The sequence below is a fragment of the Arvicanthis niloticus genome, chromosome 3 (genome assembly GCF_011762505.2).
Source record: "Arvicanthis niloticus isolate mArvNil1 chromosome 3, mArvNil1.pat.X, whole genome shotgun sequence".
NCBI lineage: Eukaryota > Metazoa > Chordata > Mammalia > Rodentia > Muridae > Arvicanthis > Arvicanthis niloticus.
The window spans coordinates 124,562,965-124,811,286 of record NC_047660.1 but is presented as its reverse complement, the minus strand read 5'-3'; the positions used below and the strand labels follow the sequence as shown (position 1 = coordinate 124,811,286).

At 42.6% G+C, this 248,322-nt stretch overlaps 2 protein-coding genes and 1 long non-coding RNA gene across 14 annotated transcripts; 1 reads left to right on the top strand and 2 right to left on the bottom strand.

Moving 5' to 3' along the window:
• Positions 1–41,078: 41,078 nt before the first annotated feature.
• LOC143441826 (uncharacterized) lies at positions 41,079–43,875 on the bottom strand. The gene is made up of 3 exons (XR_013109528.1): positions 43,691–43,875; positions 42,968–43,029; positions 41,079–41,203 (listed from the first exon to the last, which is right to left on the bottom strand). It is a non-coding gene; the product is annotated as an uncharacterized LOC143441826 (long non-coding RNA).
• Positions 41,125–212,879, top strand: Spats2l (spermatogenesis associated serine rich 2 like). Of its 10 annotated transcripts, none has more exons than XM_076931890.1 (14): positions 41,125–41,261; positions 68,756–68,806; positions 100,789–100,873; positions 122,582–122,642; positions 145,733–145,841; positions 149,022–149,071; positions 152,219–152,465; positions 167,358–167,564; positions 168,801–168,936; positions 189,162–189,220; positions 204,014–204,123; positions 206,510–206,612; positions 209,146–209,366; positions 211,974–212,879. In XM_076931890.1, exons 3-14 carry the CDS (start codon positions 100,836–100,838, stop codon positions 212,367–212,369), a joined length of 1,737 nt encoding a protein of 578 aa, XP_076788005.1. In that variant the 5' UTR covers positions 41,125–41,261; positions 68,756–68,806; positions 100,789–100,835; the 3' UTR covers positions 212,370–212,879. The 10 variants fall into 10 exon arrangements, with proteins under 10 accessions (XP_076788005.1, XP_034354993.1, XP_076788004.1 ...); XM_034499102.2 differs by lacking the exon at positions 41,125–41,261 and adding an exon at positions 43,421–43,491; XM_076931889.1 differs by lacking the exon at positions 41,125–41,261 and adding an exon at positions 43,597–43,755.
• An 8,599-nt stretch (positions 212,880–221,478) lies between these two features.
• Kctd18 (potassium channel tetramerization domain containing 18) lies at positions 221,479–236,973 on the bottom strand. Of its 3 annotated transcripts, XM_034498997.3 has the most exons (8): positions 236,849–236,973; positions 236,192–236,594; positions 234,233–234,460; positions 232,149–232,360; positions 229,796–229,989; positions 228,581–228,675; positions 225,415–225,517; positions 221,479–223,201 (listed from the first exon to the last, which is right to left on the bottom strand). In XM_034498997.3, the coding sequence occupies exons 3-8, from the start codon at positions 234,387–234,389 to the stop codon at positions 222,709–222,711; spliced, it is 1,254 nt and encodes a 417-aa protein (XP_034354888.1). In that variant the 5' UTR covers positions 234,390–234,460; positions 236,192–236,594; positions 236,849–236,973; the 3' UTR covers positions 221,479–222,708. The 3 variants fall into 3 exon arrangements, with proteins under 3 accessions (XP_034354888.1, XP_076788002.1, XP_034354889.1); XM_076931887.1 differs by lacking the exon at positions 236,192–236,594 and having other exon boundaries at positions 236,849–236,971; XM_034498998.2 differs by lacking the exon at positions 236,849–236,973 and having other exon boundaries at positions 236,403–236,842.
• Between the last annotated feature and the right edge of the window lie 11,349 nt (positions 236,974–248,322).

The following is a 248,322-nucleotide window of genomic DNA, read 5'->3' as shown; positions in this document are numbered from 1 at the left end:
CCAAGCCACTCCTCTGATGGGATGGACAAGGTTGCCACAAGGGAGAAACTGGTAACCAAGAAAGTCTCATGTTGAATTACAGATTTATTGGTCCTCCACTAAAGTTCACAATACTCAGGCTTTTGTGGATACTGGAGTTGAGAGTACCCTTAATAATGGCAACCCCTCAAAAGTATCAGGGGCAGTAGGCAACAGTAGATAGGATATCACTATGAGTCGATGTAGGTAAGAAGGCATTTGGGGGCTCTTGCGATATTGGCAGTTGTACATGCTCCATCTTGCCCAAGCTATCATCCTCTGTGTAACTTGATAAAGGAAGCTATTGTATGGGATTGGGACAAGATGGCTCTGGTTCTTGGGGTGGGTAGTTATTCCCCTGACCCCAAGAGTATATGGTGTGCACTTCTCCACTGAACAAAACATTCTGGGGGGGTGGATATATTGCTGGGCCATACCCTGTATACAACTGTTGGGGATTTTCACCTAAGAGTGTGTGCAGTGAAGCCAGTCATGCATGATGAGGCAAAATGGGAACCTTCCCACTCTAATCAGGGTGGTGCAAGTCAAAAACTATAGACAGTACTGGGGGCATGAAAATAGGAAGGGTAGAGGTGATTTGTCCAGAGCCCTTTCAACAACACAATATGTCCTTCAAAAAAGCCAAATGGCTCCAGAGAGTGACTGTGGATTATGGAGACCTAAATAAGGCAGTTTCTCCATCCACACTTCTGAAACAAGTATTCCCATTTTAACTGAACAATTGATATTAGCAATAGGGTCTTTCATGCTTTATTAGACCCTGCTGTTAAAATATCCTTTAACTTCTGGGTCCCAAGACCAATTTGTATTCATATGGAATAGTCAACAGTGGACATTCAGAATACTTCTACAAGGTTACAGTCACAATCCTACTATTTGTCATGGGATGGTGACTTTGTTATCCTGTCCACCCTCTGTAAAAAGGTTTTATTGCATGGATGCCATATTGCTCTGAATATATGGGTGCCATAATGCTGTGAGTGTTTTCCAGATCTAGACACGCCTCGAGCAGGTTCTACTAAAGAAACAAGGACAGGAGCTCAATCCACAGAAGACACAAGGACCAGGCAAAGCTGCAAAATTCTTGGGGGTATTAAGGTCTGGTAAGATGCATGTGATGCCTGACAATGTTATGGATACAATCCTACAACAGACAATGCCATCAATGTAAAGGAGTGACAGGCATTTTGGGGGCTCTTGGGATACTGGCAGACATACATGCTCCATCTTGCCCAAGCTACCATCTTCCAAGTAACCTGATAAAGGAAGGTGTTGTATGGGATTGAGACATGAAAGCTTAAGAGGCTTTAACTGGGCTACCATCACTGTAAGTCAAGCTAAACAGCATTGTGTCCCTCCATCTCAGTGTCCCTTCCTATTAGACTTCACCAGGATTTCAGAAGGTTGTAGGTAAGGGCAATGGAAAAAGCAACCTGAGCAAACAGTCACAATGGGGTTTTGGTCTCAGTCATGGAAAGGAGCAAAAGATCATTGCACATCACTAGAACAACACATGGTAGCAGTATATAAAGCTTTGCGACAGGCAGAACCTATAACTGGGTCTACCCCAGTAACTATAAAAACAGCTTACCCAATAAGGGGCTGGACTGACAGCTTCTGGCTAAACCCCTTTCTGGTGTTTGAAAGAATCAAACTCTTAAAAAGTGGCATACTTACAACAATAAGGCTTGGTGTCTACAAGTGCCATCACCATCGCCATGTAGGCTGTCCTAGGACCAACACTCTTTAAAGCCAGTGAAATTCCTTAGTAATTAAGTCAACAGCTAAGCCAGATAAAGTACTGGATGAGCTACCCTTTCAGTATCATGGAATGCAGGAGAGAACCCTAGGAAGCAGGATGGTTCTAGTAGAGACACCAAACAAGAATGGGTAGCTGTGGTAATACAGATGAACACAGATACCCGGTGGCTGGAATAGAGAATAAGGGTGGAGCTAAGGCAGTAAGGATATAGTGACTCATGGGACGTGGCTTTTGACAGCCTATTCCAACATTGGGCTGTATATCGAAGCCTTCCTTTATGGATGGCCCAGTGGGAAAAGGAAGACTGGCTGATGCTGGGCCACTATGGGGGCAATAAATATAGAAAGAAAGAAATAACAGAGATCAATGGGAATCAGAATCCCTGGCAGTTTTCCGTGTGGTAGCCCACACCTCATTAAGTCCCACTGGAAATCAGGAAGCAGATAACATTACCAAGGTACAGGCCATTTCCTCTCAGATACCCTTGGAAGCTGCCCACTGGGTCCAAATAAAATCTGGTTACAGAAAATCCAACATAGGTTGAAAAGTAGCTAAGGCTGCTGCCATTCCTGTGAAATATTCTGAAAATTTGCATGCTGTCTGTGGTGTTTTGAATATGATTGACCCATAGGTAGTGGCACTAATAGGAGGTGTGGCCTTGTTGGAGGAAGCATGTCACTATGTAGGCTGGCTTTGAGAGCTCCTATGTTCAAACTCTGCCCAGTTCAGAAGACAGTCTCCTCCTGGATACCTTCAGATCAGGATGTAGAACTCTCAACTCTTCCAGTACCAAGTCTGCCTGGGCACAGCCATGCTTCCCACCATGATGATAATGGACTGAACCTCTGAAACCATAAGCCAGCCCCAATTAAATGTTTTTTCATTTTAAGACTTACCTTGGTCATGGTATCTCTTCACAGCAATATCTAACTTAGCAGTGTCTAACTAAGTAAGACACTATCTAAACATGTAAGGCTTAGTCCCAGCCTTGACAGATGAAGACTGTGATAGGACAGGTGCATAAATCAACTTGTCCCATGAGACATTGATAGGTAGACTTTACAGGGTCTATCCCTGACAGTGAGGCATGCGTATATGCTCTCACCCATATGGACATAGCCACAGATGTCTTACAAGCATTTCCACATGAGCAAGCAAGAGTGGAAGTAACTATTTAGGGTCTCACCCAACTAAATATGATGAATAGTTATCCACAAAGAGTCAATAGTGGCATTTCACAAATTTTGATATACAGATCTGGGCTGAAGACAAATGGGTGCAAGGGTACTTTCTCCTACTTCACAAGCAACTAGGGCTGAATTCATTGAAAGGAAAAATGTGTTATTAAAACAGCAGCTTAAAAATTTAAATCTATCTGGGCAGTGGCAGTGCACACCTTTGATTCCAGTACTCAGGAGGCAGGAGTAGTTAGATCTATGAGTTTGAGGCCAGCCTAGTCTACAGAGTAAGTTTCAGGACAGCCAGGGCTACACAGATAAACCCTGTCTTGAAAAGCAAAACAAACAAAAACAACAACAACATAATTTAAATCCAAATCATATTCTACATTGGTGGAAAAAGACACTCCCAGAATCCATAAGTTGGATGAAAATTTCAGTGCCGGGGTGGGCTACCACCCTATGAGTTGTTGGCCAGGAAAGCCCCCAAGGCCACACAAACCATATTGCTAAGGCTAGTGCTGTTGGTTGTATGTTGGAACAAGGCCCCGTTGCTGAAGACACCATATGCTTTGACTGCAGGGCATGGAGAAGTGAAGCTGGGACTGAGCTGAAAACTTCCATCCTGCTGGCTGGCTTTAACAGTGTCAGAAGGGGTAAGACAAGCTGCTGGTGGAGAACTTTCACCAACATTCCTGCTTGGCAATGGACCCTACAGGCCTGTTTATGCAATAGTGTCTCCTCTATTATGAGGACCAATAGTCTTTGAATTGAACTTAAGGCCCACTCCACAAGAGGGTGTTCATGTCTGGTACTACAAGCTAGAACTACAACCTGTGGCTGGCAGGTCATAGGTCCCAAAGAGCAAGCAACTTCTTTTGTTTTACTAGATGGGTGTGATGTACTTGTGGAACTGCTCTCTAAACATCTGTGTTTCCAAATGTTAACCCTTGATCTTAGATCATCCTTCTTGTTGGCCTCCACTCATAACCACTGGATAGGCTCCTGAACAAGTGACTGTTACCATGACGTGGTATCTTCTTTCTTTCTTAGCCATAAGCAGACATCTGTAGTCACCCTTCCAAGGCTCTGGGATGTTTGGGAAGATGTGAGGGAAGGGTTTGAAAAGAGTGAAACAGCTCGAGGAAGGAGTGGAGTGTTGTGTAACAGTTTTCTTCAAGATGAAAACATTATATCATTCAAAGAAGCCCCTTAAGCAGGAAGGTAAGATGCTCTAAGTAGTTTCAGGAAATCCCTAAAATTGACTAAATTCACTAAGTCCCTCCTTGATGGTGTCAACAATAAATCCTGAGTCCCTCTCAGAAGAGCAGAGCCAAGCTTCAAAGAAGAGTTAGAAACCAGACCAGCTGCCTGGAAGAAGCAGAAACCAGGTGAGATACCTGCAGTCAGTGCAGTGTGCTCTAGGTTCCCAGTGTTCTAAGCTGTCACCCATACTGAGAGGGGCTTTGGTGACCCAGCTGTCTTTGACTTATTTCTGCTCCTGTATATTATATTTCACTGTTGGGTTACATTGTGTGTTGTTTGCTATGTTCTGTGTTGTTATCCTGTGTTTTGTTGTGCTTTGTATTGTATGTTGTATTGGTATGTTATATATTATAGGGTTGTATTGTGTATGGTTCTGTTGTATTTTATTGTTATGTTGTGTGGTATTGTTATTTTGTATGGTGTTGGGTTGTATGCTGTTTGTTGTTGTGTTGTGATGTGATATGTTTTCTTTTGTTGTGTTGTGTGTTGTTGTGTTGTGTCGTCATGTGTTGTGTTGTGTGGTATTTTGTAATATTGTGAGGTACTATGTGTTGGTATGGTATATTATGTCATGTTCTCTGTTGTATTGTGTCGTGTTGTGTTGTTTTTATGTTGTGTGTTGTGGTGTGTATTATGCTATGTTGTGTTGTCTACTGTGCTGTGTTTTGCTGTGTTGTATTGTGTTGTGGGCTGTTGTGTTTTTATTGTGTTGTTATTGTGTTGAGTTGTGATCTTGTGTTGTGATGGTATGCTGTGTTATGGAGTTATGTTCTGTTGCTACAGTTAAGAGTAGTTTTAGCAGGGACCCCAAAGTACACAAAGCCTCAACTGTTTGCCCCCTGGTGTCAGGAGTACATTTACCTTAGCTCATAGCTACAATGTGCCCAGCCACTGAGACACCAGACATCCCCTGAGATGAGTATTGTTTACACCTGTTCTCAACAACTGGAGCCACCTCCATTGACCTTATCCGTCAGCCAAAGACTCCACAGTGATCAGATCCTCGTTGCTGTGGGGTTTTTAAGTGTGCTTTCTGAAACCAAGGAAATGACCACAGACATCCAATGAATCCATGTGCCAGGAGCATAAATATAAATTGACTTCAGGGTTTTGTTCTCTTGTGTTTTCTAGCGTTGGGGACTTAAGCTACAGCTTCACACCTACTAGGCAAGTACTACACCACTGAACTGTGGCCCTTTGAGTTTATTTGGTCATGACTTCACTTGTCACCAGGCCCAAGCTGTTCTATCTCACTGGCCACAATGACCACTGTTCAGGAGCCATCAGAACATTTGAGTATTACCCTTCCCCTACATGTAATAGTCTTCATTGTCAGTTTGACCGAATCACTTAGGAGATGGTGGGGCACTTCCAGTTGTGTCTTTCAGAGAATTGGCATTTGGGACAATTTCTCTGTGGGAGAAAGACCCATTGTTAGTGATGGCATCCACACCCAGTAGGCTGAGTGCCCAGAAAGATACCCCAAAAGAACAGGAAGCCAGCACAGGCTGTGCACACCCCACTCCATCTTCACTGGCCTTTCATTGCAGACTCACCACCAGTGGCTTTCTAGGGAACCTGTCCAGTCTTCATCAAAGGACAGAATGAGTAGGTTCTCTGCCTCTCCAGCATGAAAACAGCCATTGTTGGACTAACTAAGCCTCCTGTCCTGTAACCCAGCCCAAGAGACATCTGTGTGGGGTGCATGTGTGTTCTTCCTTCCGGAAACTTAGCCTGTTCTTCAGTTCTGGGTTACAGATTTGAACATTGACACAAAAAGGAAAAAGACAAAGTTTTAAGGGAACTACTCCTAGTCCCCTGGCCATTATTTCTGATTATTTCTGTCAGTGCATGCCGACAGGTAACCCTTGACAGCTACTCATCCGTTTCACATCTAGGAATGCCATATTCTATTAACTGTCTCTGTAAGTGTCTCTAAGGCAGGCCGTCTTAGCTGGAACTCCTTACAATAATCATGTCCTCCTGGCCTCTGTTGTAGCAGGCCCTCTCATTCCTGTTGTTGTCAGCATCTTGGGTCTGCATTAGTGTCTCTTACTCCAGCTTTGGACAATGGAGTAGACTCCAGTGACAGGTTAGGGTGATGTGGTCCTCTCACTGCCAATTACTCTGGCCTTGCTAGTAGCAGACCCTCTGGCATTGCCATGGACAGGAGTCCTCCAGTGGGCCTTCGAGTCTGCTTAACTAAATCTTTGAATTGCTTCCTTTATGTCTGTCATGGTAATTGGGGCACTTCTTTTCCTGGGAACAATAATGTTTCCCCCCTAGAAACCCTCATTTCTAGGTTCTATTCTAATGGCAAGTTCACGCTTTCTTTCAAAACTTCTACCATGGTGTTAAATCCTGCCTCAAGTTATCTAAAATCTGTAAATTCTTCCCTACTTAATTATATTCCTGTTGCTGGGATCAAGCTCCCTCAGAACTTCATCCTATGTAAACAAATTTCATGCTCATACCAGTACCTGCTGGCTGGGCCTGGCAGCTCCTTTAACTCCCACAGCTCTATGACCCCTGAGAGTTCCCTAAGGATCCCAGCTGCTTAATGCTGTAACTTCACCCTGAATATAGGCCAAGTGGTCAGGAGGGAAGCAGGCTGGTTCTTGAGGAAGCACATCTTCACAAGTGGGGGGAGGGGGCAGAACTCTAAATGTTCTTAGTAAGAAGAACGTCCTAATTCATAATAGGAGATTATATAATACTTGTACAAAAAACGCAGACAGTTCAAGAAAGTTCTGGACATTTGGAAGTTCAGGAGTGATCCAGCTAGATGTCTGCATTTCAAAATCAAGGCCCTATTTTTTTCATCAAATAGAACATCTGACCTTAGCATAACAGACAAATCTTGGTTGGCTGTTTAACATTCTCCTGTGTTTGATCACATGATTAAGTCCTGGCTCTGGCCAGGTCTTCTGCTCTCGGAGCTCCTTCCAAGGGAACTGTCTGCTTTTTCATACATGGCTTTTCAAATGCTTAGAAATCCCTTCCAGCTTTTTATCACGTTCTAGAACATCAGCACTCCATAGAACAGCTATGCTATCCGTGGGCCACAGAGCTCCCACGCACTCCTCAACTGCCTGTGGTGTCCACCAGCTACATTACTACACTCATTCAGTTCACTGTTGGAATTTCCCCGTGGTGAGGATTAGCCACCGAAATCCACCAGGTACTTTATAGTCTCCCCTTTAGATGGTGATGGAGACTTCATTACTTACAGGGAAGTGTGTTTCAGCCCCCAAAACTTCATAGCATCCTCCTTCGTTAAGCACACTCTCAGTACGAGGTAGAGTGTAGACAAGCCTATATGCGAGAGCAACAGTTAGGCTTATGGAAATTGTAGATAATTAATTTCCCAACTCTTGGATTGGGTAGCAAATTCACTGTTGTTTATTATATTACCTGGTAATTTACATACATCTGTATAATCTTTTGAGGCATAGTTAATTATTTTTTACAGATTAAGAAGGCAAAATTTCATTTACGAATTCTTTATATTGCATAACATCTCATGCTATCATAATTTTAAAAAATCAGAGAGAGAGAGAGAGAGAGAGAAAGCATTACTACAGTTAAAATTTTCTTAGGCTTCCCAATGCTGTCAAGCAGGTTATTGCTGAGAATATCAATGGCTGTGGAAGTTCTCTGAGATGCATGGTAGTGGGTCTTCTTGTCACTTTCTATTGTAGTCTTACATCTTAGTGCTTCATTCTGAGTGAAAATGCTTGAGTGATCTTTTAGTAACTGTAAGGAGGTTTAGTTTTTAACCAATTAGCATCTTTGAGTTTCACTTCCGAGGTACAGATAGGCACGGTTATATCTCTAGAAGCCCTGATCACACAGGGTCCTGAGATACCTTTCTCAGTGGATTAAAGGAGCACTTCCTCCGTCCAGCTCTGATAAACCTCTAGGACCTGGCTTCATTAAGTTTCATCTTTCCATAAACTTTGATGCAATATTAATGCAATGATTCTTCATTTTTTGCATGGTAGACTCCTTAAATATTGATAAGAGTTTTCATGAACCATGGATATTAAATAAGATCTTAGATGTTTGGAAGGTTGTTTTGTTTTTTAAGCAAGAGAAAAAATGATTCCATCCATGCCTTGCCAGTATACATTTAGCAGGTAAAGAATGGGAAAGAAGAATGAAGGAAGACAGAGAAGTCCCTGGCACACTTGCCAAAGCCCAGATGAGAAGTAGATGAGACCACAGCTGACCCTGGAGACAAGAAACTGAACTAAGGAGCTTTAAAGATATGCCAGGAGAATCAGTGATGTCCACCACTGAAAGACAAAAGTTAAATGTACCTCTAGTTCCTAATCGGGTAGAAGTGATGCCACCAGAATAGGGCCATAGTCAATGATAATTTAATAGGTTTGGCAGAGAAATGGTTAATTCTTGTTTCATGCACCTTAGCCATGAAATACCCATAGAAATAGCAGGAGGGGCAATTACCAAAGGGATATGTCTTAATATTCTTAAGCAGTCTTTAAGACTTTTCATCTGCCATTGTCTCCGCTGTGCCGTTCCTGTTCCTCCAGATCTGTGAGAAGGAAGAAAAGAGAAAGCCTGGGCTAGAAGCAGCCATGGTCCATTCCTAGAGCCACAGGTAAATCCACGGAGGCCCAACATGGAATTTTTCTTCCTATTATTCTACATTCAAGTCTCTATAAAGTCTTAGTAGAGAGCCATAGGGATGACTCGGAATGTAAAGCACTCACTGCCTAAGCATGTAGACTGCAGTTCAGTCCCCAGAACACATGTCAACAGAAACCATGGAAAAGCTGAATAGGTGTAGTGGTCACTTGTACCCCTAGCACAGGTGGAAAGGCAGGGAAGCTGCCCAGCCAGACTCACCAACATGCTGAGTTCTTGGTTCACCTAGAGACCCAGCCTCAATATCTAACATGGAGAACCACTGCGGAAGACAATGTCAGCCTTGGGTCTGACATGCAGCAGCTACACATACACATGTGACCACATGCATGTGAACACATGGTACACATACACAAGAGTAGACATATACAGAAGAAAATTACCATGCAAATAGCTTTAAACTCTAACAAGTCTAGTTTTTTTTTTAATAAGTTTGTGATATGGTATACCTCATGGTATAAACAAAGGATTATACACTGACAGCTACAGTCCATAATTCCCACTTGGCCCACACAGAAATAATCAATGTGTGACAGCAGGCCTACTGATATCAATATACAGCAATAAGCCAACTGATTCTTTTATAAAAGAGATATATAAAGCATTAACAGCAGGCCTGCCTTGGGCTTTTATTTTTAGTTGAGTTTAGCTGACCTTAAAATAGATTTGCATTGGGGGAAATGTAAAACTTCCTCAAATCGAGTAGGACTTAATTCAGCATAAACTGTGGGGAGCAGGGGAACAGTTGTCTCTGGAGAGACTTCCTACACACTAGTATATGTGAAAGCAAGGTCAAGTATTATTACCGTTCCGAAATTTTCACTTTCAAGTGAGGTTTAAGAATGAGTTGAAGCTGGACAAAGATGACATTCAATGGCACGGCTCCTCAGAGCTGTTCTCGTGGCTGCGACTTTTCTTTTCATCTATTTTAGATGAGTGGATTTCATTTTGGTGGCCTTCCCTGCAGCTATGTCATGAAGCCACTATATGGTGATAAAAATGTGGAGGGGCTGCATATTTGGAAGACACTATATTTGGTGACCGGCCATAACTTGCTCAGCAGTGTTTTTCATTTTCATTTTTTTTTTTTTTTTGGAGTCACGTCAGTATAAATGTAGTGTGTGGACATATCTGTGGTGAATTTTGTCATTTTGTCCCTAACCTTTCTCACTCTATCCCTTGGGTGCTTCACCACCTTCAACACCACTCGCAGTGGCTTCTGAAGCAGTTTGTAAGGCCAGCATTCGTGCAAACTATCACAAAGGCTAATACAACTCGGAAGAACTGGGGCCTGGAGTAAAAATATTTTACCAGATTATGTTAGTCAGGAAACTCTAGAGAAGCAAGACCAATACTGTACATATTTGTGTGTGTGTGTTGTGTGTGTGTGTGTGTGTTGTGTGTGTGTGTGTGTTGTGTATGAAGTACCAGGAACAAATTACATATCATAGCATGCCCTTGAACTTCTGATCCTCTTTCATGCCATTCTGAGTGCTGGATTTACAGACACACAACACCATGCCTGATTTATGTAGTGCTGGAGAACAAACCCAGGGCTTTTGGTCAATGATCAGTAAACACTCTGCTAACTGAGACACATCCCCAGCACCACAACCTCAGGTTTATCACATGTGAGGACATCCCAAGCCCTTATCCTCCCCAGATCATCAAGGATGTCTTGTGATAGAATTAAGTGGGCGTGGATAGAAGAAGCAGTTGATAATTGCTTACATCAGAACCATCAGAGCTGTGAGTCATTAATGTTACAGTGGGTATCCTTATTGTCACCATAATTCTTTCTTGGGGATCCAATCTGTCTACAAACAGTAAGATATTGGTAGATCTGTGAAATCACACAGCCTTGCTTCTTTGGTGATAGGAGAAACAGAAGTCAGGTTATCCAATCATGTCCCCTAAAGCCAGAGTGATTGGTCCAGCCAGAGGTGTAGAAGCTCCCCAAGTAGAGAAATAAGTGCTAATTTCTGGCACTGACATATGGGAATCGATGGAAAACAATCTTTGTGTGTATCCAGTACTTAGTGAAGCTTACCCGCCATGCAAAACGTGAATACAGTGGAATGCAGAAAAGGAGTACAAAGAACGTCACTGAACATTTGGATTCTTGGAAATATTTCTGAGACTTTCAGTTACATGAGATAAACACACGAAAGCCTGGTTTGCTTGTTTGGCGAAACTGAAACTTTGAGAAGCAACATAAGAAGTTTGGTTGAGAGTACAAGTTAGGTTGAGATTTTGTTACTTGGAATCCCCAGTCTTGACTTGAAAACAGAAAAGGGGGGGAAAAAAATCTTAGCTTTAAATCTTGCTCAGTCTCTGTTTGTGAAACTGCATTGTTAAATCTCTGAGGGCAACGGAGGCGAGCAGAGGGCCTGGCGCAGACTCCCTGCTCTTCATTTGCAGTGTCCTATAAAACCAACACTCTTGGCTTTCAGTTCCTTGTGCTCTCAGGTCTCTTCCGGGAGGATTTGGAGCCATCTCCACCACTCCCGCTAGGAATGCAGCTCTTTACTCAGAGCAGCATCTCTGGAATCCTAAGTACTCTAAGCTAGCCTCACCTCCCCATTAGCAATTTAAGCAGTCTGCCCATCACATCTGGGGACCTGACCCTTTTTTTCTCTCTGACTCTGCAGATGCTGAACCATGAATTGCGATCACTGATCAAAAGTTTTCTCCCCTTAATACTTGAAGCAGTATTTTAGTTCGTTCTCTTTGGAGCTAACAGACTTTCCAACTATGAATAATCCGGAAAACAAGCATTTTCCTCCCAATACAACCACGGTTAGACAAGTAACTCATTAATCAATTTCAATTACCTGGCACCATTTGAATGAGAAGTCTGGAAACCATCATCATGGCTGTTATGGTTCCTGGCTTGGAAAGTTGGCTACTGAAAACATATGCAAAAAGTAGGTGAGGTTTCAGCTTCACACGCTCTGATAATTTACCACTAAAAATAAACACGTACTCAAGAGACAAGTACTATGTAAACACATTTAGAAAGACTTCTCAGCATCTGCATACAGAAGCTGCTATCCTCACCCAGGGAAGCTGAGGGCACAGCACACAAAGAAAGCTTTATCTTTGGGAGAGCCAGCATCTGCCTGAACATGAACGAAAGGCAGGACAAAGAGGCACTTCTCTGGTCAGGCCGAGAAATGAAACATGATTCATTGTTCTGTCTTAAGTATTTCACGTTTGCTGTTCTTTAAGTATCTCAGTAGTGGAGCCTGGCTTTCATTAGAAACTCAAAAACCCATCCTTAGCATCAATATTGGGTCTGCAAAATACTAACTGAGAAACTTAATGTTAAATGTGCCAGAGTGCTCAACCTTATAACTAGGAGACCCCAGTAGGCGCCTAATAATAGCACTTACCATGCATCTTTCCACCCATTCTGTTTTACTCCACATTCATCAATCGATTGTGGAAATAGAATAACCTTACAGATGCCTTAGAACACGAGCCTGTACAATCAGTACAACTGGATCTTCCCTTGACATGGCGTTAAATTAGGATACGCTTAAAGATGTAACAGCCTGCATGCAAGTTCTCCTTGAGACTTTCATATGTAGAAAACAGGGCTCATGTTTACACAGGCATTTTGCTCCCAACAGCAATGTGCAAAGCAAGGGCTAAAAAAAAAAATTGCTGTTTAGTGAAGCAGGCAGTTGAAACTATTTAACTTAAAAATTAGGTTTGGGGATTATCTGAGGTCCTCGACTATTCATACAAATTGTGTTCTTCATTATCATGGGTAAATAGGAGAGGCTGGGCAGAGTGTGTAATTTACTGCCAATCGTTACAGCAGGAAGCCTCCAGAATCATCCATTCCTAGATTTATGGGTTTTGAATGTGAAATGTCTGCCATGGATCACACACTCATCATGATGGTGAGCTGCTTTGGCGAGCGATGTGAGATGCAAGCCTCTGCCAAGATTTGGAGGGAAGGGGGGAGGGACGGGAAAGCAAGGAACGCATGCTACTTGATCACTTCTGACTTCTGGAAGGCAGAAAGTCCAAAGCTGTGCTCCAGCATAGATCAGCCTGTTGGAGTGGACAGTCTCCTGAGTGAGCCTAAACTCACCATCCCCCAAAACCCCTACACTGCCTGCCTATTCCACATCTCTATTAGATGTAGTAAAATAACTCTCCAGCCTGAAACTCAAGTGTCTCCACAGGCATCGTTTTACATTTAGGCAGATGGTTTAGTTTCTTTCCTCTTGTTTTGGGTTTGTTTACGGTTTTGTGATTTTATATAATTATACATAACATTATTGGAGGAGTAGTGAGGTTTTTCATGGCTCCTAATTATCTGGGGTCTGATTCTTGCTTTCAGGATTTACTGAGTTGAGAGCTAGCATTTCTGGTTGCTGGCTAATAATCCTTTTCCATTCTTCCTTCCCAAATAAGACATTGTGAAGACCATCATTCTGGTGCCTCAGCAGGCCCCTCTGGGGCCTAAATGTTAGAGGCCTGGAATGTTAAGACCACTTCTGTGAATGATTAACTTCATAAGCTTGAGTAAGTTCAGGGCTCCTGGATTCCCGGACAGCTATATTTGTGTGTTTACTCCACTGGCTCCTGGTGTCCAGATATGTGGCCAAACATTAACTCAAGATGACTCTAAGGACAACTTTACATCAGTAGGGTTTAAGTAAAGCAGATTTCTCCCCATAGTGAAGATAGGTCTCACTCAATCAGGTGAAGTCTTGAAACATATCAAGAAAGACCAAGACCTACTGACTCCTGTAAAGAGTATACAAGCTGAGTGTGGTGGCCATGTCTGTGATCCTGGAATTTGAAGGTGAGGCAGAGGATCAAAAATTCAAGATCATTCTTGGATGTATAGCATAGGGAGTTTAAAGCTAACCTAGGCTACATGAAACTGTCTTCAAACAAAGCAAAACAGTAACAACCAAGTGTATTCAACATCAGACAGCAGTGCATTATAATAACACACATTAGCTCATCCCTCTCTGTCCATCCTGTTGGTCCAACTCAGATTCATATTCTCTGTTAGTCTCTCTCTCTCTCTCTCTCTCTCTCTCTCTCTCTCTCTCTCTCTCTCTCTCTTTCTCTCCCCTTCCTTCCCCCTCTGCCTCTCCCTCTCTCCTGACTCCCAGTGTCTCCCAGTCTTCCCCCTTCCCTCTACCCCCACATTTCTCTATGTGGAGTTCCCCTGTTTCTTACCCATATTTCTGAGGGAGGAGAGCTCTAGTCTCTAGTCTCCCACACATCTCTCTTCCCTTCACCAAGGTGCTCAGGTTGTCTCCAGATGAGCACTGATGCTCTTGAACATTCTGCCCACCAAGACCAGACTGACAACACAGGAACTTTCTCATACATTCTATTTCTTATAATTTACCGATTCTCCCACTGAAGCTTTGTAGAAAATTTATTATGTGCCAGACACCAAGGGTCCAAAGATGAAGAAGGCACTGCACCTATATCTAAAAATATACACCGGGACTCAAGCCTTCTAAGGAAGATGACATGAGATATTCTCAAACCCCTAACGTAAAGAACACAAAATTATTTTTCAGTCTCCTGACTTTTCTCCAGAACCGTATTTTTTGCTCAGTCATATATAACCTATGAATATTTTCACACCACTTTAGCTTTGCTTAAGCACAATTCCTTACACACAGAAGTCATTTTTCCTGGTCCATATAAACAATGGCTACCTCTGTTCTTTTAGCCAGGGATACAGCATTATCAGTGGTGAGCAGAAGCCCAGTAGAACCAACGGGTCAGTGGGTTTGTCCAATTCACCTCGGACCAAGCCTTGGACCAAAGCCACACTGGACCTAAAAATTTAACCCTACTGTCTGAATAACCCTGCTGGTCCTCCTAGTCTATAGGCTGGGTTTGTTCTCTCTCCAATATTTGTGCTAGATGCTTGAATGCTGGGAGCTGAGTGCAGAATGCTCCTTCTCTCTCCTGCCCCAACCTGCCTCTCTGCTTGCTGCTGCAGTTCTGTTCTACAGGATGTCATATCTCACCTCTGGTCCTTGTCCTCATTCCACTCCATTACAGGCTGCCTCTAAGAATAGTCAGAGGTCTGTCATGCTGGTCTAATTTCAAGCCCTGACAAGAAGCCTAAAGCTAACTTTCTATAGGACAAAGTCACATCATATTGTCCAAGTGAAGGGTCACATTGTTATACTGCCCAATGAAGGGCCCCCCAATAAACAATCTTTGCCTGTGAGCGCAGGACAAGATTTTGGAGAGATTCTTCTCACTCAGTCCTTCTTCCTTCCTCTGTTTCTTCGCACAGGCATAAGCCCGTATTGTCACATGATCACCTTCCCATGGATATCAATCCAGCACCTTACTTTTCTCTACTTATTTTTCAAAATCTCTGGACTTCACTTTGGTTGTGGTGCCTGCTTAGAGAGGCTTTTTTGCTTCAAATTTGTGTGTGTGTGTGTGTGTGTGTGTGTGTGATGCATACATATGGCTCTCTTCACTTAACTTTATATATGTGAGATTCACTCATGAGTAATCCTCCCCCCCCCCATTAAAAAGCTAATTATGTCATCAATAGGGTGAATGGATAAAGAATCTAGTTCATATACAAATGGAATATTGTTCAGTTATAAAGGAGACGTGAAATATGTCCCTTTTCAGGCTCTGCGCATGGCCTCGGAGCTCTTGCCTAGTATGCATGAGTTAAATTCTACACCCAGTAGCACACATGCATATATGCACACACGTACATGAATGACTTTAGCTACGATGATGTCCCACACCTGTAATCCCAACACATGAGAGGTGCAGCCACGTAGATCAGGACTTCAAGGTCTTTGTCAGCTACATAGTTAGTATGAAGCTACTGTGAGCTACAAGAGACTCTGTGAAACAACTACAAAATGAAAAAAAAAGAAGGGAAATCCTGCTTTTTTTTTTTTCAGGAAAATGGTTATTATGTGAAGTAAGTCATACTCAGAAAAATATCACATTTACTTTCATTTGCGTATCCTGTTTTATATAGATACATAAAATCATATATGTACACATATATGAAAGATGTATAAACACACATATATAACATGAAAATAGAAACAAAACTGTTGGAGGGAAGAAGAGGCGTATCAAGAGGAGGGTGTGAGAAGGAGATATAGTCAGAGTGCTTGGCATTTGTTATGAAAATGTCCTCCCAAAGCCCATTGCTGTGTATAATGAACGTGCACCAATAAAAAAAGATGAGTGGGGGGTGGGGGGAAGCACAGTTCTCAAGTCCTCTTTTCAACAGTAGTATACTGTTGGACGACATGCTGGGAGCTTCCATTTATAAACAAAAAGCCACATCTATGTGACAAAAATAGAAATAAAAGGCCTAATTATACACTAATAAGGCTATTTAAAGTCTCTTGGTATGCGTGTTAAAGTGTTCTAACCCGCTACAGTCTCTTTTTCATCTTTGTGATTAATTCTACTTTCTCAACTGCCAATCAACTTCCACCTTAGGTCAAGGCATCACTAAAGCTCTATCACAGACTGAAGTGTGCGTCTGATAAGAATGTGGCCCACAGCCAGCCCCGAAATGAAATCACTCACTAGAACATGCAAAAAATATGGTATCTTAATATCTGCATTATGTCAGGTACTGAGGGCAAGCCTAGAATAGCAATGAATTCCATTCAGTAGCCTAGCATTAGAGGATTCGATGATGCGGTTCCACTTTTTTAAGGAATTTCCTCCAGTGCCCCATGTTCACCTTAGGAGATAAATATTTCTCCATTCTAATGACTCCTTCGGCTTTCTCGTGTGTCCTGAGTCACTCCAAATCTCAAGGATAGTTTAGACAGGGCTGCACGCTTTCAAAGTCACAGTGAAAACTTGACCCCAGCCCTAACACAGCTTTTGTGATACAGGGCTTCTAGGAGAAGGTCTCAAGACAGTCTGGAAAAGCAAAGGGGTTGGGGGGAGACTTCCAGAACACAGTTGTTCCAGAGAGGATACCTTGTTCATTCACTCCCTCTGTGATTTGAGCAAGTCACTTAGTCTCTCAGAGCCTCATTAGTACAATAAAGAGCTCAACCTGGTCTGATCTGAAGTCTTGCATGGTCTTGAAGAGAGGGCTGGACAATACTGACTTTTGACTACACAGCAACCTACATGTTCTTAATGGTTCAGTGATTTTCATTTTGTACTTTACAAGGATATAATCTTCTGGGTTGCCTTGCCTCAAATACTGGGTAACCCTGATTCCCATCTGGTACCCATTCTGTGGGTATGCCAGGGGATTTCATTTCCTGTTGAGTCTGAAATTTTTGAGACCCCTAATTTCAAGTTAAAAGGAGATAAAAATTGGCCCTGCATTTCTGACCTTAGAAAAGATGAACATTCTATAATCTCTTTGTGTTAGGAACATGTCCATAACGCACAGAATCCAATGGCATTAACACGTAACAGCTGCTGTGCATACGGACAATTTCCAGATTTAACTTTTAAGTACACACAATAGAATCGTTACATCATTTCTACTTGGATCTATAATTTTAATTGTAAGAAGAAACATTCAGAACTCTTAGGACTGTGGAATTAGTCACTTTGAAGTGCACTTTGGGTTTTGAATTTCTGTCAATGACCTAAAAAAATAGTTAAAGAAGTGTGTTTGCTTTCATTTTAAATACAAATTCCATTTGACTTGATCATCTGTCATATGAAGCTTCTAGCTTCCCTCTGCCTGAATTTGTAACGCCTGAAAATAGCAGCCTAATGTGTAAGCATAGACAACGGGCACAGTACTACACTCATTTAGCATTCTTGCTATTATCATGTATGACTATTTAATATTTTAAGAACGTAACGGCACATAAAAGATTTTTATCTCTGAAGTTTTCTTTTCATTTTCCAAGAATATTTACATTTTTTTTTAAAAAAAAAAACAGTCATAGAAAGCTCAGAAAAATATGACTGGAAATTTAATAAGTCCCCTTGAGTTTACTACCAGGACAAAGAAAGAATTAGCACAAGTTATATGTATATATGCTAACTCCTGTGTTGCATGCTTTCACACACTCTCACTTCATTATAAACGGAACCTAATTATAAAACAAAGGTGAGTGGTAAGGGAATTGGGGACTTATTGGAAGTGTGGTGACGGTGACTGGATCCATGGTAAGCTCTACCTATGCTTACTTTAAGTTCAGGTTGATAATTAGTGTTTATTGGAAGGCCCTGAAGACACCAACTCTACTGTGTAATTAAGATGAAACCTACAGAGCTCATCTTAAGAGCTAAAAAGGCTTTCAGTATCTTAACCTTTCCATTGCCTCTATCCAGTCATGCTAGTATAATACAAAAATCACATTTTACTTAGTTTTCCTTTGTTCAGCTGATTTTCTAGGAAATCTAAGAGATTTGCATGAGGCGTGATGTGTTTTTCACTGACTGTTGTAAAAATGGATTGCATTTGGATTTAATAGACTTCGCTGGTATAAAGTGAGACATTTTTAGGTTACTTCTAATTTAAGTTTTGAATTGTTAATGAATCTGTAGGAAAAATAGCAATTTAAAAAAAATAATAGCACTTTTTAAAGACCCATTTATTCCTCTAAAATGTACTGAAATTGTCCAGCCATTTTAAAATAGGAATCACTGGAGAGGCAAAAGATCTTTTATCCTTCGTGACAATGAGTTGTCACTAAGATAAAAGATATTTTCTCAATCTATGCAAAAAGAAGGGGAAAAGGATAGAAAGAAGGAAGAAAGAAATAAAAAAAGAGAGGTTCGCCCATCCCAGAGTAGTGTAGAAGTTGCAGAATAAAAGACAGTTTTCAGTCAAGCATAAATTAAAAAAAAAAAGTATGGATAAAAGCGTTTTGAGAAGTTGTACATGTTGTTTTAGTTTGACAAAGTAAAATATTAATGAATGGGACTCTAGCACTTTAAAAAGCCACTGTAATAATTGTAGCAGCAAATAGTTAACCCATTTTGCTGCACTCTCCAAGAGCTCTAGATTCATGAATGAAAGACATACACATACTAGCAAAGTTTGGTATGCCTCGACTAGCTCAATGGCTGGACACTTCTAAACATCCCTGTGGCTAGCACACACAGCCCACCAGTATTCCTGAGTTAACATACTTTTAAAAAAAATCTCCGTTTCATCTCTGCTACCCCAGACCCAATCTGGAGAATGGCCCCTGGAGCCACTTTCCTGGAATCTTACATGTTGGAGGCTCTTTAAGTCTGTTCCTCTTTCTCCCTTGTTATGGCAATTCTTTCTGTTCTTCTCCCCCTCAGTCCCCTTGCCCAGGCAATCTAAAAGTCCCTCTTCCATCTCCCTGCCCAGCCATTTGCTTGCTGTATGGCAATTCTTTTACCAATCAAAGCCAGGTGGGGTCAGGGACCCTCAGAGTCTGGAAGTGCATCTTTTGGGAGCCAAGTTAAGAGAAAACATTAGAACTAATCCCCAACAAATAATTATTATTAACATTTGATTGCAAAGAAGCATCACATCAGATTCCCATCTGGTCTCCACAATAGCCCAGTGAGTTCTCTATTTATACTGACCCATCTTACAGATGGTACTGCTGCTGGAGGTTGACCAAGCTTAGAGTGTCCCTTACGGAATGGTTCTGACCCCTGTTTGATGCAGATGTCCACAATGCTTTGCTTTTAATACAGCTTACTTACATTTAGCTCCTGGTGGTCTAACCAAATTGAAGAGGTTGTGAAGATTACAGGCTTAGGTTTCTAAAACTTGAACCTGTATAAAGGATCGCACACAGAATTTATTAAGCTGCAGATCCTCAAACAGAAATCCAAAGAGCCTGATTCTAGGTCTCCGGGCACCCTAGAATTCACATTTTACCAACATTTCAGGAAATATTTCTGCCACAAATTTCTACAATATTCTTTGAGTAATAGCTGTGGGTTTCTGGTTTTATTTAATATGTTAGCTGGTAAAAGCTTAGACTGCTAGGACCATAGGGAAAGGCCAGCAAACCAGCAGTCACGACCTTAATGCTCACAAGACCACCTGGTGTAGTTATAAGCTACACTGCTTATATGGACTTCTACAACCGAAGTTGTAACCTGGGAAGCTTTCAACTTTCCCAGATCCTGGAATATTGTCCTAGCTTGCCTAGAAACGCAGATGTGGGGTCAGAGAATGAATTTAAAGAAAAAAAAAAATCAGAAACCGCCTTTGGAAGGCAGAGATTTGGGAGAGTTGATATTCAGTTACTCACGCCTGTCTATTTAGGATTGGGTTCCAGGGAACAAAGGACATCCTAAAGTTGGGGAGATGAACCAACTTTCCTATGTACGAACCTCTCATTGACTTGGGTGGCAGAGCCCTCTGGCAGCATCAGATAACATAGGGTGCAGAGAGGCTGAAAGAAAGCACACCCTCGGCAGCTGGACAGTAGCCTCCCTCACAGAAGCAAGGTCAGGTCTCAGCCCCGGTGAGATACAACCTGCCGACCCCCAGTCCCAGAGACTCCAGTACAGTCTGTGAGCAATGCAGGTAAAGAACAGAAATCCTGCTAAACATCAACAGTGTAGCCTTTCTTGAGTTTGCAGGCTAATGAAGGAAAGAAATAAAAGATGCCAGCCAAGGTAAGAATACAGATACCAAGTATTCCTCTGGGTGGTGGGAATAACTTTATCATTTTACTTTGAGCCACACACTATGAGACACAGTTTCTTGATTGATTTCTGCTGCTCACACAGACTGCCACTTACGGTCTCACTTCAGCCTGTCCTCAGGCCGTGACATCTGACACAACCCAGAGCTCCGCGTGTACAACTGCATCAAATGAGAAGTTTTACTAAGCTCAGACCCATGGAGTAATGGAGACCATTCCCTCCCTCTCCTGCCACAGCCTACAAAGCAGGAAAAACAACCTCGATTGAAAGCGATAGGAGAAGGATATTCATGCACACTGTAGTTCTTCTAAGAAAGAGTGGAATATCCAGCTGCTTTATTCAGGAAAGGGAGCTGAATTGCTTTCCACTTGGCTCTTCTTTGTTTTCTGATGTAGTCTTAGGATGGAAAGCATTCTTCTTCTTTGCCTTGTAGGGCTCTGTCTCCCACAGAAGAGAATCTTGTCCTTGTATAATGATAGCTACCAATTTACCTCCGAACCACTTGGCTGCTATTTCAAGCCATGTTCTCCCTTCAGGTTCCAATAAGAAACAGACAGCATTAAATCAGGACACCTTAAAGAAGTTATATTTTCAAGGGTGCCGTTTACAAAGATGGGATCACAGTACAGCAAACCCTGAAGGGCAGAACTGAGCTGATGATATGGGGGGGGGGGGGGGGGGGGGGGGGGAGGAGGCAGGCAGTAAGAGAGTATCAGAAACCACAAGAGAGGATCATGGGTAAGGTCTTCATGGGAGGAGCTGAGTCATAAGCTTCAGAAGGCGGAGTCAAAGGATGCAGCCAGCTTGAGATAACCCCATAGGAAGAACTCTAAGAAGGTAAGGATCCCTCCCAACTCTGAACCATTGTTCTCTGCTGCTCCCCTCTCCCGCCATGTCTCCCTATCAGCTGAATGCAATTAGGAGCACAGAATACCGTGAGGGTCACACAAGACCACCACCTCGGCACATGCTTACTCAGTGATCTCTAGGTGAAAGCATCAGAAACTGTTTAACAGGTTATTCAAGCCGGTAGACCCTATACAGCTCACACACAAGCAGCTGTAGGGTAAGTCCCAGCGGTCCACCATGGCAATGCCTGAAACCACATCCTTTGTTAGGTGCTCTTCCTCTCCTGTTGTATGTCCCCATTGCCCTGCCTGTACAGCTAAGGATCACCTCCTAAATAAACGATTTCACTGATTTCCTTGACTCAAGCTCTGCTCTGAGAGGGTACCCGATTTGTGCCACTAGAACATATAGAGTATAATAATCAACAGAAAATACTCCATAGTTGTTTTTGTCTTTCATTTAGCAATATGGAACACGATGCCAAAAGAAATAATTCAAACAAAGGTATTCTGTCCAAGGAAGGGATTTGGAATCAAGCTAGAAAAACAGGTGGGCAGGGAACAATGGCTATTATTACAACTTTGTAAAACTGTTTGATTATTTTATACACATATTTCTTTTATGAAAATAAAAGGTGATATTAAAATATGTTTTGATTTGCAAAACTGGAGCAGCAAGGAAGCTAGAGGAAGATGAAATACAGGATGATTAAGCTGGAGGAAGACATCTTGTTGGAAGAAATGTATTCTTTAAGGTCAAGCTAGAACAATTCGAAGATATTGGAAATTGCAATCTATTCAATATGAAAAGAGGCACTAAGTCTAACTGATTATAAATATGAGAATATAATACAGAAAGACAGACCAAAAGATGTGAAGGAGATTTAAGATCTCGGGAAACAAATTGAAGTGACATTCCTCAAGATAATTCAAAAATAAAAGGTACTGAATAATTTATCTTAAAGCCAAATAAAATGTCCATAAAGCCATGACCCGAGACATAAACCTTGGGCAACAAAATGGCCAGACTAAATAATGGCAGGAAATTTAGGCAGGCTGAGAGAAAAAATTTCAAATGATAGACACAGAAAATGCAAACATTTTTAGGTAGGTGAATTTTGTGGTGCTGTAGCAGGTCCTACAAAAGAATACACTCTAAAAACTTGTAGCTATATCAGCTCTGCTCCTAGGAGTGAATGAATAAGCTCCTGACAGACCACAGATAAGAACTATGAACTCTAGGAGAAGTATAATAACTCAACAACAGGAAGGAAGGCATATACAGAGAAGAAAAGAAAGCAGATCTGAGAAGACAAGATGGCATAGAATGAGCTTCTCACCTTTCAATGGTGTTAGCCTGTGGCTGAAGTTGGCACCGTGCCCAGCAGCTGCTGCACCAACAATAGAAAACCCAGTTACTCTTCCCCCCAAAGAACTAGAAGACACACCATGGGAAGTCCAAATCAGCACAAAAGAATACAGGAGCGAGATCTCAGAAAGCACAGTGGAGAATGAAACCTCCAACATCTGTAAGTGTCTGCATGAGTCCTGAACTGCAAGTAAAGCTGGAGAACTGAACTAAAATCTGGATTTGAATTAAAACGGTTTAAAGCTTGAGTCTACGAAAGTTAATTGACTGGCCAAAGCAAAAGAGTTTGGGGTGGGTAAGAACAAGTCAACACTCTGCAGGGAAAATTACATTCAGTCTTGACAATGTAATAAACTTGGATCTGTGATATAACTCAAATGTACCCAACACATAAAAGCCAGAGCATAGTTGCCTGTTACGAAAAGAACAGCAATTAATATAGACCAATCTGAAAAAAAACTCTGATTTCAGAATTAACAAGCCTGAATTTAAAGCAGCTATTAAACTCTGGTCAGTGGGGTGTAGGAAAATATGCTCAAAATGAAAGAAAAGATAAGCAATTGATATAGGGGGAGTTTGAAAGAATCTAACAGAGTTTCTAGAAGTGAAAAGACAGTGCTTAAATTTAAAAAAAAATCACTGGATAGATCATAATGAAAATGACAACCAGGTGGTGGTGGTGGTGGTGGCGCACGCCTTTAATCCCAGCACTTGGGAGGCATTGACAGGCTGATTTCTGAGTTCAAGGCCAGCCTGGTCTACAGAGTGAGTCTAGGACAGGACAGCCAGGGCTACACAGAGAAACCCTGTCTCAAAAAACCGAAAAGAAAAAAAAAAGAAAGAAAAAGAAAATAACAGAGAAAAAAGAATGTGAAGACAGACCAGTAGAAATTATCCAATCTAAAAAACAGGCTTGAGAGAGGTAAAGGGAGAGGGAGAGGGGTTGGGAGACGGAGAGGGGTTGGAAGAGGGAAGGAGGGAGGGAGGGAGGGAGGGAGGGAGAGGGAGGGCGAGCGAGCGCAAAATAGCAAAATAGCAAAATATCTGGCATTTATACTTGCAGTTGCAGAAAAGTATGAGAGAGAATGGGAAGGCGTGAGGATGTAGCTCACTGTGTAAGGTACATGAAGTTCTGGCTTCCATCCCAAGCATCAAATAAACCCAGCACGGTGGCACATACTTGACATCCTAGCACTTGGGAGGAGGCAGGAGTATTAGGAGTTCAAGGTTGTCTTCTTCTACATGGCAAGTTTGAGAGTAGAGTCTGAGTTACACGAGACTGTGTCAAGAAGGGGGCCATGAGAGAAATAAAAGAATGTTTTTATTTCAATTTCTTTTAAAAAAATATGGTAAAAGCCACAAGTTTATGGATTGAAGCTCATCAAAGCCTGAGCAGAACTGGGAAGAAGGAAAGTGGGCTGAAGCCATGATACTCAGACTGAAGAAAAAAAGCTCCCCCCACCCCCAAAAAAGTCTTAAAAGGATCTAGAAGAAAACACATCTCCTCTGGTTCATTGTTAACTTCTCATCTGAAACATTAGAAGCCAGAAGACAATAGAAAGACATATTTATTTAAGATGAAAAAGAAACGCATCTGTATATCCAGACAAAATATCCTTCAAGTTTGAAGAAAAAATAAAGGTGTGTTCAGATTGGAAGTAAACAAACCTAGCAAAAGGGATTCTTTATCAGAAGCCTTACACTGCAAAAAATACAAAGAATACTCTTCAAGCTGGAGAGGAATGTAAACTAGATAGAAATTGTGATCCTGGAAAAAGAATAAAAACCCTGGAAAATGTAATGAGAGAGTAACTTTTAGCTCATGTTTTCTTTAGCTTTTAAAAATACAGGTTAGACTTCAGCATGGAGTCAGTGAGTAGGGCAAGCTCGGTACAAAGGAAAGTGGGTAAATAAAATATGATCTCAACATTTCTGCACATAGAACTGGTCAATAATAACCCCGGAGGGCCGTAAGAAAGATAAAGGATAAGTAATCTGCTTCTTAGAGCAATTAGGAAAAAAGTGTATGCAAAAGATAGACTGAATAGAATTTTAAAATATGTTTTTGATCTAAAAGAAAACATAAAGGAGCAAAGCAACATTGAAACACCATGTCTACATCTAACTACCTCAATAAAGAGGCGGAGAATACGGGACAGTCAAGGGTCCATCCCTAAATAAGGCATCATAGTGCTTCCTCTAAGGTTCAGGGAACATAGAGCAGAAGCAAAGGCAGGAAGAGATGAGAACTAGAATATACAGGGAGAAAGGCTGCAAAACGCCATCCTCTGGGCATGGCATAACCATTGTAACCATGAACTCATAGTAACCATGATTTGCACTCTTGGCCTACATGAGACTGACCATGTCAACTGCCAGTTATGGATCCAGGAGGAGCTCCTGGGACCTTAGCTCTCACTCCTGAACTGTTGGCTATTGATGGATTATTGTGTAGGAGAAATGTTGTTGTCTTCAGTTACACAGCCATGGCTGAGCCCAGGGCTCTAGTGGACAGCTCCAATACACATAGACAGCCCTAGTTAACACCTAAAACAAAACAGACCACAATGTGAGAAAGAGTTCTGAATGGAAGAGAGCAGGTAGACAGGAAGGGAGCAGAATGGGAGGAAGTTAAAGGAGGTTGGGTGATGGCAGTAATCAATATGTGGTATCTACACGTATCAAAATATCAAAGAACAAATTCAATCATTAAAAATAAAAGCAATTCAGTTGTGAAAAGAATCTTTTGAAAAAAAAGGACATCTGAACAACACATAGCTGTCCAAATCAAGGGGACCTTTTTACCTCTTGCTCATGCAGTACACGCCAATTAATTTGCCAAAGGCAGACTTAAGTATATGGACTGAAATCGTGTTTTTAAAATGGGAACCTAGAAAAATAGCTTCATGACTATGGGTGAACAGCATTTTTGTTTTTGATCAGACATCATAAGAAGCAATACTTGATTTGGAGGAGGTAATGAATAAGGCTCCACCTGAAAGTCTGTTTATAAAGGTATGATAAGCAGAGGGCAGCCAAAACAGATTCAGACAAGAGCTGCTAACCTGGAAGGTAAGGAGAGGCTATCAGAACCCAGAAGGAGAAACATCAAGAGGTGCTGTGGTCAACAGATGCAAAGAAATGACCTTAGGTGGGAGACACAGCCATCCTGAAGCCATCCTGTAGGAAAGATGCCAGGACAGCTAACAGACTAACATTATTCTCCTCATTTCTCACTAGGGACCCTTCTTCCCTTAATCTAACATAAAGCCAAAGGCAAGACTCAGTTGATATAGCTGTAAGAGCCACTGTGTGGACCCTGTATACATCGCTCGGCATGTGTTTGTCAAACATGATGTGTTTGTCAAAAAAAATAACTTTTATTATTTTTACCATGTGCTTGCATCCTAGAGGGCCATTCCACCCTGTAGACGCATGCTCAAATCTCTGTCAGTGCTGAGGCTCGTGGCTTCTTCTCCCTCATTCTGCCCATTATAAGCCTAAGGATTCCAGAAATCACCCCATCTCAGCACACATCCCACTATGCATGATTAACCTAGCCAGCCTAGGTTCCCGGGAAGATGCTGAGTGGCTAATGGCCAGCTGCTGACACCACAGCGCTTTTCAACAACTCTTCTTCTCATGCAGTGGGGGAGGAGTGGACCAGGCAGGGGGTTACGTATTGTTAATACTTGAGATGGACCATGAGGCACATTTATTTATCTTGGAATTAAAACTGAACCAAACTTTGAATGTGTGTGTGTGTGTGTGTGTGTGTGTGTGTGTGTGTGTGTGTGTGTGTGTGTGTGTGTGACAGAGAGAGAGAGAGAGAGAGAGAGAGAGAGAGACAGACAGACAGACAGACAGACAGACAGACAGACAGACAGTTGGGTAATAGGAAAGAGCTAAATCACTGCTATGGGGCTAGATATCAACTTCAGAAAATTAGCTTTATCAAACATCAGCTGTTTAGCATTCTCTCTTTCGTTTCTCTCATTCTTTCCTTCCTTTTCCTTCCTTTGAATGTTACTGAGGTTCCCAATAAAGCCTGAGCCTGGAGCAGCAGAGCTTACCCTTTGCAACCTTGAATTGCCTCATCATATCTTTCAGTTAAGTAAGAAAGATGAAGGAAGAGTCAAGCTATTGCCTCGCACATGGGGATGGTCCTGTGCTAACCTAAAATTTGGCCTTAGCGTGTTAAAGATGCAACCAAGGACTTGCTCGTTGTCCACTGCTTGAAACCTCAGGGGCCAGAAACATTGAGTGAGCAAATGTACTAGTGCCCTATATCTGAAGGTAAATGTTAGGTGATCTCTTATTAAACTAAATAAGTTTGCAAAGATGCTGAAGACCATGGGGAATTGCACAGCAGTGAGTGGATACTTGGAAGTGTGCAGATGTCCTCTTTGCAGCTAGAGGGTTATTGAAGGACACACCTCTCCAAGCACTGGTTTATCCACTTCTGACACTCAGTTCCAGAGAGTTCTTTGGTTAAACTTTGATCTTCCACTGTTAACCCTGCTTAGAAAATACAGACGGTGATAATCACCATCCATAGAGAAACTGAGATTTAAGGACGAGAGGGGACAATTGAAAGCAGAAGTCTGCTGGGTGGTACAGTAGGTAGCACACACCTATAGTTCCAGTGCCAGGAGGTCAAGGTGGGAGGATTGCTTAGGAGTTTGAGACCAGCCCAGACAACATAGTGAGACTCTGTCATGAAACAAATAAGTAAACATGAAGACGGTGATAAGATGTCTCTGCACTGGTCCATTTGCCATCTCTGGCCTCACAATGGCTTGATAACTTTATGAACCATCCCAAGAGATTTGAGGCATTTTCTATTAAATTGTGATGAGCCCTTCAAAAGAAGCAAGATGGGTTTCCTCTAGCAATACTGTCTCTAAATTGAAACAATCTCTGCAGCCCGTCATTCTCTTTCTAGTAAGCACACAGACATGCACTGATAAAGGTATTCTGAACTACATGGAGTGAAAAATCCATACAGGAAAGATGCTGCACATGATGCCTCTGGAGTTTCTTTAGTATACCAACACAGAGACGTAGCTCAATAAGGTATCTAAGCACATTTACCCCTCAGTCACCCCGACCCTGCTTCTTGTTAAAGAAGGCGCTCCGTTCCCACCTGCTAAGACCAAAGAGGTATGTAGATCCAAGCAAGCTGAGAGAATTGAAACTTGATAAGCCAATAACCCAATGGCTCAGAAAACAAAACAATGTTCATTTATCCCCTACTATAAAAACATGAAAGCCAATGAGAAACTTGAAAATACAATAATAAAGGTTATATTCTTTAAAATAGGCAAGCAATTAGATAGCATCATTGCCATATTAATCCTGAATACAAAATTCTAAAGACCTCTGCTGATTCATAGAAGCAGCTTTTCTTATGATTGGTACAAAGTGGCATGTTTCAGCAAATTAAGCACCCATATGTAGAACAATAAACTTCAACTCAGACCTCACACATGAACTAAGCACAAACAAACTAAAAATGGCTCATACACAGAATGTAAATTCCAAAATTGTCAGCTCTCTGGAAGAGAGCATGGTAGGAAGAGCCATGACCCGCTGCTGGGCAGAACTCTTGCATATGACCCCTTGAGCACAATTCTACAGAACAATAAATGGGACGTCATCAAAACGAACAACTTCCACTTGTCAAGAGACACAGACAATGGGGTGAGCAGACAAGCCACAGACTGGGCAAAACATTTCCAAATCATGCATATGATAAAGGAAAATTAGATTTTTATGTATCCAATGTGTGTAAAGAGCTGTCAACATTCAAAACTAGAAAACAAACACACTTTCAAATAGGCAGAAGAAGACTGTATGTGGCAGCTGAGTGCGGGAAAACAGTGTTCGGCATCAGTCATCGAAAAATGAAATTAAAACCTCAACAAGCGGTTGGAGAGATGGCTCAACAGGTAAGAGTGCTTGCAGCATAATCATGAAGACCAAAGTTCAGATCCCAGCACCTACATTGTGAACTGGGTGTTCACAAACACCTGTAACTGCAGCTCTGAGGGACTGAACATCCTCTTCTGGCCTTCATGTGCACACAGGCATGTGTACCTATACACACATGCACACATATGTGCATATACACACATGTGAGCATATACTCTCTCTCTTTCCCCCTCTCTCTCTTACCCCCACAACCCCACAGCAAAAGGAAAGAAAGAAATCTTTAAAAGAGCCAAAACCCTCAATAGATTTGACAGTGTATCTACCATAGAGGTTAAAATTTAACCCTACATCAAGTGTTGGTGAAGGGGTGGACAATAGAAAGCTCATAACCATAAATAGCATAAACATTGAAGGAAACTTGGTCATTTCCCATGAAGGCAAACACACAATGACCATTAATTCCATCATTATTTATTTACCCAACAGGGCATTACGTCTACATAAAGACCATCTGCACATGTTTGCAGCAGCTCAATTCATAATAAACAGAAAGCAAAGACAACACAGGTCTCCCAGAGAAGTCGAATGAAGCAGCAGCACACCAGTACCATAGGACACCACTCAGCACTGAGAAGGAACGGACTAGCCACGTACAAAGCGGTGCAGGGAGACCTCAGGTAACTACAAAAAGTAGAAGAAGCCAAGTCCTTACAAATTAGAAGGCCTTTCAGATAAAATCATGTAAACGGAAACTACGCTCTGAGGCTTCATTGCCAATTCTGTAGAGTTTAGCTCCCACGGTTCTGTTTGCTCAACAACTCCTTTTCTGTTCCCCTCTTCTTTCTCCTCTGCCCCTGTTCTCTCTTCTCCTCTGCTCTCTTCATATTTTCCCTCTTTTTGAGACACGGTCTTTCTATGTAGTCCAGACTAGCTTTGCATGTGCAATCCTCCTGACTGAGCTGGGATTGCAGACATGTACCCCCCAATGGTGCTTCTACCCCTCGCTTCTGTAGCTCCTGGAGTCTCTGAATCATCCTTCCCTGCTGTGACTGAGTTCTAATTCGGGCTCTCAATCTTTCTCCAGCCTCACCCTGAATCAACTTCTGTTTCCCACTTTAAATATTGTGCTTCTAGTGACCTTTCCTGCTCCACACACTCTGGTCACAACCTACTTCTGAGCCACCTTTCCATGAGCGTTATGTCATTAACTCTTTATATCCTTCTAACTCTGGTATCTCGAGCTGCAGTCGCTAACTTTAGATTTCTGTATCCTCTCTCCATCCTTATGTCCTCTTCACACACCTCCAAACCCACCTACCCCAAATGCTCCAGCAACTCTCAAAGCCTAGAGTGTGTTGGAGTACCTTGTCAGTCCTTAAAAAATACCCCCCCCCCCCGCAGTTCTTGAGAGCATGCAGCAAATATTATCAAGGACCAAAATGGTTATTTTAAAAATATGAGTAAGTTTCATTCATTTAGTATTTTGCTGCGCTGTAACTGGCACATAACATGCAGCAGACATTTGAAGATGCACAGCTTGTTACGTTGTGGTATCTTGTGTGTATCTGTCCAGCTTTCACTGTGTCAGGATGGAGAACAATTGCCATACACTGTTTCTTCAGGTTCCTTCAGTGTGACTCTCTTTCTCCTCACACCACTGCTAGTCACAGAGCTAATTTCCCTCACAGCATAGCTTCCGTTTACATGACTTTATCTAAATGGGCTCCTATTTTGTTTCGGGCTTGGCCTCTCAGATCTCCCTGCACTGCTTTGCCCGTGGCTAGTCCCTTCCTTTTCATTGCTGAGTGGTGTCCTATGGTACTGGTGTGCTCCTGCTGCTGCTTCATTTATCTGCTGTGGGAGATTTGTGCTGTCTTCCCTTTCTGCTTATTACAAAACAAGCTTCTAGAAACATTTGCTGTATCCTTGGGTAGAGCCCTCTGATGGTTTGTATATGCCTGGCCCAGACAGTGGCACTATTAGGAGATGTGGCCTTGTTGGAGTAGGTGTGGCCTTGTTGGAGCAAGTGTGTCATTGTGGGTGTGGGCTTAAAACCCTCATCTTAGCTCCCTGGAAGCCAGTCTTCTCCTTTCAGAACAAGATGTAGGACTCTCAGCTCTTCCTACACCATGCTTGCCTGCATGTTGCCATGTCCCCGCCTTGATGATAATGCAGAACCTTTGAACTTGTAAGCCAGCCCCAATTCAATGTTGTCCTTATAAGAGTTGCCTTGGTCATGGTGTCTGTTCACAGCAGTAAAACCTTAACTAAAACCAGCACTTTGTACATCATGGGAGAGACATCAGTGCTATTCTTGCCCTGCCTGTTGGTTGTTGGAAAGGAAGCAAGCAGGATGCCACAGCACACATGAGCACTGAGGTAATGTCTGTGTCTAGGCTTTGTCTCTCATGCCTCCTTTTCCTTTTTTCCAGTTGCACACAGTGTTCACATTTTGACCAGAATTCATGGCTGTTACCTTTTTATTCTTTGTCACCTTCACTTATGTCCCCTAGGCTTTCGCTCCATCCCAGCTCCATCTTGTCCCCTGCACACCACAGTAAAGTATGATCTGCATCTGCCATCTCCACTTCTATCTCTCTCTTCTTATGTCTGAGGCATCCTGCAAGCCTAAGTTATGATAGGATAGGAGGGTTTATCCCTGTATGTCAGTGGTAGCCTAGGGGATGCTCACCAGGCTGGCAACCATGAATTGGTTTCCCAGATGGGAAGTGTAATGAGCTGTTTTCACTCTTAACTTCTTCATGTCTACTGCTGCTGCAGTTCATTTCAGCACAGTGACCTTCCTGGCCCCTTTGCTGATCGGTCCTTTTCTATTCAGACCTGAAGGCACTGGCTGACTATCTGCAAGTCATCGGCCACCCTGCCTGGGGCTCACTGGCAAAGGAGAATCCTTAATGGAGAGACCTGGGGTTGGATTTGAGCAGTTCTCTTTTCTAGAGAACTTGGCTTCAAGCAAGATTGTGAGTGTGAGCTTCATCTTATGTTCTAGCCCATGTAACTATACTGTGTCCTTCTTTCCTATCTTGTCCTAGAATTCTTGAAACAATCACCGATCTCTGCTTTCTAGTTTCAGTGCCTGACTTGTCTAGCTGATTATGCTACACAGGTAGCAATTTCAACTAGGAGACAGTAACCAAATTAGAAAATATCAGTAACTTAAACAAAAAGTTTCCTCTTATGTAAGTGTGTGTGTGTGTGTGTGTGTGTGTGTGTGTGTGTGTGTGTGTGTGTACAGTGTAGAAATGCTGTGACAGATCCTCAGTGGCCAGGGACTATGATGGTTTAGATGAAGTGGTCCCTATCAACTCATAGGTTTGAATGCTTGTTTCTCAGGGAGTGGCACTGTGTGGAAAGACTAGGAGGTATGGCTTTGTTGGAGGAAGTGTGTCATTCTTGGTGTCTAAAGCCCAAGCCAGTCCCAGTGTCTCTCTTCCTGCTGTCGGTGGATGTAGACCTCTCAGCTACTTCTCCAGCATCATGTCTGCCTGTGTACCACCAGTGAGCTAACCCCCCAGACTGTAAACAAGTCTCAATTAAATGCTTTCCTTTATAAGAGTTGCCTTGGTCATGGTGTCTTCTCACAGCAACAGAACCCTAACTAAGGCAGGGAACCATGTGTTTCTGTTTTCTAGAACAGCATCCCTAACGATCTTCTCTCTTCACCTTTGCCTCATGGTCCAAACTGTGTTCAAGCCCCAGCCATCAACGTTGTCTTCCAAGGAAAAGGCTGGAGAGGGCAGACACAGAGGAACAAATATGGAAAGCACCTTTCTGTCCTCTTCTCAATAGAACTTTCTAGACAGCTTTCCCTGTAAGTTCTTCTGTTATTTCATTGGTTATAAATTTGCCAAATGACAAACCTTGCTATATTGGCAAAATGAAAGCAGGGCTTTCAGCAAGAGGGAAGGAGTAGATTGAGGGTGGGCAGTGAGGACCTCTGACATCATTGCTCAGTTTAGAAACACATGATTCTTGTCCTGACTGCTCTCCTTCCAGTCCCCCCTTACCTCCCTGCCATTATGTCTGCTCATGGGTGTCTAGTCATCTGTCTTTCTGCTGACTACCCATCTGAGTCTCCCCAAACTGTCTCCTTCTACAATCTGCAGCTACACTTTCCCTATATGTTTAAATTGCCTGATTACTCCTTATTGGCCTCCCGATCCATTGGCACCAGGCTAGAACTACTTGCCTATGACATCCTGGTAAGGAGGACCTTCCAGCATTGCTAAAGATGAGTGCGATTTTCTTGGGGGCACATGTAGGAGAAGCGAGCGATAAGAGAAAGGCAGTGACAGGCATCATGGCAGAAGAACAACTGCTCTGCAGCAGGCTGGACTTTAACCTGCTTCCCTGGCATGGCTGCCACAGCCCCTTCCCTTCCCATCCTCTCTCCAATCAATCAGCAGCTGCAGGATCCATCTCCGTGTCCAAGACTTCCATCCCTGTCTGGCAGTGGCAGTGCCGCCTTCTGAAACATCTCATCTTCATGGCCTCCTTGGAGCCATGTCATTTCCAGCCACGAGTCTTCTGTTTCAATTTCATCCTGGAAATGATATTTTTTTTTTACTTTCTCCCTCACCTGGCCTGTCAGACACCCATTCTCTGTAAGAGCGCCTCCTGAGCGTATCCTGAGACTATCGATAAGCTAGTTTGTCTCCAGGGGTGGTGCTGGAGCAGGCAGATGTTGGCTTGAGAGAGAAAATGACTGGAAATAAAAATAAAAAAAATGCAAGAATATAATTTGTCAAGCTGTTGGTAGTTTAAAATTGGCTACAGGAGGATTATTGACAACGTGGAAATTGGCAAGCATTGCTAATCAGGGCTTTCTGATTCCCTGAACGGTGGCTCACGGGCACACCGTTTTCTGCCCTTCTTTCTAATTACCCATCTGAAGGCTCACACACAGGGGCCATTTCTTACCCCGGAGTTCAGTTTTTCAGTTCATTTTGCCTCAATAACCCATCCATACCAGCTCTCTCCAGTGACTTAGCATTTTGGCTTCTATACTCAAGCATCCACTTGTAACATTTGACAATGGAATATGTATTTTAAAGATGCATTCTGGTTCCTAAAAAGCCCCTTTTCCAAAACTGCTGACAATACTGTTTAGAACTGTTAATGCAGGTCCATCTGTCTGTCTTTAGAACACATAAAAATCAGAGAGAGAGAGAGGTCTCTTTTGTAAGGGGGCAAAATCTGCCTACGTAAAATGATGCTGCAGTCTGGTGAAGTCATCAATCAGCACGAGAAATGACTCATTGCAGAGTATTAACTTCTGAAATGTCACTAGCAGGAGGGAAAGAGCCAATTAATTACTATAGGTATTTCAAAAAGACTAGTGCAAACTGTTCAGTGATAAAACTGCACAAGCCGACCACAAGGCAGGGTTGCTTTGCCCCCAGCAGGAGTTACAGCAACTCAGATCATGCTGCTACCTCGTTGATTTAGAGCTGGGTGACCTATGTCTCTGATTAATAAAAATAAAAAATAAATTAATTAATTCCTCATCACTGAGTCATTTCAGTACATAAAATTGTTCGAACGTGGAAGAAATCACAGTTTAAAAAAGGATGAAGGATGGAAGTGTAGGAACAATAGACTTATTAAAGGCAGTGCCAGATTTTTTGAAGTCAGTCCAGCTCTGAGCAGACGAACATGGCGGTTGTGTGTCTGTGGCGTCTGTGTGTCATTTGCTGTGGAGATTCTTGGTTCACATTAGAGCTTTGCCACTGTTACTCTGGAGCAAGTTGTTTAATCTCTCTGATATTTATTTATTTATTTATTTATTTATTTATTTATTTATTTATTCATCTGTAGAATGGGAATGAAAGCACATACTTTATATGAAGACTGAGAGACTAAATGAGATGATACACCGTTTAGCTTTAGAATGGCGGCTTATGTGTAGTCTTCAGCCTGGCAAGCATCCATCCATGTTCATTTTTGTGTATATGTGTGCAGGTTCATGCACAGAGGGCAACCTTAAGTGTCTTTCCTCAGGGCTATCCACCTTGGATTGTTTTGTTTTGTTTTGCTTTGTTTTGTTTTGTTTTGTTTTTGTTTTGTTTGAGACATGGTCTCTCCCTGAACCTGGAGTTCATCAGCTGGCTAGACTGGCTGGCCCATGAGCTGCTGGACCCTCTTGTCTCTGCCCTCCATCCTCTAGTGCTGGGTTTATGGATGCATACCACCATGCCCAGTTTTTATGTGAGTGCCAGAGATCTGAACTCAGGTCCTCATGCTTGTACAAGTACGTCATCTACTGAGCCAGCTCTGCAGCCTATCCCTCATGACATTCGTTCATTCATTCATTTTACATCCTGACTGCAGCTTTCCCTCACTCCTCTCCTCCCAACCCCTCACTATCCCCTCCTTCTCCTCACCCCCATCCACTTCTCTGTTTCTCTTCAGAAGAGGGCAGGCCTCCCTGGATATCAACCACTCATGATGTATCAAGCTGCAGTTAGACTAGGCACCTCCTCTCCTATTTAGGCTAACTGAAGCAACCTAGTAGGAAGAGAGGATCCCAAAGGCAGGCCACAGAGTCAGAGACAACCCCTGCTCCCACTGTTAGGAGTGCCATATGAAAACTGTGCTACACAACCATAATGTGACCACATTCAATTTTGATGGTATTTCTCTAGCCTTTACACTATGCCGGAAATTGTACCACATGCCTTACATCCAATCTCCCTCAAGAATCTCAGGTAGGCAGTGACATTAAGCTATTTTATCAGTAAGAACACTAATATTCAGCAAATCACAGAATTCTTCCAAGTTCTTGTGAGTATGAGAAAAAGCTTGGTTCACTATATTTTAGGAGATTTCATTTAAATGACAGAAAGATGTAAACCCATGGCTGGTATTAAAATCCAAGCCGTCCCAATATTTAGTATTCTGCTGGGAAATCTTCCTTCATGGTCAACTGAGCCCTCGCATGCCGGAGCATAAACTATTCTTGTTCTGTCTCCAGCAGAGACCGCAAAGCTCATCAGGGCCTGTGTGTTTTCACTTGAAGACTCTGAGAAGTTGCCCTTCTGACTTATCTTCCCTAGGTTTTAAAAACACAGTAAGCTTTACCCAGGAATCCTATTTATTAACCAAAGAATAATCTCAACAGAAGCACTTGCACTTTCCCTCCCAGTAACTTTTCAATTAGACTTTACATCTGAAGCTCCTTATTAGGGAAGTAGGGCACAGCATCCTTTGGCTGAACTTGCTTCGTCTGTGGAAGAAATGAATACAGGATCCTTCCCCTTGTGTTGGACCTCTTCATCCCTCCAGCTTCCTATCTAAAAACTATGATTACATCATACCACTACATATTTTCAAAAAAGGTCTTTAAATTTTTAGGTTTGTGTGACATTTTATTTTATAAGTCGAAGCCTAGATTGAGTTGTATAATCAGGAAGACAAATGACAGTGTAGATTGATAGATGACCATGTGGCAATGTTAATCATTCATTCATCTGGTCTGGGTTGGGCATGGCGCTAGGCTCCAAGAACAAATGCCTAAAGAAGGTATGGAGCTATGCGAACCATTACTTAAAACAGCAAGGTACAGGAATCAACAGGACTATGAAGGCTGGATGGTAGAGATACACAGGTAGAAAGATCTGATAAAGACCCCTAGGTAACCCTGTTGTGGCCTTAATATTATTTCAACTACTCATTGGAGTGCTATCTGTTGTGGGTTGTACTGATTCTCCCAATGAAAGTTCTACTGCAGTCCCAACCCTGAGCATTTTAGAATATGACCCTATTTGGAGATGAAGTCTTCAAAAGGAAGTCACCAGAATAGTCTCTAGTCCAATATGCCTAACACCCTATACAAAGAGAAATATGAACACAGATACAAATAGAAAGAGTGGGAAGACAATGAGAACAGAGAGAAGCAGAAGTTGGCCATCTCCAACCAAGGAGAAAGACCTAGAACAGAGCCTTCCTTCCCAGCCCTTGACAGGAACCAACTGTTGGTCCCTGGGTCTGGGACACACAGCCTCCAGCACAAAGAGATAGCACATGTGTATTGTTTAGCCTTCCTACACATGGTCCTAAGTCCACAGGAGGCGAATGCACTATAAACACATTATACACACGATGTTACAAACACATTTTACATTCCAGAATCTACTCTAGTAAAAGCAAGTACCATAATAGAGAAAATTTAGATACAAGCACGCAGGAAACATGATACATGTGCACAACTGTCTCTGACTCATTTTTGTATGGAGATGGTGAAGAATCAGAAGAGTTCTCCTCTTTAAATATAGACTCTGAGTCTACAAGGGCACTTGAACCTGCAAGGCCATCTGCACTTCCTGGCATCCAAGAGCAACATTAAGCAGGACCATTTATAAGATAAATACTATACAATAATGAGACGAATTTCAGAGTACAGCTGACTTAAATAGATAATACTTGTGTTGAGTGAAAGCCAAGATACCATTGCTTAAGTGGGAAGCAGACATAGATGCTCTTTCTATCTCCCTGTTCCTAAGGTTTGTGACAGAGCTGCTCTTGGTGGATGGAAGCTAACCACTCATCAGAGAATGAATGTGTCTGTCTTGCGTGGATGGCAGCCCATTCATGTGTAACTTGTACAGCTCTTGCCATCTGTCTTCCTACTAACACAACAAAGGTAGATTAAGCCTAGAATTGCCTTCTTAGAATGCATACTGTTGTGTCTTTTAAAATCAAGCCCAACCTTATAATAGGTGCATGTTCCTTTAGGAGCAGCTTCTGAGAAGGGGGGCTTAGCCTAAGAAAATGAGAAACAGTGAAGACAGTTTGACAGGCTTAGCCAAGTCACACTGCTGTTCCCTCTTGTTTTTGTCATTATTTGCATCCAGGCTCACAAGCTCAAGCCTTTTCTTTCCACCTAAGTCTCCTTCTCTTCTGGAACAACTCCAAGCAGAGCCCTGGTTACCAGTGACAACCCGACCAGCTATAACTGAATGTCAAGAGCATGACTCAGAGCTCCAGAGCCACCCGAGTAAGAATTGAAGCCACCTAAGTGAGACTTCATCAGTGCCTGTTTCTCCCTCAACCCCCACTTGGACAATGTCCACAATGGGTTCCTCTCTCCGTGTTGCTTGGTCCTGTCCTTCCACATCTAAAATAGTATGATGGTGTATAAGGGGGAAAACCAGGAGTGCACAAAGATTAGAGTGGAAGTCTCCTGCATTTTAGCCTCCCTCTGGGAGTGTCACAGTGGAGATGCCCTTCAATTTCTATTTTCTTTCTTCCTAGAAAAACCACATTCTTCCTTGTCAACATGGACATCTCTCCTTTTGATAAATAGATTTTTACTTACAAATGTGTCTATCTATATATCTATGTATGTATGCACGCATGCTTATGAGTGCTCACGCAGACCAAAGCTGTCAGATCCCCTAGAACTGGAGTTATAGGCAGGTATGAGCTGAAGGCTTCTCTTCTGCAAGCAGCAAGCACTCTTAACCACTTAGCCATCTCGGTGGCCTCTCTCCCTTATTTTAAAGTGCTTAGTATTCCACACTGTAGACGCACCCAACTTACTTACCCATTCTTCTGTACGCAGATGCTGAGGTGTGCTCCACATTTTCTGTCTTACAATAACACTACAATGGACAGCTGTGTAAATGTGTTTCTGTACACAGTATTTCCATAGGATAGATGGCTTGTATTGGCAAAGGGCAGGCAGAGGCTGTGTGCAGCTTTAGTGTTTGTGGGAACTGCAAATTGCTTTCTGAGCATGTCCATCAGGTCATATTCCAGCCAGCTAGATACACAAGAGTTCTTACTTTTTATATACACTTAGACTTAGAGAAAGACATATTTTTGCCATAGGAAGTAAAGCCCATGTTGTTGTGTGCTGATTTACACTCTGACCATTGGTGAGTTTGAATATGTTTGCATTAGCATCAGAACATATTCTTCTTTTTGAGGGATGCCTCGGCACCTCTGTCCACTTGAGATATTTCACGGCTTCTCCTTTCCATGTAAGTTTCTACAATCTGTATTAGCCCTTTACTGCTATGCACAAAATAATCATTTTTATCATGTTTTTTTTCTGTTACAGCTTCTTAATTTTAAATCATATTTCTAACTGATACTGTAATGATCACTAACAATGTGAGGTAGTCTTTTACTATTTTTAGGACTAGAACTTTTACAGCTTTCAAATGCTTCCATGATTAATCTCTCTGGAATTTCCTCTGCAATATGGAGTAAGGTGCTCATGTGTAGCTCACGAAGAGGACTTTCTATTCACGTATCCATTTACTATGGGTATATAGCACGCAGACATCTTAGCATCACTAGGAGACCAGTCCTTCCAGTCTGCAGACATCAGTCAGCAGACATCAGTCAGCAGACATCACTAACCGGGCACACCCACCCTTTGTTTGTTTGTTTGCTTGCTTGCTTTTCTTGAAATATGTGTTTCTAGAATACAACCAGATCCATTTATTTACACTGTCCATAGCTGTGTTTATAGTGCACCAAGCAGAAGAGTTGGGTACTTATGATACTGACCGTGGGAAGAACAATGTTTGCTATCGACCTTTTCACAGAGAAGTTTCAAGGAACCTTCATGTATGTAGTCTCGGGGTCCTTAGTTTCCATATAGGGGAGAAAAAAAACACACAGGGTAGAGGTTCTCAACCTGTGGGTCACAACCCCTTTAGGAATTGTCTAGGAGTTGCTTCATACCATTGGAAAACTCAGATAATTTACATTATAATTCATAACAGTAGCAAAATTATGGTTATGAAATAATGGATACGTTTATGGTTGGGGGGTCACAACTTGAGGTCCTGTATGAAAAAAATCGCAGAATTGGGATAGTTGAGCTCTGATGTGAGAGCCTGAGGTATAGTGAGGTATCCTGAGTGCAAACTGGCGGTATAGTGAGGCATTTCAACATTCCCGCTAATGATTAGCACAGCCCATGGCCTCACCCCAGAACCTGGAAAGCCGAGAACTATAAGCTAGTGTGTGCCCAGAAGGAGAGGAGTGACTGGCCACTTGGCCACAGTACTGTCTATAACTATGAACTTATTTTTACTGTTCCCGGAGTTGCCACGGTCTGTGCTGGATAGTTTTATGTTACCTTGATGAAAACTAAAATCATCTGAGATGAAGGAACCTCAATTGAGAAAATGCCTACATAAGCTAGGCAAGCCTGTAGGGCATTTTCTTAATTAGTGATTGATGAGGGAGGACCCAGACCCTTGTGAGTGGTGCCCTCCCTGGGCTGGTGGTCCTGAGTTCTATAAGAAATCAGGATGAGCAAGCCACGAGGGGCAAGCCAGTAAGCAGCACTCCTCCATGGCCTCTGCATCGGCTCCTGCCTCCAGGTTCCTGACCTGCTTGAGTTCCTGTTCTGACTGTTCTTCAATGATGAACAATGATGTGGATGTCTAAACTGAATAAATGCTTTCCTTCCCAACTTGTTTTGATGTTTCATCATAGAAACAGAAACCCTATCTAAGACAGGGCCAGAACATGGGTCTGGCAGCCCTAACGAGAGGCAGGCTCAGCAGTCCATCCTCAATATGCCAATAAAGAGACAAATAAGAGTGGCCTGACTGGTGGTAGAAGCCTGTAATGCCAGCACTTAGGAAGTAGAGGCAGGATCATGAATTCAAAGTCATTCTTGAAAACATAGAAGCTCTAGGCCACTCCAGGCTATGAAGTGATGGGGAGAGAGGAAGGGAAAAAGGATGAGGGCAGAGAGAGAGAGAGAGAGAGAGAGAGAGAGAGAGAGAGAGAGAGAGAGAGAGAGAATGAATATGAATTAATCAGAGGAAGGATTTAATGTGCCACATTAGGAAGGGAATCCAATGAAGTCCAGTGTTACCCTCCCCAAATCCCAGCATGGGACTGAAGTCTCAGTTGAGAGTAAGGGGGTTGGAGGTACTCATAACTAAGTAGTCCTGGTCAGGTGTGGCTCTGCCCATCACTGACCCATCCTTGTCTCCATTCCATTGTCTCCAGCAAAGTGGATGGATGTGCTGTCAGAATTTAGTGCAGTCTTTTCCTGTGAGACAAGTACCCCCTCTGTTTAGCACTTTCCCTTCCTCAGCATGAGACTCCAAGGGAAATACTGATTCCTTGGGGATGATTGTTTCCATAGTCTGATCCCTGGTGGGAAGAACATTGCGCTTCCCTTTAGAATATCTTCACTATTGCCAGGATGGTTACCCTACCTCCCTATTTGTAACCAAAGAGACCCAGATTGTAATGAAGAAACAAACGGCCCAGACGCACTGATTTAGAACACGTTCTACTCCTTACTTGTACTGTGTGTCCACTAGAGACCACAGACCTGGTCCTGCTCAGTATCATCTCTGGCTCCTGTCTGATGGAGGTGCTACCTCTATGCACCTCACTGTTTGCAGTACTGGAAGGAGGTAACATGGAGATCTGTACGCTCGCTCCAGAGTTCTGCCTCCAATCTCTCTCATCCACACCATTGCCTGGAGCAAGTTGCAGGGCCATGAACCTGTCAAACAAAAGGGGTGAAATCCCATCAACTGAAGAGCTGGAATATCTGCAAACAGGTACGGTTTGTCTGTCACCACCCTGAGGGAGATTACCTGCATCCTACCCAGCCACTGTACCAAGTCAAAGTCCGGCATCTCTCCGTGGTAGCAGACCTATCTGGCCAAATGCTGCCTGGTGCCCTGGAGCCTAGCAACTACTTCACTTCCTGTCTGTGCCACTCACTCAGATATTGACATTCAAAGGGTCACTGTGCAATTGATGAAAACCTTAAGCAGGTTTTCTTAAACCTGTTCCTTGCTCTGAATGACCCAAACCTAGAGATTCGGGTATCCAGCACAATGGGGATTGAAAAGCTGGGAATGAGACATTTTATGGAAATCAATACTGTTCAGTCAGCTTTACTGACCCCCATGCTTACAGGGAAGTACACTGGGTAGACCGTGAAGGAGACAACACGGAAGGAAGCAGTGGCTACAGATTTAAAACACCATTTTAAAAACTGAAACATTAGGAAATATAAACCTACATACTTTGCCCTTATATATTTAGACATTTGCTGCTGTGCTGTTTGTTTGCTTCAGAAGGGACCTCTAGCTTTTAGATTTAGTTAATAAAACAGTAAAATGAGACTCATGGATTATAATCTTACAAAATAATTCTGAAGCATCATATTGGCATAACCTCCTGGTTATCATTTCAAACAATGTACTTTTTTTTCAAACAATTCTCCAACATCTACTTAAAAACACAAATCTGTCTTTTTTTTCTCACACTCTATTTCTTTGGGTTTTTACCTCTCCAGGTAATATTAGTAAGGATCTATTTTATATGATTTAAAAAAATTATTTATGCTTGACTCATCAAAACACTGTCTTGTTAGTTATTTAGTGTGCAAGAAGCCTTAACTGACATTTCAGTAAGCACTTTAAACCTTAACGTTTTACTTTTTTTTTCCAGACCAAATTAGTTTGAGCAACCAAAGGTCTAAGTTTGGTTTGAAACTATCCATAAAATGTTCAGCAGTCGGATTTCTTTTGCTGGGCCAGTCTAACTCCTGAAAGATACTATTGTTTCCTTTGGGTTATCACGCCCTTGCCCTTTCCTGGGCTGGGCCTCCACCCCCCAACCCCCCTGAGATGAGCTGGAGTCGTCCTTCTGTAACTGCTGCTCTGTTTTTACATCAGTCCTGCGTTTTGATTTCTCTGCTCTTGGCCCACAGAGCAGTTATTATTATAGGGATGACTTACTGGAAAGCCACACTCAAATATGAAAAGGCCAGGTCTGGCTTCTGAAAACCCTTTCATCCCTCTGGTCTTGAAAGCATGTTTCTGTCAGACTTCAGTAAGCAAGTTGGATTTGGAGTCCCAGGAAGGTTATGAAGTGGTAGAAGAAAGGAATGAAGGCCGAGTTCAGTGTTATTTCCCAAGCCCATCCTGAGGGAATCGATAATTTATTACTTGTTTTCCAATTCTAGTCATGGGGGAACCTTTGCTCAAAACTTAAACGACTTACTTTGCAAGAAGCCCTGAAATGTGCACCGCACTCCAAGTTGGATCATTCCAAGTTACTAATTAATTCTTCTAAATTCAATAAGCAATAGGGTGGCATTTGCCCTTGACTTGTACAGAAGCTGGCTTTTCTGTCTGCAGCAAAGGTGGGGCCAGACTGGGTTCAAATTCTTCCTCTAGTTACTAGTTGAAAACTTAGGCAAGCTATTTAACCGTTCTTTACTTGCAAATAGGCAGACAAAACCCATACCTACCTGCTGAGATTATCTGAAGGGTTGGATCAGATGCTAAAGTACAGTTCATTCACCAATCCAGCCTATGGGGTAGGAGAAAAATTCCCAGTCAGGTAACACAAAGAGTTATTTCCTTTCAGCTCTTCTTTTAACCAGAGTGACCTTTGTCAACTGGGCTATGATGTATTGTAGATCTGAATGTTACCTGAAAGTGTAATTCTTTTCAAATAACGACTCCCTTAAATGGAATACAATTCTGCTGTTTTGAGCTTGAGAGGCGAAACCGACTGGTTTGATATTTGCAGAGGGCTCTGAAAGCCACGAAGCCCCTGAGGAACAGTTACTGCCCAGAGAAAAGGCGGCTAGGAAGTTACCCTTCAAAAATAAACCTGAGAGCAGCCTGCATTTCCCTCTGCTGCCTCTGGAAGAGGTGTGTGATCTAAAGTGCGTCCATCATGAATAATGCTTGCCTTTCCTCTCCCGACTACTGCACTCCCAAGCAGAAACGTCGCCGGCCGATGCCACGGGTGGCTCGGGGCAGCTCGGTGGGTGATCACGCACGGTTAGAACCCCGCGTGAGACCCGGAGCGAGGGCGAGGGGCTGGAACACTTCAGCTCAGTCTGATTTCAAAGGTCGGGCTGAGCCCCCAGCGCTCTTCCCGGGGCCTGATTTTCCGCGGCATTTCCGAATAAGCTATCTTTGTTTACATTGGAGCTTGGCTCTCTCCCAGAAAGCATTACTACCTTCTGTCGGGAGAAGCATCTCGCCTTTGCAGACGGTGCTGGGGCAGTAAAGTTCGTTTTCCTGGGTAGGGAAGAAGGATTCTCTTGCTCCTCGCGCGGGTAGTGCCCTGTGTTTGGATGGTAGTGGGCAGTTTAGGGTGGGTGGAGGTTTGAAGGGGAAGGGGAGAAGGTTGGTGCAGGGCAAGCCAGCGAAGTGCGGAAGCTGTATGGGGGATTCTTCTAGAAAGTAGGGTGGGAAAGGAGCTAGGAAGGGCGTGTGGAGGGACGGGATCCGTGTCAGAACGTGCGTGTGAGCGGATACAAAACCCAGGGAGGCGTGATCAGCGGCGTGTGTGCAAGCCCGAGCGAGGGGCGCCGGCGGGGTGTGTGCTCCTGGTGAGTGACACCGAGGGGCGGGCGGCCGCCGGGCGGGGGCGGCTGCGCGGGCGGGAGTGTCCCTGCGTGGGGCTGGCGGTGCGGAGTTGAGGCAGTGAAGGAATCCAGCCTGCCAGCCGGCCCAGCGGCCCAGCCGCTGCTCTCCCTCCGCTCACCCTCCGCGCCGCAGGGGCCGCCAGCGCCGCGCCCCGGCCCGGGACAGAGCAGCCGCGCTCGCACCGAGGTAAGCCGGGCTCCCCGGGACTGGCGGCTCCCCGGGGCCTACGTGGCCAGGGTAGGGGCGATCGACCCTCCGAGCGCCCGGAGGCCGCCTCCCGGGGCGCTGGGTGTGGCCCGCGCTCGGCCGATCGGACGCGGAGGTCGCCGTCCTTGCCTTCCCCCGGCGGGTGGTGGGGACAGCGGCGGAGCAGAACGCGGACCCGGCCCGCCCTGCTCCGTGCGGGCGCCCCCCTGCGCTCAGCCTCGCGCCGCGGAGCTGCCTGGCCGGAGCGGGGCCGCAGGTCCCGAGCACCCCGCACCCCTCGGCGCCCGCGGGATCGGGTCCCAGCGTTCGTGTGCGCGCGGCGAGGGCGCGCAGGGCAGGCGGGAGCGTGTGCCCGGGCCGCGGGACCGAGCGGTGTCATCGCAGGGGTCTGGGAGGAAAAGCCCCCCGAGCCCGCGGGCGCCACTGACTGCAGCCCAGAGCGAGGGTCGTTTCCGAGGCGCGGAGACAACTTGAGTTTTGCGAGTCTGGGGAGATCGCAGAGCTTCTGGCGGGCGCTCTGCTGGGAGTTCCGCGTTTACTGCGGACACCCGGGTGAAGGATCCAGCCTTCACCTGGACCGGGATGCGACGGAAACCTCCCATCGCTTCCTTCCCCTCTTTGCGAGTGGAGCCTTCCAGTGCGCAGTGGGGTTGGCGTTTGTGAACTTGATGAGATTTCGGCTCTCAGCAGTCCTGGTTTTAAGCAGGTGCCAAGGTTGGGGAGAGCTCTTCATTAAAGATTCTTTCTGGACAGCATTTTGCTTTGAGTGCAGTACAATCTCTATAGTGCTAGTGCGAGACTAACGAAAACCCTTGAACTTCAACCACAACGCCGTCCTTTCCTTTCATAAAACATATGTAATATTTCACTTGCTTATTTAGAATACTAAAGTATCTGTTCCCTTTGCAGCCCCGAAGATTTTAAAGGGCGTGGGAGGGAGACACGGAAATTTTAGAATCTGTGCAGAGAAAGAGTCAGGTCGTGTGGTCTTTATACCGTCATTCAATTTTGTTTTAGAGGAGCATTCATCGCTACTCAGACTGTTTTCCAGAGAGTAAGCAGATGTGCAATATGGCAGAGAAAAGAAAGGACAGGAAGTCAGAAATAGAAAAAGACTATTCAAGTAGTAAAACCAATTATTTTGAAAGAACTCTTTTAAAAGTTGCCTTCTGGATAAAATATTTTATGAGCTTTATGAAATTGTGTTACTTAACCAGAAAGCAGTGTTCTGCGAAAATGAGAGGCAGTCTTATCAAGGAACTGTAATGCTTTAAAAAAAAAAAATCTGTATCTGGTGTTTGTTGGTTTTTTAACCAGGGGAAAAAAATCAACTTTGGGAATGATTTTCTATTTGGACAAGGCAAATACTACTTTAGTCTCTAATTAGAGTTTTGAAATAAACTCAAGCTGGGTTAAAAACCTTTTTCTGTGGAACAACAGAATAGAAAACATGTCAGATTCCGTATGGCTTTACACACACACACACACACACACACACACAGTCAACTAGCTCCAAAAGAGAATTTGCATAAAAATACGATTAACTTGATTGCAGAGACAATAAGAGATGAGGGGGGAAACACTGAACATCTGGGAAAGAGGTGTATTAATTGTCAATTTTTGTTCTTTAATTTCTGAGATATTAAATGATTGCCTTAGAATCATTTTAGGTAATGTGCTAGTTTAGTCAGGCAACACATCCAGGACTTCTTTTGTGTCTGTTTTGTTGTGGGGAGCCCCCCACTGAAGTCTCCAACTGCTAGTTTCTCTGCTCACACTAATTTCAAGTGGTCATTGTGGAAAGAGGTGATCAAAGGAACAAATACTTACGGCACAGCATGGCAGCTGGTGAAGCTCTTGCCAGGTAGGTCACCTCTACATGGAAATGGCAGTTAAGCCTTAGACGTGTCTCATTTTTAGTCCTTTAAAAAAAAGTCAGTTTCTTAGTGTACAGTCCAAGGCAAGCAACATTGTTAACAGTGGGTGTTCATTGATGCCTGGGTTCTTTTGGAAGGGGAAAGGTGGTCTTCCCTAAGGACCTTTACAGAACTACAGTCCACATCTTAGGAGATAAGTCAGGATACGAAGTGTCTGTTCCGATTTTGATACAATGGAAAAAGTAGAAGTTCCTTATGGTAAATTTTAGGCTGCTGCCATCGCTGTCACCATATGACAAGAGAGCACATCTTGTATGTTTCTGATAGGTACTGCTTAGTCACTGTTCTGTTGTCTTGCTTCCCTGGGGACCATCTCTGGTATGTTCACTGTTACTTAACTATGATAATCTAATCTGTGTGTATACAAGGAACAGTAGCTTCTATAAGCAAGACAAGGGATGTAAGGGCATATACCATGTGGACAGACTTATAGATGGTTGTGTTCATCGATCTCTGAATGGTTGAACGTAATTCACCCGATCAGTTACTTCTCCTACTACTCCACCATTAAGTGGAATTGCACAATTAAAATGGAATTTGCATTATACAAACAGTTAAAGGAAACAGTAAACATTATAGGAGAAAAACAAACCTTTTATTCCCTTTCCTCATTTGAAGACAACTCTCATGAAGGTGTTATTTCCTTAACACATCAAAATGGCTAATTTAGAGTAGTGAAGCTTGTTATATAAATAGGGCACATGTTGAATTACTACCAAGATTTATCCATTCAGTGTATTATAATGGTTAGGACCCCCTAAGTACCCTAGAAGAGAAAAATGATATGTGAAGGTGTGCATTCACAGTATGTAGCACTTTTATTATGCCTATTTGATAGCTGCTACTCTTATTTTCTTATAAAAATTTCTTAAACATTATCTGCCCTTTGATCATAACAGATCTTTAGTTATAGTTCTGATAACTCCCCATTCTTGTTTATCTGCTTGCATAACAGACTTTTCATGGTGGTTGTCTACTCTCGGGCCAAAGGCTATAGGTAAGATGACATTTCTTCACAGCTTCTACTAAACTTGTGCCTTTGATGATGAAAAGTCCTTCTGTTTCTTAATACTTTACGGTTTCTCTGGATCACCTGATCCAGGAATCCCTTCTGTTTTTCCAACAGGAAACTGTATAAGACCTTGTTAACCTTTTCCTGTGACAATTTCTCCCAAAAGATAGCCCTACATTTCCGTCTTGTCCCTCATTCCTCCTCAGAGCTTATGCCCTCAGCCTTTGCAATCTGCTGGGGATTTTTACAGCCCCCTGCATCTTCCTCTTTTTGCCACTGAGTTCCGCAACCCATGCTTTCCCACCACACTGACCTCCTACAAACATGCATCACTTAAGAATGCTTCTCCAAGATAGCCTACAGGAAATCTGTCTACGGTAAGCTTTGGGCTTAATTGAATCAAAGTCACTGCGATTCTCGATACAAGGCGTTCCCCAAATGAAGATGATCTGTCTTAAGATTTTTCAGCTTTATGTGGTGAAAATGTGATGTGTGTTCAGCAGAAACCATACTCTGAGTTTCCGTTCTCTCCTCAGGGTAATGACAAGCAATGCAAAACTCTCTTGGGATGCTGAATGGTAGCCTGGGCTACAGCTTCTAGTGAGCCCTGACGTCAGGAGTGGAAACAATGGTCTAACCTGTAGCCAGTAGGCCCCATGTGGTACAGGATAGCTTTGAATGGGGGCCAACACAAAATTGTAACTAACTTGAAATATTTCTTTGTTAGCATTGTTGCACAGTTCTCTAGGGCGAACACTGTAGGTGACAAGATTCGCTTGCAGTGTTGAAAGTCCAGGCACTCAAGTCCCCAGAGAATGAGGGTCATTGACACTCGGGACAACATTAGCATCATTCCATCTATATGGTTCACCTCCTTGGTTTTCTAGTTTGTCCTTGTGGGGAAGGTGGTGGTGAAGATTATACATTCCTATCCTAGGTATTGGGCTAAAAGGTTGAAATAACATTTTTAAGAAGTACAGAATACAGAGCTGGAGAGATGGCTCAGCAGTTAAGAGCACTGACTGCTTTTCCAGAGGTCCCGAGTTCAATTTCCAGCAACCACATCTTGGTCATCTGTAATAGGATCTGATGACTCTTCTGGTGTGTCTGAAGACAGCTACAGTGTACACATATAAATAAATAAATTTTTCCAAAAAAAAAAAAAAAGAAAGAAAGTCCAGGCACCTCGTCTATGTGGCCAGTGCCCTTAGATGTAAGTACACAATACATTGTGTAAATTGAACACTTGTTTATAAACTAGTCCCTGTGTCAGATGGTTTTCTCCACCAATAAGCTAATATAAGTGTCCTGAGTATGTTTAAAGTAAGCTAGACTGAGCACTGATGTCTCAGGTTAGGGGATATTTTTCTAATGCACTCTGAGTTGACAGGGACACCTACAGTTCAAATACTTTGTCTTCCTGCCCTTGGTTGGCATGAGGCCCCACCTCCCAGTCTGTTTTTCGTGTATTTTATACTCTTGCCCCAATTATTTTATTTCCTACTTCTTTCAAACATGAGCCTCTGTTCCTTTGCTTGTCTCCTTCTTCCTTCTGCCTCTGCCCTATACCTGCCCTTATGCCCTCTGTTCTCTGCCCTCTGCCCTTTTGCCCCTCTGCCCTCTGCCCTGCTCATTTTCCTTTCTTCCCCCTTGTTCCTGCCTGTTTCCCTCTGACTCAACCAGTCTTCAAAGTCAAATCCTGGTCATGTTACCTTCATTGGTTTCTTCTTCTGCCCTTCTGTCTGCATCCTTCCTACGTTTAAGGCCTTGCTTAGATTTCTCCTACACTGCTGCGCTTCTTGCTTTCACAGATAGACTGCCAGCTTCTTGAGGACACCAATATACCACGTACCTGAAACAGCTATAAGCCATTGGTGTTTACCAAATGCACCTGTAGATGTAATAAGCTAGAAGGGGTTTGTCCTTAAATCTCAGGTTTTAATACCATCTCTGCCTTGTACACGGGTACATGTCAAGGGCCTCACGACAGCCTGACTTTTAGTCATGACCTCAATGAATGCTCATTAACATAGAACTTAATGTCAACATTAGATGAAAGGGACAGGCATTTGAAGGTGGCATCTGCTAAGGAGTTTTCCTCAGCCTTCTTGGGTGGTTCTAATGAGTCCCTCCATTCATCAGCTGTGAGGTTCTGACTTGGCATTTCCAGAGTTGAGAGGATGATGGAGTCTGGCAGTTGTGACTTGGAATTGAGGAGGCTGCAGTTATTTTAAGGTGGGATGATGGGTCCCAGGAGTGAGCAAAAATGAAAAGCATCAGGCTTAATGCCAGTGTTTTATATGTAAAATAATCAGGCTAAAGCCATCAGTTACATAAAGATCCTGTTAATTGACCTTAAAACTCCAGACTATATAAGGCATGGCTGCCCAGTCTTTTCATTTAAAAGCATCCCTTTAAACTGGAGGAAAATCAGCTGGAATCCATCTGAGAGTGAAAGGTGAGGCGAAGAAGAGCTTGCCACCGCCATTAGAGCAATGGTTCTCAATCTTCCTAAAGCTGTGACCCTTTAATACAGTTCTCTACATGTTGTGATTCCCACAACCATAAAATTATTTTGTTGCTACTTCGTAACTGCAGTTTTGCTACTGTTAGGAATCATAATGTAATTATTTGTGTTTTCCAATGGTCCTAGGCAACCCACCCTCGTGAATGGGTCATTTGACGCTCAGTGAAGGGGGTCTGGACCCACAGATTGAGAACCAACTTACTATGTCTATGGTATCCTTTCTATTAAGGGTTTGCTCTAGCAGGTCACATACCATGCATAACAGAGATGGAAGCCTAAGGGAGTTCAGAGGGAAGATTGTGGCCCGATGTTTGTTTGGGCTGATTTTTAAAGGAATTGAACATGATTACAGTGTCTATTATTGGGAATATAATGGGGAGGGAAAGTGTCTGCGTGGAATGGAAACTTGATTTCCTGTATTTTAAATAATGTCTTCTGATACCAGCCCTCTGTTTCATTACTGTTGATCCTATGATGAAACCCACCTAGAGTGCTGAGTATTGGTGGTGTGAGGTGCTTGATAACAGAAGCTAAAGTGTATAGAGATGCCTCCTGTAATCCTGTGTGACGCCAAGTTCTGAACTGACCACCAAATAAAGCGCAGAATAAATCGTGTACACTGCAGAACCTAGTATGCCTCTGGTTTGTGCCCGGCCCACTCAGAATGCTCAGAAGAGCCTCCTGCAGGATGAATGTCACAGAAGCTGACACTTGCCCAGTCATGAGTGAGTAATGAGGCTGCTCAGACAGTGGTCCCAGGCCAAGGCGGGACACTCCCCAGAGCCCCTCTCTCCTGGAGCGCTGGGGATGCATAAGCACACTGTTAATACAGGGCTCTGGGTTGGTTCTGTACACTGCCCCCATGCACTCTAAAACGAGGAGCAGTGGGTACCAACCCCTGACTTGAGGTTTCAAGGAAAGTTGTACATTACAGATTTTATGAGGTGAGAAACACCTGTCATTCAACATGTGTCTAACTTAGTTACACATATTATGTCCCTTTGTCTTCAAACAGTGCTAGGAGTTCATGTGAGCCCCATTTTACCAAAAAAGCAAAACAGAAGTCTAGAAAAGTTGACAGTAATTTATAAAAGATGCATTAAACCCGGGCAGTTTGAGTACAGGAGCCAAACACATTCTGTGCTGAAGAGAGGATACAAAAATATACATCGCCATTTACAAGGTGCATTGTTTAATTCTCTGTAATGAACAAGGTACTATCTATGGCAAAGTGGCAAAGTACTAACTCATTGTTAGTGGCGCCTAGTTCCCAGAGATCCAGAACCAACTGAATATAGTTCCCACAGTTTTATCACTTACAAATCCACTCATTTCAACTTGACAATGAACTTTCAAGCTGGAGTTTATATGCCCTTTTGAAACTGAAAAGTTGCTAAGTGTTAGATACTCTGCTTGGTGTCTGACCCCAGGGCTCCTGTTTTTCCGCACAGCACCCTGGGAGTGGTGCACAATGGCACTGAAAACATCTATCTGTTTTACAGGCACTGAAAGATGGCTAGTTACCATGAACTCCCTGTGACAATGGTTCTGCAGATGAGTGACAGGTTCTCGATGGTCAGGTGAATGCCACAGGTGTGTGAAAGACCTGCAGTATATTAAACCCACAGCCTCAGTGTTCCAGAAACACCAACAGCAACAGCAGCAACAACAGACTAGTGAATGCTTTCTGTCTTCAATCTGATTTATGAATGATATGCAGAAAAAGGAAGAAGAAAACTGCCTTCATGTGTAATTATGCCAGGTCCCCTCCCCTCTTCTCCAGCCTCAGCATCCTTTGGGGTTCTGCCTCTGCTTACTCTTTGCATTTATCCTGCAGCAGCTCATGTGTTTTCTTCTGCCTGCCACCTGTGTACCAGTGATTCTTAAATCTGTATGTCCAGCCCAGAGCCTTTTCTAGTACTGTCTCAGGTACTATCGACTATCCACAATTAGATCTGACTGCAAGCCAGCATCAGCCTTTGTGTTCTGCCTTGCTTAGAGAAGCCATTTCAGCAAGTAGGAATCACCCTAGAAGCCTTTCTACCTCATCTGCTTTTTCTTGACCACTGAGCCCTGATATAAACTAGGTGACCATCTTTTCAAACTCCTCAGAGTCTGCCCTCTCCTTTCTCCACAGTGACTCCCATTGCTGCGTTGGGTCAGGTTGTCAGTCTTTCTCTTAAGGTTTACTCTAGTCTCTCTGCCTTCTGTCTGGCGTAATTCCAATCTGTTCCTCACAGTACTGCTTTTCTAAAAGGCCAATCTAATCATGACTCTTCACTTAAAACCCTTCAGCATGGTGACTATAGCAGAGGAGAAAGTGTAAGCTCCCTAGCAGGGCACAAAAGCTCCTTTATGATTCAGGCCCTTCCCTTCAAGTGTGTATCCATCACTTCTAATGATCCTGGGCCTTTCTGCCTGCTTCCATCCACAGCATCCTTACTGAAGGAAATGCATTATTATAAGAAAGAAAAGGTGGAAGGGATGGGGACAGAGGAGAGAATACAGAACTGTGGGATTGGTACCATAATACCACTACTGCCTGTACCTAGTGAGCACTTGAAACACGGTTGATTCAAAGTCTGATGTGCTAGGAATGTAAAAGAAGACCTTACAGGACAAAGTGGTGGCTTTAAAATATCTCATTATTATAAGCTTGTGTGCATGCATTTGTACCAGTGTAAATGTGGAGTCTAGAAGTTGACCTTGGATGTCTTCCTCAATTATACTCCACCTTATTTTTTGAGACAGGATCTCTCACTAAACGCACAGCTTGCTGACTGAGCTGTGTCCGGTGGCTGATCCTTCTGTCTCTGCTTCCCTGGCTCTGGGATTGAATTTCTATGTACATTTCTGTGCCTGGCTTTTTCACGTGAGTACTGGAGATTGATTTCGGTCTCTCAGGCTTCTTCAGCAAGCACTTTAGTGAATAAGACCCTCGTTAGTATAATTTTGATTAGATATTGAGATAAAATATTTTTGCATATAATCAGTTAAATAAAAGATTATTTAAACTAACTTCTCATTGTTTTAGCCTAGCTACTAGAAAATTTGAGATTGCCTGTGTGGGTTGCATTGTGATTTTATTAGACAGCATCACTACAGAGTATCTCTGCCTTCCCAGGAAATGTGACTGGCATAGGCTCAACCCATGAGCCTTTGGGATGATTAAGTCAGATCCATAGTACAGGGAAGCATCGGTTGTTCAGGTTCCTAAATCCGGAGGTATAAAGTGCTTTAGATGAGATTCAGAATCAGAGAGACAGATTTTGAGCACCTTAGCCCAGAGTCTCACATCCAGCATTCACAGCATGGGAGAACAAATGCATCTCTCTCCTAGGTCTCCCCAATTACTTTGGGAGAGGAGCAGGAGTCCTGTGGTGTGAGAAAGTGGGGCTTGAGGTTGACAAGAAGAGAAAGCAAATGCACTCTCCTGGAAGCCCCCTACTTGGGAGGAGCCAGGAGAAATGTTGAGAGCCAGGTCTGTGAGATCTCGGTCCTCCCTGATGGGTTAAGACTTAGTCTTCCAACTCTTTAGCTCTTGAGATCCTGAGCCAGTTCATGAATCAAGGGGTTTAGAGTCAATAATGTACCTCTCATGCTGTCACTGTGCACCAAACAAAACTGCCAAAAGCTGGTAAGTGCTCTACAGAACCTGTGCCAGATGCTGAAGGAAACCTTCTGTGCATCAGTTAACCCCAAAGGCTTTGGGAGAAGGGTTTGTGGGCTATCAGGAAGACCCAGCAGACAGTATGCTGTGTCTTAAGAGCTGTACAGAGCTTCGTGCATTCACGGTGGGAAATGATAGCACTCTTTGTCAGGTTGAAGCAAGAGGAAAGAACTCTCCAGGAGAACATGGTGGAAGAAACCAAACTTTCGAGAGAAATTTTTCAGAGGGCCAGATTCCTGGGGAAGTCATGGATAGGCAGTGAGAGAGATTTGCATGCTGGTCTATGGAGCCCTGCAGATCTGAAAAGAACTTCCTGTCCTGGATTTCTCTGTGAACAGCTGTTTTGATTTGCTTTACCCGGTGAGCATTTGTATAAGGTGTTGTCAAGAAGAAATGTTCCTACGCTAAAAATAAAACCCTAAAAGTCACATATCTACTTCCATGGGCCGAGTAGAGTAATGAGCATGCCGGCATGGCTGTTTGTTCCATGCTTGCAGCCTCTGGGACTTTTGCAGAGGGAACGCCACTCCCTAGCATCTGTACCTTGGTGACTCACCATCCAGTGGATGGTACATTTTGCTCAGGAAATAATAACTCAGCCTTGTTCTTGAACGGTCAAGTTTTCCATCTGTGTGCCAAGCCCCACCTCCTCTCACCCATGCAGCCATCCTGACTGAAGGTCCTGATGTAGTTCTTTATACCTTGAGACAGCAGCACTGTCTGTGAGCTGCAGACTCTAGAGCAGAGTCTGTTACTTTCCGGTTGATCATTTTGATATTGCCATCCACCAGCAATGGTCAAACGTTTAGTAGATTATTTGTGGAACGGAATCTCTTCCTTGCATGCTGGATGCCTTAGTTCATTTTTCCTGGTTGTGGTTATAACAAAAATACCTAAGGAGGCACCCTGAAATTTATTCAACTCACAGCTCAAGAGGTTGAAAGTTCAAACAACACAGCTCTGGCTTTGGCAGGGGTCCAAGAAAAGATGGCTGACGTGCATGTGGGTCTGAGGAAGGGAATATTTCTTAAAACAGGAAGCCAGGAGACAAAAAGTTCTATAGCAGCTTCCAAGGCTACATTCCCAGTGACCTAAGGACCCCATGAGGCTTCACTTCTCAACATGGCCATACTCTGGACCAGGTTCCCAACACATGAACCTTTGAGAGATAAAGCTATCTTGACAATATGTACTATTAACTCTTCCCTAGTTCCAGATGCCTGACAAGAGATGACTTTGTAGATGACCCCTCTGCTGGTTCTACGTCCCACTTGTACTGTATGTGCAACTGGAAGGCAACTATAGAGTGCATTTTCACAGATGATATATCTCTGTGTGTGCCTCCAGGTAGAAGGTAGGGTGGAGAAGAAAAGTGACTGCCTTCATTGTGTGGTTTCAGAATCCATAATCCTAAAAGGGCACCTCAGATATCAACAGTCCCCTTTTGTTATGGAAAGTCTATGTTATAAAACTATCCTTTTTCCTAAACCTAATGCATTTTAAAGGCAAGGCAAAAGAAGCCCCAGTTGGGTGTTTGGAAGTCTTGGTTTGATGCCTGGCTCTATAAGCTGGATCAAGGCACTTAGCCTTCCTGAACTTTGATTCCATCATGTATGAAGAAAAATAAGCAATATCCACCATTATGTCATGATTTCACTATGACTAAATAAGACAATATAAAGTTCCAGGGCCTCAAACCCGAGTGCCGTGGAAGTGGTGACTTAAGCTTGTTAGACACGTGGTGGTTCTTGACTTGAACAGTTTCACAGCCCTTCCCCAAGGCTGATAAAAGAGAATCGAAATCCAGACCAAGGAGCCAAAATTCTGCCCATTCAGTGGTGAAGAAAGGATCAGAAGAAAGCTGCCATCACATCTTAGTTAAGTCCAATCCTGGATAATAGTTTGCATTTGTGAAAATTCTCATCTGGAATTGTGGGTGCGGCATGAAGCCATGGGGAGGGGAGGCCTGTTTACATCCTCTGCCAGGATATCCTGACAGTAGGCAAAGCAGGCTTTTGAATCCTGTGATAGTCAGGTGTACTGCCATCAAAATAAACTGGAGGTTTTTCTTTGCTGATAAATTACAAACAAAAGAAGTCACTAAAATACCCTGAAAAGGTAGCTTCATGAAAAATTAGAGACCAGGGAGAGTTCTTTATACTCATTTGGTTGGAACCATTCTTTGCTTAACTGTGGGTGTTGGGAAGTTCTTTTGTTGGGAGCTTTGTTGCTTACAGGGAGAGAAAAGCTTTTGAACATCAAAGAAGACTGATTCTGATTAGAGGCAGTGCTGCTGCTCCATGCAGGCTGACTTTTGCACAGTGCACTGATTGCTAGTATCTGACCAAGGGACCCTTCTGGCTGACATTCTGGACACAAGATGAGGGTCCTGATGTGATGCCGCTTGTGAAAGACAGCTAGGCGTATGGGCAGCTCTGTATTCATTATAGGGAAAATGGGAGGTGTTAAGTGGACCACTGCCTTGCTCCAGGTCTTTGTCCTTCTCTGTCTTCAATGAGATTTGAGTGGTGGACTGGAATCAGAGTATGGGTCTGGTCTTCACACTCCTGATGTATTTGACTGCCTCATTGTAACACCAGGACCTTGTACAGATAGGGCCTCACTGTGTATGTATGGCAGGCTTGAAACTTGTTACATAGGCCCAGGTGGTCTTGAACTCATAGAGCCTGCCTCTACCTCCCTGATGAGATTAAAGCCATGCATCATCATGCCTGGGTAGGGTCTTTTTAAAAAGATATTATTTAATGTTGGCCTGCGGCATTGAATAAATCAACTCATTTATCGTTCTACGGTCCATGAGCAAGAACTGGTGGGCGATACCAGCTCAGTTTTCCGCAGCTCTACTAATTCATAATTTCCAAACTTTTGATAGAGTTACACATTCTGGGTTGCATTTCAAGCAGCCCCCTCCCCTGTTGATTAAGGTAGGGCATATTGTAGCATCTACACGAAAGTTTCTAAGAAGAAATTAGAAAGAGATTGTCAATACCGTGGTCCAGTGTCCCATCAAATGCAGGAATTTCTACAGTAGCCCATTTGAACCCATCTGGGAATGAGGATTTCACACACTAATGATGCCAGGTAACACTAATGACTGCAGCTGGCAGTGCTCCTGGGTCTGAAGCCTGTTTAATGTTCGGCCTTGTATTACTGTGAGCACACTGCTATTCACTGTAAGTATAAGTGGACAAAACCATCTCTTAAGAGATTTTCTTCACAGTGTATTGAAATCTTCCTCCTGCAGTCGGCCTTCCAAAGGCCCTTTGCCATGCCATGGGAGAGGCTAGTGTCTTCTGAGAGCTCTTGTATTTGATACGATACTCAAACTCTTTTCTTTTCAGGGTGACACGGTCCAGTTGTCAACCAAGGCTTTTCATCCTGCAAGCCCTCTTCTACCTTGCTGTCCACTTCTCTAGATGTGGGCTTTCCACTTCAGCATCCTAAGCCTTCTTAGGATTCTGAGGGGCACAGAACATAGAACTCCTTAGCTGCCTTGACTGTGGGTGCTCTTCATTAGCCAGATTCTGTGATAGCCTTCTTTGTAAGCCAACGCCAGCACATCTCTAGTTCATATATGAAGGCAAATCAACATTCCAGGTCTTTCTCTTAAGACACGCTACAGTGCTGGGACCCTTCCCCACCCAAGAAATCAATTCTGAATGAGAGGATTCATCCAGAGGGTTCCACATCTGTCCTTAGGGTCGTTGCGGTCAAGTTGTTTGTTTGTCCTCATTATCAAGGCAATTTTGATACCTAGTTTTTAATTGTTTGTTACCGATACTTCTATTAACTTGTCAAGTGGGTGTTTGAGTTTGTGGTTTGGTTGCGCAATGGAACCAGGGTTTTACATACACTAGCCAAGGACTCTGTCACTGAGTCAGCCCCGCCCCCTTCCCTATGCCAGCTCTAAACACCTGGAGTCTGTCTCTTTCTCCAAGAGATTCAGCATGAGAATTTTGTTAGTTTTTAAAAAATAAAATATCTAGCGTGACGACCTCACGTTTACTTTGTTGTCAAAGAGGGTATGGCAAGGGGATGTCTTAGCCCAGCACATCAGTGGCACTCACCGTTAGTTTGTTTATTACACATTACAGAATCCCTTTTTTTTTTTTTTTTTTTTTTTTTTTTTTTTTTTGAGTGAAACAGGACTGATTTAGAAATAGTTTGGGGGTTACATTACTTTTTTCTTTTGAAAAAAAAATGACTGAAAATTGTTTCTTAGCACATTATTCATCTCATTTCTATAGAAACATGTTCTTAAAACAAATCGTTGAAGTGACAGGAAATTACTCCTTACGTGTCTCTCCAGCATGCTGTCAAGTTCACACCTCCTAGGAGAGATAGTACCAGACTGAGACATGTCCAGACAGTAAGCTGGCACCTACCGACATGCTCCATGACAGTATCAGTGGCGTGACTATGACAGAGACTGTGTTGACAGCACAGTGTCAACTACCGATGTGTTTTCTCCAAGCACAGTAGTCTGTTTTATTTGCAAAGTCTTTGTTTGTTTGTTTGTGTCTTCCTTTTGAAAAAAAATACTTGGGCTTTTTAGATTAATGTCAAATACCTCTCCAATAACACACGGTGGTTTTATTACTGCTTTGTAGCGTTTATGCACAAAATGCTTTTTATGGATTTTCCCCTTTGCCTTGAACTAGATGTAGGAAAGAGTACAAGGTTAGTCGTCATAAGAAACTCAAATCCATGTGGTCAAGGCATGAATCTTGCCTCGTTAAAAGAGTAGTATTTATGTTAATGTTTTTGAAGCATTCTCACACATTTTCTCATATGAAAGGATGGATACATACATATTTGTTCACTTTAGGAGATAGAGAGATGGACACAAGCAGATTAAAACACAGCTAACCCTTTACCACCTGGACATGGTCACTACTGAAGCTTGGTGTGTTTGCTTTCCTGCTACACATTTTAGGGCAGCTTTAAGAGTACAGTGTGTGTGTGTGTGTGTGTGTGTGTGTGTGTGTGTGTGTGTGTGTGTGTTCTTAACAAGCCTGAAAGGCACAGACATTAGTGCTGAAGAACCAGTGTAGAATAGTAGTTAAAAGTGCCTTGAATTTTAAGGGTGTAATTCAAGGGTTCCTGGCTTGAGTCCCTAGCAATGCCCCCACCCCTGGAGTGTTTCAGCTCTGACACTTTGAGACTCTAGTCCTGCTGGGCAGTGCTGGTGCATGCCTTTAATCCCAGCACTTGGGAGGCAGAGGCAGGCAGATTTCTGAGTTCGAGGCCAGCCCAGTCTACAGAGTGAGTTCCAGGACAGCCAGGGCTACACTGAGAAACTCTGTCTCAAAAAAAAAAAAAAAAACAAAAACAAAAACAAAAACAAACAAACAAAAAAAAAGAGGCACCCCAGTCCTAGCTATACTAATTATTATTATGTAGCAACTACAATTTCAAAACTCTTTAAATCCCCCTTTTCCACTTCTATGTAATGGGCTGGTCATAGTACATATTTGTTATTAGAATTAATGAGAGTGTGGAGTTTGGTCTATACACTGTGCTGCATATGCCTGAGCTATAGTTATTAGATGAGTTCTTTTTTTTTATTTATTCACTTAAATTCTAGGGTCAAAATTTCCTTGTCAGAAAATATTTGAAAACACTTAGAATGGCTGCATAAATTTCAATATATGAATATACTTGAATAGTGTCATTTCCCTATAGTTGGCTCATTTCTAATTCTTTGCCACCCTAAAGAACACCACAGTTATTATCCCATACTTTATTTTTTGTGCATAGACAACAGATTCAAAGATGAATCTACTACTGATGGCATTTTTATGGGAAGAGAAGAGATTTCAGAATTTTTTAATGTTTCCCAACTTGCCAGATTATATGCTGTGTGTTCTTTACAGCAGAGTTCCCCTTTCATCTTTGCACAGCCTCATTGAGGGAGCTCTGTCACCCCTAATTTTCAGAGAAAGAAGGTCTGAGGGCAGACAGGTTGCTTACCCAGGGTCACAAATAAGCAGTGGAGATGGAGATACAGGCAGCTGTCTGGTTTGGAAGTTCAAGCCTTTTCCATTCTGCCATACACTCACGCCTGTCTCTTGGAGGCCAGCAGAATGAATAGTCACTATTGTGCTTTCTACAAAATGCCACTGGGTGCCACGTAAAGGATAGGACACTTGGCTGGAACTCTTGGCTTGCTTAATGCAGTTCCTCTTGTGCTCGGATGTTCTTATATGTCTTGGAATGGAGCCTCATTAAAATAAGGCGTTAAGTCAAGGGAAGGCAGCATTGGTACAGTGACTTGATGAAAGGCGCGCACGTGTAGAAGACATCTATTGAGTCAATACAACAGAAAGCGTCTTTGTTTTAGTTGTACGGACTAGATCAGAATCACTTATCTGCCTGGGAATCAGAGTGCTTCACATAAATCAGCTAAGGAATTAGGCAATAAGAACACTCAAAATAAATTGATTCTGTCAGAAGAAATTGCACATTTCTCTTCTTGCTTGTTTGGTATTGATTAGCCTTAGCCATAAGAGGGTACACCCTGAAGGAGTGTTGATAATACTCCGAGTATCAGTGCAGGTACCGGGGAACATGAAGTATATTAGGGTATAGCCCCGCCAAAGGACTATTTGTGAGCTGCCAAGTTGTCTTTAAAAAGTCAGCTTTGGGAACATTTATCTTGGCAGCTCTCAGATCTGGCTCACAGCATGCAGTGTGGCAGCCAATCTTGTAGGAAAAGCATATAATTAATATGACGAAGAAGGCACGGGTATTGCCAGTCAATACCTTACATCGTTCCCTAACAAAGGAACGATTGAAGCTCCTTTTTTAGTAGGGTGATTGTGGTTTGTCATTCCATAGATTCTGATTCCTAGTAAAACTGATCAAGAAAGAAATTCTGGTTGTAATCTTGCATATATAAGAGACGCTTTGCTGTAGTGTTTACAGCCAGTTACCGTCTAGTCAGGACAGCTAGCTTTGGCTTTTGGATTCTTGAGGTCGTCCATCTCTTGAGCTCACACACGTTCATCTTGTGATAGTTCTGCTTCCTTCAGTCACTCTCATGCTTGAAAAGGAGAAGCATCAGCTTCAGAGTCCCAGTAGGCAGGAAGGCTTCAGGTCCTGATAGAACTTCTTTACCGACTTGGACTGTTTGATAATGTTGTCTCCATCCACATGGAGGTGCTGTAGGTGGAAGCGCCCAACCTGTCAACCTTTAGTTCTTTTCTAAAGATTGGCCCTGTCACTCAGTCTACCAGACAAAGAGCTATCCTCCCATGTACCCCAGGTCCTCGACTCTCCAGTGGGGATAATGGAGATTGCAAAGTCACAGATCATTTGAAGGATCAAATATATTGAAGGAACCATTTGGCTAACTCAGAAGTTCTTTCATGCTTTGTTTTCTCATTTACTAGTTAATGGTCATAGATCATCCTCCTTGAAGAGGAGGAGCCAATTTAAAATATTTTCAGATGAACAGTGGCTATATTCATAAAGCATATGCAACAAGTACCTCCCCTAGGTCTAACCCCACGGGCATTTCTGACTCTTATCAGATAATACTGGCACACACCTTTTCTCTGCTCTGAAAACCCCCAATTGCCTAGCTTAGAATATCTCAAAAGTTGGATGTTCATTCGTGAAGCACAGCCCTCTGATGGATACTTAAGAGCAATCTTTGGAACACATGAAAGTCCTTTGTGAAAGTAGACATTTAAGCTACATCTGTAACCACAGAACTCAGGAGGCAGAGTCAGTAAGATCACTCATGAGTTAAAGGCCCGCCGGGGCTAAACAGGAAGTTCCAGGACAGCCAGGACTACATAGCAAGACTCCCTCTCAAATTTAAAACATAGATATTTGGATTTACTATGCTGTCCTAAAATAGAAGCAAAGCCGACATATTTGATATGCATTTTAGCTTTCAATGTAAAAGCTCAAAGAAAAAGAAAAAAGTGGGAAAATGTTCTGATAAGATGGCATTGTAGAAAATTGCAAGAGACTGTGACTATTCAAATAATTGTGCTGCAGGAGCAGGAAAGAAATGGAGAAATCTCCTCTCTCTCTCTCTCTCTCTCTCTCTCTCTCTCTCTCTCTCTCTCTCTCCCTCCCTCCCTCCCTCCCTCATCCTTCTTATGTCAGGATCAGAAGCCCTACTTCCCTTCTTCCTCTGCCTTTATCTCCATGTATACCAGAAGGGCCAGGATTGGATGTGTTTACTGGACAGTCTTGATTGGGCTATATGGTAGGATGTTTATGAAGAGGTCTACAGATAATTAATGGTTGAAATGTGTCTATAGGGTTCCTCAGGGGTGGGAGTCAAGTACTAGATATTTTAAACAAATCTTTTTGATCCATCTGAGCTGACCCAAGGCCCACAGGGCTCGGGACTTGCTGAATATGCTTGGTGACACCTAAACCTGCTTGCTGTTCTCATTTTGGAACTGTATCTGGATTTTGCTTTTCCTTCCACACAGGAAACTATCATTAAATTCCTTCCTTTGCTTTGGTGCCAAAGCTTCGTCTCCTCCATTTCTCCAGCAGCTATTTCCTGAGTGTCTGCACTGTACTGGGCCTGGTTAAAGGCCAGGGAGAAAGCAGATGTTGGAAAAGAAGCAAGCATACTTCCGTAGAATGTAAGATGTAACTCAGAGTTGAACAAAAAGGGAGAGATGACATTTGTAACTTTTTTCCTTGCTGTACTTTCTATAATAAATTATACTACATAAAATTCTGTAACAGTAGTCATTAATGTAGCTGATCCTCTTAGGATGAAAATCCATTTTGTTGACTATGACTCAGGAAGCATCCACAGTACACAATTCCAGTGTAGCAGAAGACTTTGGGCAGCCCTTGGGAGTGAGCCAAAATGGGATTTGACTTGTGTATCAAGCTCATCATGGTTTTGATATATTTCAGTTCTAGACATCAACAAATATTAATGCTGGATATTAAAGCCAGTTAAATCAATATCTCTTGCTGTAATCAACAGCAGCACACATCCAAAGGCAGCATACTCCAAACACCATATTTTGTTGGATATAAATATACATATTTACGTATGGCATATCATAAGCCTAGCTGACTAACTAACCTGTCTTCTGGTAGATAGGAAGGTAATGTCAACAAATTATTTTAGAAAGAATGCCAGAGAATTATAATGTTGTTTCTGATCTCTCATTTAAGCAATCTCATAACTCATTTTACCCACATTGACTGTAAGAGAATACACAGGGAAGTCTTGGGTTACTATAGCTGTGACTGCTTCCTCTATCCTTTTCCAGCTTCTGTCCCAACCTGAGGACTCCTTCCTTGTGGTTTTAACTTGTAAAACTGAATTCCTTCACAACTCCATGCATGCATATGATGTACTTTGATTATATTCCCCTCACTATTATTTTTCTTCCCCTCCCCTCAAACCACTTCTAGCAGAAAAATCTCTTTCCTACCTTCACTTCTAATTGTGTGTGCCCCACCGAGTTTAATTTAGGGTTGCTTGTGAGTTTCTTCATTGGAGCCAGGGTGGCTTACCAATTGTGGTACAGCCAAGGGATAGGACTGTCACATTTCAGCAGCCATTAACTGCCCAAGTTTCCCTAAGAAAGTGTGGTGCCTCATAAATTCCCTTTATTCCATAATGGATGTTGGTGGGCCAGGCTTTTGAGGCTTTATGCAGGCAGCCACTGCTACCAAGGATTCTTAGGTGTAAGAGCCATGTCATGTCCAGAGATGGGGTTTTACTGTAGTGGGTTGGTCTGGTACTGCTTACATTCAAATGCTAAATTCTGTACCCCAAGATCCGACTGTTCCAGGTCGAGAAGATAGTCACATACACCAGCTTTTGGTGTGTTAAGTTTGTCCCCCAACTCACTCCTGATTGGTTAATAAAGATGCCTACCGCCTGTAGCTGGACAGAAGAGTATGGCACGTGGAGGAGGGGAGAGGCTGGAGGTCCTGGGTTTGGGGGTTCTCAGGAGAGACAATGAGGGATCCTGAGGATAGGAAAAGAAGAAGGAAGGCACCATGGGGTAGGTGGCTCATGAGTGCATGGCCATGAGGGCCAGCCTGTTGGAGTAGGAGCAGCCTAGGAGGAACATGGCAAGTGATATCTCAGGGATCACCACAAGGAAGTAGACAAAATCGCTTAGAGGGTTGATATCTGCCCAGCTCTAGTGCTTTAAGGCTTATTATAAATATAAAGGCTTTGTGTCTTTTATTTGTGGACTAAATGATCTAATGTGGGGTAGAAACCACCAAATAGCATTTACCGCCATATTTCGCAGCAGTCCTTCCTGTCTTCAAGCGTTTAACATCCTTTCGTCTTCTCTTCCACCATGTTCTCTGAGCCTTGGAGGGGACGATGCGGTTGTTGGCTGTTCTCAGTGCTTTCGACCAGTGCTGAGTCTCTGCATTAGCAGAAAACAGAAGCGTCTCCAAAACAGAGGTTTTGTAGCTAAGTCTTGGCCTGTAGGAATCTAGTGGTTGTGATGGAAAGGAACGTGGGGTAGTGAGGATTTGAAACCTTGCTTTCTCTTCTGTATTTTTTAACTGCTGGAGAATGTCTGACTCACAGCCTTTCTATGAACAGTTGGCCCAGGGTATTAGTCTACAGACACTAGCATACTGCTTTATCATTTGTTATCAGGAAAGCCTATCATCCATGTGCCCTGATGGCATGCATATTATTCACATTGTACAGGTGTGTGCGAGATGACCTATTGAGTAACTTTTCAAAGGGCATCAGGGTCAGAATGGGACAAGCTGGGATTTGAACCCCAGTGTGTTTGATTCCAACGCCTTTTCTCCTTTTACTGCATGAGATTGTTAGTAATATATGAGACTGAAAGAAAGTTTTTTTTTTTCAAATCATTAAAATAATACACACTCATTATAGAAAGTTTAGAAAGCAAATTATAGAGAAGAAAACAATGACCTATAATCCTGCACCCTAGGGATATACCGCTACCAAATTTCATCTCCCCCCCCACCCCAGGCTTAAGAAAGCTGTAATTTATATGTCTAAAAGAGTCCTGTAGTGCAACGTTGTCTTTGAGGCTGACACATGAAATCAACCATATTGCTCTTGCGTCAGATAAAGCCCCTTTCAGAGTCTGGTAGGAGTCAAAGCCTCTCTGTGTATGATCCCCAGACATGGGAATAGAAGCTACAAAAGCAGTGTATCCATTCCTCATATCTTAGCAAAATAACACATGACATGTGCGACCGTTTTCTGCCTTCTAAACGTCTGTGCTGTGGTTGTTTACCAGCCCATAAGGAATACCACCTTGTTGTGTCAAAGAACCATAAATATCTTGTGCCAAGTTCAGTTGTAGTACGGGATTGGATTTACCAAAATGCAGCTCTTCATGTCAAATATTGATGGATATTTGAGGGGTATGTTTAAAAGCCTTTATTAAAAATTAAATCTATAAATGTTTAATATCTTATTTGACAACTCATTTATTACATTGTCAACACAACGGTGTTTGCCTTTGGTGGTACATAAAGAAAATCAGAAAATTGCTTTTGTCAAAACTTCGAAAAGCATATTTTGAAATCAATTCCTATTTAATGGAGGTATTACACTCACTGAATTATTCCCCTCCAAGGGGTTCTTGTGAAAGCAAATGGATCTAAGTGTGACGAACTGATCTGTAAATAAAGTCAGTAGCATCTTATGTTGAAGTAAATGTTTCCCACAGATCTCTCTCTCTCTCTCTCTCTCTCTCTCTCTCTCTCTCTCACACACACACACACACACACACACACACACACAGAGCTATCAAAGTGGCCACTGGAATACTTGAAGTCAGGAAGCCCCCAAGAGCTCTATACTGTGGGGTCCTCACCTGACTTATGGTCCAGGCATCTCAGTAAGTGGCTGTTTTCTGCTTTAGTTTTTAACAGGCATTCTAATCCTACCCCACTAGCCTAATCACCTTGTCCACTAACTGCTGGACACCTGGGACTCAGGGTTTCTTCTGATTAGTCTTGATTCTCTGGGGCCACCACCGTGGTTCAGGATAGAGCCAGGTAGACATGCATGCCTGACCTCAGGCTGCATTCTTCCCTTGTCTTCTGGTTGCCAATATTTCCTATGATAAGAATTGATCCTGCTCACAGGGCTGATTATGAAATGTGGCTTGTGTTTTATGTTAATGACCTTGGTACTGTCCTGGCATCGTTCATGCCGCTGAAGCGTTATATTCTCTCTTGGAAGCTGGATTGTTGGGAGAAAAGATTCTAAGAAAGAGTTATAAATTAGGATCTCAGGATGTCCAGGTCAATCTTCTCATGTAAATACAAAACCCAGAGATGTTAGGGGAGGGGAGAAGTACCCAGAGAAGTGGTATCATAGCCAGGCATGCCATATTGTTTCAATTTTAAAATAATCATTAAAAATATTTTCATGCAATTCTAATTATGGTTCACCTTCTCCAACTCTTCCCAGATCTTCCTCACTTCCAACCCATCCAAATCCACAGCCTTTCTTTCTCTTTCTCATTGAAAGGAAGCCAGGCAACTATAACAACAGCAGCAACCACAACAGATTAATAGATAAAATTAGAATGGACAAAACAAGCATATGGGAAAAAAGAGAGCCAAAGAAAAGCACATAAACATATACTAATGCTGAAACACAAATGTACACACACACACACACACACACACACAAAACCTCTTAAAACAAAATTGCAAACCTATAATACATAAGCAAATATATAAGAGAAAAGAGTTGCCCCAGACAGAGAGCACTATGGGACAAAAAGCTTTCAACAAAGATGCCTTTGAGTTTGTTTTGTGTTGGCTTCTGAGCATGGGGCTTCTTGCCCTTACGTATGGTTTGCATACCTACTGAGACTCTGTTGGAGAAAACTAATATTTCCTGTGTGAGTGATTATCAGTTGGAGGTAGCTTCTGGGTAAGGGATGGGGGGGGGGTGTCTACCTCCTCTCAAAGCATTGGGACTGAAGGGCTCTAGCAGTCCCAAGCATGGCAAACATGGTGCCAACAGGTTTTGTCTTTTACCCTTTCCCTGCTTGCTAAAAACCATTAGATTACAGTCCTAAAGTTAGCCACCAAGGTCTATTCCCTTATTTGGCCATGTCCAGGTACCAAAAAATTGAATCCCAGCAATCAAAATCAATCCCTTTTGGCTACCCTAATTAACATGTCCAATTAAAACTGAACACCTCATCCTAACACAAGGTTTCTTCTTGCACCTTTGTAAACTGCCATTTTCCTCTGGGCCACATCTGTCTCCCCTCTACCCACAGGAAGGCCTCTGTCTCACTTCAGGGCAAATACCCCTTCCCTCATTCCCTTCCTCTTCTCCCTCACCCTCTATCTCCTGCCTTTGTCTCTTATTCCCTGCCCTTTGTCCCATTCCCTGCCCTTTGTCCCTCTGGGGCAAATAAATCTTCCTTTGGGCTAAGAACTTGGTCTTGCTGTGTCCTGGGCCAACACTGGTCCTCTCTTGGACTCCCTCTGAGCTGTGCATGGTGCCATAGTCTGTCGAGCCCATCAATCACCTTGTATCTAGAAGGCCTTGCATCCTTGGCATCTTCCATCCCCACTGGCTCTCACAATCTTCCTCTCTCCTCTTTCAGATCCCTGAGATCTGAAAGGAGGGATTTGGTGATGATATCCCATTTAGGACACAGTGTTTCAAGGTCTGTTTTTCTCTGCACATTGTCCAGGTGCGACTCTCTGTATTTGTTCCCATTTATAGCAGGAAGAAGCTTTTCTGATGATGGCTGAGCAGGATACTTACTGATCTATGAGCTCAGCAGAAGATCATTAGGAGTCACTGCTACGTTCCTTGAGCAGAATTTGGTTTTCTCCTAGGTCTATGGCCTATCTAGTGTCAGGTTCTTGAGCACCTGAGCAGTGTCAGGCATGGGTTCCGTCTCATGGACTGGATCTTAAATTCCAATCAGATAGTGGTTGGTTATTCACACGGCTTTTATGTCGGAATTGTACCAGCATATTTTGCAGGCAGGGCATCATTATAGATTGCAGGGATTGTAGCTCAGTTGGTGTTACCTTTCTCCTCTAGAAGAGTTCCTTCCAGTCCCATGGACGTGAGTCAGTGGGGTGGAGGCTCTAGGTAAGCACTGGCTTGTCTTTTCCATGAGTTATGTAGATGTCATCTTCAGCAATACGGCCATACCATCAGCTTGTGGAGAGCAACCAATAGCCTTGGCAATGGCCTGGGTTGTTTGGGGGTCCATGGGGCCTCTGTGGCCACAACTCAACCAGATATAAACCATTCCCAGCATTTGAGGTTTCATTTGGTGGCAAGGGATGTCTAGTTCCAGCTTTGTCTCCAATGTTATTCAGGGATACCGTTTTAGATTTCTTTCACATATGTATACATCTTAAGAATCTCCTAGGGTATTAGGCTTTCAACCAATCCCTCCTTACTCTTAGTTGTCCCTCCCATAGTCTCTCCATCACCCCATCCCAGACCCACCCACATATTATCCTTTCAAGCACCTCCCTCCTTCTTGTTCTCCAGTGGTCTCATGAAAGTTGACCTTATAAAAGTGGGATCTGTGACCTAAGCGTGTGAGCCCCCCACAGGGTGTTCTGAGGATTACTTATGACACTGGGATTACTACTAATGAACACAGAAATAGGGTGGTACGCGAATGAGTGGCTAGTTGACTTATAACCTTGACACCGGCTGAGTGGTTGAATCCTGTCATTATACATTATAGACTAAGTCTGATAGATAATAATACTATACAACAAAAACAATAGCAGACATTTATTTTTAATTAGTTAGGCAGATACTACGTGGCCACATTTTGTCACCGTTAGACTCCTAGCCTACCACATTCTAGTATGGTTTCAGTACTCCAACCATTTGACCCTTGTTTATTGGTCTCTTTCAAATGCCAATGATGCCAGTGCGTCCCTTGGAGTACTAACATGGTTAGTATGTGGGGACAACTCTGGAACAAAGCCAGGCACTTTCTAAATTCATAATGAATGCCAGCTATTGTTGTTAAATATCACCATTACCTGCTAGGTGAGTCGAATGCATTGGACGCTTTGCTCATCATGCAGCGAAACACTTGGTGAGAAAGCTATTATTATCCCCAGTTTACTGCTGAGTAAACAGACTCGAATTACTCTGCCTACCCAAGGTTGAATTAAGTCATGTGTGAGGACCAACTCATTATCTGCCAGACTCAAGATTCTGGGATACGGAGCAAGTGTAATGGGGAATGGGTGAGGATGTTGCCAGTGGAGACCAACCAGTCTGACCTTCCAAATTAATTGTCTTCCTAGGAGACTTCGGAATCCAGGCTGCTTTCAGGAACATCTCTGTGGATTCTCTAGGTAAGTAGAGAGTTTCCTCTTTCTCTATGACTTCTTCCTGTCTTTGTAAATGACTTATCCCTTCACTTACAGCTGACTCCTGGAGAGCTAAGTCACATCTTTGACTTTGACGGGGGAGGGGGGGGGGATGGGGGTGTCTCAGCTGCTTCTTAAAATTTCAGGCTAGAGTTGTCACTAAAGTGTGAGGAACTGAGGCTATCCAGTTGGGGCCATGTGGCCGAGGGATCTGAGCCACTTCTGTTCCACCTACATTCCCTTTCCCATCTATATCACCCTTCCCACCCACATCCCCCTTTCAAACTACATCAGTGTTTCCATGGTTATTGTTAGAATAGCATCATGTAAGATACTTTGGAGTACCACAAAAAGAAAAAGAAACCAAGGTCTATTATAGGCATCCTTGGGAACCAGAAGGAATTGAGAGTTAAGAGCACTGGTCTCTAGAGCCAGACTGCTTTCCACTGTGGCAGTGACAGCCCTTGCCACTGCTGTTGAAAACAACCCCCAATGAGTCTGGAAGTCTGACTCTCAGTTGTAGTTCCCGGTCAGCATGGAACGGGAGCAGAAGACTGAGGCAGCCAGCCTGGCCTTGCCTCCAACCTCCAGCTGCTTAATAGTGGCATGATCTAATTTTCATTCTTCGGAGCCTCGATTTTCTCCCCTCTGGTATATGGCTATAACCACGACACTCTGAATATTCCTGAGCTCATCTGAGATATGATAATCACAGTAATCTTCAGAGGTGTTGGCTAGCTCAAGGTCGTCAATGTAAAGGAAACCCACCTCCGACAGAATGCTGATTGCTGCCAAGTGGTGCAAGTCCTTACTCTCAAGTCCTTCAGAGGAGGCAGAGGCGGGTGGATCTCCTGTGAGTTCAAGACCAGCCAGGGCCACAATGTGAGACTCCTACTTCAAACAAACAAATAAACAAAAACAACAGAAAAGTTAACTGTTTCAGTAGTTACTCTTGTGTGAATGATTATGTCAGAAGTCTCTGTAGACAGATTCCTCAACAGTCTGTACTCAACTTGGGAAGGATTTTGGTCTTGAAAAAAAAAAATAACAAAACAAACAAACAAACAAAAAACCCCACAACTTCCAAATTGACACAGTCCAGTGAAGCAAGCCTAGGTGCCTCCTAGGTTTCCCATTGGTGTTTAAACTTGATTCTTTTTTCATAAACTGGGAACTTCAGGAAGATGGCTGTAACTGAGAAGAGTCATGGACTCTGGGGGGCGGGGGTGGAGATGGTCATAATCCATGCATGGGTTGAGATGTTTGACTTCCTTGTGTTAGCGTCACCATGGAAGTGCTTTATATTTGCTGAAAGAGAATTATTATAATAAAAACGGGATGAACTGTTTCTGTGTCCATAATATGTACATTGTGTGTGAGCAGAAGAACATGAACACAAACTCCCCTTCCCCTTCTCTTTAGTTGTCTTTTGCTTACGAAGCTGAAGGTTATAATGTAAACTCTGGCAGCCTCCTCCTCGCCAGACAAGCAAGGACACAGTCAATTCCTGTTGCCTTGGAACACACACCAGATAATCAGACACTCTGATTATTCCGCTGGCAGGCAACAGTTGATGGAAGGATGTACCAACTGAAAACAATTCTCATCACATTTTTGTCAGGACGATGAGACGCCTCCAGCTGTCTGCCACTGATCATATTAGAAGTGAGAAGCTGGGGTGCTTTGGCCTGAAAAGCTTGCTCTGATAGAGTGTTGGAACACTACTTCTCCTGACTGTTTATCCCAGAATGGTGACATTAGACATCCCTTCTGTAACAGGTCTTGCCAGTTGGTAGTTGTCTAAAACATATGCCACATGAGCACACTTAAGGAATTTTCTAATTACCGCTCAAAAGCTCTGCTTTCTCTCTTTATGCTGGTACACGGCAGGCATGGCTGATTGACGTGATCTCTCCCTTAGCATAATCCCGTTGCCAGAAGTTACAAAAAGACTGCAAAGATGGTAAATGAAACCCACAATAACTGAAGAGATGTCCGAATTCAATTAGGAAGAGGTCTTTCCCATGTGGACACATGAGCCATCTAAATCCATTTTAATTGTGAGCTGGGGTACTTATCTGGTCAGGTTTATTTTGGAGACAAGTGCCAAAGCTGGATTTAGACCAGAGCTCCAGATCTTTGAACCCTAATGACTAATTTGGGTACCCATTGAATCCCTTAATTCATTTCTTAATTAGTTCTCCCAGAATTGGAGGGTTGCTTAGTTACGATCATCGTCACAATTTTCTCATAAATCAGAATAAATGTATGTAGATTTCCCTGCCAAAGTTCACATACTATTCCCTGATCTTGAAGAACTATTGTTATTGAGACAACAATAACAAAGTCAACAGCAATCAAACTAACATTTTGTAAGGAAATAATGCATAGCAAGCAGTCTACAGTTCAGAGACGTATGGCTTTTAATTTTATTTCAGCCTGGCAGTGGTGGCGCACGCCTGTAATCCCAGCATTTGGGAGGCAGAGACAGGCAGATTTCTGAGTTCAAGACCAGTCTGGTCTACAGAGTGAGTTCCAGGACAGCCAGGACTATATAGAGAAACCTTGTCTTGAAAAACAAACAAGCAAAATAAAAAGAGAAAAATGTTTATTTCTATGCCTGTGAACGTTTTGCCTGTATGCATGTGTACCTGAATGTACATTGCCCAGGGAGGCCAAAGGAAGGTGTCAGGTTCCCTGGAGTTACAGACACTTATGAGCTGCCATGTGTGTGGGTACTGGGAACTGAAGCCCGAGACATCTCACCAGCCTGAGGCAGCCTCAAGTCACAGATGTGAGAACTTGCTTTCTCTACTGTGCCTCAGTTTCTGCTTATCTGACGGCAGGATCTACTTCATCAAATTGCTTTGACAGGCTAATGTACGTAAAGTATAGGTATGTGAATAGTGTGCGGAAAGTTGCGAGTACAGGTGCGTGTGAGTTGCTATTTGTCACCAAGGAGGCAGTGATACACCAGTAAGCACATTTTGTCGGTGCTACACCATTGACAGGTAGGTCTCATTTCTGCACTCCTCTACTCCATAATAATGAAAACACTGAAGACTTAGAAGTTGGGCTTAATCCTTTTAAGATTAATCTTTTATTATTTGTGATTACATTCCTTAGTTTGGCTACAGACTTAACAATTTCTTCATTTTACAGCCTCGATTTGTGTTAAGTTGAAATTCTTTTGATGCAGAATTGCTTTAAATTTTGAAAGAACCTTTTCTTCTTTTGGTATGTGCAATATTGGCTCTATCAAAAAGAAAAATGCTCTTATGTAAAAATGGATGAGTGGGGGGAGACTGATTTAGGGAGAAGCAACCTCAATAAATCTATGGAGACTCACCAGACTTAAGAGAATAAGTTAAGATGTAGTTAGTTTCAGAGCTTATATTTGGCCAATGTGTTGGAATTAAAGTCTGCAGAAAGATAAATCTAAAAATTAAATGACCTTTTTTCAAAGCTGCATAAGAACTAGTTAATATTAAAATTGATTGGCAAGAGACACATTGAAATTAATTTCCTTTAGAATTTCACTTAGGATCTTTAAAACTAACTCCCTCTCCACCACCACCACCACCACCTGCCCTTGCTCCTGCCACTGCCCCATCCCTGCTCCCATGCACTCAATATGAGTCTCTGTGTGTGTGTGTGTGTGTGTGTGTGTGTGTGTACTGTGTGTGTATGTCTTTGTATGTGTGTTTGTGTGTCTGTGTGTTCTAGTGAAGTATATTCAAGCGCATGTGTTAACAGTGTGGTCATAGGTTGAAATACTGTATCTAAATGGAAGAACTAACAACAGCTATAAAATGAGCTACCTACATATTAAAAGAATGTTATCACATAGAAATATAACTACATTTATGTGAAGTATAAAAATAGAAAAAAAGAAGTGAGCTGTTACTCAAGTATTCATACATCAGTGCTAAAATTCTAAAGAAAAGCCCAAATAAAACCATGCAGAGGCATGCTACATACTGGTCATCCTAGCAGATCCAGACACACACTGGGGCTCACTGGACATCAGCCTAGTCGATCTGGTGAGCTCCAGGCCAGTTAGAGACCCTGCCTCAGAAACAAAGCAAAAATGGTGGAGGGTGTCTTCTCTAATAAGGCATTGCTGTTGATGTGATTAAGCGGTAATCAGCCTTTCAGATGCTGGGGTGCGGGGTTTCATAGTTTGAAGCTTCATTGGTCTCAGCTAAGGGATCAGCTGAGGGACATTGTCACACAGTGTGAATGCCACACTTGGAGTTCTTACCCGTACATCTTTGCCATCTTACAAAACCTCAGGATGCCCATGATCTTTCTCCTTCAAGTGGTACTGAGCTACATGGTTGCTAAGATGCTACATGGTTGCTAATGGCTCAGCTTTCCTTAGGGAATGTTAGTAATAGATAGTAAAATAGTAAACACGGATACATTGGGAATGTTGCTTTTAAATAAGTTACAGCATCCCATTACTGAGTCTCGGCTTCTCATTCTCTTTCTGATGTGGACACTGGGCTTCAAATCACTCTCACTAGTTTCTAGAATGTTCCTGGGATGAGTTGTGGAGCTTCCTGGATTTGGGTTGCCATCTCTAAAGTTTGCCTTTACTTCCACATTAAAATTCTCATTTACCTCTTGTGAAGAAGGCATTGGCCCAAATTTAACAGTCCCAACGGTGGCGCTTTCCTCACCATCAGCCTGGCTTACCCTAAAACTTTTGCCAAAGGCAAAGAGGCTAAGATAGGGACATACAATCTTTGTATCACAGAGATCATCGCTCCATGACTGTTTTCTCTTGTGAACTATGAATAACTCCTCATCACTCCTAAGCAGAGGTCTGTCGTGTGCAGCCGATCCTCACATCCCCCTGAAGCCAGTACATGGCACCTGTTATGCCAGGGCTCAAGCAATTACTTGTACTATATCAAGAATGGAAGTTCTGAAAATGTGCACATGTCAGGAATATATATATATATATATATATATATATATATTCCAGAACAAGTCAAATGTTTTCCTAAACAGTATCTTAAATTGATTTGGGGTGTGAGCATTCAGTGTAAACATCTAAGAGTACCAAAGCTTGTTGTTCGTCAAGTATGTATCCATATAAAATAGCCAAATTTTATACTGTTCCTCTTCCTCTAAACAGAAATGATTTTTCCTGAGAAATCATACCACCAAAGAAGCAGATGGTGGCAATTATTCCCTCAGTTTCCATTTTTCAGAGGGTGGAGCTAACCTGTCATCCCTAGTCTGTACTTCATAACCAGCTCTCGCCATGCACTATCAACACAAAGCCCCACACTGGTTACAAGAATGGTTTGCTTGGCAGGCTTAGGAACCAGGCCCTGAAAGGCTGAATTCCTATGGAAATCTGGCTGCCCGAGGTTTGCAGGTGTTCTGACTAATGTTTTGAGAGACCAGCACTGGCAAGAACTTGCTATTTTTCAGGTCCGTGATGGAAAGATTCTGCACCCTGGGTCTCTAATCCTTGGTGTTTGGAGGTTACTTATGAGGGAAATGAAAGGGGGTACTAGAGCATTCTCAGAGGTTAACCTTTGGACTCTGGGCTCGGTAGCAAAGGCACCTTGGTGTTTTTGTTCTAACCCTGAGCATTCTTGGCTGCAGAAGCTGACAGAGTGCCAATAAAAGGCCTACTTGCATTTCTTGTTGCTGAGGGGGAAAAAATCTCTAAAGGAATGTTCTTTTTCTTTCAAAGAAGTGTTTGCAAATTAACATTTTAGGGCATAAAAAATAGTTTATAAAGCTTGCAAAATTTTCTGAAAATAAAAACTTGAAGAGCGCTCTGGGCATTTGTGGCTTACTCAGAACAGTCATAAGAGGAGATGTGTAGCTCTGTCCTGTAAGGGCTAGCTCTGATCTACTAGCTGGTAGTCTCCTTCCTTCCTTCCCTGTGCTCTGTTCAAAGATAAAGGGGAATGGTAGGACACCGCAAATCCAGCTAGCCCAAGACAGACTAGCGGCTGCTGTTGTTTCTGTTTTAGCCAGTGTTCTCCCAGCATTGTGCCCACCATCTGGAACACAAGAATACTTCATCACCATGTTCATCAGTGTGAATGAATATATTCAGGTCAGCCCATCTGTGATCTGTGTGTTGGAGATCTGTTTATAGGGAGACATGACTGAACCAGATTAGCCCTGGAATTAGGACACAACTTGGGTAAATTGGGATCAACCAACATGTGGAGCCTGATGATGAAGAAACAAGTAACCGAGGAGGTAACATGGTAGCCATAGCTGGTGGGCTTTAAGAAACCCATAGGTGGTCCACGTAACACGTGGTGTGAAGGCCAAGGAGAACTTCTTCACTTCATTTCTTCTCTCCCAGAGCCAGGCATCTTCAGGACATGCACCACTAGTCACACAAAAGCAGTGAGCAAATGAGGGTAGGTTCACATACATTCATCATCAAAGCCCACAGAAGAATCGAGTCAGGGTGCGGGCCCTGCTGATGGCGTGTCAGAGCATTCTTTCTGTGTCTCAGGGACAGAAGGTTAATAAAGATTCCAGCATGAAGAATACTTCACCCTCCAAGTGTGCCAAACTGTGTCATCCAGAAAACTGTCCCACAGGGTATACGATTTCCTCCTTCTCCTAAATTAAAAAAAAAAAAAAAAATGAACTGTTGACTCTCAATAATGCATGTTATTATCATAGAGAGAGCAAAGAGTAAATAAAGACACTTGCTTAATGAAATAACAGTTCATTTTAACTTAATGGAAGTAATTTTTTTCTATGCTTCGTTATAGAAATAGGCCACCATTGTTTTTTCTGCCATTCTTCATAACCTTGTAGTATGCTTCCTGTTTAGGCTTCTAAGAGCTGTTTTTAAAGAGCCTTAAGGGACAGCCTTTAATACTTTCCCTTTAACATAATTATTCATCTATATCATACCCCCTTAGAATGTTTGAGGATTCGGAGATATAGAAAGTTCTTAATGAGATATGGTTAATGATCTGTGCAAGGTATCACCTGGCTTAGCTAACATAAATTATATTTAATTAGTCATTCTATGGAAGTAGATACCTTAGACTAGATTGAGTACCTAAAACACAGTTTGCATTTTATGTATAGTAGTTATAAATAAGATTCTTTTTAAAATTTTTATTATGTATCTTTATGTGTCTGGGCATTTTGCCTGCATGTGTGTGTGTGCACCACATGTATACAGTGCCCAAATGTGTGTGTGTGCACCACATGTATACACTGCCTGCAGGTGTGTGTATGCACCACATGTACACAGTGCCTGCAGAGGACAAAACAATGTCAGATCCCCTGGGACTGGAGTCACAGTTGGCTTCCAGTGCTCTTAACCACCAAGCCATCTCTCCAGCCCCACAAGTAAGTTTCTAAGAGTAGTATTTAGGGATTTTAAGGGCTTGCTTGGGAGCCAGGGAGCTGGGCGGTAAAGTACTTGCCTTATAATGGTGAAGAGTTGAATTTAGTCCTAAAACCCAAATAAAGCAGCCAGATGTGTGGTACACACTTGTCATCCCTAGCAGACAGGCGAACCCTGGGGCTCACTGGTCAGCCAGCCTAACTTATTTGCTGAGCTCCAGGCTAATTAGAGACCCTGTCTCAAAAAAAAAAAAAAAAAAAAAGGAGGAGGGTGCCTGAGGACTGACAGCCAAAGTTGGCTTATGGCTTATTTCTTCCACACACACAGGCACATGTGCAGCACACATGCCCCTCCCCTTGCACATATGTTCCCTCATACACAGAACTTGTGTGTAGTAACGAAGTCCGTTCTTGAGGACGTAGTAATAGGCTGTGGATGTGGCCCTGGAATGCACAAGGCCCCAGCTCAGTCTCCAGTACCGCCTGCACGTAAGCCAGAACAAAGGGAGAGATAATAACACGAGGAGCTTTGTCCTGTCCAGATGATTCTTGCAAAGTATTCACAAGGAGCAGGAGAATTGTTCTTTCTCATCTGTGGCCTACAAACTGATCAACTAATGACAGTCCGTACATAGCATTCTGTTCTATCCTTGCTTAAAGTAAGATCTTCCTTTTCACATGTAACCCTGTGGCAGAGAGGGCCGAAACACTCCAGCTGGGTTCTTTCATATTTCACTCACCTTTTGAACCTTTCAGATGACACTTGTTCTTTCCCATGATGCTCTAGCAGGAAGTATCTTTTCTCGGAAGGAACCATGAGGATGCATTACCAATTTGCAGATGGCAGCTATGGTTGCCTGATCCATCACCCACTTGATGAAGACATCACAAGGGTGGTTTGTTTTGGTTCTCTCCTGTGGTGCGTTCTCTCTCTCTCTCTCTCTCTCTCTCTCTCTCTCTCTCTCTCTCTCTCTCTTTCTCTCTCATTTCCCCCTTCCCCTCCTCTCCCTTCCCCGACTTCCTCTCCTTTCCTCTTCTCTCCCCTCCCCCTCCCCCTCTCTCCTCCGTTCCTCTCCTCTCCTCCCTCTCCTATCCCCTTCTCTCCCTTCCTCTCCTCTTCACTCCTTCTTCCTCTTCCTCTTCTCCTTCCCCTCCCCCTGTCCCTCCCCTCCTTTTCCCTCCTTTTTCCTCCTTCCTTCCTCCCTTTCTCCCTTCCTCTCTTCCTACCCCCTTCCCTCCCCTCTCCTTTCCTCTCCTCTACCTTACTCCACCCTGGCTTTCCTGTTTGGGTATAATCTTTAGGTTGACTCTCATTTTGTGATTTTCAGTTTTCTGATGTTTTTCTACCCATCCTGTCTTCCTGGGTCTCTTTGTTGATCCCTGTGTGTGACCTGGGTCTCTCTGCTTGTTCCATGTCCCCAGTGTCACCTCCTTTTTACTTTATCTTTTCTATCCCCACTGCTCCAAGACACCAGAAACAAGAAAGCCTGTTTCCTGGGGTGCTGCTGCTTATTCCCCAGCCCACTCCTTGCCTGGCTGAGGCCCTCTTTCCCACAGCACTCAGAGGTGCTGACAGCCACCACAGGATACACACATTTAGTGTGGCCTTTTAGTGTGCCTGAAAATGCCTACAAGTACTTAAATTGCACACAGTATTTTTATGGGAACAAATATAAGTGGGGTTCTCTCAAGAAGCCACACTTGAACTCTTGCCCCGGATCTTCCGCTTGCGTCATTATATCCAACTAGAGTTTCCTTTTATCATGTGTTTTGCTTTTGTGGAAAAAAAAATAGATAATCTGTTCACTGGTAAAATTATGAATCAGAGCAGCATCATTGTTAAAGATGAGAATTCCTCCTCCTATGGCTGTAAGTGATTTAGCTCTGGGTATGAGTCATGAGCTGACATTTCTTGGGTGTCTGCATGTAGGCTTTTGTGTCAGTGGCTGATTTGACACTACTACGGCTGCCTTAATGTATGAACACAGTTGGTGCTCATGAGGCAGCTCTGGGTGGACACTATGAGTATTGTCCCGTTCTACAGATGTTGGTAGGTGCCGAAGCACAAAAGGTTTAAGTGGCTTGTGTAGGATCAGTTACGTGCAGAGCCTCAACTCAAAACCAGACCACAGAGCTTTGCTTCTTTGTTGTTGTGTGTTGTTTTGTTTTGTTTTGCTGAGGTTAACCTTGAACTCCTAATCTCTAGCCTGTGCCTCCTAAGTGCTGAGATTACAAGCATATACCCACGTTCTTAACCACTACACTAAACTTCCTAAGTGATTCTCTGAAGAGAGGACAATAATGCCTACTAAATATGTAAGAATCAAAATGTAATTTCAAATGGCTCAGTAAGTTGTAAAGTATTAAAACATAAAGTTTTTTTTTTCATATAAAACATAAAGTTTAAGTGTAGGCTGGATATCAAGGAGTTGTTTTGTATTAGAGGAGTCTTGTTATTGTATTTGGCCCTTGCTACTTCAATATATTGCTAAGTCAGACAAGATAAAAACAAGGACATATTTACCTTAAGGTTGCCTTGAAGTTGCAAAAGACAATGAGGTTTCATAAGGAGACTGATCCTTTCCCCCCAAAACAATGGCATTTGGAAGCATTTAGCCAGAGCCAAACTAACCATCATAATATTTGTAGCATGACAAACAAGTTCAATGCCATTGCTTTCATTTAATCCTGCCCCCATTAGTGGAGCACTTGACCCTTTTTTCTCATTATTAAATCATGCAAAAGAAAATTTCTTCTTAGTATCCAGTTAGCATATGCCATGAACTTGCCATTAGCTGTTCTTCAGTGTACATACAAGATTTGGGACCATGTCCCTGACTACAGCTATGAAGCACTGAAAGAGAAGAGGTCCTAGACAAGGGTACGGTCAATGGAAAGGACCTGGGTAAGAATTCCAAAGATGGGGATTCACAGAAGCCACAAACCAATCATCACCACCACCATTGTTTCCACCAACACCATCATCATCACCATCACCAGTACCACCACCACCACCACCACCACCCCATCATCACCATCATCATCACCATCATCATCATCATCACCAGCAGCAATATCTCTTAAAATGTGGAACTAGAGACCAGACCCAGCACCACAGAAAAATCTGGCTGGTTTGGAACAGTCAAGAACCTGAGAGGAAAAAGCACTTCAAGGATCAAGCACATCAAAGTCCCACGGGCCACTTCCTTGCCTCGACTTAGAGGAGACCAGGTATCCTTCTGCCTTCCCTGTGGGGGCCCCCTCCCTGCACCCCTACACTTGCCACCCTGTCTTCATAAAGCAGACTGCAGGACACCTGAGCTTTTGCCTTCCCTTTGGAGGGAGTGAATAGCCCAGAGGCCTGACTTTGCACGATTCTTTTGTGCTTTTCTGCATCCCAGGATCCGAGTTCTGCTTTTTGCTTTTTTTTTTTAAATAGAACTGGTATTGCATACCTGAAATCACTGCCTGTTTGGCAGGTTTTCCAAGCAGGGTTTGTGATCCTAATGAGTTATTTTCCTCCCCCTCTTTTCTGGTTAAGAACAATATCCTTGCTAGTCAGTCTCCAAATATAGCAAGCAGTTATGATAGAAGAATGTCCTTCTGTTAGGAAGGAGTTGGCATCCTCAGTGATGCAGAAGTCCAATTTAGAAAACATGCTTAGAAGGGAAGGCTGCTGGGAGCCCGTTTGGGAATTAGGTAGAATCGAAACGCATAAACACAAAATTCAAAGTGAACGTGTGGTTGGATCAGACATCCTCTCTAGTTCTTCTGCAAGTATTTGTTGACTTTTTTGCTCAAATTTCAGATGTCATTTCTATCCCTTCATTAAAACGTCAAGCTGCAAATTCATTCCACCCCTAATTGGGAGCACAGCTTGGATGAAGAGTTTATAGTTGATAATGTGTAATCAGGACCTGTCAGTAGTGGAGCTAGGGACTTCCTGCTTTAAATGTCTTTTCAAAAGGTCCTGGGGAGATGGTGCACCTGGGAAAGTGATTTTACACAAGTGTGATGACCCGAGTTCAATCTCCAGCACATATACAGAAACTGGAATATGGAGGCACATGCTCCTAACCCTCGCTCTGGAGAACCAAAGACAAAAGAATCCCTGGGGCTTGCTAGCCCTGGCTAGATGAATCTGTATCACGTTCAGTGAGATATTTTATCTCAAAAATAAGGCAGAGAAGTGACTGGAGAAAATATCTTACCTCTGTGTATACAAGCACACGTGTATAAGTATACACATGCACATAAACAATACACACACATACACGCACACAGAGGGGGGAGAGGGAGAGAGGAATGAAGGAGAATATGAGTGTGTACTGATTAGTGGACAAGAAAAGCCCTCAGCACAGAGAATGGAAGATGACGTCTCATCCCAAAGCAAGAGTTCAATGGAATGCACTAGAAGTCTCCCTTCATCTATGGAAAATATACTTCCATAGATGCTCCAAACCATGGAATAATGACAAACCAAATGTATATAGTTTCTTCCTGTGTGTTATATACCGTTAATAAAATTTAATTTATAATAAAGGTTATTAGCAACAGCTAATAGTAAAAATAATCTTATTTTTTAAAATGATTTTGTTTTATTATGTATGTATTGGTGTTTTGTCTGTTTGTATGTCTGTACACCACATGCATTCGGTGCATGCAGTGACCCCAGAGACATCAGAACAGGGCATCAGATCCTCTGAGACTAGAGTATAAATGGTTGTGGGCTGTCATGGGGTCAGACCCAGGTCCAATGCTGTTAACCTCAGAACCATCTCTCCAGCCCTGCCTACAAAGCAGCAATTCTAATGATATGCTGTATTAAGTTCTCTCTCAGAACGGCTTCATGTTCTATGCTCACCATTCTCAGGGTGTGAATTGTCTCTGTGCTGAGAGGAGGCAGAAGACAGAGACACTGTGACCTGCAATAGAGTCTTGTGCGAGGGATCCTGGATCACAGAGGCTGATCACGGAGATCCAGGACTAGTGATTAACGGCAAAGCCTCATTGCATTCTCAGCATCAATACCCAGGACAGTTGACATTCTCAGCCACAGGAGCGCAGGGTGGCATGGGATCCAGACTATTATGGGTTGTTAACTGCCGGGATTTTTGCTTTAAAGTTTTTCCAAACATGGCTGGCCATGAGCCGGCCACTAGGACAAGAGTTAGCTGTAGCGTTAGTTGTAGCCAGAGTGTGCATGGAATGTATGTGCTGTGATTCCATCTCACCTATGAAACTGCAGCTAATATTCAATACCACTGTAGAGCTCAGCACGTCTGTGACCTTTGACAAATCTCAGTCGGCCCACATGGCTTTCCATACACTTCACGTAAGTTAAAATGGATGACTTGGTTTCTAAAAGGAAGTTTGGCAGTATGGTTTTTTTGTTGTTGTTTTGGTTTTTTTTTTTTTTTCTTTTTCTTTTTTTTATTCCTTTGAAGTAGATTTATAGTTTTGTCACAAACATTTTATTTCCAAGCATTCAAGCTAAGGAAATAATTAAGGATATATGAAAAGATGTTGGCCACAAAGATTGACTATAGTGCTGTTTATAAAATGCTAAAAAGGAAATTGTTTAAACAATAGTAATAGATTAAATAATTATATATGCATATATCATGTTTCTGTCACTTGTAGAAATTCCATTCAGGCACCATAGACATACAGCAGGTAAATAATGAAATGTTTGTTAGTGTACTGTTGAGAAAAAAATGTTACAAAACAAGAGATGTACAGTGTAAACACATTTTAATATATGAAGGTATTTTTAGGAATAATACAAGCTTTTAAAGTGATTCACTGGGTGGTAAGATTGCTGGAATTTAAAATGTTCTTTTGTCTGTTTCTTGATTTCTTTTTAAAAAATTGGTACCTCTCTCTCTCTCTCTCTCTCTCTCTCTCTCTCTCTCTCTCTCTCTCTCGGTGGGGAGAGAGACAGGTGGGTTCAAGACAGAATGCCGGGATTAAAGGTGTGTGAGACTCTCATCAGGGTTATATTGTTTTCTAACTAAGAAAAAAGTTGTGTTTGACTAAAAAATAAACTACCCAAGCTATGTGAAAGGACCCAGTTCCAGTGCAGCTGAGAACAGTCACAGGATGCTTCTGAGCTGGATTTATTCATAAATTTTATTTGTTCATGATATTGTCTCACTGTGTTACCCTGGCTAACTTGGAACTCACTGGGTAGACCAGGCTGAACCTTAAACTCACAGAACTGCTTGTGTTTGCCTCCAAATATGGAGATTCTGAGGCATGTACCGCCATACCCAGCTTGAAAACATATATTGGCCAACATGTGGACTGTGATTTTAAGGAAAGTCACTTTGACTTAGCAGAGAGTGCAGTTTTCATGCAAATCTTCCCTGAACAAAATGAAGACCTTCAATTTATTAGGGCATTTCTGGGCTTTCTTCCTAGTCCCACCCTGGTCTCATTTCTACCCCCACGAAGCTACAACTCAGGGGAGACAAACTCTCTGAATTCCAGATATTCATAAGCTGCCAAGTGACGAAAGTGCATGTTAATAATAATAAGGACTCATTGTTTGTAGACGCTCAAACTATCCAGCTCTGAAATATTATCCCTAAGCTCCTGCTTTAAAGAGAGACATTCAGAAGATGTAGCTTTCCGTCACCTGTTGCTTACCCTGGCTAGTTCACATTGTTTTCTGAGAACTTCCTGGAAAGGGATGCATAGCTAAGAACTGCTCAGGGTTTCACAGGAATGTTAGCCTTTAGGCAGGAAGCAGTTGAAACAAACCTCAACAAAAATTTTCACTCCCACCAGAAAGGAAAAGTCCCACCAGCTGTTGACCACTGGCAACCTCTTGGACTCTTCCCTTTGTAACAAGAAGGCCTCTGTCCCAACCCCTGGACTGCGGTTAGTCAGTAAGGCAAGGCATTGAAAATATTTTTTTTCTCATGAACCATCTTGTGCCATTTTCATGGTTAGTCAACTCATTTATCTCATGCCTAAAAATACAGCTTCAGAATATGGGCAACGTCCAAAAATACGTATGTATAAAATGTCAAACTAAAACCTATTGTCTTGTGTGCTAGTTTAAGAAGCAGTTTTAAAGTTTAAATATGTAAATTCAGGATGACTTCATGGTGAACGTAGAGGCACGTCATTACAGAACTTGGGCAGACACACTGGCCCATCCTGTCACCCCTGAAAGGACATTGGTAGGAGAGTCTTGACCCACAAATAAACCCCATGCCATGACACACCATGAAGCACAAGAGATGACCCTGCCTTTTCAGGTCCAGGGTTTTGCCTCCATCACCAGGAGGGAGGGAAGAACACTGGCCAGCACTCTGTTTTCTGACTCCTCTTGCCCCAGTAGCCCTGCCGGCCCAACAAATCATTGTTCCTGTGTATATTTTTCCTTTTCTTGTGTCACACTATGCAGTTTCTGAGAAAATATCATTCTGACAATCTCAATACCCTCCAATGTGTGGTGTACCTGGTGTACCTCTGTGACTGCCGAGGAAGAAATCTTAAAGGCAGATATTCCCATTAGTCTCCAATTTGAAAAGCTCTCCCCTGGGCACTAAATGTCAATTCAGAGAATTCTGCATTTGTTATCATGTCTAACCTAGCCAATAGAAATCTAAGCCATAATTTGAAACAGAGTGATTCTTGCCTGGAGACAGTAGGCTCATAAATATATAGTTTGATTTATTCCTATAATTTAAGAAGATATTAGGATTTTTAGCATATTTTGGAACATTTCATTCAGTGTCTAAATTGAATATACAAGGTTGGGCGGATGTATGTGCTTGCAGATCTTGCATTTTTAATCGTAGATAGGATTTTTTAATTGAATAATAATTTTAACTGAAGCTGCTGTGAAATAAGTTAGGTTATTACCTTGTGAAAGGTTTTACAAATCAAATGCGTGTATGTTTAATTTTAATTAGTCTAATTTGTAGACTCGCAACATGTCATGCCTTCTTTGTATATATGAAATATCTTCTTGTAGTAAATATTTAATCTCAATTGGGGTTTTCTGCCCCACTTTGGATCATTCAGGTCCCAGATAAAAGACACACAGCGTTTATATTTATAATAAGCCTTTATAGCACTAGAGCTGGGCAGATATCCACCCTCTACACCATTAGAATTGACTTCCCCATCAGTAACCCTGAGTTACAGTTTGCCACATCCCATCTGGGCAGCTCTTAACTCCAACTGGCCAGCCCTCATGACCATGTTTTCATGATTCCTACCCCATGATGTCTTGTCCTCTCTCCATCTTCCTTCTATCTCCTTCCTCATAGTCTCCTGCCTCCAACCCAAGCCCAGAAACCAAACCCCCTGCCTATCTCTTTTCTACCCAGCTATAGGCTGTGAGCATCTTTAGTCACCAATCAGGGATAACTTGGGAGGCAAGGTTACATAGGGTCACATGAGTCTATTGCAGATTCTCTAGTCCCTGGGAGCAATCAGACCCTGGAGAGTAGTATTTAGCATTACAATCTATAGTAAAAGATCAAACCTCAACAATATCTGCCTGTTCTCCCCAGTAAGAACAGAAAATTCAACCTAGACAAGCACAGAGGAAGCCACTAACTGCCTGCCCATGGCCTGTGCTTTCTGTTTTCCTGTAGAGCAAACTTTAGTCTTTGGGATAAAGGTGTCTAGTGGAAAGCCTGCTTGCTCTCCCCTCCCTGGCAGTCAGCAATGACCAACAAAGAATTCAGGAAACATCTTCAGTGAGAAACGACTGGGCTGTATCCTTCTTGACTTAAGTTCTTTCTTGTCCCTTTTTGAACTCTACATCATTACGAGATGACAGAGATAGTGTAGCCCCTGTTATGTGTTTAATTCAAGAGAAATGTCCAAGAACAGGAAAGCCCACTTACCTCACAAGGTAAACAGAGTCTTACATTTGCTTGTTGTCCTGATGGCCTGCATTCAACCCATAACTGAGACATGTGGAATGAGATGTTGATGGGGTCACTGTGGGCCATGCAACCTACCCCAGGGCCCCGTCTCCCAAACAACACACTTACTTCTATGATGGGTGGAAGTAGGATGGATTGATACTTTCTCAAGTCACAAAAATACCCCCTCACCAAGTCTGCCAGTTTCTTGAATCATTGTAGTCACTAGAAGTATAGTTAAACTAATTGCTTGGTTTGTAAAGCTTCATAAACAATGATCTGGACACCAGATTTGTTTATGGTGAATTAAGTGGAAAGCTGAAAGCGATACCATTAGTCCAAATTAGATATCAAAATATATTTCTTTTAGTTTTCCAAAGCAATGTCTTAACAACATATAGTAAAAATTTCCTTTCTCATTACCTTTCTCCATGTGGCTCTCCAAAAGGATCAAATCAAAAGTTAGCAAACAAACTGCTTCAAACTCACAGCCACTGTATTTTCCAATATAGCCTGCTGATGTAGCAGAGAACGTTGTTTCCGAACATAAAGTTGTATAATACATTAGAGCTAAATGAAATTTAAAACGACGTGTGATAAACCCTGAAAATGTAATGCTTTAAAATAGGAATGTCAGCAGGCTGCCTATTATGTAACATAATACTAGCATTCCCAGTGTAGATGGATGAGTTATAGGAGCAGTGACAAAAATGCTGTTGTCTTCCCTTCCCTACGAGGGAACATGTAAAGGTGATTTTAAAGTGTCTGACTGCAGAGGCATGTTGGGACATGGAGGGATGGCTAGGGTCATAGTCCTGGGAATATTCAGAAGCTTTGGGCAAGGCATCTTTTTGCAGAAACCATTATGGAATTTTCAGAATGCCTCCTAGCCTTTCAGCAGAAAGTCTGATCATGTTGATCCTTTAAACCACAGAGAATATTCTTAGTGAACTGGGAAAGAGCTTCTGCAGTGGCCGGGGCTCATCTAACTGGGCTGGGGACAGCTGAGACTGGGTGGAACATGGTAGTGAAGTAGAAAGGTAGAGTATGAGTCCACCATGCTCAGCTGGACACCGACTTCGTGTGTACCACATCACTGTGTCTCTTGGAGTTGGGCACATGGGAGACTAATGGGAAAAAGTACTTGATGCATCCAGCTGAGTGCTTTAATCTGCCCCAAGTTTTCAATACATGCCCATCAATATTGAGTCAGAGCTAATCCTTAGGAGAAAGGAGGAGAGTGTTGTGTTTTTCATCTTTCCCCTTTGTTCATTTTAGGGAAAGGTTAAAAACACTATGTAGTGCCTTTGAAGAAGTTATGTGTGAAGTCAGCATCAATGCTGAAAATGCTTTTTCTGGGTTAGCATTATAGTAAGAGCTTTTTAGCAATCTCAAGATCTTGTCCTATACTTTGGGTGCAGGCGTATTACTGTATCCCATCCAAAAATATTACCCACTTGCTATTGAAGGACTTCAAGAAATGAGCAAAGCCTCAGGTACTGGGCATCCTGTTGATGACATCTCAGCATCTCACAGTAACAGATCATGATCCTTCCGTTTACAAATGAGGCCTGGCAAGGAAAAGTGACCTAAAGGCCACATCAAGAAGCAGTGACACAGGCTGAGAGTAAAAACAAAGTTCCCTGTGTGCAGGTCATGGAAATGGTGATGCCAGCCACTAAACAGCATTGCATGTTCTAGAAGGCTTCCCTTCTGGTCTCCTAATCAACAGTTTTATCCAGCCATGGAAGGGTAGTTCGTTCTTTTCTGCAAATCCAAATTGTCAGAAGCCACCTATCCCTCCTCAAAATGTCAGTATTTATGAGTTTTCCCACTGTGCTCCCTCGGGGTTTCTCAGGAGTGATGTCTTCATCTCCGGTGTAGGAGGCATCCAACAGTACCTTCCATCTTAGATTGAGAGTAAGAGAAGGGTTGGGGGATAGGAGGGCTCTTTCTTTGTTCATGCCCAGACTTCCCAGCCTTTAACTTAAAGCTCTCCCTCTGCAGAGCCTCCACATGGCTGAGATTCAAGCCTGGTGGGTTCAGTTTTTCTGGAAAATAAATTATTCTTGTCTCCCTAGAGATGGAAAAGAGTGTTTGGCGAGCTGCCCTGGGTAGGGTAGATCTGATACCTTCCTAGGGTTTGGGGCAGGGGGACCACATGCTGCCTTCTTCATATTCTTGATCCTTGTGCCTGTTCCCCAAGAATGTTGGCTCAGGTCTCAGCTAATCTCTCTCTTATCTAGTGGGCTCTGGAAGGAAGCTAGAGCTCCCACACCATCTTTCCACTGCAGGAATAACCTGGGCTGAGCGTGATTCTTTGTTTATTTGTTTGCCTGCTCTTTTATGAGATGCTAAGGATCTTACCCTTTGGCAGTTCAGGGAAGGAAGTCTCAGCTCGTATGTACTCGGAGTTGCCATCCGTGAAGATCACACTGTAAGCTCAGGCACTGCCAAGAGCCTTCAGAAAAGAAAACAATAACACAAAGAATCATCTCAGGTTTTGTGTTATCACCAAAAATTAACCTCACAGCATGGTTCACGATCATATTTACGAACGTGTTTTGAAAATGCAGTCCAAGGGTGAAAATCGGGGTATTTTTCCTTCGGATCCCAGCATTCACAGGTGGGAGCTGCAGGCATCCCTGTGAGTGTTTGTGTTTTCAGATATACTAAGCAGCAAGGGAAAGCTGTCCTCCAAGTGTGTTCACACTGGGAACAAATGTTTGCTGAGATTTAACGTATGGGGGATGTGGCTACAGCCACATGTTTGCAGTAAAAGCATCCAAAGTAAAAAGGAAACTCTTCAAAATTCTAAGAATTAAAATTAAGTGGATTTTCACATTTTATTTTGCCAAGAACTAATTTTTTTCCATGAAAACATAAATACACTAACTTGTCAGTAACTTTTCCCCAACACCTGATATATTTTTGTTACCACTGCATTAGTCCTGGTGTTCTGACTTGTGTGATTGTTACCAAAGGGATTCATCTAATACAGTATTCAGAGTTGACGGTTGATTTACCTAGCTTTAGGCTATGAAGGATGGGGCAGTAAAATTGTTATATTTGCCTCTCCCCCAGTAGTGAGTAGTTATTGATTAAGTCTTTATTTTGAGGCAACCTCAATTCCACCTTGAACTAACATAAGAGTATGGCAGTAACAGGCTTCAGTATAAACTGTTCTGTGTACCTCCTTATTCAGGAGACATGAGATGCTGGCTTTCTTACAGGTTTGATTATAAATGCCCTGCCTCTTGGCATAGCTCTTAAGAGTGCTAGAGCTCCATTTGCCATTTCAACTCCATCATATCAACCTAATCCTATGTTCAGCTGATGGCTGCTTGTTTGCTAATGAATCCTGGCCATGTTGTATATTCTCTACAGTCTTTTTTTTTTTTTAAATTATTTATATTTACTTTATGATTATGAATGTTTTGCCTGTGTGTATAGACATGCATCATATGCGTGCCTGGTGCCCATAGAAGCCAGAAGAGGGTGTCAGATGCTCTGGAACATGGATTACAGACAGTTGAAAGTGCCAGTGTGGGTGCTGGGGACTTATCCTGCCTCCTCTGCAAGAGCAACCATTGCTCCTCCACTGAGTCCTCTCTCCAGCCCCTCTACAGTCAGTTTGATCCCCTTCCTACCCTAAATAGTTTTGCATTTCAATTCAATTCTGTCTGTACCTGTCTGTACGTGCTTGAACAAAAACCAGAGAGAACAAATGGGGTCATGGGCCCCACCTCTTGTACAGATTCCGCTCTGGGACAGTGTCTCCTGGTTTAGAAGCAAGAGAAGCACTTGTTTCATTTGTGTTTTGAGATTGTTTTCTTGTCTGGACAAACTGATGATTTAAGGACTATAGAAAAGCCTAAAATGAGTTTTGCCAGTTCTCTATAAAATAAAACATAAAGCATTTGGGTATACCCAGCAAAGGCTAAGAGATAAAGAGGGGCAGAACTAAGCAGTATTTTTCTCTCTGTTCTAGTCATTATCTAAGATGCCTGGCTTAACTAGTCACCCACACACGCTCTATTGATTCATCTCGGGCTTGTGCACAGGCATCGCATGATCTTCTTGTGGATCACCTGCTTTTTAAAGAGCCTTTGGCTTTAAATAGTTGGACTTAATGGGAGAGACCCTCGGCGTCTTTTTCCCAAGGCTTTCCCATCATGCAGTTGGAAAGGAAAGCATTCTTAATTTCTCCATTTGTGTTGATGATAGGAACATCCAGCTGCAGGGTAACTCGGTGCTGGCACACCTGAATTCAGAGCTTGACTCCCCAGACAGTCCAGCTCCTGTTCTGCAGTCTGGTGGGGAAGGGCAGGTGGGGGAGGGGGCAGACATACATATACACAAACACAGCCATCTAAAAAGCTTTCCTGGGTGTTCTCAAAGCCGTATCTAATTGCAGCTGCTAGCAAGAGGACCTCTGTCCTGTGTACGGTTCTTTAGAGCTTAGAGCATTCTTGTTCCAAGGATGCCCTTCCCACCGTGCTCAGCACTACTGTACAATTACAGCTGGTCCGTGTCAGCTCCCTTCCTGATCAAAGTACAGATGATGTTTTCCAAATATCTCAATTCCAGACTTTTCAACCTAGGGGAGCAAAGGAATGAGGATGGAAAAGTCTAGTCTGGAAACCACATCAGAGGACGGTTGTGGAAAAGGAAACTTGGCCCTGTTTAAACCTTGCTTAAAGCAGCAAAATCACTTCATTGAAATGTGGGGTCTTGATTGCACAGCTCAGGAGGAGGCCCCACGTCTATGCGCCAATAGATTGATAATTTTGTTGAATCTTAAAGGCAATGTCTGCTAATCAGGGGCCAGAACCAGCCCCCAGCCCACCTCTCTCTCTCTCTCTCTCTCTCTCTCTCTCTCTCTCTCTCTCTCTCTCTCTCTCTCGCTCTCTCTCTCTCTCTCTCTTTCTCTTCCCCCCCCCGTGTTGCTTGTTATGAAAAAGGAAAAAAAACCCTCAGCTTTTTTTAAAAAGAAGTCACTACCACTACTGCAGAAAGCAAGAACAAATGGAGGTGGGCCCCAGATTGTTTCATTCCTTGTAAACCCTTTTCTATCTTCCACCCACAGTAGATGTCATGATGACCCCCCTTAATTTTTAGACTTTAAAATATAACCTTGTTTGTCTTGCCATATCACCTCTTAAAGAAAGAAATCTGTGTCCGTTTAGCTTATTCCCGGAAGTAAAAGGGGGGGGGAGTGGGGCTACAGGTGTCCGCCATTCAGTCCGGCTCCCGTTGTCCTTGAGAACTAGATACACAATCAACTGTATTGAACAACGACTAGTGCACATACTGAATAATAGATCTAAAATAGAAATAGTCATGATTATTGAGGGGAACTTGCTTTGTAAGGGGCACATTTCACAAGGCCCGTGGAAAAGATACTCAGCCCATATTCTCATATCATGTCCATGGTAAAAAACACTTTCTTGATGTCAGTAGAGACTTAAGTGAAATTCAACAGTTACCTAGGGAGTTTGTTTTGAAAGCAGTTGCTTCAAAACGGCATTTTAGAGCTGACCTAAGCTTAACTAATCATGTGCAATTATTCGCCTATGTCCATAATTTTGACAGTGTGACTCATTAGCTCAGACCTTGCTTTCCATCCTGAGAAGGAACAGATGCAGTGGCTAAAGCCAAGAGTCTCTGTGCAAGCTCTGTTCTCAGTGGGGAGGTATGCTGGGGATGTTTGCAATGATACAATGGGGTGACTTTGACCTTTTCCTGCATTTCTTCATGGATAATTACATGTGTAATTATCACTGGTAAAGAATTCAGAGATGTTTCATCCAACCCCCTTCCCGACTTCACTCTTGGACCTCACAAGTCCCAGAACTGAGACTGATTGCTGCCTAGGGTTCTTTTTACTAGGCCGCCCTCCCATTTGGATGATAGTTTGTAGGAAATACACATGGCTTTTACTTCTGACCGCATTTTAAAGTACTTTCTGGGTATACACAGGAAAATATTTTCAATTCAAGAGAAAACAGCTACGAGTGTGTTCGTTCTTTGCTTGTAACTGAGCAAACCCGCTCCCAGCAACAAAGGCACACCTTTGACGTCTGGCCAGGGTTGTGTTTCGTAGCTAAACATGGCATTTAGGAAATGTCAGCTGTGAATGACTTTTTAAAGAATGGTTGTAAAGTCTGGTTGGATATTCCTACAATCTCAGACTTACAAGAACTTGACAAACAAGTTTCCAGTCGACATAATAAAAGGCTGCCCCTCCTCCCTCTCCATGCTGGTAACCCTTCCATCTTTCCTGTCTCCCTCTCCACTTCTCCCTGTGGCAGCCCTCCATCGCCAGCCCTCGAGCTATGCTGCACTACAGGAGTTTCCCTGTATGGAAAGTCAGCCTTTCTTGGAAAGCCATGGATTCTAAGACTAGGAAATAGCTGTGGAAAGTAGACATAGTTAAGGGGGGACCTCAAGAATAGGTTCTAGGTAAGAGCAAGTATGGACTGCCAGGGCCTCTTTCCCTAATCCTTCGTAATTCGTTTGGACTTAAAAATAACTTTCTATAAAAGCCAGGTGTTTGTGAAAGAGAAAAAGAAAAAAAAAATCCCCTTTCATTGAAGTGTTCACATGCATTGTGGTCAGGCATGTGTCTGTGTGCAGATGTGGTCATTATTTATAAAAGATTTCTACATGGGTATTTGGTCTTTGGCATTTCTTTACAAACGATGAAACCAGTGCTCAGAGAACTTGAAATATTCTAGTGGCTACAAGCAAGCCTGGGAGCTCCAGCTTTAAATCCTGAACTGTGTTCTGCTTCCATTCTGCACTGCATTGTGCAGCCGTTGTGCCTCTTTAAACAGAGAAGCAAACACGCTTGCAGATGACTGGCAAATAGAACATAACTCGGGGAATCTCAAGCCGTCTCCAGCTTTAATGTTCCGCTATTTTACAAGATCCTTGTATATGAAAGGTTGAAAACTAGATGAATCTCGGGCATAGTTCTTTATTTCCCGTTCTTTAGACTGAGATTATCGTAGGCACCTACACAACAAACTAAAACTTGTCTATTAAGACTTTTCACCATAGGGCTGCAGAGATGGCTCAGTGGTTAAGAGTGCTGTCTATACAAGCAGAGGAGCTGGAGTTGAGTCCAGGCACCCACTTCAAAGCTGAACAGTTGTTAGTGCCTGTGAGTCCAGCATGGGAGGGTGGTGGTGGGGAAGACTGGCACTAGTGGATGCGGGGAGCTTCCTGGCTAGGTAGCCTCGCCAAACCAGTAAGCCTCCGGGGTTGCGACACTCACTCAGGGATGAGCTGGTAAATGGCAAAAGAGGATACAGTGTCCTTTTCTGGTCTCTGCATGTGTGTGCATGGGAATGCTACCCCCACACATGTGGACACACAGTCACTGCACACACACACACACACACACACACACACACACACACACACACACGTGTCCTATTTTATATTCCTACTTACAGAGTGACTTAAGCCCACACTGACAGCGTATTTATGCCCGTGATTTTGAATGACTCACCCAGTATATTCCTGGTAGGTGAGCATTTTTATCTATAATGTTTTATTGGAATTCCATACCAGAAAGCAAAGCTCATTAAATATCTGCATGTGGTAGCCTTTCTGATGAGAGTCTAGGTAGCATAGTTCGGAAAGTGAGAACACACAGCAAAGCCCGCTGCATGCGCGCATGTCATAGGTCTGTTTAAGGAGTAGTAACGGCAGTGGGCGCATCAGAGCAGATGAACTAGGGCCATACCCTGAGAAAGAAAATCCTCACATTCTCCATAAATCCAGAAGTAAAAATGGTTTCCCAAAAAAGGTGTTAAGAATGACACATTTTTAGCTTAGAGAGAGAGAGAAAGAGAGAGAGAGAGAGAGAGAGAGAGAGAGAGAGAGAGAGAAGTGATCACTAACATTACCTTTTTTTCCCTCCCAAAATATAGAAACAGTTTGCATTCTCTGAGGCTATGATGTCATGCTCTGAATGAGGTAAAGCGGAGAAAATGGAATTATACAAATGAATGATAAACTTGTTACCAACTGACTTAATAGGACATAAAAATCTGAAAACCACTTGATAAAGAACTCTAAAAAGCCTTAATAATTGTGGAATTATCATTGCCTAGGATGTAGAAGAATTTTGTTATGATCAAAACTGTTGCATCATGCCCACCTTCACAGATGAGTTTTGTCTTAACTTTGGGTTGGGCTTTTCTCAAATGTGTACTTACCTGTCTGATCCACCTCTCTGGAGAGACCATTGCAGCCCAAATGGTGCTTCTTAACAGTACCAATAGGACCCAGGTGTGGGTTCTGTCCCATACCTGGCTAGCTAAGAGAACTACTGAGAAGTAAAACCACATCCACCATCATTAAAAGCTGCCCTGCCACTTGAACACTGGCAGGAGTTTGGAGGTTCAGGCCCTCGGCTCCACCTGTCACTGTCTTTGGAGACAAGCAGGAATTACAAAGACCAACGATTTCTGCCTTTGGGGGGGAAAAACATATTGAAAAGAAAGCAGTTATTCACGTCATGTGATTTTTGTGGTTCATGTCAAACACCCATTTTCTTAGTTGAAACAAGATTTAAACAGATAACCCAGGAGCAAATTCCCCTCTCCACGCTTCAGCTCTCCCAGGCTAGGCGTTAAAGCACAGTTACATTTTATGTGGCGAGAATAGAAAAAAAAAAAAAAAAAAAAAAAAAGCTATTCTCATTTCACATCTACTGAATATAGCAACTAGGTTTAGATCCGTTTACATATAAGTAGACCATCTGAGTACTCTCTGTGAAACGGCACTGGGGTTTGAAGTCTCTGCGGTTATTTTAGAGCATGGGTGTATGTCTCCTGGCATATATTGGAGATGTCATCCTGAGAGATGGCAAGGTTAATCCGTTCGTAGCTGAAGACACCCAAACACAGTTGCTTAACCGCTGACATAGAAACAACCCTGCCCTTGTGTGGAGCAGTGTTGCTGTCAGTCCCCAAGCCCTTCTGCAACCCTTGTGTCCTGAGAGCCTCCTGAGCCGACTAAGCGAATGAATGGTGTGGTCTGGATTAAATCATAGCTGCCTCAAAGTGAAGTGGTGGCCATAGCCAGCAGGCCAGACGGCAGGTATTTTCTGCAGAACTCTATTTGGAAAGTAAGCTTTGGTCAGTTGGAGACCATTTGCAGAGTGTTCAAACACTGAAGTGTACAGGCCTGTGCACAGTAACTGTGAACAGTCAGCCTCTTGGTGGAAAGGCCTGGGTTTCTTAGCTGCAGCACTGTTACAACCTAACACTCTCAGTCTAGCTCAACATCACCCATTCAACTAACCCCACAGATAAACCTCAAACCTGGAAGTAATATGAAAGTCACATGCAGGAAAAATCTGACTGAACTGGCTCACAAATGTCTTCCTGGTCTCTATCTGGAAGGTGATTAGAGTATTTGCTTACACTCAGAAACCTAGCACACATTCACAGCACACACCCAAAGGGAACGCCCCCTCCCTTTCAAGGCAGAAAGCATTGAAATTGCTTCTTCCAGCAAACCTTGAAGATGTTCCTCATCTGCTGTATTAGACTTGGTCTTTGGACAGTAGGGCAAACTCCAAGCTTTTAAATAGGGGTAAAGTAACACCAGCTTATACTGAGATTACTTATCATAGAACACCAGGATAGAAACTTCCAGAAATCATTTAGGTTGTGATTTTGGTAAAGGGCAGGATTGTCTGACATCTGAGATAGCCTCCCCCTTCATCCCTGGCCGGCTGGCAAACCCTTTTTGTGTTCCGTTAGTAGATTTCTGTGTCCACACTCTCGTCTTCACTTGCTGCTTTATCTGTTAGACTTTTAAGCCATTGTAATCAAAACCAAACCTTTCTTTCCACAGTGCATATTGATTTCCATCTGATCTTTATAAAATATTGACCTGATTTTGCTTTTAACTGTAAACGTCCAGTGAATCCCTATTGTCCTAGAGCAAAGCCAAATCAAGATTTCTCTGTTCCAGCTTTGTTCTACAGGATGGAACCACCTTCTGCCCTCTCCCAGTCTCTGACTTTGTTGCCCACTGTCCTCTAGCACATTGGTGGCCGTGGCAATGTGATGGAAGCCAGGCTCTATCCCATCTCTGTCCATAAGTCTGCTCTTGAACAAGGTGTTTCAAAGGAGTCTCCACTGGAGCGCCCTCCCTGTTTCCTTCTGTCTCTGTAAGCCCAACCCATTTCGCTGTTACTGACTCTGCTCCCCAGTTCTAGTTCAAACAGCGTGTCTGCCACTGAAGGGGAAGCTGCCTGACAGTGCGCAGGGATGGGCTCAAGGCATGGCATGGACTGATGCCCCTTCAGTGCCTCTCTGGACTACTCAAGTCCTTCAGAAGTTCTCTCTCAGCTTCTGCAGCACATTTAGAGTCTGGAGCAGTGGCCTCCAGGATAGAGTAAGAAAACCGGTGGGCTGCCACAAGAATACACCAGCATGTACACTGACACTGTTTAATTTCTAGTTAAATACTCCTATAAGTATAAGACATGTTCAAACTGAAATATGTATTTGACATTTATAAATAACATGTACATAGTGGGCCCTCCATTCTGTGGGTTTAGCCAACTGTGGGTCAAAAATATCCAGGATAAAAAGCCTGCTGAAGTTGTATACACTTCCCCCCCCCTTTGGTCTTATTCTCTAAATAATACAGTGTAATAATTTTCTACATAGCATTTATGTTTGTATGTAGTATAGCTGATCTAAGTGATTTAATGTATATCAATATCTTATATGCAAATGCTATATCATTTTATATAAGGAACTAAGAATTTATGGATTTTGGTGTCCTGGGATGACTAACTTCACTAATACTAAGTTACTGAAATGTACTGAATGAATCTCTCTGTCTCTCTGTCTCTGTGTGTGTGTGTGTGTGTGTGTGTGTGTGTGTATTCTATGTACAAGCACTATAATTAGTGGAGGGAATGATCAAAAACCATGTAGCCTCAATGTCAAAACAGTTTCATTGGAGTTTCAGGGACTCCCACCCCATCCATTAATCAGAAATTATTTAGTGGTATCCCACAGTGTATATGGAGAAAGCAGGCAAGAGGAGACTGAAGGCCCAGTTTTGTACCTAGCAGATGCTTTAAGTGACTTCAGAGAAGGGTGTTCCTAAAGTTCCTTCCCAGAGGGAGACGTAAGTAACTCTATCCCTCCTTCTAAGTCCCAACAATAAACCGAGGCATGAATCTACCTAAGCTCTTTCAGGGAAATGGATGGGCTTATTGAATGAACTTCCTTACAAAGCATAGGTGAGGGGTTAGTTACAGGAGTGTAGGTGCACCGCCCCTAAAAGGCCACACCTACAACAACCATCTGGGATGAGGGCTTCTCAGTAGAAACATGAATGGAGTCTCCTCCCTAGTCTTTTGCAGCCTACATACTGTAGCCTTTCCCCCCAGGCCCTGTGCTATTAAGGGTTAAGGTCAACCAGATGTGCACAGCTAGCAAGCCCAGGTGAGATATTCTCTTACAAGGTCATTCTGCTTCATCGAAAACTGACTCTCTAAGACAGTGGCAGGAGAAAGGTCAAGCACAACATGAAGCCAGGAAGATGTGCAAAACCTTTACCCTTGCACTGGGCAGATGAGTCATGGACAAGGAGGGCTATCACACCCCCTTTTCTACTTCTTTTGTCCCTAACCAGGTTCAGAGCCTGTACCCCAGACTACTTTAAGGCCAAGAACAAGTGAGACAGGCTCAGGCTTCGCTATCAAAGTAAGAGGAGATTTAGTGGAGCGTGTCTGGTTTATCTTTTCAAACACACCTATGAATTACACAGGAGAAATGGGTAGTGGGAACCCAGCAGTGTCCCAGTGATGTGCTTTCTTTCCTAGTCAGTAATCCTGCACTGCTTAGCTTTTATTGCATTCTAATACTGTTTTCTGGAGCTTCATATATATATATCTGACCCAAACAAATGATATGATTTCTCTTCTCAAAAGAACTAACAAGATGCACAAAACCCAGTGTTAGAACCAACAGACTTGTGTTCAGTGAAGATGTATCCATTCTGAAGCCTAAGATTCTTGCTAATTGATACTTCCCTGACCCCTGTGTGTGAGTGTGTGTGTGTGCATACATGCATATGAGCACATGTATGCATGCCCATGCACACCTCTGCCTATGTGTATATCTGTCTTTAACATGGCATAGCTGTTGATCATTAACTGAACATGCATTCTGAAGCCTCTCTCTAGCTCCATTCTCTACCCCATCCCTACCCATGTATATATATCTAGACACAAATATGTACATACTGTCCCCACCATTACACTCTGCAGACTCTGGCAGTGTAGAATTGACATGGTCACATGAAACAAAATGCAGAGAACAGAAACCTTGTTTCTAGTTACTGGTAATCAAAAGCAGAGGCAGTGGGGTGGGGCGGGGGGACCGAGATAAGAGAAGGAGGGTGATGATGGTGTGGGGATCACATTTTAAAACAAGAAGCCCAGGCCCCTACATGAAAAAGCTTTCCTGAGGTCACCTGCCATCTCAGGGAAGAGCTATACTGTTGTGAAAAATGCAAATCTGTCCAGTTAAAAATATCTACAGAGAAAGACTCGATTGCTGAAGTGATGGAGTAGGGGTTCAGAGAACTCGCATCCAACTTACTCAGTGTTCCACTGTTTCCACTGTAGAAGTTCACCTCTGTGATTTGTCTTTGTCGGGAATAGGAATCTTCACCTTATGACCCAGCAAACCAGCCCTGAGCCATCATGACTGTTTGGAGATATTCATTTCTCTGTATTGTCTCTGATTTTTACACCCTGATTTTGTGATAGAAATTAAATACAGGAATTACTAGATGTTTTCCCTGGGTCTCTGTATAGTTATCCCAAAGATTCAGCTTTTCAAAAGCCTCTAATAGTAATTCAGAAATCAGTTCCTTGCCTCTCCATATAATCTCTTCGGAGTGTCAGGATGTGTATATACAGACATTGAGGGCATCCAGCCCTCATCCAGACTCATGAATGCTGGAAATCCAGGGAAGCTGGTGTGGGAAATTTTGGAGTTAAATATTGCTTGAAATATTGATTTGCTGTGACAGAAGATCAGAGAAACAGAAACCTTTGTCTAAAAACAAGTGAGCCAGTCTCTCTATAGTGGAATAGGCCAGGCACTCCAATGAGGAAAGCCATGTGGAGATAGGGCTCAGAGGACCTAAAGAAAGGACCTAAAGAAAGAGGGATGACCTACAACCCTGCAGATCACTTCTGTTCATATTCCCTTGGCCATTACATGCTGCCTGCCCTGTGGGGTTGCACAGGGACTGGGAACTATGGCTTTGACCTGGGTGATGCCTTCTAGTTGTTGATAAGCTAAAACTAGATTCTAGTCCATGAAGAAAAAGAAAGGGAGCTAGAGAGAGTAGGGTGAGGAGGAAAGAAGACATCGGAAGCCTGGGTCTCTGCATAGAAGGCAAGGATAGGTATGGGGACAACAGGTCGCTCTGCCTCTAGCTTTGCTGGACTGGGCTGTGAAGCATGTTTTGATCCCGAGTTCAGTGAAGGGACTTAAAAACAGAACAGAGAAGGATCTAAAGTAGGAAAAAAATCTTCCTATGAGGTAGGAGCTTGGCATTGTAAGTTTGTGTGTCTCAGTCTCCACACTTGTGACAAGATAAACTCTTTCCCATTAAAAAAAAAAAAAAAAAAACTGGGGAGCTAGGTTAGTCCACCTGCAAAGTATGTGAGTGCAAGAGTGAGGATCCAAGTTCAAGCCCCAGCACCCTGCATGTGAAAACCAGTCAAGGCAGTGTGAATTTATAATCTCCATGAAGAGGAGATGGAGACAGAGATAGGATTCCTGAGGCTTACTGGCCAGCCAGCCTAGCCTAATTAGTGAGCCCCAGGTCCCAGCAAAAGACCCTGTATGGGCCTAAATTTTCAAAATCTACTTTTAATAAAGGTTCTTAAACCTCCATTCTAGCCCACGACCCATCAGAGGTAATGGAAAAGAAAGGTTATTGGGGTATAGGGGAAGTGGACCTGTTTAGAAATAGTTCTTTGGAGCAAATCTAATCTGTGTTGTCAGGATATATACCAGCAGTCCAGTTCAGTAGTATCAGGAAGCAAACATGTCAGCAGCAGTGCCATGACCCAGCAGAAACAGCCAGGCCGCGGCCAAATTGGCACGAGTCAGCAGAAGTGACCAGGGATGCCGGAAGTCCTTGGCTGTGCCTCTCATTAAAGTGAAGATCAACGAAGACGAAGATGCTAGACCAATGAAGTGTTGCAAAGCTAGCCACGCAAGCCTCCATCGCTGCCCATTGAGTCTATTTATACACTCTCCATATATCGCGTGTCCTCCCGAGGGTCTTTCCTCAGCCAAACACAATGTAAGTCTTTCTTAGCAAAACTCCTCGTGAAGCTGTATCAGCTGATATCATTCTTTCAATCTGCCCCAGTCCACAAAAGTGGCAAGAAGCTGCCAGAACACCACCAGAAGTTTTTTGGTGTGTTTCTTTCTATAAAGTCACAACAAATGATGACCATTAAGGAATGGCAAGGTGTACCAATACCATCCAACATCATCCACCGACTGCTGGGTTATATTTGTTTCCTTCTTAATATCATGCATCCTTTCACCTGTGTCTGCTTTGGCAAAACATCTTTTCAACTGTGTCTGCTTCATGAAAACACTCCACATGTCTGCCCCAGCAAAACATTATGTGACACAACTGACTTTCCAAAGAACCATACGTTTCCATTTCAATCCTGTCTTGAAACAAAAAAAAAAAAAAAAAATAAGCAATTTTAAAAAATAAAGTAAAATAAAAAAGGACGGTTCCTGAGAAATGATCTCTGAGGTTGACACCCACATTGGTACATGCGCACACAGGGGTGGGGGGTGGGGCGGAGACATTCCCACAGTTACCTATTGCTACCATAAGGTTGAATAAAAATAGATTTTCCAGGTGACAATTTTTTAGACTCACCAAGTTCCCCTCTTCGTGTGTGATTCCAGGCCACACTGGCCTTGCTGCCCCTTGGCCCATATCCTCCTCCGAGTCTAGGCTCCACCTCCATGAAAGGGACAGTGAAATAGACTTGAGGCCTGTCATGACCACATTTAAGCTTTTCAGTGCTGGTGAATGGAAAACTTGTGGGAAAAAAAAAAAACTGTGCTATTGCTATTCACACCATATTGTAAAATGTGCATCTCTTTAAGGAATGTCTGCTCAGGAAAATAACCATAAAAAGACACTCTGCTTCCTCCAGTGCTGTACAAACCCCATCTGGGACCTGCGTTTGTTTACTGGATTAGCCAAGCGCTTTTCCTTGCTAATGTCCACATTCATCGCCTTCAGTTATTTTTCTGCTTTTCCTCTCACCCAGACAAAACCAACCTGGATTTTGACAGGCTGATTTTTATCTGTTTAAGCTGCTGGAAGCAAAAATCTGATTTTGTCCCTTACTTTCGTTATTAGGAAAAGCAATAAAAGCAGGATGTCATTGGGTCAAGAATATCTATGATTTTAGCTAGGAACAAAACATTAATATATGGCTCCACCTTCATAGGTTAATTTCAGAATCTAAGAGGTATTAAAAGGTACATGTACAAGTGTAATTCTGAGCTGGTCATTTACTAGCTAGCATTTTGAGCACTGTAGAGATAATCTAATAATGGCTGCTCACAGGAGTTGAGTGGTTAATTCAGACCTTTTCTTCCCCAGGTCCTGTGGTCAGAGCTGAAAGCCCTGGTTAGTCCCGCTGCAAGTACATGGCTGGAACACAGGAAACCGGAGCTTCGGCGAGCAAGTAAACAATCTCCACTCACTTTGGTGTACTGTTCCATTCAGATAGATTATGTGTTCTGAAAAGGAGTAATATTTCCCCTAAGGAAATAAAAACTGGTGGGGAGTACAAAAATCAGCCGTTGTGATTAACGTTGGAGAGAGGCGGTCGGAGATGCGAGGTGATAGGTTTGGAAGGGAGAAGAAAGATGGAGGTACAGGCTAAAGGCAGTAGCCAGGGGGGCGTCTTGAATGCAGGAAAAATATGGTTCCTTGGGGAAGGAACCATGTGTTGTTAGGACTGAGGTGTTTTGCACCAAGTTTATACTGATTTGTTACAGCTTCCCTAGAAAATGCACGTACCCAGTTCTCCGTCCTGCTCTGTTCAACCAGATTGATCCATGTCTCCAGTGTGTTGTGGACACTAGGTAGAGTAGCTCACAGAAGTGCTGTGAACTACTGTGAAGAGAGAACAACCTGTCCCTAGGTGCACTGTCTGAACATGCGTGCACTTAGCCCACGCCTGGGTTGCTGGTTGTGTCAATGCTCTAGTTACCTCTGATATTGGCCTTGACATTTCAAAGGGAGGGATGCAGCAGAGGTGTGAAGAATTAGTCTGTAGGAACCCAGGTAAGGGAGCAGAGTTCCCAGGGGAGCTTGCCCTTCCAGAGCATTAGTTACTAAGACAAGTCCTGGCTAGCCCAGAAGAATAAACTTTGTGAATTTTTCTCTTAACTAATGGGAAGTTTTTGTGAGTATATGAAACTCAGAAAGTCTCTGAAAAAGGAAATGTTTCACAGCCGTACATCCTTTGACTTACCTGTGGCCAGTGATGTCTTTGGAGCAGGGCCTGGGGCAAATGAGCTGAAGGCCACAGTACTGTCTCCGCTGAGTCACATTTATATAACTCTGTACCATCAGAAAAAGAAGCCAGCGCTACTGGCTTCCTACTGCCCTAATGCTAATACTGTGTGAGTTTACATGCCATCTTCTAACCTTGGAAGCAACGTGAAACAGCAGGAGATAGGACTTCCCCTATCTGAAGCCAAGAAATAAGGTCTCACAGAAGGTGGTACCACTGCAGGCATGACGGGCAGCAGTCAGTATGACAGTGTGTGGAGTTGCCGCTGGTCACTGGCCTGTGCAAGAGCGTTTAGTTCAAAGGCAACTGTTGAACAGTTCCCCATACACTGGACTCTCTGAGCTCAGACGTGTCTAGACTATACAGTGATAAGGGCTAATAGAGTTTTCATATGGGTGCTAGAACAAACAGAAACCTTATTGGCTAATCTTAGAGAATATGTCCCTTTTCCTTTGTCACCATATCCCACTCACTGGCAAACTCAAGGCCCAGCTTAGAGGTAACAGCCACTTGGAAGCTCTCCTTGGCCTCCTAGGCTCAGCTGTCTCTGCACTTCCATTCATAGTGCTCTAAGAAAGCATTGTGCTTCCTCTGTAGTAGCTTACCACAAGTGGGTTCTGTGCCCTGACTGGTAATCCTCAACCGAATTCCCTAAGGTCTATACCGTGCTCATTTTTCTTCATCTAGTTCTTCTTACAGGCTTGCCTGGGGGAGATGCTTAGTAGAATCTCCCTGAATCAGGAACAAAAGATTCAGACTCAGTTCTTGGCTCTGTGGGTTGCCCACCATCTCATCATGTGATTTTGTTTATAATAGTTTCCTTAACTGAGACACTTGGGGGTCCAAGTTTTCTCATTTGTAAAAAGGAAAGTTTGGGAAGGGCCAAAAATTCTTTTCAGAAAATATTGAAATGCTGCTATTATAAATAAAATTTGAAATGCTAATATTTGGGACAGCTCGTTACCTGTCCCAGACTCAGAAGTCAAAGGTTATCCCCTACAAACTGTAAATTGGGAGCATTGTTTCAGATTTCATTTCTCCAACAGGAATTGATTCATTCACTCCACCTACTGAAAGCCATGGACAGTCAGCAGACTCACACCTATCTACATGTTTATTATTCTGTCCTTGGCCTTCCTTTCCTACACGATACTCTCCACATTTCCACTAACAGGAGGCAGCCGAGCCAAGTAATGCATTCTGCTACATCCACTTTTTGTGTGAATGTTTAACTTTATTATTAATTTTTATCAAAGCGAGCTAATGAGAGTTTTTTCTACACTAAAATTTCTCGGGGGATTATAATTCAGTGAACAGTGATATAAGAAGGGAGTTAAAAAAATCGGCAAATATCGGCTGTTCATGAACCTGCATTGATAATACACATAATTAACTATGTGGAATAGTTGCTATGGAGATAGAAGGAAAGGGGCTTACCATTAGCTTGCCGGTAGTGAACATGTGAGTGTCAGTTGTAAACAGTTACAATGCTCACACACGGTGTCTGCTAACTCCATACCAGAGGAGTCTGCCAGTCTAAAAGACTGGACTTGAGTCTTACATTTTAGAGCTTGTTCTCTCTGGTAGTCCTAAAGATATGACCCTAGGAACCAGAATCTTATAGTGTCTTAGGCACTTATCACTAGTAAATTAAAGACACTTATCTGTTTCATTAATACTTTACATATAATTAATTAAAGAGGTAATTGGCCAAGAATTTTTAAAAGGTGTAATTAATTCATCTTAAAATTTGCGCTGTATTTTGTGTCAGTTGTGACAAGTTAGAGATCCAAAAATAAACTAAAATTATTTTTTAATCTTAGTGCAGTCTTTCATTTTTGAAACATGCTGTCACTCTGATGCGCTGGCTGGCCTTGAACTCCTGGACTCGGGTGTTCCGTTTGCTTCAGCCTCCTGGGTAGCTGGAAATGTACTCTGACAGACGCTGCCACAATAAGCTATCTTCCTGCATTTTTGAAATGATAATATTGGAAGATAAAACAGTAGTGTTCTAAATAAACTCACTACAAATGAAACTCAGTTTATATTTAATTAAATGGTTTTGTTGCCTTGTGCAGAATCTCTCTGGACAAAGCTATTGTGCTAATAAGAAGTGGTTTGGAGGCCCCTCCCTCATTACATCATGATCTGCCGCTTGTTTAGCAGTGGTCACAATGCTGTCTGACCCTGCTGACTCAGCAAAGCACACTTCCGGGTGAGAGACTGTGACCTCGGGCGGACAGAGCACATTCTGTTAACAGCACATCCAAGGAAACAGTAAAGACAAATGGATTTATTGTTTTTCTGCTATCAAATCACAGCCAATAAAAAATGATTTGATGACTCAGGACTTGGTAGGAAAACCTTGATGGAGAGCTATGCCTTCTAAGAAAACAAGAGCTCAGCTTTGTCTTTATCTCGTATTGAAAACAGACTGCAGTGTCTTGTGAAGGAGCTTTTGCATTTGATTATAGGTAAATTAATAAAAGTAGGTTAAGGAAATTAAGAAGTAATGTTTATATTTATGTGTCCTAGTCTCCAAAGGGAATTCCTTTCTCTCCTTTTTTTTTCTTACTTTTATTTTATTTTATTTTATTTTATTTTATTTTATTTTATTTTATTTTGAGACAAGGTCTCCTACAGCTCAGGCTTGCATTGAACCCTATGTAATGGAGGCTGCCTTGAAATCCTGACGGTTGGGAATACGATGCCTGGCTGCTAATTCCTTTTTTTTTTATGCTATCTGTAGAAATGTACAGTTAGAGCTTTAATCCTAAAAGGTAATAATAGCTGCATCAATGATCAACAGAATGATACTGCAAATTTGGCCATATTCTTTCAAAATGTTACTTACTTTAATTATTCAAGTAAAGGATTTTTTAATTCACGGAGGTGATGAGGGTTGTGAGTTAGGAATAATGTGTTCCTTTTTCTATTAGCTCTGAATTTTAAATTTACTATATACTTAGTTTGATATTTGAAATACAGAGCAAAACTATTGCCATCATGAAAACATCGAGAAACCTGGATCTAACTCATCTCCACTGAAAGACAAGGTCAGTTGATGGTAGAGTTTGTAATAGACCAAAGAGAAAGCACTGGACAAGTGCAGAGGGTTGTCCACAGGGAACAGCGAGTCACACCAGCCTCAGAGAGGTGAGGATCCAGAAGAAAAGGGACACAGACTTGTTGAAGTACAAAGGAAGAAGAAATCACCACGCCCAGAACCACCTTTCATGCTTGGTAAACACTTAATAAGGGGTTTTGAGTGAATAAATGAACATTAGACACTTCAGCCCTATCCGGCATTGGAGAATTTACTTTTTGATATAGCATACAAAAATGGCACAGGGGTGATAAGTCAGAGTAATGGAAGACTTAAGCTACTTGGACACCTACTCCACGTCTTATTCGTGTTTAAATGAAAACAGGGTCCCAGATACCAATTTGCTTCTCTGACATTTTCATCTCTAGGAAAGGAAAGGAAATGAAGGGAACTGCTATTTGGATCTAATTTTAGCCAAGAAGAGATTGGCTGGTGGAGGAAGTTTTATCCATTTATTCAATAAATACGTACTGGGTGTCTGGCAGTCAGTTTAGCTTTTAGCTTTTCTGATAACCGTGAGGCAGATGATGGATGCAGCCCAAGTGTTTCAGAGAAGCAGGAGATCGGCTCTTAGAGCTTCCGAGGCTAGAAGAGAAATAGAAACGCAGCCCTAGTATTCAGACCAGACCTTCTGTACTCAGGGACTTCCTCAAAGCGCCCTGCGAATCCAGCATTGTGCGCGCAGTTGCTCTCGCTCTAATCCTTTGCATGTGGAACTTTAAGCTTCAAACGGCAACACTGTATCTATTGCCGGTTTGTTGCAGCCTTGACAAATGAAACAGAAAGTGCAGCAGAAACCCTTAAGTTATATATGTATAATACCAATCAAGAGACAACAATGAGCCTTTGATGCTATAAGCATGTGGTCTGTTCCCAGTCATCCGAGATGACTCATACTCTCTCTCTCACACACACACACACACACACACACACACACACACACCCGCCACCCCGCCAAGTCTATCGTTCTGGGATTCTTTGAATGAGCAGGATTCAAACTGTGATCATTTTAAAAAGGAAGAGAGATGGCAGCAAGTGGAGCAGTCGTATTACCTCACAACCAAAGTGGGCCTTTAAAGAAGTGTGCAAAGAAAGGCAAATATAGATAACACAGAGACAGCAGGTTCCCTCAGCATACCATTAGAAGACCTATGAGATCCGGTGTGCCAAGGCTATGTAAGAAATTCTAAAACAACAGTAGAAATTTAAAAATCTGGCAAGGAACTATCTAGCAAGAAATGAGGTTGACAAAATAAGCCGGATTCAGGAAATGGAATGCACGTGACATTGAGTGTGTTATATATGGTTTTGCTAGTGACAACCTTACTTTTTTGGTTGGAACTGGAATGCTGTTTCTGTTGCATTTTCTTATTATAGAATGTTGTGTTATTGTTGTAGAGAAAATAATCAGAAAGGGACAAAGACAAAAGATGAGAAAGACAAAAGACTGAAGCCACTCTACCCCTTAGGGTTCCTGTCATCCTTGCCTGATAAGGGGCTACTGAGGAGAATAAAGGATGTAAGGGAACAGAGGCCCTTTCAGCAGCTAACATGTGACCCCCATGACCTCTCATCGTGGGCGGGGTCTCCTGTTAAAGTGCAGACGTAGGCCTTGCATGCAGGTGACAGGTCTACCTCAGCCAGTCTTCTGGGAGGATTTCAGAAAGAAATTCAAAGCGTGGAGTGGGTCAAAAAGAGAGAATATAAAATATCATCCAGATGTTAGAAATTACTGTGAAGACAGAGAACACTCAGAAAACAACGTGATGGTCGTTAGACACACAGGGGAAGTTAAAGAGGACTAAGGCATTCTCCTGTTCAGTCAAATAACTGGACTAAAATGAGAAACAAAGAAAACACAGCACAGGATTCAATACTGCCAGTATACGGGATGAACAGCAACAGCAAATCTATTCCCAGGTAGAATCATGTAACCAGGCCAAGAGTCAGCATGGCTGCAGAGGACGCCTGTGTAGATGTGGACTCCTTTTTATCAGTGATGTAAATGGTGAACGTACTAGAAACAATGGCAGAAGCAGACTGTCACTGAACCTGTGTCACTAGCTAGGATCCTGTGAGTCCTCTCCTTTTGTCCTGTGCACTTGATGTTCCTTTATCCTCACATTCTGATGAAGTAAATCCGAACACCTCATGTCCTCAAGGTTAGACAGCTTCTAAGTAGCAAACTTGATTCAAGCCCAGGCTGTCTACTTAATGGTGTAAGTGACTTAAATTATATCCTTCAGCTTCTGAATGACCAGAGTGAAATGGACAGCTAAAGTGGAAAGTTATAGATTTGGTCCCCAAAAGAACCCTAATAGGCTTGAAAAATATGCCAAATGAATTTGGGCCAAATATAAACTCATGTACTTACACTACTAAAAATGTCAACCTCGAAGGGAACGAGTCCGTGATGTGAGTGGGTCTTGGAGATTTAGGCTGTGAGATCATTACGGGAGTAGAGTGATATGATTGCCAACAAAGTCAATCTTAAGCTACACTAAGGATTTTTAAACAATACATTTTAAAACAATACATTTTAATTAATTCTTTAAGAATCTCATACAGCATGTCTTGGTCATATTCTTCCCTACACCCCACCTCCATTTGGAGTCCTCTTTAAAACTTTTCTTAAGAAAACATTGCCTTGCAGCAAACACCCTGGTCCTCTACTTCTGACCGTCCTTCTGCCCAGCCTTCTGCTGTGTTTGTTCCCTGAGCAGTCAGTGTAGGGGATTGCTCTAAATGAATTAATGGTGGCTAGGCACCCTACCGCCAGTTGATCTCTTCATTGTGACTAATTGTGGCTTTCTGTAATGATTTCCATCTGCTACACAAAGAAGCATCTTTGATGAGGGGTGAGAGAAGGCACTTTCCTGTGAGCATCTGAAGTATTTAGATATTAACACTGCAGTAGCAGGTTCTCATCTAGGCTCTATGGCTTCACCAGCCACAGGCAGTTGGCTAAATTTATAGTGTCAAGCATGAATTCCCTCCTATTGCTCAGTCCCTAAATTGGTTACCCCCAGGCTATAAGTACCACTATTGTGCCTTTCAGAGTATTTAAGCAGCATTTTAAAGAGAGTCAAGCCATAGGATGAATGAACAGGAAATAGGTGAACCCTTAAAAAGAAATACCTACAGGTCTGATGAAAAGAAATGTATTATGTTAAAAATAATTTAAGGATTTATATTTTTTTAGTTCCAACATCCTTTATTATGTGGATGATTCTGTACTAAAATATAGGAAGCATACTTAAGATGGATCTGAGTTTGGGAAGAGTGCTGGGACCTTGGGATATCTGAAGGCAGGTCTGTGCCATTGTCTAGGAAGTTGCAAAAAGGTGTTAACTCAGCTGTCACCAAGAGTGCCTTGCCCTGTATGGAAGATGCTTCCTCAGGAGGCCTTGGGGATACACTGTGGTTGTATTTGCTGAGTAAGGCCTCAGTGGCCACTTAATGAGGATCCAAGGAGGGAATTCACTTACAGATCAAGAAGAAAGGGATTGTTTGGTCCTTACTGACTCCAGGATACCCTAAGAGTAAGCAGTAAGGATGAACACTGAGTTAGGATTGAAGCTACACCAACCTGTGGAGAAGTTGAGTTGTAGAGCTTCTAAGAGTTGGGTTGGACCACAAACCAAACCAATGTCTGCAAAAAATGTCTGACAGAAATCTTTGTATCCTTTATATTTGCTTCAGATGGTTGAGTCACAAATTGTTTTCTATGAGGCTATAGTTTTTGCGACATTTTTGGCTCCGCCTGTGGGTGGACTCTTTCCACAGCTGTCTCATATTTCCAGGTGCAAACACCATAAAGGAAGTGATTGATGGCTGGGAGTAGCTTCCTGTGTATCAGCTGGCTGGGACTTGGTTTCAGTTTTTATTTGAACCTCACACAAAGCATAGCAAAGTTGAGGATGAGAGTATTTCAGTGCCTCGTGGGAAGGTAAAGACATTGCAGGTAAAGACTGAGAAGCAGCAGCTTCAGAGGGATTGCTGCTGCCTCTCCTGGGATCCTGGAGTCACCAGACTCTCACGAGTTCCTCATCTTCATGAACTGTAAGTGAGCAAGTCCTTTTCCCATCATACCTGCCTTGAATGGAGCAGCACAGGGCAGCCTTTCTTTCTTTCAAAGATACCAGATAAAACAGGAAGAAAGGGGGAAGAGCACCTGAGGTCAAAGTTCACAGAAAGCCTGAGAGTTTGGAAACATTTTTCTTACCTCTTTGACTTTTGTTTTTTTTTTAACCAGAACTTCCATTTCTGATCATAATGCTTATGAATACTAAGCTATCTTAATTGTAATGAGCCTCCTAGATTAATGTTAGACAGTTACCTCTATGTACCAATGGAATGGTCACCAGCATGGGAATGACTGCCAGGTTTAATGCTAGCTTTGCTGAAGATGGGCTCTGGAACCTGGCTTTCACATGTAAGCCTTAGTTCCCACCGATAACACAGAGTTAATGATATTATCTTGTAGAACACTGTAAGGGTTTGGCCACCCAGTGTGGTGCTGGAGGAGGGGTGGTTTGATTTGTTCATTGTTGTATCTCTAGCACAAAGACTAGTTGAAGGTTAGTGAACGGACAAATGAATGGATGAAGAGATGAAAATGGCCAGTAAGGACCAGTGTTGTGAAGGCATGACAAGCCTGTCAGACACGAGAGGTGTTTGTAGAGCAAATGACTGATTGTCAAGAGGTTTAAAGGGGTCGGTCAGAGACAAATTTATGTTTTTCCATTGTGTAGCAAGGCTTCCGGATCTCCAAATGCCTGGGAGTAGTGAGAGCACTGAATATCTTTATAGTCTTTTCTTGGTCATTACTCTGTTTTTAATGGCAAGTTTAAAATGGCCTCATTCTAACTATGCATGTATCGTTGAAAGCTTGAAATGAAATTGGAACCAAGATTGGCTCATAGTCGTTCACAAATAGATGAAAACCTAGATTAAATTTCAGGCATTTCCCATGTCTAATACTTCTTGTGTTCATGAGAGAAGCATTTAGCAAGACAAGAAGTTCCTTTCCATGTCTAACCTCTTCGTCAAGCCTGAGTGTGGTAAATTACACATTCACTGTAGGGCAGCTCCTAGTCTGTAAGTCCAGGTACAAATAAAACCAAGCAAACTCTTAAATACATCACACGTTGCTTTCTCACATGTGAAACATGACTGTAAAGATGTCATGTCAGAGACCCGAGATATTAGATTAAAGCACACAACATCGGTCAAGTGGGAGTGTAAAAAGTCAGGGGCACTGTATTGAAATCAGTAACCTAAAAAGTCTAACTTTCAATTCAGCATTTCAGGAAATAGAGGCTTCAGAGCTGTGTAACCAAACATGATGAGCAATAAGGGAGAAGCTAGGGGGGGAGAGTGAGAAACATCTCTGTCGGCTACAGGAAAAAACAAAACAAGGGCTTCACTTAGGCACACGTTAAAACCACGCCGCCTAACACCTTCTTGCACCCTGCAGTCTTGTACCGTGTAAGTGCTTGCTGCCTGATAATCTTATCTCCCACCACGAGCCAACCTTAGAGCTGGACCACATTACAATTAAGTAAACTGAATCTGATAGGCACACACAGGAGATCGCCAATAAATATTTATTAGTGGACATCTGGACACTAGCAGGTAAGTTTTCTTTCTGTCTCAACCCATGGCACATTTGTTTCTGCCAGAGAGCTTTCACTTGCATCCTCTTACCCAAAGTGTGGTTTCCATCTTTGTTGGTACTACCTTGAGAAAGTACAAAAGGATGCCTTCTCCCTGAAGCCCTTCTGGCTAGAGCCAGCTAAATTAAAACTGCCTCTCCCCCAACCCTAGAAATCATCTTTTCAGAAAGATTCGTTTAGTGGTTGGTTGGTTATATTCCAGTTTATCAAGGTTGTGACATCTGCACACTGCACAACAGACATCCTTATCTGAAAAGCTATCGCAAATTGCATAGGAGCACACACCCAGCAAACAACAGCAGAGTCAGACTTGCAGGAGTGGTGGACATGTTTCATAACTGTTGATGAAATTCTTAGCATTAATAAAAAAAAAACCTGCATATCTGCCAAGAATGGGTACAAATGGAATGGAGTCTGAAAGATGGATCTATTTCATCAAACAGGTGACCAAAACCTAATACATGTACACCTCAGAATTGCTTTAAGGTAGATTGGGTAACTAACTGAAGTCTTCTGATGGAAAGTAATATATGGTCTATTTAGTTGAGAGACCTGTTCAATATTTGATGTGCTGTACAAAAACCAATTTTGATGCATTCAATCTTTAGAAATATGATTGGGGGAGGGGATTAAGCCACCTATCGCTGAGGCTTACAGCCCATCACAAGCATTCCCGTGTGAACTGAGCCACAGGGGAGGCCCAAGCTCAGAACAAAGAAGAGAACATGACTGTCTGCTTTTAAGCTTTTGTCCTTTAAACAGCAGAAGTAAATAAGACAGGCAGAGAGAAACACTTTCCAAGATCTCAGAATGGTATGGAAGCATCAACAGCAGCAAAGATGCACTCATGCCAATGTCACATGTGCATGAACCGCGATGTTAGTGGTTAAACGTGTTTGCACTGAATGGCTAGAAGTCACTTTTGTCCCCAACATTCCAAAGAATGGATAAATTTTCATCTAAGGCAGCTTCCTGGAGACACAATGGAGTCCAGGAAGGGAGGCATGGGAGGCAGTGCTCCTCCTGCTTAGACCTTGACACTCAGAATGACTAGGATGTGTGTCAGTTTGGTGGTATGGTGGGGATAGAGAAGCCCCTCTGGCGTGGTTAGTAATGCATGTGGCAGTGTTGACTCGTGTCAAGAGAGGGTTTTGGTTTGGATTTGTTTTGTTTTGTTTTGTTTTGTTTTGTTTTGTTGAGACAGGGTTTCTCTGTGTAGCCTTGGCTGTCCTGGGACTCACTTTGTTGACCAGGCTGGCCTTGAACTCATGAATCTGCCCTTGCCTCCTTAGTGCTGAGATTAAAGGCATGGACTACCACCACCCAGTCTGAGAGTAAGAGAGATCCCAGTCTTAAGTGTCAGAAACTGTAAATAGGAAACTGAGTGCTCTTCAGAAAGGAAGAGTGACAGATGGCGATATTTCTTCCTTCCCCACATCTTTCTGTTTACCCAGCTAATGGCAGGCATTATACTCCACTCTCAAGCAAAAGGCAAACGGGATAAGAAGCAGACTTCCTAGGAGGAATTCATTGACCCTACCTCTGTCTTATGTATGTGTATCATTTTGTAAGTATTTACTACTTTTCTCATTATACCATAACTCAGGTGACAGATTTGTTTTTATTAGTTAGAAATTGAAAAGGGTTCTCCTAGGATTTTTAAATACAGCTTCTTGAATGCTGAGCATCTCAAAAGTGGTCAGAATGAGTTTTGTTAGCTGCAGTGATACTCAGACCTCATGCATTCTCCTGTCTACCTTTATACAAGGACTTGAAATCAGTTGGATGATTTAGTGGTTTCCAGATGCTCCCTACTTAGCCCACAGTCTTTACTTAGAGTTTGCTTTTCCTGCATGATATCTGTTTATTGTTCTCTAAAGATAGAGCCGCAGTTAAGAGCTCAGTCACTAAAACAGTGTTGACATCGGTAGCCATGGAACAAGTATGTACAACAGGTGTGGTCTGTGGAAAGAGGGATTGCAATCGGGGACTTGATGGTACTGAAGCTTTTAAAACACTGGGGAGGTTGACATTCATAGCCTATTAGCAATGCTGCAGGAACACCTTACCTTGGACTCTCACATCCTCCTCTCTGGGGCTGCCCTAGTCTGGATCAGGAGGCAGCCTCAGTGGAAGTGGGGAGAGTAGAGCTACACAAGGGAACTATGTGACCAGAAGCTGGGGCGCTGAGGGCCAGTGCCATCGCTGGCTCACTGCAAGACAAAGTCTGGAGCCTCAGGTTCTCGACTGTTAAATGAGGGCCCCAGGAAAGTGAACACACAGACCACAGAATCTAATTATATTCCTTTGTAGTATTTTTATTGAACTTGCTGTGTGCCAGGCATTCTTGCAATCACTTTACAAATATGAATTTACTTCCGTTGCTTTACCTCCCAATGAGCTGTCTGCTATTACAATCATAACCTGCTCACCCCCCAGGTCAGTCAGCGGCAGAGCTGGGATTCAGTCTTGGTGAAGTATTATTACTTGTTTATATGATAAGGCTCTTTATAGCAGAAAAGAGGTGTGGCTTCTCTCTAGGGTGACAGTAGCCCCTCTGGTGGTGGCTCCTCTCCAGGGTGACAGTAGCCCCTCTGGTAGAGTGGCTTTCTGTGCCCACTCATTGTTTGTGCTTAACTTTGTAGGCTGTAATGCTAGGGTCAAGTGAAGCCAGATCAAAAAGACTATAAAGTCCAGTTTAGATCATTTAGAGCATTTTTAGATCATAATTTAGATCATTTTAGTTTTCTAAAGAAACCAAATCAGCAAATCAGGTAACATGAATTGAATGGACCTGACAAGAAGCTTCCAAATGGATACCCCAACCTGTTCTCCTTACACTAGCCTTTCACTGGCAAATACTGGATAGCCTTCCCCTTTTGGTAGGAGTCTGACCCTTTTGCATGTTATCATTGAATGCTTGGTTAGCTAACAGATGTTTCCACTTGAGTCCAGAACCAGACACAGAATTTAGAAATGATTACTTCTGGGTACAATGCCAGAACTGCTGGCTCATTGATTAACAAGCCGTTTCTGGTGTCACAAGAAAGATGAGAAGCCCTTAGCAGACAGTCATACCTAGAACTGACCTTTGGAATGGTGACTGCCGCCCAGCCTGAACTGGCTCCTGGCCTCTGCACAGTCAGTGTAAAGGTTGCAGGTTCAGTTGTATGGATCTGCTTCCCCAGGGTAAGAAGAAGGAAGAGCCGGGCATTTAGTAGCATGGGCACGAAGACAGAGACACTGGACAACTTTACAAAAATAAAGCCTTCAGTAGGGAAGGCCTTCTCAGGCCTGGATGTCTGAGGCCACTAATCCATTGCTGATTATTCAGACACACCCAAGATCCTGCCACTACGCCAGTTCCTGGCTCCACCTCATCACTACTTCAGTGACTTACTGGTCACAGTAAACAAAACTTGATAAAGGTGGCCTGTAGGGGAACAGAATTGGCTGTTTGGCTGCTGAGGAAGCAAGTAGCTGGAGCAATCTATGCATGACAGCCTGAAGCCGAACACCAAGGGACCCTGAGAGTGAGTCAAGGCTGGTTGGTTGGGACAGCTTAGAAAGAGCTGATGGGTGGATGGGTTAAGGGGGACAGGACCAAGAAGGACTGGTTGGTTCTTAGAGGCAAGCTCTGATTCAGCAGCTACCTGAGACATTTCAAGAACGTGAATTTCTCTGCTTCTTTGAGAAGGTTGTTTGATATTTAGTAAGAAAAGTTGTGGAAACATGCTATTGTGCCTTGGTTGGACAAGTAAGTTTGAAACTGAAACATGTTCTGAATAGCCAATGGTTTCTGTCCTGAGAATTTTTTCAGCAACACCTGAGCAAGCCTTCCTGAATAAGCTGTGTACCTGTAGGTTTGTTCACTAAGTTTAGTTAGGGGTCTTCTGTTTCCTTTGGGGATAGTCATGCCATATTCTGGGGTGGATACTAGAAAAAGCTTTTAAAAAGCACCCAGCCCTGCCACCTCCAACAGTAAGCCTGTGACCGACTGGGTGGACCTTACCGTTAGTACAGATGGAATCCACAGTTGTTTCTTACAGACACTTGACTGTGACAGTTTCAACTCCAGTGTCCTCTCCCACTCCCACATCTGGCTCTTTTCTGAGCTTGTGTGATCACAAGTCTTTTTTATCACTGAATCTTCAGCTCTTCAGAGAACAAGAGCTTTGGAACCAGAGCTCCAAGTCCAAACCTTAACTCAGTGGCTTCCATTTGCGCCTTGCCTCTCTGTACTTCCATCTCATTTTAGAGCACAATTTATAGACAAGAACACAACTTCGTCTAGCATAGGGCCTGTTGTGAGAATAAAATGAGTTATTACCTGGAAATGCATAGAAAATCCTCAGGGAAGTGTAAGCATTCACTTGGGATTAGCTTTGACCCTTCCCAGCATCCTCCATGGACCTAGTACACCATTGGTATTAAATGAATGTTCAAAGACTAAGGTAAAACCTTGTCCTCTGAGAGGCCTGCCCCTCTAGGTAGCTAATGATGGAGGGAAGGAAGGCATGCTGGGTTTCGCTTTTTAGCATTTGAGGAGAGATTGTGCTGAGATTGTTGGGCTCTGGAGAGTAAAGAGTTGTGTAAAGCTCTTGTCTTAAGCCCTCTGGGATTTGCTATTTGTCCGTGGGCAGTGGGAAGGAAGGTAAAAAGAGCCTGTGTGGTCTACATGGGCACAGTCCCTGTGGCTTGCTTTGAGATGGAGTGGGGAGGTTCTTCTGAACCCCTTCTCTGCTTCCCACACTGGCCTTTCTAGAGGCATCTTTGAGGACGAGCATATTTTAAAGACAGAGTTTACATCACTACATCTTAAAAGAACCAAGTGTAATTGAAATCCTGAAACAAGTGGCTGCCTGTACAAGGTTCAGGTCACCACATCTCTATGGAAACACGCATTTGTTTTAAAGCCTGGCAGTCGAAAGTGGGTCTTTATAGGAGCCAGTGTCAGGTTGCTTTTGGAGACAGGCATTTATTTATATTCTCCAGCCATCAAAGACCCGTGAAATCAAAATATTTTAAATTAAATAGAAAAACCATGCCACAGATGAATGTTAATAGAACCCACAATGTGTGTGTACACCCCGCCCCAGCTCTGAGCCTGCACCAGTTGAGATCACCCCATTTATTTCCACTGCCTTCTGCTTTGTAGTTCCCACTTGCACTCAGCGGGGTGGGGGGAGATGCTTTGGCATTTTATGCAAAAATGGTCAGTCTTCATTCATAAGCATGTGCAAAAGGGAAAATTCAAAGTGGGCCTGTCATGTAGGGTGCTTTGTACTTTGCCCTGTCATTTCTTGTCTACACCGTGCACACGGGGTGCTCAGAGGCTTCTGTGTGAGCATCTGTCTACACTCTGTACACGGGAGCTCAGAGGCACATGACCTGCTGGCTGCAGAAGCACCTGTCTGCTGGTGAAGATATTCTCCCAGGAAGGTCTGAAATTCACATCAGCACATCCTGCCCTAGATCCACTCAAGTGATATTCTAAGTGATTGGAAGCTTTTATCTGCCTCTGAAAGCAGGCCTTTTCAAATAAGTATTGACTGTTAATGACCTGTTTAAATAAAACATTCAATTTTCTTTCTTCCCCCCACAAAGAATTTAGTAGGCAGAGACATTTCTAAAGGAAAGGCTAACCCTGCTTTTCAAAAGAGGCTGAGCCAAAGCTTTTAAATGTGAACATTTTTTCCTGACATTTGCCCTTAAAATGCTATTCAGTGAAGCTGTGCTAACAGTGGGTTGAGTACATTGAAGTAAGTGTCTTTGAATAAAGAATGCAACCTTGAGGGTTTTTTTCCAAATTAAACAAAAATGTCCAAGTAAGTACTGCCCTACAAAATTCATATTTCTGTCACCATGCTGTCTCATTGTTTGTATATCCTTGTTCTTAACAATTAAAGAGGATTTCCTCTCCTCTAAGGAACAGAGCATATACACAAGATCTTAAAATTAAAATCACGAGAACTACAAAAAAAAAAAAACAGTAAGAGCCCATGGAATGTAAATCTGAGATATCAATAATTAATAAGGGCAGATAGGTGACGAGGGCCCAGAGCACCAGAGGGAAGTCCAGGCAGGAAGGAACCCTTCCTGGTAGTAAACGTAGAGAAACTCTCGATTTTACAAAAGAATAAGTATTTCCCCCTCAGTTGGCATGCAAGCACCCCACTGTGCATAGAAGACTGGACGGGACGGTGAGCCTCTGAACTAGTTAGAAGGTGATCTACACAGAGAAGTAGCCTGCTACATCAAGCCCATGACTTTCTTCAGGTGAGCCGTCAGCCGCCCGCCACTCTGCAAGTCCCCTTCAACTCCACTTGGCTTTTCTGACTTGCAGTGCCCAGGAGCTATAAAGGACCGTAAAGGTCATTGATTACATCCACCTTGTCTCCACACTTGGAGACCTGGGGCTCACATGCCAGGCCTACATGGGGCCCTGTCAGGATGAAAGGCAAGTGCAGCTTGCCTTTACAGACAAGTGCAGCTTCCTCGGCTCCCCTGTCCAAGCCTGTCTTCTTTCCTATCTACTCATACTGCACGTCCCTCCGGGATAATGGATGTCAGGAGGAAGATGAAATAAGTCAGTCTTTCAACACTAATACCGTGCCCTGAACTAAGAAACACTGCAGGTGTCTCTTAAGATGGCCCTATTCCAGGAGACCGGTGGTCATTGTTTTGGCAAAAAGTGGGACCTTCAAGACTGTTGGTACTATAGTTCAGAGTCCCTGAACTCCAGGACAGTTGCTGTGGGCTGAGTTAGCAGGTCTCCATTTGAGTCTCGGTCCTCTGACTTTTTGTAAGCTCTTGACGTATTAGTCTCATTGCTCACAAGTAAAGAATGGAAAGAGTTCTAATTCCTACCTCGCAGTTAAGAGGGATAAATGAAAAAATTTTTTAAAAAAGACTTGTGTCTAGAGATGAGTGCCTGACACATTGCAAGCTCTCTATAAGTGCGCTGATATTAATAACGCTAGCAAAAGCACCACTCTTCAGTTCACAGGAAATAACCACGTTATCTATCCAGACTTCTGTGGGCTGGAGACTCTAGTCTTCGTGGGTGGGCTCTGACCTTGAGCCTGGTTGAAACCCTGATTGCCATGTTCCTTCTCACTCATCCCAGCTCCTGAGTCACCCAGCCTGGCATATGGCAGACTATTTGCATTATCAACAAGTCCCCAGTGGTGAGGATGTTCCTTGGGGAACCATACCCCAAGAAGCACTGCTCTGGTACAGCACTTTGCAGTAGAACATAATGTATGCCCACAAACACTGTTTTGAAATCTGTAGTAGACACGTTAAAGAAAATGTATAAATAAAAGGAACAGATTTTAAAAATCGAGTACTATATTTTACTTAACGCTATCTATTCAATCTTCCAACATACAGGCAATATAAAAATATGAATGAGACAGTTTACATTTTTTTTGTGTGTGAAATCTGTAAATTCCTGGAACTATTTTATATTTCCAGCACATTCCAGACTAGCTGTATGGGACAGCGAGCTGGAGAGCAGTTGTTTTTAAATCACAACATCAGTTCCTCTGGACCACACAAACCTCTCTTCTCCCAACACCTTAGTTGAGGAGTTTCTGGTCATTAGGCAAGAGATCAGAAGGATCCCTGCCCTGTACCATGAAGGATCCCTGCCCTGTACCATCATGAAGTTAGGACACTTACTGTCTACTCCATGCAGCTTGCAATTATAACTTATTACTCTAGTAATAACCCCAGATAAACAGTCTGATTGTTGTTTTTTTACAAATCGTGGGAAGCGGTTCAAAAAATGACTCAATAGAAATCGTTAAGATCATTTTTTTCTTAAGTTTCTCTCCTGGCTTCCTCTGGTTCTCCAGGGCCAGTTCAGACAGTGTGATGTAATGCCTGAGAACAGGAAACTGAAGCTGAGAGCTATCCTGGGTTTCAGAGAAACAAAAGTGAAAGCATGTCACTGCCTCCACAGAAAGCTGGGGCAGTGCTGAGCAGCCAGGCATCTCAGGCCACTCCTGGAAGTTGCCCTGTTTCCATGACTGCAGGAGAAACACAAATATTTGAGCTTGGAGTCTGTAATTGATCACATTGTCATACCCCTGCAACTTTATTGTATTATGCCAATTAGAAATGCCGAGGTAAATATATTTGCCAGAATTCCTACTACTCGGGTTTGTTTCTCATAAAAATGTTTACTTCTGTTTGGAAGCTGGCAGGTTTCTGAACGGCATTAATGCATGCTAAGTAAGGTCATCACTCAGCAGGCACTTCAGTTGGATAGAACTCCATGCCTGAAGTGGTTGATATTAACCATATTTATGTTTTATTAATTTTACTCCGTAAGAGTGTAGAGATGATATATTAAAGAGGTGAATTCTTCCCTTTGTTTGTGATTGATGTCTTTGCCTAATAAGATTTTTACAACTTTCTTGATCTTTATTTTTGCCTAGGGTATATATTAAAACATATGATAAAGCATATCTGAACTGGTATTACTGCTATCAAAGTTATAATTTTAAGAAAAAAATTTTAAAACATTAAGCTTTTGAAATACTATGTGAATAACAGCATTTAGATTTCTGGGCATCTTTGCATGGCCAGGAACATGGTTTCTTAGACTAGAGTACAGTTGTTATATCTCAGAACACCAATGCTGAGGAAGAATCATCAGGCAACTTCATTGTTGTGCAAGCATCATGGGATACATGTACACAAGTCTAGATTGTGCAGCCTCTTCCACACATAAGATGTGTGTCTTGTGCCAACCTGTGTGCAGCTTGTCTTTGACCAGTGCCATAGGTGGTACATGCCTACAGTTAGGCCCCAGTAACTCATCTGATCTAAAAATAGCTTCAAGTACTGATGAGTTAGAAACCAGTTGGGTTTTTTTTTTTTTCCTCGAAAAATTAGAGTTCTCTCTGCCCTGTAAACTTGAAGCTCCTGTGAACAACAAATGTTAAGGAATGAATTCCTCACTGTATTGAGCCGGAACACACTACCAAATGTAATAACCAAGCCTGGATTGGAGGAATTGGGAAGGCCTTTTGTCTCTAAAGACTCACCAAAGGGTCGGAGCAGTGCTGACACTGGAGGCTTCTGTCTGCAGCTTGTGGAGCTGCAGTTTCACGTGGTTGGATCTAGCTTTTGTCATAGTAAAAATGCTAAAATTTCACTGGGCAGTAAAAATGTGTCTCTTAGCGGGCATGTCCCTTTACTATCTAGAGTAAACAGGGCAGACATTAAATGGGACTGACTGGCCAGATGCAGTTCATAGCAGGAAACAGATTCTCCAAAGCTGAGGGCCACAACACAGTTCATCCTCGCAGGGGACAGGAATGCATCTGTTCCCATAGGTGCATGAAGCATTGCAGAGGCAAAGTGTGCTTTTGAACACCCAGGCAGGACCAGCAACAACTGGAAGGTACAAACTCTTGTGAGTGTGAGGCTGCAGTTCTCCCTCACCAGCCTGGTGTGAAAGGACACTACCCAGGAAGAAGAGCCTGTAGGAGAAGCCTCTCCCAAGGGGCAGGGACAGATCAGCTCCTACAATCATTCTTATCTTCACATCTGAGAAACATACATAGCCCCAACCCGCCTTTGTAGCCAGTATTTCCTTTCATAGAAAAACAATACTGTCATTAATCCTAGTGGCACTAGTCCTTAGGAAGAGCCTCTGTTGAATTGTACTATGAGGTCAGTGAGCAGAGAAATTGCCTAGTAGGGTGTCTGTCTATGAGAGTGTGTGTGTGTGTGTGTGTGTGTGTGTGTGTGTGTGTGTGTGTGCACGTGTGAATGTGTGTGTGTTTGTATGTGAATGTGTGTGTAAGAGTGTGTGTGTATGTTTGTATATGTATGTGTGTGAGAGTGTGTGTGTGTGTGTGTGTGTGTGTGTGTGTGTGTGTTGGTGTCATGCGTAAGCTTTATCTTTGGAACGTATCTTACCCTAGTGCTCACTTTCTCAGAACTTAGGAACATCTGTTCACTGGGATCTCTCCCTAATTCCTCTGCAGATTATAACTCTTCAGCTTTAGAAAATGCTACATATCAAATCTAAACTTTACAGCCCAAATGCAAAAACAAAACAAAACCTCTTCCGCCAGGTTTCCCATGTAATAGTAAAATTAATGTGTCCAGAAAATCCAGTAACTCTGGCTCACAGGCTTTTCCTATCAAATGGCATCAAAGCAGGTATCACCATTCTCTTCCTGTGTAGCTCTATCTGTGTATGTCTTAGCAACCCTCCCATACATATACCATCACACATGCAAAAACGCTAGATAATTCGTGATGTCTACGTAAGCCAGAACTTCCATCTGGATAAGACAACCAAACTGGTGTCTGCTAAGTGCCCTCGCCGTAGATGTCTTGCAGGCATAGCATTGATGAAGGTTTTTCTTTCCATTGCTATAACCAGAAAAGCCCTGCACAGCTTCCCTGTTCATTGTTAGAGACAACCAGAGAGTAATTGTTTCCTGGAACCATTCAAGGGCTGGAGTAAACCAGAACAAAGTGAAGGTCTGATTTGCCAACTAGTACATTTGCTGTCTCCCTTATGCCAACTGTGGGGACATAGCATTTGCCAACCAAAAGAGGTGAGAGGTATTTTCAGTGGGGTGGCTGTCTGTGCAGAGCGTGTTGCAGAGAACCGCCTTCCCGGGAGTGAGTGTGCAGGGCCTCTGGCTAGCATGCCCAAATGCACATGTCAGTTGGCAGCTCTCTTTGGAAAGTTCTAAAAATAAAACCTGATTGTTTCCAGAATTTGATAATTGTCTAAACAGATTCCTATTTGGGAATAATTGAAATGATAATAGGGTCTACAATGGATATTGTCAAGCTTTCATCCAAAAACTGGCAAAAGAGATTAAATCAAAATTTATATTTTACTTCTAATCCCTAGGCTTAAAAGAAAGAGGAAGAAATCAAAAACATTTTTGTAGACAGTGTTGTACATGTGTCTTCTCTAGAGGTAGGAATAGTTGATGACAAAAGTCAAAATGAATGGCATGATTCTTGATTGACAAAAAGTGGGTACCATGCAAACAGGCTATATATATTCAGACAATGACTAAATGCTAACTTCTGAACAAATCTGTCATTAAATTTAAGATATTCTATATCTCAGAATGATCAAAACTATTAAAGACTTAAGATACATTTTCAACAATAATGGTCAAAGATTTTGGCCAGATAGGAGAAAACCTATCATGGATTGATGTTGGGGACACAGGCCTCAGAGTGGAGCGACTCCACAGTCAGCAAAGGTGCAGACCTGGCGTTAGGAGTTAGGATGGTGAACAGTGTCCAGGGTCCATTGAGACTGGAGATGGGACACTCACGGTCTTCAGAAGATGTGGTGAGAGCACACATGTGTCCCAGAAGTTGTTAGGAGTGTATTGCAAAGTGTGCCAATGGAGAGCAGACCAGGGAGGTGGCAACTGTAGCTGTCAGGAAAGCTCTTTCTTAGTAAAGGAGAAATGTGAGCTAAGATGAAGTTGACAGAAAAGAAATGGCCACACTAAGGTGAAAACATTCTGGATAAAAGGAAAAGAATACTGTATCTTTATGTGGACTGTTTCAGCCATTTTTTAATGGCTCATTCTCTAGTACTGCCCACCTGTGCTCAAAATCTAACATGTACATGAGATTACCTAAGGGGGCTGATGGTAACCTTGGGACAATGACAGATGCTGTATATATGCATATTTGAAATTGGTACAGTTTTAGTTTTTGACTACTTCCTATTCTTGTATCTGATCACATGCTGGAGGAGACAGGGAGGGAGGGAGGAGGGAGGGAGAGAGAGAGAGAAAAGGAGAAAGAGAGAAAGAATATGAATGAATATGAATGAGAGAGCAAGCTAGTAATGATACGGGTTTTTGAAACCTTAAATTCCACTCCTAGTGATATAAATTCTTCAAGAAGGCCACACCTCCTACTCCTTCCCAAACAATTCCACCAACTGGGGACCAGTCATTCAAATATATGAGCCTGTGGGGACCATTTTAATTCAAACCACAACAGGACATGAAAATGACACATTGGGAAATTATCTTTGAAACATTAACCATTTCTTCCATCCCTTCTTTATAGGGCTTATACCCCTAGAAGGAAGATGGCTGAACTCAACACTCATGTGAATGTCAAAGAGAAGGTAAGGCCTTGCTGTTGTTGATTCTCAGAAACTGCAAACTAGGTAACATAATCCCTTCTGGCAAAAAACTTGATTACAATGGAAGAAGAGAAAAATTGTTTGCAGAGCTACAAAGCAAGTCTGTTGCACTGATACACTATTTATCAGAACATCCATCTGTGGAATGTGTAGATAAGCACAATACATTTATTTTCTCGTTGTTACCATAATTTCCATGATGCAGAGACAGAAACTGAGCAAAAGCATAGGTGAGTCATGTAGCTTAGTTCACATAGCACATAGGCAGCATCTAAGAACTTGAGCATACGGCTGCCTCTCCAACCATCTTGTGGCTCTTTCAGATGGCCTTTTAGGTGTCTTTCAACCTTGAGAGTTCATGACACAGAACTCCCCCTTGCCCTGCCCCCCATTATTCTCATTTGTTATGAACTGACCACCATTCATAGCCCTTATAAGTCCAGAAAGCTTACTTGACTTTCGGTCAATATCATTCTCTTACCATCTCTGTATTAATAAATACATTGTAGTATTGGCTCCTGATGGCCTTGAATCATATCCCATTGAGATAAGTCTACCCAACCTACTACTCTGTAGCAACAGAGACTAAGGGATTCACACATGGTCATGAGAGCCTGGACAGGAACCCCTGTCAGCCCCTGCTCATGTCTCCTTCTCTAGGGGTATCCCAGACTCATTGGACTGCCACATACACACATACTTGAGTGTGGGCATTTGCTCCTCATCTCTTTGTATCCCTGCCATACTAAAAATATAGAACAGATGCTGAGAGAAGTGATACCTGTGAAGTCCTTGTAATTTTCTTCTTTACTGGATGCCAGTGACAATGACATGAACATAGAGATGAAGCAACGGCTCATTTAGGGTGGAGAAGCCAAAGTAAGTACAGTGACATCTAAATGAGTACAGCCATTTCAGACCATGAGAGCAGCTTTGAGGAAGCTCATCAGGTGTGCTTTGGTGGGACAGAGGTAGAGAGGTAACTACTTTACATGAGGGTGTCCCAAGAGCTCTCTTTGAGAGGTCATGTGAGAACTGAAAGTTGATGGGATCGAAACAACCATGTAAAGATTTAAGAGCAGAGAATCCTATATTTAAAAAAAAAAAAAAGCAAAAGTACTTAAAATGCATAGAGTTGGGTGTGTTTGGAGAACAGGTAACCGGTGTGTGCATGAGGGTGTGTACGTGAGGGTGATGAGCAGAGGCAGGGGGAATGGGAACAAATCCCAGAGGTCGCCACTGCACCTCGGCCATGAACCTTCAGGGAAACAGAGGTGGAATCGAGAATTCCATGTACCTGGATGGAAATGTTTTTGTCTTATAATATAAAGGTACATTTTATCATCAGTCACACCGAGGAGAAATTAGCAGTTCCTTCAAGCATGCAGTGTGGAAAAACCCCACAGTAGCAAGAATGTGACTCATGTCACTGAAAGCCATAGGCATTCTCATATCAAATTATCTGTGTTCCAAACATCCTAATGTTTAACTTGTCCATTATCATTTCAAAACAACTGTCACTCTACACCCTGATGCTAGATTGTATTTTCTGAGGTGTTGATAGAGACATTGCATGCATTTGTTTTCTTTTCTTTTCTTTTCTTTTCTTTTTTTTTTTTTTTTTTTTTTTTGGTGTTGTTATTGGTATTGGCCTTTATTTCAATAGGAGCAATTATACATATTTTCTGTCATGAATTTTAGCACATTGTCCTGAGAAGGACCTCAGGCTTCACTAGACTGCTGAAGGTGTTTGCGTGCCAACAGGTTTCAACCATGTTAGAGCTTTGTAGGGCTCTCTTCCACAGACAAAGGGCAGCGGATAGGAAGATGTTAAATGGGAACATGGATCGGTAGGACGTTTTCAGAGCTCGCCTGGCTGCCTTTGACACTGTGATGCATGCTTATATATCTATTCAGTGACATCCTCTTTAATGGGGACACTGAGGCTTGAGGTCACCCTTGACTTGGTCAAAGTCAAACTTGCCATGACTGGTTCTGAAGCCTGCTCCCTTTTCACTGTTTCTCAGGGTTCCCAACAGTGAACAGAAAAGCACAAGTGCTACCAAAGGAGATGGGAAAGAAACTTTCACCAATGTAGAGTTTCTTTGTAGTTTTGTATGGTATCTTAATCGATATAGATTTCTATCCATTGTATTCCATCATGTGTTCCACGTATTATTTTAATATTAAACTATTTTAGCATAGTGATCATTGAATAAACAATAGCAAACAGCAGAATCTCCTTGGTAATGTGCCTTCATTGTCTCCATTTATTTAATTAAGTGAGAATATATGTCCCCCAGTTTGAAAAGCTGGGGTGGACTTCCTAGTGATGGTCACAGATTGTCCCCTTTTCAGCCATCTTCTGTTGGATGGATCCAGCATTCTCCAGTCAAGCTGTAGAATGTAAAGCCCTCTACGGAACCAGATTTATGGCAAATGATTTCTGCAGAGCAAGGGCTGGTGGACAGGTCACCATGGGAGGCTGAGCCTGCAGGATTAGATTGTCTTATGCAGAAGAGAGGAGACAAGTTTCTCTGTGTGAACAGACAGCATGGAGGGGTAGCATGCAGGTGCCATACACTGGCTCAGGCATCAGCACATTGACTGTCCAGGGCCGTCAGGTGTCCACACTAGGAGGGATAGGAACAGTAGGTGTCTTGCTACTCCATTTGAGTAACTCATCAAAATGTTGGCAGCATTTTGGGAAAGGGTACTGTTTGAGTGGTAAATATTGTGAATCTGCATGACAGTGAAAGCAAAACCTGTTAACTCAATTAGTGAATTCCACCCTCCCCTGTCAAGAGTTAATAGACTTCTCAACTCCATCAAATAAGCCATAATAAACACCAGAAATTCTGATCATATATAGTTTCAGTCTGATTTATTTTGGTATACTTATTTCTTTTAGTTATTAGCTTTTGTGGCCTTTTTTTGATTAGTTTGTTTCTCAATCTGTCACACAAAGCAATGACATTTCAGTTTTGAAAATTAAGAATAATAACAACTGTTCAGGCTTAAGTTACAAGCTTTTGTAGATTAGTGAACAGATTTCTCATGGTGTTGATACAATATCTAGTCAACAACTGTGGAAAGTTTAAAAGAATAAGTCTTATGTTAGGAGCAGCTCTGGAGATGGCTCAGCCACTACAGGGCTTACTGGGCAAGCATGAGGATCTGTGGTGGAGCCTAGCACTCATTTAAAAGGCAGGTTTGGTGACCAAGCTTAAAATCACAGCACTGGGAAGGCAGGAAGCAGGAAATCCCTGGAACTTCCTAGTAAGCCTCACAAAATCACTGATCTCCAGGGCCACTGAGAGACATTCCTCAAAAAACAAGATGGAAGGTCTTGAGAAATGACGACATGCAGGGTTGGCCACTGGCCTGTGCACACACATGTACACACACACACACACACATACATATGCACATTCACAAAAGCAAATAAATGAGTAAACAGGGAAATACAGTGTCTTTCCTGTTGTAAAGCAAGGTTTGACAATGAGATGAGTTCTTTGTCTATCTCTAGTGAACCAACAGGGTAGATTGAATAGAAGCTGAGTACTTTGAAGAAATAACGTTTGTCTACTTGAAGTTTTTTTTTTTTTTTTAGTCCAGAAAAGAAACTAGTGTTTAATATTCAGGGCAAATTAAACTTGTAATAGATACTTGTGACATTTTATTTCAAAATAACTTTGTAGTGTTATACACTACAAACGTGTGTGTATATATTATAAACATGGCTCAATTCAGTTTCCTCAGTATGACATAGATCTTCTCAATCAGCCCTCTATCTTCTTTCTTCCTTACTTTCATGTACCCCTATCTCTCCCCCATGTGGAGTCAGGTGCCCTTCAACCCAGCCACTGTGACCCTGAACATCTTTGCCCCCATGCCATTGCAAAGGTAGGATCCTGTATAATACATCTTTCTCCAGGACCTGAGCTTCACTCCACTCCTACTCGGGAACCCTTTCAGACATCTCTTTCTCTCTTCCTGTGCTGCCTGGGTTATGCCCCTCCCCCCGTGCTTCCTCAGTAGGACTCTGATTCTCTCATCACAAAATACTAGCATGTAACAAGGGCCTCAGTTGTCTGTCTCCCTGGGTTAAGACTAGGGAGTGGGTCTTAGGTTCTTGGATTTGACCTATAGTTGGCCCCTGAGTTAGAGGTGGTTAAGTGGATGGTTAACAGATGAATGAACACAAGTAGTTGAATAGCTAAGTTCTTTAGAGACTTATGAAATTCCATTTATGAAATGTTATCAAATCTCCAGGCTTCTTGAAAAATGGTTTGGAGGTTAATGGAAATGTCAGCTCATCTTCTCATACGCATTGCTATTAAAGCATGCTTTAAATTGCTTCTAGAAACAGGAGCGTAGTTGGGTTGCTTGGGTTGACCACATGTGCTTCTGCAGGAAAGAAACATCTTTAGAAGATGGTGAGCAAGCATAGTGGTCCCTGGCAAGTTATGATAACAAATGAGGTTGTTAGGTAACAACTGCTCATGGAATAGATCCTCAAAGCAAACTTGTTTGAAGACGGATAGCAGAAGAAAATATTTGAGCAACCAAAAGTCTTGTGGTTGGAAATAACTCACTGTTCACTGGCATTTTCTCATTTTTTTAATCTTGTTGAAGATTTATTTTTACTATTTTTAATTACATGTAGGTGTGTGTGTGTGTGTGTGTCCACTTGTGGGTGTGTGCATAGGAGTGCATAAATTACTTTTCTTTAAAACAAAGTTCAACACTAGAAACTCCATAGATAAATTAGTGGATAGTGACTATTGAATTATTTCTTACTTAGTAAGCTTAGGCATCAAGTGAAATTGATTTACAGAGTTTTAAAATAATGATAAGTAATATAGAAAAATAGATTTTTTGTCAGTATTTTTTTCATGTATTACAATCAGTCAGATTCAATTTAGTAAGAAAATACATTGATGAAAGGAAAGGGATCCTTGCCTGTAGAGTTAACATGTATTAGTTAGTATATATTAGTTAGTATGTTGTTAGCATGTTCCTAGTGCTCAGGCATGATAGAACAAGTCATTCCAGTGATAGATGATTCCATAGAGGATGCAGTGCCCTTGGGAATGCCCTCTGTAAGGGAGGCTTCAGGAAAACAACGTCTAGAAGGCAAGAACTGTCACCTTCCCAATCACTAGCTGAACAACCTAAAGCAACCCATTTAACTCTTCTGGACTTCAGGTTACCAGTAAATCATCTCACTAAGTTGGCTGGAGGCATGTTGAGGGGTATAGGACTCGCCTGGCAGGTATGAGGTCCCAGGTTCGACCCCCAGTATGAAGTCATCAAATGCAGCAATAAGTGTGGAAGCACCTTGTGAGCTCTTAATACTATAAAGGATTGGGGGTGGGGGGAGATCGTCTGTCTGCTTTACAAATAAAAACGGAAAAACTGCCTCTAACTAACATTTCTCTCAGGGTTTAAAAATGAAACTTCCCATGGACCCAAGAATGGAAGGGGGGGATGAGAAAACACAAAAGTGGACCTGACGTTAGACTTCGATAGCTATTGCTGAGCTGCACAAAATATAATGGAGACAAGACAATTCGATGACATGAAAGTGGGGAACAGCCCAGTCTATAATATTATTGCTGAGAGTCCATTTATTGTGAATAGCTTTTAGGGCTGTTCAAGTTATTGAGGTAAATTGGATTGCAAACAATAACCATACAGAGTCATTAAAATGAAAGGGGAGAAGAGTCCTGTCCACACTGCGTGCAAGGAAGTATCATCACCATTTCTGCAGATCACTGAGATACAAAGTGTTCACACTGGTGTCCAAGTTTCCATCCACAACAGTCAGATAGGTAATTTATTGTCTCATAATAAGCATGCCCCATTTTACTTTTTTTTGTGTGTAACTCTTGGTCTAGTTTTACAAAGTACTAAAAATATAACTAGGGGGGTTTATTTGGAGTAGAGGGTAGCCAGAAAAAAAATGGTTAAAGATATTTTAGCAGATCAGAGAATGACAATATGCACTATGCCTCATCTTTAAAATATTAACCTATTTCACAAATAAAACATGGAAATCATAGAATTGAGGATGAGTTTTAATGACATATACTTGTTAAAATGAACAAGCTTGGAAGCTTCAGGGGGAAACCTTCATTTTATAATTTTTCATGAGAGTTTAGTTTAGTCCAACCCTTGGATTCAGATAGCAAGAACACCAGCTGCACAGCTTTTAGACTTCACTGTGGGACCCGTTCTTGTCATCATTTTCTCATAGGAAAGGGTCATTAAATTTCCCTTTCAAAGAAAGGAGAAACACTGACAATAGTTATTGCCTAATGCTTATGTACAGAACTGCTGTTATTGTTGCTTGGCAACTAGAGGAGATTTGACAAGGAGTCTAAAGGAACTGAGTGAATAAATGGAACTGTCAGCATCAGTTTCAGGGGATAAGAAGAAATTCACTACTGCGGGATCAGCATCACGTTGCTTTGTCCAAGCTACATGCCCAGAATACACAACACTTCTTCTTCTGTTTCTCCCACCCCCACCCTGCCCGTCTTCTAGTCTTTCATTGTAACCCCTTTTGTACTATGGCTGAGGGATGGGTAGGAGACAGATGCTTAATGCTAAAGAGAGTAAGAGCATGTCAAAATGAAGTCATTTGGCAGCTGGGAAAAATACCCCCGTTAGCTGTCCCTTGGAGGTTATAGGGACTTCTCCCATAGTCTAGTTATTTCCTACAATGATCCTTCATATTAAATTATCCAAATTTTTAAGATTTATTTATTTTATGTGTATCTTTGTTTTGTCTGTGTGTATGTCTGCGTGAGGGTGTCAAATATGCTGGAACTTGAGGTACAGACAGCCATGAGCTGCCATGCGGATTCTGGGAATCAAACCCAGGTCCTCTGGAAGAGCAGCCAGTCTTCTCAACAGCTGAGCGATCTCTCTGGCCCCTAAATTATTCAGTTTTATAGATAAAAGACTGGCAAGGCAACATCAGTGACTTCTTCTCTTCTGACCTTGCACACTGAAAATTTGTCGAGATAGATTTGATGGGCAGACGGACTGGTAGATGTAGCACTTAGCATTAAACTCGTGAACACTATTACTAAAGCCACTTTTTCTTAGTAAGCTATTTCTCCACAAGTTGATCACAATCTCCTGATCAACAGTAATATTGACTATTTTTATCTTGCTTGTGTACTTCATACTTTATGTAACAGTAATGCTACAGATTTGAGCCCACTCCTGGTATCAGTTAATCAAAATTTGGTTTAATAATTTAGTCAAGATTCTTTCGTGGTAATTGTATGTAACTATGAGTAAAGACAAGTCCTAGGAAGACAGGAGGATGGCCTCCATGGGCTGGAGGTGGAGGGTAGTGCTTTTAAATGGTAAATGTGGGAATATGCAAATGCCATTAAGCACATGTCATGCTTCAGATGTCATGATATCTTTGAAAGGAGGGAGAAAAAGAAAAAAATCTCCAACTTGTAATGCAATGGTTAAGAAAGTTTCATCAGGCCAGTGGGGGAAGGGGCACATTTCAAAGTTGCCAATTGGAGGATTTTATGTCCCTCACAGTGTAGGTGTCCCCTCAGTATGGACTGACAACATCTGGAGGCGCAATGCATGGGGTCAGCCCAACATGGCTCTGCTGTCAATCAACTCTGCCTCCTACAACAGCACTCAATTACATTTTTAAAAAAACTATAAAAAGAAAATTGAGATACATATTTTGGAATTTTATAATATAATTAAAGCATGAGGTTTTTTCCTGGAACAATGAATAAAAAGTTTGAAAACCACTGTTCTGAAATAATTAGTAAATTAAAATACAGGCTCTAAGCGGCTGGTGAGATAGAGCAGTTGATGCAGAGAAAGGACCTGAATTCAGTCCCCAGAAAGCATTGTAAAAGCCAAGCATGGGGGTGTGTGCTTCTGTCCTGTTTCTGGAGAGGCAAGGGCAGGCAGATCCCTCTGGCTCAGTGACCAGACAGCCCAGCCTGTTTGTCAAACTCCAGGCCAACAAAGTATCCTGTCTCAAAAATGTAGATAACACCTGAGGAACAGTGACTAAGACTGTCCCCTGACCTCCTCACATGTGTCCGCAAATGTAAACATGCATATTGAAGGTCTTCAACTTTGAGAGTAAGCAATCGTTCAGCAATGTTCTCCTCTGACTCTGCTTCTAACCACATTCAAGGTAAAAGGAGATCATTCCTTCCACTGAAAATTCCAGTCCTTTTCCATTATGTCGGCCATGTTGGTTTTCTATCTTCTTTCACCACATGAGGTAATTCACTACCCTTTAAGGGCTACTAGAGCCCTGACTCCAGTAGATAAACCTGGGGTGTCAGGCCTTATAGAAGACAAAGGCAGAGCACCAGAACACAGAGTAAGCACTTGCCTCAGTCTCCAGAATAGCTCCTCTATATAGAACAGAGTGCACAAACTCTCATTTCTTGTAAAATGCGGGGATTTCATAAAACCATCTATCGTTCATTTGTAACCCAGATTTCTCATGCCTCTGTCTTTAGAACTCTTCAGAACTCTGCTTCTCAGTCTTTAAAGATAATTATCAGTAAAAGTCATTGAAATGATGATTGATGATCAATTATATAGCAATAGGTTTTTTAATTGTAAAACACTTAACACACCATTTTCCCTCATGTAATCATAAATGCATACAGTGTCAACCACAGGTCTCTAAGATTTACCTGTCACATATAAATAAATGTTATCTTTGTCACTACCTATTCCCTGCCTTCACAGACCCTGGAAACCACCAGATTATCCTCTACTTTTATGAGTTTGGTTTTGTTACTATTCCATGTAAGTAGAGTGGGCAACATTGGTTCTGTGACCAGCTCATGCTGACCCATGTTGCCATGCTGCTCTCCAGTTCAGCATCTTCTTTCTATTACAACTACATATGTTTCACTGTGAGTAAATCCTCTGTGATTGTACTCCTCGGCCATTAATGGAGACATTTTCTGTTTTCTTTAAATACTTCCGGCTCAAGTTGACCTATTGAAGGAAAAATGTATAAAGTTGTTTTACCTTTCTCTTTACTTTTTCTTTCACTTTTTTTTTCTTTTTTACTTTTTTAAAACATTTTTTACTGGTCTTTAGAGGAAAACCAAACAAACTGAAAATTGTAGGAAAAAATAAAATCTGGTCAGTTAAATAATCACTTTAACTGGTATTTAGAACAGTGTGCCTTTTATAAATTGGTCCACCCTTGTAAATAAAAGAGAAAGTATATTCCTGGTTTCCATGGAGTTTTATGGTCTGTTTCCTCCACACCATGGTGAAGAAATATCCAAAGCTAATATACTTTAGAGATTAAGTTAACATGCTGGTATTGACCAAAGGGCAATTAGCTTTTTTTCCTAGTATTGATTAAAGGGTTCTAAGTGACTTGTACCCTTTTTATAATACTTTTATCTGGGAAGTTCTGTGAATGAGCAAAAAAAAAAAAAAAAAAAGAAAAGAAAAAGAAAAAAAAAGAAAAACTACATTTAGAGTGAATGTAACTAATTACCATTTTCCCCAAGTGGAAACTTTACACTACAAAGAAAATGAGGAAAGAATTCACTGAATGTTCTTTAGAAAGGAGATAAATTAAAAAAATCTTGCTTTTCTGCTGTGATTAAGGTACCCAAACCAAAATAGCCTATGGATATAACATTGCCTTTTTTTCTTCAGTAATAAGTCTAACTATAGAATTCATCAGAGATACTAGCCAGACAGAATATTTACCTAAACCATAATACTGTGTAGGTGTGACCAGCTGGGTGGAAATAACTTCTGGTGGACCAAGGGGCTCACCTACTTTAAAATTATCTGCAAGTCTAACTGGTAATTCTGGGGAAATTAGAGGAAGAATCAAACATAGTGATTAAAAATAAAATAACTCAGGCATACACTGAATATATATGTTTGATTCTTTATTGTGTTATTCAATGTAAATTAGAGGGACTGTTGCCATTAGCAACCATCATATATATGGCCTCTTGCTTTTGTTGTCTATGCCCTTTCAGGCAGATTGTATTCAGAAATGATGACTACAAAAATTATCCCCCATATTAAGAGTTAGAATCTTAAAAGGAAATAGGCTCCTGTGGTAGGCTGACTAGTGTAGTTAAGAAGCAAGTTTCTTCCAAAACGAGGTCATTCTGCCCCTTACTTCACAGTTGGGATATTGCGTGGAGCACTGGGTTGTCCTATAAACAGTCTATCCTAAGGGCACCGTGCTGTGGTGAGGACGAGTGGAGCCCATCGAGACCCCATGGGATGCTCTCCATGTTATATGAAGAGACCACTACCTAGCTCGTGGTCTCTCTGCCACTGTCTTTCAGCAGAGTGACCCACAACACACTCATCCATCAGACTCCTCCCAAACCCGTCTCCACAGAGATAGTGAAAGTTCCAGACAAGTTCTTCTCAGCAGGCACATACCAGTAGGTAACTATAATGCCTTTTTCAAGAGAGGGCTCACCTGAGCTGGACATATAGCTCAGTTAGTAGACAGTGTGTCCAGTCCCCAGAACTACATAATGTAGGCATATGTAACTGTAATCTGAGCCCTTGGGGGCGTGGAGACAGGAGGATCAGAAACTCAAGTCATCCTCCACTACATAGTGAATTTGAGGCCAGGTTTGGCTGTTTGACATTCTTATCAGAGAGGGGGAAAAAGAGATCACATTCCCTCTTGAGCAGTTTTACTTTACAAAAGCCATATTGTTGAAATAATGATCTTGCATAAATAGTGGAGAGGTATGGAAGAATCGTGGTATATTCTAAATGATTTGAGAGGTGACTGGTTGTCATTAAGAACTCTCTCCTGTGCCACTCTGTCCCTTTTTCCTGCTCCCTCTCCCTCACTAAAGAAAATAAAAATGTCTTGTTGTCTGGAAACCAAAGAAACACTGAGGACTGAAATTACTTTAAAAGGAGATGGAAGGGAGGAAATGGAGCGTCCCAGGAGAAACAAGGCAAGACACAAGACGTGTGCTCAAAGGATAGCAGGCCCAGGCTCCTTGGAGCATCAAGTGTTTAAAGGGATGAAATTTCAGAGACAAAGGCATGGGGCCAAACATGATCTGTAACTTCCATTAGACCTCAGATTCATGATTCTCACTTCAGGATACTCATCAGAGCCATGGTGGAAAATTCAGTGCCAAGCCGTTCGTGGTACGATTGTTTCCTCCTTCTCCTTCCTTGTATCTAAAAAGAGACCAGTTGCTTCTTCACAAGTAACCTGTGAGTCATTCTCTACCCTGCTTATATTGGTCTGTTTTCTTGCCCGGGCTACCATATTAGAATCTTAACTGGCATCCATTTGATCTCCTAGAGTTCATACAAAAGATTAAATGGCCTCAAATGAACAAATATCATAGTCCTCCCTAGGCAAATCTTCATTGGCTTTGCCAGAGAATCAAGCTCAGAGTTATCAGACATGGGAACACTTTGACTCCATGCCTCTGTTCTGAAATTCCATGCTTTTTTTTTTTTTTTTTTTTTTAACACCTGATGCTCTAAGGAACCTGGACCATCTTTGAGCACACTCTCTACGTCCTGCCTCATTCCTCCCGGAACTCTGCATCTCTTTCTCTTCATTCTTCCTGTAAACCAATTTCAGTCCTCAGTGTGTCTCTAGTTCTCACACAACAAAATATCTTCACCCCTTTACTAAATCCATCAAACGTCTGTCTTTCTAGACTATAAATTTCCTCAGCAGGTCAGGAAGTGTGCCTTTCCTGCCTATGGTCCAACTTTAGAGTCTGTTCACTGTGACTGAGTTGGAGAATAAATACACAATGGAACATGAATTAAAAGATTACACTCCGCTCCGATGACATTCTCTTTGTGGTAATACCTTGGCTTCGGTATTTGACTCAAGCTCATAAGAATTCAAATCAACAATTTGGCTCCGGCCTACACAAAGTTTAAATCAATAAATCTTCTCTAGCAGAAGGCAGCAACTGGGTTTGGGGGGTTATTTTATTGTTTATGTTTTTAGTTTTTGGTTCGTTTGTTTGTTTAGATACCAAATTGGAAGGAACGGCTAACATGTTCCTTGTTTGTAGTGACAAAAAAAAAAAACCCCGCTAGGTTCCAAAAGTTAACAGCTGGCTGGAGCACTGAGTCAGAACTTACATATTGAAATTTAACCAGGATGGATGTAAAATCCCTGGCCGAGTGTTACCATCTCTTCACAAGCCTGGGGCTGCAGCACTTGTCTTGAGAACAACGTAAGGAGAGCTAATACCAAACAAGCCCCACGGAGACTGGCAATTAGTGTGTCTCCTGAAGCATCGGTGTTGGTTTTGACAACTTGAATGATTAAGTAGGGCCCATCAAGACAGGTGCAGGTGCATGGCTCTCTTCTTTGAGTGCCCTCCCCTACTGGAGCAGAGTGTCTATTTACAAAACACTTTTCCCAAGGAAACACTCAGGAGAGCTTGACCAGATGGCAAGAGCTGGGAGAGCGCAGCTTATGAAAGACTGTAGATCACATTCACTCCATAGCGATAGATTTCTAAGGGGTGCTTCAGTTCTTTGAAATAAGTGCAGGGCTGGCCTGTAGAAAAGAGATTACCTACTCATGTACCAGAAGGCAGCACCAAGTATAAGGGGTGGGAAAGCTTTACCAGCTTCTCTTGTCTTTTTCATTTGTTCTTAATCTCAGCAGGATATGGGGTCCCTTCATTTCTCTCTAGTATCCTAATCCATCTTCTTGGATGCCTTATGAGCCACTTCAGAGATACCCAAAACCCATGTGCCTGAGCCTCAGGACCCCCCCCCCCACACACACACACACACACACTGTAATTTTACAGTTTGTAAACGTGAATCATTCCTCTCCTCTGCCTCTGCTTCTAGCTTGCTAAGGATCTGTGGGAATGGCCATGCCAGCTGGCTCTGTGACAGATCTGTGCTGTTCATCGTTCATGGGCCTTCAGGCCTGGTCAGCATTCTTTATTCATTACGGCCACTTCCTCTTAGGTTCCCATGCAGGCAGCTCTAAACCACTCTCTATTTTTTAAGTGTCGAGGCTCAGATGAATGGTTTCCATAAACGTTCCTCTTCACCCACTCGAATTTTTATCGTATCTCCGTTCTCTGTTTCTCCTCTTCCTTCTCAGAACTCTAAGGAATAGAAAGGGGACTTCCTTTCTTTTCAAAGAATATTTTTCTACCTGGATGTCTATCTCACCCCACCATGGTGTGTGTGTGTGTGTGTGTGTGTGTGTGTGTGTGTGTGTGTACATGTGTATGTATGTGTGTGTGTCTATGTCTGAGTGTATGTGCAGCAAGCATGTGGACATGTGAAGGATCATGCACATATGCACGTGTGCAGGTACAACTTTGGGTGTTGTTCCTCAGAAGATATCCACATTTTGTTTTGAGGCAGGGTCTCTCTCATACACACACTTAGTCCTGAGACTCACTAGTTCAACCGGGTTGGCTTGCTGGCCACTGAGCCTTAGCAGTCCACTTCCCCAGGACTGGGATTTCAAGAATGCACCACCATGCCTGCCTTTTTATGTGTGTGTGCTAGGTATCAAACTTAGGTCTTTATGCTTGCCCAGGAAGTACTTAGACTGAGATGTCTCCAGCCCCTCCACAGCTTCACGCCATTTTCTCATTCCCTCAGGAAATCTTGCATCATAATTTATCTCCTTTCTTTCCTTTCTCTAAATCCCCTCTCACTGCTGGCTCTTTCCTCCATCAGTGACCATGCTCAAGCCCTTTGGGCAATAAATTGTGCACTGATTGTTTTAAGATGGATTGGAGAGAGGGAGAACCAAGCCAAAAATACAATTAGGAGGGTTTTGCAGACTTGGTGAGAAGAAGGAACCAGTCTAGGTTAGTGAGAGAGAGGGGAGCAAACGGATAAGATTGGAGGGTTACTATCAGGACACCCCAAAGTGGCTGTCATTTGTTCCTTTGTGTTGTTTTCGGGGCCTCCTCTACTTTTCCCTGTGAAGTGTAGCTTCAGTTTATGAGTAACTAGGACTCCCCAAGACATGCACTGAGAAAGGTACCCGCTGGAAGATAGCTTGTTGTCATGTTGTAAGAGGCTGGTTGGTGGTATGGGAGAAAGAATGCAGTGGAGGACCTCTTGTTCCTCAAAGAAGGGTCTACTGCACCCCCTTAACTGCAGCTGTCATCATCGTCACCCCCAGCTTCAGAGCTTAAGGCAGTGTGGGTGAACTGTCTTGGAGGTCTGGAGGTCAGAGTGTGATGGGGGCCTCAACCCAAGGTGTTTAAGTACACAGTCACTTTCCTTTCCGGGGCTGGTGGAGAGAATGGCTTTTCTTGCCTTTTCCTCTCTTGTCCTCCCCTCAAGCCCCGCAGTGGCTGGTTGAGTCTCACATTGCATGGCTGTCACTCACCCTCTTTCTCCTCACACATCTACAGATTGTTGTCATTGTGCTGGGCCCCACAGAGATAAGCTAGGATGATCTCAGTCCTTCAGAGTTAGCGAGTTAACAACCTCTACCCCATCTGCAAACTGAGTTCTCCATGACGTTCAGTGTCTTCACAAGTTCTGGGGAAAAGACTATGGGGAAAACCACTCCTGCCTGCCACATCCTATGATCAAGCAGAACCTTAAAAACAGTTAAACCTCCCTTCTCTCAAGTGTCCCAAGCCTCCAGAACTGCATCTTGATTCTGAGCAGATCCCAGATAACTGTGATAAGTTTCAGAAGACATACAGAGTGTGTTGCCAAGGTCCTCACTTCAGGTTTCCTCCGACTCCACCAGCACGGCGTTTTCCCCATCTTCAAAGCTTCATTTTTCTTTCTAATCCTGTTCTGCTTGCCCCAAAAAGTTAATTTTGATTTGTGCCGGTGGTGTTAATTCCCAAAAAGTCAGCCGAGTAGAACATGACAACACTTCATACATATTGTTTTGCTGGCAGGAAGTAGATATTGAAAAAAGCAATTAAATTACGGAATTATCCTGGATGCAAAGGTACCAGCCTGCAAAGAGTATTTCCTTTCCCCCAAGAAGATTCACAGAACTGCCTTCATTAGTGTGTAGATAATACCACTGGTCCAACAAGTGAAGCAATACACACACAGAATACACGGAGGAGATGCTTTTCAGGCATCTCTGAAAGGCTGAGCATTTGAGAAATGTGACCAAAGCTGATTATAAAGCCCTTTTAGCACTGCAGGAATGGCAAACACATAAATAACTGGTTCCTGTTGGTGCAAAGAGGAGGTCACTGGGTGTTGGATTGCTGCCCTTATTGTAGAGGATAGGAGAGTGCTCATCTTTAAGTGTGTAAAGTTCCTCAGGGCTGGAAGCAGCCATCTGCTGTGCCTGGGACCTAGGAGGCACTCCACACATCTGTGGCTTGAATCTGTTAAGCTTTTTCATACTGCAGGGTTCTTTCTGCTGAACTGTAGACATGCACTGAAAGAATGGAGTAAAGACCCAGAATGTCTCAATGACTATGTCACTTGGTTCCCTACTCTGTTCCTGCAGTCACTCACCAGATACTGCCTCCATCTCCCGAGTGCCCCCCAGTGTTTAAGATGCTGTGGATATAAGGTTTGCCCTGAGCAACTCACTCTCCATCAGATACAGTCACGCAAGTAATTGGGGAGCTTGTGTAAGAGCTAGTGACAGTGTGTAGGCAAGACTTGTGGCTTCTCGTCTCCCGGTCTCTCACTTTACATTCTGAGTGCATTTGTCCTTAAAAATCTTCCAGTTTCTTTCCTCCTTTGCCAATTAGATGAGCTATTTGACCGTGTTGTTTTTATTTCCAGCTCCATTTGCTAATACAGCCTTTAGGCACTTGCTACTTGCTCAAGAAAATGAAACCTTCTCAAACTAGTGCAAATAAAAAGAGGTTATTACACAGGTCTGGCAGGGTGTCACGTGACTTGGGAAGTTAAGGAAACAGTAAGGGGGCAGCTTTCTAGGAGGCTGGTCCCATCAATTTCCACTCTTGCCTCTCTCCCATTCGGAATAATCCTTAAGAGTCTGATTGCTGCATTCTGGCCTTTCAAGACGGCAGCTTCCTGACCATCGTGGTTCATTGTGAATACTCTGATTGCTTGCTGAGCAGACTCATTTACCATGAGGTACAATTACAGATGATCAGTCCTGACTCACCGTGGTTCGACTTACAATTTCTACCCTCACGCTGGCGCAAAAGCAACACCCTTCCAACTGTTCTCGTTTGCACTTTCAGCACAGTACTAATAAGTTAAGATACTCAGCACTTTACCTCAGAACATGCATTGGTTGAATGGCAGTGCCCAAATATAGGCTACTGCAAGTGTTCTGATCTCATGCAAAGCAGACCAGCCTAAGCTATAACATTCTATAGGGTAAGTATACCAGATGCATTTATGGTTTATTTTGTGTGTGCTTGAGTTCATGTGTGTGAACATGTGTGTTGCATGTGTATGCACAAGTGTGCAGGTGCCTGTGGAGGTTAGAGGTCAATGTCAGGTATCTTCCTCAATCACTCCTTACCTTATCTTTATCACTCCTTACCTTATCTTTGAGACAGTCTTTGACTGAACTTGGAGCTCACTGATTGGCTATACCACCTGACCAGCAATTTCCAGGGATCTTCCTGTCCTCACTTTCTCATGGCTTTCGAGCAGGTACCACAGCCACTCAACTTTTTTACTTGGAGGAGCTGGTGAGCCAGAATTTGCTCCTCATGCTTGCCCAGCAAGCGCGCACCAGCTACGTCATTCCTGCACTCCAAATGCACTGTTGCCTTACACTGTTCTTAACTTATGATGGACTCATTGGTTCTTTGGCATTGTAGGGAGTCACGGGGCACCTCTGTCTGTCCGTCTCACCTGTCTGTTTGCACATCTCTTCCGCAGCTCTGCCTCTGCCTGCACTGTTCCTGCTCTGTCTGGACACCCAGTTTCTGGACTAGACTTTTAGCAAGTGATTAAATGAAAGTAAGAGGAAAACGCATGTTGGCCACATTAAAAATGGGTGGAATGAAGACAGAACTTAAGGGAAGGTATTAGGTGCCCTGTGCCTGAGTCTGTGAAGGAAGAAAGTTCTCTAAACAGCTAGTTATAGGGCAGTCTTTCCAAAAGAAGCCTTGACCTGCTCGTAAGCTACGTGTTCTTACAGTTTCAAAGCCATACCTTCATGGCCTATTGAGAATACTCACTCTTTTCTGTTTCAGACTTATTGAGCAGCTAATATATGTCAGACTCTCTAGCAGACACTTTACACGCATCAGTTCTTCCCATTTTTACAGGCTCTGGCAGATAATAGCCTCTTTTTATGAACCAAGTTTCAAAGATCTGAGCAGTTGACCAAGGTCACATGCCAGAGCCAAGATTAGAGCATAGCTCTGTTAACTCCAGTGCTCTTTCCATGACAGCTCTCCATCTAGAAAGCACCCTCCTGTCTTTGGGCAGGCACACTTGCTCTTCTGTAGTGCCACCTTACCTTGTTCATACAAAGAACCCAGCACTGACTCTCATTATAGAGTCCCCGGCTCAGCTGCTACACTGCACCTCCTTGGGACAGAACTATAGCTGGCTCTTTCTTGTATCCTCAGTACCTATCACTCAGAGCAGACTCAGCCGATGTCTGTCTTCTAAGCTGACTCTGGAAAGATAGATAGGCATACCGTACACTTGCTGAATTCATAGTCCCCAAACTCCAAAAAAATGCCACTGTTCCTGATTATATAGCTGTAGAATTGTAAGAATTTTAGAACTACACAAGTATTCTTCCAGTCTCTGATGGAATGTAAAGAACATGTGTATGTTCTCTCTGCCTGTATAACACTTGGGGCACAGTCAGTCCGTTGGGACCCACTGCGTTACTGTGGATGGTAGACGCAATAGGAGATGCGAGTGGGTGGGTTGGTACAAGCACGCTGGTGGAGTATTCGTTTGGCTCCAAGCAGAAGCTGGATGTGGCTACAGGATGATTCACTAAATAAGCGGTTAAATACCTACCGCACACACAATGCCAGTCACTCCAGAGTAGCCATGGTAACCATACAGAAATGGCAGAGGAGGATTCCACTCTCAGACTGCTTGCAGTCTAGTCAACACAGTGTGCACACCGATCTGCAGGAACTAAAGGAGGTGCTCCAGTATTTAAAGACACCTATTGAGGAAGGGCTCTGAAGTTGAATCAGGAATGCTTCTGGTGGGAAGGATTAAGAAGGACTTCACACATACTTGGCCTTTCAGCTGGAATCTGAGAGTGGGGAGGAGCCCTGATGAAGGTGCACGGTGAGGAGTCAAAACTAGGTATGAGGCACTTGTCTGTGCTGGGTAGAGAAACAAAGTCACTTAGAAAAGCAGGCCGGTGCCCTGGTGCCCTATGGCCTTGGATACCAGAGTATACAAATTGTACTTCATTGCTAGTTCCTCAATAAGGGAATAAGACAGCCACGATTCTATGGCTATCACCCATCTCCACGTGTTCTGAACCCATGAGTTCAGGTCACCACAGATCAGGAATATTTTGGAACGAAACTGAACATATATAAAATTTTGTCCTGTCATTATTTCCTGAACAATGCAGTATAACTATTTTCATGGTGTTAACATTTGGGGAGTTTTAAAATACATATTTAAAGTACCTAGAGAATTTTCATGGGTTACATGCGTACCCATGTTTTGTTAGGAACTTGGGCTCCTATGGGTTTTGGTATCTTGGGATCCTGGAATGCATCTCCCAGGGGACCAGGGAAGAACTGTATTTTTGGAAAAATGGCAGCATCAGAGTAAATTTCCAAGGGAGAGACTAGAAGTGGTTATTTTGTGTCTGTTGAGAATGCTAGGTCTTGGCTGAACATACAGCAGTGTAAGTAGGTTGAAAAGTCTTCTCTGGATGGCTTTTGAAACTCCAGCATGGTTTAAGGCTCACTGGTAAGCCAAGAAGAAAGCCTAAGGAGCCAATCAGAGGCAGGCTCAATAATGCGACCAGGAAATCTGTTAATAGCCCTTCAACCAGAGACGCCTCAGCTATGAACTGAACTGCATCTCATTACTTGGTTAATAGCCAATAGGGTGGGGCCTGGTGCAGAATATGCCAGAGCCTGCAGGGCCAGATAGGAACGCCCCCGAGAAAAGAGGGAATCCAGATGAAAAATACTCCAAAGGTAACATCACAACAACCCCTTTCTAAATAGCAAATTGAATTTGCCAAACCAGACATAAATTAGTAGACGCAAAACGGATGAGCTTGATATTGGAAGGCTAAAGCAGTTGCTAAATGAAGCGCTAACTGGCCGTCTTGACTGTCACCCAGCAGGCTGAGTGGCTGCCTGGTGGGCACGAATGGACCACTTTGTTAGTTTGGCAGGGGAGCCCCTTAGGATTGCTGTCAAGGGCAGCAGCTTCTAGCTTCGTTCTAAAGCTGCGGAAGGGCCTGGGGCCTTAGCGAGTGGCTGTGTGTGGGAAGCAGCACCAGAAACGGCCTCTACAGCTCAGCCACTGCCTGCGTGAATTTTATGAATTCTCCATATGCAAACTACCATTAGTCATGCATGGATGGAGCCGATCCCAGAGCTCTCAGAAACTGCATTTCCACAGGCAGCGCCAGGCAAGCAACACTGCTTTCCCCATCCATGTCCTGTGTTTGCTGCCACTTGCAAATGAGGTCTTTCTTAGACTTAAGTGCTCAGACCCTTAGAGTCTGTGAATTGTAAATAGCAACTGGCTGGTTCCTGCCTGTCTATTTGTACACAGGCGCCTATGATCTCGCCATCCTCCATGAAATCGTTTCCATACAGAAATGATGCCATGGATTTATGAATTGTGCCACTCTCTTGACGTTGCCAGAGACCAGTGACCAGACCAAATAGAAGTTAGCCCGAAGCTCAGCATTACTGACGAATGGCCATGAACAGATAGGATCCCCCCACCTCATCTGCTCATTTCTGTAAAGCTTGGAATACCTCTTCTAATTAAGGGCCAACCCAACAAGTGGGTACTACTTCTCATAGATTTGATATCGGAACTCAGTATTGATTTTCTAGAAAAACATTCTGAACTAAGATATATAAAATAAGGAAGGTCTGGCGATATAGTTCTGTTGGAAAAATGCTTGCATGAGGACCTCAATTTGATCCCCAACACCCACATTAAGTTAGTCATTGTGATGATGTACATCTGTAATTCCAGGACTGAGGAGGAAAAGACAAGCAGATTCCTGAAGCTCACTAGGTTTTAGCTCCAGATTGTTTTAGAGAGTCGGTCTCAAAATATAAGGTAGAGAGCCCTTGCAGAAGACACCAGATGTTGACCTTTGGCCTTCACATGTATGCATGCACGCTCGCTCACCTGCTTATGGGCATGCACTCACCACACGCACATGCGCACACATACACACTCACCAGTGACAACACAATACTGTCTGTCTGCACATAGCTGGCCATGCTTAGGCGGCCTTTGTTTTTGGTTTTACAAGGATAGGAAGAGTAATGCAGGCATCTGCAGAGAAGGTGTCTATTGAGCAATGGCTGACATTGTTTTTGCCTTAACATAATAAAACATGTTTTGCAGAGGAGAGTCTAGAAGCAAGGGAGCAATTATTTTTATGTTGATTTTATGATTCTGGTCTTTGCTAGTCACACAGCTGTGTGTAGGTGGCTAGAAAACTTTGGTCTAGTGTTACAATAATGTACGTAAAATAATTAATAACTCAGCATTTTATTATTCAGAAAGGCATGCTTGATGAGGTGATGATGGTGGTCATTATTATGAAATTTTACATATGAACAAACTGTAGTAGCTTGAACTGCAAAAACTGTATTTATTTAAAAGGTATTAGGAGTGTAGTATCTGTAACTCCAATGCACTACTAGGTACAAGGCAAACGTTATGTATTATTACTGTTGATGACTTTCCTGGGCTGGCTTATGTTTTTGTTTCTTTGCATTTCTATCATCTAGATATAGCAATTTATACATGCCAGGCAAGTGCTCTACCCACGGAGTGCTATCCTTGACCCCATCTTAGCTTCTTTTAAAAACATTTTAATGTTCAATGAGAAAGAATGCCCATCTTTGAAACACGATAAATAGATAAGAGAAGAGGACTCAACAGACAACCAAGGGATGCTCACAAGACCGACATCATTTACATAGCCGTACAGGCCCTGCCTAGTCTGGTCCTGTTAAGTCTGAACTCTGATGTGCTCCAACAGCCTCATCCTCTACTGTCCTTCATCCTCACTGTGGAGTCCTGCTCTTGCCCAGAATGCTTGCCCTTCCCTCTCCCCTTCCCCTTTCCATCCAAATCTCCTCACTCCCTGTGGTCATTTGAGCATTGTCTACACCCCCTATGACCTTCATGTTTCAGGAACTTTTGGTGCCTTGCCACACAGTAAGTCAATGGTTCTCAACCTTCCTAATGCTGCAACCCTTTAATACAGTTCCCAGTGGTGAGCCCCAACCATAAAATTATCTCCTTGCTGCTTTACAACTGTAATTTTGCTACTGTTATGAATCATAATGTAAATATCTGATATGCAGGATATCTGATATGCAGCCCCAAAGGGGTTGCTCCCCACAGATTGAGGACTCCTGCAATGAGAGTACTTAAAAAGAGTATTTACAATGTCAGTTTAGTAACACATGTCTGCCACTGGGGAGGCAGAGACCGGAGAGTTTGAGGTCATACAATGAGACTCTATCTAAAATAAATAAATAGTTTTCACTGAGCTGGAGTTTTAAAGAGGGGCAGCAAAGCAGTGAAGAACTTAGGTTTGTTTTTTTTTTAAGTCAGTTTTTCTAATGAAGTCTAGAGAAACTAAGAACCATAAAATACGAGAATAGTAAAACACCCAAAGGAGTATTGACTGACATATACAAGCACATATTCTATTAGAATCTCCATAAAGCCCAAATATTTAGCATTTTTAAATGTCAGGATTTGAAACCAATCTCCTGGTCAATAATGTCAACATCTCTACAACTCCTATGCCTACAGCCTATGCAATTTTCTCATTATAACCTAAATACCGCTATATACAGATCTGTGTGGAACAGGCAGCCTATTTTCTTACATCATCAAAAATTAGTCTGTACTGCACAGTTAAATGTCTGGTCAATAGTGTCATTTTACACATACCATGCGTCTATAATCCATACCCCATGAATCCAATTATAACAAATTCCATTTAACTCTAAAACCCACTGGTCCTGACTTAACTCTGAGCGGCTCGTGTATAGATTGTCCTGTTCTCTAATGAGCGCTTCCTACTGTCTCTGCACTGTGCTTGCGTTCCTTAGTACAGAAATCCTTCTCATAAGATAGGAGTAAGATAGGCTATGCTGAAGTGCGTAGAACAGTCTGTAATAATCACAAGTCCTTTGAGATAAAGGTCAATTAATTCTAGCAGGCAACCAAAAAGAATCTATGCTACATTTAATGGGGGAGGTCCTCTACGTCATGGAGACGTGAACACTTGCTTGCAAGCATCAGAATCCTTGGCTGACACATGTGTTTACCTTTCCTCTGTTTAGTGGTTATTTTTCAGAAGGCTGTTTGAGATCATGTTCTGTAATATAGCTGGAATTATCATCTCACAGATGCAGATCGAAGTCTCCTGTCTTTATAAACAGGGATGGAGTTTCACAGTACATGTCTGTGACCCTCATATAACTGCCTCCTCTGTGCCCGGGGAGAGAACTGAGGAATGAAGCTATTTCTGTATGTTTTCTAAAGATACCCCTGAGCGAGTGGAAAGGAAGCCTAAGACAGAAAAAGATTCTGTGTCCTCACAGAGAACACATCTTGTATGTATCTGAGCCTCAAGGAGGGTTGGTTGCCAAATCAGAGCTGGCTTTGCGTAGTTGTTTCTGCAGGCTCACAAGGAGACCTCTGTAGAGGTGTGTACACAAATAAAGTAGGCATCCAGGTGATCACCAGCACAAACGCTCACTTCTCTAAAAGGCCTGGAGTATGTTTGTTGACAAGAAGACAAATGGGTTAGCTTTCCTGGGCCTTTCTACGCTACAATTCTGCTCTATATAGTGGGGGATCTGTAGGGGAACAGTACTCGGGGCGTTTACCGTTCTGTTTTTCTTTTGCTTTTCTTCTAGATCTATGCAGTTAGATCAGTTGTTCCGAACAAAAGCAATAATGAAATTGTCCTGGTGCTCCAACAGTTTGATTTTAATGTGGATAAAGCTGTTCAAGCCTTTGTGGATGGTATGTATACATGCCCGACTGAAACTGAAATGTTGGAACTAATTAAATCCAATAGCCTGTATTGTTTTCCTTAAATAAAATGAACACTAGTTTATAACACTTCCCATAAAAAAAAAAAAAAAAAAAAAAAAAAAAACATAATACATTCAAGGACAGCCTGGTTTATATGATAAGTTCCAGACCAGGTAGGAATACATAGTGAGACCCTGTGTTCTAGGCCAGCTAGGACTACATAGTGAAAAGGTATGTCAAGGAAGAAAACAAATAAAGAAACCAAAAAGCACAACAGACTTCAAAAGAACATGGATGCGTTTTAAGGGCAGAATAAAGAAAAGCTTCTCCACTCGTTTAAAGGAAGAGACTGTGAGGACTTTAGAGAGGACACTAATTATGAAGCTGCCAGATCTGTGCCAATTATCTCAGTTTGTTAAGCATGTCTTTTATTCGATGCTGTCCTTGTGAGTAGAGGACAGTACTCTTCATTGCTGACCTGGAAGACCTCACCATTTCAAGTCAGCCTAGTGTCGTGGCTGTGGTTCTGAAATTCCATGCTTAGACAGTCTAAGTGAACTGAATTCCTGACAGCTATATCACTCAGTTAATCACACAACCAGTTCATCTGCCTCTTAATTGATTTTGGTCTCTTAGGGGGAAAAAAAAATCCGTTTTTTAGGAAGTGCTTGCCAGCGGTAGTATAGAATCTCAGAGCTGAAAAAGTGTGGATCCTGCACTTATTTACAGGTTTGGGTATCTTTTCTGTAAATTGTGGAGGGATTTCCTTAATATTTTGTCTTGAATAAAGATTTTCTTGTCGTGCTTATTAAATGCCCTGTTTCCCAGCATCTTTTTTTCTATTCTGTAAATAATGGACTAGCTAAACACAGCCTGACGAACAGGGTCTGGAGAAGACCTTCAGCAGGTGTCTCAGCTGTACCTTCTTCACACTGTGTCAGGGACAGTGTGGTTTCCTTGATTTGTGAGGAGTGGAATAACCCTCTTTGAGTTTCACAAGTATAATTAAGCAGTTCAGGGCAAGATCCAGAACCCAAGCACTGTGCTCACATTCTGTACCAGCCATCGAAGCTCAGGATCCTAACCAAATGAACAGATGATTCCCATTCATACAGATGTGCAAGCAAATCTCCTATGTGAAACTTTCTCCCTGTTTGCCCTACTTCACCAACTATGTACACTATGAAGCTTATATTGATGTGTAATCTTTAGTCATTAGGACCAAACAGTAGCTGTGATTTTCCCCACACACACCCTTTTTAAATGCTATGAATATGCACATCCTAACTCTGAGACAGAGTCTCCTGTCTGGTTTCCCTTGCCCCATCATTTGCATGAACAGAGATTCAGAGTCAGTTAGAGGCTGCTTTCTCCACCCCTTCCCACCACTACCTCCCATTAGGAAGGATTTCTGTTGTAGTGTGACCCAGACTAAGTGCACAGAGGCAGCAGTGATGGACTGTCATCAAAGCTGTTGGAATCGGAATGGAAGGCCTTGCTCCTGGAGTTCTCATCTTGTCCACAACAGGGTCTCACTAAAGCCCACTGATTGCTTAGGATCCTCATTGGTTGAGTTGCAAACCAATGGGGGAAAGTTGCTTAAAACCCAGTAAGAGTCAAAAAGAGTATTTGTTGGAAGTATTTGGTGGGCCATACTGAAGTCACTAATTCAACTGGCTTACTGAAAACGCCTCCCAGGCCCGTCTGGCACCATTAAAATGTAATAACAGCGCTTTCAGAATCCTTGGTAAATATGAGTATTTCTTCACAATTAGTCTGTGTACGCTCTTGTCCAAATCACAAGTAAAGTTGTCACTGTCAAAACATGAAACTGGGACTAATGGGTGTTGCAGCAACACAGCAGCTTGCCTTGGGATAAAAAGACGACTTTTAACGGTTTTTTGAAGTTTAACTTTATGTAGAAAGTGTCAGCTTAGCTACAGAAGTGACTCTGGTAAGTCATCAAGGAGAAATGACAAACCCCAGGGAACTGTGGACAGACATTAACTCCTGGGGCAAATTAGAGAAATGCTAAACCAGTTACTAAAAAGTATAAATTCTATTTTACTTTCGGACGCAGCCTTGTCATTTTGAGCGCCACTCATTTGAGATGCCACTCAAACAAGACAAGGAGGGCACCGGATTGGAAACTCTGGATAGATAGGAGTGATCGGCTGTTAAACACTGTAGTATCCTGCTGGTCTGTGAGTGACATTAACCACAGGAGCTACTAATTTGAAATTTATCATAGAAAACAGTCTGAGGTTAATCTCTGGTTAGCCAGTACCTTGTAGACAGTTATTGTAATACATACTATATTAATGTAAAGTGATCTATCTGAGGATGCTTAAAATTGTTACACTGTGGAGGACTCTCCCCCTTACTAGGTTCCTGCTTCTATGGATTGGCTGATTCTTCATTGTGAATAACTAGTTGAGATTCCACCCAGAAAATTAATATAAATAGACTTTTGTTAAAGTGCATGGAGACTGAGTGTAGTTGAAAGTGATGAAGCATTTCTTAGCTTCATCAGGTCAAGGTTATGTATGTGACTGGGCCAGGCAGAGCCTGAGACCCAGTCAGTCACTGAATGAACTCTGTTGGTTTGAAATAGAAGCCTTTTAAAGAGCACATCTTTTCCTCTCCATGGTGGGTGGAGAAAACAGATTCTCTCCTCCTCAGCCCCTGCCATTCTTCAACTAGTTAGTAAGAGTCAAAATGGAGCAAGGATGACCACAGAGAAAGCTCTGCCTGTCATGGTTAGTAACACAGAAAAGCCCATGTTAGGTTCAGTAGCTTGTAGTACTTTATTCATATATCAAACAGAACAATTTTAATTCTACCTATGCCAATGAAGCTATCAGAAAATTCTCAAGACATATCTCATATTCCCTAAGACAACAGGATTTTTAAAAAAAAGTATGCTTCACAAAGCAGGGCTTAATATTTTTATAAAACCAAGATTGTGCAGTGAATTAAATGAAAATCTTGGAAATAAGAAACAGAACTGGCATTTTTATTAAAGTAGGCTGTATCAAAATAAATGAAGAAGTCCGCCCTGCCTCCCACCCACACCCCCTCACCCCCCACTTTGTTACCAAGCACGGATGAATTTTCTGCTCGTTTTATTGTGTGGATATTTGTTGAAGATTCTTTCTCTTTATCCAGGCAGTGCTATTCAAGTTCTTAAAGAATGGAACATGACAGGAAAAAAGAAGGTAAGATTAAGGGTGACGGTGAATTAGTAACATCTTCAGTCAAACCTTCAGGGTTGTTATCATTTCAACAAAGCTGCCAATTTTGTGCTTCACTCCAACTTGTTAATATGCACACCCAGAAAGCTTCCGAATCTACGCCTTGCTCCAGTTATCAGCTACTTTCACTCCTAAGGCCCTTGTTTTGAGAGAGAGAGAGAGAGAGAGAGAGAGAGAGAGAGAGAGAGAGAGAGAGAGAGAGAGAGAGAGAATGTGTGTTTATCAACCAGGCGTGCTCAAGGAGCATCAGAGTTGTGCTACTTTGTAAGAGGAGCCCAGTGACCCAATCCAAAGCACTGAAGATGCTAATATGCCCGAAATCCAAACATATCCCATGGCACAAAGGCAGAAATTAAGGAGTGCTTTAAAGATACTTAAAAAGCCCAAAATATATTTTCAGATTTTTTTCTTTCCCTAAATGAATCTATCCAATGCTGCTTTAAGAGACCTTTCTCCCTGAAGTCTGAAATCAGTCTTCAATAAAAGAGACAATGCTGTAAAGCCATGGAGAGCAGGGGTCCTCCAGGAGAGCAGGGGTCCTCCTGGAAAGCGGGGTCCTCCTGGAGAGCAGGGGTCCTCCTGGAGAGCAGGGGTCCTCCTGGAAAGCAGGGGTCCTCCTGGAGAGCAGGGGTCCTCCAGGAGAGTGGGGATCCTCCTGGAGAGCAGGGGTCCTCCTGGAGCGCTCTAGAGCTGCACCTTGAGGGCAATGGAAAGATTCTCCTCTTTCCCATTCACATGACAATACTGCACTGTGTAATCATGGGAGGTGGGGCTCCTGGGCACAGGCATAGTGTGTCTGCAGCCACCAGCATCTGCTTTCCACACTGACACCGCAGGGCCTGCTGGTTTGCTTCTCACGGGATATAAGATGCCAGCCTACCCTGCCCATGAAGGGAAGGTCACAGGCCTATGAAACAGGTTTTGAACCAACACAAAGCAGCAGTGTTGCTTTCATGCAGCCCCAAGGTTGCAGACAGTGCTGGAATCATCCTTTTCCCCTTTGGGTTTCATGGAGAATAGGAGGAATTAGGAGATTCTGCCCTTTTTGTTTGCCGCCATTTTTGACAGTCTCTGCTTTAATCATAGCTTCCCAGGCTTCCCAGTGAGATAAAGATGATTTGCAAGTGATTGAAAGGCGGTATTTATCTTTACATGGAAAAAAATTCAAATGTGTGCTTCGGATTTTAAATTTCTGTGATGGGGGTGGGGAGAGAAGCAGAGACAGCAGCTGCAGACCCAGTTCCTTGGTGGGTTCAGTAGAAAGATGGTCTCTAGACCCAACCCAGTGGACACTGGGCTGGAACTCCAAAAGCCAGCGATGCAGGCTAGTGTATGTTGGTGGGGGTAATGTCCACTGCCCCTTATCACCTGTGCTCAGCAATACAGATCTCTCACCCAGACGAACCTAGGCATAATTGTGATGTTTTGGAAAAGAAAGGAAGTAGGCAGGGCTAAAGAGGGAAAAGCAGTTTCTTTAGGTGTTAATTCATCTCTGAGTGTACTGGAGGACAAAGCCACCCCGGTGCTCTGCAGCAAGCCCAGGTTCCACAGGTGGGACACACTTTCTAATGGGTCAGGTCTCTGTACCACTGATGGTTAAGTGCATTGAATACCAAGTAGATAAAACCAAAGTCAAGGGCTCCCGGGATGACTCAGCAGGTAAAAGCATTTGCTACCAAGCCTAACTACTTGAATTTGTTCCCTGGGATCCACATGGTAGAAGGAGAGAACCCAGCCCTGCAAGTTGTCCTCTGACCTCCACACATGCTTTGTAATATAGTTAATGTTGGAGGGAGGAAGGGAGAGAGGGAGGGAGGGAGAGAGGGAGGGAGGGAGCGGTTAAGGGGGAGAGAGAGAAAGAGAGGATGCACACATTTAAAAAAATGGGTCTATCAAATTAGAAACATGTTGTCCATTTCCTAGTTACTGTTATATACTCAGTGACTAAGCATTTACAGTAAAATTCTGTGACACTCTAAAACACTCTGATATGAATGTAGTTTGGAGCTATTTCAATGTATATGTATGTAATAAACAGCTGAGAGGTCCTGGGTCCAGGTGGTATTACCTTGTAGTAGCTGTTGCCCCAGCTTAAATAACCACAGAATGATTCTGGAGCCTCTGACTGCCTTAAACATGCTGGCCAATGACAACACTTCCTGCAACCTCCTGTTGCAGAGATCCATGTTAGCCCTGCCTTGTGCTTCCTTTTCTTGTGTAAGAAGCTTCTCCTGGGGAGACACAACACACATCTGCTCACCCCAGATAGGGATCCCACAACAGAGCAAAGTACAGATAGCACCACCTTGAGTTTACTTACAGGAATATGGGTGAGAGGTTACTTACAGAAGCAGAAATGGCATAAAGACAGCTGTATCACCAAAGCTCACCCCAGCATGGGTGACAGTTCACAAAGCTGGGAACCTGTAACTCACTGCATAGCCCACAACCAACTCAACAGGCTGGAGAGTGTCCTTTCCAAATACCTCAGTTGGTCTGAGCCTCCGCCAGGTTGCCTGGCTTGTCTCCAAGACTTAGCAGTTTGGCTGATCTGAGAGAGACTCTGAGCAGTATTGTTTACTCTCAGGAGGGGAACCACATAGTGCATCTGGTGAGTTTCAGGGACTTCCTGTTAGTTGTTTACATTCTGTCTTTCCTGAAGGATGCAATATTTTAGGAAACAGTTATGCACCTCTTTTTGCCTGCCTTGTTCCTGTCAGCCTTCCCCCTTGGCTCTCTCCCCAGATAATGGAACCTGAGTGTTCAGCTGGCCTCCAGGTCCTGAACTGCTTCAAGAAGCAAGAGCTGTTTCTTAGTATAACCAGTTCTTTCAGACCTGTTACAGTCTTTCTTAAGTTGCTTAAATTACCTCTCTGCTATTTAAGCTGTTGCTCCTGTAGGTTTTTTTTTTTTTTTTTTTCCTTTCAAATTAAAGAAACTTCGTGTTGACTACAACTGCAAGGTAAAAAGTTTGAACAACTTCCTCTAGAAGCATAATATTTAGATTAATCTGGGATTTAATAAAGATGTGCTTTCGCCCATTCTATTAAAACCCAGGAGTCAGAGTGATTGTCTTATCAGTACCGTTTTCCCATTTGTTTCTCCCTGTAGAATAATAAAAGGAAAAGAAGCAAATCCAAGCAGCATCAAGGCAACAAAGATGCTAAGGACAAGGTGGAGAGGCCAGAGGTGGGGCCCCTGCAGCCCCAGACACCACTGGTACAAAATGGTCACATGAACGGCTGTGAAAAGGACAGCTCATCCCCTGACTCTGCCAGAGAAAAACTGGCCCTCACACCACGTGAGAAAAAGATCTCAATACTGGAGGAACCACCGAGGGCTCAGCGTGGGATCACAGGTCAGTTCTTAAGCATCCCTTGCTTAGGGCGATGGACACAGCAGAGGGAGCTCGTTAAAGCAGTGGCTGTTGCTGCTGCTATACACAGGATGAGAACACCTAAGCAGCCAGTGTGTACATACCACTGAGTCCTGAAGCCGGGAGCTAGTACAGCAAGGGCTCAAGAGAAAAGCTCCCAGTCTGCACCAACTTGGAGCATCCATACCCGCCCCCCCCCCCCCCCCCCCCCCCCCCCGCATCCCCAACAGCCCCATAGTTCTGTTATTGTCAAGGATTCTTGACTGGTTCATTTTCTATGCCAGTTAAAGAATGGAAACGCAGGAAATATCTTGAGCATTAACAGGTGACAACTGGAAACTTCTCAGACACCACAGAACCGGATCAGCCAGAAGCAGCCAAAAAATAAAGGTTTATTTAGGGGTGAGGAAGCACTTACAGGAAGTACACAGTGGAGCAGAGGGGGCTTGGGAAACTGAAGCCCAGCTTCACCTTGATGGCTAGGGACGTTTAAGTTTTTAAAAGGTCTTCCCTCCCTAATCTAGCCTTGGTCAGTTTGAGGAAGGCAGGGTGGCTGATTGGCCTATCACTGTTGTGTAAACATGTCCGAATCCAGCCTTGAACTTGTTGGGTCAGTCCCTCAACAGGGACCCTACTGGCAGGAGAAAAAACTGCAAGACCTTTGTTTTAAGATGCCAGGCATTTGTCTCAGGTTAGGAGGGTGAGGAAGGAGCCAGTCATCTTTGAAGGCACCATCCTTTTACCTAGTTACACTCCTCCCTTATAGCCCCTTCCCCTCTCCTCTGCCTATCAGATATCTGTCCGACTCCTGGTCCCTCAGTTCTAGTGCATATTAGGATCTCAGGTAACAAGGCAATGCTAGTTTAAAGACATGCTTCGCTTAAGAAAAGGGAAAGACAAGTGATGATGAATGCAGAAGTTCTTTCCTGGACTAGATTAATTTATCTCCTTTTGGGTATTGGAATGCTTTGGGGTATTGGTTAATCGTTTATGCTGTAGCTGTAAATTAACTTCAGAAGTCTATTTGTGTGTGTGTGTGTATTATATATACACCTGTGTGTGCAGGTGCGTATGCTAGTATGAAGGCCAGAGAACGTTGTAAGGGGTGTCTCCTACCCTATAACTCTCCACCTAATCCTTTGAGATAGAGCCTGTCACTGTACCTCAAGGTGGGCTGACAGCCAGCAAGCCTCAGCTACACCCTCCTGCCTCTACCCACCATGCACAGAGGTTATATATACACACACACACACACACACACACACGCAGCCATGTTTAGCTTTTCCCATAGGTTCTAGGGATTTAAACTCGGGTCCTGAACAGGAAGCACTCCTACCCGCTGGGCTCTCTCACCAGCCCCAGAAGGCTACTTCTTATTAATGTACCTGTCTGTATCTGGGTATGTTATTTCCTGGCCTGTCTCTCCTTCTGTAATTTTCTGTAAGAAAGAATGCTGTTTTGGTTTGTTTTCTACATACTGTGATACAGAATGCCGCAGACAGGAAATCATAAACAGTAGGAGCTTCTTTAGCTCATGGTTCTAGAGGATTGGAAATCAAGCGCTGGAAAGAAGAGATGAGTGTTGAGAGGGTTAGACTGTTAGTCCACTGCCATAACAGCTGTAATCTGGCCATAAGCATGGCATCCTCATGACCCAGCAACACCATAAAGGCCGACTTCTAAACACTTAGTATTAGCAATTAAGTTTCTAGAACTTTCAGGAGCTCATTAAAACCACCATAGCTCTCAATAATATCATGGTCTACTCCCCCATGGTTATAACAAATCCTAAAGATAAAATGTATATGTGCAGTAACCAGCCTAGAAACAGAATTTCAATAAAAATCTGAGACCTCTTTGACTAGGTGAGCCAGGGGGGCTTATAAAGTGGCCAGATGTTCACACTTAAAATGAGTCAGTTTGTACTTAAGATAGAAAAGACAATATCCCGTTGGATATTGAGGACAGTGTTTCTTTATATTTAATATATGAAGAAAGTATCAGTAAATAAATATATGTATCTGTGGAATCTCTGAGAATAGAACTGCTACAAATGTAGTCTGATGGGGTGCTAGGTACCAGAGCCAACACCAGGAAGGCTGGTACTGGCCTCTCACAGAAGACTTTTAGTGGAGCACCTGATGCCCCGTAGATTCTGAGAAGGATACCTGTGGTCTAGGCTCTGCAGGAATCACTCTGATGTTCTCCTAGCAAAGGCTGGAGAACACTGGTGAATTTCAGATTTGGAGAGCAGAGATGCCACCTTTGTCTGAACAGTTGAGATGCCATACATTGGTGGGTGTGGAGAGATCTAGGGACAGGGTGATGGAGAGGACGGGGAAGGTTGAGAAGTGAGGATGACTTTGCTCAACACCCTCATTCATTGTACCCCTGTTGCTGGTATGGCAATTACCCTGTGACAAGTCAAAGGTGAGTAAGATAGTGTCCCTGCCTAGGATTTGAGTCCAGCAGAAGAGACCGACACACAAACAAAACCTTACTGTGGTTTGTACCACTATGCTGAGCAGACACCAGGGCCCTGACACTCTGTAAGTCTTTAAATTGCTCGTCCAGCCCTAGTTTGCTTCCAGAAACCCATTGCCAAAGAACTCCACTTAAAGTGCTGTAGTCGGATCATCCTTGTTGGCTGGACGACACTTTTTCCAAACCAAACACTGACCGCAATAAAAATAGCCTAGTCGTTTTGCATCCAAACTCCCCAAGAATTTTTAATTCCATTTTTTTTTTTAAAAAATGGTTTTTGATTTATAGTCAGGGCAGGAGAAAGAAATTAAATAATCGAATGGCAGATTCCCAACTTTTCTTGTTATTGCTTTCACACGAATTACTTTCAAAATCTAATTACTCAAGTTGCTGTTTTGATATCAATCATAAACTAAAAGCATAGCACGTATATTTATTCACTTACTCATAATCTTTGCCTCCATCCGAACACGGTTTCAGTAAGTCCGTCAAGTAATTGGAATAAATGAGAGGCAGAGCCCTTCAGCTCACCATGGGTAGCCGAGGATAGCCCCCCTTAACAGTTAAGCACCCATTGAAGCTGTTCTCTGTGCAAGAGGGTTTAGTAAGCCCTAGCATGAGGCTTTCTATGAAGAATTTTTGGCCGAACCAATGTGATTCCCGTACACATTGTTCCTGCCAGTTTAACCTGAAGGTAGTATTTGTTAATGTCATTGGTTCCTTAAAAATCTTTATGTTTTATGTAATCTTTTCAGTGAAGAATGAGTGGTAGAAAGTCATTAGGTGTGTTTGTCAAAGGAGGTGAGCCCCACTGTGTCAATCATTAGCTTCATGAGTGTCCTGTGTATTATTATTATAAATTTTAAAACGTGTTTGTAACTGGTTAGGTTTTTATCTTCCAAAGATGATAAAGGTTGATGCCAAAACTTAAATGACTCTGAAATGCTTGTGCAATCCATCAGAAATGCTAGGCCCATTAATAGATAAATCACAGGTGAGTGTCAGAACTTGTATACTCTGCATCCCACTTTTGAAGAGGAAGGATGAGACAGACCTTTAAACCAAAGACTCCCCGTTTTTTGTGGGGAAACCAAGGCTCTTTGGGTGGAGCTAACTGTCTCTTTACCCTTCTCTAGGTGGCAAAACTTGGGTCCATTTAAATTGCAGTGCAGAATTAATGCTAAAGCCATGAGCTCTCTAATTCCTAAAAATAAATTTTTTAAAAATGCATAATTGAAAAATTAGAAAAAGTAATGGTAGCAAAGCCGTATAATGATATTCTGTGCTTGAGTGGGTTCACAGCGTGAGCCTGAAAGAAATCTCCAGGCTACTCCTGGCAGCACACTTATCAAGCTTTCCAGTAATGAAACCGGCTCCACAAAGCCTACCTTGAATGCCCCGCCGGGCAGGAGGCTCTGGACATGTGCAAGGCATGGTTTATCTTTTTATAACACCTTGACATTCAGGATCTCACTTTTTAAAAAAGTCTTAAACAGAATCATTATGCTGGCACGGGGAAAGTTAGCTTTAAGTTAAGATGTATGCAGGCGTCTGAGGGGTGTTAGTGTGACTTCCTACATGAAAAATCACCACCCAGGGCCCTGTCGTTCCCGGCTGTAAATATAGCGCTGTCAGTTAGGCCAGTGCTGTGTGTCAGAGCGTAGCTTGGAATTCAGAGAGCATGCTTCAAGCCTAAGAGTAGGATTTTTTTTTTTCTTTCTTTATTTTTCCCTTATCTATATTTCAGAACTTTTAATAACAGCTCAGATTAGATCTTTTACAAAATCCAATCAAAACCATCCTGTTTTCAAATGCTAGGTCAGGCAAAGAGTAGACAAAGGTTTATTTTTTTACTAAAAGCAGTGCTAAAAATAGTAATTTTTACCCCCTAAGACCTCCAATCTAAATATCTAAGCACGTTGGAGTCCAGTTTCCCCAAACCTTCCTCCTTCTCTGTTTCGGGAGACTCAGATTTCGAGTCTTATCTCTGTTTGGGTCATAAGAGGAAATCACATTTCTCTCTGTCTTTCTCCACTGGACACATGCCCACAGAGGAGCAGGACAGGACGGTGGCCACCATCAGCTTCCCTTATATTATACTTGTCTCTTATCCTTAAAGCTTTCTTGGTATACACATCTTTTTTTTCTGTTTGTCACAAACAGAGGGCTCCCCGCTGTGCTTGCTGGTCTCCACAACCCAGTCTACAGTCTGTCCCATCCATGTCTCTGCTGTCCTATACAATACAAACTCCACAAGGGGCTCACAGGCACAGGACTGCCTCCTCACTCTCAATGTGGAATAAACCAAACAAGAAAGATGGGTGCTTATTATTTTATAATGTGGCTGTTTGTCCCCCTTTGTGCTTATTGAAACTGCAAACACCCCAGCACTGTTTTGTGTTTCCAAGCAGAATTTTTTTTCATGTTACTATTGGCAGGAGCTCCAACATGATCTCTCCTGTTCCTCTAAGCCCTGAGTTGGGCCAGAGGATTAGAAGAGATCAACAGGAAAGCTGCTAGCCTAGAACTTTCATAATGAAGCTAAGGCCGTGAAGTCAAATGACATAATATCTCATGAGCAAGACCCAGAGTGTCTAGCAGTGAAAATGGTCTGGATTCAAACCTTAGTCTTACTCATTTACTGGATATGTGACCCTGGAAAAGTTAAGCGCTGTACATTTCATCTTATTCCCGTGCACAACAAAATAGTCTTAACTGTCCAAGGACTGGGTGAGCCGTGAATGAGATTGAGTGCTTAGCACAGTGTACCTGACAGAGAGGCAGGCACTGTGTCGCTGCTTTAGTCCGTAAGCACATATGAGCATCTAATGCATGCTGGGTGTTTTTATATGGGAGATGAGCCAGATGACCATGCTTTTGCTCCTCGGGAGTTTAACAGGCTTTGTTGGGTAGAGAAAATTGACCGATAATAAGCCAGCATAAAACTAAAGCACCAGGATAATTAGAGATTCCAAAAAGCCTGAAGGCCACCTACCTGAAGGCATGGTTGCTGTGTGGTGGCTTCATCCGAGGTCCATGCTATAACGTAAGCATCTGAAGAGCAGATTCTGAAGATGAGCTGCAGGTTCTTCAGCATCTCATGCCAGGTTGTGGGGGGTCACAGTAGCCAATTTTCTTTCTAATTTAAACTTAGTACGCAACTTAGAGAAGCCTTCTAATTATAACCATAGGTTTTTGCTGTCTTTAAAAAATTAACAATATAATACTTTATATAGAGCCAAGATTATGTACTCGCATATGAACACAAATTTTGTTGTTACTTTAAGGCACATAATTGCTTTCTGGGTTCCTCTTTAATTATTATTTTATTATGTAACCTCTTGGTTCATTTCCATGTAGGGTATGGGCCACACTATGGCTGAGCTGTGCAGGTAATTTCAGGAGAGGCCTTCAATTATATTCTCATTGACTCAAATCTCTGCTTTCATTCTCGAGGTAATATGGACACAGACAGGCACTTTGATCTCAGGACACAGGACACAGGACACCTAATGCCTTCGGCTGCTTCTCTTTCCTGACACTCAGAGGCATCTCTCCCCTTCCTCACTGACAAAATGTACTGTATTCTGTCCAGCAAAATCACGTTGTATTGCTACTAATCTCTAAACAGCCTGCCTCCAGAACTGCCACTCACACCTTGAAATGGTGACTTTGGTTACAGAATGACTTAAGATAGCATGAACGCAGAGAGAAGAATCAGGGCTCTCAGAAAAAAGTTTTAAGATTTTTTTTTTTAAGCAAAGCTTTAAATTACCATGTTAAATGCAAAGAGAGTTGAACTTGCCTTGCAAGGAACTAAGACAGTAGCATGTGTTTGATTCAATATGTCTGCCTTCCACCTTTGACAGTCGGGTTCATTGTTATCTATTATCTTTTAATACGTGTCTCCAGTCAGAACATCACCTGCTGTAATGGCCTCCAAGACACTCAGGGTTCATGGGAGTTGGGTGGAATAATAATGCCTCTGCACATTTGCTAAGGAAATTTTGAAAGGGCAGAGCTGATATTACATCTGAATAAACTGTGTGTTCTGGTCTCTGCTGCAAAGTTACTCTGTTACTCAACCTGCCCTGCAGATGTGGTGGGGGGTGGGGGAGCTGAAGCTTGCATGACACTGTCCTGTATGTACCACAGGAAGAACTTTCTTGAAGTTTCATCACTAGAATGTTACTCTGTGGTATCCTAAAGAGTACTGTCTCCACTTGGTTAAGTCCACCTCACTCATAAACCTATTTGTGGCAGCCCATCTCACTGAAGACCCTGCCCCCACTGGCTGCAGCGGCCACCCCATTACTGAATCTAGCCAACTTCCATCCTCATTTTACTATTCCTTTCAGCAATGTAACATTGTTTACTTCTCCCTTTATTCACAGTGTCTTTTTCATCCTGGCTTCCATGGCACCACCTTTTTATTTCCCCTGTGTCTGTATTGCTTTGTCTCCATTTCTTTGAGGGTCATTCATTATCTGGTTGTTGGATTGTTAAATCTCATCAAGACTTGGCTGTCCCCAAGTCCTTCGTCATGTAAAGAAATGGTCTGTCCTTAGATCATTTGGACCATGGCCTGGCTTTCACTATGTCACGTGGCTCACTCCAGTCTTGCTAGTCCATCTTCTTCTTTGAACATCAGAAAATTATCCATATTTTCACCTTAACTTTTCAGGACACTTCAATGACATGCTCCCAGCCAACGCTTGATCCCCATTTTAAGCTTGGCTCGCTTTCTTTGAGATCAGAATCTACGCAAACCAGAAGTCCAAAAAACACTCAGGACAGCTCCCTCTCACAAACTCTCCATTATCATCGAGACCTGCTGAGTTTCAACACCGAGTGTTCATAGAATTAATCTCTTTCTCGCAGTCTCTACCTCTCCATTCCCACCCAAACTACCACCCTGCCTGGCCCCACAGCTACAGAATGCACTTGTGAAGCTCTTTCATCTCCGTGTTCTCTCCAGATCCTTCTGCAAACTGTACTCAAAACACAAGTTCCACTTCCTTGAATTCAGGGAGTCTTTCTTGTTCTCAGATCTCAAGATCCACCATATTCTGGACCCTGTTTATTTTAAGTTGTTATCTTTTGATTTTTACAGATTACCATAGAGTTTGTGTTTATGTATTTTAAATTACATTGTCCTAATTGAGGAAATTTGGAAAATTCCATTAAGTAAATCCTATCTCCCCAAAACAACCACAGTTAAATTTCATTTCAAAACTTATTTTAAGGCACAGATAATGAAAATAATTAAGCAGCATGTGAATTTCCGTATTCTGCTTTTACTTAGCATTGAAGTATGAGCATTACGTCATAGCATTAACTATATGTTGTCTATTTTTCCCAGGCTATCTCATCTCTTACTTATACATATAACGGACAGGTCATGCAAAGGGTTCTGTTAGATACAGCCACATTCCAACATTCAACATTCTGCTTCTTACTTATCTATCTTTCTTTAACATTATATTTATTCCTTGGTAATTTCATATATGAGTGCAATATATTTAAGGACTGTTAAAGTAGCTATGTGTATGTATGTGAGTCTGTGTCCAGGTGTATGCACATGAGTGCAGGTGCCCTCAGACCAGCAGAGTGTGTTGGATACCATGAAGCTGGAATTACAGGAGGATGTAAGCCACCCAAATGTGGGTGCTGGGAACTGAACTATGGTCTTCTTTAAGTGCTTGAGGCCTCTCCATCCCCAGAGACAATAAATTCAGAGCATATTCTCTTCCAGACTATGGTCCTTTAATTTCTCCCATAAGACCACCTACATAACACTCCCAACTTTATGTCTTATTTTAACAACCTACTGAGACCAGTTAGTGCTGCCTGCGAATGTAAGATGACCACTGGATCATAGGCAGCTGACTCTGGGCCATACCACCAAAGAGAACTGACTCTCCTCTCCTTAGGGGCTGCCAGTTGCCAAGAGTGCCTCAGCCAGATTAGAGTCTCATCCATAGCTTCTGTGAGCTCATGGGTGTAATGCCCTGTTAAGTCCAGAAGGCATTATCCCTAAGCAGTCATCCCCAGCCTGTGGCTCATGTAGGCTTTCCAGCTCTTCCTCTACAGTGCTCCCGAGCCTTGCAGGCTGTGATGGAACTGGACCAGACAGGAAGTAGCTCTCTCCACAGTCACTTACTCTCTTTCTTTAGCATTGATTAGTCTCACTACAAGAGGAAGCTTCTCTGATTTGGAGGCAGACCATCTTTATTATCATATATTAATTATATAAAGTCATGTTTTTATGGCATTTCAATGGCTGTTTTATTTTTATGAATCTTTTAAGTGTTTCTAAATGGTTCTCCATGTGGATTCTTTCCGTCTGTCTCTGCTTTTAGGATCATCACTAAAGTGCGCAACTTCTATGGGAAACTGTGATTATTTTGAAGGCACTGTAATTATTAGGTTTAGAAAGGATGAGAGAGAGAGAGAGAGAGAGAGAGAGAGAGAGAGAGAGAGAGAGAGAGAGCACGCCTAAGTTCTTAACACATTTCTGTTCAGAAAGTTATGTTAATCTCATTGTCTTTTTAAAAACTGATTATTTCTTAGGGTAATTTGTAATTCACTTATTATAAATATTTAAGAACACTAAGATCAGGTACTATATTTATCTATAGTTCTCAATTATATTACCGGCCATCATATAGTGCAGTTGTATTTAAGTGCTTTTAAGAGAGTGGTAACATGCTTTGAGCGACACAGACATTAAGAACTTTAAATTTAATTTTATGACAACAGTGTTATGCTTTGTTCATCAACTTTTCCAGATAAAACTACTACAACCATTAAGTACGATCAGATAAAGTGCTATATTGGAATATCGTCTTTGGGGTAGATTCTGAAGCCATTGTAATGGGCTAAAATAATTACTTTAGGGCTGTTCTCTTCACTGCATTCCTTGAGGTTAGATTTAAATTGTCTGTCTACTTCCTATAGTCTTCTTATGAAACCATCAAATTTACACACATACACATACAAAAAAAAACCCTAAAAACTAGAGGAGAGAGGGTTTTGGAATTTTTAAATTTGATTGCATACATGGTTGTTCATACATTGTGGAAAATCCTATAATGCAAGCCCATGTGTCTGTACTGACAGCAGTGGTAAGTAAAGCTGCACTCGTGTGCGGGTCGTACTCAGGAAGGAGCACGGTATGCCTTGAAAGGATACCGACAAACTGATACCACAACCTTGTAATCCTTACCACAACCTCTACTTTTTTAAATTTTTATACTTAGATAAACTCGGAGTGGTAGATATGATCTAATACTTACAATTATTACATACAATAATTACATTAAACATGAGTGGACTAAAAATTCGATTAAAATTGGATAGTGATGGAATGAGGGAGAAAACCCAGCTATACATGATTCTTATGAAAGGTAAAGATAGAAGCAGACAAAAGTAGACTGTAGGAAAACCTCACTGGGCAGAGAACTAAGTAGTCGATTGGCATGGCAGCGTTAGCACTGATTGCAATACAAGAAACGCTGACAGAGCCATTTCATAGTAACACATAAATCAGTGTATCAACAAGAGTTCACAATTCTAAACTACAGAGCTTCAAAATCTATGAAGCAGCATTGATAGAATTTTAAAAAGGTACAAATCCATAATAATCGTAGATTTTAACTATTTTCTTACTAATTGATGAGACAAATCGATTAAACATCAGTAAGAATATGTTTACTCAATACTATAGACTAACTTGATTCATAGGACCATATACTCAGCATTTCAAAAACATCTGGCATTTTCAACAAAATAGACTAATTAATAGGCCATAAAATAAGTTTCTAGATATGATTTCAATACAATTATGAAGTATCCACCAGAGAAGACTACTCAGCCACAGGTTCGAGCCAATACAAAGTCTTTATTAACTGGCTGGGTGTTCAGGGCCTAAGTGCAGTCCTGAGCCTTTCTACGGATGGGCATTTTAGCACAAAAACCAAATCTTGGTTTGGCACACCTCAGTTAGCAAGAACAGTTAGCCAGAAGCAGAATTACAGAAGCCAAAAAGCAAGGTTAGTACATTTAGGGAGTTTCTTTGGTCTCATTTTGGCAGGTGCTCCTGCCTATGTATATGCTGGGTTCCAAGGCCTCGCTGGTACTTCCATTATGGCATGAGTTGTGCTAAGATCTGGGGGCCTTATTCTATGTTTTCCTTATTCTATTATGGTAACTAATATTTGGGAATTGAAAAAAATCTAAATTTTACATCCCAAAGCAAAAGAAGTCTAAAATTACCTAGGAATAAATATTCCTAAAATATTGATATGTAAGACCCCCCAAACTAAAAAATATTAAGATAATTTTAGAGGCTCAAATAAATGATGTGATATATCATGTTTAAGATGCCACAAATATGGGCCAAGTCCTCAATGAAGATTAAGGGCACAGAGACTCCTATCAGACTAGGTACCCTAAATTTGGAATGGCCCTAGCAGATTCAACAATGATAATAGGTCAGCTTTTCCTCAGCTTGATTTATAGATTGAGTACAAATTCAACTAAAATTCTGCCAGATTTTTTTAATGAAGTACACAAGCTGATTCTTAGATTTATATTGGAATGCAAAGACCTATGACAGACAAAATCATCTTTAAAATATAATAGAACAAAGCTGGAGGACATACATTACCAAATACTAAGACTTCTTATCTAGATAAAGTAAGCAATGAAAGACAAATACGTCAGTGGCTACAACAGAGCCCAGAAACCAAAACATAAATAATCGGTTGATTTCCAACAGGGATGCTGAGGCAACTTAGGGGGAGTTCTTTTGTTTTTATTTTAACGCTTTCCATTTTAAATATTAGAGTCAAGTACTGAGAGTTGTGACTTACTTGTGTTCTATCTGAAAACCAGAGCTAGCACATCAGGGCTCCATGTGAAATGTCTGTTGGTTATACTTAAATCACACAGCTAAATGATAATCACTAAGTCACGTTCTAGCTGTATTAAGATCTGCTAAGTATTTTCAGTTTTAAAAGGGGTTCTGTTAATTGCTAAATTCAAACCACAGAAGTTTCTGGGGGGCATTGTTAAGGTAAATACCTAAAAAAGAATTAAATAAAAATATGTATAGATTTTACTGAAATCTGAAAGCCAATTCAGGCTCTTGCCAGAGATAACATTTCTTTTCAAGATGTCACAAATATGGGCCAAGTCCTCAATGAATATTAAAGGCACAGAGACTCCTATCAGACTAGGTACCCTAATTTGGAATGGCCCTAGCTCTGCAGAGAACTGGAGTAATGTGGATTCACTGGTATACAGTTCCACTCACTTGTTCAGTGTTTGTCATGTAGAAGTACATGGCAAGCATGTGATGATAGGCAAGACATGTACCACTCTGTTACCTCTTTTACATGTACAAAGTGCAGCTGGCAATAAATACCCTCCCATGTTAGCAGTGACCGAACCCTGGAGACCATCCATCTCATGCTTCTTACAGTTTATGTTAGTGTTAGCCAATAAAAGTACAATGCAAGCACATATGTAATTTTATTCTTTCTGATAGCCATATTAAAAGGTATAAGGCGATTTCAGTTGGGTAATATATCTAAATTGGTGTATATAAAATATGATCATTTCAACATGTAATGAAAATTTATTTACTTTTTGCTATGCTGAAGATCCAAGCTAGGGGCCTTGCTTAGTCCAGGCAAGCACGACACCACTAGGTATAACTTCCCAGTCTCAATATTTAAAGATCTTTAAAAAAAAATATTATGCCAAGCCTACATTCAGTGTATGTTCCATATAGCACTTCTCGTCTCAACATGAATAAGCTACATTTTAGCTAATCAGCAGCCATATGCGGGGAAGGACCATTTTCCTGACAGTGTGCCATGTGTAAAGCAATCCCAGGCAGCTCTAGGCTGTTGATCTTTAAAGCTGAACACCAGAAAGGAAGGGTCATGGTGTGTCTGATGCTGAAGGAGAATCACTGTGTCTGGGAAACATATCCTGATATTGTGTTACTAGAAGTCCAGGACTTGTGGTCAATGTGAACGTCATTCTATTATGGCTGTATAACTCCTGAGAGAATCCCAGAGTTTCATCATATTTAGAGACGAATCTACCTAGCCAGTGTGCAAATATACGCAAGTGGTCTTTGAGAATTGCAAATACTCCCGGTGTTCAATGATTCTTTCAATAATGATTTTTTTTTCAAAAGGCAAAAATATTGCTATTCAAATTTTTCAATAAATGTTTGTGAGATGAGTAGTGGAATGAATCAGTAGCTCACATATTATTCTCTGACACGCAGACAAAATATTTTTAGCTCCCAGGTTAATGAGCTCATGTTTATGTACATGCTTGTCTCCTGTTTAAAATTCATTTGTATCTTAACTGAATAATTTCCTGTTCTTCTACCTAAGGTCATTATTTCTGTTAGGCTTTCTGTTAGGCTATCGGTCCCCATATTCTCAAGGCCGCAACTAATTTCCTATGCCATGCTGAATTTATAGTTCTGAGTTTATAATCGCTCATCAAGACTGAATTTCACCTGTGATTTAGGAAGGGACTGAGTTGGAACCAGTTTGGATTAAGTCATTGTTTCAACACAGGTGTTTATAAATTCATCATCAGATGGGTCTACCCATCTCCACTCCAGCACAACCATCTCAGATACAGAGCACTGGGCCCACTGCTGATTCAGAATCCTGGGAGATGGTCCTTAGGAACTTGGTACCAAAGGAGACTCATTTCACACATAAATTTGGCAACCACAGTCATTCATACAGTAAAGTCCCACATTAGTGTGACTGTGATGATGAAATTATACATTATCATTTCAATCAGTTTCATTACAGGAAGAAATGCTATTTTCAGTGTGTATTTACGTGTTCACTGCCTTTTCTGGACACTTCATTGTATACTGTAATTTCCCTTTCAGTAGAGTTTTTTTTTGCTCAGGAAAGCTCCTTGACATAATAGGTTATGAATGATGGATTCTACTAGAGTCAAATTATATTTATCATAAATGAGCTAACGTCTAAAATCAAATTGTCTAGGACCCAGATTACATTCTCCCACACTTCCCCCTTGGTCTCTGTAATGTTTGTGACAGTGTCGGGAAAGGTGTGCCTTGTTTCTTTCTTTTTCTTTCCTATGAAATCATTTTAAGTGCACTTTAACTCAGTCACAGTTCTGCAGAAAGCTATTGAACCAGACAGGAGCGCTGGAGCTTAGAAAGTGATCGGACTGAGCGTTTGCCCTCTAGGAGGTCACCGCTGCAGCCAGGCAGCAGTGAGAGACAGGCCCAAAAGCCTGTGATAAAAGTAGCCTATGAAGACAACCAGAAGCAGAGAGAAGCAGCGGGCCGGGTGGATAACTGGCTGAGGAGGGAGGGTGAGGCTGGGCTTCATGGAGAAGCTTGCACTCTGTACGCATATGAGCCACAGCCAGGTGGAGAGGTAAGAACATTCCCACAGGGCTACAGGACACAGGAAAGCTCGGAATTTGAGATCTTCTAAACCAATGCATTCTTTCCACTAAACATAGCTCTCCCCATGAACCTGGTCTTCAGAAGCTCACAGGCCACCATTTTTTTTTTTTTTAATACTAGACTTCCCTGTGGTAAAATCTAAAGAGAGGTACATTTCCTTTTCAGGCCCTTAGATGCCATTTAGTTCACACCATCAATAACTACACAGGAACCCACCTTTAAACGATGCCAGAAGCAACGTGCTGCTAATTTATTGCCGCATCTATTAAAGCTCTAGAGAGACTCTAATGCTTGGATTTTAAATATAGTTGAGATATTACCATGATGTTTCCTGATTTAATCCCTCCATAAATTGGATGAAATGATTATAGTACCTGTTGTCACTTCATTCTTGCCCCATCTCCAATCACTCTCTTGCCTTCATTAATTCAGGATGAAATACCACAAAACGTACATGGAGATGGGGGAGGGCTACGTTTTTATGGCTTCAGTGTGAACTCACATTGAAAGATGCCCAAGGTTTTACTGGAATCGGAGGAAAAGAGGAGATGGGGAATCATACTCATCTTTTGCAAGCGTGTTAATAACCTTGCCAGATAGTAACAAGTGAGGAAGTAGGTCTCAGAGATATTAAACAGCTTGTCCATATCTCTCTGCAGGTAGTTGCCAAAGCCCACACACAAACCCAGGTCTTCTGACTCTAAATGCCAGGCCCTTTCTGGTATCACCTCAACTCTTCTGGGAATTCTACTGAAACCGTTCCTTCAGTGTTCTGCGGTGAAAGGCATTATTGCCAGCCTATAAATAAAACCAGAAATAATCCTGCCATTCATTCTCCATCACTCTGCCATCAGTGTTTTGTCCTGATCCCTTCACAGCCGTTATTTGGTGTTCTCTTACAGAAGGCAGCAGACTACTGCAGCAGAAAATGTCCTTAGATGGGAACCCCAAAGCTATTCATGGACCATCAGAGAGGTCAGATGGCCTACAGTGGTCAGCTGGGCAGCCTTGTAACCCAAGCAAGCCTAAGGCAAAAACATCTCCTGTTAAGTCCAATGTCCCCGCAGCTCATCTCGAAATAAAGCCAGATGAGCTGGCAAAGAAAAGAGGTAAAGTGGTTTCTTTTGCACAAATGATTCAACATATTCTGCACACACATAAAAATGCTAGGATGGCAGAACTTTCTAGAAAAAAATACTGCTTAACAAAGAGAATTTCTTCTCTTTTTTTTCCCCCCCTACAATCCACGTAGATGGAAAATGGAAGAGAGATACAATCCTTCCCATGTCAAAGGTCTTGGCGTATCAAAGGTGAAATTACCTCCCCTTCTGTACCCCTCTGTGGAAGGATGAGTGTTTACCTACTTCAGTCACTTACAAAGCCAGTATTAGCACAGGATGGAGTAGTGCCTTTCGGGCATATGCAGTCCAGGCCTGTTCGGGTAAAGATGATTCTGTAGCCTGATAGACCTCCCTTGAGAGATGGTCTTCCCTATGTGAACAAACATCTGTATTAAAACTTTCAGGCAACCTAACACTGAACAGCTTTTCCATTTGACACACTAGATTTTTATTTTTCAAACCTTGGAGTTTTTGAATGGTAACTAGCCTTACAAATGAAAAGGCTAAATCACTTCTTTTCAGATTCCAAGACTAAATAATGCCTTTCTGATTCAGCCTCCGTGGTTATTTGATTTCCTTGGCTTTGGTTTGATACACTCATTCCATTTTCGCAAGGGAGATTCCTTTCTTTTAAGAAACATGTTCTTGTTGAGATAAGGACAGTCTGTCTGCCGTGCAGGCTCTCTGCCTTGGTGAGTGTTACAGGAAACCAGGAGAGATGGCTACCCAAAGAGCTGCTTTATTGCTGGGGCTGTAATTCCAGGCCTGGCTCAGGATGCTGGTGGGGAGCCAGTATACCTGGCACTCACAGCCCTTCCTCTCTAGCCCATTGGTTCCTCTCTATGTCATTTTCCTGCTCCAAAATCTCTGCTGGCTTTGAACCATGTGCAGTGGTGTTAACAGAGGGAGCCAGCAGCACAAATGGCCTTTATATTGGAAGAGACTTCAGTTTATGACAGAACATAATGAGCAGAGGCTCTTTCTGAAGAGCAAAATGACAGGTTTGCCGTATGTGGCACAGCCAGAGTCCCCCACCCCACCCCTGTGATAATGCACCATTCTGGGGGGGGGGGCTAAACGACCCATCCCCTCTTAACAGTATTTCTCCACTAGAAAACAAAAGCCAGGTCTGTTTGGGGTGAGTTGCTTGCTTTGTTTTATTTAGCTCATAAATAAATAAATAGAATGGTCAGGCTAATTTTTTTTTCCTGGCATCAATTTTAGGCCCAAATATTGAGAAGTCGGTGAAGGATCTGCAGCGCTGCACTGTCTCTCTAACGAGATACCGCGTTATGATCAAGGAGGAAGTGGACAGTTCCGTGAAGAAGATCAAAGCAGCCTTTGCTGAGCTACACAACTGGTGAGTGCTTTGATCCACAACCATAAATCCAGCACGTCCGTATAGTCTGTAAGAAAAACATCGGATGGGGAAAGTTGTTTACTTAATACATATTAATACATAAACATCACAAAGCAGCTCTCTCTCTCTCTCTCAATCTCTCTCTCACTTTCTCTTTCTCTTACTCTCTTTCTCACTTTCTCTCTCTCTCTCTCTCTCTCTCTCTCTCTCTCTCTCTCTCTCTCTCTCTGTGTGTGTGTGTGTGTGTGTGTGTGTGTGTGTGTGTGACTTTTGTAAAGTTCTACAGGCAGGAACATATATCTTGGGAGCAAAAAGAAAAAAGTATTTGAATAAGAACTCTGATAGTCCTCATAACTCACTGAAAGTTGAAGTTGGCCTAATAGCACATCAGGAATACAGAATCAAGCCTGAACAAAGGGAGAAAAGAGAAGCCTTAAATGGCACCGGCATCCATGAAACGTAACGTGAGAGCTAGGAACATTACCGTCGTTATCATTAAATTGCCCTAACAAAAAGAGACATCCAGTGACTTTAGTGATAATGCTCTGTTCGTGATGTAAGCGGAGTGGCTATGGTGCTTATGAGCTGTTTTGGCTCACAGAGGGCACAGTCCTCCATAGCAGGGCCTTGGGACTGAAGCAACGGAGCTCGCAAAGCAGCTGGCCACCTTGAGTTTATATTTGGAGAGCAGAGTCGGTGAGGGGATGTCGGCCACTGCCCAGCTTGCCTTCTCCTTTTTATAATTGGGTCCAGGCCCCCAGCCCATAGGACGGTGCTGACCGAGATACAGTGGGCCTTCTCACCTGAGTTTATCCAAGCTACTGACTGGCATGCTGGAAGCTTGTCTCCTCAGCCATTCTAGGCCCCAGCCTGTCAGCTTGACAGTGATTGATGCTTGTGATCACAGAGGTACTCTTCATTACTGCCCAGGTCTCTGCCCCTCACAGTGTACTAAGTACACCTGCTTTCCTTCTTCAAAGAAAAGAAATAGTGCCCTGACCTGGTTTAGGTGTTGCCCTTCCCTCTCTGTTGGTTTTAATGAGAAACATTTCTCTGAGCCCTGGGCATTTTCTTATGTACAGAATTAGGGTGAAATGTTTATTATTATTATTTAGTTATTATGATGGGAAAAAATGTTCTGTATATCACTTAAGACTCTTTTAGTTCCAAATGAGAAAAGCCATACTAAAGATAAACAAGATTTTCATAGCTGAAAGATATAAATATTCCAGAATATTCACTCAGCAAATCTCCCTGTAAGTCAACTTGTATTATCATATTGTCAGGATCCAGTCTCTGTCCTCCCTCCTACTTTCTATCTCCCTCTCTTCCTTTCTCAGTATCTCCTCAGTTTTGGTTATTTTATACTTCATTCTTAAACAGACACTTCTGTGACAGCAGATACCCTTTTCTTGGCTTCTACATAAGTCTTAATCCCCTGAGGGCTAGGCAATAGTTCCAGGGGAAAAAAATGCAAAGGCTAGTTTTCCTTGGCTGGGTCTGGTCACATGTAAGCCTTTGTGATGATTAATTACTATGGCAGGAGAACTGGCCTTCCCACTCTCTGTTCAAAGTCAAATGCTTCCCACAGAGTGGACAGTGGGGTGAGTCCTAACTCAACCCTGTAAGTTGACACTTGACAAGCTAGTTATCCAGGCCAAAATCCAGGTGCTCACACCAAAAGAAATCACCCAACCACAGTACCCAGTGGAAATTGTCTCCATGTCTCCTTGACTTCTCCTGACACTAGAATGTGACCGCATTTTCTGCATATTTTTCCATTCCGAGTCCTTGCTTTGACACCGATGTGCTTTTTAACAGAAACTGTGGAGTTGTAAAAACTAAGGATTAAGCTTCACACTGACTTAATCTAAAATTCATGAATTTTAAGCCATCTGCTACATACAAGATCCCAAGGGTGCAGAAGACACCAGATACTTGACAGGAAACTGTCTCCTTCAGTCACGGCTCAGTCCCTTACAGGTCCTCTCAGATGAGCACATGACCCTTTACCTTCACCCAGCCATGGCGTCCATGGGCCTTTCATCTTGACCAGACTGTAGCTAAATCATTCACAGCAATTCCCAGGACACGTGAAAACTTAAAGAAGGCAAAGATGTTGTACCATTGAAGATGAGAATTTTTAGTAATTTCTAGTTATGACGTTTCTAGTCTCTCATTGAGTCAGTTGTCCTGTTGCTTATAAGTATTCCCAACAGATGTCTAGAGCCAGGGGCAGCAAAGTTTGCCCAGAATGGGCCAGCTATAAATCTGTTAATTATCCTAGGCATACAGTTACTTAGCTCTGCCTGTGTGGCTAAAACCAGCCTCAGACAACGCATAAAGACACCGGGCAACAGTGACTCCTGGTTGTCTGCATTTGCCCGCCCTGCTCTCAGGGGCTGGGCTTTTGATCAGAGAGCTCTGTGCCCCATCCGTCTGGGTGGCTGTGTAGAGTAAGCACTTTCTCTGATGGACGGACGGCCCCTTGTGATATGTTCCATCCAGTGACTCAAGCACTAGCTGACCAAGTGTAGCGGTGGTGACCTTAAACCACCCCTCTTCCAGCTGCTAAACCTGCTTTTTATTTACTTAATTTTGAGGATTAGTAAACAGCACATGGGTCTCAAGGCATCTGGAAATTTACAACAGATTTTTTGAGCTTTTTACTCCGCATCAACGGTGAAAGCGTAGACAAGGAAAGCCAGTGCTCACGGAAGTTGTGCGGGATTTCTCTGCTCCAGCTCCCCCTTGCACTTGAACCTGGTGGAGAAAATGAGTTCTGCATAAGACTTGCCAGGCTCAAAAGTCACCCACAAGACAAAAGAGGGCACTTTCCTTCCAAGCCAAGGAAGAAAGTGTGTGGTTCATCGTTTTGCTGTATGTGGCAGCTACCAAGTAAACTCCAGCACTTCTCTGACCAAACCCTGAATAAGAATGATCCGCGACAATTGTGTGCTGATTTTAAAATAAAACCAAATTACCGTTTTAAACAGAACTGTTTATGAGCATTCCCACCAAGAGGCAAACTTTGCCTCTACTCCAAATAAACCTTTAGCCCAGCCAACACGGTGATGAACTTAAACCAAGCTTTGCTGGGTTCCTAAAGGATGGATCTTAGGAATTGCATTGTTCATGAAAAATATCAGGCTACAGAAGACTTGTTTAAAAGAAGTTTGCCTACTGATGGTGAAATGACATACCATAGGCAATAGAGGGAGTTGTGTGCCTAGCACCACCAACGGGGAAACCTTGGCCTCAACCACAGGGGGTTGTAGGTTTGGAACATGTGGGCCGTGCCCTCTGCTTTTCTGAAAACATTGTTTATTCTAAAGCAGTAAATAACTCATGTGACCCTCAGTGGTGTGAGTCTGTGAGTCCCACTCCTAAGTTCTCTCTCCTGTCCTTACTGTGGATCACCCAGTTCTCCTAGCTCCCAAGTACTCTGGAGGGGGCATTGTGTGTCCTTTAGGAATAAAGAGAACCTCTCATGTAAAACATTAAAAACAACATTCACTTTTCCACTTTCCATCACAGTGCCAACATAAAGACATGAGTTCTGCTTCACTACATTCCACCAAAAATCGTGATGAGGTTCATGGGGAATGTGATTTTTAAGAAGCTAGGAGAAGGTGGTTGTTGTACATCCTCCAGACATACTAAGAACACACCAGGGCCAAATGAGCTGGGTACTTATCCTTCCCAAGTAGACAGTGAAGAACACTTGCTCAATACAGTTACTGAAGAAAACCACTAAACAGCTAAAATATAACACTGGTGTTTCACCAGGATGTGGTCACTCATAGGTAGGGCATTATCACTTCTCAGAAAGAACTAGGGATCTAAGTGAGTGACCAAGATGACACAATCCTCTCCCACTACAGCTGAACGGAAGATAAACTTGGCAACAAGAACATAAAAAGTCACATCAGGAACTAACGTGAAACAGCTGGCTTCTCTTCTGTACACTTGGCCTCCTTCCACAGCTGGAAAATATTCATTCTTTGGGATCAGAGCTGCTGGATTTAATTGCTTTGTGTGCAGACTAGTCTAGCTTCTCGTCAGAAACCCAGTGTATTTGTGTCCAAGTTTATTATGAAGGCTTAAAATGAGCAATAAAACATGAAATTGAAAAAACACTGAGGAAGTATTATAATACTCAATATTTTTGCCATATGCTGGGAGAGAAAGCATCCCAAAATAGAGCTATAAAAATCCTGTTAGATGCTATTGTCAATTTAACATCTAATTAAGAGCACTCTTAAGGAAGATGGAAGCTGGTCGGGAGCCAGCAAAGTAGTGTGTGTACTAGTCAGGGTGGGTGGGGTGCTAAGGAAGTTGTAGAGATTGAGGCATGGAAGGAGCAGTCATTTTGAGCTGTTTCATTCTAACTAAAAAAGGACAGTTGGAGCACATGTTTTGTAGCAAGGGGCTGCACTGGCCCTATGCCTTATCTTTTGATCTGGTTTGGTTTGGTTTTCTGAAGTAGGGCTGTATTCATTACCTTTCTCATTGCTGTGGCCAAGTAGCGCAAGAAGCTCTTTAAGGTTCGCAGTTAAGAAGGGATGCACTCTGTCTTATTGGGAACGGCACAGTGGCAAGACCTCAAAGCAGCTGGTCATGTTACGTGTGCAGTCAGGAAGCAGGGAGCTTACATAAGTAGGTTAGGCTGTAAAGCCTCAAGACCCACCCCTGATGACCTACTTCCTCCCACAAAGCTCCACCTCCAGGAAGTTTCACAACCTCCCAAAATGGTACCACCGTTCAGGGGAGAACCAAGTGTTCAGACCTGTGATCCTGTGAAGACCTTTCATGTTCAAACCACAGCAGGGGCTGGGTCCAGCCCAGGCAAAACCTGGAGGTGAGACCTGAGTCTCAGCTCCTGCATACTTCCCTTTTCTCTGCCACCTTCAGTTCATTTCTTCTCCCTCCATATATTTTCTTTCCTCACAGCTGGGGTCCCTCCTGTGGCTCCCTTCAGGTCAGAGCTCCATCCTCACTACGATATCCCACTTAAGCAGTTACCATGGTGTCTCCAGATCCCTTTTCTTCTTTTTATTCATTGATGCTCCCTGGTCTCTCATGGTTCGTGACCTCATCCTCATTGTGAAGATGTGTTCCACACTCAAAGTGACATACTTGACTATAACAAATGTTCTCTAGAGATTCTGTCCCTTAATCAAAAGATGACTTCAAGCGTGAGAATCCCAAGTTGAAGAACTAGCTATTTTAAGATCCCCTTTACCTGCTGCTGAGGCCTTGCTGGTAGCTAGGAGAAGCCTTTCTTCACACTTTATCACAATGGTCAGCAGGGCAGCCACACATCATCCAGATATCATCTCTTTGACATTTTAAATGCTACGTTCTTCTCTGGGAGGTGAGCTTGAGGAGGCCTCCTAACAGGAAGTAACTGAAAAGGTTTGTGTCTCTGAACCAGCTGGTGACAGTTGATCCTTTATTCCCAGTGTTGATCCTGGATGTCCACATTGTGTAAAATTATCACAATGTACATCCTCTGAGCCACTTGAGGCTGAAGCCAAGTAGAACCATTTTCCTGCTTCAGGAGGTTTACTGTGCAGCACAGTTCTCCTCTTTTGGTTGGTGACCTCCCTGTCACCATGTGCACACACTCATCCTTTCTTGACACCTTTGCACTGTTCTTGTGCAATACCTGGAAGTGCACACAATGCTGAGATTATGGTTTTTCTGTGCTCATTGGGTCTCTCCTTGTTCTCTTTGTAAATAATTTAGTATCTATTGAGAAACAGTATCTATGAATTAATATTTGCTTTTATACCAAACTCTTGTGTATGGAAACTATAGTTTAGGGCTTCTTGGCCATCCCTTACAAAGGCATTACCCCAAACTTACTTCTGTGGTCCCAGAAATCTATTTCATTTGGTTGGTTGGTTGGTTGGTTGGTTGGTTAGCTGGATGGATGGATGGATGGATGGATGGATGGATGGATGGATGGATGGATGGTTGGTTTGAGGTAGTATTTTAATTACAACTTAATTTTAAGGAACTTAAAAGTTATCACACACTGAAATAACCGACCCAAAGTCTGTACATCTCAGACCAAGTTAGAACTAGAAAAATACTCAGCTCTCTATCCTTTTTCATGACTCGGGTATTATCTCTTCACAGTCCCTCCTCTTCATGTAATTTGTACCCTTTAATGTTTCCCTTTCTTCTGTTATACTGAATCTACATGTTATACTGTACCCACATATTATACTGAACCCACATGTTATACTGAATCCACATATTATTCTGAACCCACATGTTATACTGTACTCACATGTTATCTGAATCCACATGTTATACAAATCTTCATGTTATACTGAATCCACGTGTTATGCTGTACCCACATGTTACACACTTGTTTACATATATGCAAATGTATTATAGCTAGTGTCTGCATGTAAGGGGGAACACAGTGTTTTTATTTCTGAGATTCTGCACTCTTGATTAATATTATATATTCTAAATTTAATGCACCCAACATGGCTCCAGGAGTGAAGCTGAGTGGAGCAGCAAGGAAGTGAAGAAAGAGACAGATAAACAGACAGAAAGCTGGGATCAGGCAGACTAGACTTTGATGGAAAACCACATCTGGAAGCTCAGTATATTTATTAGAGAGTCAAACAGGGAGGTAGGGCTGTTTCATACAGATAAACAAAGAGGCAGGGTTTATTGTATACAGATGGATCAAGGAGGCAAGTTTAGGATCTAGGTAGGAGTCTCTCTGTCAGCAGTCTTTGTGCCTTAAACATCCAGGTAGAGAAAGCTATGATGGACAAATTCTGTCTACAATGTCAACATTCACACATGGACCAGAAAGAAAGCCCTTTTCCTGAGCCTTCCTTGCCATTACTCCATAGGTCTTAGCTCTGAGGTGTGTGACATGGCTGGCTAGCTCCTGCCAGCATAAACTGTCGCTCAGGACAACTCTCACTCAGGGTTTTCCTGTCTTCTGTGCAAGTCCACCCATTTTCTTGCAAATTTTGAGATTTTTTTCTCTAGGGATAAATAATATTCATGTATGTGAATTCATATATACATATATATGTATAATATATAAATATATAATATATATCATTTTCACTGTTCTTATTGCACCAAAATTTCCATCTGTATTGCTGCTTTGTTCACTATAGCAAGAAATTGGGGCCAACCTAGTTGCACATCAATAGATGAATGGATACTGAAAACTTGTTTGTTTGGTTCTCTTTTGCATCTTCTAACACCTGAAAACCACAGATTGCGAATCTTATGGAAAGGGCTGTACGTCTAAAGCCAGAGCAGACAGTGTCTCTCAGCTGGTGAATCTCTTCCCTCTAGGAGACAGTCGGTTTAGCAATATTGTTGACTGTCACAGGAGCAGGGAGGGAGTGTTACCAGCTTCTGGCAGCACAAGGTGAGACCAGGGGTGCTGCTAACCAGCCAAGGATGCTCCATACAGCTTCTCTCCGGGTTTTCCTTCCTGTCCATGCTCCTATAACAAAGGCATCTTTGGTCCAAGATGAGGATAATTCAGAGGATTCCCTAGTGGAAGAGAAAGCAGCATGTTCTGCAGTACCATTGAGGGAAAGGCAGACTGTATAATACTGTGAGAATCTAGCTTGTAGCACACCCACCCTCCACAGTGATTCGGACATACAGGAAGGGGGATTTCCCATCACTTCTGTACCACAATGCATTCTCTTTTCAATCAGTGGTGGGAAAGTATTTTTTTTTTCCATACCGCCTGAAACATAACCCTTTCAGCTACACGTTTAAAAGGTCAAATTACATTTTTGCCTCCTTGAGATCTAAAAAACAATTATATTGGAGTGTAGAAAATTGAAGGCTTTGCTTTTTTATTTGTCTGTTTTTCATTATAGAATTCAACTTGGTTCTTAGAAGAAAATGGAAAAAAATTAAGAACTGAAGGTTGTAGCTAATGACAGGCAGTCACTTTCATTAGCCATTCTGTCTCTACCAGAGTCTTTTTCTCATTTCACAATAAAACAAAATATCACAGTGGGGACCAGGATTAGGATGGAGATCTGAGGCGTGTAAAGATAAGGAAAGTGGGGAACTGTTCCATTCAGCGCCTGTTTGGGGATATTCTTTGGCTTCAGCCAGACAGCAGTATTACGTGCTGTTCCCAGGCATATGGGGCATATGTCCAGCCGTTCTAGTGCCAGTGACATACTCAGGTGAGCAAGCCCTTGTTCTGCTTAAACGAGATGGAAGAAGGAAGTCTTTTGCATTGCTTTTGGTCCCGCAGTGGTTGAACAAATAATTGCCTTCTCATAATTAAGACAATCATTAGCATCACGGATTAGCACACTTTGATAGGAGTGACACGTATTTGGTTAAAGGGAAAAAAAGACACTGGAATTAGATCTGTATCACAAGACAGATGGCAACAAGCAGATTTGGCATTTGAGCTCAGTCATATAAGCATAGGCAATGGTTAGGAATCTCACTGTAATGCCAACATGGCAGACATGTGAGCTCTACTAGTGTGCACACTGGATGTTGGCTACTGGCATAGTGTAATTGCACGGTTACGGAAACGATGCTTCTCTACGCCCCATGCCATATGAGGTACTTGTAAGGGGTTCGCTAGTACAAGAATAACCTAAAGAGGCTTCCCCACTGTTTGCCGTTGCTACATAGTGAGTGTATAACACTTTCAATTTCCCATTTAAGTATAAGAAGTGTGTCAAACGATTGCTAGATTCTGCCAGCTTTTAGTCTAAACACATAATGAAGATCAAAATCAAGAGGTCAGGATGCATGGCTTTCATTTCTTCTGTTTTTTTTTTTTTTGTTTTGTTTTGTTTTGTTTTTTAAATAAAATCGTAAGTTTCCATTGGATTTTTATTTTTAAAATGTAATAAGGTTTTTCTGTCTCCTTCTCTCGAAGTGAATATGATCCTCTCTCTGACTGATCAAGACCTGTGCAAACCAGACCTTCTCACAAATCCCTTTCTTTTTCATCAAATGGTTTTTTTTTCTAAGTGCCCACCTGTTTCTGCCTTGTAGAAGACACCGAACAAAGGAAATTAAATAAATTTGTTTCTTCCCACACACAATAGTTCATATTATTTGGAAAACCAAAGGACCACAGTGTGGGGCTGAGCACATACTTGCAAAGGACACATGGAGACAATAATAAAAGCGGCTAATAAATGTATTTATGCCTCGAGAGAGCCATATGGGTGGACTTTGTAGCCATCTAGCTGACAGATTGCCCAAAATGACTCTTTTCCCTCACTCTGCACCAGTGCAACAAACAGAAGTAAGCTCCAGGATCCATTCTGAAGCTGTGAAAAGGGCAAATACCACATAACACAGGAAAACTCAAGGTTCCTGTGACTTTGCCACTATGGTGATCCCTGCGGTCCAGTCCATTTCCAGGTCTTGCCTTATCCGTGGATATATGTCCCTCTAAATAGATGCAGCTTGCTCCCTGGAGGTGAGAGCTGCTCCTCCCCTGTTTTCTCTCCTCCCTAAAGTTTGTCTCCACATTAGATGTTTCCCCAAGGCCTCTACAGGGACTGAATGAGTCAGTTGACATGAAGGAAGAACAAGATGATAAATACAAAAAGTACCAAACTGGCCTTTTCAATTTAGAGAAACCAGCATAAACAGCACCTCACCTTAATGGCCTTCCTGGGCCGCGGGTGCAGATTACCGCCATACATTATGTCAGCCACCCGCTTGGCCCTGATATATGCTGCACTTTAGCTGCAGGCTTCTTTGCAGAGGAACTTCTGATTTTGTTTCAAAATCTGAGAAGATGTCTGAATCTTTTCAGCAAATGAAGGCTGCCAATCAACCAGCTAGTCACATGCTTCTGAACAGAAGTGGTTGCCTTTCCATCTTAGAATGGAAATAGAAGGCAAAATTAAGCAAGTGTTCTGTCTACATATCCCCATAGGGTATGATATCTTTAAGAAGTTATACTGTAGTGCATTTTCACTAAGTGAATTAAGATCAGTTTCTTAGACATCTTCATAGCTAACAAATGCATTAGATTTAAAGAGAGCTAGTCCACGTTACAATTTGAGAATGAGTCTTAGAGGTTTTGGGTTGTTTGTTTGTTTGTTTGTTTGTTTTTAACCTATGAGACTAGTAGGGAGTAGGATTCTGGAGTTATTTTGGACAATTAGTCAGGCACACAACAGCAGATCATACAACAAACTGATGATGAAGTCAGTGAAATAGAATTCCTTACGTATGTGCAGCATTAATGTTTCAGTGGCTGTAAACTCTTGATTCTTACTAGGCCATATTCTAATAAAAGTCACATTTTCCGAGGGTTATTAACCACTTAATTAGGAAGCATGTGGTGTGCAGTTAGACAGAATGGGGTTTGAATTTCATTTTATGTATTCTAGCTCAAATGCAATGGAACAAGACACAGTTACCCCTTTCCATGGGCTGTAGGAATATTCCTATCTAAGTCAGTAAGCTTGTCACATCATTCTAAAAAACTACTAGCGTGCTCCACAGTGGATGCTCACACAAGTTTCTCTCTTTCAAGTATAGCATTTAGGAACATTCTTTTCCTCTACCCTGAGACACTTGGAGGACATTATTCTTGAGCCCTTTCTAATTAAAAAGTTTTTCTCATACAATATATGATAATCACATTCGTTCCCCTCCTCCAACTCTCCAAGACCCTTGCCTCCTCCCTACCCACCTCAGTTCATACGCTGCTTTCCCCCTCTTGCTCTCCCACTCAGTCTTCTTCTCGAAATAAGAAAGAAAATCAAAATAAACAAACAAAAAAAAAAAACCCACTAAGACAAAAAGAAACAAAATAAAAAAAAAACGTGAAGTCAAATCCACTTTGTACTGGCCAGTCCCCCCTGGGCATGGGGCTGCCCCAGAGTGTGGCTGATATGCCCGTTGAAGAGACTGGCTCTCCCTCTCCCAGTGCATACCAGTTGCACATAGCTCCTTGGTTAGGAGCAGGACTCGGTCCACTTCCCCTTCTCAGTGCCAGGATTTTGTCTGGTTTGGTCTTTGTGTGTTGTCACTGTCTCTCTGAGAGAGAGAGAGAGAGAGAGAGAGAGAGAGAGAGAGAGAGAGAGAGAGAGAGAGAGAGAGAGAGAGAAAGTGTGTGTGTGTGTGCGTGTCCTGTTGTATCTGGAAGATGCTGCCCCTTGGTTACAGAGGGCTGGCTCTGTGAGCACTTAGAATGAGCTGGATCTCAGGTCTGAGATGTGTGAGTCTCACCATAGCTTCACCATTCCTTGGGTGAAGACAGACGTGAAGTAAAGGGATCCCAATCAGAATGGCTACAGCAGCCACCAAGACAGGTCACCCCACCTTCCATCTCTCTCTCTCTCTCTCTCTCTCTCTCTCTCTCTCTCTCTCTCTCTCTCCCTTCCCCACCTTCTCTCTCTCTCTCTCTCTCTCTCTCTCTCTCTCTCTCTCTCTCTTCCCTCATCTGTTCATCTCATGGGTAGAAGACTGTGCCCTCAGTGGCACTTTTCAAGTTTGTTTGTGAATAAGGGGCATCCGAACCACTACCCAGAAATTCTGCTCCCATGAGTGTAGAATTGACCCCCATAATCTGCGTTCCATGCATTACGCTGAGAGAGCTAGCCTGAACACCACAGCTGGAGAAGCACTGCTGCAAATACTGAAGGATAAGGGTGCTTTTCTTCCCCAAAAAGCCTTGTCCAGTGGGTGCAAACAGAACCGAGCAACACAACGAAAGCAGTGTGGCAGGTAGTACAGTGGAGCATCCGGTGCAGGGACCAACTGTGAGCAGTGAGCCCTGGATGCAGGGACCGGGTGTGAGCAGTGAGCCCTGGATGCAGGGACCGGGTGTGAGCAGGTGAGCCCTGAATGCAGGGACTGGATGTGAGCAGTGAGCCCTAGGTTCAGGGGCCAGGCGTGAGCTAGGAAAGGGTTCATCAAGGAGGAGACGCTTGAATCTTTAAGGAAGAATAGAAATTTGCCACATAAAGAAGGGAACTGAAGCATGCAAGATAACAATGTCTGAGAGGACAAAATCCCCCCAAACTTGACCCCACCAGTCGATAGAGTGGGACACATACCTCTCAAATCAGAAAATCCACTTATAAACTAGACACAGAAACTACCATTCATCTGTAGTAAAGGCAGCAGGAAAGTCTCCGTTTTAGACTTTAGTGCTTCTGTTAACTGAAATAGTGGTGCTTGCTTGACTAGAAAATCCCAGGATGCATTTTCTCTCCCTTCCCTCTTCACCTGAGAGCAACCAAAATAAAATGGGTCTCAGCCCAAGTGATAGATTGAGTCCAGTCATTATATCTGGGGTATTTGCTTTGCCTTTTAGCTGAGTGCGCTTCCTGCAGGAAGGTCACCTGTCTTACCTCTTTGATGGTTGTGGTTAGTGGGAAACTTTCAAAGGCTCATCCTTCTCCTGAAGACCTGTGGTGTTTTGTGTGTTTAGTGAATGACATTGTCAAGTCTTTAGACGATCCTCTTGTTACCATTGTTGTATTCAAGGGGAAAAAAATCCTGTATTTCCACTTATGAGAAGAAATTAGGTGGTTGTAAAAGGCAAAACTGTACAGAGTGGAGGATGGCAGTCCAGGAATCCCAGCAATGCATCGAAAATATAAATAAATCCAGCCACCTAATCTTAAGTCTGCTACAGTGGAAGTGGGCAGGAGAGGCATTGCTCTACTGGGTAGACTACTGGGGACAGAATGGTGTGGGAAGTGAAGGAAGAGTGATGGTGACACTGTAACCAACACAGGGTACAGGGGAGGGGACCGAATGGAAAGATCCTTAAAGTGAAGAAAGGAACTTGGGGATTGACAGCCTGTGAGATCAGGGTGGGGTGGGGTGTCATTTGCAGCTAGAGCTGCTGACCCTCCTAGCCTAGGAATACAGAACCACACATGTGCTGCAATGCTGTAGGCAATGCTGCTGGAGAAGCAGGGTTCCTCACGCCAGGCTGTGGGTGGTTGGCTGGGAACACTCTGGGTTCCTCCAGGCTCCAGGAAGCTAGGCATGGCTGTGGTGGCTCCACGGTTCCTCATGGCGTGGCCCCAACGACACAAGAAAGTCCATGGGTTTTTACAGGCTTTAATGTCATGGTAGATGGTGGATGGATCTGGATGCACCCCCCCCCAAACACAGGGCAGACCTGAGTTAAATAGGGAGGAAGGGGGGGGCTGGGGAAGAATGCTTAATTGACTCCACCCTCTAGCCTTTAGGTACCTCATTAGTATGTAAATCTCTCTAGGGCCTGAGGCCTGTTCCCTGATGGACATAAACTTCTCTGTGGGAGGGGTTAGAGGGCTGAAGCTAAATGAAAAGAACCAGGGCCTGGGAGCAGAGCTGAACTCCTACTCTTGTTCCAAGCTCTTGCTCAACCAAGCACTCAGCTGCTTCTCACAGTCCACTGCCCCACACACTTGTGGTCATCAAGCCAAGGAAGAGACTCAGCTGACAGCAGCAGTTGTTGAGAAGTAGCTGAGCTAAGCCCTTGACTAGTTATGCCCTGATCTCAAGAAGGGCTGGAATATTTGAGTTGGGTCAGAAATGGGACTCATGGATCATGTTCATGGGCCTCACATATAGGAGGGTCTCCTGCTCTTCCCTATTGAGTACAAACCCCTCATCCAGAGGACAAAGATCTCTAAGCTGTTGGGCAGCACAGACACACACCCCTCCCATCAGCACTTGGGCTTGTGAATAACAGAGAACTCCCCAGCTCCAGGCCCATCAAGGGGCCACAGGGCTCTGCTGGACAAACCAGGGAACCCCACAGCTCTTTGACTCCACAGTAATAAGGAGCAGAGCCCAGAGTAGGGTGGGAGTATTCTTAAATTACTTTTCTTCTTTAATTAAAAAAGATGGGAAGGGAGGAAAGAAAAGTCTTATGCCGGGAAGTTTTGCTTTAGGGCTTATCACTCATTTGCAGCCTGTGGCACAGGCTGGCAGGGTTGCCTAGCCTTTCTTATCATCCTTTCTCCCCAGCACCTCACCTTTCTGCACAAGAGGCCAGGATACAGGTTCCTTATACAGCCTGCGTTCCCTCCCTCCATCTCCTTTGGTGCTCCCAGTTTGTTTGCATGGTGAGCAAGGAGTTATGGGAGCTCCCATTCAAATATACTGACCATAGATGCATCTGAACCACAGTTGTCTGGGATCAGATGGTTCCCAGCAGTTTCTCTCTTTAAAGGCTCCCTGAGGCAAAGTACCAGAGGTGGAACTGGCCTTGGTTTAACTCTTCAACATCCGGTTCTAGCCACTGCCCACACTGGCTGAGGTTCTGTTTCATAATTTGTCTTTCATTCCTCAATGTGCACCAGCAGACTCTCAACGGTGATGGTCCTGTGGGTGCCTGCCTACCATAGCATCTTCACCTTGTAAGTATAGTAGGCCTGCAAGCTCATCTAAGCTTCCAGAAGAAACTGTTTTGGTTACCCCATGCCTTGGTCTCTAGAGTTAAAGACAAGTCTTCCACAGAGCAGAAAATCACAAATATATTCCAACTGGAGAACCCTTCCAATTTCTTTTATCATCATTATTAGTTCCCTATAGAAAGAATCAAGAGAGTGGAAACGTTTTTATGAAATGACACTTTATCTTTGTGATTAACTATATAATAAACTATAAAGATTCCACCATGGTAATCTCCTCCTTACACCTTATTGCTTTGGTAATAAAAGCTTTTTTATGGCCACAGGATAAAATTTTATTAGCCAAGTAGTTTAGATAAAAGGAGAAGATGTGTTTTGGAAGGGTTGAAAGGGTACATCTGAAACATGTGAGTTTAGCATGAGTTTTATATTCAGCTCCGCTGATGGAAAACATGCTGGATGCATCTTAAGTCTAAACCAATTAAACAGTTATGTTTCTGTCAAGTACTGAGGATCAGTACTGGAAAACAGGGCCACTCAGTCCTTAGACTCTTGGATTAATGGGAAAGCACACATTTCAACAGAACACAATCACGAACCTACTCTTTTGATTCAGAGTCAGAAGCCTCAGTGTTTAGTAGATATCATTACAATTTTATTCATCAGCTTATGTCTTAAATGATGAGAGCCAATCCATGTGCAAACATGTATATATTTTCACAAAGACATGATTCATACATGAACACTCCAGTATGCCTGTCATATGCCACAGAAAGATGGGTATCTTATATTCCTTTATAGTTCGGCCACTACTGAACAGCCTGTAACAGAATAAAAACATAAAGGTGAAGTTTTTAATACCTCAATTAGAGGTTTTGGAGACATTAACAGTTAAGCAAAGATTTGAAGAAAGCTTGCTAGATTAAGAGAAGAGTTTGGGGAGGAAGGGGTGACATTTTCTTTGAGCCAAAGGGCATGTACCAAGGCTCTGTGGTGAAGACAAGTAGGCTTTGTGCCCCCTGCGGTATTGGGAAGCTTTAGTGAGATTCCCAGATGGCACTGGCCCATCAGCTGACAGGCCTGGCCCTGTCAATCAACCTTCCGTACTAGTTAAGACTAGATCTCACCTTGAGGCAACAGCAAGCTGATGTCTACCTACAGAGGAGAACCTCAAAGACAGTTGTCACCTCTGCTTCCCCAGTAGGACTCTGGTATGTGCACTGATGCCAACCCACTCAGAGGACCCCACTCACCCCTCTCCATCTCCATACCAGATTTCTTCCAGGATGCCCTGCACCCATGTCCAGCCTGCTGCTGTTTTCATCCAGCATCACTTCTGTGTGTGTCTGTCCTTGTCCTTCTGAGGAGACTGAGTCATACAAATAGCCCTGATCCAATCACTCTCAAAGCTGCCTGGGACACCCCGGCTTTGAGAGCACTTTAAAGGCTTTAGACATAGCCATTCCTTCTTGACCTGCTCTTAGTCTGGGGCTCAGTATGATGTGATGCTGGCTCCTTACTGTCTGACAGCCTACCGAGGGACAGACTGGCCTGCACTAATTTGTCTGCCACATCCATTTCCCTTCCACAAGCCTAATGCCTTGGAATCAAAACCCAGGCACCACAGGTCCACTGTGATAAGATTCTCAGGGGACAATGAAGTGGGCCCTCCTTATACTGAGTCCTGAGTTTTGGTGTATTTCTGTCTATCAGGTCAAAACAAAAACCCTAGGTGTAAGTTTTGAACACAGTTGTACAGCAATGGCTGTGCTAAGTTTCTGAGACACTTGAGGACATTTTCTTGTTAAAATACCCACGGGAACAGAAGTATGGTTTGATGCCAACTTCACAGGCTCTTTCGAGTCCCCAAGTATGTGCATTAAGCAGATTAAGAGTTTATTCTGTAAACCTTCATCCCTCCTGTTGCTAACCAGACGGTCTCAACTGAGTGACTATCAGGCTTTGTTTAATATGTGTTCCACCTGGGTTATGTATTATACCACAGATGGCCATCTTATAAACCCTCTGAGCATGGTATTATGTTAACAAATTCTACCAACAAAAACTTAGCATGACTGTGTAGCTGGTGAAGAACTTAGCAAAGACCTCTTTCTCAGAGTTCTCCCTACCCAATACGTGCAGCCTACAAGCCTCCCAACTTCCAGGATCTGTTCTTTGCGTAAGAACTGGGGCGGTGAGGCTGGCAACTAAGAGAGCCTTCTGGGCTTCCTGTAGTCTGCCCTTTTTTCAATAATTGTCTGAGGCCAGCCGCCTCACATAGATGAATGAATGGGTTTCCCGCATGTGTTCTGTGTATGTCTCTTGAGAAGTCTGCTAGATCTTCGTTCTTCTGATCATCACAATTTTCTTCTCTCTGTCTTACCCTCTTGGCCAGACTTGGAGGACTCTTACATCTCTGCAAAAATAGAACGTAGACTTCATAATGACAGAAGAAATCCCCCCACTTCCTCTCCCCAACTCCTTTCTTTTCTTTATTTCCATAGCTGTTCCAAAACCCTTAACTGCCACATGGCAAGTACTTAGAAAATATTGGCCAGATGAATTAATGTTTGGGGGCCCTTCCCCTCCTCTCTCATATCTTTATATAACATCCCAAGCCCTAGGCAACTCTGTGTCACTCTTTGTGAAGAGCCTTTCCATGTTCTGTGGAAATCTAAAGCCTGTATTAAGATGCATACGTTTTAAGGGTGCAAGTGGATTCTATGTTCTCCCACTTGCTGTTCCTGCAGACTTCTTCTCTACATCTTTTCATCACTACATCAATCAAGAGGTGAAGCCCAGACACTTCTGTCCATGTAGGTGCACCCATCCACACCACACATAGGAAGGTATAGGCATCCCGTTAGCTGTGTGCAAGATCACAGCAACACCTCAAGATGGCACAGGAAATGACCTGGCTCTTGGGAGTTCTTTTCACTATCCCACTCCTGAGGTTGCTCCTGGGTCTCAGCCTTCTTGCTGAATCTTCTCTCTTCTCTCATCCCTTTCTGTAAGGGATAAAGTTTCAAAACATATTCCCAAGCCAGTCGTTTAATTATCTGTAGTTTGAGCTCTTGACTCCAGTTTCGCCTCATCTCTCCAACAGCTTACCCATTAGCCTTTGTCTCCTACACTAACATGGAAGTGCTGCCCTCTTTAAGAAAGTTGTAAAAGTATAAAATAAAAAACAGGCACCACAAACAAAAACCACACTTGTCTCTATCAGGGTGACATCTGTAGTCTTGACAAGAGAAGCTACATCTGCTTAGAATTGGGGTCTGTTGATGCTGCCTGACACCTCATAAGGTTGCACAGTATATGCTGATTTGTACAGAGATGAACCTTAAGAAGAAATATGGGACCTTGCGGTAACAAAGACTTGCAGAGAAAGGAAGAGTCTTCTGGGACGGGGATGGAGTAAAGACTCTTTTTTCACTATTTAACCTTCCAGTGTTCTACACTTTCCATATTTAAGACAGACTGTCATCATGCCTATGTACCATAAATAAAGAACATGCAGACAGCTGGTTCACAAAAGTACTCAAACCCAGTGACCTTTAACCATGTGAGTCATGAGGACTCCTGATGCTGTCTGTAGTGGAGGGATTAGGCTCAGAGCCCAGTCTTGGAAAATGTGCCTGTCACTGAACACAACCCTTTCCACTGGGATTTTCTGGTTACAAAGGGCTGAACTCCACAGCAGACATTCATCACTTGCCAAGTCTTAAGTCGTGCCATCTTGTTCAGAGTCCTAAATGGTTAGAAATACATTCACAAACTACTTCTTACCTTGACCAATTTTGCAGAATAACCAAGAAGGAAATGTTCAACACTGTAAAATTTGAAAGTACAGGTAGTTGGAAATCTAAATCTGCAATATATTGAAATGCATACCACATAAATTCATAATTAAAAGTATATAAACAAGAATAAAAATTCATTGGCACCTTTGTAGGATGCTAAAGACCTAACTGGCTTGAAAACAGACTTAAGAAAATCAAATATTTTATCTACCTTACCTATCCAAACTATACTTAATGATAACCAAACAATTGGTAATCTCAATCTCCCTTTGTCTCTGTGTGTGAGTGTCTCTTTCTCTGTCTCTTTGTCTCTCTCTCTCTCTCTCTCTCTCTCTCTCTGTCTCTCTCACACAGACAGACAGACAGACAGACAGACAGACAGACAGACAGAGGGCAGAGGAGACAGAGACAGACACCATGGGAATTAAACCCAGAGCTGTGATCGTGCTAGCCAAGTGCCCTAACACTAAGCTAAGTCCAAGCCTATGAAGTTTTTCTTTTAATAAAGAGCTCAGCAAATAAATGAGAGACTCGTACAAGTCAAATATTTCCTACAAACGTTGATCTAGAAAATGACATTGATGGTCACTAATAACAAAATGAAGAATGTCTTGTATTCGATATGTCTTTTTTTGGGTGATGAAGCACAGATTTGAGATGTATTCTGGAGGAATATTTTAAGTGCGTCCTGTGTCTGAAAAAGTCAATACTGAATCGTAACAAATTTTCATGCAATAATTTACTAGGAAGGATAAAGAGTAGGTTTAATAAAACCAGAGAGATGTAATTAGTAAAATTCAGGCTTTGAGTAACTCTTGAGGCCAATTTGGTTCCTTCAGATAAATGGCAAAAGAAATGAGAAAGCAGGTAAGAGGGAAATAGTAGATTAAAGACATTTAAGAGACTCATTCAGTTACAGAGAATGTCTGTTTCAGATCTTGGAAAGATTTAACGGTCGGTTGTGGAAACCTGAATATATAGAAACCTGAGTAGATATCTGGAACATTATGAAACTATTAGTAATGTTTTAGGTGATGAAATAATATGGTTAGGATTTTAGAAACTTCAAATGTATATATGTATGTATGCAGATGAATAGGCGATGATAGATGAAAGATAGAAAATAGTAAGATGGATGGATGATAAATTAGACAGACAGACAGATAGATGTTAATGATGACAGATAGTAAGATAAATAAATAATAGTAAGATAGATGATAGATAGATAGATAGATAAGAGATGAAAGATACATAGATACATGGGTGGATGGATAGATGGATGGATGGATGGATGGATAATAGTTTGTTACCAACTGAAAGTTAAAAGTACAGCTCATGTCTGATTTTATAGACACATCTGAAAAAGGGATATAGAAGGTATCTGTGCTACATTGTTACTTTTGGAGAGTAAAACTGGGAGATTGGGGGCTGGAATGAGAGAAATAAACTTGAATAATTGTTTTAATTAATGAACTATATTGGAAGAAGTTCACCATAATCTTGCCGTGCTGAAGGGATGAGAACATACACTTGTATTGCAGAGCTGGCAAGGACAGCACCCTGGAGCAGGCTTGCCCATAGTCCTAGGACCAATTGCATCGGAACTGGGCCCACCTCCCACCCCACAGCTAGAGTCTCAGAAACAAGAACACAGACATTTGGGGACGGTCCATGATGACTTAAGTGCCAGTTTATCAAATGCTTATCATCATTTTAGATGTTTGGAATGTGTAAAGGGAAGAAAAACACTGTGATTTAAATGCAATGCCATACAGTTCATGAAGTCGGAAAGGCCTTTTCCTTTTAGATGTGTTGACAGTGAGTTAATTAGCAGATGTCACCATGTTATCCTTGGGAACATTCCTTTCATGTTGCTTCAGTTTTAGAGAAAGGGTGCTCTCCTGGCATTGTTGCACAAAAATATTTGGGGTTAATGAAAATGTGTGTGTGTGTGTGTGTGTGTGTGTGTGTGTGTGTGTGTGTGTATTTCCATCACTTGTTGAAAGTCTAATTTTAAGTTCTTGCTCGTTTTGTTTCTGTTCTCTCCTAGCATCATTGACAAAGAAGTCTCACTGATGGCAGAGATGGATAAAGTTAAAGAAGAAGCCAGTGAGTAACCATGTGACTGTGTAGCCACGTGACTGTGTGATGACGGGGTCTCCTAACAAACCAAAATCAATCCGAGACTCAGGGTGACAGCAATTTGGGGCAGAACCCTAAAATTCACACTGAAATACTGGCGGGTGGGCTCTGTACCCCATGCAGGTCACTCATCTCTGTGTTTCTGTTACATCATCTGGCCAGTGACAGAGCTACAGCATAGTCCTCACACCAAGAATGCTCACTGAGGAAGAGGGGTCTGCTGAGTTCTTTAAATGCAAAGGACTTCCATGTGCTCACAGAACTTGAACTTAGTTATGTTTAAAAGGACAGTGAGTTTAGAAGTAAAACTATGTATGTGTGTGTAGTGTGTTTTGGGTGGGTGCATGAACTGTTCATGTGGCTTCATGTAGGTGCATGTGCGTCCCTGTGTGCTCATGTGTATAAAGGCCAGATGCCAACCTCAGATGTCTTCTATTGTACTTGATCTTAGTTTTTGAAAAACAGGGCCTCATGACCCTGGAGTTCATCACTTTGGCTAGACAGCCAATAAGCTCCATAGAAATCCACCTGCTTCTGTTCCCCAGTGCTGGGATTACAGGCATGTGTCAGTGTGCCTGCCTTGTTCATGTATGGCTAGAAACTGAGCTTGGTTAGCTGATCTGTTGGTCTTCCCTTGGGACTCTCAGAGTCGGAACCACAAACAAAGAACATACACAGGCTGGACCTAGGCCTCCCCAAACATATGGAGCCGATGTGATGTGCAGCTTGGTCTTCATGTGGGGCCCAAACAACTGGAGCGGAGGCTATCCCAAAAGCTGTTGCCTGTCTGTGGGATATGTTCTTCTAGCTGGGCTGCCTTGTCTGGCCTCAGTGGGAGAGGATGGGCCTAGCCTTACAGAGACTTGAAATACTAGGGGCAGGGGTACCCAAGGGTCCCCACTTGCTCAGAGGAGAAAGGGATGGGAGATAGGGAAATGAATGTGGGATGGGGGTAACCGAGAGGGGACAGTGAGAGGGATGTAAAGTGAATAAGTTTTTAAAAAATTATTAAATTTCAAAAAGGATTGTAAAGTGAGCACTTCACTGACTGAGTCTACTCTTCGGTCCTGGTATTAATTTGAGGGAAGCAGATATTAAATTTAAAGGTAGTCATTTTAAAGACTGTATAATTTACAATTTCACTATGACATTCATAGCTATTTTATTCATTCTCTTCTAAGCTCACATAACTCAGATTTATCGAATTGAATTCACCTTAAATTTCTCCAGTTTGACTTAGGGATGTAGTTCAATTTGAGAGTGCTTGCCTAGCATGCCTGGAGCCCTGGGTTTGAGTCCCAGCATGTCCTAAACCAGACATGGTGATGCACGACTATAATCTCAGCGGTCAGGAGGGGGAAGCAAAAAGATCAGAATAGTACATTTGAAGCCAACCTAGAGTAAATAAGACACTTTCCCAAAATGAAAAGCAAGACAGTAACAACATTTGTGCCACTTAAAAGTCAGTACTTAAAGCTGCCCCAATATTTGGTGTGTGTGTGTGTGTGTGTGTGTGTGTAAGCTGTCTCTTTTCAAGCATTTTAGGAACCTAACAATGCACTAATAAACTTTACAGGCAAAATATATCCCAAGCGTTTAAGCAACTTGTATAGGATTACTAACTTAAATATAGAGGTGTACTAAATGAAGTTTTCTTAAAATACCCCAGTTCTGTTTACAAACTCTGTCAAATATGCCAACACCTGCTAACTTCAGACGGTAAGAGAAAATCAATTTACGTTTTAACTTGGATTTATAGATTGTCTGATAAATCAAGTTCATTATTTGAATGATGAACACAGCTGGGTGTGGCAGCACACACCTTTAATCCCAGCAGTTGGGAGGCAGAGGTTGAGGTGAGTTTGAGAAAGCCAGCCTGGTCTACATAGCAAAAAACCCTGTCTCCATTAAAAGCAAAATTAAATAAATAAATAAATAACACATTCATAGTATCATGATCACTGCAAAGTTTCCTACATTTAACACAAAATGTTAATTTGTTTGTTTATGTTCATGTCGAAATCTCCCCACCGTGATAAGTGACTAAGTAAGCAGAGCAAATGGTAACCTTCATGTGGTGGTGATGCATGCGCGATGCCGTCCGCAGACAATACAGTCCTTTATAATACCACTCGTGTGCGATGCAGTCTGTGCACAATACCACTCATGTACGATGCAGTCCACGTGTGATAACGATGGTGTATGATGCAATCTGTGTATGATACAGTTCATGTACAATGTAGTCTGTGCACGATATAGTCCCTGTATGATGCAGTCCGTGTACAATGCCATCTGTGCACGATGTTGTCTGTGTACCATGGTACTCGGTGTAAGACAAGAATCTGTACAATGTCAGTGTGTGCACAGTGGCACTCTATGCACAGTGGTAATGCATACACATGGTAATCTGTCTGAGATGGCAACCTGCACTGTGGTAGTCTGTATACCATGGCAGTCTGGGTAAGATGGCAGTCTGTGCATGAAGGCAGTCTTCCACAGGATAAGTTTCACTGGAGCTTCCAGCAGAGACAAGAACCCTCAGATGGGACACAGTGCATGGCTGACCCTCTCTTAACTTTTGAATTCAGTCCTGCATATTCTAAGCTCTTGATCCTCACCCAGATTTTATCTTATGAACTAGTTAAATGGTCTGAACCCAACAACCTTTCAACTAAATCCTTTCTCGTGTGACTACCAGTGCATGTATTTGTACAAGAATGAAAGATTAAGCCAAAGTCTTCTTTTTCTCCTGTGTACTTTGGCCATAATTCAATTTTCATTTTCAAAAAAATAGCTATCAACATTTTTAATTAAAAATTTTCAGGTGTGAGGGGAATGGGGGCAAAAGGGAAAGGTACCTGTCACGGTGGCTGTGGACCATAGTTTGATCCCTAAAAACCCCACACAGAAGGAGAAAACCTAGCTCACTGGCCAGCCAGCCCCGCTGAATCCCTGAGCTCCAGGTCCAGTGAGGGACTCTGCCTCAAAAATATAAGGTGGAGAGAAATAGATGAAGACACTGGACACTGGCCTCCATACACAGTCACATACACACACACACACAGGGAAAAGGTTTTTAAATAATTTAAGCAACATTTTGCATCCAAATATAACTAGTTTTGTTAGGTGAAACTAATGTGATTGGGGGTCACATTGGAATCCTTAGGTAGCTCTGACTGAGAAATTAATTTGAAATTAATTTGATCTTATAAGTTCCATGATTTTTGTCAGTAAAAATAAATTATGCACGTACTTAGATTTCTTGTGTCTTAGGTGTAACTTTGTCCATCTTCTAATGGTAAAATTGCCAACAACCAACACTGTAAACGAATTATATATTCTGTATATCCCATATAAAAGACACAAACGCCTGGTAGGTTTTTTTTTTATAAGCTGTAAGCCTAGATTGAGCTATTTTCACCTATATCTTAATTATATGCCTCTTGTTACTGGCTGTGTGAGTCTCTCCTGGGATGTTTTTGCCCCATCAGTATCCTCGGGGTGCACTCCTCTCAGCCACCTGCTCCCAGGCCATCCCATCTAATGGAGACCTCCTGCTCTCCCCATCTTCTTCCTCCTTCTCCCTCCTGGACTCTCCTGAAACTCCTCACTCAATCCTCAAGTCCCGCCTTTCTCTCTGTGCCGCCCAATCACAGGCTCTAGCCTTCTGTTCGCCAATTAACTTTCAATTGAGGAACAAGGTTTACACAACAAAGGCTGGCATGTGTGAGTATTCACTCATCTGGATGGCAACCATATCCTGGGATTGAGAATTTAGCATTTGTATACACATAGCATCAGCCCTACCCTAACACAACACAGATGGTTCCTCAGGCAATAGCTGCACTGGTCACTACCACATCTCTTGAGGTTCACAGAAGACCTCAGGCTTCATGTCCTCCTTTCTTTTTGAGACATTAGTGGTAGGTTCCAACATTCACGGGATCTGGAGCATCTCCAGAGAAGCCTCTTTGTAAATTCCTCCATGAGTAAACATTCATTGAGTTGAGTACTTCCTCCTATGGCTGAAACTGCTAGACTGGCAAGCAGGCTTCATCTAACTTCAGTAACTGATGATGCTGGTCCTGCCTTCTGAATTGTCCATCACATGGGCAGGCCAGGGCCTGCATTGGAGGTGACAGACTCTACCCACTTACTGGTTGTGCAACCTCAAACTGTTGTTAGTTTTGAGTCTTACTGTGTAGCCCTAGCTGACTTGGAACTTGCTACATCAGGTTCCTTATCAGAACAAGAATATTATGGCTCAAATAGTTAAAGACAAAAATGAGAAAATATGAGCCAAGCACTTAGCAACATTATATGTCATCACATATGTGTGCACAAGGAAAAGCTCTTATTAGCAAATAGGTCCCTCAGTCCAGGACCTCATTTAAAAAAGGCAGAAAATGGAGCCATGAGGGTTGTGCTGAGTCTCTCAGCACACATCTTCACACATCTTCACAGACAAAAGGAACTAGCAAACTAAGTCCCAGTCAAGTGGAGAACTGCCTCAAGAATTTTTCACGTTCTGAATTCATTTATATAACATATGGAGTGATTGGTGTCAGTCAGGACCCCAAGACCAACTTCTCAGCACAATGGAGATTTATTTACCTCAGAAGGACAGAGGGCAGGAAATAAGAGACAAAACAGATAGAGAACAAGGGAGAAGTGGGAGGGAAGAGGGGAAGAGGTATTTATCACAAAGGTAGACAAAGGACTTCCTCTGGATAAAGAGACAGAACTGTCCCATAAGTGAATGACAGTTTTTAAAAGTAAAAGGGGAACCTCTGTGTTAGGATGAATTGTTTGATTTTAATTGGGCATGTTAATTAGGTGAGCCATGGGGCCTTTGATTGCTGGACTCCAATACTTTGGTAGCTGGACCTTGGTAGTCAACTTCAGGAGGAGGAAGTAGCCAAATAAGGGAATAGACTTTGGTAGCTGGCTTGAGGAATGTGATCTAATGGTTTTTAGCAAGGCACAGGGGACTGGGGAGAAAGGCAAAACCCACCAGAACCATGTTTGCCATGTTAGGCTGGCTACAGTCCCTTCAACATAAATCATATTTTCTCCATTATTACACAAATTCCTGTATGCTAATGCAAGAGTCAGAAGGCCAGTGTTGCTGAGACATGGGTTTAAGCCAATTGAAAGTCTTCATAAGTTGGCCAGAAACTACCAGTGTAGCACCGAGCATTTCTCAGGATGAGCTTTCAATCACAAAACCCATGATGTTCTCAGGAGGCGTACTTCAGTTAACACGAACAGTTAGCCAGAAGCAGAACTATAGAAGCCATAACATAAGGTTAGTACAGTTAAGAGACTTCCCCATAACTATGGACTTTGGTGGACTAGATCTTTGTCAGTTTGCCAGATGTTATTGTCTACATGCTGAGTTTTATGGCCTGAATGGTAGCTCTTTCACGGGGTCAGTTGTGCCAATGGTGGGGGCCTACTAAGGTCTGGGGCCCTATTCCATTCCCCACCAGCAATGGTCTTAGTTGATGAGTCAAAGAGTGCTCTAAGGATATGTAGTTGGCCCTAAGGACTATTAAATTTACTGAATTGATACGTACTTGGCCATATGGTTTCAAATGTAGGTCTTCTCCATTAATCCTATCAGATGAGAATTAAAGGCCTAGTCAGTACTGATAACAGAGTAGTTAGCCAGGGGACCAAGAGACCAGCAGCTGGCATCAATTATCTGATTTATGTCTTTCTCTTTTTGAGGTTTTCCCCAACCACAGCAAGATTTTTCTCTAATTGCTCCTGATCAGTTAGCATAGGAATAACAGGTTTCTCACAAAGCCATACCTGGTTTCCTTTATCTCATGAGAAGTCAGTCTAAGCATCTCCAGTGTTGTAGGATCATTTCAGTAAGGGATTCTAACTGCTGTATTAATCCAGAAACAGAAACTTTCAATAGCTCTACGTCCTGATAAACCAATCTGCTTAGTTTGGAAAGTGTCAGAAGAGGAACATTTAGTTAAGCCATTAGTACTCGCCCACCAGGTAGTCTCAGGGGCCCAGTAATTTTGCTGTTGTCCAGCTGAGTTAACCCACAAGACAGAGTAGCAGGCATCATAATAAGGGTAATTGCCTAGGTTAAAATTTTGGATATTAGACAAGTTTAGCCTCTTTGAATTCCTCTAACCTTAATTAGGGCTGTTGCCAATCACAGTGAATTTTGTCTGTCAATGGGATGATGGTGGTCTGGTTACTTTCTATCCTTATATAGTACAGCAGCCAGGTGTCTAAGCATCATCATCATCATCATCATCATCATCATCATCCTGGCTGGTTTCTGTCTGGGAATGATTAACTTTATTCCCAGGAGCCCCTCCTGAGTCTGATTTTCCAGGTTTTCCCTGTTTGACAAAGGACAGAATCTTTCTTATAAAATTTTCAGATTCTTTTTTAAATTTTATGGACATTGGATTACATTTTCCTATTGTGCATTTCTTGGGAGAGAACTTTTTTCTAAATATTCATTCATATGTTTTCAGGAAGCCTCTGTTTTACAGTCCCAGTTTTTGCAGTGGAAACTCCCTTGTTCTGACAACTAGGGATCCCAGGTGCAGAGTATACACAGGATTGTAAACTCTGTATTCCTATCTTAAAACATAAACTCCCATGTCTTTCCTTTCTTCAGTACAACCAGACACTTAGAGTGGGCAAAGGTCAAGATGAATATGGGTTGCTGGACTGTAGTAACACTAGCTAATACCTCCCCTGTGTCTGTTGTCTTCAGATCCCAGGTCCAGGCCTGAGGCCTGTGGGGGTTGAATCATGACCCTATATTCATACAAGGCATAAGACTTGGAAGGAGAAAGAGGGGCAAGGAGTAGAAGGGACAAGAGCCCCATGGTACCTTAATTCCAATGGGTCCAAATCCAGGAAACAGTCCATTTGATAGCAGTGTCTGTGGTTTCTTTCTTGACTTGGGTGTGGTGGGTCCATGCTATAATGCCAGCTACCTTCACCACCATATGGAGTAATGACAGTAACCATATAGGGTCTTTTCCAAATTGGTTTCAATCAGCCAGTTTGGCTACCTGCTTGTCCCAGACAACATCATTGGATTTAAGCACATGCAAACTGGTGGTGGACTCAGGTTGACTAGGTCTCTCAGTTTAATGAATAGCCTTTATGGAGGACTGGAGGGCCAGTAGTGACTTGAGAAAGGAGTGGTTAGAGAGTTCTGACAACTGCTGGTCTCCGAGCCAAGGAAGCAGTTGGAGAGGTCTTCCAAACATAATCTCCCTACATGGGTGCAGTGGGCCCAAAGCAAAGCAAAAGAAGGTCCTTCCACCCTTCACTAGACTTTAGAGTTCTGTTAGATTTTTTTTCTAACATACCTAACATCTCCTAGATGCCCAGAACTCTGAGATCTATATGCACAACAAAGTTTTCAATGTCTAAAACTTTAGCTATTAATTGAGAAGTTTAGGCTGTTAAAGCCAGGCAATTATCAGACCCATAGCTAGGGAGAGGGCAAATCAGGGGACCGACTCGTGGAGTAACTTTTTGAGTCACTATTCAAACAGGTTTAGTCCAGGTTGGGGGCACATCTACCCACCTGGAAAAGGTATCTATAACAACTAGCAAGTATTTGTATCCTTCCCTGGAAGGCTGATCTTGGCAAAATAAGTTTTCTCAGAGTTCACCAGGGTGTTGGTCTCTTGTGTGGACCCCTTCCTGGGTTCTATTTTGGATTTGCCTGAACACAAACCTGGTATCAGGCTAAGGCATTCCTCACTAGACTGTCCAGTCTAGGTATAGCATTCCTTGGTCTGAGCAATTCAAAAAGTTTTGTGGACCCAACATGATTAGCTTGGTGAATGTCAGTTACTAGGGTCCTGCTCCCTGTTTCTGGGAGAGGAATCTTTCCCTCTGGTGTCCTCCATCAACCTATGGGTTTGAGCTGCCCGTTTCTCCTTTAATATGGAATCTCGGGCAGCACCAGGTCAGGGCATGTAATCAGAATATCATTAGTGTCCACTGGTCTCAGGGCAGCCAGGTCAGTGGCCCAACAGTGGAGGACAGCAATTTGGAGGGGAAACCAAATAGCCTCTAAGAGGGCCAAAATGATGATGATGTTGTTGTTGTTGTTGTTGTTGCTGTTGTTGTTGTTTTGCTTTTGCTTTTGCTTTTGCTTTTGCTTTTGCTTTTTTGCTTTTGCTTTTTCCCAGCAATGAGAAGCCTTCTTTCTCTATAGATCACACCACTGACATGTGTGGTAGTAAAAGCATGACGACTGTCCACGTATATAGTGGTGGACTTTCCTTTTCCCCATCTAAAAGCCTGGATCAGACGAATCAGTTCTGCTTTCTAGGCTGAGATACCTAGCTTAGGTCTGGATCATTTGGCTAAAATAACTGTTGCAGCTCCCACATACTTGGTTCCATCATTCATCTCCTGACAGTCATGAGTGAGCACCTGTGGGTGGCCATCAGGCAAGAGGGCAGCAGGATGGGTGGTGGTGGGGTTCTCAAACTGTACTTGAGGGTGGTCCAGTAGTAGAGCCTAGTACTGGGTCACACAGACATTATTAGACAGTCAGGATTCTGGTCTTCTTCAGAATAGGGACTCAATGGCATGGGGTGCTGTGAGTGTAAAAGCTAACTTGCTTGCATAATTACCTAGTTAGTTAGTTAGTTAGTTAGTTAGTTAGTTAGCTTGCTTTTATTTTCATTAGCAGATGCCATTCTGTGGCACAGGGTCCAGTCCTTTAAACAGGTACATCACAGGTAGTTCCATAGCCCCAAAGTTTAAATTAAACCCCCTTTGGCTTTGTTTCACGGACAAAGAAATGAAAAGGTTCTGAGACATCTGGAAGTGCTAGGGCTGGAGCCCCAGTCAGAGCTGTTTTTAAAGTCTCGAGTGCCTTTGTTTAGTCTCAGTCCAGATTAGGGGCTCAGTGCCCCACTTTGTGCTGTTATATGGAAGACTTGCTATTTCCGCAAACTTGGGCCAAGAATCCAATAGTTGTTCAACCCCCAAGGTTGAATATCTTAGCTAGCCTTCTGTGGTTTGTATTGGAGTCCTGAAGAAGTAGGTTGTAATACCAGTAAAGGAATGCTTTGGCAGCAAGTTATATGAACTTGCCAATGGAAGTAAAGGCAATCAAGAAAAAAAGCAAAAACTTCCTTTGTTGTTGTTGTTGTTGTTGTTGTTGTTGTTGTCTGCCATCAGAAGTTGTGGCCCAGATTTCAGATGGGTTTTTCTACTTCAAATGATTCAATTAAGACAATTCTTCACAGGTATGCCCAGCAGATTAGGTTTTAGTTGATTCTTTGTATTCAAGTTGACAACCAAGACTAGCCACCACAGTTACAATCAGTGGAGAGTCTATGCACTGCAACATCCAGTAGTAGTAAACACTGATGTAATTATTTTAAAGGTATATTCTGGATGTGTATTTCTCACCTCGTTACTAACACATTAGCTCTGTGTGTATAGTTTGCAAATGTTGCTGTTTAGTTGCTCAGGGACCCTGCAGGAGGTGCAGGATTATTATATTTTAAGAAATAAGAATGTATATCACTAGGCATTCAAACTTTGTCTGTCTCCCCAGAGAACTGAAGGTCACACAGAAATGTTCTTGACAGGTTTACTAGAGATGTGGGAAGAAAATATGACTTTGTATTAACGCAAACATATTATGAAGTAAAATAGCAAATTCCAAAGAACTGTTACAGAATAAGGATTTCAGAGAGTCTCTGTGCTTAAAGAACACTTGCACTCCAACACCTGGCCCCGAGATTCTGAACGCACTTTCTGCTGATGGACATTATTAGAAAAGCCTTAAGACTCCCACGGGTCAAGTGATATGAACCAAGCTTCCAGTGTGTTCTGAAAGCCTGAAGGGATTTACAAATCCTATTGAGAAAATGGATCTCAGCATGCCAGATACTGTTTATAAAGTTACATAGATAATGTTAAGTTTTGCATGCAGAGGGGACCCAAGCTGCATGGAACTGTCTCCCTCTACAGATTTTGGAAAGTATGATGCTTTCAAAACATGCATGTTACTCTACTTTAAATTCCAGTGTCAGTGATCTTAAGATCTGATCGGTTTTGTTGATGCTTTCTGGTTTTGGGCTTGACATACTGGGGGTGAAAATGTGCGCCCCTAAAGATCATTGGCTTTAGATTGTAACTTTTAAGACTTTTTCATAATGAAAGAGCTTTGAAATGTTAATGAGACTATATGTAAAACTGCACCCTAGCTTGCTGATGCAGTCTTCATTTTCATGATTTGCATGAGTTTAAACTCAGAACTTATTGGTGAGTTTGCACCTGCATTCCCATTTTAGGGCCCATTTATATCTATTTTTACAAAATCTTCTGTATCAAGTGAATGCCCAAGTTCCACATAATCAGGAAGAACAATGACCCCTAATTGTCACCAGTTTCACAAATGATCCAGTAGGAAGAGATGGATCTGCTTAGCGTGCAGTAACTGACAGTCTGCTGACCCCTTTGCTCCATGCTTTACAAGTCTGGGTCTTGAGAATTTGTATGTTTTTTTTTTTTTTTTAATCTTACTTTGCAAGAAGAAAGCATAGCATTTTCTGTTTTGACTCAATAATCATTTCCTCATGTTGACCTCAGTCCCATCCATATGTTGAATTATAATGACAAATACATAACTAATAAAAAGCTATAGGTCCTAAATCTTTTGGGTGACTATTGGGTGGGGTTCTGGTTTATGTGTATGGTGCATGTGTGAGCATACACATACAATTTGTGTGTGTGCACGTGGACTCTGGAATATAGAATGTCCTCCTCTACCATTCTCCAACCTATTTTTTTGAGGATACTGACGAGCTTTTCACATGGGAGCTGGGGGTCTGAATTCAGATATTCATGCTTAACATGGTATACACTTGACCCACAGAGCAAGGTCCCAGCCCTAGACCTAGACAGTCTTGAGTGGGATGGAACTTCAGTCCTTATTTTGATATCCTTTGAATTAATGGACCCATCCAATCAATGAACCTTTCATTCAGCTCCCATCCCCCCACCCCCCGCTGTGCACTATGCATAGATACTGTGGACACAAAGAAGTCCACAGTTAGTCTTATACTAGCCCCATGAGTGACTGAAGATGTATATAGTTGGGTAACATGCTGTCAGAGGAGCATATAGAGATGGTGGCTCACTGGGCATCATGTCATTTGGGATGCCGAGCAAATATGGTTGAAAATGCTGTTTTTAAAACGGGGCCTCCTATGTCTCAGGCTGATGTCAACTCACTGTGTAGCTAGGGATGACCTTGAACTTCTGGTTCTTCTGCTTCTCCCTCCCAGGCTGGGATTACAGACATCTTCCACCAACTTTCATGAGATATGAACAGGGACCATATGTATGATGAGAAAGAGTCCACCAAGTGAGCCATGTCCCTAGCCCAGATTCCAATGTTTTAAGAGCCCACTAGAAATCTCTCTCAAATGGAATTTCTTACTTTCTAAATGTGGACGCTCAATTTGTAAAACATTAATGTGCAGGTAAACCAAACATAATGTTCTCTGGTCAAAAATAGTAGCAGGCTGCTATTCCGTGATCTCTGGGGCAACCAGATGTCCTAAGACATCATTCGGTATGACCCTTTCGGCATTCAGGTGCGGATTCCTCACTCATGGTATCCAAACATGTTTTTCAGTAGATTTCTGAATTCTGGAGGACCAGTAGGTATAGATCAGTCTGCCCAGCCATCTGCTAAGCAGGGAAGCCACGTGAGTAACCAAAGGATGATTAGTGTAATTGGGCAGATGATCAGGCCTTATACTGCAGGTTATTTTATTGGCATTTCAACATTGATATTGACATAAACAGAAAACACCTGTCTGTCTGAAAAATAGCTGCTTGTGTGCATCTCTCAGTGTGCAAAGGATCTTAACCCTTGCCTGTTTGTATACATCCCTCACTGTGCAAGGAACCTTAGCCTCTGCCTGCTTGTGTGCATGTCTTTATTTTGTTGTTGTTTTTGTTCTCTCACTTGCTTTGGTGTTTGATGTGACTTGTTTGACGTTGTAGCTATTAAGACCTCTTAGAATCAGAAATCACATTGCTTGGCTCTGTGTGGTGGCATGGACTTGAAATCCCAGCACTAGGAGGCTGAGGCAGGAAGAAGTTCGAAGCCAGCTACCTACCCAGTGAAATGATATTTCAGAAATATCAACAGATATGTTGTTTGTCTCTGTGTGCTGTGAATGTGGTCTGTTAGAGCAGTTTATCCTTGTGCAGCCAGGATGGAAAACAATTCAACATGTGCATTATCCTACATGGGCTATTTTTTCCTTAGGGCTCAACATGTTTGGCTGAGAGGAACAAAGGAAATGCATATATGACCAATTAGAGAGCCGCTAGCCTGTGTGCAGGGAGCTCCGTCTTCTTACTTGCTTTTGTGCTCTGTGCTCTTGGGAAACACACACAACTTAACCTGAGCTTCTGTGTCTGTGTCTATCTGAAACTTGAGTTCTTCTGACAGAGATGAGGCAGTAAGGTACCAGGGAATTCCCCACTGGCCTCTCTAAGGTGTGGATGTTAAAGAATGCACACAAATCCAGTTCAAAGTGGCCTGACTTGCCCTTGAGATTTTTCTTTCTTTTTTTTTATTGGATATTTTATTTACATTTCAGATGCCATCCCCTTTCCCCATTTCCCCTCCCTAGAAAACCCCTATCCCACCCCCCGCTTCTCCTTTTTGCTTTTATACAATTTTTTTTAAATGTTAATCAAAGGCTTTATAAGTTTGGTAATGCTCAAACAGAAGTGTAACCCAATACCCAACCTAGATATATCAACTATCTTTGACTGGTGGAGACACGTGAACATCTGCCTCCCTGTCTCCCCCCTTCTCTCTCTTTCTCTCTCATCACCTAGCTTCTCCTCTCCTTCTTTTCCTCTCCTTACTCCTTCTTTTCCTCTTGGTACTCCTCCCACCTTAGCTCCTCCTACATATCACCCTTCCTGTTAAAATAAAACTTTTCTCTCAAAATACAATTAAAGCATGATTATGCCTATTTGTACCAGTGAGGTACAAGATAGTCCTAATACCCAGTCCATCATTTTGTTGACTAACCAGAACCTCTGTCATCTCTCCTAACTAAAACACTTAGTTCTGAACCTGGGTTTTTTCTTGGCTTTAGAATGAATGTCAGCTGAAAACCATCCACTCAGATCTTTTCTCTCAAAGTAAATAGCCAGGATTGGCTATGAGACTATAGGTTTTCAACCCCATCAGAAATCCAGAATGACTGAGTTAACTGAAATTATGGGAAGCATAAAGCATAGCTTCTAAATCTTAGCCAATTTATAGAGACTGCTGAACACCTGGAAAGCCCCTATACTACTGAACGCTGGAGCATCAAATCTTCAGCCTTCTGGCCCAGAATCATCTGACAGACCTTAGTGATGCAGGATTATTAAGGGCTGATTACTCTGTCTAGGCAGATATAATCAGTCGACTATTCTGCAAGTGTATCCTTTTCTGGACGGTAGTTTGTCTGTAGATGGAGAGAGGCAATTCTTGCCTAGTGGCTGTCACCACACAACTGGAGTAACTCCAAGGATGCTCAATTTCTTTTTAGAATCCAAGACAGGAAGCTTTCAGAAGCAGACAGGTCTCTAATCTTTTTTTTTTTTTTTTTTTTTTTGGTTTTTCAAGACAGGGTTTCTCTGTATAGCCTTGGCTGTCCTGGAACTCACTCGGTAGACTGGGCTGGCCTCGAACTCAAAAATCCGCCTGCCTCTGCCTCCCAAGTGCTGGGATTAAAGGCATGCACCACCACTGCCCGGGCAGGTCTCTAATCAAAATGAACATTAATATAGAAATATTTGTAATGTCAATTCTATGGACTTCTGACGTTTTGAAAACCAACTATCCATGTGAAGTAACCTGGACTGTTGTCTGTTAACTCCTCTCAGCTATTTCTAAATAAAATATAGAAAACACCCTAACAATAAACTCAAAGCCCTGAATTTGCTATAGTCCCTTAACTCATAGGCTAACCGTCCCAAATCAATTAAAAAAGTTAAAGAAGGACTGGCTCTAAGCCTTGTATTCCTAAATGTGAAATTTTTCTACCTGAGATACTTAGAACAAAGACACAAGATACTCTGGTCTGGAACTTCTGTTTGCAAAAATGAAAATGTATCTGCAGAGCATAAAATGCAAAAGCATTTTTCAGCTCATAAAAAGTGGATAGAGTAAATCCTCTAGGTCATATTACGTATCACAGCTAGTTACCCCAAGAGACAATGTTTTAAAACATTCCAGTCTGGGGATCAAACACAGGGCCTTTTACATGCTACATGAGTGCTCTACCACTGATCTACCACTGAGGTTGTATTTGATGAAATTTAGAGTCTGATGCTGTTAGAACTTAATGGTACAGCACACACACGAGGGTGGCTGTTGCTGCATGGATTTGTCATTGTAATGTCTTTTTCTTCAGAGCTAGTTCTATACAACATTCTGAAGATGCCAAATTAAGGAAGTAAGTTCAGATGCCAGTATAAGGAAGGAGGAAGGAAAGCAATATAGCTGTAATAAAACTGAGTTTTATTAAGGGGTCATTGCTGGTAATGAACATGAAGAGTCAGACTCCAAGAGTCAGCCATCTTCAGACCGACTCACGGTCCTGCAAAGCAACCTGCCTGTTGTGGGACAACTGACTCCAGGAACCCCCACTGTTCACTATACTTACGTCTCTGTCCCTAACATGTTGTGTCATCCTCATTTGTCAGTGGACATCCTGACTGCCCGTCAGAAGAAAGCAGAGGAGCTGAAGAGACTGACTGATTTAGCCAGTCAAATGGCAGAGATGCAGCTGGCTGAACTCAGAGCCGAAATCAAGGTCAGTTCTATGAACCCAGCTGAATGCTGAGGAACGGGCCCCATGCCTTTGCTTTGTATCAATAGACTGATGCTCTGATGCTCTGATATATATGCCCAGCTCCCTTCCACTGGGTTGAAATACAGAATACAGAAGGGTGAAGAAACAGTCACTTCCCTTAAGCACAGTAAGTTTGAAGGGATATAGTATTAAAATGGAGAAGGCTACGTCAGTCAAGACGAACCTATTAAAGTGTATATAAACATAAGTTATCTGCGATATGATTTTTACTCTGTATAATTTATGCCTGTATTTAGAAGCACACACTCATGTGAGTACATCTTAACAGAAGGTTATGAAAGTGTCCTTTATATTTTTCTACTTTAATTCCTTTTTTTTTTTTTTTGATAAGATTACTACTCACAAATATATGTTTATTAGATTTCTTCTACTGCAAGGAATATAAACAGATCCTGGCTAATTGTAAGCAGAATTTGAAATAATACTGAGTGTAAGTCACCAAAGCTGGGTGTGTCTGAAGACCTGGGTCTACAACTAGGCACGAACCAGTGTGTTTGGGGTAATGATACAGGAAAAAATAATAATTCCCAAATTCTCTATTCAGGGCACCTTAGCATTGAGTGTCCTCCAGAAGCCATTAGCTCTTGTGCCTCGCTGTGATTCAGGCCACTTGAGAGAGGGGCTCTGGCTGCTCTCTGCTTGACCAACACCCATTTTTTGGGCAAGAGAGGCAGATTGACACCCTCATTTATACACTCAGACTGTCTCTCCTAAACAGCACTGGGTAGTTTCTAGAAGAAGTGGTTATGAGGAAAGCAAACGTGTTTATAACAAAGTAGGAAGGTAAAGTCGATTCTTCTCTTCTTTTTCACCCAGTTATTAAACACACAGTGTGTTTGCACACATGTGCACCCAGCTTCTCCCTGGCTTCTAGAAACCTCGAGTATTTCAAGACATAGCAGCCACTAGCTTTAGAACAGTGTCTGACCTTAACAGTGGAAAGCTGATAGGCAACAGGAGAACTGCCCTGTGACATTTGATACCCTCCATCCTGGTTAGGCTGGACAGGGAGCTCAGGGAGAAAGGGATTGGAGGTGCTTTCCTCTCACTTCCCTCTGGCCTTTGTCTCTTCTTACTCAGCCAACTGCAAGGTCTCCTCAGGAGCCCTTCAACCTCTCTACCCCAGGGCCAGTGTTAAACTCCCCAAACAGACCTAACCTCCCTCAGCAAGACTCATTCCTCCCCTTACCCCCTCCCCCACAGCCCCCCAGGGGTTCAATACACAACAGGACTCAGTACCTATTGCAACACCCATTTCCTCTGAAGAGTCCAGCTCATTAGAACATCGAGTGAAGTTGTGGAGTTGCAGCTTCCTAGTCAATTGAAATCAACTTTCCACCAAGTTTCATTCCTGCCTATCAAAATCCCACTTTTCATTACATGGTTGGAAGCACAGGCTTTGGAGTAAAACAGGATAGCGCCAATACTTTCTACTTCTGTGGCTTGGATAAATTACATATTGTCTTAGGTTCTCAGGAACCCAGATCCGTCATCTGTAAAATAGAGGTAATATAAAAACACTGGCTTCATGATAGTGTGGCGGGGTGGAAGGGGGATTGTTCGGTATGGTCAGCATCTGCTTTAATTTTTTAACTGTCGCAGCTCCCACGTTCTCTCATATATAAGCCTTCATGTGTCACTCAGTGAGAGAGAATTCCTTCCACCTCTCTGTTTCCACAGCATCAGCCACATTTATCCTTGAATTGAATGTCTCTCTTTCCCATGCCATGTGGTAAACGCCCTGATTCTCTAGGAGCGTTTGACTCACAGTTATTTCTTATATTTCTCATTGTGCCATCTACACGTAGATCTTAATTTCAAGTTCAATTTAAATGAATTGGAAACTAATCTTCTTCACTCCCTATAGTAGTACTTGAAATTCCATCCTGAAGATGTTTTCTAGACATCTTTGGTTTTCTTGATTTCTTATTAAAATGAAGACGGGTCTGTGGAGGGTGGCACGTTTTCTTTTGACTGTTAATACTACACCAGGCCCTTGGCCAAACTAGGCAGCCCCTGCTGGAATGCACCTTGGAAACCCGCTCTAGCGTGGGATGTTGAAAGGTAGACCAGATAAGCCCGGATGTAGAGTTTGTTCATCGTCGGTCTAAGCCACATGAGGGAAAGTCAGGACTCCTCCTGGTTCTCAGAAGGTGACCATGGTCCTGGAAGGCAGAGTCAAGGTCCATTTAGTGGTGCTTCAGTGTGAATGAGCTCCAGTGATCCCCTCAAATCGGCCATCTGGGCACAGGAAGGGCAGAGGGAGAAGCTGTGTGGATGGACGCGCTGCTGACCTGACTCGCCGCTCCACTTCTCTTTCCTCTAGCACTTTGTCAGTGAACGCAAATACGATGAAGAGCTGGGGAAGGCTGCCCGCTTCTCCTGTGACATTGAACAGCTGAAAGCCCAAATCCTGATCTGTGGAGAAAGTGAGTTTTGCATGCTTGCTAAATAATTCTGTGTGAGTGAGCGGGGCGCTGTTTGGAGTTGACAGCAGAAATGTCAGGTATACAGTCCCCTGGCATGGCTAACCTGAATCCTGAGGAGATTTAATGATCTAAGGTCATGACACAAGTCACTAGAAATGTCAAGATTTGAACTTAGACTCTTCAAATGCCACTGCCCACCAGTAAATCCCGAGGATTTATCACTCGGAACAGAGCAGGTCAGCTGCTGAATACCTCTCACAGACTTATACACCCCTCCAGACACACTGCTGCCTGGTTCTATAGCCGCTGTTCCATGGAGTTCTCTTGGCACTTGGGGAGCGATCGGCTGCTGCAGTGCAGGGCCCAGCCTGCCTGAGTACTCTGGATGCCCTGAGCCCCCCACCCTCCAGCCCCCACCCTGCCTAGCCTGGGTCCTCTACTGAATGAAGCTGAAGATAATGAACGACTTCGAGTCAGCCATTAGCTTAGTCGTGTTCCCTATTAAGCTTTAATTAGAGTGGCTAGTGCACAGCAAGCTTGGCTGCTGCTTCTTCCTGTACTCCGCAAGGGGAGGTGGGGATGAGTGATGGCCGCTAACATGGCTTTGAGGACAGTCACAGAGAAGGTCCAACAACTGTCCCCAACCTCATAGTCAGCAGAAAACCAAGATTTGACTGCATTTGCTTTTTTACATTGAGATTTCATTTTTTTTCCCCTTTAGATAAAATATTACGCAAACTTGAGCTACAGATTACCGAATTGTGTTGACTAGCACATGCCTTTACTTCCAGGTTACCTTTAGACTTTCATGTATGTCCTGTCTACCTGTTACACACTGCATGCACGCATCAGAAGGCGATTTACTTTTGTCATAGGAGGTGGTAGGCATTTTTCCATGTTGGTATGTTTAGCTAGCTTATTTAAGTATAACTATGTGACCAGCCCTCGGATTGTAGCCTGCAAATAGCCCCAGAGAACAGTGCCGGGGGCTTCCTACTCATAGATCTGTCATCTGTCGGATTTTCTCACTGTACTTCTTAGTTTTCTCTTTATAGGCTGCCTCCCTTATGGCAGAAGCTCCCTGTGGGCCCTTCTCCATCCTCAGCTTTTGTCCCATCTCCACACAAGCAGTTTGGTTGACATTTGGAAAAGAACCTGCCCATCCTAGTTTCTACTTTAATCCAATGATAAGTGAGACTCTAATCCTGAGTTGAGTCGCCCAGCTCAGGTGGAGAGGGGGGAGGGGCACTTCACTCGCTTTCCTAGTGCCATCTAGTGAGAGAACTCACCCCTTACCAGATTACAAGAGTGTCCATGTAAAGACAGCCTCAAGTGTTTGTGACAGTAATCCTCACAAAGCTCCTTCGTGGAGGGTGCATCGATACAGCTCCTCAATCAGAAGGGGAAACGGGAAATAATGGCCACACACAACTGAATCTGGGGAGCCTGGAAGCTACTGAAATCCCCTGGCTGTGTTTGGACAACCCACACTCATTTGTCACACCTTAACCTACAAAATGAAGGGGCTGGAGAGACATCCTGTCCTTTCTACTTCTAACGTTCTGTGAGCCCTGCTAGCCATTCCTAATCCTCTTGCCAAACCCTGGGATTAAGTCTGATCCAACAAAGGGAACAGAGAAAATTGCTTTTAAAAATTGGTGACAATTTTAAAATTCAGAAGGAGGCCTTCCCGTCCAGCCTGGCACTTGAATCCCAGTGAGCTGTGAGAGAAAAGTCACGGCTTTATCCTGGAATTGATTCCCTCTGGCCTCGATTCAGCATAATCACATAGAAATCATCGTGCCTGAAATCACCACTTTCAAAAACAACAGAACTGCCAATAATAAGCATTGAACAGACCTGCCTGACCTGAATGTGTGTGTGACAGAGAGCTGGCTGATCGGCCTGCCATGCGCGTCACGCTGGGAATGGTGCAGAGCTGCAGTTAAAGACTGGTTCAGGTAGCCCTAGTGGAGTGTAGAAGGTGCATGGGGCTAGCAGGCCTGCCCAGTGATCAGAGATACTCATGACCCAAGCGACGAAACTCTTAGCCCGTAGCATCCACCCATTCCCATGCTCGCAGAATTCAGAGCCCAGTCAGCCTCTCATTCTTATGCATTAGCAGCCCCAGGTATTATAGGACCTGATAAGGGCAGTGTAAATGGGCTAAGTGATGGGGAGCTAAGAGGCAGAATTCACCCATGGATGAGGCAGAGAGGGAGCGTCACACGGTCATTATCTCCCTACCAGTGGTGGTTCTCCACCTAAAGAATAATCTCTGTCTCTCAGATAGGTCTTCATTCCTACAAATGCCTCTCATCGTGGATGCTACCGCTGTCATCACTGTTTAGGGACTCTTAAGGGAGGAATATGGTGGTCTCTAAGCACCTTGGCGTCCTTTCAAACTACATCTGAAAGAGTAAAAGTTAATGTTTGCATGGAGCTCCCGCCAGTTTCTTCCTCTTCTAGCACTTTCTAATGGCTCAGCAGAGCTCTCGGCCCAGCCTTTAACACCAACCATTCCTTGTTGCAGTCACACATCCAAAGAACAACTATTCCTCAAGAACCCCCTGCAGCTCCCTGCTGCCTCTGCTGAACACTCATGGGGTAGCTTCCGGGAAACAGGGGAATTTTGCCCGGAAGTCATCTGGTCACAACAAGCCTTCTGAGGGAAAAGCAGCGAACCCCAAAATGGTGAGCGGTCTTCCCAGCACTGCCGATGCGTGTCACCAGACCATGCCCACTAACAAGCAGGTAAGCCATTCTGAGAGAACCTCGAAGTGCTGCCTGCAGAGGCCTCTGCAGATCCTGGTCCATGGTTCTGGGAAGGAAACTACCATCCATTTCCAGAGGAAGAAAATGAACCTACTAGCCACTGAGCTAGTAGTCCTGGCCAGGATCCCTCCAGCTCCAGGAGCACCACCTGACTATATCCCATCATGCTTATAGGCTCCTACCTCTGTGTGCCCAGCTATGTTAGCTCGTTCACCTAATGGAGACAGTCTCTCATGCCCTTCTTGCCAGCATCTCCAGGTCCTGAAGAGATGTAGGAATGAGATGGAGAAGCAGACAACTATCAGTGAGAGGAAACTGGTGATTCAGGAACAGATCAAAGTCCGTGCAACTTCCATTTACTTGGAGTTTCAGTAAATACACATATTTCAAAATGACTTGATTCATTCCTGTCTCCCACGGCCTCTAACAATACAACTTTCCAGCTCCTCCTCCTCTTTCTCTGTTGTATCTTTGAGAGGGAAATAGTAGCTTGCGGTTAAAAGATGAACAAGAAATGGGATTTGGTGACGTGGGTGCTGGGCAGATGACAGTGATAGCTTTCACGGTCTCTGCAGCTTCCTTCTTCAGTGTTCCAGACTGGTGGCTATCTAGCAGATACCCTGTTGGGTCTCCTTGGCCTTTTAGGGGTTCCCACTAGGGATGCTTCCAGGCATTCCTGTGGTCCTGAATGACATCATGAGCTTTACAGTAGCAGTTCGGTACGGGGCACTGTAGAAATACACACAGGCTAAACGTGCCTTCACTGCATTGCTCCATGCTTGTTCCCAAACACCATAATGAACACAAGTGTAAATTTTAACCCAAAAGTTTCCCATACTCAGTTTCTTTAAAAACAAAGAAAGCCAAATCTGATGCTATTGTGTAGATCCTTTTTCAGCTCAGTGATTCCAATGTTCAGGTGATGGCTAATTTAAGCGGTAGTACCGTTATATATCTAAATAAAGCAGTAAGGACCAGCAAGAAGGGCTCTGTGCTTCAGAGTAACTGTTATGAGTCCCACATCATCATCCTTCCTACAGACTGAGGGGTGAGTGAGGCTGGTGAGACACACACCCAGGAGCTGCACTCTCCTTTCAAGAATACACTCCAGTATTTGAGGCCCTGGAATTTTGCTCTCACAAGTTCCCAAGCCCACTCTCAGGGACTGTTTGAACCTCCACTGCCTTGACGGAAAAGCATGCTGCCAATCTGCCCACCCCTATATCCAAAAGATAGGAGACTAGGATAAGCTTAGGTATAGGCAAGTGTCCACATTCCTGTGTGCAAGGCAGCATCTCAGTGTGGGATGCTACAGAGAAAGAGAAGCATTCAGACAATAGGATGTGGCCCTGCACTGAATACTTTTGACATAGGACCTAGATTATTGAGTGCTACTGTATCCTAAACCTGTATCATAGAGTCACAGTGTAAAAATCTAAAACCTTATAGCTTTATAACTCACCATGTTGCCTTTTTAATACTAAGAGGTCTGATTTTTCAAAACATAGCTTTGTGTATCAATTATGTGCTTGTGAGTTTTGTCAGGAAAGAGCACAGAACGTGGGGGAGTTCCACCATTTGCTACATATAGACCCAGGCGAGCCCCGTAAACTAACTATCCACATCTACACAGTGAAGTGACTTACAGCCACCACCTTCAAGTATGACTGTGATTTATGAGACGTACTGACATACTTCCTGAGTGCCGTCCCTCTGTCACCTCTCAGTGTTGGCTGCTGATATTGAGGACTCTTGGAGTCTTTGGCTTACGTGGACAGCAAGCTTTGGCCTGTTTTGCCTTTCTACCTGTCTCCTTATGTCTCTGGCCGCTGCTGGCTGCTGGCTTGTTGGAGGAATTGCTTTTCAGTCTGAGGCTTTGAGCTGATTGGCTTTAAATTACAAAACATTTTAGAAAACTTACCTCTGTGACCATAGCACATTAACTCTGCTTTCCCAGAGGTCTCCCAGGCATACCTCATCCCTGCGTTTGCCTGAAGTAATATCCTGAACTGTAAGAATAGTTGTTTGGAAATAAATTAGGAAACCTGTTTTGGAGAAGAAAAATCACGGGCAGAATGTCACTTCTTTCTTCATATATGTGATTAGAATTTAAACACAGACTGCACAGACTATTCAACTTAGAACTTTTTGGGGTACAGACCCATCTATGTCCTGCCCAACTATGAAATGAAACACATTTCATTGTATTACATTTTAAGCATACAGGGGTTTGGGGTTTGGGGTTAGGTTAGGTTAGGTTTGGGATTTTGGCCTGCTTTCTGCTTCTGCTTCTTCTTCCTCCTTCTCTTCTTCTTCCTCTTCTTCTTTCTCTTCCTCCTACTTTCCTATCTCCTCCTCTTCCTCTCCCTCCTCCTCTTCTCTTTAAAGATAAGCACTTTTCTTTCAGTTCCATTTACAAAGCTGTGGTTCTAGATCAAGAATTATGTCAACTTGACCTATCTGCATGTTGTCTGTCTCTACTGTGCTTTGAAAAACTTTATCTATGATTTAGGGGGTAGATTTTCCTGATGCCTACTAGTGTCTTCTGTGGTTTGTTGACTTCACACACCTCATTTCTCTTTTTAGCAGAATGGACCTTCCAGCCAAAGACGAAGATATAATCCACAGTATCACAACAGGCTAAATGGTCCAGCCAAGTCCCAGGGCGGTGGTAATGAAGCTGATCCCATGGTGAAAAGCAACAACCGACATGAACACAGAAGACAGCCACATAACGGTTTCCGTCCCAAAAACAAAGGTGGTGCCAAAAACCAAGAGGCTCCCATGGGGACAAAGGCTCCAGAGGCCCCACCACATTCTGAAAAGGCCCGTCGAAGGCAGCACGCTGCAGACAACTTAGAGGCCAGGCCTTTCCGGGGTAATGTCGGTAGGGTTTCACAGTGCAATCTTTGTCCCACTAGAATAGAAGTTTCCACAGAGGCCACGGTTCTCTCCGTCCCAGCTGTGACGTTGGTGGCCTGAGCTGGGAAAGAAGAGAGCAGGTTTTGCCTGGTCGTGGTTCCCTGCCCAAGGTGCTGACCCAATCGCTGCCAAAAGAGAGTCAATCAGAATATACAAGTCCCGTATGTTTGTGTCATCCTCTCGCAGTCATTTTTACTAATCCTATTACTCTGCTCTAGCTTGCTTCAGAACGCCCATGGCTTTGCTTGATCTGTTGTTGCTTCTCCTCATCAAGACTTTGCATCATGTTAGCCAGCCAGTATTTACCCATTGTTAGGAAAAGCAGTCAGGATGTGGCTGAAGATCAGAGGCTCAGTCAGTAACCTGTGTTGTAGCTGTGTGGTCAATCCATTGGCTGTCCTTAGAGAGTTAATGTTGAAACAGGAAATTCTTGATCAGACAAACGTGATCTGCTGAAGACACATGTGCTTTTGTAGAATTTAACATCTGGTGTTTTTCTGAAATATATATAGATATATATATAAACATATATTGCTTTATTTGAAACAAATTAAAATATGCTGCATTTGACACCTGGCTTGTTCTTTTTATTGATGCCTATCTTGTTGAATGTTCTCTGTAGCACTTTGGAGAAAAGGTTAGAGATCAGAAGTTCGGTGCAAAGCTCTGTTTCCTGTGTAATAAGAACTCAAGAAATAATGTTATTCCCTCAGTTACCATACGGACAGGTACTGTACGCACCCCAGTCATCTTGGATCCCACATGGTAGTCGGAAACCTTGGACATAACAAAATTTACCTCAGCCTAGAGTAAACAATAGATTATTGGTTCATTAGCCAGAGTCCAGTTTGATCATGATTCCTGCTCCTTTCTCTGAGTTCTGAATTCTGTCCTTCATATTCTGACACTATATTCAGAATGATAATAATGACTGCGCTCCTGAGCTCTCTCGCCAGCTTCTGTGTGGGACACCGATCTTGTCAGAAGTCACAGCAACGCTCTGACATGCAATTACTTGGTACAGACCTGACTGTAGGTCATCCATGGGGTAAACTAGCTAGTAGCATAAACTAGTTAACAAATATATTAGTTAGCATAAACTAACCATAGTCCACCCCGACACTGAAGCGAGGTCTCCCAAACACTGGTTAGGTAGAGAAGAGCTACTGTTGTTTCAGCAAAGAGGAGTGGGCATAGAGTACCCCAAAACCACAGGGCCCCAGTCCCCCTGTCTTTTGACTGCCAGGCTTCCTTTGCTGGCTGCATTCATGTGCAAATGCACCCTTTCAACTCCACCTTGAGATTTTTTTTTTTTTTTTTTCTGACAACCCAGGTTCACCGGGTCTTGTCCTCCAAACAGCTGAGCCTGCTAGCCACACAGGCAGGCATTTTTCTTCTTTTGCCAAGTACAGGGGAATGTTTGCTCTCCCCAGAGCTTTCTGAAACTGAGTCTCTGAGTGTACCCAGAGATCTAATAGGAATTCAAAATGTCAAGTCACATTCCAGGAAGGAAGGAAGAGAAACTTGGTCAAATAAGAAAAGATGAGTGCTTGGAACCTCGGTCTCTGTTTACCCTGCCTGAGACCCTGAACTTATAGCTTACAAATCAGAAGAATTTTTTAAACACAAGTTTTGTGTAGCAAGATTCTGCTCAACCCCAGAAAAAAATGTCTGTTGAAATGTGGCAGCTGTAAAGATGGAGGCAGATAATTCTTACAGAAGGAAAGAAAATGGGCAGGCCAGGTGAAGAATGTGCCTGCTTGTCAGAGTGCCATCCAGCCACTCCTATCTTCTCCTACGCCCTGGAGTCAAGAAAACTCAGACACATTCCCAAGAACATAGCAAACAATCCCAGGTCTCTGGGAAGAAACAAAAGAATGATAAAAGTATTCAGACCTGATCACATTTTTCCATGGTGTTTGCCTTAAATTCTGGTACGTGAGCATGTCCGAGTTTGCGTTTTAAAATGGTAATTAGGCACTTTAGGCCAAAGTCAGGGTCTGTGAAATAAATACCCTGTCACATTTCTTCACCTCTGTAGAACCATTTGTTTAATCCTAAGTCATATTCTAATGCCTTTCACTGTGTGTGCAAATGCGTGGATGTGCTTATGACACCTGCATATAAGGGGAAACCAGAGAACAAGCTCTGGTGGTGTTTCTCCTCAGGGGATGTCCACCTTAGTTTTGTTTTGTTTGTCTTCTTTATGATGGGGTCTCTCCCTGGCCCGAGGCTCCTAGGCTCGCTTGTCTGGCTAGCTAGAGCAGCCCAGGACTCTACTGTGGCTGCCTCCCCAGCCCTGGGATTACCAATGTGTGTCAGCTTTTTATGTGAGTTATGGGTATCAAAGTCAGGTCTTCATGCTTGAATGGCAAACACTTTACCTACTGAGTGATTCCCCAGCCCAGTTCTGCCATTCTCAATAAAGAGTGGTAAGCCCCCTTTAAAAATCCAAGTGCCATGAACACTACTTATGTCTTTACTTAGGATACAGAAGATAATTTTATTTAAAACATTTCTTTGATAGAGGTCAAAACTGCATAATATTCATAATGCATGCAGAACCTCAGAACTCACCTACATTACACTACATAGATCTACAGTCAAGACTCTGAAATCCAAACCCTATTGGCTTCCCAGTGACATTCCAAATTTACACTTCACTGGAGAATCTGCTCCCACTCTGTGGCCATGAGAATGTCCCCTGCACTCAGTGTGTTTAACTACTAAGAAACTGACCCTCAGTAAAGGCTTGTTTTAAGGGAAGAAACTAGTAACACTAGTCCTAATTGAAAGCTCAATTTACAGACAGAGGTTCTATTCACCTCAGAAACAGGAGTTCTAATTAAACATAGGTTCATGAGAAAAGTTACCAGCTACAAGTTTTTGTTAAAGGACTTGAGAATTCTATTTTTTTTTTATAAGTCTAGATTTGAACCTCAATCTTGATTTAATCATGAGAAACAGAGACCAAAAACTCTATTTCCTTCCTAGACGAGTTTTCAGTGGGGGATGGGAGGCTGAGATGGTCCCCAACTGTACAGAAAATACAGATTCCTCACTTCTATTGACAGACATCATTGTGCCACCACCACCACCACCACCACCACCACCACCTTTTACACATTGCCTGCTTTGCTGGCTGCCTATGGTGCCCTCATGTGTCTAGCAAGAGAAACGCTTTTTGCTTTTCAACAGACATTCTAGTGACAGCTCATAAAATAATATAATGGTTTTCCCCCTCCACCATTCAGAGTAAAACCTAAAATTCACAAATAGGAACACCATAATTCCAAATGACCCCAAGACAAAAAGATACTGATACAAAAAAAAAATAAAAATAAAAAAATAAAAAATAAAAAAAAGAGCTAACTGGGTGCTCCAACATCTCTCAGCCTACAAAATAGAAAATGAAGCAATGACCGCTCACTAACTGACCAATATAGCTGATCTTTCCTGAAAGTATTGGTCGTTTTAATCGTGTTAATGTTTGAGGAAAAGCAAGTGTGAGGGATTGATTGGTAGGTCCTAGGATTGATCGGTAGGTCCTAGGATTGATTGGTAGGTCCCAGGGTCATTTAGCTGAAAATCTGAAGCACAAATTTAGTAGCACAGAATTAAAGCGCAACTTCAATAACTTACAAGACACTATAGGTTTGTTTGTTTTTTTCTTTATCCTCTTGCTTTTCATAACAAGTCTTTATAAGTCCTAAGAAGTATATCTGTGTATTTATAGTTTCTGAGGCTCAGCTCTCATCCACAAAAGCTCACTACTGCAGCTCCATGGGCAGAGCCGTGGGGTCTGAATCTGGTTATTCTACAAAGGCACGGCACTGCTCCCAGCTGCTCTCACCACGCAAGCTTCCTGCACGTTCTTTTAGACTCATTTCCAGAAGCCCCTTTATCTGAGGACTGTCCTAGAAGAAGTCTGGCGCTACCACCAGGTTCAGAGTTTACAGAAGAAATTGCCACATTCAGATTCCATAAAACAAAATTCTAAAGAAAATGTATTTATGTGGGGAAAAGTGTGTGGTAAATTTTGACACACACACTGTGGGGAGCCAACACACTGTGGGGAGCCAACAGAAGGCGGCTATCGGCTACCGTAGCTCGGGCCGCAACAACACACAATTCAGAACGATGCAACAACACACAATTCAGAACGATGACTGTGGCAATGAGCAAACAACTAAAAAACAAACAAAAAAAAAACAAAAAACAAACAAAAAAAACCAAATAAACAAACAAAAAAACCATTTGTCTAAAGTAAACCATCCTTTTTTGGTTTGGTTTTTGTTTGTTTGTTTGTTTGTTTGTTTGGTTGGTTGTTGTTGTCGTTGTTTTTCGAGACAGGGTTTCTCTGTATAGCCTTGGCTGACCTGGAACTCACTCTGTAGACCAGGCTGGCCTGGAACTCAGAAATCCACCTGCCTCTGCTTCCCAAGTGCTGGGATTAAAGGTGTGCGGCACCACCGCCGGCTCAACCATCCTATTTTAAACCTGAGATAGGCAACTGTGAATTAGATTTATGACATACTCGAGCCCCACTGGCCTGTAGCCCTAAACACATCTCTGTTTCCCCTACACACAAGCCCCAAAGGCCTACAAATCAGAGTCAGTTCTCTTGCAGCAACTGCACCATGTCTTGGTATCCGTTTTCTGTGTTAGTTGCTTTTCTGTTACTAAACCAGGAAATTAAGAGAAGAATTTATTCCAGCTCATGATATGAGGGTGCAGACCATCATGACGGGGGTTGGGGGCAGCATGGCGGGGGCAGCATGGCAGAGAGGCAGCACAAGGCTGCTACAGTTAGAAAGCATCTATGAGTGCTGGGGCAGGTACTACACCTTAGTCTTTATTAAGTAAATGCTTGGTCAGAAAATACAGAGTTCCTAAAAGCAAGCATGGCATGGTGGCACATATGGACCCCCTGCAATCATCCTAGCATTTGGGAGGTAAAGGCAGGCCTACCTTTCTCTTGGCAGTCTTCAACTTGTTGTTGGTTTCCTCCCTCTTAGTTTGACTCCTGCCTTCAATTGCCAGCTCCAATATTCTCATACTTGGCCCTAATGAGGAGAGGCAATTATGTGCTCAGGTTGAGACACCCAGCAACGGTCCTCAGCAGGAGCAAGCGGCCCCTGCCACCTGCAGAAGGCATCAGGCATCGGGAAAAGTCTGAGGACACTTCCCATTGCTGACCAGGTGCTACCACCTACCCTCCAGTGCAAGTACAATCCCAATGACCAAGCGCTTTCTGATCCAAAATGTCAACAATGCCACTGTGCTAGTGGCAACAATGCTGTGTGCTGTGTGTCCCCCAAAATCACGAGTTCCCAAATGCAACCGTATTGAGAGGCAAGGACTAAGGAGAAACATCTAGCTTACAGGGGCTCCATGCATGAGTGGACTAATGTCAATACAAAAGGCCTAGAGGCTTTCGGTTCAGTCTCGTTTTCTCATACCCTCCTGGCCCTCTGCTTCCAGCATGGGATGGAGCAGAAAAGGGCCTCTGCTACATGTATGCTCCTTAATCTTAAGACTTCCCAGCTTCCAGAACTACAAGAAGTCTTAGAAACGGAGTCTCAGGCCTTCTGTTACAGAAAAAGAAAGGATAAATACTAGGGCTTGAAAAAAGAGACCACCCAGCAGACAGGAGACCACCCAGCAGACAGGAGACCACCCAGCAGACAGGAGACCACCCAGCAGACAGGAGACCACCCAGCAGACAGACAGGAGACCACAAGGTGCCTTGACTCCAGGTGAATACATTCTCTACTGGCTCCAACTGGCTCCTGTGCTGACCAACAACTGGTTTCTGATGTCCTTAAGCTGTCCATGTTGTCAACACTCAAACTGAGTTCTCAAGTCTTCCAAGTGAAGAAATTAGGTGGTGAGTTCCTGAACGATTTGGAATTGGGCTAGAAATGTCAAAAGTTTTAAGAAACCTTGACAGAAAGAAGCAATTTTTGCTTTTTTTCCAATTTAAGCAAGTATTCTATCTTCCCCTCTCCCACCCGCTTCCCATAAGCCCTTTGCTTTTAAAACAAGTTTCTTTTCTAAGTTCAACCCTCCCCCCACCTCCCACCCCCCACCCTCCACCCCTCCAAATTCAAAGCTGGAGCTGAGCAGAATTTTACTAAAATAATGAAGGCTTTAAGTTGGAAGAAGCCAGCATAAAGTCTAAAAACGAACCTTATAAAATGAAAATCTGTTAAATAAACAAGTAGGGGAGAACCTTGACTGGCAGTTTCTGTAAAATTCTATTTGTCTTAGCTACAGCCAACATCAGAAACCATCTAGCTAGCAAATATGAAATGTGTATGGGCCGTCTATGGCAACACACATACGAAAAAAGAAAAATTAGCTTCTCTGGAACAATGTAAACCATGTGTATTTCATGAGGCTGACAGGAGTGTACGTGAAAATGGCTCCTTCGAGACTGCACCACCAAGCAACTTCTGTGAATATGTAATTCTGGAAACAGCAGGAAACCAATTTTTCCCGTTAGCTATTCATGTTTCTTTTCTTGGCTGTAGTACAGGCTGGAAGTCCTGGGCACTAATGTAGCCGCAATAGAGCGCCACTCATCCACTGACTAGGAAAATGGCAAACTTGTTGACAGTTTACAAGGGATAGTTCCCACGGAAGGGGAGGGGAAACGTATACGGCATAATTAAAACGTTCTTAGTGAACTTATATTACACATATGAACATCATTTGTTAGAGTACAAGCTCCTCCCCTCATTACGTTCACAAGTGTTCACAAGCCTGTACAAGTGAGCTGTAGGAGCGGCACAGCCTTTAGGAGAAAACCTCCCATTTAAACCGCTAGCATCCTTCCTTTTATGGAGCAGCTCACTACCACAAGCCTTCCCACATAGTCAAAATGCTACATCAAAGTCTCCTATCAACAGTTTCTCACATAATGGCAAGTACACTTGCAAGCCAGTCCTTTCTTTAGAAATAAAGGCATAAATGGATAATTGCACCACATTTAACCACAAACACAAGTCGAGTGGATAAACTTCAATGTTTGTACTTGCTAATGAGGAAACAGGATGAATGGTAGAGAGGACACAGGCAAAGACGACGTGTTTTATGTAGGAGATATGGTTCCATTGCTCATCCCCTCGCACGGGCATGCCCAACCCAGTACTTGGAGATATGTATCTCTGACTTACTGTGAATGACTTGACAAGTGCTATCACCAGGACAGTGATTATTACTAATGGCAACTGATCCTTCACACAGTCTTCATTCTCCAGATAGCAGAAACCCTGCAGGGTCAGAAACCATCAGCTCCCGCACCCCTGAAGATTATAAATGTTCTAATCCATGGCTAAGGGCTGCCTCCAGTGGTGTGGAAATGTACTGCAGGCTCCCTGTGGTCTCAGACCACAATGCAATGCTTAGTGCAGTCTTTCCAAAAAGCGTTCCACTCTTAAGCGAATTCCAAAGCTTTACAGCTATTTCTTCCCTCTGGCTTGCTCTCCGTCTGACATGTCATTGTGCAGCATTCAGACGACGGGGCTCAGATGACAGACGTGAGCATCATTGCATAGTAGTAGCTTTGTTCAACCTCATTTCTTAATCTTTAAGAACCAGAAAAGACCTCCTTATGATGCTGCTTTGAAACTAAAAAGCAGTAAATAAAACATGTGGAGATACTAGAATATATGGCAATACAACCAAAATAAATCTCTTAGGAGGTCCCCTCTACCAGCCTTCACCTCTCCATTTCACCACTAACGTGATGTGACTAGCACAGATTAGTTTTCAGCAAAGATTACCTGTGTGTTACAGCGCTGAGGGGAAAGGCCTCCCAAATAGAAATATTACAGCTCTGAGGCAGAAGGTATCCTGGCGCCAGGAGCCAAGAAATACTGCAAAGTCAACCCCCACAACAAACATCACACAACAGATTTCTTGAGAAGGCAAAGCCCAGGAGGGTGGCTGCCTCTGCTCAGGTGAGAAGCTGCAGAGAACTGAGCATTAGACAGGATTTATATAGTTTCTTGTGGGGCAGAACTTTCCAAGGTAGAGATTTCCAGGTTGGGGATTGGTGGGTTTTCAAGTGCTAAGCCTGGGCTTTTTACTCTGTAGGGTGGAGTTTGGCTGCCTGAATCTGGAGGGTCTGGGTCCAGAGCCTGGCAGTTGGAGGTCCTCAACTTGCATGCCTTGAGGTGACAGGCACATTTTTCTTCTTATGACCAATTCCCAAATATCCTCCTCAATGTAAAATTACTATCTCCTGACCCAGACACAGGCACTACTTTTCAAACTATTTGTACAGCTTCTCATTTTGCTTTTTTTTCCCCCTTCTTTTTATTCAGGAAACACATGACTTCTGGTGAGTTACACACTTTTGTTGTAGAGTCTCAGGTAAATTTTTTTTTAATGCAAAATTTTTAAACATTTTTTCCTAAAAGGGAAAAACAATACCCAGGGAACTAAACTCAAGTACCATGCTAACACCTGAGCATTCTGAACTTGGTCCTAAATTCTCATATCCATGAACAAACATCTACCACCTACCCCAGCCCTGCCACCCAAGACTAGCTCCAGATGCATTCTTACATTTATTTCCTTTTCAAATAGCATGTGAGGGCACCCACATTGTGGCCTCTGAGGAAGTCAAAGAACAACTTGTAGATGTTGGTTTCTTCTCCCAGCATGAGTTTAGGGGCGGTCATCAGGCCTGGTGGTGACAAGCATCCTGACTTGCTGTGCCACCTCTCCTGTATCTTGAATGCATTCTTCAGCACTCCGTCCAAATGTACTCTTACAAGGGCTCAATGTGTTATGTGCAGAATTCCTCTAAGTTACTTGATGTAATAAAAAGGGGGCTAGTGACAGAATTACCGATTATGAGTGTTCAAAAGTTTCCTTTTCTGGTCATCATATACAAACATGCATTTTATGTGTATCGGTAAATTTTCTTAGATGGTTTATCAATTTAAAATATCTTAAACCAAGTAATACATGTAATGTCCAATTTGGTAGGCCCAAGAATTCACTTATTTTTAATTTTCAGGTTGCTTGAGTTCTCTACAGTAGCACTATTCTGAAAGTGACTAAATGGTTTATGTATTTCAGGATGTCATTGTGGGTCTTCAATTAAAAACCTTTCTGCTCAGTTAAACCACTTTCTTAGAAAGATACCAGCAGATATCTTTGAATAAAGATATTTATTCAAAGTTGTTTTTATCATTCCATGAATTAGCAAGACAAGAAAATAATTTTGGAAACAAATAAAAACCCTACATAAATTAGTAAGCTCTCAAACTATTTCAGGGCTCAAAGTTTCAATAAGTAGAAAAGTCACACTTTTGTGGAAATGTTTTATTTGTTTAAAAAGAACCATCATGAGTATACCTGCCTCACTTGTCAAAGCAATGCAGCACCATGTCCAGCATCTGAGTAAGAAGCACCCTGCTCTATGAACCTGCTTCTAGGACCACGGAAGCACGGGGCTCATGGAAAACAGACATGTACAATGTAATTACCGAACATAATATGTAAGAGAAAGCACACATAACTCAATGGTCATGAAAAAATAGATTAATCAAAAGATTTTGTTTAAAAATATTAAATTCAAGTTATATGGAAATTGTATGCATGAAGCATAGTTTATAATCAGAAGGACTCTTCAATGGTCACTTCTAGAACAAACTAACTTGAGTTAAAAAGTTAAACTTGTTTAACTTCTCTTTTTCAAAACGTCACCAAAGTAAGCTACCCTATTTTAACCGTTCCAAAACCCGCTGTACAGCTCCTCCCACATGCATTGCCCTGTGGTATACAACAGACACAGCTGTTAACAGAACACAGTCAAGAGCCAATCTAGAAAAGAAAATTGCCCGATCTAGTGAGAGCACCGTCTGAGCTTTAACTATATTTTTTCCCTTTCCCCCATCACTTCTTTTCATGTTGTCTTTGGAAAATAAGCAACTCCAGGCAGCTGGCAGAGTCATGCTCCCTGCTGAGACTTCTCCTGGCCTCTATACAGTGTGGCCAGCACAGGTAGCCCTCTCCATCTGAGAGAAACCTAGGCCCAGACCTCACTCCTACCATTAGACTGTAAAAGTAACACTGAAGACTCTGATACTACTGCAAAAATGGGAGACTTCTTACTGCTTGGTTGCCTTGATATCAGTTAACCATTTAAATAAAGCTTAAAATTAAAAACCAGAAATCAAACTGCACATAGACAACCTTAGGAAAATACAAAGTAAATAATAACCCTAACCTTAAAGTCTCCCTCCTCTACTCCCATGTCACAACACTCACTTTTCCTATCATCATCTTAAACACCCACGTTTAGATCTTCCCTTTCAACAACACTGTCGGAATCAGCATGCTGGAACCTTTGGGACAAACAGGCCATTTCAAGCCCACTTTATCCATCAGGCTGGTCTTTCCTGTTCTCAGTCTGCACACCCAAAGTGCTGGAAGCTTCTGGAGAGGGGAGCTGGGTGAAGCTGGCCTGGCTCCCTGCTGAGGGGGTTGGCAGGGAAGGTCCCCCACACAGTGGAGTCCTCCTCAGCTTGATTACTCGATGGGGTGGAGACTTCTTGTCAGAGAGAAGCACCTTAGCTGGAGGGGGCTGTGTGGCTTGGTTTTCAGCACTCTGGGCATCAGGGGAAGCAGGAGCATGTTCAGATGCCCCTGTGGCCACAGAGTACTGGGTTGCCTTTCCACAGCTGCCTCTTTGAGAGCGGTTTGCCGTAGCCTGAGAGAAGATCTGGACAGCATTGGCAGGTGACACCCTCACTGAAGCAGAGTTCTTGACTTTAATTTGGGTGCTTGTAGAAGGACCCAAAAATCTGACTGGCTTAGGACCAGTCTTACAGTTCACACCTTCATCCTCTTGCCTGAGGGCCATCAGCCGCCTGGAAATACAGAAGCATTCTTTTCAGTAATTATACTTTTGGTAGCCAAAAAAATAGTCTCCAAAGTTCACATTCAGGCTTAACAAAAAGAGACCATGTTTATGAATAGCATTCTAGAGAGCAGCACGCCTCATTCCCACCACAGTCAACTGCAAAGGAGCGAGTCTACTAAATACTGGTTCTGCTGCTTTATAAACTGTATCTTAAAACCACACAGAAGTCAACAAATTAGAGTCTGGAGTGCTGAGTAAGAATTAGACTACTATCACTCTGCTCCCAAGAGCTCTGAGTGATGCACAGGATAATCAAGAATATTCAGTGTTCTTTCCAAGAACCGAAGAAAGGGAGTTCACAGCCAAATAAATGTTACTCTCCAACTTGAGCTTTAAGACCCATGCTGACAAAGAGAAAGGCTGCAAGCCTCAGGAAAGTCAATGTGCCTATTTAACTGCTGCAGCTGTGTTTGCCGGTCACTGTTATCCTGACAGCCAGTAGAATCTACATGCTGTGAGACACATTTAGGGGAGACAGCTATTAACAGTCAAGCCCATGCTAAAGATAGGTATTTTTAAATCTGAAAAGTATTGAACCAATTACTTAGTCTCCTGAACTGAGTTGACCATTCATTATAAACAGCCTAAAGAAAAAAAAAAAAAAAAAACTGCCAAAATTGACCTTAAAACTGTGAAAGTCCTGCCTGCTCCACCTTGTTTTCCACCTAGTTCCTCCCAAACATCAAGGCTCCCCCGTGGCCCACTTCCTCTCCACAGTACTGGCTGCTGGACGCAGTGTAGCACAGTGAACACTTGTCCTTGGAAACAGAATCATAGTCTAGCTTCATAAAATCTTCCACACAAAACAAAGAATGCTAGCATAATATACACAGCTTTAAAACGTTACTGATGATAATTACACATCACTTTCGTTATCTTGTCTATGCATCAAAATGCTGCTTCCCAAAATTCCAGAGAAAAGATCACTGACAAGGAGGAGGACACCATCAGCCATTCCTTCTGCTCTGCTTCCTGTCTGTGTCTTCACTGGACTCTACACTGAGGTCTCTCTACCTTGATACATTCACCATTTCAGTAAAATAATTCTTTGGAGGGAAGCTGCCATCAGGCTAAGTGCCAGTATCCCTGGCTTCTACCTACAAGACCAGGAGGATCTCCCTCCCTGTAGAGCACAGGTCAAAAGCTCCACTGCTAAATATCTCAGAAAAGGGAGTTATTTTAAAAAAATCCTTCCCAGCTGAGAACCATTGTTCTAGACTCAACATTTGCTGGTGGTCCAAATGACAAAATAAATTAATAATAATATACAATAATAATTAGTAACAAAATTAATGACTTTTAAGAAATAAAATGTTTTATAAAACAATCTTTACTAAGAACTGAATCAACTTTATTTCTTTGAACAATCCAGAGAGCAAAGGTAGGAAAGCAGTTGCAGTTATAATCAAATCCCATAACAAGTGATTAAGAAACAAGACACCTGGCCTGTGGATAAAACTGAGACATTCAAAAAGAAATACAAGGGCTGGAGAGACGGCTCAGTGGTTAGAGCACTGACTGCTCTTCCAGAGGTCCTGAGTCAATTCCCAGCAACCACATGGTGGCCCACAACCATCTGTAATGGGATCCAATGCCCTCTTCTGGTGTGCATGAACACAGGTACAGTGTACTCATATAAATAAAAAATTAATCTTTAAAACAAATACAATCTTAAAGCACGTAAAACAGAGCTATAGACACAAAGAGTGACTATAATGCTAGTAGCTTCATGGAACTCAAGAAAACATTACAAATAAAGATGCTACTAGTGATAACAGAAAAGAAAGAAGAATGTCAGACTTAGCCCAGGAAATATCGAGTGGAAGCCTAAGTACGTTTTTTAAGTACTGCCCACAAAGCCTGGAGCTCCACTTCTGTGGGAGAAGCCTGAGTCCCACAGCGTCCACCAGTACTCCCACAGCTGCAGCCACACTCTCCTAGTGAAGACATACCTCACAGCCCAGGACAGCAGAACACACTGCTTTTTCAAAGTTCTGGAATCTTTTTATTTAATAAGATCAATATTTTTATGTTAATGTAGAATATTCATGTAGGAGATTAAATAATCTTAGTAAAGCCAAGAGTATTCATTTCCCCTTCACGATGGTGACAAAAAAATATCAACTCAAGATTTTACAACAAGATGTAATCATAGCTAACCTCTTTCGAATCGGGGCCATATGACGCAGGCTTCCATGCAAAGGCCGTTCTTCCAAAGTCCAACACTCTATCAGCTCATGAGGCACGCGCCAGTAGCTTACTCCTTTAGAGAAGAAGAGAATTGAGAGAGCTATAGGTAGGCACTCTGTCATCTGAGACTGTCAATTGTCTGTAGCTTGTTCCTCTCAGGTGATGGACAGAAGTGTGTACAACAAAAACAAGAAGTGCTTTCTAGTGGTTCCAGGACAGCAGAGTGACAGCTCATGAGCTGGGTCCAAGAAGAGCTGGCTTCGAACCAGGGCATGCTCAAATAATGGAATGTATGTTGATTAAAGGCACAGGCTCTGACCTTGCACCTGAATCTCACTCTGTCACTCACTGATGTGACCTTGGAAAAGTTACCCTCTTATCCTAAAGTTTCATTTCCTCAGTGAAATGCCAATCATCACAGTATGTACCCCAAAAGAGTGTCATGATCATTAAATACATTAATAAACATGAAATGCTTAGAACAGGTTAGGTACTCTGAAAGCCTTCAGTGTTTTACAGACAGTTGCAGTATTAGTAAACGTGGAAAGGATGTTTACAGTAGGGCTTACACCAGTGCCCTGTCTGCTGCATTGGGCTACTGTGACCATCAAATTGGGTGTACCTGTGAACTACCCTACAAACCACTGTCACTAGTAGATGTAGTTCAGTAAGTTAACTTGCTGATCTTAAGGGAACTCTAGCAAGTTCCCAACACCCATGTCAGGCAGCTCACAGATGCCTGGATCTCTAGCTCCAGAGGACCTGACAGCCCATTTTGGGTGCTACAAGTGAATGTATACATATGGGCACACACAAATAAAATTACTTTAAAAAGAAAATCTTTAAAACAAGAATAATCTGATCTAATAATGAAACCAGGATTTTAGCAAAATTCATTCTATATTTTCAATCTGATACACTCTGATTCAAAGTTTAACAACGTATCCTTATGAGCCTCAAAGGCATTATACTAGTGAAAGAATTAGAACATAGAAGGTCATATATTTTACAATCCCATTTAGATGAAATATTCAGGACAGATAGACACTGAAACACAAGGAAGACAGTGCAAGAGAACATGGAGGAGAGACTGTGGGTTCCTTCTGAGATGATGAAAATGTTTTGGAACTAGACAGTTGTTGGTTGCTAAACAGGGCATATGCAACAAATGCCACTGATACATGTACATTTTAAACCACGTCCTTCTACATCATCTGACTTCACTCCAATCAAAAACACATTAAATTATACACAGACATACAAAAATACTAAAAGAATAATCTTCAATAAAAATTGTTCAGTTCTTTACAGTCAAGTATCCACAATGAGATCACTATCTTTTTTAACCATTAAAATTCTGGAAAACATAACCACCTTAGTAAACTGGCATAGAAAATTTATATACAGCATATATCCAATACTCAAGAACTCAATGACACTCATTAAGGCCAACACTCTGGAACTATTTGACTACTATTACCAAACCTAAGTATATTCTACTACAAAAGTATTCCTAAACCTGGTCCATTAAGTTTGCCTGATTTTTGAGGTTAAATTTATGATAAAATTTACATAAAACTTATTTTTTAAGAGATACAGTTCAATGAATGTTGATGAATCAACAGTTACTCATCGGTCGTGCCTAAATGTTTCCTCATACCACTTCCCAGCCACTAGTTTCCCTTATAAGCCTAGTTTTGTCTTCCTCAGAATGTCATATACATGAACCACAGAATATTCATACTTGTATCTAATGTTTCTTTAATGTGCTATATCAAGATTTACCCACACTGATATATTGATAAACGTGTGTGTGTGTGTGTGTGTGTGTGTGTGTGTGTGTGTGTGTGTGTCCGTCCTCTGGGTGCTGTAACAGCTGACTGCTCCACAATGCAGCCAGCTGGCCGGGAGCTGGCACCCCTCCTACCCTTGCCTCCCAGTGCTAGGATCACAGGCTGCAGTTAAGCACACTCAACTATAACCTTTCTTTCCAACCTATAAATAATTCACATTCATTGTATATGACCTGGAAAATCTAGAAAAGTAGATAAAAACCAAGGGCTAGAGACATAGCTCAGTTGGTAGAGTGCTTGCTTTACAAACATGAGGCCCTTGGTTTTGATCCCCAGAACCAACCTCCAAAACAGAAAGAAAACAAAAATCATTCCTAATCCAAAACCTAGGAATGATAATTCAGGATGCATCAGTACATTTTCATTCCAATATGTTTGTTTTCAGAGTCCAGCTATCTCAACCAGGTTGCTCTAAAACTCACTATATAGCCCAGGCTAGCCTTCAACTCTGTGAGTCTCCTGCCTCAGCTTCCTAAGGGTTGAGAGTACAGGAGTAAGTCACCATGTCTAACCAATTCTAGTCTTTTTTTTTTTTCCCATTTGGGCCATGTCTATGCCCACAATCATACACAGAGAATAAAATAAGTGTTTTGAGACAAGGTTTTCCACTGCAGCACTTATTTTATTCTGTGTATATGCATGTGGGCACAAGGTGCAAAAGTCAGTTCTCTTCTTCCACCATGTGGATTCAGGGATTAGCCTTGGGTCATCTGACTTGGGGAAAGCACCTTTACCTGCTGAGCCATCTCACCAGCCTCTTTCTCTTATACCTTCTCAGTGCAGAAGCACACTTCTTAAAACATTGCAAGCTACACAAATAAACTCTTATTGAGTATACATAGCTAAGAATCATACTTGAAGTCATTGAATGATGAATAAATAACAATACATAGCAATTCATGCATGGGTGTAAAGATTTGAAAGCTTCAATATCACCTTATGGTGACAGACAAGTGACACACTGAAAAGTATACTTCTAGGAAGAGAGGGGAGCAGATGAAAGGGAGGGACAAACAAAGGATGCAGAGAAACAGATGCTGCCCTTACACTTTGTGTTACTATGGAAAAGAGGAATGGGGATTGAATGCATGGTGAGGCAAGCCTATAATCCCAGCACTTGAGAGGCAGAAGCACAAGGTTTGCCAGTCAGCTACAAGAGGCTATACAGTAAGCTCCAGGCCAACCTGAGCTACAGTGGAAAACCTTGTCTCAAAAACTAAAAGAAAAAAAGAGAGAGAAAGAGAAAAGTCCACAGTCTATGAAATGAAACATTTGCACCATACCTTTTCCTTCCCAAGCATCAAAGGCGTCCACCATTTTCTTCAATTCGGCTACTGAGTAATAGCTCCAAATGTACTGAACATTATTCCCCGCCTCTCTAGAAACATTGCAAAAACGTAATGAAAATCTACTGCTTCCATATGAAGGTGTCTGTGTATATCCAGCTAACACACTCAGTAAATACTTGACAATCAAGGGCACAGGTGTCTGAGCACCAGTCGTTCCTCTATGGCCCTAAGCACAGGTGTGCACTCATAAATCACAGCCAGACTCTACTATGAATTTCATCTCCTTTTAATGGATGTCTCCTTTTAACCTGTCAATTCCACAATATGGAAATACATCAATATATTTTTAAAACATTTTAGAAAGCATTTATATATTATGTGGGCATAATGACACATGCCTTTGTTCCAGCACTTGGGAGGCAGAGACTGGCAGATCTGAGTTCCAGGCCACCCAAAGCTATATAGTAAGAATTTGTCTCAAAAAGCTAACAAAATAAAACCAGCAAATTCTAGTTAGAAAAGATCCAACTTTGATGACATTCTCCTAGCATCATGCCAGGCGCTTGGACGTCTTATATAGATTACTGCCTATAAAGATTTCAGAAACAACAATAATCCCAGAGCAAGCTTATATGGGGGTATAGATTAGTGATTAGTGTGTGACCAACATCAATCTCCCACAGAATATACAGAAGATAGAAACTGTGTTAAGTGACTTGAGCAGTACAAGAATGTTTGCATGGATATCATAAGAGGACAAGCTTTAAGAATTTAACACAACCACATAATAGAGGCCTAAATCTGAGAGGCCAGGAACAAGGCACAGAATGGCCTCCCAGGCCACTCAATGGGCCTGGTGACTCTAGGCTAGTGCATTTGCCCCACACTGTGGTCCAAGGGGGATATTAGGTTGGTGGCTCTTCTTTTTCTTAGCTCCATAAAGGCCTAGTATGGGACTTGAGGCCCAATGCACTGAGAACCACTGTTCCTGATCCTGCAGAAGACCCAGCACTGACATCTCTGTGCAAAGGTCTTAAATCTCACCCAGCCTGAAGCAGCCATCTCACAGCTCTGAGGGCTCTGTCCACTGGGCCATGCCCACGGCCTCTTGTAGTTCAGCACAGTATCTCATGCAATTACAATTCTTAAAATTGTTAAAAGATACCCAGCCTCTCTTTTGTACTTTCTCATATTTAATTCTGAGCATACCTTTTGAAAATGCTTTTACTGTGAATCCTTCCTCCCAGTTGCTTGTCAATGGCATCTGTCCCATCAGTCTTTGTGGCATAGACACCGATAATTCTGCTCTCACAGCTCGCCCCAGATGTGTTAAGATAGTGGAGGACCCAAACTGTTGGTTTATTGCAGACTAAGCCGTAGGAATCACAAAAGTCTGTTAAAGCCTAAAGCAAACACATATATAAATTTAGATTTAATTATGAAATAAGAGATATATGAACTAGATTACTTTCATATAAAGCTAAAATGTGAGCTGGGCACAAAGACAAATAAAAATGTCATGAATTTTAACTTAGTCTATAAACATAAATGTAATTAATTGGAGGGAGGTTTTTTTCTTTACTAAAAAAAAAAAAAATCAAAGCAACAACAAAAACCCTCCACAACTCTTTATTTAGAGAGACGACTTTTCCAACAGAATTGCTCTTTTCTCTCTTCTTTTGGCTTACCATCATCACTTTTAATTTTACGATCTTCATACGATAACTATAAGTTAGTGTTTCTCTTTCCTCAGTATTTTCTCAAACTCCTCACTTAACCTCCATTTTTTTCTTTTTACTAGGTGGCCCCACAGCTGGCCCTTATTTTAACTCCAAACTCCAACAATGAATTAGTCAAGTGAACTTGTTCTTCTACACTGCAAGGTTGCTATGGTGAGGTAAAGCAGTGTCTGAACTCATCTGGCATTTACACACTTAAGTCATCCACTCGCATACTAAATACCCACTATCTGCCGAGCACCTTCGGGTCCTGCAGATGTGACAGTGAATATGAGAGACAGTCCAAATACTCTGCGTTCATACCTAATGCAGCACACAGACACTGAGCTATCAGCACACCCTGTAGTAAGCCCTGCTGTGCCAGCACAGGAGCACAGAACAAGGGGCTCCTCCCAGGATGGTGGCACAGACCTTCCCTGAGAGAAATGGCACTGCTGCTCAAAGTGTCTTCAGGACAAGCATCTTTGCTTCGTCCACTGACAGAGCTTTAGTGTCTGGGAGAGCAGGAGACGTGAAGAAGACACCTGCTGCTTACCTGCTCAGTAGCGAAACCAGGGTCCTCACATGTCTGGAGCGAAGTAACTCCTCTATTGACCTTATGTGTGCACTATCAGATTCCAAATTAAACTATAAACTGTCCTAGGGCAAGAACTAGGTTCCATATCTCGGTGCTCCACAGAGTCCCTTTACAAGGCTATACATGCCACAGCATGTGGCATTTACAAAATAAACATTATTTATGAAATAACAGGTGTTGGCTGTTGGAATAAATGCTGGCATACTTTGCCTTTTTAAAAATATAAACCAGGAGACAAAGCCTAAGAGTTAGGATCAGAAGATGATGCTAACCTCTCTAATCTCCCAGCAAGACTCTTAGCCCTATTCTGCTGTTTGGTAAGTAGCATTATCAAGACTATCAGCTGGCAATTAAATGTAATAGAATCCATACACTCATGCAAATCCCTAAAAGAGATTTTCTGCTGCACTCCTAATAACCAACCATCCATCAGTTTGCCTCCTGAACTGACATCCAATTCTAAAGTTCCAATCAGTTCATATCAATTTTCAGGAACAACAGCTGCCTACAGAAATAATTTCCCTATGTGCTAAATAGCAACAAATACAATACCCAATAAAAATATATAAATATATAATATATAAATATAAATATATAAATAAAAAGGTATAAATAACAAAGTTTTTCAAGTCATGTAAAGATCTTTAAAGTATGATATAAAAGAGAAACATTTGCTGATCTTGAAGTGAACTCAGCATATCTTAACATGCCAAACTGCCATGTTCACTACATCAGGTAAGAGTTTATTACTTAGCATAAAACATAAAACAAGTTATCTTGGTAAATAGTACCATTATACCCTCATTAATAATAGTATTTCTCTAATTTAAAAAGAACTTCAGAAGCCAAGTATATTAGTGTGTGCCTTTAAACCCAGCACTCAGGAGGCAGAGGCAGATGGACTGCTATGTGTTCAAGGCCCGTCTGGTCTACATAGCCAGTTCCAGGCCACCCAGAGCTATAGAGTAAGACCTTTTCTCAAAATAGAAACAACTTCAGAAAAATAGTTCTACAAAAAAGAATCAAAAAGTATCACATTTTCAGTGAGATACATAAACTTAATAAAATTTTTTGCCTAGAATTAATTTTGGCCTTTAAGAATGACTAGGAGTAATTAAGAATCATGTTTAAAATTGATTACAGACTGCCTTGCACTTTGTATATGCGACATCACAAATTATGCAAAATAACATATTGCTTTGTGCATAATAAATATGTATTTTAAAACTTGAGAAAATGCCAAGACCTTTTTAAGTTCTATATTTGACCTTAAAGAATATGTTTCCATCTCATTGGCCAAGTGGTCAGACAAGCTGTACGGATAAGGGATGCCAAAGTAGTCAGCCTCTTCCTGCAGGGCAGCTCGAGTCTGCTCATCCGACGGGGTCTGAACTTCCCCGTGGAGGTAGTCCAAAATGTATTTGAATAGATGTCCATCACGGTCAATAATACACGCCCCTGGAAAACAGTTCCAAAACAGTTGTGCAGATTCATATGATGATCAATAAGAAGTCAAAGTAGGCCCAAAACCCCTTACAGTAATGTTTTTCTTTTCCACAAGAAAATTAACATTTATTGTGGAATTGGGTCCAAGTCAGTCAAATGAAGCTCAACTTCTCCTATAATGTATGACCCTCCCTCAACTTGGAAGTAGATAATATTCTAAAAACTGAATTATTTGGAGGAAACACCTGTATTTCTAGAACACTGTAAATAGTTCTGAATACAAATGTACATGACCTGTCACCATGTCTGATTGTACAGGTACACTGTATGCACAGGAACCAGGCTAAGGGGGCATAAGAGGCTGAAACCAAACCCATACTGTGCTCCATGTACCCTACCACAGAACCCTACCTTCCTGGATAAACAGGGTCCTTCTCTAACTTACACAAAGAAACTGTATGAGTTAGTTAAGGGTTCTCTGTATTCTCAGCCCCGCATATTAAAGCGTATTCCAAGACCCACTTGACTCTTCAGATGCCATAACTATCGTCCTGATATAGCCAACTGCAAAAGCTCAGGCCTCTGGTAGGAAAGATGTACCCCTAACCTCAGCACAGCTGGACCACAAAAGGCATGTGTGGCTCCACAGTAAAGAGACTGTGTGCTTGTCCCTATGTTGACTGTTTGAACGTCAGTGAGAACACGTGCCTGGAATGTCTAGTGCTAGGTATGTACTATATTTCAAAGTATTGAGTTAGTCCCTTTGGAGTGAGAGAATCTACATTTTAAAGAGGGCAGGCATGCTGTGAGGAGTGGTAGCACACAGCCACAGGTCCCAGCACGCAGGAGGCGAAGGCAGGACTGCCCTGCCGTGAGTGTGGAAGCCAGGCTGAGCAGCTCTGTAAGGTCCAATCTCCAAAATAAATAGTTTAATATAATTTTTAAAACAAGAAATGCTTTGCTAGAATTGCATATGATTAAAGACTTTTCTTAAGACAACTTAGCAAATTTAAAAAGAAAAAACCTTGGCATAATGGTAATTAAGGAGTTCAATCCCCCCCACACACACACCCTTTTATTTTTCTTGCAGTAATGGACCCATCCCCCGTCCCTCTCTCCTCTCCCCTCCCCCCACCCTCCGTGTATTTAGAAAAGCAGTGTAAGGAGATAAAATCTGGAGCAGATGTCCAGGGTATCTCCATCCCTCCCCTGTAACACACAGTCCATTGTTCTGGGGCTCACACATGGGGCAAAAAATATAGAGCTGTCTGGCATCCTCTTGTGCTGATGAAGATTCACAGCAGGTTCGGTGACTCCCACAGTACTTGAAGGAAAGAGACCACCCAGAGCCCTATCCTTTACGATGTAGTTCTCTGAATGATCCACAACACAAACTTGCCATTTTTCAAACCACACACATCAGCTCACACAAAACTATATGGCTAGACCAAGCACTGAGTGCAGCACTGGCTCTACAATGGCTGCTGTGCCAGCTATGAGGATAGTTGCTTCTCCAGAGAAACACTTGTCTTCCTTGAAGAGCACAGAGAGAAGCTAATACAGAATCAGCCTCAACACCATCATGCATACTGTCACATGAAAGCACCTACTTTCCAGATACAGCTGATGCCCATACTTAGGCCATGGCTGGCCTTTACACCATCTCACTTCTTTCTCAACTTTTAGGAGCAGCACCACCAATTTTAAAACTGGCATTTAATTTCTCTACGTACTTAATGAATCTCCATACAGTCATAATGAGCTAAGTAATTAGTAGGCGAACATAATACATTCCAACATAATTAAGAAAATCAAAAGGAATTTAAAATAGACTCCCCCTTTACTGAGTATTCACACTCAAGACTCCAGACTTTAGACATTTACCAGATTCATCTGTTTTCAGAGGGAAGCGACCACTGAACATGGATGCCAGCATAGAGTCCTTAAAGCGGCACAAGGACTCTCGCCTGGCTGTGTAGATGCAGCCGCCCACATTCAGCCGAAGAATATCTAGCACTTCTTCTGCTTCATGGCCTGCCATCGCTTCCTTGGACACCTACAGTTTTGCCTTAAAGTGTTCAGAAACTTCGAAACAATCACAGTCCCAGACCTCTGTAAAAACAAAGGACAAGTACCTTGCTGAAAACAAATGGACAAGCTAAATATATTTCAGTACAATTATATACTCTATTTCATGTGATATGAAAGACATCTGAGATACGCTGAGTTGGGAACATCTGTGCCTGGGGTTTTATAAATATACAATAATATAAGTCACCACTGATAAAATGACTGTTTTAAGAACTACACAAGATAATGCCTGGTCAGGCACAAGTAAAGGCAAGACATGCTTATGATTTTTGGCACTCATGTGTTTTTAACAAGTCTGAAGGAGCCATCTAGACTGCAGAAATCAGTGTGTCACACAGGAGCCAAAAGGTTTTATCACTTAAAATCTCTGGGTTATTGGTGAAATTGTTTATATTCATTTTCTTGTTTCCTTATCTATAAAATGGAGACAGCAATCATCCAAAGAGCCCCAGAGAATGAAGGTAATGCATACAAAGCATGTAGCACAGACTAAGTGAACACTAGTGACAAACTAGATACGGTCATACAAAATTTCCCTTAAGGTCTACGTTGAGGAACTTGACATAAACTTTGGAGATTTAAGAAACAAAGAGCAGAAACCAAGGGTAACTGGAGTCATTAAGTTGTAGTTAACTATATAACTAAGTAATATGTAATTAACTGACATCAGAATTCTGTTTATGCCAAGGAACAGAGATGGTCAAGTGGTTCAGAGCACATGGCTGTTTTTGCAAAAGACTCAGGTTCAGTTCTCAGTACCACATGACTTAAGTCTGTGACTCCAGTGATCTGATACCCTCTGCCAGCCTCTAGAGGCACTGCTTATACATAGCACACAGAAACACAGGCAGGCAAAACACCCATATACACAAAGCCAAATAAAACATTCCAAACTGAATTTTCTTTCTACAGATCGCTCTAGACCCTCAGGTGACACCCTGTCAGTCACCCAGCTCTTTCACTCTAAGACAGCCAAAGCTTCGGAGAACGTTTAAATGTTTCTCCATTCTGAAGACTGTTATTCTCTATGGAATCTGAAACAGGCTGAAAAACAGTTTACGTTCCTCACCATTGAAAATCTGCAGTATCTATACCTTCATAGTAAGTCTTAAAATGGCTGCCAAACTCAACTACATCCATATCAATTCAGTGTTACTAACTGATCAACTAAAATCCTTCCCCACAGGCGCTAACTTCATATGCCAATAAAAAGGGAGGAGACAATTAGAATGTGAGAAAGGGAAACAGACGAAATTCATTAGGAACCCGACAAGGTCCAGGCCTCCAAAACCACTTACTGGTGTGACCTCTTGCTACCTTAAAATCCTGGAATCAGGAGGCAGGAGACCTAATGGGTTCACACTGTTCAGTTACCTGCTCCCTAGAATTCTATTTCATGTTCCTAAATAAGCTTCTTCATCTCTTGCAAGATCTTTTGGTGCAGAATTAGAATCCTTGCACAGCAAACTGTTATACAGACTTTATACCATATGTTTAATCTCTACTCTTTTTTTTTGCCTATAAGCCCAATAAAAGCAAAGGCAGTGTCATTCTTGGCAATTCCCATTTACTGAATGCTTATTATGTACCAGGCACTGTGAAGAAACACTCAACAAACATTACTTAGTTCACAGAAAGAAAAAAAAAAAACTTTATCATACAAAAATTACTGTCCTTACTGACTCAGGAGAACACTGGGGCAAAAAATAAAAATAAAAATCACTGATGTGTACGGTATCCACATAGACTTGCCTGTTAGTAAGTAGTGGAGCCAGTCACTACCCAGAGTAGCCAGGTGAACCTGAGGGACCAGCTTCAGGTTCTCATGGATGTTCCCACAGACCATCCCTTTAACACAAGTTCCACCTCTAGGGCTCCTGAGTCAGGCCCTTCACTGACTATCAGCTGCCATCTGGGGACTGCAGCCCAAGGCCAGGCCCTGTGATGGCACTCCTCGACGCACCCACTGAGGCCTCTGTGGTGTGAAGGCAGGGTTCCCGCACGACCATCTGCACCAAACCGTCGAGGATGTCTGATGAAAAGGCAGACTCCTGGCCACAGCAGGGTCGGATTCACAAAAGTCAGAGAGGTGGGGATGGGCGCCGACTCCACTTTGAGAAATACAGCTCTCGAGGCTCACGCCCCTTCACCACAACTGGAAAAAAAACAAAAAACAAAAAAAAACAAAAAAAAACGGGAGGGATGGAGATCACCAGGCCCCGCCGGGGTCTTCCTGGGCCAGCGGACCCCAATTCGGTCCACACCGAAGCCTCGTGCCCAAGGCGCCCGTGTCATCAGAGAGGCCGACCGGGGCCTTCCTCGGGACGTCCCCCAAGGCTTCGAGGCCCGCCACCCACCGGGAGCCCGGTTCCTCCACACCGGCGGGCGGAGCGGCGACCGCCTACTGACCTGCGGCCGCCAGGCCCTGGGCGCAGCCGCCTGATGCCGCGGGGCCCGGACGCGGAAGTAAGCCGTCGCCCACTCGGATGCTCCGCGACTGGTAGAGCGGAGCAACCCGCGGCGCCCCCGTGCGGTCCCGACGTGCACTGCGCCAAAAGGAAGGGAGGCCTCGCCCCGGATAGCCCCGCCAGGGGGGACGGCGGTGGCCACGCCCCAAGAACGTTCCCGAACTGTCCTGCGAGTCTAGGCCCCGCCCTGGACAACCTCTCCTGGAAAAGGATGTTTTCCAGCCCTAGGGGAAAAGCTACTCCATTAACGTTATGGACCTTGGATCTGTCGATTTGCATCTTACAAAGCTTTTTCACTCGGCACATTTTAATTTAGTGTGTAACTGTAAACGGTGGTTTTTATTAGATCTTTGGAAATTTCGTACATCAGAATTACTATGGTAGTTTTATTCTTGTTACAAGAAGGAAAATCGAGGAGAGAGGACAAACCTCCATTCAACATTCTTGCACACCTTGCCACTGTATAAGTCCCTTGTAGAACTATTTAATTTCTTCTTAATAAACCCCCCCAAACACTTTAATCTTCCAACTGCACTCTACTTTGTGTAAGGAACAGGGTTAGGTATTTCAAGATGAATGAAACAGTCCTATTTTCCGGGCACTCTACTCCATACTAGATTCTAAAGTTCTTTACAGGTCTTAGGAAAGAAACCAGCCGGAAGTAAGGCTGCCTGCACTTCTGCTTTGAAGTCTTGGGAGACAGGGAAGGTTTGTTCCAGCTGCAATGATTTCTTATAGGGTAGAGACCAGGCCCTGAGAGTGGCGCACTGGTCAAGACAGTGTCAACAGTTTACATTTCAGTATTTTTAATCACTATAACCAAAACACCTGACAGAAACAACTTAGGGGAGTAAGGGTTTATTTTGGCTCAGAGTTTCAAAGGTGTCAGTTCATCACAGCAGGAACCATGGAGTCCCAACCCATGGGATGACAGCAGCCAATTCAAAGTGAGTCTTTCCCTAACAGTAGCTCTCTCTCCAAATGCCCACATAGATACATGCAGGGTTGCCTCACCAATCTTGTCTGAAAAAAAATTTTCTACATTTTAAGCACATAGCTGATCAACTCTCCTAATGTGGTGTGAAAGAAGACATAGACAATGAAAGAAAAACGAATGAGCATTACTGTCATTCAGCTTTATATGGGCAGTGAAATTAAAATCTCTTATTGCATGGGTCAGGAAATAGTCTTCAAAATGAATTTCTTTGTAACACTAATATGTAGTATGTATTCTTTGATTGTGGACTGTAGAAAACCAGTGGCTGCCTATGGGCCATAATTTGCTGCCTCCTCTTCCTCCTTTTTGGGGGGCTGGGGCAAAACAGAAACCAATCAAAATAGTTACAGAGGATAATGGCTACCTTGGAGCAGAGGCAGGGCAAGGTTGGGTTAAAATGAAGTTTGAATGGAGATTCCCTCACTAGTGGGAGGGACTTCACACAGAGAGCTAAAAATGAGAATGTGTTCACTTTCTGAAGAGACTCAATAATAATATTTTAGGGAAGAAAAGAACTTGGAAATTGGTAGAAAGTAAAAAAAGCTAAAATACCTGAAGCTGGGCAGGCATTGGGATACAGGGAAAGGTGGGAGAGACAAGTTGAAGAGTTAGTTAAAAAACAATGTTTTAAAATCTTTTTTTTTTTTTGAAAGAGGGTTTTGCTATGTCAATCGGGCTAGCCTGGAGCTCATTATTCTCCTGCTGAGTGGTGGGATTACATCTTAAACACTGGTGGCCCTTGTCTTAGTTTAAGCATAACAGGAAACCATTACCCAGCAGGGAAGTAATATGGGTGTGTGTGTGTGTGTGTGTGTGTGTGTGTGTGTGTGTGTGTACTGAAATGAGAATAAACAGGAAAGGTATAATATTGAAGCAATTAACTGTAATAATAATCTAGAGAAGAGTAATAGCGACTACCTGTGATGGCCACAGAGAGAAGTAGGTGGATCCATGCATTTAATACACTTAGAAAACAGAAACGACATGAAGTCTACTAGTGAATCACCCAGGATGTTTTAGTTCAGGTCCTTGGACAAGCATCAGACATCAGGATGAGATTAGGTAGGCAAGAGACTTACTGAGGAATGCCTGTGAGGGAATGATGGGAAGGCATCAAAGGGGAAGCTGAGAGAAATTAAACTGGATGTAAATTTAGTCCCAAGGCAGTGAGGAAATGAAGGCCAGAAAAGGCCACACTTGTGGTGTTAGAAAGAGTCAAACTGGATGCGGTGACTCACACATGGAAGCAGAGATTTGGGAGACAGAGGTAAAATGATAATCACAAATTTGATGTCAGCCCAAGCTACACTAACTTACAAGCCAAGATGAGCTATGCTGTGAGAGCAAACAGGTTTCAACAGACCAGTGGACATCTCCAAAGAAGAAGTGTGTCTTAGTGTCCCTGCTCCATTCAATTGCTGGGGGTTGGGGGGGCCAGTCTGGAGGAAATATTATAGCATGAGCACAGGGAAGGATTTCAGAGTACAGCGGCTGGGCTGGAACACTCAACAGTGCTCCAGGGAGCTGGAGACTGGTATGCTGCATATTCATGACATATAGAGAACATAAAGGAAAGGAGGAAATGCAAGATTACCTTTGGAGTGTTAACTTAAACTGAAAAATGGCAAATTTCCTAGGATGTTGCACTATGGGAGAGGAACATACATACTTGAGGTAAGAGATAAGCTGTACCATGATAGTGGTGGCAGTGACACATACCTTTAATCTCAGCACTCTGGAGGCAGAGGCAAGTTGATCTCTTCTTCAAGTTCAAGGCCAAGCTGTCCAACAGAGTATAAATTCCAGGACACCCAAGGCTAAGGGCTACACAGAGAATCCTGTAGGTGAGATCCACGTGTCAGACACCAAAGTGGAGAGATAAATAGAAATGAATCTATCTAGAGCTCAGGTGTGGGGTTCTGGGATAAAGGTATCCATTTGGAAGGCATGAGCATTAAAGCCAGAAACTGGACGAAGTCACCTGTAGAAGGGTCAGAATAAAGCACTAGCTTCGTCACTTAGAGGCCGGATTTACAAGAAACAGAGGATGAGGGAAACCAAAAGAATACAGAGTCACAAGACCAACAAAATCAGGTGCTGTTATCAAGTGACGCTGGGCAATAAAGGTTCATTAAATTTGGCAATGTTGGGGTTTGGGGTAACTTTGAGAAATCTGCATTTTTAAGTCTGCATTAGTCAGCACCCCATTGCTGTAACAAAATGACTAAGCTAAGCAACTCACAGGGATTATTTATATTGGCTCACAATTTCCAAGCTTCTGTTCTGGTTACTTGGACCCATTTCTTTGAACCTGGGGAGAAAGGACATCATGATGGAGAGTAAATGTAAAAGAAATTGGCTCCCTAGACAGTGATCAGGAAGCAGAGACAGAGAGACACCAAGAGGGTGGAGGAGGGTGTGGGAGAAGAGATGGAAGGAACGAGAGAATGGATTGAGGGAAGCCAGGACATCTTAGTATCTCCTTAAAGAGATTTCCTCCAGTGACCTAAGTTCTTCCCATTTGGCCCTACTTTCTAACAGTGCTAAAGGTTGGAAACCAAGCATATGGCTTTGCAGGGACATGTACAATCTGACCCATAACAAACACTATTGTGGGGGATACAAACCCAGATAAAAAAGATTAGATACTGAAGAGGACATAGAAAATGAGACATGACTCTCTAGAGATGATTAATTATAAAGAGAAGGGAGACAGGCTAAGAGTGTGCTGTACAGTAGTGTTTTCCTCCAGCATAACAAGATTTATGGCAACTAAAACAGAATGATAGAGTAGTGGCCAAAGCTATGGTAATGGCAATGGAGTTATTGACAGTCCCTAGTGAGAGATTTTTCTTTTACTCCTTCCCCCAGCACAAGTGATCTTAGGGGATGTGAGTGTATATATGAAGTAAAAGTTGGTTGGAAGTGGGACTCTGTGATGCAGCTCACCTATTGTCAGCTCTGCATGTTCATGCTATCTTTCAGTGTGCCTACCAATCTCCATATAGACATTCTAAAAGGGTCTCAAACAGAAGAATTTGTTATTTTCTACAGGTGCTATTCCTTTGTAATAACTAGTAAAAGGAAGACAGGTAAGGATGTGGGTGTGCCAAGTGGCCTTGAACTATCACAGATCTGTTTACCTGTGCCTCCTGCATGCTGGAATTAAAAGCAGGTGCTACTACAGGCCTAGCAAGAATACTCAAATCTTTGTACATGTCCTTGTGGTGTGGGCTAGAAAATACAATGCATATACCAGCCCAGCCTTTCAACAGCATGAAGAACCTGGACTAGAGCCTGTGGATAAGCTATAAGTGGATGGTATCCAGCCAGATAATTGACTACATTTCTGGATATCGTATGCACCCAAACCCTAGATAGATCTCCCTTCTATACACATATATGCCTAAATCAGCAATACAGGGTCTTGTCTAAATCACTGAAAAAATTCTTGAATCATCTGAAGTCTCATGACCCGGTTCCCTCTATCCCTAACAATGCTCCTAGATTTTTCAAAAAGTTAATCTGATCCATCTTCCTATCCGCAACATCATTAAAATTCTCTAGGGCTTCCCCTCCATCGTCCAGAAAGTCAACCATTCTAGGCAGATCACTCAAGGTCCATCTCCTGGCTTCCTGCTTTTCAATTTTTGCATCATGTTGCTTGTACCCCAGCAGTTCGTAACTACTTCCACAGGCAGGCTGTGGCTGTCAGCTTGATGGGTCCCAACTTGATTTCAGACCTTCTGCTGCAATTGTGCTTTTCCTGAAGGCTGCCTTCTCCTCCTTCAGCTATTCTTCTGAATTATTTCCGAATTCAAGGTCTCAACACAACATAAAGAAACGGTTTGTTTCTTTTCTTGCCTTCTCCTCTGGTAAAAGATGGACTGCTGTACTGAACTTTAACTTCAGCAAAATCCCAGGCTCAATGTACAGACAGGAAAAAGAAGTGGGCAAGCAGACAACATGAAAAAATTTAAATGATGGGTCCCATCCCTCAAAAATCAAAGGACAGATGATGTAGCCACGAGCTTTTCTACCCAGCCTCTTTGTTTCCAGAACGATGACTCTGAGACTTAATTATTTATGAATAAATGTCTAGGTCATAAGCTTTGGCTCATTCCTTGACTAGCCCATAACTTAAATAGCATGTTTATTCTAGTGTATGTCTACCACATAGTTGGTTACCTTCCTCAGTTTCATGCATCCTACTTTCTCAGAGTTCAGGACAAATGTCCCACTTTTGTCTAACCCCAAGACTTCCAATCTCACTCTACCAGAACTCTCACTTTCTATTTCCTGCCTCAGCTAATAGACCATCAGCTTTTTAATGGCAAGTGATGCTTCCACACAGTATGTAAGAGATTCTACAGACAGAGGACCCACATTGTTTAGTTTGAATACCAGCTATCACTCACTAAATCTTACAAATGTTTTTAGCTTTTCTATGGCTCAATTTCCTCAGTTATAAAAAAAGAAACTGATGTCTGTAAAGGAAGCAGGCAGGCTGACTCCCTCTGCTCCTCCAGATCCAACACCCCCCCCCCCCCGCCAGTCTCATTCCCAGCCCTGCAGCAGAACACCTGCTGCAGACTCCCTCATCTCCAGTGGATCCCACATGTCTTGCTCTCCTAATCTCACTCCCCACACTCATTGCACTGTCCCAGGCCTTGATTGCAGCAAGCACTCCTAGGAGCCCACAGGCCCATCTGACCAGGGAAGTGAGTAGATTGACTACAGATCTTCACCTGTCCCTCCACTCCTCCCAGTCCAATCCCCCAGTCTCATCCACAGCTCTGTAACAAACCTTCTGCTGTGGCCTATCCTCAACTCTCTGACCCAATTCCCAGGGAGTAAACATATCCTGGAGGAGAACTTTCTTTCCTCCCTCCTGTGGAATCCTAAGCTTTCCCCCAGCACATCTCTATTCCTAAGGGTCAGCTCCTAATACCCAGATGCACATTTTACCTAAAACCTCCAGTGGCCACACTGTCAGGACTCCAGGCAACACAGAGCCACCGCAGACTCCAGAACCAGAGAGGAAACAGAAGACAAGGAACAAAACACCCACCCAACAAAGACAAGACCAGATATCTGTACCTAAACTTGCAATCTTCCCAATCCCAGAGGCAAACAGGCCAGTGTAAGAATAGAATCAACAACAGCCAGGACAATATGACGCTATCAGAATCTAGCAATCCTACCACAGTAGACCCTGAGCATTCTAACATAGTTGAAGCACAGTAAAAAGACCTTAAAACAGACTTTAGGAATATGATACAAGTCCTTAAAAGAGGAAACTAGTAAATCTCTTAAAGAGATCCATGAAAACATAAATACTCGAAGGAAATGAATAAAATGGTTCAAGATCTGAAAATGGAAATAGAACCAATAAAGGAAGCTCAAACTGAGGGAAATCTGGAAATTAAAATTTTAGGAACTTAGACAGGAACCACAGAGGCATGACTCACCAATAGAATACCAGAGATAGAAGACAGAATTTCTGGTATTGACATAATAGAAAAATGAATAGTTCAGTCAAAGAAAATGTTAACTCTAAAAAAAACTCCAGGCATAAAACATCCAGTGAATCTGGGACATTATGAAAAGACCAAATCTAGGAATACTAGCAATAGAGGAGGGAGAAGAAACCCAGGCCAAAGGCACAGAAAATATTTTCAGCAAAATAATAGAAGAAAATGTCCTTAACCTAAAGAAGAGATGTCTATCAAGGTGCAAGAAGTTTACAGAATACTAAATAGACTGAAGGACCAAGAAAAAAATTCCCTCAACACATAATAATCAAAACACTAAACATACACAACAAAGATAGAGTATTAAAAGCTGAAAAGGGGGAAAACCAAGTAACATATACAGGGAGACCTATTAGAGTCACACCTGGATTCTCAGTGAAAACTCTAAAAGCCAGAAGGGCATGAACAGCTGTGCTGCATGCTCTAGGAGACCACAAACGCCTTCCCAGATAAGTATACCCAGCAAAACTTCCAATTACCAAAGATGGAGAAATTAAGACAGTCAATCCATAATAAAGACAAATTTAATGAATATCTATTTATAAATCCAGCCTCATAGAAGGTACTAGAAGGAAAACTCCAACCTAAGGAGGTTAACTACAAAACACTGGAAATAAATGATCCCAGACCAGCAAAAAACAAAAGAGGGAAAGTGTACACACACACACACACACACACCATTGCTACTGCTGCTACTGCTGCTGCCGCCACTGCTGCCGCCACCACCACCAACAACAACAACAAAATAACAATAATCAGCAATCACTGAATACTAACATCTCTCAACATCAGTGGCTCCAGTTCCCCAGAAAAACTACAGACTAACATGGATGAGAAAAGAGGATGCATCCTTCTGTTGTATCCAAGAAACACACCTTAACATCAACGATACATATCACCTTAGGGTATAGGTATGGAAAAGGTATTCCAAGCAAATGGACCTAAGAAGCAATCTGGTGTAACCACGTTAATATCTGACAAAATAGACTTCAAACCAAAAATTACCAGGAGAGATAAAGGTACTACATACTCATCAAAAGAAAGCTCCACCAAGAGACTATTGCAATTCTTAACATCTTTGCAGCAAACACAAGGGTACCCAAGTTCAAAAAAGAAACACTACTCTAGCTTAAATCACATATTGACCTCACTATTAGTGGGAGACTTCAAAACTCCACCCTCACCAATAGACAACTCACCCAGACAAAAACTAAAGAGAGAAATGCTAGAGCTAACTGAAGTTATAAACCAAACGGACCTAACAGATATTTACAGATTATTCCACCCAAATACAAGACCTTCTTCTCAGCACCTAAATTAAATGTTCTCCAAAATGGATCACATACACAGACACAAAGCAAATCTCAATAGATATAAGAAAATTGAAATAACACCCTAATCCTTTCTGACCACTGTAGAAACTGAACAACTTATCCATTAGAAAGAAAATTGCACATTTTATTTTATGAAGCCACAGTTACCCTGATACCCAAACCACATAAAAGCCCAACAAAGAAAGAGAATTATAGACCAATTTTCCTTATGAACATAGATGTAAAAATTCTCACTAAAATATTTGTAAATGGAATCCAAGAACACATAGAAAAAAAGATCATTCACTATGATCAAGGAGGCTTCATCCCAGAGATGGAGGGATGGTTCAACACACATAAGTTGATAAATATAATCCACCATACAAACAAATTGAAAGACAAAAAACACATGATCATCTCATTAGACACAGAAAAAGCCTTTGACAAAAATCCAACACTCTTTCATGTTAAAAGTCCTGGGAGATTAGATATACAAGGCACATACACAACATAACAGAGGCAGTTTAGATTAAACCCACAGCACGCATCAACTTAAATGGAGAGAAACTTAAAGAAATTCCACTAAAATCAGGAGCAAGACAGGATTGTTCACTCTCTCCGTACTTACTCCATACAGTACTTGAAGTCTTAGCTAGAGCAATAAGATAACTGAAGAAAATCAAGGAGATACAAATTGGAAAGGAATAAGTCAAAGTGTCTACTTGCAGATGATATGATAATATATATATAACATACATACATACATACATACATACATACATACATACAGCTCCAAAAATTCCACTGGGACATGAGCAAGGGAGCGATACTTTCCCCCACCCCTCACCATCTGTGGCAGGTGGTAAAGCTGGCCCTGGAGTCATGAGATTAGGAGAGCTATCCCTGCTCCTCACCAGCCTCGGCACTCAAGAGAGTGAGACCCACACCTCATCTGAGCAGCACAATAGAGTTGACCCTGGTGTCATGGGTGTGGGTAAGCTGGCCCCAAGGGCATGAGAGAAGGAGAGCTGGCCCTGCCCAGATGTGGCATTGGTTGGGCTAGCGGGGAAGTGCTGGAGAGCTTGCCTTGGTGATTTAGATGCAGGAGAGTTGGCTGGCTGGCCAACTCAGTTACCACCCAGACCCAGATCCATGGCTTTGAGTTATACCATCCCAACATCTAACCCATCGATGAACTGCTGGAGTGCATGAAGGAGCTGTTCCTGCAGATCCAAACCTATAAGATCTCCATGACACAGGGCAACAACAGGATATGTGAAAGAAGTCCTAGTAAGGATCCAGTATTGATGGTGTAGCAGAAGCCAGAAGCCTGGAAACATATCAATGACCCATTGCAATGAACATTTGCAATAAGATGTGTGGACAAAAGGATATACTGTGGGGCACACCATGGCACATTACAGCTTCCACGAAGAGATTGTTTAGTTTTGTTTATTTTTTATTTTTATTTTTTATTTTATGTTGGGAGGAGACATAGCAAGGGCAGATACAAAGGTACAGTGTAGGATTGGGGTGCATAATGTGAAATTTGCACAGTACCAGTAAAAAATTAAAAAATATAAATTCCGGGCTGGAGAGATGAATCAGTGGTTAAGAGCACTAGCTGCTCTTCCTGAGGTCCTGAGTTCAACTCCTAGCAACCACATGGTGGCTCACAACCATCAGCAATGGGGTCTGATGCCCTCTTCTGGTGTGTCTGAAGAGAGCAATGGTGTACTCATATACATGAAATAAATCAATAAATCTTTAAAACACCCTTCCCCCCACCCCCCGCAGGGAACTGCTACAGCTGACGAACACTTTCAGCAAAGTAGCTGGATACAATATAAATTCACAAAAAATCAATCACCTTCCTATATACAAATGGCAAATGGACTGAGAAGAAAGTCAGAGAAACAACACCTTTCAGGAAGGCCTCAAAAAATATATCTTGGGCTAAGTATAACCAAGCAAGTGAAAGGCTTGTGTGATTAAAAACTTCCAGTCACTGAAGAAGATATCAAACACAGAAAGATCTCCCATGCTCATCAATCAGTAGCATTAACATAGTGAAAATAGCCATCTTACCAAAAGCAATCTACACATTCAATGCAATCCCGACATCAACATTCCAACACAATTCTTTACGGATGTTGACAGGACAATTTTCAGCTTTGTATGTGCGTGCTGAGAGTTCTACATCCTGATCCACAGGCAGCAGGAGGAGACTGTGAGGCACACTAGGCCTACTTTGAGCATATATAAGACCTCAGTGCCTACCTCCACCAAGATGGCCACACACCCAATAGTGGCACTTAATACGGACCATTCCTATTCACAAATGGCCCTGAGACTATGGGGAGTCTATCTGGAAAGCTATGACTTAAAATCAGCGTATTTGGCTGTCACATTGACAAGGATTATACATGTGGTGGTTAGTATTGTCAATTTGAAATGATGTAGAATCACCTATGAGTCGATCTGTGACTGTACCTGTGAGAGAGTTCATAGGCTGGTGTCTCAAGCAAGAAGGTAGACAAATGTAGTTAGTACAACAGAAGATATGTTTTATTATGCCGAAGAATATCACATAAGTTTCACTCTAAATTCCTAACCAAGGTCCTAAGCCTGTCTCCCCAAGGCTGCTTTCCTGTGTATTGTATCTCAGGTGAAGGTCATGTCCGGTCTCTAATAGAAGTCTCTGATTCAAAGGTCAGGATCCTGAAAGGTACTCTCCAGCAGCAGGGCAGATCAAGGTGGCGTCTTTCCTGGTGTGCAGAGCCTTGGTCTCTGCTTATATACTGTCCCTCGGGTGTCATGGGGTTCTAGGTAGTGCTGTGTCCGGTTATCTTGAGTGAGTGATATCACAGATCTGGTTATCAGGTGGAGTCTTACGTGTAGTGGGGATCCTAAGCTATTTTGACACGTCTAAAAGGCCTTTTTTACTATGCTATGACAACTGAGTTAAATGAAACAGGAAGAACTCCCTAAATGTGGATGGCACCATTCAGGAGTTGGAGTCCCAGATCGAATAAAAAGCAATGGGGAAAACTTACAAATGCAGGTAGCCTGACTTTGCAAACCTCACCCCTTGACTAAGGCACCCTCTCTGTCCTCTCCACAAACGGTTTACACCACACAGTATTCTCTAGCTTCTGTCAGCCAAAGGTAGTTTTTAATGGTGCAGTTCATCCTCACAGACTTGTACAAATAAGAGCAGGTGGCTGAATGAAACAAGTACACTGCTTCTCCTTTGTTCTATTGGTTTATTGATCTGCAGGCCCCTTTGCTTAGATCCTGCTAGGAGACCATCTTTCTTAGCTGGCCTTTTATTTTAGCAATGCTGGTTTGTTAAAGATGATTTCTCTAGATGTAGGAAACTTCCGCTTCTTTCATCTCCTCCAGCTTCTTTGGGTGTGTGGATATGTGTCTCAAGACAATCAAAATTTAATTGCCTGGAATCCAGCCTTAGGTGTAGAAAACCAGACAATTAATTAGTGAAGGAATAAAGGAAAACAGGGAGAAGGACCAAAACCAGTGTCTATTTCAGGGGACTGTCAAAATTAAACTA

Coding starts and splice junctions, on each gene's coding strand:
- Spats2l (XM_076931890.1), top strand. CDS start 100,836: ATGGCTGGAACACAGGAAACCGGAGCTTCGGCGAGCAA. Junction 100,874..122,581: donor ACCGGAGCTTCGGCGAGCAA/GTAAACAATCTC, acceptor CCTTCTTTATAG/GGCTTATACCCCTAGAAGGA. Junction 145,842..149,021: donor TGTTCAAGCCTTTGTGGATG/GTATGTATACAT, acceptor CTCTTTATCCAG/GCAGTGCTATTCAAGTTCTT.
- Kctd18 (XM_034498997.3), bottom strand. CDS start 234,389: ATGGCAGGCCATGAAGCAGAAGAAGTGCTAGATATTCTTCGGCTGAAT. Junction 232,361..234,232: donor TCTGAAAACAGATGAATCTG/GTAAATGTCTAA, acceptor ACTGTTTTCCAG/GGGCGTGTATTATTGACCGT. Junction 225,518..228,580: donor TGATGCTTGGGAAGGAAAAG/GTATGGTGCAAA, acceptor TCTTCTCTAAAG/GAGTAAGCTACTGGCGCGTG.